Source organism: Ambystoma mexicanum, chromosome 7q (assembly GCF_040938575.1).
Source record: "Ambystoma mexicanum isolate Mex_15411 chromosome 7q, UKY_AmexF1_1, whole genome shotgun sequence".
NCBI lineage: Eukaryota > Metazoa > Chordata > Amphibia > Caudata > Ambystomatidae > Ambystoma > Ambystoma mexicanum.
The window spans coordinates 1089236895-1089525252 of NC_090941.1; positions in this window are offsets into that span (position 1 = coordinate 1089236895).

Consider the following 288358-nt stretch of genomic DNA (forward strand, 5'->3'; position numbering starts at 1 on the left):
CTCACAACCATGCACCCTTAGAAGATAATCAGCTCTTTACAGCTATTTATTCAAAGCTTACAAGTACATAGAAATAATTCACAAGAATAATATGGACATAAATAACAGAAGAAGTAAAGAAGTCAAAAAGAAATACATCACCGTGAGCGTAACAGAATTCCTCATCGCGTCCAGAAGCGGCTGGAAGACCCTGGGAACAGCCAGGCCGAGAGCACCACAGCTCACAGGAAGGCCGGACGTAAGCGTCCTTCTCCGGCTGAAGTCTCACCTGACCAAATCCGGGCTCCCGCATATATACACACTCCACAAAGGGGAGTTAATTCTCAAACATTCTGGAAATTGCACCTGCGCAGTTGAGGAACAGCCGTCGGTTGCCAGCTGGGTCAATCGAGAGCTCCCCCCAAGAAGCGCAGGGCCTCCCTTCTCTAAAAACATGCTCCACGGAGAACAGTAGCAAACCATAACAACGTTAGCTTTCCCAGCAGAAACGGCCTTGACCGCATACCAGGTTTGGAAAAGCATGTTTGTCTCAGGACTGTGAATCTAACACTCAGCAAAATGTGTGCAGCGTTTCACTGCGGTTTGAAGTAAATATCCATCATGGTTCCGAGTGCTCCCAGAATGCATTGCGCACCAGCGCCATTTTGGATCAAGCATAACAGAGGACCATCATTTACATCTTCATACCATCATGAAAGTCATCAGAAAAGCTGGCCTATCTGCAAACCCAGCTACGAGCCGCTTGACCCAATCAGCCGTGAAATACCTAGGCTTCTTCGTAGGGAATGGGAATGTACAGCCCCAACATGAGAAGGTAAAAGCTGTCTTAGATACACCAACCACTACGACGAAAAGAGATCTTAGAGCTTTTCTCTGGTTAATAGGATATTTCCGTAGGTTTATCCCCAACTAAACAGATAAAACAGCCCGGCTAACAGATAAACTTAAAATTGCCGAACCCCAGAAGCTTCAGTGGAACGAAGAGGATGAGATATCCTACAACACCCTGGAACAAACTCAGTGCCAAGACCCGATCCTAAAGATAGTTGACCTTTCTAAAGAGTTAATCTTACAAATGGATACCTCCCTTATAGGGTTAGGAGCCGTCCTATCCTATGGTTGCAATGGATTAGAACATTGCATATTATTCACCAGCCGCAAACTGTTCCCACGGGAAACAAATTATTCTGTGTTAGAGCTAGAGGCCCTGGACATATTAATGGGCCATAATCCATCATAGATACTACCTCTCAGGACCAAAATTTACACTCATCACAGATCACTCATCCCTAGTTTGGATTAGCCAACGTAAAGAGTCTAACCCTCGGGTCATGCAATGGTTTCTAGACCTACAACCCTACAGTTTCACTGTGGAATACCAAAAAGGAAAAGACCAGGGAAATGTAGATTTTCTTTCTCGGTTCCCCGTGAAACAAATGTGGCTACATCGCATGGGGTAAGTGTACGTGAGAAACCTGAAGGCGTCTCCCTGACTAGTCCCCGGGGGTCTGTCATCCAAGTGGCCAGGACATGGCCATCGCTATTGGACCCAGTTCCTGGGGGTGGACCAGTGAGGGAGGATCACCCGGGGGGTCCTCGGGGAGTGGAAGTTGGACACTGACGGGTGAGATGCGGTATCCCCCTTCTTATGACAGCTTTTCCACAACCTACCACATAGGATAAACAAACACTTTACCCCCTCCCTTTTCTGACACAAACACTTTAGCAGATTACGAAGGACGCTGAACTAACACTCGAGCAATTTACCTGACATGTCCCAACACCAGGGTCAGGCAAAGTCAGGCAATTGACCAGAACCGCACACACCTGATGGCCCTTTCCCTTCCCCACAGGGATAAAAGGAGGAGCACACGAGTGCAAAACGAGCAAGGCAGACCGCACGATGAGACAGCTAACTCAGCATGGCAGTTCAAGAGGAGGAGAAAGACGGCGCATACCAAGAGGGTGACTAGGAGAGAAGCGACATTGCTCTTTCAGACTAAGGCCTGTGAAAACTCTGCAGAAGGAATCCTAAAAATGCGAACAATAGCCAGTGTGTATTGTAGCAGATGTCAACGGTGCAACACATTGGCGCAGGTGTTAAGATGGATTTCTGAACTCTGACCTGGTGGGCAGAGGTTCAGAAGGCCAGCCTAGTTTCTTGGAACAGGGTAACCTTCTGGACAAGCCAGACCAATCAAGGTAGCTTGGCGGCAGTCAAGACTAGGTCTCAGGAGGGGTGAGGGTGACTGAAAGACCTCAATGAGCACACAGAGTAAAATCACTCCCAGTCAGGTGTAGATATATTAAAAATACAAATACATTGATTTCAAGGCCTTTGAATTTCAAAACACATATCAACTCACAGTAGTACACCCACATATCTGCTGCAATGTCCAGCTTCTTAGGATCTAACACCTTTGAACCTGCCAAATGCTGCTTAAGCTCAGGGGAACAAGATGCAAAAAATATGTTCAAGCAAGACAAGACATATCATACCCTCAAAGGTGAAGACCTTATAGCTTTCAGCCCAGACAGTCAAGTTTTTCCATCAGTCACATATGACCCCCAAGTACTTCCTTCTTTCTTTTTGTACTCTCTAAACCTCTTCAAGTATTGGGCAGGAGTCTTCCTAAACTTTAAGATGAGAGTTTGCTTCAACATGCAAAATCTACTCTTTCAGCTTTTGATATCTCCATAATAGCACTGCAGCCAGAATGGAGTAGTCTACTGAGCAACCATGCAATCCTATCAGCATTTACAACCTCTTGAACTTCACATGCATACTCAAATGCATTCAGCCAGCCCATAATGTCATGCTTCTCGTCATAAACACTGAGCAGATCTTTAGGAAATCTTGGATGAGAGGAGGACCCAGACTCATGTCCAGATCCCTTGGATACATTGGAAACTTGAAGCTTGGCCAGTTCCAACTGGTAATCCCTGTCTTTCTGGTTTTCTGCCTGCTCTATCTTCAGCTTAGCCATGTGAAATTCAAGCTACTTCTACCTAAACAGCAATTCTTGTTTCTTGAATTCCAGCATGGCCTCAGCATCAGCACTGACAGAGGAAACATTGGACATTACATCATCCACATCCTCATGGTCACCATGAATGAGGTCAGTTCTGCAAGTTGGAGCAGCCCCACCTCCCTCTGCACCTTCATCAGAAGCTATGACATCAAGTTGCAACTCTTGCCATTCCATGACTCCCTGGATCATTTCCAACTGTGTACCTTGAGCAGGTAAACCCCTCTCAGTACACATCTTTCTCAATGTTTCTGATCTCGAAGTATTCAAGGTTATAAAGGTTCTTGTTTCCATTATATTAGATAGGTTTAGGGTCTTTACAGTTATCACTACAAAGTCACTATGTGTCCTGGGTAGGGGTAATCTGAAATGCCTTCACTAGTGTGCAATACTGGATACCTTCAGCCCTATCCCACCGCTGTACACCAATGTGTTAAGATGGATTTCTGACCTCTGACCTGGTGGGCAGAGGTTAAGAAGACCAGCCTAGTTTCTTGGAACAGGATGACCTTCTGGACAAGCCAGAGCAATTAAGGTAGCTTGGCGGCGGTCAAGACTAGGGGGCTGATTCATGGAATTATTTGCGCTGAAAAAACGGGGATTTGTGTGCCATTCTGCCCTCAAATCCCTGTTTAACAAATGGGGATTTGCAGGCAGAATGGCGCACAAATCCCTGTTTTTCGGTGCAAATAATTCCATGAATCAGCCCTTAGGTCTCAGGAGGGGTGAGGGTGACTGAAAGACCTCAATGAGCACACAGAGTAAAGGATACTTACAAATCACTCCCAGTCAGGTGTAGATATATTAAAAATATAAATACATTTATTTCAAGGCCTTTGAGTTTCAACACACAAATCAACTCACAGTAATTCTTATTAAGCCAACACAATCCTATCTAAACACATATGTACAAGACCAATGGCGTCTAAAGGGTTAATGTATGAAATGGGTCCACAACCTAAAAGAGGTAGGAAACAGGCAGTGCAATAGTCTTTAGCCCCTTCTAGATCCAACACACTCCTAACTAAGAGGCAATCCAATCCCTAAGAAGAGTGGAGCCTAATGCTCAAATGTACATGCAATGCTAGCGTACGCGAAAGTTTTAATGAGCAAAATGGGGTCTCTTCAGGGGTTGATCGCGTAGCAGCTCAGGAAGGTGGGTGAGGCGATGAAGAATAGGTACCCACTGTTCAGGGAGGGTCTCCACTTGAGGGCAGAGTCGATTCCAAGAGTTGGGAATAGTTCGCTAGTTTGCACTAGCAGTGGAAAGGAGAGGGGCCTCCGGGGGCCACTCGTGCATAAAAGTGGATGGAGGCACTCGGGGCCACCGGTTAGGGTTGCGATTACTCACTGACCCCGGCGCACTCCGGGCCAAACTTTGGCAGTTGAGTGCACTTCGGTTGCAGGTTCAAGTGCGGCAATTCGACAGCTCTGCGGCTTTCAGCGGCGAAGAGACAGTGATGATTCCCAAATGCGACAGTGGCGATTTATCTGCTCCTTGTGGATGGATCTGGCCTGTTTCACTGCAGCAGGCTTCAGGGGCAAGAGGGGCACAAATGCAGCGCCCCTGCAAAGTTCGTCACCATGGCTGGGTGACACGGTAACCATGTATACTCCGGTTCTGACGCGCGCGCTTCACTTCAGACCTGGGAATGCCAAGTGTACGAAATTCGGTGTGAGGGTGCTGTGAACACAGAGCTAGCGATGTACCATGTTTCAAGGTCCTCCTTGAAACTGCAGCAATATCAGAGCAAAGAGTCTGCGTATGCTGGTCAGCCCACTGGTTGGCCCAGGGACACTTCGAGAAGGCTTACTTGGAGGGTTTGATGAAGGTGCCGAGAATAGTTGGTCCCACTATTCCAATGGGTCGAAGAGTCTTCGCAGACCTTCTAGGACAACCAGATGCAGAGGGGTCCCACGGGACGACAGCAGGCTCAGGGTGCCAAACCTTCCAGCGAGTCGCCAGCGGTTCCTCGACTCAGCTTCTTAGTTTCAGGATACTTGGATCCTATCCTTCTTTCAGTCAGAACTCTAGAGATTGACATTTTATGGGTGTTTGGGGCCTTCTCTTATCCAGAATCGCCTTTGCGCCAAAACGAAGAGGACCCAATGGGAGATCTGCTCACATACAGGCATACCATATGTGGACCAATCATGCACCACGGTTGTCCCAGGCATTCACAGCACTCCAGATTCTCTGGCACGCAGGATGTGTTTTGGGAACAGATATCCCAGCCCACATCCTGGAGGCACACACACAAGGCATGCAGAAGCCCAAGAAAGCTTGGGGTTTCGTGGGAGAATGCATGCCCAAATAAGGACTGACCCAGGTCGGCTTGACCTGGGGAAGGTAAAGGGGCAAGATGGCCAAAGCACAGGACAAATAGCCTTGTGGCATGGCCATTTTGGAGCCAGGCCACCTATTTCTGCAAAATGCGGTAATCACGGTTTACCTGACAGGAAAGAGTTAAAAATATCCAGAATGATAAGCTGTCACCAGCCCAGTCCAAGGCACATCTGGGGAAGGTGAAGGGGCAAGATGGCCAAAGGATAGGACAAATAACCTTGTGGCATCGCCATTTTGGAGCCAGGCCACCTATTCGTGCCAAACGCGATAATCGCGGTTTACCTGGCAGGAAAGGGTTAAAAATATAAGGAATGATAAACTGTCACCAGCCCTTTCCAAGGCACATCTGCACTTCTCCTAAAAATATCCTTCAAGAGTATCTAGGGCCTTTGGAAATGACTAATAGACCCAAGTGCACTGTACTGGAAGGTACATTGTACCCTTTTTACATGTTGCAGCAAAGTTGCAACATTGGAAAGGACTAAGGGAAACAAAGTCCTCCAGTACTGACTGTTTTAAGGGCATGTCAGTTTCCCCATAAATAGTGAGCGAAAAGCCCAGAGGAGTGCAGCAGAAGGCTGGGTTCCTCTGGTAAAGTCAGACTATGGTGTTAAACATCAGCAAGTAGTTGGGGGGTACACAACTAGAGGGAAAATTACACATGAAACGGAATTCTTTCCTAACAAACGGTACACGAGACCCTCCTCTGCTGATAACCAAGCCGGGGGGAGAGACACTTGTCTCTGTGGTACCAATCTTGACTCCAAAGAGAAAGAAAGCCTAGCATTTCATCACAGCCGGTGAGTCGCGGGAGAGTCGTTAAGAAACCGAACAGTGTTGAACGAAAAGTAGCAAACGGCTAATTGAACTGTGAAAGGTTAAAAGAGCTATTGATGCTAAGGGGGTGGAACCAGCAACAGAGGAGCCCGGCACCAGGTGGGTGCTCACTCAGGAAACTCTGGGAGATTAGCCGATTGTTGAAACTACCATAACCAGAAGTCCTTAGGAAAGGCGAGAAGGGGGTCAAAGTGGTCATACAGGGGTCTTGTAAAATCCTCTGTACTGTGGAAGGTTTTTGACTGACAGATGATTGTGAAACTAAGGGAAGTGAATCCTGCATTGTAAGAGTTGAATGAAAAAGACACGATTGACAAGATCAGCAAGAGTGAACCAGAACGAGGGATGCCAATAAAGAGGGGGCAAAGTCTAAAGCCCCAAAATACAATGTGCTGACAAGAGTGAACCCGGCTGAGGGATGTCCACAGGGAACTGTACAAAAAGACATTAAGATTCGTAAAGTCACAAAAAAGATTGTGTTGAAAGCTATCATGAACCCGACGGAGGGAGGCTAAGAATTGAGAAGGGCCCGAGCCTGGAAGAGGGCGACTCACGGTTGGAAAAGGCATCACCCAACGTATATCTGAAAAGGAACTCTTTGTTTGTTATTTGAATACATCATGCCCACGGCGGCAAGAGAATTTTTGAGTAAAAAAGAGACTTCCTGATTGCTGAAAACTGAACTGTTAGCTTGTGCTGGGAAAGCTCAAGCGTGTGCTGTGCTCCAACGTCCTACCTTGTCCCGTGCTAATAATGTGGGGGATGGGAGACCCCAAGCACCACATCCTGACTTATTATTTTTAAACACTTCCTACTTTCTTAAGAACATTATCCCACACTGCTTTTGTATTTAGAATGGGGATTGGCAATAGGTTTCTCTTAGTATAGGCCCTTTTATTTGACAACACCACCAATAGGGCTGCCTTATTATTGTTTGATGGTCGAAGCTTGCTCCCATCTTAGATTTAGTTTTAGATTAGTCGTTTTTTCAACCTACCTATACAGTTTAATAAACACCCTTGAACTGTGATCACTTGTATTTGTATTTGTTTATTTATAACGCGCAGAGCATCAAGCCCGGAGGCATCAGGGCGCAATTTGTGCAAAGTTACAATAATGCATAAATACAGACATAGAAATTACATTAACAGAATACTAACAGTGTTTCTATCTACATACATTGCAGTGATTACAGTGCCGCTAGGCTTAACAGTGTATATACCCATAGGGTGTACAGAGAATAGTAACAGAGGTAGCGGGCCACAGTTTGTAAGAAAAGGGCGCAGAGCATGTCTTAGTGCTGGTCAAAAAGCCAAGATTTGGTTTTGGCCTTGAATGTGTTGAATGAGTCTTCAGCTCTGATTGTAGCGGGGAGGGAGTTCCATAGCTTAGAGGCTAGGACAGGGAAGCTGGTGCCCCCCGCTTTTTGAAGTTTAAACCTAAGGATCGATAGACAGTGGGTCTGGGCAATTCTTAGAGGTCGGGAGGTCGAGTGGCGAGACAGCCGACTTCAGAGGTAGATAGGGGCCTTGTTAGCCAAGCATTTGTGTGTGAGGGCAAGTGTTTTTAGTGAGATTCTCTGCTTGACAGGTAGCCACTTTAGGTTGGTTCTGGATTCTGAAATGTGGTGGTTGCGGGGGATGTTTAGGGCAGCTCGAATGGCATTGTTCTGGGTTGTTTGGAGTTTATTCAGGTTCTCTTGTCTAGTACCTAAGTAAAGAGCACTACAATAATCAATGTTGCCCATAATGAGAGTTCTAGCTAGTGTGACACTGTTAGGGGTGGTAAGAAATGGTCTGCAAGCTGCAATAAGTTTGCACGTATATGCATAGGCAGATCTGACTGCATTTATTTGTCGAGATAAGGATAGGGTGGCGTCAAGGTAAAAACCTAACGTTTTGGTAATGTTATAAAGTGTAGTTGACACGCAAGATCCCTGAGGTACGCCGCAGTGAATTGGGGAAGGGTCCAAGACTGCGGATGGGGCAAAGACCCTCATGGATCTATTTCTCAAAAAGGATTTGATCCAGGCCGCAGCAGAGGACGAGAAGTTGGCAGCAGAGTGGAGGTGCCTGCATAGGATCTGGTGGTTGACCAAATCATTCGGCAGAGAGGTCGAGTAGTAGTAGCATTGTTAGTTTGCCCTTATCCTTCAACATCTCAATTTGGGTTTTTAGGTCTATTAAAGCAGTTTCCATCCCGTGTCTGGGACGAAATCTGGATTGTCGTAGACCTAGCAGATTGTTAGATTCCAAGTAATCGTGGATCTGAAGGTATGCTGCACAGTCTAAAATCTTAAGCAAAAACAGTACTGTGGTGATAGGTCGGAAGGTAGTAGGTATGCTTGGGTCTAGGGATGGTTTTTTCAGAAGTGGGATCACCCAAGCGTCCTTAAGGTTGTCCGGGACAATACCTGTTTTAAAGGAGGAGTTGATGAAGGCCGTCATGAATGGGGCCAAATCACGTGCAGAGTCCTTAATGATGGGAGCTGGGCAAGGGTCACCTTGGCAGTTGGATGGTTTAATTCTCAGGATGATATTTTCTACCTCGGTAACGGAGAGCGGTGAGAATGCAAATGGTTTGGTGTTAGCAGTGTCTAGAGGGAGGGCCCTAGCAGGGGAGAGTGAGCGGTTGTCGAGCTTCAGACTGTCCTGCTTGTCTTTAATTTTAGATTGTAACGTAGAGATTTTATTCAGTAAGGCAGCTTGAATGTTAGCACACCATTTACTATCTTTCGTGCAAGTGTCAGGGGGGGAGACTGGAGTCCTTTGTATTCCAATCAGCGTGCAGAATACGATTGTTAAGAGACTCTTTTTTAGCAGTGATGATGGCATCTTTGTAGGTGAGTGATGCAAGAAGGAAGCCATCTTTGTGCTCATCAGAGGGGTGGCATTTCCAGCAGTTTTCAGCAGCGCGTTTAGCTTTGCGGAGCATCTTAACTGTGGGGTGAACCATGAGTTAAGATGTGCTTGTGGTTTGGCCTTCCTAAGTTTGATGGGTGCTATGGAGTCTATGGCCGTGAGCATAGTTTGGTTATAGGTGTCTGCAAGGGAGGTGGGATCAAAGCAGGTGTTGGTGGCCGCATTGAGGGAAGGCAGTAACAGTGGGAGGAGTTTCTCCTTAGTTATGTCCGTTTTACTTCTAGTAGGGAGTGCTAGGGCTATCAGTGTCAGGGCTCGCGGGGCTGCTTCAATATTAAAAGTTATGATGTGATGGTCAGACCATAAGCAAGGGGTATTGTCGAGAACCTTGATATTGCAGTTAGAGCCGGCTAACCAGTCAAGGCTCCTGCCTTTGATATGGGTGGGTTCTTGAATGAACAAGGTGAGGTCGAGGTCAGTTAGAACATTCTCCAGATCTATTGCCATGGGAGCTTTTGGGTCACCAAGACCTAAGTTAAGGTCGCCTAGGATGATTGTGAATTATTTTTAGTTTTGTCAAGGAGGAGAGTGGATATTTCACCGACAAAGGTCGGTGCCGGACCTGGGGGCCTATAGATCTGTCTTTACTGTGCCAGCATGATTTCCTTCCAGGGTCCTATGGTTCTTTCTGCACCCTTGAATGATGGGTTGTCCTCTCCATGTTTCCACCGACAGCAGATAGACTTGCACTCGATATTTGCCCACCCAAGAATCACCCACATCCCACGAAATCAAGAGTTTCAGAATGAAATACTTCAGTTGGGACAAATACTCAAAGCGTATTTAAAGAAGATTGCTAAACCATGCAAGTACAACGAACAAAAAAAACCACTCCAGCTCCAAACATTGTGCTTTTAATTATTTGCTTCAACCACAAAAGAATACATTGTTCAGAACAGGAATAGAAACAATGTATGTGTCTCAATGCATTGACGGGTATGTCACCCCTTCTGCAGAAGACAGTGCCTTCATTGGCCCGCAGCTGCAGGCATGCAGTCCAAATTGGAATAGGCACATCTGTTTAATATTGCTCATGCAGAGCCCCCTACCCCCACCAGGCCCCTCCATGAGATGCTCAGACTAGAAACCCAGTTCTTTCCTCCTGAAAAAAAAGTCCATTGCACCAAATGCAAGAAGAACTCAATAGGATGGTAGTTGATTTGAAATCCCTCTTTTCTCATTTTGCGGGTTATTAAAGGTCGCTCCCCAGATCTGCAATGATGTTGCTCCTCTGAAAAGGTGGACCTCAACATTCTCCTTCCGCACTGTGTACTTTCCACCTGTGAGGGCTGGAAGGTTTCTAAATGAAGAAGAAAGATGTTGGAGAAAGACCACATTTCTGGATTCATTAGCAAATATTACATTCCTTAATACTTCTTATAGAAAATCTATCTTAAAAAAAGAAAGTGTCTTATATAATGAGATTGGAAGTGCAGATAGTGTACCTGGAAAGCTCTGCTAAGTGATACGGTCATTCCTAAAGCCACCCCGAGGGCAGATGTCTGCTCTTATACCCTACAAGCGTTGTCTTGCCTTGGATAACTTTATATCTAAAGGTTATATATATTCAACCTAATAATATTTCACGCGGGAAAGCAGTGGCTGATGCTCAGAAGTGTGCCTCTCTGGTAGACTCACCTCCAACAACCTTTGATTTTCTATCGGTAGCCTCGCGGGATATCGAGAACTTTGCACCCTCCCTGTCGCCCTACAGAGGTCCATCCAGCCACACAACAGCCAAATGTGTTTCTGAACCGATTGTGTATTACATAAATGCATTTATTAAAAATAGTGAAGGACAGTAGTGGTACCTGATGTTTAAAGTTACGTCAACCATTTGCTCTGGGTAACTACGGTCTAGTGGTCGGTCCCTCCTGGCAGTCAAAAATACTTGAGCAAACAACTACATCTCAATCTCAGCAATTTGAAAAGTCAACGCTGTTGAACGAGTATCAATCTGGCTTTCGTCCTAAGCTCAGGAGCGAATCAGAACCGCTCACTGCATGGGAGGATGTTCTTGCAAATGCTGACGATGGACACTGGGCCTTGCTTGTAAGCCTGGATTTGCCCGCTGCATTTCATACAGCAGATCATGAGAGTTTACTGTCATGTTTAACGGACAGAGTGGGCGTCTCTGATCATGCCTTGGGATGGTTTCCCCCCTTCCTTAATGGAAGAATGCACCAAGTCCCCTTAGGCACTTTCTTCTAAAGTAAAATGTGTAGTGGAGTCTTTCAGGGATCCCCGCTGTCTCCGCTGCTATATTATTTTAATATGTTAAAAATTGACTCAGTGGCGTCTTTGCATCAAACACTCCATTGGTAACCCGTCGAACAAAATGCAATTTGTAAGGTCCTATGTGTGGTTCCCTTGCACAGTCCTGGCCGTGCCCTGGGTTCTGACCACCAATGTCTTCTAGAGATCCCTAAATTTCATTTTAAATTCAGGGGCGATGACAGGTTTTCTCTATCTGCCTCCTGCTGTGGCATGTGCTCCCATGGGCACTAACCCACTTCTGCTTCTTTACACTCTGTTTAATAATATCCAGGGAAGAAGCACTTGAATTGTGTCCTGTAAGTCCTTGTTTTCGGGACTATTCATTCAGTATTTTTGTGCTGCAATTGTAGTTTTCGCTTCAGACTCTGAATCCCTGTTTATAAGTACTAGGATGCTGTGTGCTGATGAGAACTGGTTTATCATCCCACACCTGAGATATCTTTAATCTTCCCACTGGGTTATACAGGTGATAGTCACCTGCACTTAATTGTGGCTTGGAGGCATACAGCCTGTTGTTATGTGTGATGTGCATACAAGCAAGCGACAAGATGCCTTTAAGGAGAAAACCCTCATAGTTCACCTTGCAGTATCCAATCCGCAAGAGACTGTGGGCCTGATATATATGATAGGATGGGTTATTATAACCCGCTTAATACCCAGAGGTTTCTAAACGCAGACCCGGGGATCGAACCTGTGGTGATCCGTGTCGTCTTGCTTCCAAGGCGATCGCGTTGCCCCTGAGATATCCTCCTGAGACAGGATTGTGCCATTATAAAAAACTTCTGTGAATCAGCCTCTAAACCAGACATCACTCCAGGTCCAGCTTCAAATAGTATGTCCTTAGAGGTGGTGTTTAGCAAAAGAGACATCCTTCCCAGCTCAACTTCAAATAGCATGTAGTCAACAACAGGTTAATGGAAGAGATACCCTCCTTGCTCACGCCCAAATGATAGTCAAAAGCAGTCTGTTTAATGAATGACACAAGCCTCAAAGGTGGGAAAGGGGGCAACTGACCCTTAGTTCAATGGGGACATGAACCTCACTTTGCTCCATGGAGATGTTTGCAGTGTGCAGTGTAGTGCTGGCCATTCTAAATGAGACTGTGTGCAGTGTCAATGGGGCAGGAGAAGAAACACTGCCAGCTTTAAAGTCATGCGTTGGAGCCGCACTGTTGGTAAATCAGTGATTGTGAGCACAATCAGGGATAAATTCTTTGAAGTTAGACTGACAAATCTTCCAAGGTAGCTCAGCAGGTTGAGTTACTGTTGCTGAGTTGTAGGTTTAAAGCTGGCTATAAATCTTGTGGCTTTTTACAGTTAAGGTGGGGAAAATGTCTGCCCCATAGTTACAATGAAAGCTGCCTCCAATGAACGCACAGCTCAGTTTCCTAAGAATTGCTGGCCATGACACCCATGTATTTAAGAAGAAGGTTCCTTGTATTTTTATATACGAGGCTTTGGTTTTCTAATAGTGATTAAGGATTGAGGGCCCCACATGCATTGCTGGGGGGGCTGAGGGGGCTGTAGCCCCGGGTCTTTTGGTTGTAGCACCGAATGCCGCCAGTCCCAACATTAGCTTAGCCCCGGATCTTTCCCAGACCTAGCAACACCCCCGGATGGCCCATTTTGCACAGTTGTTTCTTCGGGCTTTTGGACGAAAGCGTTTCTTAGGTTTTATCTATAATGCTCCCTGTATTTGTTTAATTTTGATGTCTGCAGTGTGTCACTTCGGTTTTTGTAATTGCTGTTGCTTTTCATGGTACTTTGCGGCCGTTTGAAGACGAAAGAAGAATTGGCGTCCACAGCTTTGAAGTATTTGCTTGTGATTAAGCACCTATCGTCTTTAGATGTACACCCTGCCATACGCCTGAAAGGAAGGGGCACACACACTGCAGGGCATTTGCGGCGATACCAGCAACAAACTAAACAACGTTTTTTAAAAAAAACGGGAAAATGCAAGCTTAAGCAGCATGTGTCACTTGAAATGTCTTGTTTACTTGTTCATATTCATTTGTAAAGAGAGCATTTTGCAAACAATAGTGAACCCAGCATGGGGGGGGGCTGTGCTCGTCATAGATGGCCCCTACTCCAATGATTATCATGGCCCCTCTATTCCCCAGGCTCAGCAAACACTGAGGGCCGATTCATGGAATTTCTTGCACGGTTCAAAGTGACTTTGCGCTGCGGTCACTAACCTTGATTTGTGGAACTGTGAAAAGAGTATTTTTGCAGTGCAAAGTCAGTGCAAAGTCATTCTGTACTGCAAAAATGACTTTGTACTGCCTTTGCACTGCAAAAATACACTCCGCACAGTTCCATGTAAGAGTTTTTTGCTGGTGGGTGCAAACCACCACCAATTGAGGGGTGGGGGCAGCAATTAGGGGGGTAATTGACTATCTTGGCCCCCCCTTTCCCCAGGGGTGCCTATGCAACAGAGAAACAGGCCAGTCATCCCATGAAGGTGTAAAGCAAGAAGACTATACCAGTTACACCCTCACACCCTCAATCACCCCCAGAGAGACAGGGCAGGCATGGCATGGAGACATAAAGCAGCAGGACTGCCCCATTTACACCCTCAATCGCCCCCAGAGAGACAGGGCAGGCATGGAGACACCCCCAATGCCCCACAGAGCGACAGTGAAGGCATTGCATGCAGGTATAAAGCAGTAGGACTGTACCATGTACACTCTCACTCACCCCCAGAGCGACAGTGAAGGCATTGCATGCAGGTATAAAGCAGTAGGACTGTACCATGTACACTCTCACTCACCCCCAGAGAGACAGGCTAGGCATACAGCAGCAGGACATAACCATTTACATCCTCACAGACTCAATCACTCCCAGAGAAACGGGGCAGGCATGGCATGGAGACATAAAGCAGCAGGACTGCCCCATTTACACCCTCAATCGCCCCCAGAGAGACAGGGCAGGCATGGAGACACCCCCAATGCCCCACAGAGCGACAGTGAAGGCATTGCATGCAGGTATAAAGCAGTAGGACTGTACCATGTACACTCTCACTCACCCCCAGAGCGACAGTGAAGGCATTGCATGCAGGTATAAAGCAGTAGGACTGTACCATGTACACTCTCACTCACCCCCAGAGAGACAGGCTAGGCATACAGCAGCAGGACATAACCATTTACATCCTCACAGACTCAATCACTCCCAGAGAAACGGGGCAGGCATGGCATGGAGACATAAAGCAGCAGGACTGCCCCATTTACACCCTCAATCGCCCCCAGAGAGACAGGGCAGGCATGGAGACACCCCCAATGCCCCACAGAGCGACAGTGAAGGCATTGCATGCGGGTATAAAGCAGTAGGACTGTACCATGTACACTCTCACTCACCCCCAGAGAGACAGGGTAGGCATTGCATGCAGGTATAAAGCAGTAGGACTGTACCATGTACACTCTCACTCACCCCCAGAGAGACAGGGTAGGCATACAGCAGCAGGACTAAACCATTTACATCCTCACAGACTCAATCACTCCCAGAGAAACGGGGCAGGCATAGCATGCCGACATAAAGCAGCAGGACTGTAACATTTACACCCTCAAGTACCCCCCACCACCCCCGAGAGACAAGGCAGGGATAGCATGCGGACGTAATGCAGCAGGGCTGTACCATTTACTCCTTCAATCACCCCTAGAGAGACAAGGCAGGCATTGCATGCAGGATAAAGCAGCGGGACTGCCCCATTTACGCCCTCAATCACCCCCAGAGAAATAGGGCACTCGTCCCATGCAGGCATAAAGCAACTTGACCATACCATGTCCACCCTCACAGCCTCCAATACCCCCAGGGAGACAGGGCAGGTAAAGCAGCTGTACTGCCCCATTTACACCCTCAATCACCGCCAGAGAGAGAGGGTAGGCCTTGCATGCGGACATAATGCAGCAAGACTGCCGCATTTACACCTTCAATCACCTCCAGAGAACCAGGGCAGTGGTCACATGCAGGCATAAAGCAACATGACTATACCATGTCCACCGTAACAGCCTCAATCACCTCGAGAGAGACAGGGCAGTAAAGCAGTAGGACTGCCCCATTTACACCCTCAATCGCCACCAGAGAGACAGGGCAGGCATGGCAAGCATACATAAAGCAGGAGGACTGTAAAATGTACACCCTCAATCACCCCCAGAGAGACAGGATAGGCATGGCATGTAGACATACAGCAGGAAGGCTGTACCATTTACACCCTCAATCACCCCCATAGAGACAGGGCAGGCATGGAGACATAAAGCAGCAGGACTGCCCCATTTATACCCTCAATCGCCCCCAGAGAGACAGGGCAGGCATGGAGACATAAAGCAACAGGACTGCCCCATTTATACCCTCAATCGCCCCCAGAGAGACAGGGCAGGCATGGAGACATAAAGCAACAGGACTGCCCCATTTACACCCTCAATCGCCCCCAGAGAGACCGGGCAGGCATGGAGACATAAAGCAGCAGGACTGCCCCATTTACATCCTCAATCGCCCCCAGAGAGACAGGGCAGGCATGGAGACATCAAGCAGCAGGACTGCCCCATTTACACCCTCAATCGCCCCCAGAGAGACAGGGCAGGCATGGAGACATCAAGCAGCAGGACTGCCACATTTACACCCTCAATCACCCGCAGATAGACAGGGCAGGCATACAGAAGCAGGACTAAACCTTGTACATTCTCACAGCCTCAATCATCACTAGAAAGACAGGGCAGGCATTGCATACAGACTTAAAGCAGCCGGGCTGCCCCATTTACACCCTCAATCACCCGCATAGAGACAGGGCAGGCATTGCATACAGACGTAAAGCAGCAGGACTGTACCATTTACACCCTCACAGCCTCATTCACCCCTATAAAGACAGGGCAGGCATTGCATACAGACATAAAGCAGCCGGGCTGCCCCATTTACACCCTCAATCACCCGCACAGAGACAGGGCAGGCATTGCATACAGACGTAAAGCAGCAGGACTGTACCATTTACACCCTCACAGCCTCATTCACCCCTATAAAGACAGGGCAGGCATTGCATACAGACATAAAGCAGCCGGGCTGCCCCATTTACACCCTCAATCACCCGCATAGAGACAGGGCAGGCATTGCATACAGACGTAAAGCAGCAGGACTGTACCATTTACACCCTCACAGCCTCATTCACCCCTATAAAGACAGGGCAGGCATTGCATACAGACATAAAGCAGCCGGGCTGCCCCATTTACACCCTCAATCACCCGCATAGAGACAGGGCAGGCATTGCATACAGACGTAAAGCAGCAGGACTGTACCATTTACACCATCACAGCCTCATTCACCCCTATAAAGACAGGGCAGGCATTGCATACAGACATAAAGCAGCCGGGCTGCCCCATTTACACCCTCAATCACCCGCATAGAGACAGGGCAGGCATTGCATACAGACGTAAAGCAGCAGGACTGTACCATTTACACCCTCACAGCCTCATTCACCCCTATAAAGACAGGGCAGGCATTGCATACAGACATAAAGCAGCCGGGCTGCCCCATTTACACCCTCAATTACCCGCATAGAGACAGGGCAGGCATTGCATACAGACGTAAAGCAGCAGGACTGTACCATTTACACCCTCACAGCCTCATTCACCCCTATAAAGACAGGGCAGGCATTGCATACAGACATAAAGCAGCCGGGCTGCCCCATTTACACCCTCAATCACCCGCATAGAGACAGGGCAGGCATTGCATACAGACGTAAAGCAGCAGGACTGTACCATTTACACCCTCACAGCCTCATTCACCCCTATAAAGACAGGGCAGGGATTGCATACAGACATAAAGCAGCCGGGCTGCCCCATTTACACCCTCAATCACCCGCATAGAGACAGGGCAGGCATTGCATACAGACGTAAAGCAGCAGGACTGTACCATTTACACCCTCACAGCCTCATTCACCCCTATAAAGACAGGGCAGGCATTGCATACAGACATAAAGCAGCAGGACTGTACCATTTACACCCTCAATCACCCGCATAGAGACAGGGCAGGCATTGCATACAGACGTAAAGCAGCAGGACTGTACCATTTACACGCTCACAGCCTCATTCACCCCTATAAAGACAGGGCAGGCATTGCATACAGACATAAAGCAGCCGGGCTGCCCCATTTACACCCTCAATCACCCGCATAGAGACAGGGCAGGCATTGCATGCGGGTATAAAGCAGTAGGACTGTACCATGTACACTCTCACTCACCCCCAGAGAGACAGGGTAGGCATACAGCAGCAGGACATAACCATTTACATCCTCACAGACTCAATCACTCCCAGAGAAACGGGGCAGGCATGGCATGGAGACATAAAGCAGCAGGACTGCCCCATTTACACCCTCAATCGCCCCCAGAGAGACAGGGCAGGCATGGAGACACCCCCAATGCCCCACAGAGCGACAGTGAAGGCATTACATGCGGGTATAAAGCAGTAGGACTGTACCATGTACACTCTCACTCACCCCCAGAGAGACAGGGTAGGCATACAGCAGCAGGACTAAACCATTTACATCCTCACAGACTCAATCACTCCCAGAGAAACGGGGCAGGCATAGCATGCCGACATAAAGCAGCAGGACTGTAACATTTACACCCTCAAGTACCCCCCACCACCCCCGAGAGACAAGGCAGGGATAGCATGCGGACGTAATGCAGCAGGGCTGTACCATTTACTCCTTCAATCACCCCTAGAGAGACAAGGCAGGCATTGCATGCAGGATAAAGCAGCGGGACTGCCCCATTTACACCCTCAATCACCCCCAGAGAAATAGGGCACTCGTCCCATGCAGGCATAAAGCAACTTGACCATACCATGTCCACCCTCACAGCCTCCAATACCCCCGGGAGACAGGGCAGGTAAAGCAGCTGGACTGCCCCATTTACACCCTCAATCACCGCCAGAGAGAGAGGGTAGGCCTTGCATGCGGACATAATGCAGCAGGGCTGCCCCATTTACACCCTCAATCACCCGCATAGAGACAGGGCAGGCATTGCATACAGACGTAAAGCAGCAGGACTGTACCATTTACACCCTCACAGCCTCATTCACCCCTATAAAGACAGGGCAGGCATTGCATACAGACATAAAGCAGCCGGGCTGCCCCATTTACACCCTCAATCACCCGCATAGAGACAGGGCAGGCATTGCATACAGACGTAAAGCAGCAGGACTGTACCATTTACACCCTCACAGCCTCATTCACCCCTATAAAGACACGGCAGGCATTGCATAGAGACATAAAGCAGCCGGGCTGCCCCATTTACACCCTCAATCACCCGCATAGAGACAGGGCAGGCATTGCATACAGACGTAAAGCAGCAGGACTGTACCATTTACACCCTCACAGCCTCATTCACCCCTATAAAGACAGGGCAGGCATTGCATACAGACATAAAGCAGCCGGGCTGCCCCATTTACACCCTCAATCACCCGCATAGAGACAGGGCAGGCATTGCATACAGACGTAAAGCAGCAGGACTGTACCATTTACACCCTCACAGCCTCATTCACCCCTATAAAGACAGGGCAGGCATTGCATACAGACATAAAGCAGCAGGACTGTACCATTTACACCCTCAATCACCCGCATAGAGACAGGGCAGGCATTGCATACAGACGTAAAGCAGCAGGACTGTACCATTTACACCCTCACAGCCTCATTCACCCCTATAAAGACAGGGCAGGCATTGCATACAGACATAAAGCAGCCGGGCTGCCCCATTTACACCCTCAATCACCCGCATAGAGACAGGGCAGGCATTGCATACAGACGTAAAGCAGCAGGACTGTACCATTTACACCCTCACAGCCTCATTCACCCCTATAAAGACAGGGCAGGCATTGCATACAGACATAAAGCAGCCGGGCTGCCCCATTTACACCCTCAATCACCCGCATAGAGACAGGGCAGGCATTGCATGCGGGTATAAAGCAGTAGGACTGTACCATGTACACTCTCACTCACCCCCAGAGAGACAGGGTAGGCATACAGCAGCAGGACTAAACCATTTACATCCTCACAGACTCAATCACTCCCAGAGAAACGGGGCAGGCATAGCATGCCGACATAAAGCAGCAGGACTGTAACATTTACACCCTCAAGTACCCCCCACCACCCCCGAGAGACAAGGCAGGGATAGCATGCGGACGTAATGCAGCAGGGCTGTACCATTTACTCCTTCAATCACCCCTAGAGAGACAAGGCAGGCATTGCATGCAGGATAAAGCAGCGGGACTGCCCCATTTACGCCCTCAATCACCCCCAGAGAAATAGGGCACTCGTCCCATGCAGGCATAAAGCAACTTGACCATACCATGTCCACCCTCACAGCCTCCAATACCCCCAGGGAGACAGGGCAGGTAAAGCAGCTGGACTGCCCCATTTACACCCTCAATCACCGCCAGAGAGAGAGGGTAGGCCTTGCATGCGGACATAATGCAGCAAGACTGCCGCATTTACACCTTCAATCACCTCCAGAGAACCAGGGCAGTGGTCACATGCAGGCATCAAGCAACATGACTATACCATGTCCACCGTAACAGCCTCCATCACCTCGAGAGAGACAGGGCAGTAAAGCAGTAGGACTGCCCCATTTACACCCTCAATCGCCACCAGAGAGACAGGGCAGGCATGGCAAGCATACATAAAGCAGGAGGACTGTACCATGTACACCCTCAATCACCCCCAGAGAGACAGGATAGGCATGGCATGTAGACATACAGCAGGAGGGCTGTACCATTTACACCCTCAATCACCCCCATAGAGACAGGGCAGGCATGGCATGCAGCCATAAAGCAGGAGGACTGTACCATGTACACCCTCAATCACCCCCAGAGAGACAGGGCAGGCATGGCATGTAGACATAAAGCAGGAGGGTTGTACCATTTACACCCTCAATCGCCCCCAGAGAGACAGGGCAGGCATGGCAAGCATACATCAAGCAGGAGGACTGTACCATTTACACGCTCAATCACCCCCAGAGAGACAAGGCAGGCATGGCAAGCATACATCAAGCAGGAGGACTGTACCATTTACACCCTCAATCACCCCCAGAGAGACAGGGCAGGCATGGCAAGCAGACATAAAGCAGGAGGACTGTACCATGTGAACCGTAACAGCCTCAATCACCCCGAGAGAGACAGGGCAGTAAAGCAGTAGGACTGCCCCATTTACACCCTCAATCGCCACCAGAGAGACAGGGCAGGCATGGCAAGCATACATAAAGCAGGAGGACTGTACCATGTACACCCTCAATCACCCCCAGAGAGACAGGATAGGCATGGCATGTAGACATACAGCAGGAAGGCTGTACCATTTACACCCTCAATCACCCCCAGAGAGACAGGATAGGCATGGCATGTAGACATACAGCAGGGGGGCTGTACCATTTACACCCTCAATCACCCCCAGAGAGACAGGATAGGCATGGCATGTAGACATAAAGCAGGAGGGTTGTACCATTTACACCCTCAATCACCCCCATAGAGACAGGGCAGGCATGGCATGTAGACATAAAGCAGGAGGGTTGCACCATTTACACCCTCAATCACCCCCAGAGAGACAGGGCAGGCATGGCAAGCATACATCAAGCAGGAGGACTGTACCATTTACTCCTTCAATCACCCCTAGAGAGACAGGGCACTCGTCCCATGCAGGCACACAGCAACTTGACTATACCATGTCCACCCTCACAGCCTCAATCCTCCCAGAGAGACAAGGCAGGCATCACATGAGGGCATAAAACAGCAGGACTGTGCCATTTACACCCTCACACCCTCAATCAGTCGGGAGAGAAAAGGACAGGAAAAGCACGTGGTGAGAGGGCAGTTGGACTTTGCTTACTCTATCCCCAGACACGCCTGGCAGGCTGGCAGAGGGCAATGGGTTCTGGCAGCCTGCACTTTTGCAGCATAAGTTACCCTTTTTACAGCGTCCCACACTACACCACCTGTTTGATCCAGACACACATGGCGGGCAGAGAGCAGCAGGACTGTACCACCCACACTCTCACAGTTAGAGTTACCCCTACACACAGTGCTGCAACCGCACGCAGTGCTGAGAGCAGCGCCCAGAGGCTCGGCCAAGGCGGGACCACAGCCGTCTCCAGGGGCACTAATTACAACCTGCGCCATGAGCTGTCAGCGAGAGTGAGGTGGGGTCAGTCTCCCACGCAAGGGACACCGGGGCGAGGCCTGGGGTGAAAGCATGGCAGGCCCATCTCCCCTGCTGAAAACTGAGCCTAGTAACTGACTGTTGTCGCTTCTCACACAATGGCCTCACACCCCCGTGCCACCTCCCGTCTATAGCTGTCACCTGTGCGGAGGCAGTGAGGCCAGACTTCTGTGGAGGGACCAGACCTGAGCACTGGGGACCCTGCGCTGTGCATGCAAGCCTTCCTCCTGCCACACTCCCCGAGGCGACCATCTCCTGCCTCCTGCCACACTCCCAGAGGTAACCATCTCCTGCCACACGCCCCGAGATAGCCATCTCCTGCCTTCTGTGCCACTCTGTGCTCACCCGTGTGTGATCTGTCACTCTCTGCCTCCAGGCGGCTATCTGCCATGTGCTCCCCATGTGTGCATTGTCTCTGCGACATGTGTGCTCTCTCACCCTGTCCTGTGAGTGCCTTGTCTCTGCCCCATGAGTGCCTTGTCTCTTTCCAATGTGTGCTCTCTCACTCTGCCCCCATGCCCCATGTGTGCCTTGTCTCTGCCCCTTGTGTGCTCTCTCACTCTGCCCGCATGCCCCGTGTGTGCCTTGTCTCTGCCCCGTGTATGCTCTCTCGCCCTGCCCCATGAGTGCCTGGTCTCTGCCCATGAGTGCATTGTCTCTGTCCCATGTGTGCTCTCTCACTCTGCCCCCATGCCCCATGTCATGTGTGCCTTGTCTCTGCCCCTCGTGTGCTCTCTCACTCTGCCCGCATGCCCCGTGTGTGCCTTGTCTCTGCCTCATGTGTGCTCTCTCCACATGCCCCATGTGTGCCTTGTCTCTGCCCCAGGAGTGCCTTGTCTCTGCCCCAGGAGTGCTCTCTCGCCCTGCCCCATGAGTGCCTTGACTCTGCCACATGTGCGCTGTGTCCCCATGCCCCATGCGTGTCTTGTCTCTGCCCCAGGTGTGCTCTCTCGCCCTGCCCCATGCGTGCCTTGACTCTGCCACATGTGCGCTCTGTCCCCATGCCCCATGCGTGTCTTGTCTCTGCCACATGCGTGCTCTCTCACCATGCCCCATGTGTGCATTGTCTCTGCCCCATGAGTGCCGTGTCTTTGCCCCATGTGTGCTCTCGCCCCCTGCCCCCGTGCCCCATGTGTGCCTAGTCTCTGCCGCAGGACTGTCGTGTCTCTGCATCAGGAGTGCTCTCTCGCCCTGCCCCGTGAGTGCCTTGTCTCTGCCCCATGTGTGCTCTCTCGCCCTGCCCCATGCGTGCGTTGACTCCGCCCCATGCGTGTTCTCTCGCCATGCCCCCATGCCCCATGTGTGCTCTCTCGCCACCAGGTGGCCGTCGTGTGTGCCGTCGCTTTCCGTGTCCTCGGTCTCACACTCTGTCATCCTCGGGTGACACTGACATCCCCTCCTGCCGCAGTGTCGCTCATTCCCAAATGAAGCTCTGGTGTGTGGCAGGCACTCTGAGGTGTACTGCCTCATTGCTGTAATCTCGTGCCTGCCGCCTCATTGGGGTGGCGGGGGCGTGTCTGTAGATCCCGGGGCGCCTCCTTACGCAGTGTCCCGTGTGAGCTTGAAATGAAGGGACCTCAGCTCAGGTGCAGAAGCTGTGCAGCTGTTCTGTGGAGCTGTGCTCTTGCGATGCCAAGCATCCAAGATGGGCGATTGGAGTTTGTGTGCTGCCTTATTACTCTGACATCTCAGCGGCAGCTCTCTCGCACATGCTGTGTCACCGCTCTGAAGCGTGAAAGGTGACACTCTCACGTGTGCTCTCTTACAGGGCTGCGTTTTCTAGTGTAACGCTCTCCTACACGCTGCCTCCTTTCCTGACTCTCTCAAAGGAAACACTCCTCGGTTCTTCCTTGTTCCAAAACGTGCTCTCAAATGTAAGTCTCTTCTGTGATGTCTCAATGTGGCAATAGCTCCAGCTGTTTAATGGCCCTCAGAGAGTGTGCTGCCGTCTGTTCTGCTTTTGAGGAAGTGCCCCTCTTCTCTTGCGCTGTTCTCGCGGGTGTAGCACACGCTTGTGTACACTCTTGATGCGGTGCTGCAATAAAGCACACCCCTGCAATATTATCTGAAGCCCTAGCAGGACGCTGTCTCAGGCCATGTCTCTTTTATACAGAGGATCCCCCCGTCCGCCAGCATCCCCTCTTTCGTGAAGGACGCTCTGATCACGAGCTGCACGTTCCCAGAACTTCACAAGACAGGTTCAGCCACACCCCCTCAGCACTTCACAAGACACAGGTTCAGCCACGCCCCCTCAGCACTTCACAAAACACAGGTTCAGCCACAGCCCCTCAGCACTTCACAAGACACAGGTTCAGCCACACCCCCTCAGCACTTCACAAGACACAGGTTTAGCCACACCCCCTCAGCACTTCACAAGACACAGGTTCAGCCACACCCCCTCAGCACTTCACAAGACACAGGTTCAGCCACGCCCCCTCAGCACTTCGCAAGGCACAGGTTCAGCCACACCCCCTCAGCACTTCACAAGACAAAGGATCAGCCACGCCCCCTCAGCACTTCACAAGACACAGGTTTAGCCACACCCCCTAAGCACTTCACAAGACACAGGTTCAGCCACACCCCCTCCGCACTTCACAAGACACAGGTTCAGCCACACACCCTCAGCACTTCACAAGACACAGGTATAGCCACATCCCCTCAGCACTCCACACGAGACCTGTCCAGCCACACACTCTCATAACTCCACAAGAGACCTGTCCAGCCACACCTCCTCAGCACTTCACAAAAGACATATCCAGCCACACGTTCAAAGCACTTCACAGAAGACATGTCCTGCCACACATTCTCAGCACTTCACAGAAGACATTTACAGCCACACATTTTCAGCACTTCACAATAAATATGTCAAGTCACACATGATCAGTACTTAACAGAAGACAAGTTCAGCCACACACCCTCAGCACTTCACAGAAGACATGTCCTCCCACACACCCTCAGCACTACACAAGATACCTGTCCAGCCACACACCCTCAGCACTTCACAATAAACATGTCAAGTCACATATTATCAACAATTTACAGAAGACAAGTCCAGCCACACACCCTCAGCACTCCACAGAACCAACCCACTACCAGGCCGTTGAGATCCGTGCCCGTCCCATGATGGAATCCGGTTTGAAATGTTTGGATGCGCTCTGTATCTGTCTGCCCATTTCTGTAAATCCATTAAGACCAGCCACGCAAATATCTTACAGTCACTATCTATAAGAGATATCGGCCGATAATTAGCCGGGTTTCATCTATCCCCTTTGTTATATATTGGAATTATTATGGCCATATGCCATGAAGCAGCCCGCCACTCTAGAGTTTGAAGCCCTCTTAATCAACATCTCAATATCTTCAACCACCACATTTAATTCCCGCTCATGCTCAATCATTAACCTCTTTATTCTGCTCTCTGGTTTCTTATTCACTTCTCCGAAGTGACTAATCCACTCCTTCTCAACAATGGGGTTGCTTTCAAAGCAGCTCTGGGTTTTTTGCATTGAGATTATTAGATACAAAAAGTTCCTGGTATCTTTTTTTGTAATGATTTCCAGCATCTGCCATATACCTTTTAGCTCTTCAGCCAATTTTTAAACTGCTGCTTGAGGAGCTTAATATTAGCGAAATAGGACTGCTCATGAGCCATTCTCTCTTTTAGGTGACGGATTTCCCTTCTTAACACCTTCTTTTTTGTCTGTATCACCATGTCATAGGGATGTACACCACTCCGTACACCATTATTAATCCTACTTGATGTCTTTTTGCATTTAGCCAAGAAGGCATCAAAATTACAGGAGTACAAATGAGCAGCCATTTGCCCTATCGATAGAGTTAGAAGAAACTGTTGAACACGCTTATTAAAACCATTCAAATTACCCACATATTTTGAAATCCTATTACCAGCACAATTAAGTCTAATATCACTCAAGCTGTGATCCTTAACCCTTTGGGTGTGAACGTTCATTATAACTGACAGTTTCATATGATCACTTTAATCAGTCTCCACTACACTCATCTCTTTACATATCTCAAATTGGGTTGGTGAAGTTGCTCTATAATCCAAGTGGGCAAAGGTTTGATCCAATCTCCAAGTTGGTCTGGGTGGGGTAGCACCTACATTCGCCCCATTCAAAAATCTGAGGTACCAGCTAGCAAACCATTCCATCCATGCTTTACCCTCCACCAAGTGTTTGTCATTATAGCTCTTATCCTTCTCTTCACTGCCTATTGTAGTCGTACAATCTGCATTTAGGTTGCCGGCTATTATAATATGACATCCATCTTGTGCACAAGAGAAGGACTCACATACTTTTCCAGATTTTTCATGGAAGGATTCTATCTGTACATGTAATGGATTCCAATAGATATTGACCAATAGAATAGGTTGTTCTTCACATAATCCCTTTATATTCATCTTTACAGCTAGAATCCCATAATCGTCGTCACTAACTATTTCAAAATCCAGCAACTCTGCATTCCGTTTCGTAATTGAGAGCCCTCCCGATTGTCTTCCCCTAGGACCTTTCTCAGCCATTTGCTGGAGCACTCTAAAGCCATCAACAATTATATAACAAGGTCTCCTGTAAAAACAGAATATTATACTTTCTAAAGATATAACTTCTGGCTTCTGAACCCATAAAACTGTTGAAGGCTCGAGTATTCCAACTCAAGAGCTGGATCTTATGCACTTTTATAGGTGCTGCTAAAGTCCCGATGGAACCGCCCTCAAAATCATACCACTGGAACCGGCAAGCTTATTGTTATTACAACCAATTCATTTAAATCCTAGGTCCAGTAGCACATTTGCACGAGTACATAGTAGGGAGGTGATTGCCGGTGAGGACAACTCAATTAAGTCCCAATTTACTGCACTATTCCATTTTGGCAATTCTACCCGCACAAGGTCTTTATCGCTGATTGCGGACAGCCAAGGAATTTTCTTCCACAAAGCAAGTAAATGAGTTCTATTAAGGAAAAGTTATTCAATGTAGCAAAGGTTCTCGGGTCAAAACTGATACCAGATCTGTTATTGATAGTCGTCTCTATTGCTTTGTCATTGATGAAGCAAGGTATTGGTTGCCGTGGTGCAATATTCAGCATTTGACGAGTTGCGGTATTAATCTTCTCCACTCTGGAACAAATTATTGTGGCTCCACTAGTGGTCTCTTCTTTGTCTTGGCCCGGTTCATAATCCATAGACCTCTTAGTTCCATCTGTTTAATTGTTCCATTTCCAGCATCTCTAGCAATAACATTGTTATGGTCTGTAAGCAGATTCCTCTTCTCTCTCATCCTAACGTCCTTATTTCCGCTAGGCACATTATGGAATTCTGATCGCTTTAGCCTTTGGGTTGGAATCTTAACACCTACCCTTTCTGCAGGTTTTTGATTTCTTCATGGACTTCTCGTCATAGAGATCTCGTTACAGAGAACTTCCATGGCATCCTCTTCATTTGCCGCTGCAATTGATAGCGAATCTCGCTGTGCCACTGCTATGCTCATCAAAGAGTCATTTTGCTGGAGGGCGTTTCCGTCTTTATTCTTCAAACTTTTGCTAGCATTCATTACATATGTACAGCTACTTTCTCTTTCATCCGTGATCCAAAACCGGTGAACCTCTGTCCCCCATCTGTGGTGGTAGATCACTGCTTATTTTCGCACTATTGTCCAAAATAAGATCCACAACTTTTGCAATTATGCCTTTAACTGCTTGTGGCTCTGTAGCCAGAGTGCAGCATAATGCAAAAAGTGCTTCCATTTTTACCAGTATTGCGTCAAGAGAAGTACTTCAAGAGTTGGCTGTTGATGTCTGGGCCTCACTATTTATAGGTGAGAGATCATCCGCAAAGGAGGCCTCGTCCTCCAAGTCCTTCAATGTAGAATTGAGGGCCTCCAAATCTGGGCTTGCAGACAGATTAACCTACCCCTATGTTATTGTTAACATTTTCAGCGTCATGCCCCAATGATTTTCGCCTAAAATCTAAGCACATATTCAATAATGAGCCGCTGTTGTCAATAGTAAAGGAATGTTTGTTTGTTTGTTTATTTGTTTATTAATTTGTATTGCGCACCTAACCCAAAGGTATCTGGGCGCATTGCATGATGGTACAAGTGTTACAGTTTCAAACAAAGTACAGTACAATTCAATTCAGGTAAAGTGCACTAGTAGGCATGCATGTTAGGTAGACAGGCAGTAGTATAGGGCAACAAAATAGTCCTGGACACAAATTAACAGAGGTCAAGAGCAAAGGTACTCAGATATCATTTGCGACTAGCCATAATTTAGTATTTTCCTGAATTTTAGGAACGTCTGGTCCATTCGCAAGTGTGAAGGGAGAGAGTTCCAGAAGTGGGCAGCCTGAACCGGGAAGCTGGTACCCCCGGATTTTTTTAGGTTGAATCTAGGCATTACGATGCAGTGTGAGTTTGCAGTCCTAGTAGGACGAGTTGAGATTTCTTTCATAATTTTGTTACTAAGGTACTGAGGTGCAGCATTATTTAGACATTTGTGAGTAAGGATTACAATTTTCAAATGGATCCTGTCCTTAATGGGGAGCCAGTTGTAGGTTCTCCTGGCCTCAGAAATATGTTGCCTCTTAGATATATTTAATGCTGTTCTTAAGGCATTATTTTGTAAGATTTGTAACTTGTTTAGGATTTGTTTGTTAGCTCCAACTTAATGGGCATTACAATAATCAAGTTTCAATAAGATTAATGCTCTCGCTAGTGTGATGCAGCTGTTAGTTGATAAAAATGATTTGCACGCCCAAATCAACTTGCACGTGTACGCCATACCCGAGGCAGTTGCATTCACTTGTTTGCCCAGATTCAAGGTTGAATCCAGGTAGAATCCTAAAGTTTTTGTTTCCTTGGCAACTTTGATGTTGATACCATCAATGTTGAATGAGGTGTATTGGCTCCCCAATTTTAATGAGGTTGGTCGAGGCTCCTTGAATCAAGATCTCCATCTTGTCATCATTCAGGCATAGGCGCTGGGCGGCCATCCATGCCTGATTGATTAGGTACATTCTATTGACTAGAGCCAAGTCTGTGTCATAGTCACCTGAGAGAGGTAGATGTATCTGGGTGTCATCTGCATAGTTAGTGTAGGTGACACCCAGATGATCCAGATCATCAAACAAAGACTTTGGAAATATGTTATACATGTTCGGTGAGATGCATGAACCTTCCAGAACGCTGCATGTGATAGGCGTAGGATCGGCAGCCGCTGAAGGAGAAAAAACTCTCATCAACCTGTTGTTAAGGAAGGATTGGATCCAGTTGGTGGCTTCTTGGGAGAAGTTAGCTGCTGTAGACAGGTGTTTGCAGAGCACTTTGTGGTCGACCAGGTCAAACGCGGCCGATAGGTCCAATAGTAGTAGTAAGGCACATTGTATGTTATCTTTAAGTTGGTCGATTTGCATTTTCAGATCAATCAGGGCCGTTTCCATGCCATGGAGTGGTCTGAAACCTGATTGTCTTAAACCTAAGAGGTTGTTAGACTCTAGATACTGCTGGATCAGGAGATATGCAACTTTATCTATTATTTTGAGTAATAATGGGACGGTGGCGATTGGCCTGTAGTTGGTTGAGATAGTTGGGTCATGTGTGGACTTCTTTAGTAAGGGAAGTACCCAGGTCTCCTTAAGATTCGTGGGGACATCAGAGGCACGGAATGAGGTATTTATTAGTTTGGTGATAAATGGTGCCGGGTCTCTGCTGCCTCTTGATGGTTTGAGCGACGCTATGATCTTTGCTACCTGTGGAGTAGTGACTTGTGAGAATTTGAATTCATGTAAGGGTTTGAGAGAGTGTTTTTGAGGTGAGTCAGGATTATCTGGATTGGTCAGAATGAGTCTTTTAGCCTCAATTTTATCTGGCAAGGCATTTTGAATGTTCGTACACCATTCTTTGTCCTTGGTGCACGAGTCCTCAAGGGGAATAGGGGATTCCATTTCCCTCAGGATCACGAAGAGTTCCTTAGTACTGGAACTAGCTTTGGTTATCCTTTCATTATACGTTTCACGTTTGGTTTGTATTAATTCTGCTTTGTACTTGATGGCCATTTCGTTCAGGTTGTGTTTGTTTTCCTTAGAGGAGGTATTTTTCCACAGGGTTTCTAATTTTCTTTTCTCTGCTCGAAGAGCTTTTAATTGTGGTGTGAACCACGAGTTGAGATGGGCTTTGGTTTTGGCTTTTCACATTTTGAGGGGAGCGATGGTATCTGGTGCTTGAGTGATGGTGGAGTTGTAAAGCTTTACCAGTGCAGCCGGGTCTAATGTCTCTGGTGCTGAGTTCAGAATAGGAAGCACAAGGGGCAGAAGCTTATCAGTTGTGATATTCTGCTTATTTCGAGTGAGGAGTGGTGGAGCAACAGGGATGATCTTGGTTACTGGTCGTTTGGTAAGTGAAAAGGAGACTAAGTGATGGTCGGTCCAAGTCTGAAGCTCAACAGAAGTGAATGTCGTCTCACAATTTAGTTCTGCTACCCAGTCCAGTATTCTCCCTTTCTCGTGAGTGGGCTGGGTAACTTTTTGTGTGAGCCCCAATTCGGTCAAGGTCTCGACTAAGGTCTTAGCTTGATGGTCATTAGGATCCAAGAAGCCCAGTTTGAAGTCACCTAGCATTAAGACTTGCAAGGTAGGTTTGGTGTCTGCTATTAGGGTCATAATATCTTCCTTAAAAGTTCCAAAGGGACCTGGAGGTCTGTAAATTAGATGTATCGCTAAGGTGCTTGAGTTAGAAGTATTTAGTTTGACAGTAAGTATTTCACATGATTTTACTGTTGGGGACGTGGAGACTCTGAGCCCTAGGTCGGATTTTGCTATGAAGACAATACCTCCTCCTTTCCAGGTTGTTCTGTCTGCTCTCAGAATAGTGTAGGAATAAGGTATGGCTAGAAGAAGGGATGGTCCTGCCGCCGCATGCAACCATGTTTCTGATATGGCTACGAAGTCTAGATCTTCCAGTTTTATTAGATCAGCGATTTCTATAGCGTGGGCAACCACTGATCTCAGATTTATTAAGGCACATTTGAGATAAGGGCTGGATTTAAGTGGTAAAATGGGCGATTCTTTCTTGTAATTAGTTTTAGTCCCTTTCTTGTCGTTGGCTTTAGTTGTAAGGTTATTAATCCCTGGAGGGCTAATTAGTTCATTTGTCCTATTAGTTTGATTAGAGCAACGGTTAGCAAATCTAGACCCAAGCCTATTAGTTCTGACTCATATGGCACACGGCTGGTTGGGTGTAGGTTTAGTCACCTATAGATTGATCCATTGGCTAAGGGTTAAGGTATCTGTTACTTTGGTAGAGGTAATTTGTTCTGTGTGATAGGGTATCTTGGTACTTAAATTTAATTTAGGTAAGAAGGAAGTCGGCTTAATGGAAGTTAGAGAAGAAATATGTTTATGGGATGGGAGGAATATAGTTGGTTTAATCACAAGTGATGTGGAAGTTGTTATGGCCATTATTACGTTTTTGCTTTTGGTTTGAGAACAACTACCCCCTATGCTAGGAAGGTTGGCAATTATTGAGGTGATCAGGATAGTGACCATGTAGAGGGTGGCAATCTGCATGGTAGATAATGTCGGTACCACTGTGCGTGGAGAAGAGATTTATCGACAAACTATTCTCCCTTATGAATGTCCTATGAGGCTCTAATAACGCCGATTCAGACAAGTGGCAGCCGTTAAGTGCTGGGTAGAGCAGATGCTGGTCCAAGCTCTTTGGAACTGAGGTTGATGAGATAGAACTAGGCAAGTATAAGCGTACTATCTGGCAGACTCATTAGTATGCAGCATCATACTAACAAACCTCAACACATTCAAAGGGACTAAAGTGCATGCAAATTTGTGGCTCAGTGTGTATGGCATACAGTTATGCACACTTAAGATACAGTAGGACATATGCATGGGCTCATTTAGATTGTAGCAGGCGGCAGCAAGCAAGTACTCATGAGTTCACTAGCGTGAGGTCACATAGGCAGTTATACATAAGCATATTCAATTTGTAGCAGTGCAAGCATCAACTTAATACTCATAGGTTCGTTAGAGCAGGGAGGGTGATTCTGCAATGCGGCTCATGTAGCTAGGAAATAGCAACCTGAGTCAGGGTTCAGAGAGTTAGGAACAATGTAACAGTAGTCTGGTCTAGTGTGATTGAGTCTAGTAAGTATAATGTGGTTCCGCTATCTGGAGAAGCCACAGCAATGAAGGCGACTCGGGTACGTTGGGTCTTAAGGCTGAGGCCTTTTTGCATGCTAGTTCATGCGTATAGGCAACATTCAATGAAGCGTCAGGCGTAGCTCAATTGTTAAGGTGGTACACATAGATGCGAGTGCTCTATTCTAGGTGAGCAAAATAAATTTAGAACACAGGGTGTCTATGCCTCTATTGTCGGAATATGTACTATCATTTAAAACCAAGAGGGTATTGACCAATATGAACAATATGAGACCTGCCAAAAAAAGACGAAGATTTTAGTGATAATGTGTCACGGATAGAACCTCTTAGTGTTAACATGAAGTAGTAACCACCAATGGCGTTTAACAATCGAGTAATCCCCTGTGACTCCTAGAGCATAAGCAGCACAAAGACAATTAGTAGGCAATATTGTGATTCAGGCTGGCAGCAGTTAATTCTGCAATATAGTAGTTACGTTAGAAGAGCCAGGGGATGAAAGCCATGATCGTAGTAGTAGGGCATCACATAAACAGAAAGTGAACAAAGTACGAACAATAGCGTGGCCAAGCTAGTCTTTCGTATGTGTACAGCAGAAAGGTAGTGATAAAGTAGCTTGACGGGTTACACATAGATATTACTTAATGTAGGTCATGGACTAGTGAATAGTTCTTGTAAAGGGGGAAGTAGGGAGATCGTTAGGTTACCGTATATACAGAACGGTAAAAGCTGCTCCACGAAAAGTCTCTCAATCAAGGATCATGCACTCACAGTGAGGGCAATGTCCAGGGCAGTGCAGTTGTTTGTGGGTTACGGTGGTGTGGAAGGTTGCCCAGAGCAACGCCAGTGGTTCAGATTGATTCAAAACCTTCCACCCATCATTTCTGTGCTTACTGTTTGTCTCACTATGTGAGAGAGGGTATGCCCAGACGTGGATCCCTTGCTCGCTGCGCCATAGGGAACCAAGCTGCACCTCACTGAGGAGGCCCAACAAGGCCGAAACATGTCTGGGGTTGCTTGTGTTTCCGTGCAGAGGGGACCTGGCCTAGCAGTTCGGGCTGGGCTGCTACCATTGGTAGCAGTACCTGACTGATTTGCATATGGCTGGACCCCTTTTGCAATGGCGCTGACGGGCTAAAAAACGGTGGTGTGGAAGGTTTCCCAGAGCAACGCCAGTGGTTCAGATTGATTCAAAACCTTCCACCCATCACTTTTGTGCTTACTGTGGGTTATTCCCACCATTGATTAACACTTGTCCCGGTAATGGGGGACTTAGTTCCTTGCTTGCCAGCGTCACATTGGAAGGGGTATTCCGCAAATAGCCCATGATTGAGAGCTGAATCACTTTTTTACAGCCCTTCTTATTGACTCGAGACACAGGATTTTATTGCCCTTTTTTACATTTTGGTGTTACTTTCGGTCGACACTGATAGTTTTCTTGGACTTTTTACACATTTACCTGCAATACTGGTGCAGCTATGCAGTCCATATCTGCTTACTTTTGTATATTTCATTACTGAGTTAAAAATATAAAAACGATGTTTTTAACAATTAAAAGTTGAAGATGGTAAAAGGTAATTAAATTTGTGAAACTGTCAGTCTTCAATCAATATTCATTAAAGTTAATGCGGATAGTTGTCTCATCTCTACCAATTCATTCTCACACAACAAGCTGAGTTTGCAGTTGGCTTCTCAAGTGGGCGCTCGGGAGGAATTCTGCTTCTCGACTTCTCCCAGACGTCTCCCAGCGGACCACAGCAGACCACTCTTTAACTCCACTCCACGCGTCGCTCCATGCGGTTTTGGTGATTTTAAAAACAGGCAGCAGGTCTCCTGCAACGTGGCTCCGCCTCGCCAAAATAGACACCGGAGACAGACTGCCAAAAGCAACTCTCTCCACAGGCACAGCAGGCCACTCTGCAACTCCACTTCACGCCTAGAACTCTAGAATTGGCTATTCTAGAGTTCAAGGTGATAGATTTGGCTCAAATGATTGCTTGTTCGTACAGATTGGAGGCCCTCGTGAACTTTTAGTGCATCTGGCAGTGTTTTTTTCAATTTGTTTCAGCAAATCATGTTTTAGTCCGGAGTTCAAGGAGGTCGGGGGTGAACCACGAATTGATGTGTCCAGCGGGTTTTGCATTCCAGGGTACTAAGAGGAGGGGGGGCAATAGTGTCTGCTGCAATTGTTAAGGTCATGGCATGGATACCTGCTAATACATTAGGGTCATGTGAGCAGAGGTGCGCCTGTTCGAGAATATTGAGAGGGGTGAGATGCGATCTTTGGTTAGTTTGTGTGAGCTGGGTGCCAGTGAAGGCTGCAAAGGCATGGCAATAGGTTTGGTGTGGTTGAAGTATGGGATTGTGAAGGCAATATTGTGGTGGTCGGACCAAGGGCAGGGAAAGTTGGATCCAATGGTGACCTTGCAGTTGAGGTCTGCAATCTAGTCCAGGGTGCAACCTTTGGCATGGGTAGGAGAGCTGATACGGTGGCTGAAACCAAGTGCATTAAGAGAGTGGGCCACAGAGGATGCCTGCAAACCAGTGGGGTCATTATGGTTCAAGTTCAGGTCACCAATGAGGATCTCTTTCCATGAGGGCTTAATGTTAGCTCCTAGCATGTGGAGAAGGTTTTCTTCAAAGGTTAGGATTGGGCCTTGTGGATGGTAGATAACATGGATTGACAAGATATTTGTAGGAGAGGTGGTCAATTTTATTGATAGAATGTTGCAGTTCCCATTCATGGAGCTATCGAACGGCCTTATGTGAAAGGAGTTATTCTCTATTAGAGCAACCCCTCTGCCTCTGGCATAGAGTCTATCATTCCTGAAAATGCTGAAGCCTGTTGGGATTGCTAGAGAGAGAGCTGAACCGGAGGCTGCATGCAACCATGTTTCAGTGATGGCCAAGGCATCAAGATTGCATGTTATGAGGAGGTCATGAATATCAAGTGCGTGGGCTGAAAGTCTTCATCTAATGTTGCCTCTGCCTCGTACACTATCCTGCCAGGGTTTTTCTCAACAGATGCATTGCATATATGAAAAAGTGGGAAGGTCTCTGAACTTTCGTATGTTTTCCCCTTTACAGAAATGTTCCTACGTTCCTGCTTTTCTAGTGACTTCTTTTGCTTTCTTAATACTTGTTTGTCTTTGGCCAGTCGATCGGTATACCCCGGTGTCCCAGCTCCCCTTCTGAGGAGTCACCGATTGCTGGCGTACTTTATTCTCCTTGATTTGAGCCAGTGGAGGTTGTTCGGCTCTGCTTCCCAATTCGCCACCGTCGATCTCCGGTTTCTTCACCCCTCACAGTTCCTGCTGTGCCTCTCTGCTCTGCATCAGGCTTCGGCGATGCAAATGCTGTCGCTCCACACCTGCTTTGGCTTCTGGCATATTCACAGCATGTCTTCTCTCGTGGTCAGCTCTCCCCTTCGTCCTCTCCACAGAACCTCTAAGGGCCTCACTATATCTCGGTCCTCACAGAGAGGAGCAGCACGTCTTCCACCTCCGCTCTTCCGCTGCAGCCCAAGCCGACTGCTCTCTGCACATCAGAGAAGCTTCCTTTACTCTCAGCTGTTGCACTTTTAAATCTCCCAGTCACAGCTATGCACGCCCAACAGCTAGAGTGCAGCTTGTGGTCTTGGTCTTTTCTGTTCCGCATTACTCGGCTCACCTTCTTCATCCCAGAATTCTTGCAGTTGTGGGAATGGATGTCTGTGTAAGTGTCCTCAATGCATTTAAAGGGCAAGTTAGCTATAGATGACTTGTAGGTAGAGTCTGATAAGATGTTTTCATGAGTGAGAAAGTCATATTTGGACGGTTCACATACAGATCTTGCTAGAAGGTCTTTAGTACCCTTCCTTGGGGATGAGGGGAGGTGTAGCAATATGCCATTAAGCCATTGGGCATGGACGGGATATCCTCAAAACGAAAAGGGGGGTGCCATGTCTCATCCAATGATGCCATGGTTATCTCCCAGAGGTTGTCGCCCCTATGTGGTCCTCCCTCATATATCCGCTCCCAGGGTCAGAATCAGGTAGCGGCTGCCATCCCCTGACCACATGGCGAGAGGTCACGGCTGGGAAATGAGTTATGACATCATCAGTGACACAATCAGATTCATCACAGTAGCTTTTCTATCATTACTGTCACAAGGCTGATTACTCCTGAGACACTCTTCACTCTTGATATCTTTTCTGTAATCACTGTGACAAAGGAGATTACTCCTGAGGCACTCTTCACTCTTGGTATCTTTTCTGTTATCACTGTGCTGAGCAAGATTACTCCCGAAGCACTCTTCACTCTTGGGGTTGGTCACCCTAAATTACCTGGGGGCAACCAGACGTGGACTCCCTGCTCACTGTGCTCAGAGAGGCACAGCTTCACCTCACTGATGAGGCCCAACAAGGCTGAAACAAGTGTATGGGGTTGCTGTTGGTACTCTTGTTCAGAGAGGAATTGCCATAGCATTTCGGTGCTGGACTGCCCATGTGGGCGGGACAAAGACTGATATGCAAATGGATATTTCCCATCTGTGAAAGGTACAGTGAGCAAAAAGCGTGTGCTGCAAACTCTCATCTCAGAACAGGTTATCATGCCATGTTCTTTCTAGAGAGGAGCGCCTGCTACCTTTTTTGAAATATTTGCAAGGAACTTGGGGTTGGTCACCCTAAGTTACCTGGGGGCAGTCAGACGTGGACTCCCTGCTCAATGTGCTCAGAGAGGCACAGCTTCACCTCACTGATGAGGCCCAACAAGGCTGAAACACGTGTATGGGGTTGCTGTTGGTACTCTTGTTCAGAGAGGAATTGCCATAGCATTTCGGTGCTGGACTGCCCATGTGGGCTGGACAAAGACTCATATGCAAATGGATATTTGCCATCTGTGAAAGGCACAGTGAGCAAAGAGTGTGTGCTGCAAACTCTCATCTCAGAACAGGTTATCATGCCATGTTCTTTCTGGAGAGGAGCGCCTGCTACCTTTTTTGAAATATTTGCAAGGAACTTGGGGTTGGTTACCCTAAGTTACCTGGAGGCAACCAGATGTGGACTCCCTGCTCACTGTGTTTAGAGAGGCACAGCTTCACCTCACTGATGAGGCCCAACAAGGCTGAAACACGTGTATGGGGTTGCTGTTGGTACTCTTGTTCAGAGAGGAATTGCCATAGCATTTCGGTGCTGGACTGCCCATGTGGGCGGGACAAAGACTGATATGCAAATGGACATTTCCCATCTGTGAAAGGTACAGTGAGCAAAAAGCGTGTGCTGCAAACTCTCATCTCAGAACAGGTTATCATGCCATGTTCTTTCTCGAGAGGAGCGCCTGCTACCTTTTTTGAAACACTCTTCACTCTTGGTAGCTTCCTTATAAAAACTGTGACGAGTGAAATTACTCCTGAAGCACTGTTCACGCTTGGTAGCTTTCTTGGAATTACTGTGATGAGGGAGATTACTCCTGAGATATTCGTCAACTCTTGATATCTTTCTTGCAACTTCTGTGACGAGGGAGATGACTCCCGAAGCATTCTTCACTCTTGCCCAAATGCCTATCGGGTCTCCCGTGGCTCCTGTTACCTTCTTTCTGGTGGCGGCATGTCACTGGTTCTTCCTGGGGTTTTCGTCTTGCTCTTTACTGTTTCCTTGGCGTTGCTAGGTCTGGAAAAGATCCAGGGCTACCCTAATTATGTGAGTATTGGGACTCGAGGCTAGCTAACGTTTTGGTTGTAGCCCCTGAGCTTCTATCCGGGGCAACAACCAAAAGGCCCCTTCTAGCGGGGCCTTTGCTCTTGTTGAATGCGCTTTGCGTCTCTCTCTCTCTCCACTTCCCGCTGCACCGTGATGGCTCAGCTGGCTTCTTGGCCTTTTGGTATCAGCTTAGTTGAAGGACCGCCCAGTCCACTTCTCCAATGTTACACCACCGTCGGCTTCTCTCCAGCTTCTGTGTAGATGGGTCTTTGTCTGACTACGGAGTGCTCCGCCAACTGCTTCAAGTTGTCCTCTCGACTGAGTACTAGCTTCTTCTGCTCACTTCCTCGTTCCCAGATTTGAATCTCCCGGTGCTGACAGGCTTCACTGTGTCTCTCTTCCATTGAGTCCCGTCTCGTCCATTGATTCATTTTTATGTCCTGTAGCTTGGTCCTCCCCAGGCGGAGTTCCATAGCCCTTTGTCAATGGAGCACTCTTCATGATTCCTTGGGTCCACCTCTTTTCAGTGCCGTTTTGACTCATGAAAGAAGTAATTTGCATCACTCCTTCAATCTACCTCTTCTCAGGACTTTTGGGAGATGACTTATTATCACTCTGTATGTTCCTCCTCGTCTTGGTAGTATTAAGACTTAAATGAGGAAAGGAGGGAATAGTAGAGTTACAAACATTAATGCTTTCAGGGTGGTTTTTGGAGGACCTCAATGATGTTTCGGTCTCAAAGCTGAGGGGATTAGGGAGTTCCATCATAGAACGGGAGTCCTTGTGCCCAGGAAGAAAGTCTCTCCCTGTGAAGTCCTGCATTCCACCACCCCGAGGGGGATTATTGCGTAGCAGGGTCACCTACAAAGCCTCACAGGGAATAGCTCCCCTCTGGGAAGAAGTGACGAGATCCCATGATTCGTCACATACCCTTCCCATCATGAAATCGCCTTTTCCTTCTAAGACTGGGATTTGGGCCTCCATTAAAGGATCTTTTTGTGTGGATGTCGTAGTAGCCCGTCCCCACTCCCATATAGGTGGTTCTACTTCAAAGCCGCTCTCTTCCCATACATTAAGAGGGAAATAATTAGAAGAGGGTTTATTTAATTTTCCTATTAAATCTTTAAAACTTGGAAAATCCATACCGATTATAATCTCTTTGGGAAGTCCCGGGATTATGGCTGAATTAATCATGAGGTTTTCTGCTCTACTTGTAACCATAACGTCCTTTTAACAACATTTTTTACGGAATTTCATAGGTTTTTATTAGTGCAACTTAACCATAACGTCCCTTTAACAACATTTTTTCGTTGAATTTCATAGGTTTTTATTAGTGCAACTTAACCATATCGTTCCTTTCACAAAGTTTTTTCATTGAATTTCATAGGTTTTTATTAGTGTAACTTAACCATAATGTCCATTTAACAAAGTTTTTTCATTGAATTTCATAGGTTTTTATTTGTCCAACTTAACCATAACGTCCCTTAAACAACGTTTTTTCAGTGAATTTCATGGGTTTTTACCAGTGCATGCTATTTTCCTACAACCTATATATATCATACTTACCAAATATAACAATATTTGTGTCCAATTTACAAAGTGTCACCTTAAAACTCTGCCATTTCCCACCTTCTAGAATCATTTTTAACACTTCTATACACTTTCTGCAACTATTTCATTTTTGCATCTGTAGATGTCTACGAACATCTGACTTCATTGCGGACCTTCTGGACAGTGCCACATGATCATATGCTAGCGCGCGGCATGATGACGTGTCCAAGAACCCATCCGCACTTCACAATAAGATCAGTCCTTCGCGGACAGTTCGGAACTGCATTTTCTACTGATCTAGGAACTTTCAACTTCAAAATTTCCCTTGCACACCTCCTACACCTTTTCGTACTCATTATCCAATACCAATCTAGTACACAGTACATACTTGGAAGAATTTTATCAAAACTGCTATTTATCTTAAAAATGGCATCAGCTATTGCCATGCCTCCTCCCCAAGAGTCCCCACCACCACCAGCTGGAGGACCTACACAACAAAAAAGCACAGTACTTTCAAAGACAATGAAAAGGACCAAGAAGATGAGGTAGAGGAAGAGCCTATCTCAAGCACCAAGATCGAATCATGGGTGTGCCAGTTCTTTGCTACTGTTGGGAGTGTACCAAAGGCTAAAGCTACCAAAGTGTAATGCACTGAGTGCAATTTTGTACTCAGTCGCAGACTACCTGGACAGTACTCCTACGTGACCACCTCCATGCGCCGCCACACCAAATCCAATGACCGCAATGCTCTCAGACAGGTTGTTCCTTTCTCAGCAAGTAGTAAGCTGTCTTCCTCCACCCCATCCTCTTTAACAAATACTGTAACCACACAGCCTGATGTCTGTGGGCATTGGTGCATTATAAATAAATAAATAAGGAGGGCTGCGGACCATTATCGTCCATTGAAGCCCCTGAAATGGGGGATAAAGACCATTAGCACCTCTGGTTCCCAAAGCGGGAACCCAGGGTGCTAAAACATAGATTTTTCTTCCTATAGCGGGACGCCTACGGCAAAACCCCATGAACATATTACCACAAGCACTTTTTTTCCCTTTCAAACCTATCCTACCTTTGAATAACTTTACCAGATAGCCGGTCCCAGGTAGACATAGCCACTTTAACACAATTTTTCGTCCCTAGCGGTCAAGGCCAATAGCCAGATTGTCCGCGTCATGACCTTATGCCATGACCCAGACAATTTGGCAACTGCCCACAGCCACAGGCTATACCTCAGTCACCAAAGGTATATGACTATTTTTTGTACCTACATTATTACACTTGTCAAAAAATAAAACACGCGCACATTTGCAAAACCATGCTTTAATGTCCTTGCCAATGCTCCATGTTTTATTTTTAAAAAAGTGTCAAAATATATGTACATACAATAGTCATATAACTTAGCCCCCACTTGACAACATCCATTCAGTCTTTACACAAACATTGAAGATTGGGTCTATAATCTTTCTCAAAACTTTTGTCCACATTCGTCAAATAGCAACAAAGTTATAAGCCATCTAAAAATGTTGAGACCCCCCCTCTAATTTCGCCCCCTCTTGAGAAAATCCCACCAAACTTTAGAAAACCATTTATATCTATATACAAAACCGTTTTGCCAAATGTTGTGCAGAGTCGTCAAATGAAACCACTTTTATATGCCTTTACAATATTTTGGGACCCCCCTCTAATTTTGCCCCCTCTTGACAGAATCCCACCAAACTTTGCAAAACCATTCAGGATTAGTCCTAGAATAAAATTGCAAAATGACATGCAGTTTCACTGAGTGGCGCAAAAGTTATAAGCCATCCAAAAACTGCTTTTCCCCAACCCTGTAATGCAGAAATAGGTACAGATGTCCTATGACATCTGAAGTGTCCGCGAACACCACAGGACTGCCCCAGGACATCTGGAGTGTCCGCGGACTTTCGGGGGGTGAAACAACCCGTTTTTTGGCTTCTTATGGCCATATCCCATCCCATCCTCACCCCCCCACCTCCCCAGAGATTGTTTGTTGAGTTTGACAAGTGAAATGCAGCTTTTTTTAAAAAGAATTCACTGCGCTGCTCGTGGACCCCAAAAAGTCAGCGAATCCAAGATGGCGGGCATTTCAGGAAAACCGATGCATTTCACGTTTTCCCACCAGCCAATCGGCACCTACGTCCCGGTGTCCGCGGACCACACAAAAGTCCGCACATTTTTCGGCCAATCACAGGCCAGTCCGCGGACAGCACAGACAATCAGAGGCCAGTCCGCGGACCGAACAGGGAAGTGAGTCCGCGGAACGGACATAGATATCACTGATTTTTGTGACTTACATTTTTATCATTTTAAAAAAAATACTGGATGGATTTACACCAAATTAACAAAAGCACGCTTTCGGGACCAAGCCGCCGCTCCTGCCGCACATTTGGTGAAAATCCGTCCAGCGGTTTGGGCTGTAGGCGTGAGCAAAGTTTTTTCCCATTATGTCTATGGAAAAAAATAAATTTTGGGACCCCCACTGTAACTTTGCCCCCCCTTGACCAAACCTCATTGAACTTTGCAAAAAAAATTCTGAGTTGGCCATATACTTTTTTTGCAAAGTCTGGTGAGGATTCATCCAGGGAGAGCGAAGTTATAAGCCGCCCAAAAAGTGCTCTTCCTATGGGATTAGCAATTTAACGTGGCTGTGTAATATATATATATATATATATATATATATATATATATATATACATATATATATTCAGTGAAAAAACGTTGTTAAAGGGACGTTATGGTTAAGTTGCGCTGATAAAAACCTATGAAATTCAGTGCAAAAACTTTGTCGAGGGGCGTTATGGTTCCAAGTAAAACCGAAAAACCCTTGAAATTCGCCAATTATGGTAAGCTAAGCAACCATAACTCGCGCCACCACTGTGCACTGCTAAGACTATCACCCAGGACATCAAAGATGACATCACAAATGTCATTGATGACATCACTGATGACATCACATGTCTGGCTCACTCTTTTTTCTTTTGCTGACATATCTAGGCCACATGGTTTTCTTCAGTAACAGTCAGAAACTAAACATTTTATTTTATTTGTAGACGTATCCTTCAAGTAGGTTCTTACAGTAATTCCCTTAGAGTCCAGTCATATCATATGAAACATATACATACGGGAAGACACAAGCTTGAAAGACAGCAATCCTTTTTGTGCATAAAGATAATCAATAGACTTATGAGCACTTTCTGATAGTTTTTTTTTTATGGCTGTACTTTCCCTGTATATGGTCATATTTGTATACATTGTACTCACACTACTTTCCTTAGGGTCCAATCACATCAAGTGATACATATACATAGGGTAAATAGCAGCTTTGAAACAGAGCAATCATTTATTTGCATGAAAATAATCAGTTAAATTATGAATTGCTTCTGCTACTACTTGTGCTTTTTTGCTAACTTCACTTTCCCTGTATATACCCATATTGGTATGTGTTCTTGTGTCTTTGTGTTTTGTCTATAGTAATGCAATTATGTAATACATGTGTTTTATTAGCTACTTATTACATATTTCACAGTACACAAAAATCTATTAAGAAAACAATTATCATATCATTATTCAACATATTAACATTACGAATATTATACCTTCATCTTGTACACTGCACACAATGTTATGTTTCTGTATGAGTTGCTTAGTATACTAGATAGAACCTCATAATAGAATACTATTTATATCAATGCATCGTTCAATGCACTAATTAGGGTATGATATTTATTGCAATGATCCTTGACAATTGTTTCGCAACATTATAATAAGAATCCCTTGTACACATATTTCATGAAAAGTACATACACATGTGATGTCATCAGTGATGTCATCAATGACATTTGTGATGTCATCTTTGATGTCCTGGGTGTTAGTCTTAGCAGTGCACGGTGGTGGCGCGAGTTATGGTTGCTTAGCTTATCATAACTGGTGAATTTCAAGGGTTTTCGGTTTTACTTGGAACCATAACGTCCCTTTTACAAAGTTTTTGCACTGAATTTCATAGGTTTTTATCAGCGCAACTTAACCATAACGTCCCTTTAACGAAGTTTTTTCACTGAATTTGAAAGGTTTTTAGCAGCGCAACTTAACCATAACGTCCCTTTAACAAAGTTTTTTCACTGAATTTCATTGGTTTTTAGCAGCGCAACTTAACCATAACGTCCCTTTAACAAAGTTTTTTCACTGAATTTCATAGGTTTTTAACAGCGCAACTTAACCATAACGTCCCTTTAACAAAGTTTTTTCACTGAATTTCTTAGGTTTTTAGTAGTGCAACTTAACCATAACATCCATTTAACAAAGTTTTTTCACTGAATTTCATAGGTTTTTAGTAGTGCAACTTAACAATAATGACTTTGACTTTATATACATATCATATGGAACTGACTGAATCTCTTCTACTGTACTTGATGTCCGCGGACAGTACAAAACAATGTTGCACAATGAACAGCAACACGAAGAAGAACTCCAAGCCCAACTAGATAAGGACACTCCTGACAGTAATCAACCTTCTGTAACAGGAAGCCAAGAACCACTGGGAGAACCACTAATAATAAATGAGGCAGAATTAGCTATGATAGAAGTAGAAAACACCATGGGCCTCATCACGACTTTGGCGGTAACCCTTAAATCCGGCGGGAGCGCTATTACCGCTGGATTTAAGGGTCCGCCAAAGCAGGACTTCGGCGGATTTCTCCCCAGCTCTGAGCTGGGGGGAAATCCGCCGAAAATTCGCGCTATTACCGCCGGCGGGAAATCCGTCGGCGGTATTAGCGCGAAATTTCCCCATTGAGCCCAATGGGGAATGGGGCATTCCCGAATAGGCTCAATGGGGAATGGGGATTGACATTACCGCCGAACTCGTGATCCGGCGGTATTAGCGCCGGGGAGTTCGGCAGTAGGGCTAATACCACCCGCGCTAATTGCGTTACCGTTACCGCCCAAGTCGTGATGAGGCCCCATGTGTCAGTATGAAGATAAAGAAGACTTAACTATACTACAATCAAAACTAAACAATGAGCAAAGTAGCATTTTTCAAGAAGTAACAAAACAAATTGCACATGGTGTAAAACATGAAAATAAAGAATGTTCCTGCCATATTAATAAACCTATACTACTGTACGTCAGTGGTGAAGCTGGTTCTGGCAAAACATTCCTAATCAAAATCATTAGTAAGTTCCTTCAACAATTGACAAACAACAAACTGTCAGCTGTTGTCACTGCCACCACAGGTTTAGCTGCCTACAGCATAGGTGGTATTACATTACACCGATTACTACTATTACCAGTAGAACACCAGAACAAGACTATTACAAACTTTCTGCAGAAGCTGCAATGGAATTACGCAGAGTATTGAAACAAATGAAAATGCTACTAATAGATGAAGTGAGCATGGTCTCCAACCTGATGTTAGCTTTGATTCACCTCAGATTACAAGAAGTACTCAAAACAGACTATCAGGAGCTCTTTGCAGGAAAACACATTATTGTTTTTGGAGATCTGCTTCAATTAACACCAGTAAAAGGTGAGCCTATTTTTAAAACATTAGGACACAAACTCTGCCGTAAAACTGTGGCAGCATTGGAAATGTCAACCTTTGGCAACATTTCCAATACAGAGAATTAACAGAAAACATGCGGCAATCTGCAGATCTCACTTATGCCAACATTTTAAAAAGTATCAGAGTTGGTATACTTTCTAAAGAAGCAGAAGCAATATTGAAAACCCGGCACATTAATGCACTTTATGGCGATAATGCATGTGCTACAGATGTTATGGAACAATTAGCCCACAAAAATGTCAATTGTATGGCCTTAATGCCAACTCTTGCAAGCTGTTTCAAATTCAATGAAATCATGCTAAGTAAAGAAATGCAACCAATCATGGAAATTAGCGCCACAGACAAACTAGATGTACATGGTATGACACTACCCATTTGTGACCAAGCCACAACAAGACTAAATAGTTTAGAAAAATCAATCTCAAACACAGCAGGCTTAGAAAAGATATTAAAATTATCCTTAAATTGCAGAGTAATGCTTAAACGTAACCTTGACGTGGACCAAGGACTAGTTAGTGGAGCACTGGGTACAGTTATTGGCTTTCAAACATACCCACGCGACAACAAAATTCAGTTTGTCAATATACTCTTTGACAAACTTTCAGAAGTAAAAAGGATAGGACGCTCAACAGCTAGATTCCTTCTCTTCAAAGATATGTATGTACGCAGAGAACAATTTTCTCTAACTCTTGCATACGCAGTCACGATTCATAAATCACAAGGGCCCTCATTACGACCCTGGCGGAAAGGGTTTTACGCCAGCGTAATGCATGGCGTACCTTTCTGCCTTACTACGAGTTCCCGTAGCGCCATGGTGGTTTTTTCGCCTGGTATTTCCGGGCGGAAAAATCCATGGCGCTACGGGACCTGTTGTTAATTACGCCACCGTAATTTACGGTGGTGTAATTAACGCCTTCCCCACTCCCATTATACCCTATGGGGCAAAAATGGGAATGGGGAAGGGTAAATGGGGATTGGGGACTTACCGCCCCGCCAAGGTCGGAATGGGGCGGTAAGTCCGCCAACCCCCATGGCGGAGTTGGCAGCTCTGCGCCATGGACCATGGTGCAAATTGCACCATGGTCCTCCGCCAGGGTCGTAATGAGGGCCAAGGTCTTACCCTAGACAAAGCAATGATAGATATTGGTAACACAATCTTTAAAGAAGGCATGAGCTACGTAGCACTATCACGCTTACGTACACTTGACGGTCTATTTCTAATCAACTTTGATGCAAGTAAAATAAACACTGATATTCCTTGCATTTTAGAATACAATAGACTTCGCTCACTATGCACCCCCCACCTAAACACATATTCTGTTCCACAAAAAGTAAAATGTTATAAAAGAAAAATAAATCAAACAGAAATGCAACAGGATGTCACTGCAAATCCTCCAAAGAGAGTAAAAGAAACTAATACTTCATCAAGTACCACAAGCAAAAAAGAATCAATTAGGGAAAGTAAACCAGGTACTTCTTTAAAGAAGGAAGACAAACTCCAAAAAAAGCAGTTAGATACAGAACTACCTGGACCATTTAAATTCTCAAATATAGTTGGTGTAAGTTGCTACGCAAATGTAGCAATGAATGTTCTATTTCAATTACCACCAATTGTTGACAACATTTACTTACATAGTACAGACCCATTGTGTTTGCAAATGTTAGTACTTCACAGAAATGCAGCAAACAATCCTGACAACACGTATAGTGTTTATGGAATAAGACAACAATTGGACTACTGTGCTGGAATGGTGAAATTCACTATAAACTCACAGGAAGATCCACAAGAATTTCTAATGCACTTACTACAAGTACTGGAAAATAAAAACATACCTATAAATGAAATCTTTCAGATTTCATACATGTGGAAACATACATGCACTCTCTGCAACCAAATTGTGAATCCATTCCATTTCAGCGACTTGTACAAAATGCAAACCATGGTAGATTATGCTCTACCTGCAATTCAGATAATCGCTCCACGTTAGTAATACAAACACATAGTAAATACATAATACTAATGCTTCTACGTTACAATGCAGATGGTACCAAAAACAACTGCAAGCTGACTGGATTCACACATGGTCAAATATCACTTGGCAAGAAAACCTTCACAACAATAGGTATAATCTACCACGCAGGAGCCACAACCAATTCAGGGCACTACACTGCATATATAAAAAAGAAATGTGGATGGTTTGAATGTAATGATAGTACCATTACTCTAAAGCAGAGATTACCAGGAAATCTTACAAACGCTTATTTGATGTTCTTAAAACCAAAATTTGATAACTAAACTGTATTTAAACCCTAAGTAAACTTGTGTTAAAAAAATATAAACTGTTAGAATACTCCAAAAGCTATCTAACTGCTCAAAGATTCTACAACAACTAATCAGATAAATGAATACCACTAAATTAGACCAAAAAATACACAGTTGGAATACGCCAATTGGTATCTAACTGTCCCAAAATTTAAAAATATCCAAATAGATAAATCAATACCACTAAAATATATCAAAAAAATAGACAGTTACAATACGCCATTGGTATCTAACTGCTCCAAAATTTTATAATATCAAAACAAATAAATAATATGTTACTGCTCCAAACAAATGCAACAAGCCAAAGTATAAAGCATTAGCCAGAAACAACAAGTGAACACTGAAAACAAACAAACAAATAAACTGTAGCATAACAGAAAAAGTTTTTTTTTCTCCCGCAGACCCAATGATTTTAGCAACAAATACAGAAACTGAGCAAATTGCACAGTACTCTGATTTGTAATCTACTAAATATGAGGGTCCAAAAAAAAAAAGTATGTTGATTATACAATGTAATAAGTAATTACAAAATACTAATACTAACATGCTATTTTCTTTTATCACAGAAATTAACAAGAAATACATGTACTCCGGTTACTAGACCAAACAGTAAGTATACAATAATAAGGGGAACCATAGCAGCATATCACATCCATAGTATCTAATACCTTTGTGCCTTATACATTTATTTTTCACCCAAAGTTATAAGCAAATATGAATGTGATATGCTGCGGTGGTTGTTGCCAGGGCATAGAGTCTTGGGTGCATGGCCAAATGGCCATGCACCCAAGACTCTATGCCCTGGCAACAACCACCGCAGCATATCACATCCATAGAGTCAAACATTTCAACTATGGTCTATGGAAACTTTTAATGTCCGCGTACATTATGAGTGTTCTTAGAACACTTTCAACTTGCCAGCGAACAATACGGACAGCGTTTTCAGGACACCCCCTACGAACATTTCAGAACAACGCGATAGTTCTTAGAACGCTTTCTAAGAACGCTTGACAACGAACAATACGGACAGTGTCCTCAGAACACCCCCATTTCGTTTATTTGCGAACATTTCAGGACACCATGAGTGTTCTAAGAACACATTCAACTTGCCATCGAACAATACGAACAGCATCTTCAGGACACCCCCTACGAACATTTCAGAACAACGCGAGAGTTCTTAGAACACATTCAACTTGACAAAGAGCAATACGGACAGCGTACTCAGGACACCCCCATTTTGTTTATTTGCGAACATTTCAGGACACCGCGAGAGTTCTTAGAACACATTCAACTTGCCAGCCACAACCCCCATTCATATTTGCGAACATTTCAGGACACAGCGAGTGTTCGACAACGTCTTCCGAACACCCCCATTTTATGTATTTGCGAACATTTCAGGACACCGCAAGTGTTCTTAGAACACATTCAACTTGACAGAGAACAATACGGACAGCGTCCTCAGGACACCCCCTACGAACATTCCCCGGACACCGCGAGTGTTCTTAGAAACGTCTTCAGAACACCCCCATTTTGTTTATTTGCGAACATTTCAGGACACCGCGAGTGTTCTTAGAACATATTCAACTTGACAATGAACAATACGTACAGCGTCCTCAGGACACCCCCATTTTGTTTATTTTCAGTTTGCTTGCGAACAAAACAGACACATAGTGAGTCCTCAGAACACCCCCCCATTCAGTTTATTTAGAACATTTCAGAACACCCGTGATGTCCGCAGACAAATCGAACACAAAAAGAACGTCTAACACATAAAAAAACACAACTTTCATCCTATCTCATACACTCCCACCCTCCCCAAACACTCCTACACACCAACACACTCTACTAAACACACATTTTGAACAAAGTTTCACCGCGCTGTCCGCTACCGAAAATCTGACGCGCTTCACGCTCCACGCCATCCAATCAGCGAACACGTTGCATGTCCGCGAACATCACGCAAGCCGATTGGCCAATCAGGACACTGTCCGCGGAGCGAACAGGGAAGTGTGTCCGCGGACCGAACACAGATATCACTAATTTCTTTTGACCTACTTTTTGGTCATTTTAAAAAAAACTACTGGACGGATTTTCACCAAATTTGCAAAAGCACGCTTTCGGGACCAAGCCGCTGCTCCGAGTCCAAATTTGGTGAAAATCCGTCCAGCGGTTTGGGCTGTAGACGCGAGCAAAATTTTGTTCCCATTCAGTCTATGGGAAAAAAAAAGTTTTGGGACCCCCCTATAACTTTGCCCCCCCTGGACGAATCCTCACCAAACTTTGCAAAAAAAATTCAGAGTGACCCAAATACTTTTTTTGCAAAGTTTGGTGAGGATTCGTCCAGGGAGAGCGAAGTTATAAGCCGGCCAAAAAGTGCTCTTCCTATGGAAACACCAATTTAACCATAACTACATGGCCACTACTGTGGCCATGTAATATATATATATATATATATATATATATATATATATATATATATATATATATATATATATATATATATATATATATATATATATATATATATATATATATATATATATATTCCTGGACTTTCCTTATCTTCCCCTTGGTTCTTGCAGCAAGGGAGATTACTCCCATAATGTCCTTGGCTTTTTCCACAAACCTTTTGATGAGGGAGGCTACTCCCATAGTAATCACTGTCCTTAATAACGCTATTGAAGTTATTGTAATGAGGGAGGTTACTCCTGAGCCACTCTTCACTCTTGGTAGCTCTTCTGTAATCACTCTGACAAGGGAGATTTCTCCTGTAGCTCTCTTGGTATCTTTTCTGTAATCACTGTGATGGGGGAGATTACTTCTGAGGCACTCTTCACTCTTGGTACCTTTCTTATAACATCTGTGATGAGGGAGATTACTCCCAAAGCACCCTTCTACTTGGTAGCTTTCTTGTAACTACTCTGACGAGGGAGGTTACTCCTGAGATACTCTTCACTCTTGATATCTTTCTTATAACAACTGTGCTGAGGGAGATTACTTACAAAGCACACTTCACTCTTGGTAGCTTTCTTGTTACTACTGTGACGAGGGAGATTACTTACCGAGATACTCTTCACTCCTGGGTTCTTTCTTGCAACTAATGTGACTATGGAGATTACTCCCAAAGCATTCTTCACTTTAGCCCAAACCCCTTCCAGGTGTCCCATGGGCCCCGTTACCTTCTTTCTGGTGGTGGCACGTCACTGGTCCTTCCTGTGGTGTTGGTCTTTCTTTCGCTTGAATGCTCTTCGCCTCAGTCCGGTTCCTGCTGTGCCGCGCTGTCTAGCGGGCTTCTTGGCTTTCAGTATCGGCGTAGTTAAAGAACCACCCGGTCCACCTCTCCGAGATCACACCACCGTTGGCGTCTCTCCAACTTCTGCATAGGTCGGGTCTCCGTCTGACTATGGAGTGCTACGCAGACTGCTACAGGGTGTCCTCTCGACCGAGGACCAACTTCTTCTGCTCACTCATTGCTTTTTATGTCCTGTAGCGGGGCCCTCCCAGCAGAGTTCCATAGTCCTTTGTTTCTGTCAATTGAGCATGCTCCATGGGGCCACCTCTTCTCAGTACTGTTTTGACTTATAGAAAGAGCAGTTTGCATCACTCCTTCAATCTTATGGCGGCGCCCTACTGCCTGTTTTCTCGTGCGTTTAATGGACGAAAACTCTGGTAAGGTCCATAGGAAATTTTTCTAAAATCGAGCGACTTAGGCTTAAAAACACATGGCCGACCCGTAGGGGCAATCATATTTTTTGCCCAAACCATTCCTTTAAATAAGGAAATGAGGGAATATTACTTGGTCTCAAGGTTGAGTGGGATAGGGAGTTCCATCACGGAATGGGAATCCATGTACCCATGAGGGAAGTCTCTACCTGTTAGGTCCCGCATTCTGCATCCCCTAGGGCGATTGCTGCATAGCAGGCTCATCTCCCTAGCCTCACAGGGGAGGGCTCCCCTCTGGGGAGAAGTGACAAGATCCCATAAACATGTCCAGCCACACATTCTCAGCACTACACAGAGGACACTTCCAGCCACACATTCTCAGCACTTCACAGAATACATGTCCAGCCACACATTTTCAATACTACACAGAAGGCATGCCCCTATCTGCCAGCATCATCATCTTTCATGCAGGGTGCTCATGTCATGAGACAGACATTCTCAGCACTTGACAGAAGACATGCCACCATCTGCCGGTATTGTCATCTTTCATGCAGGGTGCTCAGACCATGAGGCGACATTCTCAGCACTTGACAGAAGACATGCCCCCATCTGCCAGCATCACCATCTTTCACGCAGGGTGCTGGGATCACGATGCAGACATTCTCAGCACTTGACAGAATACATGCCCCCAAATGCCAGCATCGCCATATAATCTAACAATATAATAAAAGGGCAGATGTATGTTTGTCCCTGTTTGTTTGTCCAATGCAGTAGCTTTGCCTTTTGTCACCTCTCCAAAGAGCCAGTGGTGGTCCATAGATCCAGCAAAACAAAACATGTATTCAAAAATACATCATATAGCGCTCACTGCCCATAATAACTTTTTCCAAAAAAGATCACAAAATTAAATATATTTACAGACGCACATATCTCATGTGGGCCACCTGAAAGAGATGGTTCTAGGCATCCCTCTAGCACCAAACCATGAATTGGAATACCTTGCTCTAATGCGTGCTCTCAGTTGTGTCCTCATCTTTCTATATTTAAAATAAATAAAATTGTCGTGTAGGCACAGTCACAATCCCTGTACAGACCAGTGGTCTCTTCCGTACACAGTATACCTGTTTACTGTCCTAGAGAAACAGTTATACAGGAGCCCCTGTGGTAAACCCGGTTACTGCCCTACGGAAACAGTTATACAGGAGCCCGTGTGGTATATCCCCTTACCGCCCTACAGAAACAGTTATACAGGAGCCTGTGTGGTACACCCACTTACTGCCCGACGGAAACAATTATACAGGAGCCCGTGTGGTATGCCCGCTTACTACCCTACAGAAAACGTTATACAGGAGCCTGTGTGGTACACCCGCATACTGCCCTAGGGAAACAGTTATACAGGAGCCCGTGTGGTACACCTGCTTACTGCCCTACAGAAAAAGTTATTCAGGAGCCCGTGTGGTATACCCGCATACTGCCCTACGGGGGAAGAGGGGGGTGTTGTGTGTTTGAAAATGTGCCAAAAAGACAGAGGGGTTGTGTGGTTGTGGATAACGAGTGAGAGGGGAATACTGTGTCTTGCCTAGGATATTCCCATGAGAATGATCCCAGACTCCCCTACCCGGGTGATCCTCCCGCATGGTCCACCCTCAGGGTCTGGATGTAAAGGCGATGGCCGTGCCCTGGCCACCCGAATAGAGGATTCTCGGGGTCCAAATGGGAGAATCCCTAGGTTTCTCACATAGTGCAGAGTTTTGAATGCCGCATTCCTCCAGTCTCTTTGTTAGCTTTGTGCGTCTGATTGTGTAAAAGGCGGCTGATATGTCCAGTACTATGAGAGCAGATTGGGTGCTGTGTTCCGTGTTTATTTTTAGGTCATCCCATGTGGAAAGGAGTGCTGATTCAGTCCCTCTCATGGGTCTAAAGCCGTCTTGGGATTGGTCAAGTATTCCGTTGCTTTCTACATGATTGCGTAGTTCTTTGTAGATGTGGTTCTCTAGGATTTTCCCTGGGTAAGGTAGATTTCCCATCTCATCTTTAAAGAGGAGATGGATGTACCCTGATTTGAAAGAGTTTGGTACTATTCCTGTGTTTAGGGATACATTCATTAGTAATATAGTAGTAGTTAGAAGTATAAGGCTGGTGGTTTTGTAGTTGAGCAGGTTTTTGTAGATACCCAGTGGGCAAGGGTTACTGGGAGATCTGGCGATGTTAAGAAAGGGGTTATTGTTATTGTTATTGCTATTTTGCATTTATATAGCGCCTTATATACCATTGGTATGGTCTGAAGGCGCTGGTAGGTTGAACGTCCTTGGGAACCGAAGTTCAGGTCAGTAGAGAGAGTCAAAGTGCGTGTGAGCACCGGGTATGTGTGTAGCTGGTGCGGTATTCATTTAATAGCTGCTTCTTAGCGGTAGGTGTTGTGGTTGAGAGATCAGGAGTATGTGTTCAGTCTGGCAGGAATTATCCAGACCAAGTGTGGCTGCGTTAGGCCTGAGGAGAACGCCTGGCTGGGGGTGTGGAACCAGCAGTGTTTTACTTAGAGTGATGTGTAGAATGCGGCGGATGTTGGTATGAGAACAGTTATACCGGATGGTGTCATAGTATCTCTGTGTTCTAGTTGAGTGGTGGTGTAGAGGGGAGAGTAAGCGTGGTGGTGTGATATGTTGGGTTGTATGCTCTTTCAAAACGATCTCTGCATTCTAAACCATACTATATACTATATACGTCACGCAATTCAATGTGCTCCAGTCCGTTCCATGCACTCCTATCCACTCCATGCGTCACAATCTGCTCCACACACTCCGGTTCGCTCGACGCACTTATGCACTCCAATCCGTCCTGCACGTTCTAGTCTGCCCCACGCATGCACTATGCATTCATCTGTTTTCCGCACTCGCCCCCTCAACGCACTCACCCGCACAACGCACTCAGCCCCCTCTACGCACTCAGCCCCCTCTACGCATTCATCCTCTTCTACCCATTCATCCCCATTTACGCGCTCATCCACTTCCACGTGGTCATCTCCTTCTACATTTTTTTTTTCTTTTTTTTTCATATGCACTCATCCCCGGGTGATGAATCATGGGATGCAGGGGCTCAGGTACCAAAGAATTCACTTATGGAATTTCACTGATAGAGCGCAAGCACAAACATTGGCACCCCTTCAGTGCTTTGTTAGAAGAAAGCTGCACATGTTCCCATGCTCAAGTATTTGAAAGGTGTTTCTATCTTTGCTTGGCCCTGATGAATAGACAAAAATATATATTGGAGAAACTGGTCGGCCATATTTTGGCGCCATCCATAATTTTGGGATTGGCACCTACTTAGTGCATAGCAGTGGTTTTAATAGCAGTTTTTAATCATTTGTGGCAATTTCCTGAACAAATAAATAATAAGTATAAGAGAGTGCCTGTGAGATGTTCGGCTTAGTTTTAATGTACACAATGATGTAGTGAAGGTATGTCTTCCCCCTGGCAGAGTAAATTCTACTCGGGTACATGTGTTTGCATTTCTCCGAATGCGAATGAATGAGCCGCTTTCTCCGCCGCCTTGAGCAACGTTGGCTTAAGCACCGCTCGCCTGCTAACCAAGCTTCCTACTTCTCTTATCACTCTCTTTATGACTTCTGCCTTAGCTCAGCCAAGCGTTCCTACTTCTCTAACCTTCTCCACTCTCAATCCTCTCACCCTCGTCGAATCTTTCAGACACTAACTCGTCTTCTCTCCCCTCCCACTCCTGACCACTCAGCAACTTCTTCCCTCTCTTCCTCCAACTTTGCCGACTTTTTCTCCTCCAAGATACTCACTCTACGCCAAACATTCTACGCGCCCTTCTTACTCTCCTCCTTCCCCTTCTCATACCATCCCATCCTCCTACATGTCTAACTTCTTTCTCCCTTATCACTCATTCTGATGTTTCCCTCCTCCTGTCCAAAACTCACCCTACAGCTACCCCCTCTGATCCTCTCCACACCCCCTGATTCCCAAAATCTACCCTCTCCTCATTCCTTACCTCACCTACTTCTTCAACATATGTCTCTCCTCTGCTACCTTTCCTTCAGCCTTCAAACATGATACTATCATCCCTATACTGAAAGAAACCTCTGCTAACCCCCTCCTCACTTCCAACTTTCACCCCATCTCTCTTCTACCATTCCTCTCTAAGCTTCTAGAACGCCTGGTTTACTCTCAACTCTCAGCTTTTGTCTCTAACCTCTCCCTCCTCCCCCCACTCAATCTGGCTTCCGCCCTAAACATTCCACTGAATCAGCTCTTACCTCCGTACTCAACTCCCTCCTCGCTACACTGAGCAATCCTCTATTCTCATTCTTCTAGGCCTCTCTGCCGCCTTTGACACTGTTGATCATCCCTTACTCCTCAATACTCTTTCTTCCTTTGGTCTCAAAGGCTCTGTTCTCAACTGGATCTCCTCCTACCTCCCCAACCGTTCTTTTGCTGTCTCTTGGGGCGGCTGTTCCTCTCCTACTCACTCTCTTGACTTTGGTGTTCCTCCAGGCTCTGTGCTTGGCCCTTTCCTCTTTTCACTTTACACCTACCTTCTTGCCCCTATCATATCTTCTTTCAGTATCTCTTACCGTTTCTATGCTGACGATACCCAGCTTTTCCTCTCCTTCTCTTCTTTCACTCCTGACATCCACCTCAAACTCTCTTCCTGTCTCTCAGCTATCAAAAACTGGATGTCTACCCATTTTCTCTCCCTTAACACTGACAAGAATGAATTCTTATTCTTTCCCGCCAGCACACTCCCTCCTCCCTCTCCCCCTCCTTTTATCCTCTTTCCCCCTACTAATCTTCCCATTTTTGCCTCTGCCCGCAATCTAGGCCTTCACCCCGACTTCAACCTCTCCTTTACTAACCATATGTCTCTTACCTCCAGAGCCTGTCGTAACCACCTCTTCAGTGTTCGCAAAACCCGATCCTCCCTCACCTTCCATGCTACCAAACTCTTAATTTCATCCCTTATCTTTTCCTGTGTATTCTACTGCTGTGCTCTCCTCTTTGGTCTCCCTGCCTCTCATCTTGCCCCCCTCAAATCCCTCTATCACTCTGCTATCCGTACTCTTTGCTTTCTCTCTCCTCATGACTCCATCTCCTCTTCGCTTTCTTATCTTGGTTGGCTTCCCTTTCACTCACAACTTAAATTCAACTTCCTCTGTCTCGCTTGTAAATCTCTTCATGATCTTGCCCCTCCCTACCTTTCCTCCCTCCTCTCTTTCTACGCCGCCTCTCGCCCCCTCCGTTCTGCTGACCTCTTCCTTCTCACTGTTCCACCATCACCTTGTGCCCCTTCCCGCTTCCGATCCTTTCAGCTCCTTGCCCCTCTAGACTGGAACGTTCTTCCTCTCCCTATACGCTCCATCTCCTCTTACTCCTCCCTCCGCTCCTCCTTAAAATCTCACCTTCTTCATCCCCCCTCCTGACAGCTCTTTTCTTCCCTCTTCCTCTTCCTCTATTCTGGTTCTATTCTATAGTTCTCGTGAAAATTGTTATGCAAACTGTTCTCGATTATTTGACTCAAGTTTGGTACTTATGCTTCTAATGTATTCTTGTTGTTGTAATGTAAAGCGCATTGGCGTAAAGCGCTATATAAAATTTAATAAATACAAATAAATACAAATTAGGTTTACACTTTTGAAATAATCTTGTAATATACAGACAGGGCAATCACTTTTCCAAAGGGAGAGATTCTACATCCTGGCTTTTCGATAGAGGGTGCTCCAGCCAGGACCAGGGTCATTAACCAGCACACAGTAGGTTGAGATGTTCGGACTGCCTGCCAAACTAATGATTGGGGAGTGCTGAGTAGCAAACCAGTGCAGCGTGCAAGGGACTGTGGGTGGTGACACCCTGTGCGGTCTGACTTAGCAATTGACATGCAACAAAAAACCGTTAATGACAGCAGCTGATGATTCCTAGAGAGGTTTGAAATTGCTGTCTTTTGTTCTTTGCTCCTGCCCATTTGTTTGAAGCTCATTACTTTACTTGCCAAGTCTGCTGTGCACAGCAATCGCGGGAATCGGGATTTGCAGTTTTGGGTAGTGCTGGAAACCAACCAATTCATGTCATACATATGGCTCCCAGCCAGTTCCGGTGGGAGGACCGCAGTTTAGAGGACCAGCACATTACTATATATATATATTTTTCAATGTTTATAGTACATATGGTACTTTTATATAATAACGCAAAAACAGATACAATTACAATACGATAAAATGCACACACAGTACAAGTAAAAATGATGATAAACAAAGAAAAAGAGATAGACATCAGGTCCTGCCCAATCCAATCTGATCACACGTATCAATTACCTCGCCCATCTCACATATATGTCCTACAATAATGCAACTCGGAATTCGATTTTAGATGAAGCAGAGCAAAAAACAGGGCATGACTTCATACCTTCCAATTGTGAGTAATATGCAGGGAGAGGGGCAAGAGAGATGCCCTTTCCAGTATCAGGTGGCCTTCTCTACGTCTGCTTGTGCTCCATTCATCACCTCTTCGATTCCATAAAAGATTAGCACCAGAATTTTCATCTAAAGTGAGCGTCAAATGGGCAGTCGTCATAAGCTTATGCCATAAATCTGCAAATAGAACCTCGGCAAGGGAATAAATAAAGGGTTCAAAGGTTATAATCCTCCTCTCCAGCAACTTAGGACAAACTGGCACGAGATGCTTCAACGACTCAATTTCCTCTCTGCACAATCTCCACGACTGTAATTCTACAGGAATCCCCAATTTGGGCCCTAGGACCTCTAAGGTCGTTAAACAGTTGATTCTGAATGTAAGGTCAGTCTCTAAGTTTTGCCGACATAATTTATTTTAAATACAATCTAACCTCCCCAGCTGGTAGCTACAGTAATTCTTGCCCGCTGTATCGTTTTAATCTTCCTAGGTCTTGTATATCGACTATGTTGTCCCACCTTTTAACCTTCCTTTTGAGGATGTCGTCGGATACCGGACCAGGAAGTCCTAGCTGCTACATGAACTGCTCACATCTTTTCTTGAAATTCTGTAGGAAAGGATTATGTCCCTTACCCATGATGATATTCAAGTTATGGTCAATCGTGAGGTTTCTCGGCTGTTAACATTTTGAAGAACAGGGAGAGGCTTTGCTTCATCAGCTGAGCCCGGCAGGAACCCAGACCCAGCTCTAATCTGATCATGCTCACTGGTACTGAGAGTGGGAGAGGCAGCACTCTCTTCAAAATCCTCCCTTCCAGAATGTCAAAGAACTTCCTACTCCCACTGTTCGTCAATCTGCAACCGTACAAGATGATCGCCGATATCTTTGACCTATAAAACGTGATGAGGGGTAACAGGGAGAATGCGCATAATCTATTTTTGACTGCCTTTAATAGTGAGAGACACACTCCCACTTTCACTTCCATCTTTGTTTCCTCGATTATCTGTTTCTGGGCGCAATGGGATGTCTCTGTTGTTTGAAAATGCTCTTGTTATGTTCATTAATACTTGTAATTCTGTTCAGAGTTTTTACGATTTACATCAATGGTTCCATTAGATAACCAATTGTTTTCTGGTTCTCTGTCCTTTCTTGGTTTCTGACTTTTTTTTTAAATTATCTCCCTGGCCTGTCTATCTCTTTCATTTGTTGAATTGGTTTTTATATATATTGTTAGTTATTTGCATAGATAATGTGTTGCTCACTTCTGATGTTTGTATTCTCTTATATCGTAATAAAAATGTAAACTTGTTTCTGTTTATAGGAGACAGAAAAGCCCAGGTATTGTACACAGTCAACCTTCCCGATGGGTGATTCATTTATCTTCCATGTATAGCTTATCTGTTTTTTCTCTTACTGCAAGTCATGACATAGGATTTGGCAGGATTTATTGTTAAATGGTTCTGTGACAGATAGTTCATTACACCTATCAGGCACCGCTGCAGTCCTGCGGGGGTGTAGTCCAGCAGGACCAGATCATCAGCATACGCGGTGCATCCTATTTTCAGATCCAACCAACGTGGGATGTAGCCGTCCCACTTCCTGGATTCCTCCCACAAGTCGGCAAGATACAGGCTTTAGAGAGCGGATGTAACTACACACCCTTGGCGGACACCCCTTGCAACAGAGATGTCCCTAGAAAGTTTGCCTTTGACGTTTAACCCGACTTTAGTGGTATTGTTGGTATATAGCATTCGGATCATATCCAGTAGGCCCGGATCTATGTCCCAGTTTACCAACTTCTTCCAGAGGCGCAAGAGGTCCACATTATCAGGTGCTGATAAATCAATCACAGATACATACAGCTTTTTTGGTGCACTGCCAGAGATAAATGGTGAGACCAGCCCTGATGCATAAATCCAAACCAAAATTGGCGTGGCTTGTTTGCGCACGGTATACTGATTTCTATCTATTTTGAAGTGCCAACATTTCTGCAGCATCAGCCCGATGTCCACTGGTTGCTTGCCTGCAAAGCCGGTGGGTTCAACAGCATCAACTTTAGTACAATCTGCAGTGGTGGGGCCACTGAGAGTGCGGTCTTGGACAATCCTTAAGTGGAGGGCCTCCAGTGTGGCTAGTTTTTCAGCTGTTTATCTTGTTGGGTACTTTGATACCATTCCCTGAAGGTTCCCTAAAGTTCTATAGGTGCCTGGTGCTATGTTTGACTGGCCGTGCGTGAATTCGACGGCCTATATTATTTACCAATTCCCTTGATGAAGACGTTTATAAATCAATTTTTCAACATCGAAACCGGTCGGTGCTCTCTTGGAGTAGCAGGAAGTCACTTACAGCAAAATTGAGCTATCCAGTTTTTCTCCTAGCTACACATCAAATTATATATTTTCAAATCTAGGTTTATTTTGGCTTCAGTGTTGTGTAATTAACAACTTTTGCCTCAATGGTGTGATTGATTTTGTACACAGTTCTACTGAGTGTATGGTTTAATTCTGTACTTGGTTGGATTGGGTGTGTTGTATGGTTCGAATAAATTGATTTCATGGTTCAGTAATTGCATTGTTTATTGTGTTATTGTTTGTATCGTCAATGACATTTTACGAAATATAATTAAAAAATAGATTTTTATTTTGAGTCAATAATTGAATTTATTGCTGATTCAATGTTCCAGATTTGATTTTTTTTAGAAAACATATTTATTGTTCCCAGAATCTGGAAGACAGGGACTCCTGCCTTTCTGTTTACCTGTTTGATCGATTTCGGAGACAGGCATGAAGAGTCATTACACCCTGTACAGTGCCAACTCCCCTCCTGAAGCCTAGTTCTAGTGGGTGAAGGTGATGTGTTGCCTCAGCCCACTTTCTCAACTCTAAGTATCGTTGTGGCAACATCCTTTGATGTCGTGTCTAAAAGGGAAATGGGGCGGTAGCTTTTCGGTGAACCGCTATCGCCCATTTTATATATGGGAATCACAATAGAGTTCCGCCATGAGTCAGGGCAGATGCCACTCCTTGCTATGTGTTCCAAGAGATTGCACAAAATATTGTCCCAAAGACGAGGATTCTTTTTCAAGACCTTATTTGTCACCGCGTCCGGGCTGCTAGCTCAGAAGCTATTTAGATTATTAATCACCATATCTAGGTCCTCTGTCAAAGTAATGGTCCCAGCACATTATTCCTCTATGCATAAATCCATGAAAAAAGGCATCCGTGCCAAGCGCTTAGTGTGTCCACGGAATCTGGGCGTTTCCCCGGAACTGCTAGGGTTTGAAGGTTGTTTAGTGGTGCTTTCTGAAGTGTGTTTAGACAGACGGACATACAGCGAGAGGTCGGTGCACTCCAGCAGACAGTCTGCTCCTGTGAGGGTCTACCTGTTTCTGTCCTAGGGTTCTAGACCTGGTCCTGCCTGTAGAGCTTCAGAGTATTTTTTTTCGGAGACGATAACCAACTTCATGTCTAAATATTTGGAAGTCATTTCACCTTTTGGAGCTAAAACACACGCATGCTTCAAATTTTAGGAGTAAATTACAAAAAATGTGAGTCAATAAATAATTATGTTTTTTAAACTATTTATTATTTTCGAATACATACAAAGAACATGGTATTAACAATACCCCCCCCCCCCGACACCCCCCACACACCCACACACCCGGAAGATCTCCTTGAAGTCTTTCAAATAGGGAGTGTCTCATGCACTGAACATTTCTGTTATTTTGATTTTGTGGGGGCACCATTGTTCCATATAGTCTGACTGCAGATAGTCTTGGACCGTTCCCCATTCCTTTGTAAATGTTCCACTAGAGCTCTGGAGTGAGTGCGTTATCTTTTCCATAGTCATTTGGGGCCAGAGCTTCTGGAGCCAGGTGAAAACTAGTGCAGGGTCTTGCTTTTTCCAGTTTTGGGCTATTGCTGCCCATGCCGCTCTGAGCAGTCCCATGAAGCTCCTCCAGTGTGCCTTCGTGAATTTCCTGGCTGCCTGGTACTTCATTCCGCAGTGAGTCAATATTTTGATAAGGATCTGTATGAGCACCCACCTCCCCCTTCCATTGTTAAAGACTGAGAACAAATCAAAAGGCAGTTCGACCAATCAGACTTGAGAGAGTCCCCATCTGGGCGGAGGGGACGGAAGAAGATTTAATGTTCAAAGGTAAGAAACTGCCTGTCACTAATTTTAAGAATGCTTCTGAGGTTCCACAAGTGGAGGTCATGCTTTTACTGACTGGTCGCCTGCTTCACCTTCAGAGCCTCACAGGTCCCATGCTCCCCCGCCAGTCTTTGCACTTGCCTCCGGGCCTCTGCACTATGTTAGACTACTACACTTCAGCATACGCTCCATGAGAGGGGTAACCTCTCTGCACTTAACCCAGGGCCCAGCTAGACTGGGCGCACTTACCCCCCTCCCTCGCATGTCTGTCTGTACACGTGCATGACCCGAATTTACTAGGACTAGTAAGTTCTGCTTTATCCCCCATTTGTCTTCTCTCCCTAGTTTGGTTGCGCCTGTAACAATACATGCACTTGCACTAGGAGAAAGGCCATCAGGCCTAGTACGCTAGTTACTTTTTGTTAGATCATTCGGAAACTTCAAGGCCTAAGAATGACTACTGTATTCCCTTGCTCCCTGCCCGACTTGAAGCACTTTGAAACTTCACTTGTGTATAAGCGCTGTACAAATAAACAATAAATAAATAAATAAATAAATAAATGCGAGACTCAACACCCATTGGAGTGCAACAGAAAAAGTAGGCACTTGTTAGCTACTGTAGCCGTAGACTTAAAAGTACATTTTTCTAACGTAGTGTTAGGTTTGTAGTCGTCAGAAAGTGACAGCACCTTGGCTTTGTGGTGCAAGCAAATTAAAGTTGGTGAACCCACCATCCCACTTCCTGCAGCTCTCGCAAGAAGCTCCCGCTTACTAACTTTAGAAAGGATCACGCCCTTCCTTGAGGTACCGGCTCTCCAAGCCCCCTTTTCAACTGACCCTGACACCCTTGCCAACGCCTTCAAACTGACAATCACCAATGCGGTTGACGCCGTCGCCCCTCTCACTCTCAGAAAATCTAAGAAAGCCAAGCATACCAACGCATGGTTCTCCCAAGAGCTTCTTCAGCTTCGCTCCAAGAAACGAGCTGCCCTCTCAGCCTGGAGAAATAAACCTAATGTCGCTACCAAATCCTCCTTTAAGACTATCTCTAAGGACTACAAAACAGCTATTATCTTCGCTAAAGCTAACTCCTTCAACAATAGGATTGCCAACGCCAAATCTACTACCAAAGAAATCTTCACCATCTTCAGGGAACTTGAAACTCCGTCCACCCCACCATCCACCATCCAGAAAGATGAAAAATGGTGTAATGACATCCAAACCGCCATGTTTAATAAACTAAATACCCTGCAAACTAAAATCCAGGCACACCAAAAAGCTATGACCCTCCTAATCGCCAACCAGAATACTAACACCAACAAGGAGACCAAAGCCCACTCCTGCCCGCCTTTCGACTTCAAAGACATCACTGAATCTGAGGTCATCACGCTCTTAAAAACCATCAAACCATATAACTGTAAAGGCGATGTATGCCCTGCACAGCTAGTCAAAGACTGCGGTCCTACCCTGGCCCCCTTCCTCACAGCCTTCATAAATGCATCCTTTCAGTCTGGCCATGTTCCAACTGACCTTAAGGAAGCCTGGGTCCGTCCGCTCCTCAAAAAGCCCTCACTTGACCCATCAGTACCAGGGAACTACAGACCCATCACTACTGTCCCCTTTCTATTGAAAATTTTGGACAAAGCGGCCTACCATCAAGTCCAAAAATTCCTCGAAGAGCACCGCCTTCTCGGCCTTCGGCAGTCTGGTTTCAGACCTCGTCATGGGACGGAAACAGCCCTACTTGACCTAAAAAATCAAATGGATGACATTCGTGACGCAGGCAAACCAGCGCTCCTGCTCCTCCTTGATCTATCAGCAGCATTCGACCTCGTTGATCACAACACACTCTGCCACCATCTCTCTATAGCAGCCAACTTCTCCCCAAAAGCATGCGCATGGATCACCTCATTCCTACAGGAAAGGGCCATGAAAGTCTTCTCGGACTCAGCATGTGCATCTCCTAGTCACATCAAATGTGGGGTGCCCCAGGGTTCCTGCATAGCACCCACCCTCTACAACCTGTTCACACGTCCTCTCTTCAATCTCCTTTATTCTATGGGCATCTCATACACGAATTATGCGGATGACACCCAAGTACTCATCCCGCTTACAGGTGACTATGAGCTGGACAAGAACACCCTCAACTCCATCTACGCCACCATCCAAGCCTGGATGGCTGACAATTGGCTTTGTCTCAATAGCGAGAAGACCGAGCTTTTACTTATTGGGTCACCAACCATTCTAGGCAACCTTGACAAACAATACACCTCTTTTACCATCGACAACATACCGATTGCGGTATCCCAATCAGTCAAGACTCTAGGAGTCTACCTCGACTCTAATCTCACCATGGACAAGCATGTTAATGCCATAGCCTCCTCATCAGCATACTACTCCAAGCTCATCTACGCAGCAAGACCCTTCCTATCCTCACAAAATGGCCTCACTATTGCTAGGGCCATCATAGGATCTAGGTCGGACTACTGCAACGCACTCCTTGGTGGGACCTCCGGAAAAAACATCGCTAAACTCCAGCTTGCCCAGAACAACGCCCTCAGGGCCGCTACAGGTTTTTCCAGGAAAGACCACATTTCTGACCTTAGGAGGCAGGTCCACTGGCTGCCCATTAGGCAGAGGATCATCTTTAAAATCCTCTCCCTCACCCATAAATGCCTCCATGACCTTGCTCCCCCCTACCTTGCCCAGAGAATTTCACGACCCACCTCGGCCAGGCCCACCAGATCTGCCTACACCAACCTGATTTCTACTCCCAAGACTTGTAGAGTATGTGCGGGCGGCTCGAGCTTCTCAGCCCTAGCAGCCTCACACTGGAACGCCCTACCTTCGCTCCTCAGGGGGATTGACTCTCAGCTAGCCTTCCGCAAAGCCTTAAAAACCAGGCTGTTTGTCTAAACCTTCCTGCCTTTATATTTACAGGCTTACGAACGTCATTTGTAACTATGCTCCGCTCTTCTCTCTGTAACTAAGTACCTTATGTTTCCGATGTTTACACAATCTTGCTGCTTACGCCTTCATGTAATAGCGCCTCGATGTCTATGGGCTGCAGTGCGCTCTATAAATGTAAAAAATAAATTTAGAGTTAGCAATATCTCTATTTACTCTTCACCAATAGCTTATCCTGGACTATCCGATTAGAAGCTACCATAAGACAAGGTAAAGACGTTATGAAGCGGCTGATTCACATTTGATGGCAAGTGCGGCTACTTCCCATTAGACGCCTCAGAGGTAGCCCAGCTATCTCAAGTTGCCCCTTTTCTGCTTTTTGGCATCAGTATCTGTGTAGTGAGTGAGTTCTCTCGCCTGGTAAAGTGTGAAGACGGGTGCGGGAGGAAGGCCTTGGTTTTTCGCAGGCTTCTCCACTGTGTGGTGTTGGGTTGGAGCCTGGACTCCGGCCGATAGACCTGGAAGGGATCAAGCAGTTCATAGAGTGTTTTCATGTGATGAGGTGCGAGTGGACTAGAACCATTACAAACCATGTCCTGACCGAAGTGATGGACCAGTATGGGTGTTCAGTGCCCGATCAGTGCCCGTCCCGGCACCAGCACAGGAACTTAGAGATGCATTTGTTCCCGTCCGGTCGAACAACAAGTATACAGACCAAATGGCAAAAACACAAGTCTCTCGGCTAATATTCAAAACATTGGGGATTCAAGATTACAAAGTGAAGGAATGTTGTCTAGCTATCTTGCTTAGAAAGGTTCTTGCGGCTTGCTGAGCATTTCGGCGAGTGCTATATTGGATCCGGATGGGAATTACTCCCACAAGGGAATATCTGAAAAGATTGGAGGGCAATCCAAGATTATTGAGGACAGGTTAATGTGCTAAATGGCCAATTGATTTGGGTTTGCATATGATTTGTGACTGGGCTCTGTCAACATTCACCAACGTCTCCTGATAGGAATAGGGAATAAACTTAGAGTAAAGAAGACACTGGAGGGTTTGCTGGCCTTGCACACCGGAATGACCTGGAAGATTGGATGGGACTATCTAAACATCTGGGTCGGGTCTTGGAAATTAAGACATCCCTGGTGAGATAAGGATGAAACAATGTCTTCTGATTATATTAGCAGCATGGGAATGTTTTATTCAATGCGATTTTATCAATCTATTGTTTATGACTCAGGGGGCTGACTATTGCTCTTTGATCTTCTGCATTTGGAGGGTCACAACTCTGCCATTTAATGACTTTTAGTATAGTACATATTAAATATGGAGAAGGATTTTAAAACATGTTGGGAGAGACTCCCAGGTATGCCAGAGCAAGGCTGGGGATCCGCTTGATTTCAAGGGCCCAACACCCTCCCCGGAATAAATGGAGGACTCAGCCAACGGCAAGTAATACTGCGGTTTATTTCAAATAAAAACAACAGGGATCAATACAAGAAAAACGGGAATTCTCTGGTACAACTCAGCTCTTCATGGCGTGCAGCATAGTTTTGTACGAGCATGTCATCACTTGGGCCCTTTCCCGGAAAACCTATCATCACAAGGTATTGGGTATTGAGAGTTCTACTACTTATACAGAACCCCTATAGAGGTTATTCTACAGGTTCTTGCATATCAGGTGACTGGCCAGTCCCGTCCCCAAGACACTATCTAATAGATTGCTGCAGAGTAAGGGACTTACCATTGGTTTGTACACTTTGCCATCCACCCCTGGCTGTCTATGCTGTGATTGGTTAGAGCTGATCTCCCCAGGCCTGTGACTCAATCAAGTTCTCAGCCCTCAGTGCACCTCTTCAAGGTGATGTGAACGATTATGTGTCTGTATTGTAACTTGTGTGTACCACCTTTGCCTATGAGAATGTGCTCCTCATGTCGCAACACTTGTCGCAGTCTGCATCTGATCTGCTTTCCCACCATGGATGACTGTCCTTTTTGTCTCGTTTGGCTGTACCATGTGTTTAGGGACCTCAGAATTGAGCTCTGCAGCTGGTCCCTTTGTCGTCTGGGGAATGGAATGTGCCCGCGTATCTCTGACCTTGGCTGGGAGCCTGCTTGGTGCCCTGTGCCACCTGAATCAGCTCTCCCCGTCTCTGCTTCGTGGCTTTTGGGCCTTCTGTGATTTTCCTTAGATGTGTAATATACATTCTACATGTTCATGTTATTCTAAGTACTCATCATGTTAGTCACACTTGGTCCTATCAGGTTCCATATATATCCCTGTGGTCCCATAGGGTTGTCCGTGTTAAGCATCTGCAAACTTGCTCAGGATCTCTTGTGCCTTGCAGTTCTGAGTTACTGCATTTGGCTAATGAAAAAATAATAAAAGCGTTGACAGCATGTAGATGTACCTGTCCTCTAGCTACACAACTATATACGCATTTGAGTGTGTGTCTGTGTAATGCAGTGCAGGACTGTGAGTGTGCTTCATTGTAATTGAACTGTAATTGGTTATTCATAACGTACTTAATACCCAGAGGTTTCTAAGCGTGGACTCGAGGATCGAACCTGTGTTGCTCCACGTCGTCTTGCTTCCAAGGCGAGCGTGTTGCCGCTGAGAAATCCGCCCGAGACATTCATGTCTAATGCTGCTACGTCATGGTGTCACTAATGACGTCAGCACTGTGGCTGCTTTGTGCTTAATCGAGGCTGTCCATATAGGTTTCTTTGTCCACAATCTCTTGTTCTTCTCCTACACATGTAAACACTTGCATTGTATTCGTTCTGTATGGCTGACTGTGAGGATACCTTTCAGTGTATGTGTCAGTGATGGGGGCAATCAGGATTCGTTCGACATAAGATGGCTGGCTGCGAGCATTCCTGGCTCTTCATCTAAACATGAATTTGGGTGTGAGGAGGGGCATCTTCAGGACCCTCTCTTCAGTCCCCCCTGTGGTCGTCCTGTCGACCACATGCTCATATTTTATGCCTTTAGCTCTTGGTTGCCATATTTATAATTCCTCCGAGGTGTCCATAATAATTAACATGATCGTCAAAAGTCAAATACATATAACTGCACACTCCTTCCGGGTGCACCATACCCATTTCCCTTTGTAGAACTTAGTATCGACTGGATTATCTAGCTTCATTGCCTCAAGTGGGAATAGCTGACTGTTTGCTATTCTTTCTCTCAGCTTGCTTCTCTCCTCCACTAATTTTATTTTGTACCTCCTATGTTCACATCCATCAGCACCTTCATGCCAATTGTTTTCTCTGCTGTCTTTCGGCACTGGGCGATGCAGCTATTCACCACACATAGTGTCACTAGTGCCAATATCAGTGCTCCTAATATTACCTTCAGCCCATCTGATAGCCATGATGGCAGCCATGACCACAGGTATGCCATCCAGCTCTGGTCCTTTCCAGTCACCTTGGCTTCTTCCTCCATCTTGGCATGCATCTTAGATAGCTGGGTTACCGCTTCGGTCTGTGTCAATGTTTGTGCAAACTCCTCCTTCCATTGCTATGAGCAGATCCAGAACATATATATTCTGGAGCGCCATCAACCTTAGTGCTCTAACCTCTTCCTTTATTGCGTTGAACCAATTCACTGGAGAGTTTATTGTCATCATCAGCTCCCACCAGGTAATCTGCAGCCACTTTGCATTCATATAGGTCTGTAGCGCTGGAACTACTGATGCGAAGAACATTTGCATTCTGCTGAATAACCTGTGATCATCCAGAGCTGCTTCTGATTTAATTGAGAAATAGTTGCTTCTTTCCACTCTACTTATTACCGCCAACTTCTTCCCTTTTCCTATGGGTTCTTCTTCCACTGACCTTGTTTTCGTTTGTTAGTGTCCCTCTTCGGGAAGTCATCAAGTTTTATATCCTTCCGTGACATGACCAATGATGGCATTTTGATATGTACCAACGAACAAACTCCTCTCCAGTTGTGTGGTAGCTTCTTGTATGCCTTGGAGCTGCGTGCCCAGTAGTGATCCATCAGTACTGCAGTGCCTGTCTTCATCGCCACATGCTTTTCTATGTAACAGCATCCTGTATTTTCCCCAACGTTTTCCTCACCATCATTCTGGTAACAAAGTGCTGGGGTTTTCAAGGGTATTATAGGCACTGGTCCAGCTTCATTCTCCACCCAAGTTAGCAACTTTCCACTTGCATCACACTCTATAAGGCACTTGTCATTTTCTTCTTGGACTTTGTTCACTGGCAATTGTGCTAGGGTAAGTGCCTTGCTTCCCAGTACTCCATCTTTCCATCCATCCTCCATGTATACTTGACCATACACGAGCATCTGTGGTCTTTCCCAGCACCCAGGTTCTCCTCCTGTCTCCTTCACCCTTGTCCATGAGCAGGGCAATGGTTTCAACGTTATAGTCTTTGTGTCTCCTTTCTGTGGCTCATCCATCATATATTGTGTTGCTTTATCTAACTGCTAATAATTGCTCATCATGTCAAGAGTCTTTATGTAACTGTCGTCATACGGGAACGTCGCTTGTGACATCCATCTCAATGTTGCTGTTCTCCTGTGGAATCTTCCTCGGGTTGTGAACATGGACAGATACATCAGGCATTGGCTTCTTGCTGCTGGTATTCCAGTTGGTGTCCAGTTAAAGTTTTGAATCCTTTTGGTCGAATGCCAAAAGGATCGAATCAATAGACACGAAAACAAAAGGGTCACCATTTTTTTTTTACGAGTATATATTTTTTTTGGCTTTCGTATACATAAAAAAAGTTGTTTTTAATTAAAAAAAAATGTCGACCCTTTTTTTCGGTCCTATTGACTCGATCCTTTTGGCATTCGACCAAAAGGATTCGAAACTATGACCTATAACCATTCCATTTGCTATAAATGTTCTGAAGGCTCTCATGGCATAGGGGATTAATGAGGAGACGTAACAGCTCTCCCCAATGGTTTACTTACCCACTTTTGTCATGTGCGTATACCACATGTTATTAGACACTCGAGCAGTGTAGGTGAGATAGAGATCTACCCCCTTCATGTATGTATCAACACTGCACTTACCTCTCCATACCGTGCTTTCAGTGCTCTCCTGTACACCTGACATGCTCTTTCCACCTGCTGGGGTCGGGGTAATGTTAATAGAGGATACAGCGGATTCGCTAGCAACCAATGAAATTCTCCAAAATACAAATACAAATATTCCACTTGGAATTAAAAAACACAACAATATAAGCACATGTTTTATTGTTTCACCCATCTTTACCTGTGCTGCTGGAACCTTGCGCACCTTGAAGATATAGTTGCCTGCCTGAAATGCGCTAAAATAGCGTTACTGTGTTAGTATTGCGTTAATAATTAAGCCCTGTGAACCATATAATCGTTGATAGCGAATATGAACAACTGCTCTCACAGGTCCCTAATTCCTGTGTGTCTCAGTATGGTGAGAACAGAAGGATTTCCTTGTCCGAGCTGTGGCTAAACGTGTGCCAGATATGCTACGACAGCAAGGTAATACACTCTGGGTGATCCTGCTCGAAACTGGCTGGATCTTCTAACGTTTCGGACAAATTGACTTGAAAAGGTTTCATGGTGGAAATCAATGGGCAACATAAGCAAAAATCCGATATTACAGTCGGCTTTCTTGAACAATGTGTGTAGAGAATAAAATAAATGGCTCCCAGTGGTTGCAAGGATTACATTCAAGACCCTTTGTATTGTCCACAAGGCATTCTGGGGCCTGGGTCCACAATAACTTCAACTCTCCCTCTGTAAATACCTGTCTACTCAAGCTCTTTGCTCCTCCACCTCCAACTCCCTCAGGGTCAGTCACTTCTCCAAGCAACAAGTTGGGGGTAGATCCCTTTCCCTGGCTGGGGCTTCATTCTGGAACAGCCTCCCTGCCTCTCTAAAACTTGAGGAGAACCATTGTCAGTTTCAGTAGCACCTCAAGACCTTCCTCTTTGCTTCTGCCTTCGCTCTTCCTCTCCCCTGCTGATCTGTCTGCTTCGACACTGGGCACTCGGTTACCCTCTGATTTTCTGGACCAGTTCACTGCCCACCCCGCCACACACCTACACTGCCTCGTGACAACCCTTGCACATGGATCTGTATCTGTAATCCTACAATCCCCTTACCTGCACTTATCAGACACCCCTTGTTTGCAATTTTACCTTGCACTTGCCACATTGCTGGCTGCATTACCTGTTGTTTTACCCCTTGCTCAGCACTTTCCACTCCTCGCCTCTCCCTTGCACTTTCCCCCTACCCTTTCCCCTGCACTTGCGCATTCTCAATGTCACTGTGCCCAGTCAGATCATTGTTTTGTCCTCCCTTGTTCCCCTCCTTTACCTTGTCGCGCTCTGAAACACATGTGTATGAGCGCACTAACAATAAAATATCATATCATAACAAACAGATAGTGTCTCCTCACTCTAGATGTGTAGGCAGTTCGTTCCCTAGCTCTGCTGCCCTTGAGCGAGTGACTGTTGGGTGTCCTCCACTTGGCAGTGTAAGTTCAGAATAATCATTTTGCTCCTCTTGCTGCTGATCGTTGGCCCTGTCGATCTCATTGCCAGGCGAGGCTGCTGCTTGGTAGGGCTTGATGTTTGCCACGTGGTTCCAGACTCTCTTTCCTTCAAGTTTCACTGCTCTATCTGCCACTCTCTCCACTATGTGGAGACCAGTAAATCTCGGTGCGCCCCACCTTCTGATAAAATTCCTTTATCTAAACTGTATCACCAATGCTAATATGCCTTTTTATCCCAGAGTATTTCAGTTTGTTGTCACTTTTGCTTTCTCTGCTGTTTTCTGGGCCTCACTAGTGTTGTTGTATCTGGCGAGAGATATAAGAGGCACTAGCAATCAAGAATTTAATGTAATCGAACATTTCTTGGCCTAACACTTCTGCACTACTCTTAGCGTCCTTTAATGCCCTAGTTGGAGAAGCCAGCGGGAGTTTAATGCGCCGTCCTGTCACCACCTCATGGGGCGTTAAATAGTGGTTGGATCCGGGCTTATTGCGCAATGCAAAGAGTGCAAGTGGCAGGTAATGGAGCCAGTTTACCTTTGTGCTCTGTTTTGTCTTTGCAATCATTTACTTCAAAAAGCCATTCAGGCATTCAGACATTCCATTTACTTGCGGGTGATAAGCACAATAGAACTTATGTTGAATGCCCAGCAACGTAGTGATGTGCTTGAACTTCTCATTGTGAAGTGAGGACCATTGTCAGACCTCAGGACCTCACACATAGGAATACTTCCCAGACCAAGATATTTGCTGCCGTGAGGACGTCAGGATGGGAACAGGGATCTGCCTCAATCCACCAAGAGAATGGGCACACAACCACTATCATGTAGCTGTATCCTTGAATAACCTGGGTCATGTCAACGTAGTCGACATGTAGATGCTGAAATGGACCAGCTGGGCGAGGTATGGCCCCTCTCACAACTCTCAAAATATGTCCAGCAGTGAACTGCTTGCATGTCAAACAGTTTCTTACGAATTCAGGCATGTGTTCTGCCAAATTAGGACAGAATTATGTTTCTCCAATATGGGCAGCAATGGCCTCCTTTCCTATGTGTGTTGGATAATGTAACTGCGTCAGTGGGTGTTCAATAGTGCTAGTGGCATCATCACCTTTCCTGTGTTATTCTGCCGTAATAGGGCGTCAGTCGGATATACTGTGCAACCCCCTGTGCCCTCCTAGTCCACAACTCCTTCTCCTCCCTTTGTTTCAGTTCCCTGCAATTCCATGATCTGTGTTTCAAGTAATGCATTGTACCCTTCCTTCAGCACCATTGTTTTGGTATAATCTTGTGCATGTGATGTTGTCTCCCTTTCTAGTTGCTCCCCAAAATATGCTGCACATTTTGCTTCTGAGTCTTCTGCTTCGTTCCCCCTTGAGACTGGATCTTCCCCTCGTGTGTGTGCCTGGCACTTCACTATTGCTATCCGCGCGGACTACTGTATAACTTCTATTAGCCTGCCCAATAACAGTGCATGCTGTAATGGTGACCCGTCTGCTCCCCTGAAGCCCCTCCTGAAAGGGGTGCAATGTTTGACTACTGCTCTTAGACTTGGCATGTGAGTCTAAGGAACACCTAAAAGGGGTGCAATGTTTAACTACTGCTCTTAGACTTGGCAGGTAAGTCTAAGGAACCCCTCAATAGGGTGCAATGTTTACTACTGCTCCTAGACTTGGCAGGTGAGTCTAGAGAATCCCTCAAAGGGGTGCTTTTGTAAAAAATGTATTTATAAAGCACTTAAACACACAGGCATCAAAGTGATGTAACAAAGAAATAAACAATAATGTGACTGAAAAAACACTTTGAAAAGAAATACTAATCGAGCAACGAAAGGGTCAGACTCAGCAGGGAGCAAAACAAAGTAAAAGATGTTGTAAAGAGGAATGTTTTTTTTAAGTTTTCCTAAAGGGCACATGCCATAGACACAGTAGTAACATTTTGCACAGAATTGGAGCAAGGAACTGAAAGGATCTAACACCCGCACGGCTGCGCTTGAAGCGTTTGTTGGTTAAGAGTTGCTGCGAACTGGAGCTGAGAGATCACAATGGTTTATACGACCACAGACATGCCTTGAGATAGGCTTCACCATACATGCATGTAATAGTCATCACTTTAAACTTAATCCGCTGTGCAACTGGCAACCAATGGAGGCTTTTCAATGTAGGAGAAATGCAGGATCTTCTGGCAACATTAGCCACAATCCGAGCAGCCATGGTCTGCACCACGTAAAACATAGCAGTCTCACATGCCAGTGCCCCCACAAGCAATGCCTGACCATGATCCAGCTTACTCCCAATAATGGCCCTAGCCACAGTAGCAGCATTTGAGTCAGATATGAAAGGTTTCATCTGACGAAGCAGACGGAGGTAATAGTGACAAGAGCCAACAGAGGATGAGGCCTGACCATTCGTATTCATCTCTGTATTGAGCTAATGTCTAAAGATTTAGCTTTCCTCAATATCGGGTTGGTGTAGGTGTTCAGAGACATAGGAGGTCATTATGAGTTGGCCGGTATTCTGCCAGTAATTCCGGCGGGATACCGGCAAACTGACCCTACCATTACCGGCCCCTGATATCCTGGTATTTCCCGGATATTCCAGGTGCCGGCAACAGTGGGAAATCTCCATTCCATGGAGTCCCATTGCCGCAAATACCTGCATCGTTATTACTGGTGCTGGTAAATGCAGCACTTATTGGCCGGTGGGGGCCTGATTTAACAGCAGCTCAGGGCTGGAGGCAAATCAGTGCCCCCACCAGCAAACTTGTGTTTCCATGGTGCGGTAAAAGTGCCAGTGACTGAATAACCAGCACTTTTACTGGCATTGCTACTGCACGAGGGAAACTGTAATGAGGCCCATAGAGTCATATGTGTGTCCACGTTTCTTGATTGCATTCTGAGTTGCCAGCAGCAGTAGTAGCTCTGTCTTTTGGTAGTTCAGGCATAGCCACTTCTGCCTCATTCATAAGCTGATGACATCGAAAATGTTACTGATGTATTTGCTGTCTTAAATTATATCACCAGACAACGTAAAGAGCTGCTGGGCTGGGTGTCATCTGCATTATGTTTGCCTACTGCTCATAAACCTGCGGATGGGTCTAGAGAATCCCTCAAAGGGATGCAATGTTTGAGTACTGCTCTTAGAACTGGCAAGTGAGTCTGAGGAAGCCCTCAATAGGGTATAATGCTCTTAAACTTGGCAGGTGAGTATACAAGGAACCCCTCAATGGGGTGCAATGTATGTCTACGGCTGTTAAACTTGGCAGGTGAGTCTAAGGAACCCCTCAATGGGGTGCAATGTATGTCTACGGCTGTTAGACTTTGCAGGTGAGTCTAAGGGGTGAGTCTAAGGAACCCCTCAATGGGGTGCAATGTATGTCTACGACTGTTAGACTTGGCAGGTGAGTCTAAGGAACCCCTCAATGGGGTGCATTGTATGTCTACGGCTGTTAGACTTGGCAGGTGAGTCTAAGGAACCCCTCAATGGGGTGCAATGTATGTCTACGGCTGTTAGACTTTGCAGGTGAGTCTAAGGAACCCCTCAATGGGGTGCGATGTATGTCTACGGCTGTTAGACTTTGCAGGTTAGTCTAAGGAACCCCTCAATGGGGTGCGATGTATGTCTACGGCTGTTAGACTTTGCAGGTTAGTCTAAGGAACCCCTCAATGGGGTGCGATGTATGTCTACGGCTGTTAGACTTTGCAGGTGAGTCTAAGGAACCCCTCAATGGGGTGCGATGTATGTCTACGGCTGTTAGACTTTGCAGGTGAGTCTAAGGAACCCCTCAATGGGGTGCGATGTATGTCTACGGCTGTTAGACTTGGCAGGTGAGTCTAAGGAACCCCTCAATGGGGTGCAATGTATGTCTACGGCTGTTAGACTTGGCAGGTGAGTCTAAGGAACCCCTCAATGGGGTGCAATGTATGTCTACGGCTGTTAAACTTGGCAGGTGAGTCTAAGGAACCCCTCAATGGGGTGCAATGTATGTCTACGGCTGTTATGAGTCTATGGAGACCTTCAAAGGGGTGAAATGTTTGACTATCTCATCTCTTTTAAACTGACTCAATGACCTTGGTTACCAAGAGGCCATTTTGGTGCATCAGCTATCGGAACCTGTGTCAAGCTAGGGTTTAATTTCATTGAATGATTTAAAATTATAATTGGTTGTTTATAACGCACTTAATACCCAGAGGTTTCTAAGCACAGACCCGAGGATCGAACCTGTGTTGTTCCGCATGGTCTTGCTTCAAGGTGAGGACTTCGCCCCCGAGTTATCCTCCGCAACACATTTTTTACTAGGTCTTAGCAGCTGGGTGACTGCAGGGGAAGCTTTCAGAAAATGTGTCAGAAATGTGTCAGTGCCCTGGTACAGTCCCCGTGACTACAAATTAGACTGGGGATATAAGCAAAGCATTCTGTGATTTATCATGTGCGTACTAGCAAGACAGCCAATCTAAAGACCTGTTTGCAACATTTCTGCAGGATGAGAAACGTCTGAAACGTCAGAAGAGAGCGACGTCCGACCATGGCCACCCTGGACCATAATAAAGTGCACCCAGATCAAGCGGATGGACAACTACAGCCGACCAGAGTCACAGAGCTGCGCCTACATTCTCCGTCCAGGCCGGTCACTGGAGTGAAGAGGAAAGCACCTCAAAACCTGTTCCATCCTGTAAACGATGCAGAGGCAAGTGGCTGCCGAAGGGGGGCAGGCTCCAATAGGGGGTCGCTGTTCCATAATCACACATAACAGTACCTTTTCAAGATTCTTTAACTTTTCAATATTGTACAATCACTGTGCAGAATATTGTATTGTTCCAGATCTGGGTCATTAGTTTCAATTGCTGTCTCAGAATACACTCCAAATGTGCCAGTAGTTTGCTACATTAATGAATTCAAGATTTTGCAAGAAAATACTTATATCTGGCAATACCATCGCTGTGACCTACAATAACACCCTTTCCCTTATTTGAAGTCTCCTACAACTGTGCTAGGACCGTGCAGTGATCAGCAGGGACATTACAACCTTTGGCTCACCAGATGCGTTGAACTACAGCGATCATTGTACTATTAGGGAAAGTGTTGTAACAGATTAAATGAGGAGCAAGCATGGGGTGCATTGCATGCTCAGAATGTACTCATTAACACAGACATCGAGACCAATATCGCAGGTACTCAGGGGTTAAAGTGCACTCTTCTTCTGTGATATAGATGTGTAGATTTAGAAATCCTACATTAGATATAAGCTGCACTCATTGTGATCCCAGTCAATAACCATTTTTGTAATAGTTAAACAATTGAAATCACCCTGAACAATAACTGAACACAACAGGTGCGCTGATTAATTTCCCAAAAAATAATTCTACCTTACTTAGGAAAAATGTGATTTCCTATGTTTACACTTCTATGTGGTATTTTACTACCATCAAGGACGACAACCTTTAGGTGCCATCCTTCACTAGGTGAATAACCATCTCTATGTTTATAATCAATGGCCCGCACGAGTTGGACTCATGTTGCGGCCCTTATTTACTTCACTAACTGGTGAGCTTCTTCAGGGCCTTTGATTGACTATAATCCATTAAGTATCCGCTCAAGAATAGAAGTTTTTAAACATGTGTCATTCATAAGAAATCACTGTTACCCACATCGGGAAGAAAAAGACATACTTACACCAGTCATTTCCGCCGGGGTATTTAAAAAAAATATACATATATATATGTATATATTTTTTATTGGCATTTTTCTTAAACAACCCTAATCAAAAACATTCCCACCCCTCTTTTCCCACCCCACTGCCCACAGGTCACAATAGTCGTGTATATATGAAACAATTTCTTGAATGAATAACGACATATCGTTTCTGTTGGTTTTGCATCATGTCCAAGATACAGATATTTTGCGGACGCCACTGTAGCATAAAGTCACTTTTCAAATAGTCTACAAGTTCACCCCCATCATTTCTAAAAGTTCCCCGTCCCCTTGCAACCGATAGGTAAGCCATTCCATAGCCAGAATCTCCCACAGTTTGTGGATCCAATTTACCACTGAAGGGGGATTGGAATGTTTCCATTTTCGGGCTATTACTAACCAGGCTGAAATCAGTAATACCATCATGGCTCTCTTCAATGCTAGAATGCAAGTCTACATTTAGGAGTCCACACAACCCCTTCGCCATCGAGAGTGAATGTGTTCCAGGGAGGATATATTGAATCTGATTCTTAACGTCAGTCCAAAATCCTTGGATCTTGCCGCAGTCCCACCATATGCACCTCCAATCACCTATCTTTGCACACCCCCTCCAGCAACGTTGCGAAGTGCTAGCATACATTTTATGTAATTTCCCAGATGTATAGTGTCATTGTACCATCATCTTATACCATGCCTCCCTGAGTTGTATTGATTTGGTTAATTTCTGAATATTTTTCCATAATTTTTCCCATTGGTTGCTCGAGATACTTTTACCGAAGACCCCCTCCCATGCAGTTAGGTATGTCCATGTTTTCTCAGAGCTTAAATCTTGCAGTATTGAGTATATTTCAACACTAATTGCTTATCCCTCGCTTGCATGGTTATACATTTTTCAAATTGTGTCAGAGGTCTTTGGCCCACGCTTCTTATCGTGGGTTGTATCAGCCAGTGTCTCCGTTGATTATATTCAAAAGTGTTTCTTTCAAGCCTAAATGTTTCTTACACTCTTCAAATGATGCAACCTCCCCAATTTTCACACAGCCATGAGTACGCCATTGTTTAAAGGTCCCCTTATCCATCCCACAGTGAATTTAGGGTTTTCAAATATAGGAGTAAAGGGGGGCTGGAAGCGTGGAGAGATACCCCTTCGCCACCCATCGATCCCAAAAATCACAAGTTATCCTAATTACCATGCTCCGTCGGGCACTTTGAGGTATCTCTTTTCCGGGCAACCACAAAAGGCCGCTAATGGAGTCTTGGCAACAGCTCTGTCCATTTGCGCCTTTATTTTATCTCTATGTTTGGTAAACCATTCACAAATGACTCTTAATTGCGTCGCCTCGTAGTTCCTATTCAGGTTAAGTAGGCCTAGGCCCTGTAGGGAAGGCATGGTATCAACAGTAAGACAGACACAAGTGACCACAGTTTAAAGGTGTTTATTGAACTTCACCAATGGTGTTATAAATGTTAGGCAGGTTTGGATGTAGTAACCCTGTGGGAGACTACACCAGACTTATCCTATCGGCAATAGGTAACCCAACTATTGGTATAGGTCTGTACTACACAAGTTGGTAGAGTGACTGAGCAGCCAGCCTTATCTCAAGAGGGGTAAATGTAAGCTCTAATAATAATTTGTCTTTTATATAGCGCTACGAACCCTCAGGTATCTGAGCACTGCTTATCATTACCCACGGTGTGTGGTGCTCATTTATCGACCTCAGGAGTATGAAAGGCTGGGTTTAGCCCCACCAGGATTCGGCTCTGCACCAGCGCTCTACTCGCTGTGCCACTTGACCGGCTAGAAAGGTTACACCAAGATTCCCAATTACAAGTGTCCAAATAACACTTATACTCAAGGTTTTCTAGTAAAATATTTATTTATTTATGTATTTAACAGTCAGTTTTAAATAAGCCTTCTTTAGAAAGGGCAATATGCAACAATAGAAATACGCTTCAAAAACACTTCTCCAGCTTTAAGTTAAGCAAGTAGATAGCCTTTTGGGATGTCACACACATATATCCTACAACAGTGGTCTTCAAACTTTTTTGGCCTGGGCCCCGCCTTAGCAAAATTTGGGCAGGCCGAGCCACCCAAAAAATGCTGAATGGACTGTATGAACAATCGGCTATGAACTATGAACTATTTTGCGCTGTCACCGCATCCTACTCCGAGTACAGTCCCTGGGCTCCCCCACCTGCTCCCATCACAGTCGCTGGGCTCCCTCATCCCACTCCTACCCAGTCCCTGGGCTCTCTCCAACCCATCACAGACCCTGGGCTCCCCCCACCCTGTTCCCAACACTGTCTGAGGGCCAGTGGGAGCTGGTGAATTTTTTAAGTGGAGGGGAATAAATATTTCCCACTAAAATGCCACAGCGACCGGGCGCAGCGAGGGAGGCCGAACCAATCAAGTGGGTTTCGGGGGGTTTTCCACCGTGAATTATTTTTAAATAATGGGTTAAAATGTTGCATTTTTTAGCATACGTTTAAAATAAAATTGGTAAAAAGCCAAACAGTTTACAATTGGCACTGGGGGGCGAAGGGAGAAAGCATGGTATTTTTGACTGGCCATCTATGATAGATAAAGAAAATCAGCTCAACGGACCAAAACAAAAACACACACACCTTCACACAGCAATCACTATCATTCATACGAGCACCCATCACCATACACTCACTCATAACACAAGCATACATGCATCCATACACTATTTAAATAAAAAAATAAATGAACATAAACGTACCTTTTCCAGGGACCTGCGCGTGGGTGCTAAAATGCCCCACCCCAGGTTGCTCTGTCTGTATGTGCGAGGAGGTGCAGGAACTCCCCCTCACACATGCAGGCATGCAGTGCCCCAGCCAGCATTTCCAATGAGCTATGTAAGGCTGGTAAAGCAAAACGCCCCCAGCCTTGCATAGCTCAGTGAGCATGTGCGGCTGGGGTACTGTGCTGTCAAAGGGAAACAGTGTTTCCCTTTGACAGTTTAGCCAGCCCAGGAGCATTCCCTCAGCTGGAAAAAGCAGCTGAGGGAGTGCTAAGTGTTTCACTGAGCTGGCTCCTCGGCTCCTCCATAATGGGTGAGTGGGCCACTGGTTTGACAAGCTCATTATGGATGAGCCGCCAGGCTCGGACTGGCCTGCACGGTATTAGGGCAACGCCTGTACCAAAACACAAAAAGCTAGTGTAGGTCAGTCAAAATGGGTCACTCCTTTTGGCCAATGTGGGCCAGTTTGATGAGTTACTTCACTATGCAGCTAGTAGTTTTGACCATTGTTGCTGAATAAATATTCTTTAATATCACAATTTTCTTACATTTGAACAAAAAACAACCCCTTGGGTACTATTCAAACATTCTGTGCCTAAAGGAATGAATATTCATTTGCAACTGCGGGACACTTTTTCATTGGTGGCTGAGCTGTTTTAAGGTCCAGTCTGACCATGTGAGCACCACCCCTGCCCATGTCCTACAAACTAAAAAAAAAATTAAAGAAAAAAACTTTTTTTTTTACACATTTCATGCTGGGCTATGGCGCCCCCCCTGCGGGGGGCGCGTCCCACAATTTGAAGACCTCTGTCCTACACCATGAGGTGACTTCAATTGCTAGGACACTGTGGACATTGATATATCACTTTTTACACTTAATGCAATTCTGAGGTTGTGGAAAAGGAAAAGGTTAAGAAAGGAAAAAGGTTAACAAGTTCTCAGAGCATGCAAACACTTTGCAATTTCCCAATTAAGTCTAGATTAGACCTTTCCCAGCAATACAAGTTGAATTTATGCACCACCTATGAGGGACAGTTAAAACCAAAGTCAATGGGTCAGAAGAGTCTGCAAGGAGCCAGCACAGCCGACGTCACTTAGCAAGGTCTAGGGAGTTGAGGCACTTCTTTCAAATCGCACAGAAGTCTTGCACAATGTTATTCAAAAGGTTTATAGAAAAAGAATCACTGTAGAGCCACAAGCTGCAAGGCTTGTGAGAGGCAAGCTGCAAGCAACTCTGCGAAAAAAGCAGTTACTGCAAGTCTCCTATGAGACAAAGCAAGCTACAGACTAAAGAGGTAAGTACCCCTTCAATCAAGACAGCACCTTAGGTTGGAAGAAGAGGATCCAGCTGGCTTCTGTTCTGGTTGCAGTCTTGCAGATCCTGGTTCCTGGTTGTCAGTCGTGGGGACAAGAGGGAGGACATCTATAAGACTCCTGCACTGCAGTTTCAAGGTTGGCGGCAGCAATGGGCTCTTTCCAAATCAGCGGCCCTTTGCGGTTTCAGCAACTCGTCAATAGCACCATCGTGGTTCTCGGACACTTGATGGGCTCCCCTTGCTTCTGGGGTCCAGCACTCTGTTGAGGTGCCTCAGGTTTGGGTCATCCTGCATCGGGGTGGTCTTCTGGAGCTTCCTGAAGGTCTGGTCCACTTAAAGATGATGCACTCGATTCTGATGTTCCTGACTCCTGGCACTCGGTTCCAGCAGCAGCAAGGAAGTACAGCCAGCAGTGAAAGGGTTTCCATGCAAATTCGTCTTGGGGTCAGTTGGCCCCACCTACCCAAGGGAAGAAGTCGTCCGTTCCGGACTTCTCTAGGCGATATAAAAATTGGAGCTTCAGCACTGCAGCAAGGTTTCACCAGGCAAACCAACGGTCCAGGAGGGTGCAGCAAGCTTATTTTCCAGTTTTTTCTTTGGTTCCTTCATCCAGTGGACGACTCTGACTTCTGTTCAAGAGACCTAGCCTTTTATGCAGGTTTCTCCCATTCAGGCACAGTTTAGCTGTCACTCACACAGCAGGGTGGCTGTCCTCTAAGGGCAGCCAGCTAGCCAATCACCTTTGGGTGTATTCAGGTAACCAAGAAGACCAAGGACAGGGAGTTTCGAGCACCTACCTCGCTTCCTGCCCTGCCAGACACCCTAGTTTCAGCATTGAAGCCCGCCAAAGGCAAAATTAATTAAAAGGTTGAACCTGGTTTGGTGCGCAGAGTAAATCCCAAGACAAACCTCAACAAAAAGAAATGGCGAAAAAAGAAGACCAGGGCGATTTTGACAACATGGTCACCCATGGGTGCTATACTGCAGCTGAGGAATCAGCTCGCGGTAAAAACGCACAATTGTAGGAAAATTAAACCATTGCCACCAGCCATTAAATGTAGTGAGGGTAGCATAAAAAATGTTACATGAGTAAGTAGGAAAAAGGGTTACTAGGTAACCTCCCAGTACTTCCACATAAGATGGGGTGTACTGGACCTATATAGGAAAAGCAGGTAAGTAAAGTCAATTTCACTTTACTACTCTTGGGAACAGTAGTTTACCCAAGAGAAGGTATTTAAACCTTATGAGAAATCGAAGGGACTTCTCCGTGACACTGCACTGGGGGTGCTGTGTGTTACAATACAAAAGGTAGATGCCTATGGAGTTTGTCAGACTCCAAAACCAAAAGAAAGTAGAGTCCAAATTAGATCAAAAATACATGAGGGAGTGAGAAAAAGATCTCTCTCACTCCAAGATAAAAATTAAAATTCCTAAAGTCCAACAAAAGCGCTGGGGGTCTATATGGTTGAAGGGAATTCGCACAGAAATGAGAATTCTCCCTAACAATGAACGCCTATCTAAGCCTAAATCTACAGATGGGAGCAAGCTACGACCATCAAATAATAATAATGCAGTCCTAGTGGAGTCTCGTGAAAGTAAAAATGCCTATACTAAAAAAAACTATTGCTAATCCTTACCGCTAAATACAAAAATAGTGTGGTGTAATAGTCATGAAAAAGAAAGAAGTGTTCACAAAATGATATTTCAGGATGTTCAGGCCATTTGCCTCCTTTCCCACGTTTTCAGCACGGGGCAAGGTGGTACACTCGAGAAAAGCACACACTCTGGCTTCTTCGGCATGTGGATACAGCCATGTTACCAGCATCAGGGCCTTCTGTACCCAAGTCTCTTTTCTTCAAAGTCGATTGATTTAAAGTGCCTGATGTACCAAGACAAAACACAAAGTTCTTTTCCTTTTAGTCGTACTCATTTTTGGTGTTCATCCTGGATCCCCCTCAGCCGGGGTAAGATCCCCCTTTTAACATTGTTCAAAGAATATTCTTTCTCGGGTGACTCGTGGTTCAACCCGGATACCCCACAACCGGGCTCAGATCTTTCCTCTTACACAATTAGTCTCCCTCAGCCGGGCTCGGATCAATGTCAGTTCACATTGAACTATTGAAGACTCTCGAATATGCACTGGGTTTAGCTTGACCCTTTACATGACCACTTTGATCTCTTTTTCAGCTTATCCCAATTGCCCACGTGGCACTGTATGACTCTTGGCTTCCAAAGGTTCAGTCACTGCTCTAGTTTTCACTTATATCTGTGTCGCTTGTTATATACATGTCACACACAGTTCTCTTTAGATTTCTTCACACAATGTTGCTGCTTGCACCCTTGGTTCTAACACAGGTTGGCCTTTTATCAATCTCTACGACTCACCGGCTGTGCTGTCTTTACTGGCGCTGCTTTGTTATAGGAGCCAAGGACAGTACCACAGTGGCAATCATTCCTCCCCGCCTTGGCTCTCAACGTGGGAGCGCCCACGTACCTATGACATACAATACAGGTTTGTTCAGCTTTAGTCCTGGTCTTAGGTTTCTTATTTGCCAAGGTTCACGAAAGTAACTGTCAGAAAAGATCAAGGGCACTCCCCTCCTTGCAACCCTCTCTGGTCTCACCGTCTTTATCCTTGTATTAAACTGACATCTTGGAACTGCTTCTTCCTCTTGTGCTTTGCCTTGATCAGAGTATGCTTTAGTGCTCCGCCTTTTATCCTTTTGGGGAAGTGTTATGGAAGTCAGGTGTTAGTAATGGTCAGTAATTGCCTGACCTTGCCTAACCATTGTATTGGGACATGTCAGGTAAACAGCTCGGGTGTTAGTCCGTTTTCGCTCACAGTGTGTCATGATGCCCGCTCCCGGGGAGCCGGTTCAAGCCCTGCGTCCCCGAAAGCAGACATCCAGTCCCCAAGGAAGGACCCAGCAACCCCATATAGGGGCCCTTTGGACAGTGTCCTGGCGCCTATGGTGCCAGGCTCATAAAAGACATCAGTCCTGGCGCCATAGGCGCCAGGCTCATTATGGGAGTGCTTGGGTGCACTTACCTGATGCCGACCATGCTGCAGGATCCCGGCCTCCTTGAGGCCTGAAAGGAACTACTTTACCTGTGGGACTAATTTACCATCCGGGCGTGGTCGGGGAAGGATACATACCTGATTGGAGGAAGGATACATACCTGGAACTTCTTCCAAGGCTATTTAAACCCCACCCGAACAGCCACACGTGCTTCGCGGTGTTCTGCATCTAGCACCTGGACGCTCACCGTGTCTGCTCCTGCACCCTGACTTCTGCCACGCCTGCCAGCATCCTGGATCACCTGCAAAGGAAGAGAAGAAGAGAACAGAAGAAGGAAAAGTCCTTACCTGCTAAACCCGCATCCCGGAGACATCTCGCCGACAATCCTGAAAAGGAAGACTTTTATTTAAAAGCTCATCGCGTCGATCGCTGCAGCGCCGCATTCCACTCACCTTTACAGGGCGCCTCCATGTTCAGCAGCGATCATCCGGATTCGCAGTCACGCCCCAGCGCCTAGGGAGAAAAAGACAAGAACAAAAGGTGAGAGAGAGAAGGGAATAAGGAAAGCTGAATCTCCATGTTAAGACTTACCAGTTGATTCATTCCCTGTTCATTTCGGGTCCGCGCCGCATCCTGGCATTTCCGGACCCCGGCCCCTAAAGGGAAAAAGAGACATCAGCGTTAATAAGCGAATGAAAAGACATTACCAAAAAACGCTCATTAAAGACTTACCTGATTTCTACAAGGATTTCACCTCTCATCTCGGGTCGGTGCCTGTTCCCCGGCATTCCGTACTCCGGCCCCTATGGGGAAAAAGACACTAACATTAGTACATTAATGCATGGACACAAGGGGAACCTCTTATCAAAAAACTTACCTGGAAGCCAAGCAAGTTTGGTTCTCACCAATCCGAAAATCCAGTGAAGTAACTGGATACCAACGCACCCCTGCATCAGAAGCAGGATGGAGAGCTCGTCCTTCCAGACCCTAAGGTGAGACGCTACGGGGAATCACAGAAGGGTTTTGAGGAGGGTGAGAGGGGAAAGTGGGAGGCCGATTGCATTACCCCGCAGACAGTTAATCCCCTATTTTCGCCTACAGAAGGATACTTCTGCGAGCCAGACAAGCCAGATTTGGGGGCCCGGTCCAGTCCGTCTTCCGAACCCTGCGCATCACCTTAGAAGAGGTCACAGCAGCGCGAACCAGGCCAGCGCCTCCGTGGGAGTCAGGTGAGCGTTACACAGTGAGCTGTCCGTGAGAAATGTGTTTGTGTCAGGAAAGGGGCGGTGGGGGTTGAGTTTCTAAGTATCATACCTGGTAGGATAGGGAAAAGGTGTTACAGGGAAGGGGATACCGCGTCTCACCATCCGGTTCCCCACTCCCACTCCCCAAAGACACCTCATCCAGGTGATCCTCCCGCATTGGTCCACCTCCACGAACTGGGTCAAGAAGCGATGGCTGTGTCCTGTCCACCTGGATGACATATCCCTGGGGACTAGCGGGTGAGACACCTTCAGGTTTCTCACACCCCCCCCCCTCTGAGTCTGGGTGCCATTAGCGCTTCGAAGGCGATTCTATGGTGTTTATTTTGCCATAAAAATGTTGATATCAGTTTATTCATCGTTTTAAAGAAAAGCTGTGGGACCTTAATTGGAAGAGCTTGCAGGCAGGGATGTCATTTAGGGGTCTCCAGGTGTCTCCCTTGCGACCCCTGAGGTCTCCCTTGCTACCCCTGTGGTCTCCCTCGCTACCCCTAAAAAATAAAACATATTTTTTTTTGGGGGCTGTGGCCAATTCCATGTGCCTCTTTGTTTCTAGAATGGCTGGCTTTCTTGTTCAAGCTTCTTAAAAAACAGGGGGTTCCACAAGTGTAACACTTTCAGTAGTGACCCTAAATAAGAAAGAATAGGAATAACAAATAATTTGTCTTTCTGGAATTCTAGACAATAATTGCTAGACTCATTTAAGGTTTATTTCAGGCGCACAAAGGGGTGAGTCCCTGATTTAGCTGTTCTTAAACACCTCAAATTCACAAATTCAGACAAAATGCATTTAGAGTAGAATAAGCATCAATTACAGACTATGGGCCTCATCACAAGTTGGGCGGTAATGCCGGCGCTATTAGCGCCGACGCTAATAGCCCTCCCGCCAAGCACGGGTTTGGTGGAATGGTTATTGCCCATTCCCCATTGGGCCCATTCGGGCCCATTTGGGAATTCCTCATTCCCCATTGGGCCCAATGGGGAAAATTTGCGCTGTTATCGCCAGCGGATTTCCCACCGGCGGTAAACGCACAGAAAATCAGCAAATTTGCTGCAGATGTCCCCCCAGCTCAGAGTTGGGGGGAAATCCGCCAAGGCATGATCTCGTGGACCCTTAAATGCGGCGGTAATAGCGCTACCGCTGCATTTAAGGGTTACCGCCAGACTCGTAGTGAGGCCCTATGTATTTTGCTTTTTCGCAAGTTGCAGTTATAGCATATTTTTTTCTGCCAATACATATGGTGATCCATTCTTGTATGAAATGTATATCATGTTACAGTGATGTTTTAACCATATTTTTCATCGTGTACTTCGAAACAATGCTAGGTGATCCCACTTCCGGTTTTGTGAAGTGGTAAACGGTCATGTTCCATCACTTCCTGGGATGTCACTTCAGGGACAATCCGCGACCCCTGTGATTTTGGTGAAATGACGTCCCTGCTTGTAGGAGGTACAAGATTCTAGGTAATGTTACCATTTTAACCGTAGCTATGTGGCTGAGCCACGAGATACAAAGGGGGGTCCATCTATTAAAGTCTTCCTGAGCTTTTCTAATGGTATCTGGGACAGTCTCCTCCCAAGATAGGTTTTACTATTTTTTGCTATTTTGAAAGGCGAATGTAGATGTAAAGTGGTGGAGTGAGCTTTCGACAGACCCAGTCCCAGAGGTTCTAATTTCGTCATGTTTATTTTAAGGCCCGAGATTCTTTCCATATCTCTGAATAGTGTTATTAATGCAAGGATTGATGTCTCCGGTTCCACCAAGGTCATCAGCATGTCGCCTGCGGAAGCGGCTATCTTGTGTTCTTCTGCTCCAAATGGAAAGCCTTTTATCAATTGGTTCTGTCTTGTCTAATTGAGAACATGAGTGGTTCCAAATAAATTGTGTAAAATAAAGAGGACAATGGGAATGCCTGCCTTGTGCCCCGTTCAATCTGTACGTTGTCCGACAGATGGAAATTTATAGATAGACGCATTGAGGGGTCTCCGTAATTTGATCCCACAATGTGCGTACATTTAGAAGCAAATCCCATATGCTCCAGTGTTGTAAATAAGAAAGGCCAACCCACCCGGTCAAAAGCCTTTTCGGCGTCTAATGAAATTAATACAGCCGAGACCTGTCTTAGTGCCACTTTTTCTAAAAGATGTATTATTATTCTTGTGTTATCACGTTTGTCTCCCCATTATAAAGCCTGACTGATCTAATCCTATCAGTTTAGAGAGCAAATATTTCATTCTGGCTGCAATAATTCCGGTGTAGATTTTGCATCTATATTTAATAGCGCTACGGGCTGATAAGAGCCATACTGTGTCGGATCCTTATTACGCATTATACTCCTGCTCTGGCTAAATGAGTTATATAACCTCGTTTGGAAGGGTGACAGTGACTTAATAAATACCTTGTAAATCGCTGTAGGGTAGCCATCTGGCCTGGAGCTTTATTTTTTGGGAGTGTTTCTATCATATCCATTACCTCTGCCTCACTTGTATCCTTTTCCAATAGCTCTCTATCTGCAGGAGTGAGTTTAGGCAATTGTAATTGACTTAAAAATTGCTTTATTGCTATCGGATCTGGCCCTTCTGAAGAGTACAGGTAACTCTAATAAGCTGCAAAGACGCTCATTATATCCCCAGATTCTGTGGAAAGGACACAATGCACGATATGCAATGAAGCTGATATAATTATACCAACTGCATATCACTATTATGTCCTTTGGGACACCACAGCGCCGATTTCATGTAACACACACATTTTCATCACAAATGACAAGATGGGTGATTACTCACTTTAACTCCTCACGATTGTCGCGCAAAATGCAACACATACACACTGCACTATGTTTGAACCTTCACAGCCTTGATAAAGACCCCTGTTGGGTTGAAACACGTGTCGGCACTCTGTATGTTAGTAAACCAGCACTCAAACCTATCTGAGTTGACAAGACCTCTCATTTTCTTGCTCTAAATACGTAACCCAATTGGACAAACCATAATCACTAAATAGCCAGCGCCCAGGTGCATGCGGTTCTTGCAAACCTTTCTCTAGAGATAAGAAAGTGCCAGGCAGTGTGTGGACTTAAAAACTATGCACAGGAAATGGAAAAGAAGACCCAGATACCAAAGATAGACTAGAAATAGACCGTAGAGCATTAGAGATGGCAGTACATTGGAGAAGAAAAAGCATGTGACTAGAAGAGGTGTAAAAAGGGTGCAAGGAAGCAAGACAGTGAGTAGGAAGACTGATAAGAAGAGCAGAGCAATAGACTCATCTTGATAAAAAACCAGTGTAAAAATAAGAAGTTTAGTTGCTTGACATGAAATCAGAAAGCAGACCTTGCGTATATTAAAGAGCAGAAAACAACAGGCAGTGTTAGACATGTGGGAAGAAAAATAAAGAGAAGAATCAAATGTAAGACCAATGTTCCGAGCAGAATGGGATGGCATAAAGGAAAGGGGGAAAGGAAGAAGGGGAGAACTGGGTTATGAGCAGTGCTTTGAGGCTGACTATGTTAAATGCGTCAGAGGTTGAGCAGGACTGGAAGGTTGGGTTCCCCTTTGTCCATGATCCAGAGTGCAGCAGCTATGACCTGGATGGTGATCTTCGAACATTGTGGTCATCAAATACAACCATGTTGGGAACAGATGAGGTGGGATGATGGGTGCGTGCGTCTGTTGTTATGGGTGTCCTCAATGTACCCACAATGTTGTCTGTGAAGACCAGTTGATTGTGCTTAATCAGCCGGTGCATCTGTCTACGGTATGAGCTAGCAGGGGGTTAATGCAGTGTTTGCCATCTTCAAAAAGGGCCCAGCTTTTGGTGGATTTTTCTGCAACGCTAGCTCTGCAGTGATGTTCATTGAATGTGCTGATGAGGGACTGTAGGTTGAATTGATGGTTTTCAGTGTTGCAAAGTCTTTCTACTGTATGAATTTCCTCGAGATCTGTTCCTGTTTGCAGATGGTGAATTTGCTGTGAGGGAGTACTTGGGTGCACAAGAGAGCAAGGGGCTTGCTTGTTGGGTCATAATTATAACTGTGAGTGCATGTTGACTGAGTCAGTCAGCATGTTAGTGAGCTTGTTCTGACGGTTGATGGGTGGACGTGGCTGCGAAGGTGAGGAGATTTTCATCCAAGGTGGAGTCAAATTGGATTGTCTTCCAGGTGGGAGGTTTTTTAAGTAGTATCAATATCTGGTTTGATTTGACAGGCTATGAGAGGGGGGCTGCATGTGAGGGGCTGCAGGTGGGGGAGCCGGATGGGTATGGTTGTGTGTCCATGCAAGTATAGCTGTTGGGGTGGGAGTCAATTAACATCGATAGATTCAGTGATTACCAGGTCAAAAGTGTTGCTTCTGTTGTGGGTTATCTCTTTCACTCGCTTTGTGATGTTTAGGTTAGGTTACTGAAAAGAGTGTCCCTTGTTTTCTTAGTTGCTTGGTTTCTCGGCAGACTTGTTTTTCATAGAAAGATAATGTGTGAAGAAATTGGATGCTGGCCATGAGAATAACTAGTAAGAACAAGGCTTTTATATGCTATGGCCAAACTTGTACAATTCCACGGGCTAGTGGTGTTTCTGATACACAGGTTTAACTGATAGAAAGTGGGTAGTAGATCGCCTTCACCACCATAATGGTAGCATCTGCAGAGGGCAGGTGATGCTCTTCAGAGATGCAAGTCAGCAATGAGAGCATGCCAACATCAACAATAGTACTGTGAAGTGCCAAAGTAAAAGAAGGTTCTAAAATATGTACTTTACTAAAAACACTAAACAATCACTCCTGTAAAGACAGCACACAGAAAATGCAGGCTAGGTATATGTAGGCTGCAGAATCTGGACATTGCGACGAAAGAAGAAAATATGTAGGAAAAAATGAACAAAAAGAAAAAAAACACACATGGTTACTCTTAAAATGCTATTTATAAAGTAGGGGAAAGGTGTGCTTATTTGTTTCTAGGGTCCAATATAAATGCCAGGTCAGAATACCTAGGAATGGCTGGTACCAAATGTTCTCCGCTCTCTCCCCCTCGACCTCCTAAAACAATGGCCTACCTCAAACCTACTTCTTACTCTGATGATATCATTCCAGCCTCAATCACTGAACAATTGATGGCCCCAGCACTCAATGCACTCCTCAGCATCATTAATGTCTCGCTCACAGAAGCATCGTTCCTGGACACCCTCTAGAATGGTCTCGTGCGCCCTCTTTTGACACATAAAACTTTGACCGAGACAACCTGGCCAACTACTCGGCCAATCCGACCCTTCCGTTTATTGGCAAAATCTTTGTAAAATTTTACGCTACACAACTGCTCACCAGGATTGAACAACTACACCTCCTAAATGACTACCAGTTAGGGTTCTGCCCAAAGTGTAGCATCGAGACAGCCACTATCCATGTAGTGGATAATGCTCTGGCAACACCAAACAAGAGAAATCGCCTCATCACAGTAACACCAGGAACAACATCAGAGAGACCAACCACTGATTCACTAGGCAATCTGGCGACGAGAGCATTTAACGTCTTACCTGATCTCCCTAGGGGTGTCCAGCCGGGGCGTCCCAGTTAAGGGCGGAGACCTGCCATTGACCAGCCTCTTTGCCAAGGTCAGAACAGTAACAGGCAAAGATCAGCCAATGAACTTCCTATTTGCCTACGATCCTTTGCTTTTGCCTTCCTACCAACTGTACCTGTGTGTACCCCTAGTTTGCTACTTACTGTGCTGTCGCTCCACACTGCAGTACTCACATATGATATGCAAAATGCTGGAAATCAGGGTGAGAAATCCATAGACAGCTGTCTAGTTTTGAAGCTATTTTATTTTGCCTCCAAAACGATTTTGCACAGATGGATAACTTTAAACATTTACAAGACTTTCGATAAGCACGAAAGTTTTTTGGACAGACGTTTATTTTACAAGGGAAATACAGGTGAGTATCATCCTCTTAAATTGTCGAGGAACAGTTTCCACAGTGATGCACGAGTATGCAGTACAGGTAAGTGGTGACATAGAATTTTCACAGGGTGCAACCCAGGACTGTGGTAGGTCTGGGGGTAGTAAACACAATAATGTACACAACACTATCTATAAACACATTTATACAGGGGTTGTGCCTCAAAACATCGACACTGAAGTGTTTCGGCCAAACGGGGCTGGGTGAGAGCCTGAGGTGATGGTGGCATTCATCAGGATAATCACTGGTTTGTTTGTTTGTTTGTTTGTTTGTTTGTTTGTTTATTTACTATGCGCACCGGACCCTGAGGTAGCAGGGCGCATGAGAACAAGTAGGTTTACAGCTTAGTTACAGAAGTTACAAATTTACAGAACATGGCACCACAGGTTGAGACAATAACAAGTACAGACGATGCTCAGCCAAACAGTCATCATAGAGCTAGCGTTACATAGAAGCGGTCAGTCTCCATCAGGTACAGAATTTGTGGTGGGTACATGGGGAGGGTATAGGTTACATAGCATTCTCAGTGAGCCATTTTATTGTGTTCTCTCTGAATTTGTTGAACGTTTGGTCAGATCTAAGTGCATGAGAAAGGGAGTTCCATAAATGAGCTGCCTTAACTGGGAAGCTGGAACCTCTAATGCTGGTTAGTTTGAATCTGGGCACTAAGAGGCAGTTGGGGCTAACTGTTCTTGTAGGTCTAGTAAGGATTTTTCTATTAAATCGTTCTGTTAGGTAGCGGGGAGCTTTGTTATTTAAGCATTTGTGGATGACGGATGCAGCTTTAAAGTTGATTTTTTCTTGGGTAGATAGCCATTTGTATTTCCGTCTTATTTCGGAGATATGTGCTCTTCTGGGAATATTTAAGGCTGCTCTAAGTGCATTATTTTGGAGCACTTGTATTCTGTTGATTATTTGTTTGGTTAACCCTATGTAGAGGGAGTTACAATAATCTAATTTTGATAGGATAAGGGCTCTGGTTAGGATAAGACAACTGTCATCTGATAAGAATGGCTTCCCGGCTCGTATTAATTTACATGTATAGGCCATGGATGAGGCCAGTGAATTCACCTGTTTGGTAAGGGAAAGGGTCGAGTCAAGGTAAAAACCTAGGGTTTTTACTTCTTTGGCGACCTTAATAGTGTTCCCATCAATGATAAATGCTGAGTAATTTCGGTTAAGTTTAGAGATGCGAGCTGCGGTGCCCAGGACGATAAGTTCTGTTTTGTCATCGTTCAAACATAGGCCGTGGTTGGCCATCCATGCCTGAACGATGCTATAAACTCTATTCACCAAAGCCAGATCTTCTCCGTAGTCCCCGGTAAGTGGTAGGAGAATCTGGGTATTGTCTGCGTAGTTGGTGTAGGTGATACCCAGATTGTCAAGATCGTCAAAGAGTGGCTTGGTGAAAATATTGTAGAGTGTTAGCGAGACCCAAGATCCCTGGGGCACTCCACAGGTGATGGGTATTGGGTCTGCTGCTGCTGAGGGGGAGAACACCCTCATGGTCCTGTCACTAAGGAATGACTGTATCCAGGCTATGGCCTCCCTTGAGAAGTGGGCCGCTGAGTCCAAGTGATTGCACAGGACTCTATGGTCAACCAGGTCAAAGGCGGCTGAGAGGTCTAGTAGGAGGAGGAGAGCTCTGTAAAGGTAATCTGTGGGGGAAGGGATAGCTGTCAGGATCTCAGGGAATCAATGATTAATTCAAATATTAATGAATAATGGCTGATTAGTGCCTAAAATACACTGGTAGTGTATTTCATTGGAACAGCTTACCGTCTGCTGTGGTGCAGCGGGGACGCTGTGCTGGGAGTCCTGTTATGGGTACCGGACTCTGAGAAGCATGTCAGCACGTGACATGGAAAGACTCGTACAAATCGGGTCACACAGGGTAGTTTGACGGATAGCCCAGATACTATTAGGCTATGACCGTTTCACCACGCTTGGTAGACACCCACACTACTGGTGTTCCTAGTTCTTGGTCAAACACGTACCACACCCGCACAATCCCACGCCGGATGTGCTTGGGAGCATGCTTTTTACAGACACAGTCCACCCCGAGTGGGAAGATAGCGGTTTGCTAAACCTTTTCTTTCACAGCTCCTAGAGACCCAAGGCTGTATTTATTTGCCATTGTGACCCGATTTGTACGAGTCTTTCCATGTCACGTGGTGACATGCTTCTCAGAGTCCGGTACCCATAACAGGACTCCCAGCACAGCGTCCCTGCTGCACCACTGCAGACGGTAAGCTGTTCCATTGAAATACACTACCAGTGTATTTTAGGCACTAATTAGCCATTATTCATTAATATTTGAATTAATCATTGATTCCCTGAGATCGTGACAGCTATCCCTTCCCCCACAGATTACCTTTACTGACATCACCACTACCAGTGATTATCCTGATGAAGGCCACCATCACCTCGGGCTCTCACCCAGCCCTGTTTGGCCGAAACACTTCAGTGTAGATGTTTTGTGGCACAACCCCTGTGTATATGTGTTTATAGATAGTGATGTGTACTCTATTGTGTTTAGTACCCCAGACCTACCGCAGTCCTGGGATGCACCCTGTAGAAATTCTATATCACCACTTACATGTATTGCATATTCGTGCATCACTGTGGAAACTGTTCCTCGACAATTTAAGAGGACGATACTCACCTGTATTTCCCTTGTAAAATCAACGTCTGTCCAAAAACCTTTTGTGCTTATCGAAAGTCTTGTAAATGTTTAAATATATTCATCTGCGCAAAATCGTTTTGGAGGCAAAATAAAATAGCTTCAAAACTAGACAGCTGTCTACGGATTTCACACCCTGAATTCCAGCATTTTGCATACAGGTACCCTCCTGGGCATATCAGGACTCCGCCAAGCGCCCTTTATATATTCTTGTTCTCACCTATGATGCATTTGCTCCAGCTGCTACTGTTACCACACCCTATGCTTTCTCCAATCATGCTACATCTTCCTCCCTTCCTACCCCTACCATAAGACTCACTTCTCGAAACTCCCACTACTCCATCTCTCTTGTACCTCATACTTCCAACAATGTCGATGAGTAAACCATGCCTCCCCTAACACCTGTCCACCTTGCCCCTCTTCCTTTGAGAATCAACTTCTCTACTCTATCTTACAACATGTGCGTAACATTGCTCTCTGGAATGCTCAGTCTTCCTTTCTCCCTGACTACTTTCTTGACAGCTCTCTTCCCCTAAATCCCCTTCCTATCACTGGAACCTGGATTTCTCCATCTGACACTGCCACCATGGTGGGCCTACATCACTCCAAACTATCCTTAATTTACTCTCCTCGAATGACTAGTAGAGGTGAAGACGTCATACACTTATACTCTCTTCCTGCTTCTTCGCCTAACACATCTCCAATGCCACATACTCTCCTACCTCTTTTGAATTCACTATCTCTGCTATTGCTCTGACTCACTTGGTTCACATCATCTCCATCTATCACCCTCCTGGTACCACTGGACCATTCTTTGATGAACTTGGGCAAACCTTGATTCTCTTTCCACTTCTCTTAGTTGACTTTAACCTTCCCTCTCCAACCGCTTCTCAGAAATCTGTACTTCAGTCTTTTCTTAGTGACCACGCTCACCACACTATCCATTACCTACCTATCCACACAGGGGTTAGCTCTTTGGATCTCTTATTAATCTCCACCTCTTTCTCAGCCACTAATACTAGTGTCACACCATCCCTACCTGATCCTTCCATTGTTTCCATAGCCATCTCCTTTCCACCCTCTGACCTCTCCTTTACCACTTGCCTCACCTTTTACTAAAAGGAAATGTAAACCTCATGCCATTCCTCCCTTTCTCTCTGGCCTACAGTTCTCACTCTCCCCCTTTACACCCGATGGCTCTTCCACTAACACGGCCTTCTCCAGCTTCCAATTCCTACCATATGACTCATTTTCCTCTCGCTTTCCACTTCTAACTTTCACCCCTAAGTCTCAGCGTCCTCAACCATGGGCCACCCCATTCATACGCTGTCTCCGCACAGACATCCGTCGGCTGCTGAGGAAATTGAGGCATACCGACTCGCACGGGGACCTGTAACTCCACCTCTCTGCCCTGAACTCTCTCAAGTCCTCTCTTAATAGAACAAAAATGGAATTCTACTTCACCCTCATCAACTCTCACTCCAACCATCCTCGCCGGTGACTACAGAGCACCCTAAACTATCCCTCACTCCTCCTAAACCTATGACAATCAACTCCACTCTCACAGCTAATGACCTAGCAGAATACGCTGCAAACATTTCCAAAATTAGAGACTCACTCCTGGCCTTCCTTACACTCCCTCCTCCAAGATTCTACACTCTGCCTACTGTACCATCATCATCTGCCTATATCTCCCACTTTAGTCACACTAATACTGAAGAAGTCCTATCTCTACCGATGAAGACTGACCCTTCCATGTGCCCCCATCAGACCCTCTTGCCCCTCAGCTAGCCAAGCCTATTGCCCCTTTATTTCCATCCTACCTCACTGAACTCTTCAACCTGGCCTTTGACCATGCTTGCTTTCCCTCCATTTTCAAAATGGCCATGGCCATCCCTCTCCTAAAAAAGCAAGGGGCTGACCTGAACCATCATGCTTACTTTTGCCCTGTGTCTCCCCTTTTGGACTACTCTAAAGTGCTGGAAAGGGTTGTGTTCAATGGCCTTAACAATTTTTAGATATCCACAACCTTCAAGACCCCCTACAAGTAGGGTTCCACTTCTTTCACTCCCCGGAAACTGCTCACATGAATGTCTCCAACCTCATCGCCTCTGCTAAGCACTCCAACCTATCCTTTATCCTAATTCTCCTTGAGTTCTCAGCTGCCTTTCACACTGTCGATCACTCTGATCTCCACAATACTCTCTCCCTTGTTGGGATTCATGATCGAGCCCTTGCTGGATTGAATCCTACCTTGCACCATGCCCATTCTCTGTCTTCTGGAAAAACAACACCTCTCAACTCACTCCTCATGTTGGTGTTCCACAATGCCATATTCTGGGACCTTTCCTCTTTACACTTTACTCCTCTGCTCTTGGGGCACCAACTCTTTGTGTATGACACCCACATCTTTTCCTGAACTGTCCTCTGTCAAGACATCCAACTGTCTCTCTGTTATTACATTTTGGATGGCTTTGCACTCTCTGATGTTAAACTCTTCCAAAACAGAGATGCTCTTCTTCCCTGCCAAATACTCTCTCTTATCTCCTCCCCTGCCTATCCAGTTCCCACCTTACACTCTCTGCTACTCTTCAGCTAGAAACCTCAGTGTCATCTGAGACTCTTCTCATACCTTCTCTACTTTCATCTCCAAAAATAAGGAACCTCCTCCCTTTCAACACTGCCAAGCATCTCTTAACCACTCTTGTCTTCTCTAAGCTGGAATACTGTGACAGCATCCTCTTTGAACTCCCCAACTATGCCTTCTGTCCTCTCCACAAGATCATTAACTTTGCTACAAGGTCTCTCTTTGAACTCCCTCACTTCACACCTACTTCCTCCTACCGTCACCAGTTTGGATGATTGATGATGCGAAACAGGCCTGATCGAAATTTCTTCTCCTAGTTCGAAAATCTATCCATGGTAAGGCCCAACTGTATCTATCCTCCTCTATCCAACACTACAAGAATTCTCGTAATCTCTGCTCTGCCTTCTCGACTGCCCTTGTGGCACCTTTCCCTACCTGTGCTTCCTCTCTCCCACTCTCTCTCTTCTTGCTCTTCTTACTCCACTTGCATGGAATTATCTTCCCACGGACATCTGAGAATCCAGTGCACACCTATTTATTGAAAGCCACATTGAAAGCCTACCTGCTCACCTCAGAGTTATCCGCTTAACCTAACTCTCATCTGGCTGGTAGCTAACATTTTTCTTTCGCCTCTAACCTGCCTCTGTCCCACACTTTTTCTACCTCCATGCTAACACTACATCCATTATGGTCACATCCCTACTATAGCTGGACGTGCCGCCTACCTGCACTTAAAAATGTCTAATGTTTATTGCCCTTAATCTATGTAAGTCCACCAATGTATTGTCCCTGGTGATTGTTCCATTTACTCCCCTCCCCAAACTGTTCAGATTGCTACTTAAAGTCACCACATTGCAAGAGGTTTGCTGCTTCTTGTCAAATCTGATATCTTATCTATGCTACTTCCTTTTGGGATCGAAAGAGCATTGTTACTCCTGTATATAAATAAATAAATAAATAAATAAATAAATAAATAAATAAATAAATAATGCCCTCCAAATCAGGGATAACGGTGACTCATGGCTCCTCTTCCTCTGTGACCTCTCGGCTGCATTTAACACCATCAACCACTGCATCCTCCTCTCCCTCCTGGGATTGGGATTTTCTCGCACTGTCCAGAATTGGTTTACGTCCTATCTCTCGGGCAGATACCAGGTCGTCCAGATGAACATGTTGCATTCTAACTGACTCTCAGTCTCCTGCAGAGTCCCCCCAGGCTCCATCCTGTCACTGATACTTTTTAACCTTTATATGGAGCCTTTGGACATAATTCTAACAGATCCCGATATAGCTATCCACCAATACACGGACGGTACTCAGTTGTACATGGGAGTAAAAAGCCCTTCGGACATCACTCGTCTCTGCGATTAACTAACCATCATCCAGTCCTGGATGTTTAAACTTATCCCATCCATCCTTATCGGTCCCTCCGCTAAACAGCAATTTGTCCATCAATAGTTCAATGATATGCGCCTGGCTCCAAATCTCCACCCTTCGCAAAAACAAACCCTTCATCCTGCCGCAGGACTGCCGGACCATAGTGTAGGCCATTGTGGTCTTGTACACCAATGGGGAAATGCTCTCCTGACACGGCTCTGCTAAAACCAGTCCACCATGCTGCAGCACTTTGTATTACAGGGGTGAGAACATTTGACCAAATCACCCTTGTACTACGCAAACTACATTGGCTTCCACTCCACTCAAAGCCAGGACACTGTTGAAAACTGCACGTATCGTCTACAAAGCAGTCACAAGTAGTACACCACCGTACATGGCAGCTCAGTTACACTTTTCCGGTGGCACACGCTCCTCGCACAGCAAATGGACCATCCGTCTCGAATGACAACTTGTCCGCAAGAGAGGACCAGCAAACAATCCTTCTCTTGTCACCCTCTGGAACTCAATCCCGGTATAGGCTCGAAATGCCCCCACAATTCTCCAATTTCACAAATCTCTCAATACACGGCTTTTTCAACAACACCTGAGTAATCACTAATTGCAATGGATGCAGTGACAGACGAACAGGCTGCAATTCACAGTACTGTGATCCTGTTAAAAGATGCCAGCCCAAACGCAGGCTACCCACACCATGTACAGCGCTCCGCTAAAAATAAAATTGCCTAAAAGTAAAAATAAAATTGGGTATCCTGGTCAATACGTCCTTAAGGCAGACAAGCTTCAGACGTCTTCCAGCTGCTGCCTCCCAAGTCCTCAGACGGTTGAAGGAAAAGGTCTTCAGCCCTTTGAAAGGGGACTTTCAGCCGCCAACAACTCCAACGGGAATCAACGAAGCAATGGGCTGCCGCTCTCCACGTAGTGGAATGCTGGCAGGGGATTGGTGTATCCTCCAGACCTCTGCCAGTATCCAATAAGGACCACAACGTCAGGGGGGTTCACCCTCTTCTGCCGCATTACCAGAGGCCTTAGCCTTTGGGAGCAAGGTATGCTGGGAAATTCAAGATGGTAGATGAGATTCTTATTATGCCAGTGCCCTCTGACTGCCGAAACTCCACTAATTGTCCTGTCTCCTATAGATCAAAGGCTCTCTGCCAATAATTACCTTTATTTTACATGCCCCGCCTCTGACAGCAAGAGGGTAGGCGAGATTCTACAGCCTCACTTCAGCTATTAAAAGGGTTTTCTGGGTGGGACAGGGCCATATGTTATCAGACTGAGGAGAGAGGTCTGTATTCAGGCAGCCAATGAATGATAAGGAGACTATTGGTTCCTATAGCAGTAAACTTAGAATTGGTCATAATGTTAACTCTCTACATACACATAGTAGTCTTTATTGGTAGAGTTCTCATTTCTATTTACTTTACTTCGATCCAGCCTCCAATTGTAGGACTCTGCCGCCATATTTGAGAGGAACATGAACAGGCCAATAGAAGTTAACATGAGGCTGCCTTCATTAAAAAATAAAGCCAGGTGGCCACCAGGCTTATTAATTAGTATCAAGCCTTTCCCACACTCCAGCCATTAGCAGTGATCTAGCTAGAGCTGTATGTTAGCCTGGCTCCCTAGTTCCTGTGGGATCTTTAAAGGGAGATAACATGAAAAACAGATCCAGGATTTCACTTGCACATTTGGAGTGGCATGGAACTTTTTCACTTGAAAAATAACCATTACACCTTTCAGCTACTGGTGTGTCTTTGGGCAGTTGCAGCCGCTATATGAATGGCAGTGAGTATGGTATGTGTTCACTGAGTCTGAAATCAGCACGGGGGTAGCCACTGACATTACATTTCAGCAACCGAGCAAATATGGAAAGTGTGTGCTTGTTTGGCAGAACACTTCCTGCAGAGAAACCACATTATGGGCACACAACGATGTAACGCGTGATGTCACCAGTACAGGAACCCTTAGGGACTGTGTCTCAGGCAGTGGTACAAGGCGGCAAAGCGATGCCAATGGTGACTGTGCACTAAACAGTCATCATCTGCTTGGAGGCAGGGGGTTGTGTCTCCAACATAATCAAACACAAAGTACATCCCAAACAACACATCCCAACTGTTAAGAACTAATTATCCCTTAATTAATTAATTGTTATTGTACAGTTTATCAACGTTTTCCTGCAATGTTATGAACATGTTACCGTGTAATCACAGCGCCAACAACTGTAATCAGTTGCTTCAGAACAGATGAACTAACCACCAATCACTTTGCTTGCGTAACCTTTATATTGCAGCATTTCCACAACAGCTGGCGGGTTCCGTTGACCCAATTTCAGATATCATGACAGTAATCACCAACTCACTGATTTAGTCAAACACAAAGCACTCCCCACCCAACAAGTAACTGTTAAAGATGATGTCAGGGTGATAGTCAACTCTCATAAAATTATTGTTTTTTTTTCTGTAATTTAAAGTGCAATCTTCTCATGAAATTTTCAGATGATTGTCTCCCAAATTCCTAGACAGTCTACAGCTGTTAGTTAGGCACTATGCAAATGCTGCATTGCATAATACAACATAACTATTCTAAAATCCTAGGGCTTGTAGTTTCCAATGGCATGGCCAATCGCCTGGAGTGATATGCACTCATGGACCATCTGCAGGTGGGGCTTCTGCAGCCTCCACGCTATGTGCTCACCCCGTCGCCATCCACCACTTCCCTCTCTGCTATCCTCATCCTTTCTGATCGCTATGCTAACCTTCATACAGTTGACCCCTCATCCCTCCTCCTGACTTTCTCGCACCCGGGTTTCCAGGTCACTGCCCCTGACTCGAATGCCTCCTATTTATCTGGTTTCTCCCTTTGCATCTCCTGGGAGCCTCCAGAACAGTCTCTGCCTGCCCCTTACCAGCTGGGCTCCCTCATGTGTCTGGCCTCGGTCCACTTCTTTCTCATCACTCCATGAACAATGTTATGTAGACGTCACCACGCGAACATGGTGACACGTAATGAACACTGCAAGGCACCTCCGGCAACAGAAGTACTGAAGCTGGTTAAGACACTATCCATGTGTACGTGGCATACCGGCTCAGGGTCCTCCCCACAAAGGGCCGGAGTGCTGGTAAGCAGCATTGCCCCCACTACAACACTAGCGATGAGCAGGATCGCGGCCCAGGCAGCAACAAGCACGACAAAATAAATAAATGAATAAACAACATCCACACAGCGCACAGCTTTTGTGCCAGCGCTGGATCTCCCAGGCAGGTGAGAACATTCCACCAGCAAGCCAGCCCCATCCTGCAGATACAGAGCAGGCATCTGACACAGTATCCACAGGGAGGCACGAAAGGAAGACAATTTGTGAGAGAGACATTCTGCACAGAAAACCCCACATCGATCAGCTGGGTGCAAACAATGGGAAAACTACTTGCAGCAAGGTGTGGCCATCCAGCCCACCCCACATGAGTCAAGATGGCTGCCATCAAAGCCCGTCCACTCCAGCCAGACTGGCACCATCATTCAGCCCCAATCCCTCCCCACGTGCACAGGGACATCTGGGCATGCCCATGGCCCCCTTTGACCCATACCTGGAACCATCATCAGTAAGACTCAGATGGGCACTATGGATCCAGAAGTTTGAAATGGCTATGGACTGCAAAGACATTACCATGCCAAAGAAAATGCTCCCATGGGCGCCGGTTACTCCCAAGGTAGAAGTAGTCCATTACATGGTGGCAGAGGCCATCATTCCAAGGGCCCGATTTCACAAAGTACATGGACGATCTCCAAATCACACATCATCTCATTACACCATGTTGGCCCCAGGCAAATGGAGATGCTGAAAGGTTTTTGAGAACGATTAACAAGGTCCTCAGAATTGCAAAGGTCAAGCAGCCAGATGAGAATTCAAACTATACCGATTTCTCCGAAATTACCAGTTGACACCACACGCGTCAACCAACAACCCCCCTCCCGGCTGACATCATGTTCAGAGCAATGATACGGTCCTCCATACCTCACCACTGCCACAACAAGGCAAAATCCGTGGACAAGCAGAGGATGTACGACAAGAGAGTCAGAGCCAACAAACGCATGAGCAGCAAACGAAGAGCCAGGAAGTCACACACCAAAGTTAGGGATCAGGTGTTAGTCCTCCGGAACCCATCAAGGACCAATCTGGCAAGCCTGCTTGAGACCGAGCCCTGGACAGTAACCGGATGGAAAGGTACCATGATCACTTCCAGCCGAATAGGGAAGTCAGTCATCAGGAATGCATCCTGATTCAAGAAAGTTCCTCGGACACTATGGAGAGAGGAGCGAGATCGAGTAAACGGCAAGGAAAGTTGGCGGTGATGGGCCCAAGCCAAGAAAGAGGATGGCACCAGTCCACCAGCCCAACCGATGTAGAACAACCAGACCAAGGAGGGGGGTGCCACCAGTCTCCAGACCAGCCAGTGCTGACAGCCCAGCCCAACAACAAGGGGAGACACAGCTTGTCAGCCCTCCCGGCAGCAGGCCGGCAGCATGGCCGGTATCACCTGAGGGCGGTGCTGAGTCCTGCAGACAAGCTAAGTGAGTGACTATGTGCGCTAACAAGGAATTTGTTTGGTGTACTGTGAAAGTTTGTGTGTATGTTTGTATTTGTTCAACTAATGGGAAAGAAGTGGAATGTTATATAGCCATTACCACGCGAACGTGGTGACGTGTAATAAACACTGCCAGGCATCTCTGGCAACAGAAGTGCAGAAGCAGGCTAAGACACTATCCGTGTGGACGTGCCTTTGTGCAGTGCAGCGTGCGTGCCACACACTGGCTCCGGGCCCTCCCCACAACTGCCCGGAGTGCCGGTAAGCAGCAGCTCCCCCAATACAACAAACAGAGCATGAAGGTGCAGATGCTTTGACCCCCCATTGAATGACAAGGCAACACCGAGCGGCAAAATGGTAGCTTCTCAGAAGGCTGTATATTAGCAGCGTATCAGCGAAAGAGTAGGGCAACAATTGTGCTGACGGATGTTGTTCAGATGGCCATTTTAGCCATCACAAATGAATAACTACAAATGTTGCTCTCAAGTCCAATATCTGGTTTATATCATGGCATATAGCATAATTAACATGTAATATAAAAACACAATGTGGCGGTATGTTTGAACTTTGAACCATGACACATGTACATTGTTGGGCAGAATCCTGTACATTTCCCTTAGGGAGCACTACAGAAGATTAAGACTACAGGTATATGCAATAAATCCCCTTTGGTATCAGTCTGTACCAAAAAGATTTAGTTGGTAGCTGTGGCTGAGCAGTCAGACTTATCTCAAAAGGGAGATGAGCAGTATTCAGGGTTTACACAATAGGACTATAATGCTATGGAACAAGGAAACACTGACCAAAGCTTTGTATCAAAACGAATATATATATTTATTTTACATACTCTGATGTTCACATACAAATCACTATTCTTAAAGTAAGTTAAAACAGTATTGAAAAGTATACACAACTCCCTATTTAAATTGTAGACAAGTTTGAGCAAGAGTGAAAACTGAGCAAAAACGGCACAGTGAAAACCAAGCAGAAATGGCACTCTAACAATTTCTTCAGAGGGAGGGAAAGAACAACTTATACAGGGTTAGACTCCTAAACACACCAGCAACACTTCCCAAGTGGATTGTGAACAAGTTAAGCAAGGCAGTACTTTAGCATCAGCAATACTTTGGTGAAAACGGAGCAAAATGGCACTTCAGCAAAATATAAAAGCGAAGGAAGGGTGGTTATAAGGGGTTAGGTGCACCAACACATTTCTTGATGAAAAACAATCTAGAGAAGGCACTTGTAACAGATTTAGCCAGAGTCAATAGGCTTGTGCCAGAGTCAGTGGTCCAAGGCAAAGTGCCTAGGTTCAAAATGTTCTAGTAGCTGCAGTCAAGTCTTTGTTTAACGATTGAAAAGGCGGTTGAAGGGCGTAGAAAGATAATGTTAGACGAAAAGGCGGCCTGCCCAGAAGGTAAGTAAAGGATTTAAAACACCTTTAGCAATACTCAACGAAACGGGATGCCTGGCGGAACAATGTACCTTAAAAGTGGAAGAGGCTCCTGCTGTGGAAGAGGCTCCTGCGGTGGCGGTAGTTCCTGGCAGTTCCTGCAGTTCGGGAGATCCAGCAGAGGAAGAGAGGCTCTCGTCGTGGAGGAAGGTTCGAGTTACTGCACTGCCCAGGGATGAAACCAGCCACGGTGCTGCCAAAACGGAATAAAAGGTACGCTCCTTTAAATCGCGGTTGTGGTGGACGGGTGCCTGGCTATCCGGTCTCCTAGCGCTTGCCACTGGCGATTCGACCAAGGCAGGTCCTGGAAGGCGATTGGGGAACTGGTTGACCCAATCAGCTCAAGGGAAGAAGACTCTTGCAGGTGAAGATCTTCTCGAGTCATTGGAGATAAGTGGTGAGGATCTGCAGCAGGGCTTCACCAGTGGTTCAGTCAATGTAGATGTCTTTGGCTTCTCTCCTCTTCGGCTTCTTAGTTCCAGTGGCAACGACTTGTCCTCCAGTCCTCAGGACCCTGCTTTTATGCAGCAAGACCCCCATTCATACAGCCTAGCTGTCACTCACACAGTGGGGTGGCTAACCTGGCGGGATAACCCCCCAGCCTATCAGGTCAGAGTGCAACTTGGGTTGCCTAGGTAACCCTGTCCAGGGTGCCTATTCCCCCTCCCACACATCCTGTCTAGCCCAGATTCAGTGGTGCCGAAAGGAGGGCTTCTGTGCAGAAGCCCGCCAAAAGGACGAACAAAGGAACCCCTACCTGGGTTAGGATCTTAGAGAAAGACACGAGAAAGAAATATTAGGAAAGTTCTGGCAATAAAAACCTATCGGAATAAAATTAATATTAAAATAATCCGACGGTATGTTAGAGGCTGCCATTAAAAGTGGTAGCCTCGAACAATGGGAAAATCCCATAGGGAAATATTCATGGTCCAATATTTACAGTAGTAACCACTGCCACCAGCCAGAAAATTTGCAGAGAGGGACTGTACGGTACCCCCTCGAAAATGAACACTAGGGAGAAACTATTAACCCTTTCCAGTACTTCGATAGTAAGATGGGTTGTACTGGTTTAGTTCATAATTATTGACTAGTAAAGTCAATGGGGACTTTACATGCCCTTGGAGACAGTAGTCAGCCCCAGGGTATGGAGTCTACGTTTGGGGGTTGCTACAATTCCCCTGTGGTACTGCACGGAGGGTGCTGTGTAACACACATGTTAAAAAGATGATTCCTATGAGGGTGAGAAAAACCCCATAGACCATAAGCACACAAGATAGCCTAAAACACACACTAGCAATCTGTCTAAGAGTGGGGAAAAAGGATCTCACTCTTAGCAGGAGAAAAAAATGAACCCCTCAAATCCAGCAAAGCTGCTGGCAGACTCTATAGGTAAGGGAAATTAGCCTTAGAAGAGAATTCTCCCTAACACTCATAAAGCCTTAGAAGAGCTGTCACCCATCCATAGGCAGAACCACGTCCATTGAGGACAACGGGTCACTGAAACCCCCATGACCATTGAGGACACGGGGTCACTGAAGCCCCCATGACCACTGATTCCCTCAATACGAGTCTCATCTTATCAGCCACATGTCTCATACACCCCCCTGCTGATTTGTCTCTCACTCTGATCCCTCAGGCAATCTGCTGAGAGCAGAATAGAATATTCTGTAAATTTAATTCCCACTTTTCACTAGAAAATTTCACTTCTATTGCCATTGCTCTGCCTGGCATTGTGTGCAAATCACTGTAGTAAACTACTCCATCCACCTTCCATTCTCTCAATTTAGATGAATGTATCTAAAGTTACATTATACACATTCATATCCTAAGGCATTGCATCTACAATTCCTAGAATTGTACAGTATCCATTAAATATTTCTATCATATGTCTGATGGATGCTAGTAGAAGCCCAGTCAGCCAATGTGTGTAATAGCCTGTTCACATGCAAGAACTTCATATGATGTTCTTGAGAAAGTAAATGGATCTGTGGACTTGTAAGCATGAGGCCGCAACTCTGACCCAGCATTGCTCATCTTGTTTGGGGGACATCTTTGTTATAGCATGGAAATATGCCTGCTGTTCCCTGTCTGACCCTGGATGCCATATGTGAAGGAGGACGCTAGTCTTTTGCAGCGGAACAAACGTTAGCAGTGCTCTGATAGGGGAGCTTATTTGCCAAGATAAAATGGTGCTATGGCATATCTGGGAAAAATACATATGCCCCTTCACCTAAAGATTTCACCAGCTGCCACTGACCATGGGACTGTGGTGGGAGAGGGGAGGTGAGCCCAGGCACTGTGGTGGGAGCAGGGTTTGGAGAGCTCAGGGCCTGTGGTTGTGAAAACAAAGGAGAAAATATCGAGGCTGAGTACCCCAAAAGGAAATACACCGAACACGGGTTACAAAGGAACATACAAAGAACTTTATTTTATACTGAACACTTTCAAAGGACAAAGCAACAGATAGCCATCGGCCCTCAGTACAACACAGCGAACTCCAGCGTAGTTTAGGATTTCTTATATAGACCTTCTCAAACATCTATACAAGGTAGTTTAAACAAGTGTTCTCTGTTCAGTATTTGGATACATTGTTCGTAACATATGCTTGTGGATTAGCAGTCCTTACCTGTTTCCACAAATCTACGGGCAGGAGTACAGGAAATAACAGAGCAATATCAACCAAGGTGAATACTGAGGACTACAAGACAGACTCTATTTCTTTATAGAATCCTGTCGGATTTTTCCTAATGTCAGGAATAGATTGTTTAATAGTATTCACTGCCAGTCACGAGAACGGGACGTGAACAAACTACGATACATAATGTACAGGAATGTTCACGGCAACCGTATTCGTTGTAGGATCGGCCGCAATCTCAACCTTTGGGACAAATGTCGGAGGAACCTCTCTCATAGGCAACTGAGAAGTAGGCAATTCCAAACGCTTACTAAGCAACAGAGCCAAGTCGAGCGCTAAAGCAGTCGAAGAAGTGTCAAGTGAAAAAGCTCTCTTATAAATACTCAATAATTCTGTGGGACAACTAATCTTTTTTTTTACACAATCATCCTGCAGGTACTCTATCATTACCTGTATCACTTTCCTCTGCATTTATGGCGTATACTGACTATATGTGTCATATACCTCAACTGGAGTTATCGACATGTCTGAAATCAATCTAATCGCGTCTTTCGTACAAATTCGTACTTCCTCAGATATCGATTTACGACAAGGAAGGAACCGTTTCTGTACATGCATACTACCCTCGTCGTCATCCTCATTCTGTAACCTTTCCAACTCCTTTCTATACTCAAATATCCTCTCAACATGCTCATGTACTTTCTCCACAGTGTCTCTTGAAAACGCTAAAGTGTTCAGATCCCTCAAACCTTGTGGGAGATCTGCATTTGCCCCACATTACACATAATTTAATCCCTAAACCTTCAATGAAAACATTTTTCTCAGGCACATTATCTATATTAGAAAGAGTGGCGAGAAAATTAGCTCGATCATCCCTCTCTATACAATGCTTTTTCCATGCAATCACATCTCGTTTCTTTTCTGGGGGTACAGTATTGCGAGTGACAACCCTCGACCCTGCACCCTGATCGACTACAAGCAGTACAAGACCACTTGGAAGAGGGGGAGCAGGCAAATTCAATGGAGGTACTGTTATTGGTGCAATAGGAGGAGGTTGAAGAACAGGTGGAGGAACAACAACTGGAGGAAGAGGAACATTAGAAGGAGCAGGAACAACAGGAACAACAGCAGGAAGAGCAGGAATAACAGCAGGAAGAGGCAAAGTAGCAGGAAGAGGAACATACGGAGGTGGCGCAGAGGCACCAGGCCTTCGTTCATTTAAAAATGTATCAATAAATTCATCAGAAACATGGAAGTCTTTGGAAGGATAGATTTTCTGAATGCCAAGTGAGAAAACCCTATCCATATTTCTAGCTGACTCAGACTGTTTATCTTTGTCATACAACAACGCTTTTTTGGCGTTCGTTTTATGACGGCGCGCATGTTTTTCTCTACTTGCTGTACCGCTTCTTTTTTCCAATTCTGCAAAACATCAAATGCTGCAGGTCTAGCCTTTTTCTTTAATAGAATTGACTCTAAATACTCAATACGAGGGATTTCAAAAATACCATTGATTGGCCATTGAAGTTCAGAGGCATGTCTGTGCCAAATATCATTAAACACTATACTTCCAATGCCATGCTTACAGTACATAGTACAAGCCGGCGACCCCTCCTCTGGTGCCGGATGGCTAAATTCCAAAGATTGCCTATCACTGCGGAATAACGCCCTGAAGCAGGTAGACAATTTCTGAGGCATATCAAAATATTGGTGTTACCTGGTCAATAATTGTATTTGCAGATACAATACTCCAAAACAAATTATCAGGATCCTTAAGAATCAGGTCACAACTCACCTGATCAATCCTAAGGAGGTCCGATCGGATTTGAAAATTCTTACCTAACCAATCTTACCTCATGTTTGGTGATTTCGGCATATCTGCCCGCCTCGATAAGTGGACCCTCACCAAGATGCCGTCTCGGACCACACGCTAATCGTCCAGGGATCGGGTCGTGCAGCGCTGCTGAGGTGTGGCATCTCTTTCAGAAGGGGCCCCTTATTTTGTCACACCGTCTGATCCCGGTCCAATAGCATGTGTCAACCTTCGACAATCCGGCATCAATCTTGAGGGTCTCTGTTCGGGCGCCAACTGTGAAAACAAAGGAGAAAATATCGAGGCTGAGTACCCCAAAAGGAAATACACTGAACACGAGTTACAAAGGAACATACAAAGATCTTTATTTTATACTGAACAGTTTCAAAGGACAAAGCAACAGATAGCTATCGGCACTCAGTACAACACAGCGAACTCCAGCGTGGTTTGCTGTGCTCAGTGAGTGGGACTATTCATTAGAATAGTCGTACCTTACATACTTTTGAAACATGACGTCCAGCCCTACTGTGGGTTAATATTTCGTTAATACATTACGGATCTAGGGTTCATGCAGAGTTCACACATCTATACGTTTAGGGTTTACTTTTAATATATTCATCAACAAGCCTAAATTGCTACAGTGTACTTTAGGATTTCTTATATAGACCTTCTGAAACATCTATACAATGTACTTTAAACAAGTGTTCTCAGTTCAGTATTTTGATACATTGTTCGTAACATATGCTCGCGGATTAACTTCATTGGCACAAGTAATCCTTTACACACAGGTCAACGAAGGACAAGGTCTCAGTTCTGGACCCCAACATGTAGCCTGCAGGCAAGTTATACATTAGTTTAAACACAGAGGTCAAGACGGCCATGTTAAATTTTCGGAATGACACCGTCCACCATCTTAGCTCACAGGGTGACTTTGCAACGAGAACCGAAAATGGCGGATTGACCTAAAATGGCGGCTTACATTGATTCTAAGGTCGGGACCTTGCAACACAGATTTCTTCGCAAGTAGCTTACGAGCAGCTTGGCGTAAGCCAATATACATATATTCATTACAGATAGGAGGCACAATATAATTTCCGTTTGACATGGTGGGGTGGGGAGAGCAAAGGGACTGGGCTAGGAGTTGGATGAAGGAGTCCAGAGACTATGGTGGGAGCAGGTGGGGGAGCCCAGGGACTATACTGGGAGCGGGGTGCTGCAACGGCGCACAATAGTTTATAGCCATTTGGATTTACGGTCCAGTTGGCATTTTTTGGGTGGCCGGGCTGCGCACATTTTGCTCAAGGGGGCCCAGGCCAAACAAGTTTGAATACCACTGATCTAAGGCAAAGACAACTGGTGTTGTTTGCATGTTGCACAGGGCCTTATGACCTGTTAGTATCATAGCCCTTTGATTCATGTCAGATTCGGAAAGCTGAGCCTTAGCCTAACGGTTCAATGACATCCCAGCTAAATACATGTGGCTGCTTTCTTTCCTGTAAAGATGCTTCTAGCTAATACCTGATCTACATTTCTCCCTCTTCTCGCTACAGATTCTACTTCTGAACAACTGGTTTACAAAGTACATCAAGAAGAAGGAGTGTGTGAACTTCATCCCCAGGACCAAGCTGTCTGATGGCGGGTAAGGTCATGGCCTGTATCATAACACCAACACCTCTTCCTATAGCTCAGTCAGCTCAGGCGGGTAAGGTCACGGCCTGTATCATAACACCAACACCACTTCCTATAGCTCAGACAGCTCAGGAGGGTAAGGTCATGGCCTGTATCATAACACCAACACCTCTTCCTATATCTCAGTCAACTCAGGCGGGTAAGGCCTCATGGCCTGTATCATAACACCAACACCTCTTCCTATAGCTCAGTCAGTTCAGGAGGGTAAGGTCATGGCCTGTATCATAACACCAACACCTCTTCCAATAGCTCAGTCAACTCAGACGGGTAAGGCCTCATGGCCTGTATCATAACACCAACACCTCTTCCTATAGCTCAGTCAGCTCAGGCGGGTAAGGTCATGGCCTGTATCATAAAACCAACCCCTCTTCCTATAGCTCAGTCAGCTCCGGCGGGTAAGGTCATGGCCTGTATCATAACACCAACCCCTCTTCCTATAGCTCAGTCAGCTCAGGCGGGTAAGGTCATGGCCTTTATCATAACACCAACCCCTCTTCCTATAGCTCAGTCAGCTCCGGCGGGTAAGGTCATGGCCTTTATTATAACATCAACACCTCTTCCTATAGCTCAGTCAGCTCAGGCAGGTAAGGTCATGGCCTGTATCATAACACCAACCCCTCTTCCTATGGCCAAGTCAGCTCAAGCGGGTAAGGTCACGGCCTGTATCATAACACCAACCCCTCTTCCTATCGCTCAGTCAGCTCCGGCTGGTAAGGTCATGGCCTTTATTATAACACCGACACCTCTTCCTATAGCTCAGTCAGCTCAGGCGGGTAAGGTCATGGCCTGTATCATAACACCAACACCTCTTCCTATAGCTCAGTCGGCTCAGGCGGGTAAGGTCACGACTTGTATAATAACACCCAAACCTCTTTCTATAATCCAGTCAGCTCCGGCGGGTAAGATCACGGCCTGTATCATAACACCCAAACCTCTTCCTATAGCTCGGTCAGCTCAGGCTGTGAAAACAAGGAAATAATATGAGGCAGGGTAACCAAAAAGGAAACACACCAAACACAGGTTACAAAGGAACATACAAAGTACTTTATTTTATACTGAATCCAGTTACAAAAGAACAGAACAAAATTCAGATAGCTATCGACCCTCAGTACAACACAGCGAACTCCGGCGTGGTTCGGTGTGCTCAGTGAGTGCAAATATTCATTGAAACAGTCAGGCTTTTATACATTTCAAGCCTGCTGTTCAGCCCTCCTTTGGGTTAACCATTCCATAAATAAGTTACTGCTCTAGGGTCCCTTGCCAGGTCAAATCTAGTTCATCTGCTCATCTATATGTATATGAGTGTATGCTCTAGGCCTAACATTACAATGCGGGACTTAATTTATACAATATAGTTAAGCAGGTGTTCTCATTCAATTATATATCAGTGTTGGTGATACAGGTAATCCATTACACACAGGTCAGCAGAAGGACAAGGTCTCAGCTCATGACCCTAACAAGTGGCCTGCAGGCAAGTTATACATTAGCTGTACAGAGGTCATGACAATCGAGTTCTGTTCTGAATAACATAGGCTACCATTTTAGCTCACAAGGTGACTTTATAGAGCAAGAAAACCTAAAATGGCGGCTTGACCCAAAATTACAGTTTACATGGTTTCTAAGGTCAGGACCTTGCAATGCGAGTTTATTCACATGTAGTTTATAAGCAGCTTGTTAGCAGCTTGGCGTAGGCCAATATACATATATTCATAGCAATAGGAGGCACGATATAATTTCTAGTTTGACAAACCCTCCTTTTGGCCTATGCCAAGTGCTAAACTACTTCTGATCTCCCTGCAAGTAACTCCACGTGTCATCGTCCATACACCCTGAATAGCTGTCAGAAATATCTATCGCCATTAGATCTCTAGGTGACAAGGTATGTAGTTGGACAGAAGGAGTGGGAACAACAGTTATATTTTCAACAGGTAGGAAATCATTCAAAGGGTACATTCTCTCCAAATACCAAAACCCACAACCAACAGTTACTAAAAGTCCCGTGATTATCACCAGTAGACAACAAAACGTTTTCGGGGCCCCCATACATATCTGCTCATTGTCTCTCCTAGTCACATTTTTGTCCAAAAGTTCAGTACGAACGGTAGCGGATGCGGGCATTGTCGTCTTCAATCGAGAAACACCAATTGTTCGTTTGCTGGCGACTCCGGTCGCGCGTCTTCTTAATGTCTTTTCCCACAACCCTTAGCCAGCAGAACCCTTTATGCAATTGGGCCAAAAAAGGCAAGCCCTCAAATTCTTTCAATTGTACAGCAAGAGCCGTATTGCAAACCTATCTCCTTGGGCGGAGATTATACTTCACAGTTTCCGGTGCAAATGAATCAGCAGACAGGATGTCGTCACTTCCCACAGGAGGTGGCGAGTGAACGGAAGTTGGATCAGAAGATGGATGATCCACAAACGATGCAGTGGGAGAGCAAGGAGGCAAGATGGCTGTTTTGTCGGGCCTTACAACTTCCAGAACGGCCTCCGATAATCTCTCTCCACCGTCTGCCGTTTCGAGTACGTTGGTTTCAATGTCGGAAAGGGGTTCTGCGTCTTCGTATCTTATGGCACTGGGTGTGGGATCCGTTTGGTGTGGCTGCCGTGGATCCAGTGGCGACGTCCTCCTACCCGCACCGCAGTCTGAGTGACCAGGAGCACCTGATAGGGGCCCTTCCAACGTGGTGCGAGGCAAGACGCTCTATCGAAGGATTTAACGAGGATCCAATCCCCTGGTCGTAGACTGTGACCGGGGCCCTCGTACCTCACCGGCAATGCCTCTCGCACCTGGTGATAAATTGAAAACAGGTTTTTAGTCAATTGGTTACAATAGTCGGAGAGAAGTACATTTTCTACATCACGCAATGCGCAGCTTTTAGGCAAACCCCAAATATTAGCAGGTCTCCCCATTACCACCTCAAAGGGAGAGAGCCCAGTCTTAGTTTGAGGGGTTGTCCGCATTGAAAGTAACACGATCGGTAAGGCGTCCGGCTATTTTAGTTTGGTGCCGGCACACGTTTTAGCGAGCTTGTTTTTTATGATACCATTGTGTCTTTCCACTAATCCGGCGCTCTGAGCATGTCTGGCCGAATGGAATCGTTTGTCAATTTGCAATGCCAAACATATCGGTAGAATTACAGCAGCAATAAAATGTGGACCATTATCCGACCAGATAACTCTCGGCAAACTGAACCGTGGGAAGAATTCCTTTAACATGGTCTTTGCAGTGGTCATGGCTGTAGCGTCTTTAACAGGGAAAGCCTCGACCCACTTACTAAAGGCGCAAATGACCACAAGGACATATTTTAGATTGTTACATCGCTCCATTTCAATAAAGTCAAAGTGAATCACTTCAAACGGGACAGAAGGAGGCCCAAAGCTACCTCTTGGAGTTGCTGTCCCCTTTCCCACATTGTGTTGTAGGCAAATCATGCAATTTTGGACATAATGCTGGGCAATTTTTGAAATCTTATCATTTACCCAGACTTTCTCTAACATTCTCGTGATCTGTTGAGCGCACACATGTGTGGGACCGTGTGCCATGGTAACCATCATTACCATATAGGCATTAGGAAGCAACCATTTCCCTTCAACCATGTCCATCCAACACCCATCATCATCGAGTTTCCCCAAGCCCTCAGCGCACCTCTTGGATTCTTCTAATGTGGCATCGGCTTGGATATCCCATACAGACCCAACACCCTCATCCATTGCATAGGCATCTACAGTCTCCCTTGAAACATACATCTCCGTGAAGAGATCAGAGGCAGTTTGTCTAGCTATTTGATCAGCGAAAGCATTCCCTTTCCCTACATCATCTATAATCTTGCGATGTGCTGCGCACTTAATGATTGCTAACTGACTAGGGAGCGCAAGCGCTGAAAGCAATTGTACTATCAGGGAGCCATGTTGGATCTTGGTGCCATGCGAAGTTAAAAACCCTTTCTCTGACCAAAGTCTCCCAAAGTTGTGAGGCACCCCAAAGGCATACTGGCTATCAGTATATATGTTTACTGTTAGCCCTTCAGAAAGCTCACAAGCTCGAGTCAATGCTATAATCTCTGCGGCCTGCGCAGAGTTATGCGTAATTCTCTTGGTCTCCACAACCGTACTCAATGTAGTGACTGCATAAGCAGCTGTGGATGTACCATCCAGTAGTTTGAAGCAGGAGCCATCACGAAACAGCTCCCCTTGTGGGTTATCAAAAGGAGTGTCCCTCAAATCAACTCTGCCTTTTGTATCTTGTTCAGTAGTATACAGGCAGTCATGTGACTCTTCGTCACCGCAAACAGTATTTTGCGGGAAAGGTAGGAGTTCAGCCGGATTAAGAACGCAGCACCTCCTAATTTGAATGTGGGGAGCAAACAAGATTAATTCATATCTTGTCAGTCGTGTGGAAGTGAGGTGTTGCGTTTGGGTTTTGTTCAATAGAATATCTACAGAGTGAGGCACCATCAGGGTTAAATCATGGCCTAGGACCATTCCCTCACTCTGTTTTACAGACGCAGCAGCAGCAGCAACAGCGCGCAAACATCTTGGCAAAGCGCATGCAACAGGATCAAGGGCGGAAGAGTAGTAACCGCATGGCCTATTCTTCCCTCCATGTTCCTGCGTTAATACAGCCAAAGCACATCCATCACATTCATGCACAAACAACACAAAGGCATTCTCATAGTTCGGTGTGCCCAAAACTGGCGCCGAACATAATGCAGTCTTGAGCAACTTGAATGAATGTTGATGCTCCGTATTCCATGGCAATGGCGAAGAAATACCCTTCTTCGTCAAGGCCAACATCGGTTTTATCACTAGTGAATAGTTTGGGTCCATAACCTACAGTAAGAAGCCATACCTATCAAGGCTCTAACTTCCTTTTGTGTATTTGGGACAGACATGCCAGAAATGTGTTTTATTCTTTCAGGTGTCAATCTTCTTCCCTCCTTTGACAGGAGATAGCCTAAATAGGCGACCTCCTGGCAACAATATTGAAACTTTTTAAGCAAAGCTTTGTGACCATGCTTAGCTAGATGGATGAGCAACAACACAGTGCCCTCTTTACAAGAGCTCTCAGAGTCAGCGGCTAAAAGCAAATCATCAACATATTGAAGCAACGTACAAGTAGGGGGCAATCCAAGGGTATCAAGCTGCTCTTTCAAAGCCCTATTATAAATACTAGGACTCTCAGTATAACCTTGAGGTGCACGAGTAAATGTGAATGAGCGTCCCCCTAAGGTGAACGCGAAGAAGTATCTACTATCCTCATGTATAGGAATACTGAAGAAAGCATTCTTTAGGTCCACAACACTGAAGTGAGTAGCTGTAGCTGGAATCATGGTTAATATTGTCGTCACATCAGGCACAATTGGAAATTGCGGAGCGACGACTTTATTAATGGCACGTAAATTAATTATAAAACGAAATGGAATTGCATTATCACCTTTTTTGTACACGGGTAAAATCGGACTATTGCACAAACTTCCTGCAATCTCCTCAATCACCCACGATGCACAAAATCGGAAACAATGCTCTTCAAAGCTCGCTCGCCTTCAACTGAGATCTTATACTGTGGAATACGGGGCAGCTTAATTCCATGTTTCATAACTATTTTAACAGGCTCAATCTGCAAAACACCGGCATCATTGTCATCAACTGCCCACAAACACTCTGGTACATTACTGAATTCTGGCGGCAAAGGTCTAGTCAAGAATTGCGAAACAGAACATTGTTGTGGTGAAATCGTCAAACGCACTCCATCAGAAGAACAATGAATTACCGCATTTAATTCCTTCAACAGATTCAACCCCAGCAAATTCTCTCCACAATTCGAAGTCAAGAGAAATGGACAGTGGTCCGTAAAGGGACCCAAAGAAATAGGTACCGGTGAAGAAACCGGACAAACAACTGGTGTGCCAGAAAACCCTACAGAAACATTGGTTTGCCCTGACAGTGGAATGTTTGGAACCCGAGAATGATCAATGGAGCACTTCTGTGCTCCAGTGTCTATCAAGAATTGATGTTTCCTATTTCCCACTACCATTTCAACGTAGGGACCTTTCTGATTAACGGGAATAGGTGTAGGTTCCAAACCCTGCTTCGGGCAATCCTAACGAAACAAAATATCATCAAAAGGAAGCTCTTCAGATATGCAGCAGAAGGATGATCAAATATGTTTCTAGTATCCACACTCGAAGTCTGATTATCCTGTGAAAAAGGTTGTTGGGGATCCTGCGTAAACTGGCCTCTACCAGGGCCCCCTACACCCAGGCGACCTCTGGATCGTCTACCCATATTTCCAAATGTGTTATTCGACCTCTGTCGAAGGACGGGGCATTGTGCACGCCAATGACCCTCCTGGCGACAATAGGCACACTGGTTAATATTCACAGGACCCAAGGGCACATTCCCTTGTGGAACATACTGACCTCTAATCTGCGAACTACCCCCTCTGGGGCCTCTAACAATTTGCTGTAACAATACTTTAGTCTTCAAATCACCTTTTCTCTTCTCGACTCTACCTTTTTCATTATTGACACGGTTCTCGTAGTACTGAGCCATGTGCAGTACTTCTGATTGGGATTTCGCCTGCCAAGCGCTCTCAGAAGACATAATTTGTGACTGGATGTCAGGCAGCAATCCACGTACAAATTTGTCCACAAATAATCTTTTCCCAGACTCTGTGCCTAAGTCTTGTCCACTGAAATCCGAGAATACCTGTTCGAACCGATTAAAGAACTCGGTAGCACCCTCAGATTTTCCTTGGACACAGGCCGTAAGCTTGTCCCAAATAATTCTCTTTTCGGGGATTATAGTTTTCAGTTTTGCAATGATTCTGTCAGGCAAAGTTAGTATCACCTGAGGTGGTCTCTCACCAGCTGGCCTTTCCGCATCAAGCCTAACTATGTTAGCCCATGTATCTCCCAACCCTGGTACATCGTCTATAGTTCTAACTTGTTTCCACAAATCTACAGACAGGAGTACAGGGAATAGCAAATCAATGTCGCCTAGGGTAAACACTGAGGACTGCAAAACGGACTCTATCTCTTTATAGAACCCTGTCGGATTTTTCCTAATGTCAGGAATAGTTGTCTAATAGTATTCACTTCCTGTCGTGAAAACGGGACGTGAACAAACTGCGATACATAATGTGCAGGAATGTCCACAGCAGGTGTACCTGCTGCAACATTAGCAGGAATCTCAACCTTTGGGACAAATGTCGGAGGAACCGCTCTCATAGGCAACTGAGATGTAGGCAACTCCAAACGCTTACTAAGCAACAGAGCTAAGTCGAGCGCTAAAGCAGTTGAAGAAGTGTCAAGTGAAAAAGCTCTCTTATAAATGCTCAATAACTCTGTGGGACAACTAACCTTTCTCTTTAAACATTCATCCTGCAGGTACTCTACCATTACCTGTATCACTTTCCTCTGCATTTCTAGCGTATATTGACTGTATGTGTCATATACCTCAACTGGAGTTATCGATATGTCTGAAATCCATCTAATCGCATCTTTTGTACAAATTCGTGCCTCCTCAGATGTCGATTTACGACACGGAAGAAATCGTTTCTGTACATACATACTTTCTTCTTCGTCATCCTCATTCCGTAACCTTTCAACTCCTTTCTATACTCAAATATCCTCTCAACATGCTCATGTACCTTCTCCACAGTGTCTCTTGAAAACGCTTAAGTATTCAGGTCCCTCAACCCTTGTGGGAGGTCTGCATTATTTAATGTACCCCACATTACACATAAATGAATCCCTAAACCTTCAATGAAAACAATTTTCTCAGGAAAATTATCCATATTAGAAAGTGTGGCAAGAACATTAGCTCGATCATCTCTCTCCATACAATGCTTAGCCCATGCAAACAAATCCTGTTTCTTTTCTGTAGGAACAGTATTACGAGTAACAATCCTCGACCCCGCACCCTGATCAACTACAAGCGGTACAGAACTACTTGGAAGTGGGGGTGCAGGCAAATTCAATGGAGGTACTATTACTGGTGCAATGGGAAGAGGCAGAGGAGCAGGTGGAGGAACAACAACCGGAGGAATAGGAACAACAGGTTGAGCAGGAAGAGCAGGAATAACAGCAGGAAGAGGTACAGCAGGAGGAAGAGGAACATACGGAGGTGGTGCAGAGGCACCAGGCCTTCGTTCATTTAACAATTTGTCGATAAACTCATCAGAAACATAAAGATCTTTAGAAGGATAGATTTTCTGCATACCGAGTGAGAAAGCCCTGTCCATATTCCTAACCGACTCAGACTGTTTGTCCTGATCATATAACAACGCCTTTTCAGCATTTGTTTTATGATGGCGCACATGTTTTTCCCTACTTTTAAGCTGCTGCAACGCTTCTCTTTTCCAATTTTGCAAAACATCAAATGCTGCAGGTCTGGCCTTCTTTTTTAACAAGACTGACTCTAAATATTCAATACGAGGGATCTCAAAACTACCATTGATTGGCCACTGAAGTTCGGAGGCATGTCTGGTTTGTCAGTGCCAAATGTTATTAAATACTTCACTTCCAATGCCATGCTTACAGTACATAGTACATGCCGGCGACCCCTCCTGTGGTGCCGGATGGCTAAATTCCAAAGATTGTCTATCGCTGCGGAATAATGCCCTAAAGCAGCTAGACAATTTCCCAGGCATTTCTCAAATACTCGGTGTTACCTGGTCAATAATTGTGTCTGCAGATACAATGCGCCAAATTCAAATTGTCAGGGTTGAATTAAGAGTCGGGTAACGACTCACCTGACCAAACATAAGGAGGACCGATCAGTTTACAAAGGACTTACCTAACGAATTTTACCTTGTGTATGGTGGTTTCGGCAAATCTGCCCGCCTCAAAAAATTGACCCTCGTCAAGATGCCGTCTCAGACCACACGGCTATCGTCCAGGGAACGGATCGTGCAGCGCTGTTGAGATGTCGCGTCTCGTTCAGTCGGGCCCGTTATGTCACACCGTCCGATCCCGGTCCGATAGCGTGCGTCAACCTTCAATAATCCGGCATCAATCTTGAGGGTCCCTATTCCAGCGCCAACTGTGAAAACAAGGAAATAATATGAGGCAGGGTAACCAAAAAGAAAACACACCAAACACAGGTTACAAAGGAACATACAAAGTACTTTATTTTATACTGAATCCAGTTACAAAAGAACAGAACAAAATTCAGATAGCTATCGACCCTCAGTACAACACAGCGAACTCCGGCGTGGTTCGGTGTGCTCAGTGAGTGCAAATATTCATTGAAACAGTCAGGCTTTTATACATTTCAAGCCTGCTGTTCAGCCCTCCTTTGGGTTAACCATTCCATAAATAAGTTACTGCTCTAGGGTCCCTTGCCAGGTCAAATCTAGTTCATCTGCTCATCTATATGTATATTAGTGTATGCTCTAGGCCTAACATTACAATGCGGGACTTAATTTATACAATATAGTTAAGCAGGTGTTCTCATTCAATTATATATCAGTGTTGGTGATACAGGTAATCCATTACACACAGGTCAGCAGAAGGACAAGGTCTCAGCTCATGACCCTAACAAGTGGCCTGCAGGCAAGTTATACATTAGCTGTACAGAGGTCATGACAATCGAGTTCTGTTCTGAATAACATAGGCTACCATTTTAGCTCACATGGTGACTTTATAGAGCAAGAAAACCTAAAATGGCGGCTTGACCCAAAATGACAGTTTACATGGTTTCTAAGGTCAGGACTTTGCAATGCGAGTTTATTCACATGTAGTTTATAAGAAGCTTGTTAGCAGCTTGGCGTAGGCCAACATACATATATTCATAGCAATAGGAGGCACGATATAATTTCTAGTTTGACAAGGCGGGTAAGGTCACAGCCTGTATCATAACACCCAAACCTCTTCCTATAGCTCAGCCAGCTCAGGCTGGTAAGGCCAAGGCCTGTATCATAACACCCAATCCTCTTCCTATAGCTCAGTCAGCTCAAGGGGGTAAGGTCACGGCCCGTATCTTAACACCCAAACCTCTTCCTATAGCTCATTCAGCACTGGTGGGTAAGGTCACAGCCTGTATCATAACACCCAAACCTCTTCCTATAGCTCAGTCAACTCAGGCTGGTAAGGTCATGGTGTGTATCATAACACCAACCCCTCTTCATATAGCTCAGTCAGCTCCGGCGGGTAAGGTCATGGCCTGTATCATAACACCAACCTCTCTTCCTATAGCCCAGTCAGCTCAAGCGGGTAAGGTCATGGCCTGTATAATAACACCAACACCTCTTCCTATAGCACAGTCAGCTCCGGCGGGTAAGGTCATTGCCTGTATCATACCACCAACACCTCTTCCTATAGCTCACTCAGCTCCGGCGGGTAAGGTCATGGTCTGTATCATAACACCAACCCCTCTTCCTATAGCTCAGTCAGCTCCGGCGGGTAAGGTCATTGCCTGTATCATACCACCAACACCTCTTCCTATAGCTCAGTCAGCTCAGGTGGGTAAGGTCATGGCCTGTATCATAACATCAACCCCTCTTCCTATAGCTCAGTCAGGTCCGGCGGGTAAGGTCATGGCCTGTATAATAACACCAACCCCTCTTCCTATAGCTCAGTCAGCTCCGGTGGGTAAGGTCATGGCCTGTATCATAACACCAACCCCTCTTCCTATAGCTCAGTCAGCTCAGGTGGGTAAGGTCATGGCCTTTATCATAACACCAACACCTCTTCCTATAGCTCAGTCAGCTCAGGCGGGTAAGGTCATGGCCTGTATCATAACACCAACCCCTCTTCCTATAGCTCAGTCAGCTCCGGCGGGTAAGGTCATGGCCTTTATTATAACACCAACACCTCTTCCTATAGCTCAGTCAGCTCAGGCAGGTAAGGTCATGACCTGTATCATAACACCAAACCCTCTTCCTATAGCCCAGTCAGCTCAGGCGGGTAAGGTCACGGCCTGTATCATAACACCAACATCAGCACCTCTTCCTATAGCTCAGTCAGCTCAGGCGGGTAAGGTCATGGCCTGTATCATAACACCAACCCCTCTTCCTATAGCTCAGTCAGCTCCAGTGGGTAAGGTCATGGCCTGTATGATAACACCAACCCCTCTTCCTATAGCTCAGTCAGCTCCGGCAGGTAAGGTCATGGCCTGTATCATAACACCAACCCCTCTTACTATAGCTCAGTCAGCTCCGGTGGGTAAGGTCACAGCCTGTATCATAACACCAACACCTCTTCCTATAGCTCAGTCAACTCAGGCGTGTAAGGTCATGGCCTGTATTATAACACCAACCCCTCTTCCTATAGCTCAGTCAGCTCAGGAGGGTAAGGCCTCATGGCCTGTATCATAACACCAACACCTCTTCCTATAGCTCAGTCAACTCAGGTGGGTAAGGCCTCATGGCCTGTATCATAACACCAACCCCTCTTCCTATAGCCCAGTCAGCTCAGGAGGGTAAGGACATGGCCTGTATCATAACACCAACACCTCTTCCTATAGCCCAGTCAGCTCAGGAGGGTAAGGTCATGGCCTGTATCATAACACCAACCCCTCTTCCTATAGCTCAGTCAGCTCCGGGTGTAAGGTCATGGCCTGTATCATAACACCAACCCCTCTTCCTATAGCTCAGTCAGCTATGGCGGGTAAGGTCATGGCCTGTATCATTACACCAACCCCTCTTCCTATAACTCAGTCAGCTCAGGCGGGTAAGGTCATGGCCTTTATCATAACACCAACCCCTCTTCCTATAGCTCTGTCAGCTCCGGCAGGTAAGGTCATGGCCTTTATCATAACACCAACACCTCTTCCTATAGCTCAGTCAGCTCAGGCGGGTAAGGTCATGGCCTGTATCATAACACCAACCCCTCTTCCTATAGCTCAGTCAACTCAGGCGGGTAAGGTCATGGCCTGTATCATAACACCAACACCTCTTCCTATAGCTCAGTCAGCTCAGGCGGGTAAAGTCACAGCCTGTATCATAACACCAACCCCTCTTCCTATAGCTCAGTCAGCTCAGGAGGGTAAGGCCTCATGGCCTGTATCATAACACCAACACCTTTTCCTATAGCTCAGTCAACTCAGACGGGTAAGGCCTCATGGCCTGTATCATAACACCAACCCCTCTTCCTATAGCTCAGTCAGCTCAGGCGGGTAAGGTCACGGCCTGTATCATAACACCAACCCCTCTTCCTATAGCTCAGTCAGCTCAGGAGGGTAAGGCCTCATGGCCTGTATCATAACACCAACACCTCTTCCTATAGCTCAGTCAGCTATGGCGGGTAAGGTCATGGCCTGTATCATTACACCAACCCCTCTTCCTATAGCTCAGTCAGCTCAGGCGGGTAAGGTCATGGCCTTTATCATAACACCAACCCCTCTTCCTATAGCTCTGTCAGCTCCGGCAGGTAAGGTCATGGCCTTTATCATAACACCAACCCCTCTTCCTATAGCTCAGTCAGCTCAGGTGGGTAAGGTCATGGCCTGTATCATAACACCAACCATTCTTCCTATAGCTCAGTCAACTCAGGCGGGTAAGGTCATGGCCTGTATCATAACACCAACACCTCTTCCTATAGCTCAGTCAGCTCAGGCGGGTAAGGTCACAGCCTGTATCATAACACCAACCCCTCTTCCTATAGCTCAGTCAGCTCAGGAGGGTAAGGCCTCATGGCCTGTATCATAACACCAACACCTCTTCCTATAGCTCAGTCAGCTCAGGCGGGTAAGGTCACAGCCTGTATCATAACACCAACCCTTCTTCCTATAGCTCAGTCAGCTCAGGAGGGTAAGGCCTCATGGCCTGTATCATAACACCAACACCTCTTCCTATAGCTCAGTCAGCTCAGGAGGGTAAGGCCTCATGGCCTGTATCATAACACCAACACCTCTTCCTATAGCTCAGTCAGCTATGGCGGGTAAGGTCATGGCCTGTATCATAACACCAACCCCTCTTCCTATAGCTCAGTCAGCTCAGGCGGGTAAGGTCATGGCCTTTATCATAACACCAACCCCTCTTCCTATAGCTCTGTCAGCTCCGGCAGGTAAGGTCATGGCCTTTATCATAACACCAACCCCTCTTCCTATAGCTCAGTCAGCTCAGGTGGGTAAGGTCATGGCCTGTATCATAACACCAACACCTCTTCCTATAGCTCAGTCAGCTCAGGCGGGTAAGGTCACAGCCTGTATCATAACACCAACCCCTCTTCCTATAGCTCAGTCAGCTCAGGAGTGTAAGGCCTCATGGCCTGTAACATAACACCAACACCTGTTCCTATAGCTCAGTCAACTAAGGCGGGTAAGGCCTCATGGCCTGTATCATAACACCAACCACTCTTCCTATAGCTCAGTCAGCTCAGGAGGGTAAGGTCATGGCATGTATCATAAGACCGACACCTCTTCCTATAGCTCAGTCAGCTCAGGAGGGTAAGGTCATGGCCTGTATCATAACACCGACACCTCTTCCTATAGCTCAGTCCGCTCAGGCGGGTAAGGTCATGGCCTGTATCATAGCATCGACAACTCTTCCTATAGCTCAGTCAGCTCAGGCGGGTAAGGTCATGGCCTGTATCATAACACCAACCCCTCTTCCTATAGCTCAGTCAGCTCAGGAGGGTAAGGTCATGGCCTGTATCATATCACCGACAACTCTTGCTATAGCTCAGTCAGCTCAGGCGGGTAAGGTCATGGCCTGTATCATAACACCAACCCCTCTTCCTATACCTCAGTCAGCTCAGGAGGGTAAGGTCATGGCCTGTATCATAACACTGACACCTCTTCCTATAGCTCAGTCAGCTCAGGCGGGTAAGGTCATGGCCTGTATCAACACCTTTTACTATAGCTCAGTCAGCTCAGGAGGGTAAGGTCATGGCCTGTATCATAACACTGACACCTCTTCCTATAGCTCAGTCAGCTCATGAGGGTAAGGACATGGCCTGGATCATAACACTGACACCTCTTCCTATAGCTCAGTCAGCTCAGGAGGGTAAGGTCATGGCCTGCATCATAACACCGACACCTCTTCCTATAGCTCAGTCAGCTCAGGCGGGTAAGGTCATGGCCTGTATCATCACACCAACAACTCTTCCTATAGCTCAGTCAGCTCAGGCGGTTAAGAACATGGCTGTATCAACACCTCTTCCTATAGCCAGTCAGCTTAGGAGGGTAAGGTCATGGCCTGTATCATAATACTGACACCTCTTCCTATAGCTCAGTCAGCTCAGGCGGGTAAGGTCATGGCCAGTATCAACACCTCTTCCTATAGTTCAGTCAGCTCAGGAGGGTAAGGTCATGGCCTGTACCATAACACCGACACCTCTTCCTATAGCTCAGTCAGCTCAGGCGGGTAAGGTCATGGCCTGTAGCATAACACCAACACCTCTTCCTATAGCTCAGTCAGCTCCGGTGGGTAAGGTCACAGCCTGTATCATAACACCAACGTCTCTTCCTATAGCTCATTCAGCTCAAAGCCTGTTTGAATAGATTCAGCAAACGCTGTCGCACATTCATGTTCACGGTAGTGAGAGTTTAAGACACTTCTCAAACTTTTAAGATGTTCCGTTGTTAGATTTGGGGTAACTTCATGGCCATCCAGGATGTTGAAAACAGGGGGCTCAAAAGGTCAGAAACTTTCGAGCAAGTGTTTGTTAAAAAGTAGCTCAGTAACTCATGATTTGCAGTTAGTAGTTTGTTTCATACAGAAAATGGCAAAACAAACGATCCCTTAATGAACTCTTACTCTAGCAACACGCTCTGTGTTGTTCTGATGTATTTGTTCTATTGATACGTTTCTGTGTAACTCATGACATTGCAATGCTGCCAGTCTGAGTAATACTCAGCCTATTATCAGATGGAGAAATGGTGGCATCACGGGTGCTTTGCACGTGACTGGCTCTGCCCCAGCCCTAATGGCCTTTCTGAGACTATTGCCTGACAGCCAGCCACTCCACAACATCTTGCACACGTGACATGTGGCAAGATCTTCCCCATCCCCTCGGGCCTGCTACCACCTCCATTATCCGCCACCCTACTCAGCACTACTACTCCTTCCACCCTACGGCTCCCACTCCTCCCTCCCATTACTCAGCACCTCCTTTCACTAAGTGCCACCATCTTCAGAGTCCCTCCTTACACTACTCGTTGTAAGCACACTTGCCTCCCAACCAAGCACCCTCACATAGTGCAGCTTTCCCTCTCAGGCCAATGCCTCACCGTCTCCAGAAGTGGCCTCTGCAATCTGCCAGTCCTTCACCTCTCCTGCTGGCCTCTTGGTTGCCCTCCACCTCTGACCTCATCCAAATAATCCACACTTCCTGCTTCCTCTGGCCACCTTACATTACTATTCTTCTGCTGGCATTGGCTCTCTTTGCTTGGCCAATCTGGCCCCGGCTTGCCCACCCGGGATGCTGAGACCTCGTGTACCCTTCTGTGGCATGGGTCTGCTGTGGGGTGGCAATGTTGGCGCGAGATGTCCAGTGTCTCTGTTCATGTCAGGGGTTCCCATTCTGGAAGCCTCAACATACCCATCACTGATGTGAATGGCTTCTTGTACCACTGATGTTGGGGGAATGTTGCATCATCTATTTCAGGCTGCTATTTCCTCCACATATAGGTGGAAGCCCACCTGCTCCTTGCCTGATGACTCCTCCCTTATAGTGTTTGCCAATATCCTCCTGCTCCTTGCCTAATGGGTTCTCTCTTAGTGTTCGCCAATATCCACCTGCTCTTTGCCTGAGTTATCCCTTATAGTGTTTGCCACTATCCACCTGCTCCTTGCCTTATGAGTTCTCCTTTATAGTGTTTGCCAATGTCCACCTGCTCCTTGCCTAATGAGTTCTCCCTTACAGTGTTTGCCAATGTCCACCTGCTCCTTGCCTAATGAGTTCTCCCTTACAGTGTTTGCCAATGTCCACCTGCTCCTTGCCTTATGAGTTCTCCTTTATACTGTTTGCCAATGTCCACCTGCTGCTTGCCTTATGAGTTCTCCTTTATAGTGTTTGCCAATGTCCAACTGCTCCTTGCCTAATGAGTTTTCCCTTACAGTGTTTGCCAATGTCCACCTGCTCCTTGCCTTATGAGTTCTCCTTTATACTGTTTGCCAATGTCCACCTGCTCCTTGCCTAATGAGTTCTCCCTTACAGTATTTGCCAATGTCCACCTGCTCCTTGCCTAATGAGTTCTCCCTTACAGTATTTGCCAATGTCCACCTGCTCCTTGCCTGATGACTTCTCCCTTATAGTGTTTGCCAATATTCTATTCCTTAGTTAAGTATTTTTATTTGGCTCATTCTAAGTGTGCCCCTTCTTGGCCACCTCATGTCAACAATGACATGAAATAAAATATGCACCAAAACCCTACTTGACAGTTTTGAGAGCGGCAGTAAAAGTTGATCACTTCAAACCGCATTTATTACAGCGTATTTCCCTTATGTATGTGCAAGGGCACAGGGTTGCCTTTGTGGTAAATCAGTCACTTCATCGCAAAACCAAAAACCTCTGAGAGCCTAACTATACATTTTGCAGAATGTTCTCCCGGGAACGTGGAATGCAGTAAACACCATTATCGCATGTAGTAAACACAGGATGTGCCTCATTGGGGTGCTGCTGCTATGCAGTAACGGATGTGGGCTTCCAGACAGACATATTACATTCAGTAATGCAGAAACTCCGTGTCCTTTATTTTTAAAAACATTTTCAACCTCACTGTGAGGATGAAAAAGGACAGTTACCTTTGAGGATCATACCAACTGTGCACATGGTTTAAATGCACAGATGGGGTAATTCTGACCCTTTTGTGCTTTTTATGATAAAGGTGGTGAGGTGCGTATCAGATATACACACTTCGATTATCTGTTGCAGAAGCAGCTTTTGAGAACTGGGTGTGTAAGGGTTTGGCAAGTGATTGAACAATTTGGAACAGGACTCTCTTCTTTTGGTTCCACATTCTTCTTCTTCTCAATTATCGGAGGCGTGGGCGGACCCACACAGGCGCTACCCCATCCTAAAGGATGATGTGCACCAGACCCACCAATCAATACTTAGCTCACATAAACTCACAACTCCTCCCACCGCCCCGTCTGCCTCACAAAATCCAACATCACACTGCTCCTCCTCCTGCCTCTCACCCCGTCACCTCCCAGCAAAGCCTTCCCACTCAGCTCAGCCACACCCAGCGCAGTTAACCGAACCCTCATCAATTCTCTCTCTTCAACATGTCTCTCACACCAAAGCAAAAAATGTCCCACAGTCTCAGGCACCCCACACACCGCACAGTCCCTCGACTCACGCTTCCCCACTCGAAACAGACAGTCATTCAGACCCACATGCCCTATCATCAACCGATTCAGCATCACCTTCTCCCCCCTCCTCCATTCCAGACTCCCCGCATCCACCTTCAGCGACACTTTCCCACGAACACCAAACATCCACCTGACCTTCACCCCACTCACCCACCTCTCCTGCCATTCATCCATGACCCGTCTCACCATTACAGCCTTCACCTCATCCACACTCAAAGGCAACCTCACATCAACCGCTCCCCTCTTCATACCCTCACCCGCCGCCAGATCCACCAACTCATTACCCAAAATGCCACTGTGACTGGGGTCCCACGCCAACTCCAAATCCATTCCCCCACGCACACACCGATCAATCTTACTCCTGATATCCAAAATCACATCCTTCCTATCACCATCCCCTGGCACAATCGCCTGCAACCCACTCAATGAATCCGAGAACACCACCACCTACTCATACCCCAACTCGCACACCCTATCAATCGCCAATGCAATTGCCACCAATTCAGCCGTACAAATAGACACATCATTCGTCAGTCGCCCCACTTTATACTCCCCAGTGCTTTCCAAATAATACGCCATACCCACTCTCCCAGACACAGGATCTTTCGAACCATCCGTGAACACCTTGCATCCTTCCTTCCCTGCCAAATACGCCTGACCCAAAGCCTTGATCTCAACCCGCAAACCCCGCTTCTTCGACACCACACTCGCCAACTCTAAACACACCTTTGGAGACCTCATCATCCACAACAGCCATCTCACCAAATCCATACCCGTCACAGCCACAACTCGCCTACACCCCACTTCACCCCTTTCTCCCACATATGAAACGCCAAAGTGCCCCCCTTCCTCCTCCACCGGTCCCTATGGTAGTCAAACTTCCAATTATACTTCAAACATTCACGCACCGGATGAGCCACACTCTTCGCACTGCACTTCACCCACCACCGCATATTCAACCCCAACGGCATCTCCCCCACAAGCACCTACACCGCATTCACTGGAGAGGACCTCATCACACCCGAACACACCCTCAATGCCCTCGCCTGCACCCTATCCAACCGCAACCATATTGGAGCGGCCTGCCTACCCACGCCATCAAAACCTCGATGCTAGCGTGTCTGCGCACGCGTATGTGTGAGGGGGTGGCAAGTGATTGAGCAGTGTGGAACAGGACTCTCTTCTTTTGATTCTACCATGTCTGACCGCTTGCCTATTGGAGTGGCAACCTGTCGTTGCTTGGCAGGCCCTGCCTACCCATGCCATCAAAACCTCGATGCTAGTGTGTCTGCGCACGCGTGTGTGTAAGGGGGTGACAAGTGATTCAACAGTGTGCAGCAGGACTCTCTTCTTTTGATTCTACCATGTCTGACCGCTTGAATATTGGAGCGGCATCCTGTATTCTGCATTCGGCTACTGGACCTCGCCTGGGAGTTAGTTGCTCGGCAGGCCCTGCCTACCCACGCCATCAAAACCTCAATGCTAGCACGTTTGCTCGTGCATGTGTGTAAGGGGGTGTCTCACGAGTGGCCGATTTATGAGATTACGCCCTTGCTGCACTTTTGAACTCTGCCCTGGTCTTGGAAGCCTCGCTTTGTTAGCTACAGTGGGGGGTTTCAATTGTAACCCACCTTTTCATTCATCTCAAATTTCAAGTGTATATTTGTGATTGCTTCACGCTCCATACTGAAGTCACGTGCGTGTAGTGGATTTTTTGCACGCCCGCTTAAACGCATGGAATTTTCTTTGCCCGGTGACATTTAGTTACAACAAGTGGATGAGGTCTATGAACTGAGTGGGACGGAATGCTTGGATAGGGGGCCAGCCGATATCCCAGCAAAAAACACCAGCCGTGCCAGGGGTGCTTGCCCTCAGCACACGGAGACATTCACAGAGGGCTCAAGGGCTAACCCCAAAATCACAGACTTATATCCGGCGCGCAAGAAAGAAAAGGATTCTGTTGATTCCCCTATTTTCTTTGGTGCCTCAACCGAGGATTTATTACAGGTACTATCCAATCCTCTCAGGTGTTTGGGATCTAAGAATATTGAACAGGTTTATTTTATTTTGCCACTTATATATTTTATTTTAACACTTATATAGCGCACAAAACCCAGAGGTATCTAGGCACTTTTACCTAAGAATACGGTTATAGTAAGTGCTCCAGGTTACAGAAGAGGTGATTTACATCGCAGAACGTGCAGAGGGTGATACATCAGACTCCAAGTGCAAAAGAGAAGTACATAGTGATCACATCCAATGAGCCTGAGCCCATGCTGCAGGGTGGAGGCAGAACACAAATGCGAAAGTCCGGCAATGGGCAAATACATAGTGCCTACCCCATGTTGCCGGGTGGCAGCAGCATGTACATGCAGAAATTAATTGGGGGGCACAATCCAGGTTGGAGGAGTGGCATGAGGGGAAGGGGTAGGAATGGGAGGGCAAGAGCGTGGTGGGGGCACACACAACATCACAGGCGACCAGGGGGGTAGCGTACCTGTAGCAGAGAGGTAGCTGACAGGGGCCTTCGATGAGGGCATTAGAAGAAAGGGCCATGTCCCACCTCCCGGTTGCTGCCATTGGCTGGTCTAGCCAAGAGCAACCGAGCTGGGCAAGGCATAGGAGAAGGCTCCCAGGACTCCTAGTGCGCTCCTATTGAAAGGCTGGGGGCACTCTGAAAGTGCTGTTTCAAATGCCCAAATTCACAGAAATTTCTCAAGAAATGCAATTTGTGGCACAAGTGGTGGCTTCAAGGTGTGATCGTGAGTGTAGTGTCTTTCAATCGTGAATTGAAAGACAGAAACATCCTTTTTTCACAGGGCGCTGCATCAGCGTGCTAATGAATTCATAATAACACAGGCTTACCCTGTAAGAATGAATGATGAAGCTGCCCAGATGAAGATTCAAAGCGCAGTCACACTGCAGGCGCGGTAGGTCCGTCGATGTAGATGCAGTGTAGGAGAATGAATGTTGCCATGGCACTTAGAAATATTTACGTCCCCGAATGCTTTAGGAACACAGACGATATCTGGTTTCTTCTGCTTGTTTTGATTCCTCAGTTAATATCAATTCTCCTGTTACAGCCACCCCACTATTCAAAGCTAAAAATAATAACATCAGGAATGTGGGGGAAACTTTGCGTTTGGTACATTCTAGTCCTATTTTAACTTCTGTTCCAGCTTGCGATGACTAACCAACGACCCTGTTAAAATCGGATTCACCACTATTGGTGTCGGATAACATTACGGAGTATTTTTAGTGGATTGTTTGGGGATTGGATTCTACTGAGGATGGCTAATTAACATATTTCGGGTGTATTAAGCCAAATGCAATCCACTGAATACAATTGGATTTTCTGATTTGGAGAGGATTGAAAGAGGATTTAAATGTTTGGGAAAATCCAGTAATGCACTTTAAATGACCCTAGGTTGTCTGCAGCTGACCAACTACCGATACATCTGTCTCTTGGGAATGGCCATGAGAAGTGTCCTCGTCAGGTTGTTAGCCAGGCTCTGATGTATTAGCCGCTAACTAATAAGAAAAAGAGAAAGGGCTTAGCAGCAGTCGTTTCTTGTGGGAATCTGACCTGTAGCAGAAGTGACGGAGGCACCGCCAGCATTGTTTCCTATTTTTCAACCCTCTCATGTTGATGACTCAACCCCTATGCCTAATTGTGTGCTACTTGGAAATGGGAACGAGGGTATTTCGACTATTGAAAATGACCCTCCTGAGAATAATCGCAATGCCCCGCTGTTACGCTGCATGCCAGTGCCCTGCAGCTACGCTGCCTGCTAGTGTCCTGCTATGACACTGCCTGCCCATGTCCTGCTGTTACGCTGCCTGCCCGCATCCTGCTGTTACGCTAGCCGCCAGTGTCCTGCTGTTACTCTGCCTGCCCGCGTCCTGCTGTTACGCTGCCCGCCAGTTTTCCTGCTTGACCCACACCCATTGATGCAGCCTCAGAGGCCCCTGGCTGTAACGATAGACAGCAGTAAAAATAACAATTATTTGGCTCTCAACTAGGATATTAAGGGAACAACTGTAGTTAGTTCTCCTGTCCAGACTGAGCCTGGGGATGGCCTTGATGCGCCCTGCTTGGACATTAGGATTCCTACATCGGGGAATGGGATTGCCCCAAGCTTTCAAGAATAGGCTGGTCGACCTCAAGTACAGGATCATTGCACATTGTCTTGTAAACCTGAAACCAAGGCCCTCCTAATACAGAGTCTACTTTGTGATGACACTGGATATTATCTAAATGGCGCCCGATCAGCGGATTTATTTCACTGTGCTATTCTGCTCGATGCACACATAGCGATGATTTTAGGACAGTGGAGATTTGTGAAAAAACATCCAGTGCTATAGCCATCGTTTATTTTTTTGCTAACAATACCATGACCCATATTCTGGAACATAGGGACTCATTTAAGCGGTTAGGCTATGAGTGCACAGCTATTGATATTGAATATGGTAAGAGATTCCAAGCACCAGAGCCAGGTAATAAACTGGTACCTGCTCTTAACCCCACACGACTTTCCCCTCTTGTACCTAGCTTGCCTTTTGGAGCAGGGACAGAGGATGTTATGTAGGAGGAAGAGAAGCACTGGGCTTGGTTGGCCAGGCTGGTCGCACAAAGGGGGATAAAGGGTCTTTAGCTCTGGCTGGTTTAGTACAAACCTTTCATAAAATAGAACACATCAATTCATCACAAGGAAGGAGGGAGAGAAAACAAAAAAATGTCAAAGAAACAAAAAAAGCAGACATCAAAACACATCCAAAAAAGATAAAAGAAAGAACGAGAAATGCGTCGTATCTAGCAATTATATAATACAGATAAAAAACGCTCATACCAGAATTAGAAGAAAATCCCTCACTTCAGTTTGTTAGCTGGCACACCCACGGACGCACCCATCTATTTGAGGAAGGTGGGTTTATGGAAGAGCTTGACCAGCATGTAATGGTGGCATTGCAGAAGACTTGGCTGGTGGATTTGGTAGTGGTAGATGTTAGGCAGAATCACCTCAGTACCCTTGGGGACCACTACAGGCAATCAGGACTACAAGTGTAAGCACAATTTCACCTTTGGTACAAGCCTGTACCACACAATAAAGTGGTAGCGATGGCTGAGCAGCCAGACTTATCTCAAGAGTTTAAGTGAGCAGTTGAACAAGTTACACAAAGGACCAACCAATACAGTGATTCAAGTAAACACTTACTCAAGGTTTCTTGGTAAAAGAATATACATTTATTTACTCAGTCAGTTATAAAACATTACTCTAGCATAAGCAGCTCAATATCACACACTAATACACCACAAAAATCCAACCGGTAAGTAAATGAACAAGTTTAGCTCCAAAATGAAGTGGGAGCAAAATGGCACTTCAGATACTTAATAAAGGAGGGAAAAGACAAGGTTATAAGAATAGACAGCCCAAATACATTCATAGGCAGGGCAAAGGGTTTCAGTTAAATACAACCAGCAATTCTTCTCAATAGGCCTGGGCCAAAGTCAATGGTTCAGAGTCTTTTGTATAGGATAGCCCAGTTCTGGTATATGACGGTTAAATCCTTGCCACAGATTTATAAAGGATTTGGCTAGGCGAAAAGTTTGACAAATGTTTAGGGAAGGACAAGCCTTCGTAGTTGAGGAAAGTTTCACACACTTTCTCGATGGCCGAAAAGATTTCCGGACCGCGTTTGCACAGTACCTTGTCAATGAAGAAAGCTGTAGCTGAGGCAGTTGTTCCTGGCAGTTTGAGCAGATCTCGCTGTTCGTGAGCTTCAGTCGTGGGGACAAGAAGGAGGACATCAGGAGGTTCCTGCACTGCCCAGGGAAGAGACCAAAAGCTGTTGCAAGACGTCGGTTTAAGGTGTGAATGCCTTAAAGTCCACAAACTAGTTTTGTTCCCTCTGGCTGTCCGGTTTTCAACAGCAATCTGATGAAAATTCGACCAGAATAGGACGGTGTCAGGTGGCTTGCGAGTTGGTTGTTCCCACCAAACTTAAGGGAAGAAGTTAACCTTGAAGGGCTTCTCTGTTGTCAGAGTTTCAGGCAATTCGGACCTGCAGCAGGGCTTCACCAGTCGTCCAGGAGTTGCAGCAGTCCCAGAGGCATTGCTAGGGAGGTGCTGAGGGCATTATAGCCCCAGATCTTTTGTTGTAGCCACGGATAGAAGCTCAGGGGTTACAACCAAAAAGGCTATGTAGCCCCCAGTCCCGACAGTCCATAAATAAGCCTAGCCCTGGATCTTTTCCAGACCTAGCAACACCCTGAGCAGTCATCTTCCTTCCTTGCCTCTTTGCTTCTTTCATTCTAGTGGTTGACTCTGCTTTCCAAGTCCCAGAGACCTGCTTTTAAACAGTTTTCCCCCATTCATTCCAGCCTGGCTGTCACTCACACAGCAGGGTGGCTGTCCTTGCCAGACAGCCAGCCGGCCAATCACGCCAGACTGCATTGAGGTCTCCTAGGAGACTAAGCACAGGGAGTCACATCCTGTCCACCTCAAACACTCAGGCGCCAGAGGAGGGCTTCAGCACTAAAGCCCACCAAAGGCCAACGAACAAAGGGACCAAACCTGGTTTGGCGCACAGAGACAAACACAAGAAGGACTTTTCCTAAAAGAAATGGGAAAAAAAGATGACCGGAGTCTGTTTTTACAGATAGTGTCATGATGCCTACCTCCAAGGAGCCAGACAGGGCCCGGCACCCTCAGAGGCAGGCAACATGTATACTAGGGAAGTCCCAGCCACCCCAGATAGGGGCTCTTTGGACTCAGTCCTGGCGCCGTTGGCGTCAGGCTCATAAGGGATAACAGTCCTGGCACCATCGGCCCCAGGCTCATACAAGATATGGAAGGAATAGTGTTTGGTGCAAACTTACCAGGCAGACCATGCTGCATTTCCTTACCTGGCAGATCATTCTACAACTTCCAGATGAAAAAGGAACTACTTAACCACACGGGTGTGGCTGGTGGCAGGATACATACCTTCAGTGGAAGGATACATACCTGGGACTACTTGAAAGGCTATTTAAGCCACGCCCAGACAGCAAACCATGCTTCGCGTTGTTCTGCTCATAGCAGCTGGACGCTCACCGTGCCTGCTCCTGCTCCAGCCCTCGACCACGCCTGCCAGCATCCTGGAAACACCTAAGGATAGAAAAGGGAAGAAGAAACAGGTGAAAACAAGCCTTACCTGTTAAAGCAGCATTCCGGATTCAGCGCGCCAACGTTCCTGCAAAAAGACATCATTTTAAATACTCACCGCGTCGCATACATCTCGGCGCACCTCTCTCACCTGCACGTGGCGCCTTCGGCTCTGCGACGCCCATCCGGATCTCCTGCAGCATTCCAGCACCTATGGGGAGACGAAGAGAAGAAGAGAAGAAAGCAAGGTGAGAAGGGGAAAATAACCAAGAAGCACTTACCTGCCAAGCTAATTCTTCTTACCTTCGGGTCGATGCCATTTCTTGTGCATTTCAGCACCCCGGGCCCTATGGTGAAAAAGCAAACATCACATTAGTGAATGCAAGAACCGTAGCAAACAAACTATTTAAAACTTACCTGCTTACAGGTCGGACTCAGCTTCTGCTTCGTGCCGGCTCCATTTCTTCGGCATTCTCGAACTCCGGCCCCTAAGGAAAAAGAGACAGGAAAAGACAGTAGTGGGCCTACATCAAAACTCACCTGAAATCAGGTTTTCGACGGAAACCGCCCTCAGCCCGGAGTCTTCCATTACCTGCAAAAGAGAAGAGGAACAGTTTAGACTCAAGCTTGCCATAAACATTTACGGTACTTACCGGAACAGACAAGCGAACTCGAACTTACTATCCAGTGACATAACTGGATCCCAACGCGCCCCTGCATCAGAAGCAGGATGGAGAGCTCGCCTTTTCAATCCCTAAGGTGAGTCTCCACAGGGAATTACAGAAGGGTTGCAAGGAGGGTGAGAAGGGGAACGGGAGATCTACACAAAACCCGCAGAGTTTTAACTCTTCCTTTTTGCTCACAGAAGGGTATTCTTCCGAGCCAGACAAGCCAGATTTGGGAACCCAGCCCACTCCATCTTCAGGGTGCTGAACATCTCCTTCGAAGAGGCCACTGCCGTCCAGACCACGCCCGCGCCTCCGTGGGAACCAGGTGAGCATTACAGATAGGTCTTGGGCGCCATATTGAAAAACATGGCTGATCCGATTTTTAGCTACCGTTGTTAGCGGTAGGAAAAAATCATGGTAGTTTGATCTAAACCACTGCCACTAGCCATTTAAAGTAGGAAAGGGTAACATTTGACTGTTACATGAGTGTTTTGACTCAGTGGAAGCTAGGCAACCCCTCCAGCACTCTATAGTAAGATCATGTGTGCTGGGTCAGTAAATTTAAAGAGACTAGTAAAGTCAATTTAACTTTACATGCCCTGGGAGACAGAGGTCAGTCCTAGGGAAGGTATTTAATCCTTGGGGAGTCTGAAAGACACCCCTGTGCCACTGCACTGAAGGTGCTGTGTGACACACAGAAAAAGATGATGCGTACGGAGTTGTGTTAAAACTCCATAACTAAAGAACACAAAAGTAAAACACACATCAAAATGCATGAAAGAGTGGGAAAAAAGGCTCACACTCTTTCCAGGTAAAAAATCAAATCGCAGAATTCCAGCAAAGTTGCTGGGGGTCTCAAGAGGTAAGGGAAATTAGCACATTTTGAGAATTCTCCCTAACAGTAGAACGTTGGCATTTTATACATAACCCGGCCATCCAGCGCCCGTGCGGAGGACTCCCAATGAGTGCTAGGAATTCTCTGAGCATGATGGAATTACCCTCACACTCACCCAATATCCTTATGGGAAGGATCTCACTACCCACTGAAATGGGATGTAGGGAGTTTGTTGTTATTAATATCTACGACCCCCCTTATCGGCAGCCCCATGACTTGGTGTTATCTGAAATTGAGACTCTCATTTGCAAATTGACACCTTGCGCCTCATTACGAGGTTGGAGGTTGTCATGCCCTTAGTAAGGGCATGGCTACCCCCAAACTCGGGTCCGTCTCCGGGTCCCGCGAAAGGGGAATTAACATGCCATTCCGACCTTGGTGGGCCCGGTAATTTCCCTTTTGCGGGACCTGGAGCCGGTACATCCGCATTCCCATTTGAGCCCCCATAGGGCTCAACGGGAATCGAGAGGATGGTAGCAGCGGTACCGTTTATAACGGTACTGTTGCTACCATCATGGTCTGCTCACGGGAGCCGCTCTGCACGCCCGGTCTTGACCAAGCGTCCAGAGCGGCACCCGTGAGCAAACTCGTAATGTTGCGGCATGGCAACAACGGCGCCAGTAGCACTACAGCTTGTGTGCGGGGATCTTAATTCTCAGATTCCCAGCGCCCTTAAACTATCTGACCAAGAGGACATGTATCTATCAACAGCTGCAGATGAGGATTTGCTTTCCCGTTTCTGTAAGAGGGGACCCGGATGGGCTAGCCTATTTTTTCATCTGGGCTCTCTATGGCTAACGGGGCTTTGCCGTTGGACCTCACACCACAATGTACTCACATTGGGTCTGAATCTTGAAGTATTCTGGATTATGTCTTTGTCGCTAACAATTGCTATCTGGTTAGTCACATGGACATATTCCCACGGCTTGAGAGTGACCATATGCCACTTGTGATGACCTTGAATTCCTCTGCGATGATCCCCTCCCCTGAAACCACCTGGTGATCTCTGGGTTAATTCTTCCTTAAATCGAGTAAAATGAAATGACCGACGGTTGAATGAGGCCTCCACCTGTATACAAGTGGGCCTGGCTTCCTTTGCAGAACGCTGTGTACTGAGGCATAGCTCTCAACTCACCCGCTTTTGGCGGGTGTCACCCGCCTTGCAAAGGGCTGACTCACCCGCCAAGCCTCCTGCACGCCCATTCATTCCAATGGCCGTCTCACCCGCCAAAAACAAAATCGGGTGATTTCACCCGCCTTTGTGAGACAAATGGTTGAGAGGTATGACTGAGGCGTATTGGAAATCCTGTTGAATGCGTTGTTGAAGCAATCAGGGATTTTGCGGAAGTCATTGGGACTGCGATTGCGACCATATTTGTCAAGAAACGTATATACTCTAAGAGGATAATTCACTCCTCGCTTCAACATCGTCATCTCTTTGATGGAGTAATAGTAATTAAGAGGAGTGAAATGCGCAGAGAGATGTGAGTGTTAGTGGGAATGGATTTGGCACCTGCTGAACGTGTGACATGCCTAAATAAAGCCAAACTCTTATATTGGAAATGGCTTAAACAACGTCGGTATAACATTAAGTGTTCACGGTGGCGGGCACGGGTTGGTTTAGCCTTGGACACCAATGCCCAAGATGTTTGGAGGGTGTTTGATGGCTATACCCCTGTAATACGTGCTATCTCTGGTGTCTCGGAACTTGCCTGGGAGGAGTATGTTTCTAAAACCTTAGGAAGAGGTGAAGTAGCACCTGTTGGATTGGGATCACCAATGGCAAAATGGAACTACATCACAACACCTAATGATATATTGAGGGTAGTTGCCGGTAGCAAATCCTCGAGGGGCCCTGGGCCAGTTGGCATTTGCAGCGCTGTTATTCAGAATGACCCTGAATGTTGGGCTACTGCGCTAGACTGGCTCTTCCATTGGATTGATGACTCTCAACTCATCCCTTATTCCTGGGGAGATAGTATCGTCATTCCCACCTGGAAGTAGGGCGACTGCCTTGATCCTGGCAATTATCGCCTCTTAGCCATGCTTGACACTTCATCGAAAATCTTTGCAAGCTTCTTGTTGAATGAACTTTGGTCATGGGCCGAAGCTGCCAAGCTCATCCTGTTAAATCAGACTGGTTTCCAGAAGGGACTCAGTACGATGACAAATTGCCTAGCCCTTTAACTGTCATCCAACAGGCATGGCTTATTCGCCAATGTCCCGTATGTGCAGCGTTTGTTGACTACAGCGCTGCAATTGATTCTGTCAACAGGAACCTGCTTTGGTGAGTCTGATTGGACTAATCAGGTAGAACTACCTCCTGGATTACCAAGCAGGGATATATCTCGCGCCTCTCCTCTCCTCCTCTTCAATCTATATTTAGCAGACATGGGAGTCGATCGCTCCAAAACTGGGCAATTTTCCCTTACAGTGGATGGGGTATGCAGATGATATAGTCTTGCTAGACATTACTTTGTCTGGCTTACAGGCCTCCCTAGATCTGTTAAAAAAAGTTTTCGGATTCCCACCATCTTGCTGTTAACACCAACAAAACAAAGCTTATAGTCTTTCAACCTCATGGATGCAAAAAGATCACTGCAACTTGGCACCTTGAGGGTAATACACTTGAGGTGGTCAGTGAGTACAAATACTTAGGAATCTATTTTGACTGCAGACTCCGGGGCACTCGCCATCTGGACTATGTCAGGCTAAAGTGATCCCAGGCCATTGGGTGCCTTGGAAAATTGGCGCACACTGGCGGGGGGTACTCTGTGGGGATCCTGACACGATTATACCTGGGCAAGATACTACCCATTATTATGTATGGGGCTGAAGGTTGTGCTCCTGGTAACATCAATGGAGTGGGTAAAACGGAGTCCACATTACTTAAGAGGTTGTTTCACTTTCCGACTGGTACTCCCATTGAGACGATCTTCCTTGAGTTTGGCATTCATTCCTGCTCAATTTATCTTGTTTAAACACCTACGGGAGACTCACCAACGCCCAGATTGGCCCCCTGAACTTCCTTATTTTCAATACTATTCGGACCAAGGCTGCTTTCATGCAAGACATTGCACTGCTCCTTGTTAACACTGTTGCTGCCAGATGGTTGGATTTGGCAGTGGGTGATCCATGGAGCTGTACACTATTGCGCTATAAAGATGCTTATAAGAGGAATTGTTCTCTCGTGTTACTGCAAGCAAGACATAGTGGATCTTGCTACTAAATCCAACAGCAGCTTATTCTCTGAGTATAAACTCAATAGGGAGTATGTTCCGAAATATATCGGACAGTTTGTGAGTAACCCCTTGGGTTAGGATTACCTCCAACTTAAAACGAATTCTGCAAAGACCATGGAAATTACGGGTGCCTCGAATGGTATTCCAAGGCCCCTACGTTTTTGTCGTTTGTGCGGCTCCAATCAACTCGAGTCTGCCAAACATTTGCTAACTGGCTGTGGAGCTCTGAAAGTATTGAGGCTTAGGGCCCTTACAGTGGCAGGCTTGGGCTGTACTAATAATGGTTAGGCCCTTTGGGTGACAATCATGGCGGGTAATCATGAATCTTGTATTATCTTTTTACGATATTTAGGAGAAAAAATGTGTGCATCTTGGAGGTTTGCAAAAAGTGTTGATGTGTCGAGGATCCAGATTGGATGTTATCTGAGTGAGATTGTGAAGTGCGCTGGACACATTGACATCTGGGGAATCCCACTGCAGAGATTGAGCAAGGAGGTATTAACTGTGGTATAGGATTTTAAAAAAAAATACTTTTTGACAATGAATTGTGGTGACGATTACGAGTGGCTTATGGATTATGTCTTAAAAGGGAGTGTATGGGATTGTTGGTGCAACCATGAAACGCTGAGATATAAGGTTTTAAAATGTTGGGGTTGTGACTCATTTAATGTGTTATTTTTTTATGGATTTTGTATTGATAAGTGATGAATGGTAAAAGGTTCAATAAACCAAATACCAAATAAAAACAAAAAAAAGAACTGGGTGGTGGAGAGGTTCCTGCGGGCATTCAAAACGACTTAAGGTTATTTATACTGGTGAATATTTTCAGTGAATGGGAATGATCATCTTTCAACTATCTGGAGTGTCCAGTGATGGTTTTAATTGGAGCGTTTTACTGGCCAGTGTTTAATGAAAATTGACTATCAAGACAAACAGCTTACAGTTGGTTCTCTAGGGTAACATATGAAAAACATCCAATAGGTGGCAGGTAATAAATAACACACAGGATCATTTAACACAGTTTGAACGAGTCCTGGGACCACAATATCTGGCAGCGATTTCTGGGTAAATTACTCTCATGATGCTGCACCCACAATATATACCAGGATTCATACTGTAACCCACTGTGATGTTCCCTCAATAGATCCAAGTATTGCCATTGTATATCACTTTCATGATGTTTCTCAAGATATACAAACATATATAACTTTCAACATGCTGCACAGACAACTTTTGCCCTTATTACCACTGTACATTACTTTGAAGCTGCACCCACAATGTATGCCAGGATTCATACTGTAACCCACTGTGATGTTCCCTCAATAGATCCAAGTATTGCCATTGTATATCACTTTCATGATGTTTCTCAACATATACAAACATATATAACGTTCAACATGCTGCACAGACAACTTATGCCCTTATTAACACTGTACATTACTTTGAAGCTGCACCCACAATGTATGCCAGCATTGTCACTTTCATTCGCTTTCATGAAGCGGCGTCCACAATATGTGGCAGAATTCCCCCATGGAAATCAATTTTAATGACGTCACCCACACAATGTATTTTGCTACATTTAGCATTCCTGATATGCCCCCGCCAAACACATGCAATAATCTCACTTACACACACACACACACTACACTGCACTCCAACATCAATTAGTTTTAATGTACGTGTCCACAGGGATGGGTTGATGGGTAGGGAAGCACACAGGATTCTCTATCAGGCACCAGTGTAGAAAGAACACGCTGGGCACTGAGGCGGGCACTCTGCTTGTTTGCCAAGCAATGTGTGAGCAACTGTTCGTCCTTATGAACCTATTTTTTTGGTCTGAATGAGCAAGTGCACCGTGGCAGGATCTATGTGATCACCTTTATAAAAAATTCAATCCAGAGGATGAAAATGCTGATTTATTTTTTTAATACATTCGCCGCATACATATATATATATATATGCGGGGAGGGGATACCCCTGCAGTCCCCTCAATATCCCCTCACAGCATTTTCCATTTGGCTTGTTCGTCCTTGGAATATTTACATTCGGTATTTTGGTACGATACCCCGAGGCATCCCAGTGGTTGGGAGCATGGCGGAGCACCAGGCCTCCCCGCGCCCATCTTGCTTCCACCACTGGATATTTCCCACGCACAAACTTGTTTTCTTGCACTGATGTATATAGATTGAGCTTCTCTTCAGTACAGGAGAAAAGGTTTTCAAATTGGAGTTAAAAATAGGTTTTTACCGCATAATATTGATAATCACAGGATGATATATTCCAGGGGAATATTGCATGCACTATTTTCGCCAGGTCAATAATCCGGCAGGGGGTAATTCACAAGCCTGCCCATTATTTCCATTAGCACGATACTCATAATGAGGGATTTGTTGTTGGCCTCAGTAGTTTGGCTGCTTTGAGTGACTGTTTTGCCTTCTTGATTGATTAGGACGGTTAGGACCAGAGTCCACCCTAATGTTTTAATTTTCCCTGTCAGTAGAAATGGCTAGGAAGCAATCTAGCGGCAGTGTGAACGGCTTATGAAAACTAATGATAACATCAAATAAGAAAGTATTTGAGCTGGAGGAGATTTTCGGTTATTCTTTATCCCGATTTATTTGCTTAGGCTAATGTTTCTGTTTCGTGGCCTGGCATTTGCCGTTCCTGACCAGAGTAACAAGGCCATTAGCCTTGCCTTATCAAGAGGGGATGGTATACTGGGAGAAATCCAGAGTGGGCCCTTTCCCTGAGGAGGACTGGGGTAGTTGAGAGGTCCCAGTTCCTACCCCACCCCTCTTGAGCCGGAATGTATTTGGACAGTACTCACTTGGCTCACACCATACCTCCTAAGTACTATACTCGCCACAGTCTCTCTCTTTATTACTGCGACATCTTTCCTGAGTGGAGCCACCTACAGGCCGGAGCACACTCCTGCGTGAGAGAGAGCAGCATATGAGCAGCAGCACTTATGCAAATGGGTAACAAACCGCAGTCCATTTCATAACACTGGCGAGTGTTCAACCTTAGACCATCAGGGAGCCGCATTTAGCTGGGGGGGAAGGGGGAGGAACGGCCTACACAGGCTCCTTAAACTGATCTCAGACTTGATGAACCACGGGTTGCCATTGCAGGATCACGGCAGAGCCCCACTAAGAAAGTGGGAGGGTATTGGCCAGTTAATTAGCAACTTTACTGTCTGTAACACTGCTAGGTTGGGGAAAACAGGACCAGATTGGCCAGTGCAAGCAGACAAATGGAAGCAGGAAGGGAAGTACAAAAGGGTCAACTGGAAGCAATAGGTTGTGGGTTGTTCGGTTGAGGTCAGAGGAGGAGGTGGTGTCAGATCAAGAGACCATCAGGAGGAAGGAAGGCAGAGCTGAGTGTGAAGGTGAATTCGGAATCAGGTGAGGTATTTGATAGTGAGTGCAATTGGTACTGCATTATGAGTGTGTGTCGGAGTGTAATGATTGTGGTAAAGGGAGGAAGTGTAGGGAGTGAATGTGAAGTGATTTGTGTGAGTGAAACAGGATGTCTGGATAGGCAGAGGGGACGAATGGTAGCAGTGTGGAGGACGGAGTAGCAGAGTGGATGAGCGAGTAGTAGAGTGGAAGAGGGAGAAGTAGTGTGGTGGAGGGAGTAATAACATGAAATGGTGGAGCGAGAGCGATCGGAGGGACAGAGGAGGATGAAGGAGTAGTAGAGTTGAGGAGGGAGTAGTAGTGTGGTGGAGGGAGTAGTAGTATGGAGGAGGGAATAGTAGTGTGGTGGAGGGAGTAGTAGTGTGAAGGAGGGAGTAATAGTGTGGTGGAGGGAGTAGTAGTGTGGAGGAGGGAGTAGTAGTGTGGAGGAGGCAGTAGCAGAGTGGATGAGGGAGTAGTAGAGTGGAAGAGGGAGAAGTAGTGTGGTGGAGGGAGTAATAACATGAAATGGTGGAGGCAGGTGGTTGGTGGAGCGAGAGCGATCGGAGGGACAGAGGAGGATGAAGGAGTAGTAGAGTTGAGGAGGGAGTAGTAGTGTGGTGGAGGGAGTAGTAGTGTGGAGGAGGTAATAGTAGTGTGGTGGAGGGAGTAGTAGTGTGGAGGAGGCAGTAGCAGAGTGGATGAGGGAGTAGTAGAGTGCAGGAGGGAGAAGTAGTGTGGAGGAGGGAGTAGTAGTGTGGAGGCGGGAGTAGCAGAGTGAAGGAGGGAGTAGCAGAGTGGTGGAAGGAGTAGCAGAGTGGTGGAGGGAGTAGCAGAGTGGATGAGTGAGTAGTAGAGTGGAGGAGTGAGTAGCAGTGTGGAGGAGGGAGTAGTCGTGTGGAAGAGAGAATAGTAGTGTGGTGGAGGGAGCAGTAGTGTGAAGGAGGGAGTAGTAGTGTGGTGGAGGGCGTAGTAGTGTGGAGGAGGGAATAGTAGTGTGGTGGAGGGAGTAGTAGTGTGAAGGAGGGAGTAGTAGTGTGAAGGAGGGAGTAGTAGTGTGGTGGAGGGAGTAGTAGTGTGGAGGAGGGAGTAGTAGTGTGGTGGAGGGAGTAGCAGAGTGGATGAGGGAGTAGTAGAGTGGAGGAGGGAGTAGTAGTGTGGAGGAGGCAGTAGCAGAGTGGATGAGGGAGTAGTAGAGTGCAGGAGGGAGAAGTAGTGTGGAGGAGGGAGTAGTAGTGTGGAGGCGGGAGTAGCAGAGTGGAGGAGGGAGTAGCAGAGTGGTGGAAGGAGTAGCAGAGTGGTGGAGGGAGTAGCAGAGTGGATGAGTGAGTAGTAGAGTGGAGGAGTGAGTAGCAGTGTGGAGGAGGGAGTAGTCGTGTGGAAGAGAGAATAGTAGTGTGGTGGAGGGAGCAGTAGTGTGAAGGAGGGAGTAGTAGTGTGGTGGAGGGCGTAGTAGTGTGGAGGAGGGAATAGTAGTGTGGTGGAGGGAGTAGTAGTGTGAAGGAGGGAGTAGTAGTGTGAAGGAGGGAGTAGTAGTGTGGTGGAGGGAGTAGTAGTGTGGAGGAGGGAGTAGTAGTGTGGTGGAGGGAGTAGCAGAGTGGATGAGGGAGTAGTAGAGTGGATGAGGGAGTAGCAGTGTGGAGGAGGGAGTAGTCGTGTGGTGGAGGGAGTAGTAGTGTGAAGGAGGGAGTAGTAGTGTGGTGGAGGGAGTAGTAGTGTGGAAGAGGCAGTAGCAGAGTGGATGAGGGAGTAGTAGAGTGGAAGAGGGAGAAGTAGTGTGGTGGAGGGAGTAATAACATGAAATGGTGGAGGCAGGTGGTTGGTGGAGCGAGAGCGATCGGAGGGACAGAGGAGGATGAAGGAGTAGTAGAGTTGAGGAGGGAGTAGTAGTGTGGTGGATGGAGTAGTAGTATGGAGGAGGGAATAGTAGTGTGGTGGAGGGAGTAGTAGTGTGGAGGAGGCTGTAGCAGAGTGGATGAGGCAGTAGTAGAGTGGAGGAGGGAGAAGTAGTGTGGAGGAGGGAGTAGTAGTGTGGAGGTGGGAGTAGCAGAGTGGAGGAGGGAGTAGCAGAGTGGTGGAGGGAGTAGCAGTGTGGTGGAGGGAGTAGCAGAGTGGATGAGGGAGTAGTAGAGTGGAGGAGGTAGTAGCAGTGTGGAGGAGGGAGTAGTTGTGTGGAGGAGAGAATAGTAGTGTGAAGGAGGGAGTAGTAGTGTGAAGGAGGAGGGAGTAGTAGTGTGGTGGAGGGAGTAGTAGTGTGGAGGAGGGAGTAGTAGTGTGGTGGAGGGAGTAGTAGTGTGGAGGAGGCAGTAGCAGAGTGGATGAGGGAGTAGTAGAGTGGAAGAGGGAGAAGTAGTGTGGTGGAGGGAGTAATAACATGAAATGGTGGAGGCAGGTGGTTGGTGGAGCGAGAGCGATCATCGGAGGGACAGAGGAGGATGACACAGGGAGTAGGAGTGAAGGTGGGTGGAGCTAGAGGAGGGGCATAGTAAGAGGTTAGTAGAGGGAAGGAGAATGTAAGACTGAGTTGAGCAGAGCATCTGCAAGGTATTAACCCATACACAGGGTCGGACTGGGGCATACAATTGTCTCGGACACCAATGAAAAAGTGTCCCCCAGTTGCAAATGGCAATTCATTCCTTTTATGACACACTGTTTAAATAGTGCCAACCCAAGCTTTTTGTGTGAATGAAATGTAATGCAAATTGTGCATTTTAAAGCAACAATGGTCAAAACTACTAGCCGCATAGTGAAGTTACTCATCAAACTGGCCCACAATTGCCCCAAAAAGTGGCCCACATTAGCATTTTGTGATTTTGGTTCAGGCATTGCCCTGTTTCCCTATAGGCCAGTCCAAACCTGCCCCTACCCCTTTACAACACAACTGGATAGATTTGGGAAATTGTTAGGAAGTCCATGAGGTAGTTGGTTCTCATTATGAGTCCGGCGGTAACCCTGCCGGTGCTACCGGTCGGTTGCCGCCAGACTCGAAAAATCTTACTGGCACCTGACTTCCCAGTGCCACTGGGAGATTACAAATCTGACGGCCCGGGAAGTCAGGTGCCGGTAAAATGTAAGTCCACATTCCCATAGAGACCGATAGGACTCTGTGGAAGTGGGGACTCAGAAGCTCCGGCACTATTGTTAATGGTGCCGGGGCTTCCATGACCGGTCTGCTTCCGTGGCCGCTGCACCTGGCCGTGTCAGACCTATTGGACATAGCGGCTCTGGCAGGCAGACTCCTAGTTTGACAGTCTGGAAACAAGGATGCCGGTAAGCAAACTTGTAATGAGGCCCTCAGACAGAAAAAGCCTCCTGCCTTTATGTCCTCACATCGAGCATAAGATAGAACTTGGAAAGTAGGGGTCATTCAATATCTGCTAACCTGGGGTCAGAAATGCCTGGGTTAGGGAGGAGGTGCGTTCCCTCATTTAAGATATCTATGCTATGAGATGTTGCTTCTTCATATTTTTGTTTGTGATATGCTGTTTTGAAAGCAGTAACTTGTTCCCACTTAATATTACTTTCAATGCTGTATTTAATAAACCTGTGTTCACAATTGCATACTGTTTATTGTTCAGTTTTCTAAAACCGTCAGTATTTCTTCGTTTGTGCTGTGACGAGGTCTGTGTTTTTAAAATAAATTAAGTCATATGCTCCCACGCGTGCATAGATTTCAGAATATTACATGACATTTGAGCTCTTAATGATAATTTTCAACACATTCGTTCCAGAAAGTTATAATTCTATTAAAGACACAGAGGCGAAGCATTATTATTATTATTATTTTTTATATATATAGCGCCTAAACCCTCAGTTGTCAAGACCGGAGGCTCAGATTATGCTCTCTCTACCATTTTATTACTCGAGCAGCATTACAAAGAAAACCAATAATAAACATTAACAAAGAATCGAACTACAAATCCCACTTAGGTAGTCCAGTATTATTGATCTTTGAACAAAACCACGTGATAACATAACCAATCAGTAACTGTCTCTATCCATAAACACTGCAGCATCCTCCATTACTTCCTCTTTCTTTGCTGAATCGAAACGGCGCCCAAATGATAATCCACAATTCCGATGCATGATCAAATCCACTTCTCAACTCCCAGACGGCTTGGATTGCACCACGGTACCTAGTATGACAAATATATACTTGGTGAGATGGAACCAAAGGGCGGGACAGTCGTAAGTCACAGTATTCCAAGTTATAACAGTCATTCTTTTATAGAACATCATTGCATCAAGAAACCAATACGATTGTAAGGGTGGGATAATTATTTGCCTCTGTGTCTTTAATAGATATATTCTGGAGGAAACCACTAACGCTTCCAAAAGCTTACCCAGCACAACGGATAAGATTTGAGCTTACACTGCAATCCATCCATTCTATCATAAAATCGCTGGATTTCTTCAGGAACACCATAATCGAGGCGAAATTACCACCGATCGATATACTGAGAACGAGTTGCCCAGCAACCCAGAAGACGGTGCTGATCAAATGGAAAGCAACATGTGAAAAATGTATTTAAAATCTGGAATGTTCAGTTGAAATGCTAATGCAGCGACCATAGGCTGTCAAGGTGAAAATCCAACGTAATGACTGGATTGAGACCCAAGAACAGAAAAGTCATTACAAATTGGACAAGTGCACCCAATAAAGTAGGGCCCTGAATCAATTCCCTGCATATCTGCACCTTTTCCCGTGTCCGCAGACCCGAGATCTGTTCCTCCGAATACGGCTCAACCTTCTGCCAACAAGAGAGGTCCTCTTACAATCCAAACAACTTGTTAAGATATAACCCAACCAGAATCATTACACCATCTCATAATGGTCTGTGATGCACTAACTTCCATAAGAAGAAAATATGCTGCCATGTTACCACCTGAAGCATCCTCATTATCTCCAGAAGCTCGCTGGCATACTCTGATGATCAGAGAACAAAAAAGACTCATATTCAGAGTCATACAATTCTGGAGTGAAATCATGACCTTGACAGACTGATAGATTCTTTGCACACTGTATTCCATGGCAAGTTAAGTACCGCTTTCCATCATGATATTCGTGGACCTGAAGCTGTTATTAACTTTTTTTTAAAATGTATAATGTGTTTTCTTAATGTCTTTTTGACTTGGCCTAAGAACGGAAATGATTAATGATGAATTAATGAAACGTTTGAAAAAAACCGAAATCATTTATTAAGAAATTATAGAATTATGACTTTCTGGTGCGAATGTGTTGAAAATCTGAATTCTTTGTCAAAACCAGAGGTGCAGATTATGCTTGTTCAAAGCTTACTCACCGCCAACAATGCCATACTCTCCATTGGTTTAAAATAGAAGGTCTTAAAGGTAGACTCATTCGACCAATCTGTTGATCTCATGATGTCTTCCATTCTAGCACCTACGTTAAAGGCCTTGGTGGCTATCGCACCCCTCACGGAGTGGGCAGCGTAGTTGACCACGTTTTGCCAGTTTGCGCCATCACCCATCTCAGCTATCTGGCTATTGCTATAAATAATTGTGATATCCCTGGAGGTCTCACGTCCCTCCTAATATCCCCGTATGCTGCCAAACATTTAACTGGGCATAGTTTGGGTTGGTCAGGAAACGATTAATAAGATATACTCTTCAATTCTGTCTTAGTCCTTCTTGAGATAAAAATGTCACCCTGTTCGGTAATACACTTTTCTTGTTGACCTCCAACGCTCTAATGTCTGATGTTCTCTTACATGATAAAAGGCGTTATGGCTTTTCTGGATAACTCAGTGTTGTCTGGCCATGATAGAAACATCTGGTGGGGGGCCTAGACATTCTCACTCCTCTTAGTAGTCTGCAAATCAAAGGGTGTTTCCATATGGTGACCCCTTCAATTCTAGGGTTGCCTGCTGATTTCGCAGATCGAGCCATATTAATGGAACTTAATGCCTTCTCCTGGGCCGCCATCTGGGCCAGGAAATTTGCTATGTGAACCACATCTGTTCCATAGGGATGAATGTCCCTTTCCATACACCAACCACTCCAGTTTTCCCATGCAGATTTATATACTCTGTGGGTTCCTGGTGCCCAGGATTCATTTTTTTTTTTTTAAATATATTTTTATTTAATTTTAAATGAAAACAGTACAAAACAAACTTGTGGCATTATGTACAATAGGACAATTGACAATTAAGAAAACACAACACTGCACCCCCCCCCCCCCCCCCAAGAGCTTATCGACAGGGTAGTTCTGTATCGACCTGGAGTGGCCGGGTGTCTTCCTCCTCCGAGGCAGTAGGTTCCCCTTGCACCCCAAACAGACCAGTAACTAACAACCTCCAGGCTACTAGGTTGCCCACATCCTCCTCCCCACATTTACTGCATGCCTCTTGCCAGACCATGGTTTCAGCTTCCGCCCATTTTTGCAGATCCCTCCACCACATCTCTATCCTGGGTTTGTAGCATTGCTTCCAGTTCATGGCTATCCTCCTCTTAGCGAGTATATACGCTAGGTCTCTCAGTTTCCCCAGATGTCTGGTGTTCTTCGGTCTTGGGAACCCCCCTAGGAGGCAAGCCCAGGCCGTATCAATGCTTATCGGGACCCCTTTGTCTGCTAACTTCTGTGACACTTCTCCCCAGAAGGCTTCGATTACTGGGCAGGACCAGAACATATGCGTCATGTCCGCGTCCTCCTCGTTACATTTCGGACATGCTTGTCTGCCTGTGTTCGCAAACTTAGCTATCCTTTTGGGGGTCATGTACGCTCTGTGCGTGATATATAGTTGGATTTGCTGTAATCTAGCATTTCTGGACACTTTTTTATGATATCCCATAGCCCGTTCCCACATCCCATCAGTCATCTGAGTCCCCACCTCCGTTTCCCATTCTAGTCTCAAATCCATCAGGTCCTTTCCCACCCGGGACATCACCACCTCATACAATCTGGAAATCTCGTGTCCGCCCTCTGATATATCATATATTGTGTCAATCAGGGCGTCCGGATCCTCCGCTAACACCGTCTCAGGCCAAGATTTTCGGATAATCCGTACCAACCTGAGGTATGTAACGTATTGGCCCACATGTAACCCATTCTCCTCTTCTAGGTCTGCAAAATCCTTGATGGCCCCATCCTGCCATATATCTCCTAACGTGGCCATCCCAACCGATTCCCAGCATATTCTGATCATTTTCCTAAGTTGGCTATCCCCCGCAGTCAAGGCGACCAGTGGCACTTGCGGCGAACACGGGTCCAGGCTTTCCAGTAGCCGACATGCTCTACGCAACATTCTCCACCCAAGTAACAGCATGCCAGGGCGAAGATTTAAGTCCTGTCTAGGGACCCAGATGATCTCCTTCAAATAAAACGGGGCGCAATCTGTCCCAACCAACCTAGACTCGGGAGATTCCTCATCAGAGAGCCACTGTGTAACATATTGCAATTGGCTCGCTACATAATAGGCCTCAAAATGTGGTAATTTGATCCCTCGTTTATCGTAAAAGTTTTGCAGCTTCCACAGTGCCACTCGGTTGCGAGTGCCGTGCCATAGGAAGTCCCTGCACACACTGTCGAGTTTGGTAAAGAACTTCCTAGGTATTAAGTATGGTATGTTGTTGAAGAAATGCAACAGTCTAGGCAGGACAACCATTTTAAGCAGCGCCCCCCGCCCTATCATCGCCAGCGGCAGCTTTTCCCAAAATCGCATGGACGCGCGGATTTTATCCACAGCAACTGCAGTATTGTGCAGATGTTCGTTTACCACAGTATGATATATGTCTATTCCGAGGTATCGGAAGGACTCGGTTGCCCAAGGCACGGGTAATACCGGTAAGCTTTCCGTGGGGACCCTCGAATAATACCCTAGGGGGAACATGCTCGACTTGCCGGGATTAACCGATATGCCGGACAATTCGGCATACTTCTGCATGACCTCTAAAACATACTGGGGGTTCTCCTCTGGATATTTTTGGTACAGCAACAAGTCATCGGCATATAGGGATATCAAGTGGCTCTCTCCTCCCACCTCGATGCCCACCAGGTCATATTGCTGTCTAAGATATACCGCTAAGGGTTCCAGGGCCAATATGTATAACATCGGGGACCAAGGACATCCCTGTCTAGTACCCCTACCAAGGCGCCACTTATCGGATATCACCGATCCCGTGCGCACCCTAGCCGTTGGCTGGCTATACAGCAGCCTCGCCCATCTGATATAGCCTGGCCGGAACCCGTATTCCCCCAGGACCGCGAACAGCCACGGCCACCTCACCGAATCAAATGCCTTGACTGCGTCTAAGGAAATCACTGCCATTTCCTCATCCCTTCTGTTCCCTTCTTCGATCACCCGGTGGAGCCGCCTATGATTATGGGTTATATTCCTGCCAGGGACATAACCTGTCTGATCCGAGTGTATCAGTCTGCCGATGACCTTGCGTAGCCTGTCCGCCAGGACCGCTGTCAGGATCTTACTGTCTTGGTTCAACATCGACAGCGGTCTGTACGACCCACAGTGTTGTCTCGGCTTGTTAGGCTTGGGTAGCGGCACGATCAGCGCCTCTCTGAGCGTGTCCGGCAATCGGCCTCCCTCAAATGATTCATTATACATCTCCAGCATAGGGGGGAGTATCTCTGCGCTATATGTTTTGTAGAACTCACTCGGGAGTCCATCAGTGCCCGGGGTCTTGCAAGTAGGTAGCCGTTTCACCACCTCTTCCAGTTCATCTAGCGTAATGGGACCATCTAACTCGTCCCTTTCCTCTGCACTCATTCTAGGCAATTCCATATCTTCCAGTGTGTCCCTGATTTTATCCAGATTGTCTTCCCCTTTGTCCTCATACAGCGTTTTATAATAATCTAAGAAAGCAGCGTTAACCTCTTCCTGAGTGTGAGCCTCCTCCCCATTTTCCCTTTCTATCATCATGATCGGGGCCCTAGGGGTTTCCCTCTTATAAAGCCATGCCAGTAGGCGACCAGTTTTGTCACCGCCTGCATGCTGCCTCTCCACGTATTTCCTGTAGTTGATGTCACAAAGCCGCTCCCAAAGCTCCGAGCAACGTTGCTGTAATTCGAGTACTAGGTCTGTGTCCCCCCCGCTCTGGTACATTCACGCTCCAGTTCTTTCTCCACTTTCTCTAGCTCAGCTAGAACCCCCCCCTGCAGGCCCTTTGATTTGGAAATAGCGTCGCCCCTCAATACCACCTTGAAGGCCTCCCAAAGTGTACTAGCCGAATCTACACTGCCCGTGTTCTCCTCAAATATCCTCTCTAATATCCTCTCTGAAGACCGGGTCTCTAAGCGCCTCCGCCCGAAGGCGGCCATATTGCCAGGCCATCACCAAGGGCGAATGGTCCGACAGGACCTTCGCTCTGTATTCAATCTGAGTAGTTGCTATCGCCACTTCTGGCGTGGCAAAGAAATAGTCTAGTCTCGTATGCAGCTGTTGAGGGGCCGAATAATGAGAGTACTGCGAGGCAGTGGGGTGTTTCAATCTCCAGACATCTTCTAGTCCAAAATCATCTAATAGTACCCGTAAAGCCCTAGCCGCCGGGGTGGGCCTGTCCACTTTACTGTCGGACCTATCTATCTTGGAGTCAAGAACACAGTTGAAGTCCCCCCCCCAGATAATCGGTTCCTCTGCGCACGGGCCCAGGCGTGTACATAAAGTCCTGAAGTATATAGCAGTATTCTGGTTGGGGGCATATGTATTAATAATACTCAGTCCTCTGTTCTCAATCAGTGCCCTTAGTATTACCAGCCTACCCTCCGTGTCTACCTCCTCTCGTACAATTCTGAGTGGGACATGCGGGGCCACCCAGATCAGCACACCCCTGGCATAGGCCGAGTACGGGGAGCCCACCACCGTGCCACACCATTTTTTTTTAACAAGGTCTAGTTTATGTTGGGTCAGGTGCATTTCTTGTAGCAGGGCAATGTCGATCTTCTGTCGTTTAAGATACAACATGACTTTATTTCTTTTCAGGTAATTATTGAGTCCGCGGACGTTCCAGGTGGGAATCTTAAGGTCTCCCATGGCAATTATGTGTCTTCCCACCCCATTTGCAGGAACCTCCAGCAGTTCGCATGACACAGAAGGCGTCCCACTGCAGCCACTCCGCGAATAAGCTCATTCCCCAACTAACTACACACACAACCAAACCCCAACTCCCTTTCCCCTCCCTCACCCGCCCTCCCCCCAACACCACACACCCCAACTGTTGCCCAGCTTCAACAACAGAGCTCAGGCACCCCCACATCTAGTTCCGCAATCACCGATCAGTGCACGGAGCCCAGTAGGGTGAGGTCGCCCTAATGGCCACCTAACCTAAGCTATTGTGGGGAAAGAGTATCGCTCCATGGGGCTCCCGTTCGATAATAATCCCAGTGTTTGCGACAAACAATACAACCAACTGACCTTCCATACCGAAGGTTCCGAACCGACTATAATCAAGTCTCAAAGTCCATGAGTCGCGCCATCTTGCGACGCCATTTTACGCCTTCCGCAGCTCCTCCGAGTCCTTCTGGGGCCGGTCCGCCGATTCCTGGGGGCACCCCTGTGTGTTGAGCCACTCCATGGCGTCCTATGGGGTCTCAAAAAATAAAGTTTTATGCGCCTGTATAACCTTCAGTTTTGCAGGGTAAAGCAACATATATTTATAACCTGCCTCCCTCAGCCTCCGTTTCACAGTCCCAAAATTCATGCGGCTCCGCTGCACAGCTAGAGTGTAATCCGGATACGCCGTGATGTTTGCTGCTCCTCTCTTGATCGTGCCTCCTTTTCGAAAATGTTCCAATATTCTTTCCCAGTAACATGGTCTCAACAAAGTCAGTAGGGTCACGGCCCTCCCTCCCCTCCGGTAGGCCCACAATACGGATATTGTTGCGGCGGGCTCGTCCTTCCGCCTCCTTTGCTCTACTTTCTAAGTTGCCCACCCTTTGAATTAGGGCGTGCAGTTTTGCCTTGTGGGTGGCGCAGTCGCCGTATTCGGGCCAACTTCTTTTTCCAGGGACTCTGTGCGCTCTGCCAGAACCTTAACGTCCTGTCTCAGCAGATTGACGTCCTCCTGGACCTCCCCAACTTTGAGGTCCAATGCCGTTTTTAATTCAGAGACAGCCAGTTCTAATTTCGACTCCCAGGCTGCTCTCAGGTCCGCAATCGCCGCCAGGATTTCTTGATTAGAGCTCGAAGGCGTCGCGCCACCCACGGCCGATGCATCTTTATTCTTGGTGGCGTCCGGGCCCGGGGACGTCTTGGTGAAGTCGTCCAGCGTGGGCTGTTTCGCCTTGTGTCGCACTGCCCTACTTGACATGGTTCTGGGGATGTGCAGGTCTTCCGAATGATGAGTGGGCGCACTGCACGCTGGCCTGGTTAGGTCTTCCCGCTACTCTTTTCTATTCCGTCTCGGGCCTATGTCGGCCATTTTGAGTCGCCCTTTGTCCTCAGTGTCTCTCGACTTTTCTTCTCCAATCTTCGCCGCCATAGCTTCTATGTCCTCCAAAAGTTCACAGTGCATAGGTAGCACTTTCACACGCTGGCATGCGTATCGTCGGTATTCAATAAGCAGTCACACCGCACTAATTTGCCCGGATCTGTTCAGGATCTCGGGAGCTCCGCTGGAACGCATCCTCCTACATGGCTCTCGTAGCCACGCCCCCACCCAGGATTCATTAATGATGAGCTCAGCTTCATTCGATAAGCCTGGCCTAACCCAAGCACCCCTGAATCACCCACACAATCAGGTTGAGTTTGCCTGCACTCACTAGTGGATGGCTGAGTCCCCTGGGATCCCTCACAATAAGATTGTGTTTGGGTCTTCATCAGGTCTTCCCTGAACCAGCCAACCTGTGCTCCCAGCCCATTGTGAGGTCACAATTTGTACTAAGGACCATCCATACAATGAAGCCTAAAGACTCTGCAGTACAGATACACCTGGGCATTCTCTGAATCGGGTCCCACCCTGCCATGCAAGCAATTCTATAAAGACTGTATCTCAGCGCCTCCTTGCTAACTGCCAACAGTACTGAAAACCTCTGCCTACACTACAGCAACTGGTGCCACTCAACGCCATTCCTCACCACTTACAACCTAGAATCAGGCACACCACCAAGCAGGGCGTTCCGCCTCCCACCAAGTTTCTTCCATGCCCTGGGAGCCCAACCTGCCCATGGGAACAATGGATCGATGGATTCCACGTCTACCTCAGAGCCATTGGGGGCAGCAAATTCAATGATGACCTCAAGGAGGCGACCCTCTTGAACTGTATAGGGGCAGAAGCACTGAGACTTTTCAGGACCCTTCCCGAACCCGGCAACATAGGAGGAGGTGGCAACCGCAAGTTTGACATAGCATTGGCCAAACTCACCAGTCATTTTGGCAACAAGACCAACGTAGTACTGGAAAGATACAGGTTCTTTTCCAGAAAGCAGCTCAAAGGCGAGTCTATTGATTCATACATAGCGTCCCTCAGGGCGCTTATGTCAACCTGCAGTTTCACAGGTGTCTGTGATGAGTATTTGAGAGACCAATTGGTGCTGAATGTGGCTGATCCACGCATCCAACAAAAATTGTGGCAAACCAAAAATCCCACCCTGGACCAAGCCACGGAGATAGCAAGGAGCATGGAATTGGGAGATCGATGCATGAGGGAAAGACGTGACCACACGACCAGTGTGGAAATCAAATGTGTCAGCCCTGAGTCCGAGCCTTACGAGCCTCTAGTAGCAGCAGTAAGAAAGGCTCTGCCATCAAGGGGTTCGAAATTTGGCTCAAGCAGAGCGAGGCCATACAACTCCCAGAATCCAACGCGCTGCCAGAGGTGCGGATGGTACAAGCATGCAAATCCTGACAAAGAATGCCCCGCCATCGCTGTGGAGTGTTATAAGTGCAGCCAGATTGGACACTTTGCCAAAATCTGCAAGAACACACGGGGAAAGACAACCAGATATGGCAATCTTACCAGGCGACCTTTCATCAGACCGTCCTCTGTGAGAGTAATCGAAAGCAACCAAGAGCACAATGACATGTTATCTATCAGTCCAATGCAACAAAAGGTACAAATACTCACTGTAACATCCCAACAACAGAGCAACGGTCCCTGGGTCAAAATGCAAATCAACGGCATATCATTACCTGTAATGGTAGACACTGGCTCCCCCTACACCATCGTGGATCTCAAGACCTTTTTGGGTGTACTCTCTGGCAAGATACATGACCTGCGAAGCACTTGTGTAAGAGCTACCGGTTATGGAAAAACGCCCATCGAGATAATGGGATATGTGTGGGTGAACCTCAAGTTCCATGACAGAGAAACATATTGCAAACTCTTTGTAGCCAAAGATGGCTCCTCTGTTGTGGGATGGGAAGAACAAGCCGCTCTTCGAGTAAGAATACACCCTGGAGAAGAAATCCCTGTGCTGAGTGTGCTCAATAATGATATGGACATCAAATCTAATTTAGCAAAACAATTCCCCAAGGTGTTCTGCGACAAGATTGGACTCCTAAAAGGTTTCCAACACAGAATAATCCTCAAAAGAGGTGCTGTCCCAGTGGCCCACCGAGTCCGGAGTATTCCCTTTGGAACAAAAGAGGCGTTGAAGAAAGAACTTAAGCGCCTCTGCGATGAAAATATCATACAGCCCATCGAAAGTTCAGAATGGCTTGCCCCAATTGTCTTAGTAAAAAAAACAGACGATTCCATAAGAATGTGCGTGGACTTGAGAGACCTTAACAAAAACATATGGGTTGACAGACACCCACTTCCCAATATATCTGAACTCCTATCGACCATGAAACCTGCAAAATACTTTACAACTCTGGACCTCTCCTCAACCTATCACCAGATTGCTTTGGAAGAGAGCTCAAAGAACCTAACATCTTTTGTCACACCTCTCGGTGCATTCATGTTTAACAGAATGCCATTCGGACTCGCTTCAGCCGCAGCAGTCTTTCAGAGACTCATGTCACATCTATTTGGAGGACTTGATGGCATACACTGCTTCCAAGATGATATCCTCATATCAGCCAGTACAGAAGAAGAACACAACGCAAAACTTGTGGGTGTCCTACATGTCATACAAAAAAGTGGGCTCACACTCAAATTAGAGAAATGCAACATAAAGTGCGACCGAGTTTCATACCTGGGCCATTCCATTGACGCCAACGGCATCAGCCCCAAGAGGAAACTCATGGACACCATAATGAATATCGCCGAGCCTCAAAATAAAGACCAATTAAGGAGTTTCCTCGGGATGACAGAATACTACTCCAAGTTTATAAGCAACTATGCTGATAAGACCAAAAACATGAGAAACATCTTGAAGAAGGCAACCAAATTCATATGGTCCACTGAATGCAAGAACGAATTCGAAGAAATCAAATTTCAAATTAACCAAGCCCCAGCCTTAGGAATGTTCGATTGTAAAGCTAAAACCATCATATCCGTAGATGCAAGTAAAACCGGACTGGGTGGTGTCCTAGAACAGCAACAAGATAAGGACATTGTGACGATCGCATTCGCATCGAGAGTACTGAGGGGAGCCGAACTAAACTATTCCACCATTGAGAGAGAAGCTCTGGGTCTGAGGTGGATTCTTCAGCATTTCAGGAAGCTAATTTGGGGCTTACCCGTCATACTGAAAACAGACCATAAACCTCTAGTAAATGTCCTTCAGTCCAAAACTCCTCACCTTATATCACCGAGAATAAGCCGTTGGTTCCTCGACATCATGCAATACAACCTCCAACTATGCTATATTCCTGGTCCACAAAACCAAGTAGCAGATTGTCTTTCCAGATTATCGACCAACATCGACACTGAGATTGCATCTCCAGATGAGGACATCATAGCTGTCGTAAACCCTGCCATCTCGAGAGATGAATGGAAAATTAATGCCAATACTGATCCGGAACAGCGAGAAATCAGGGAAGCGATATCTAATGACTGGGTGGAAACGGGAGAGGCTTTAACAACCTTCATTCCCTTCAAGGAAGAATTATCGATGGACGATGAGCATATCTTCAGAGGCGATCGAGTAATCCCACCCACCCAACTCAGAAAAAAAGTACTCCAACTGGCACACGAAGGTCACCTAGGAAGAAGCTTGACGAAAAACAAGTTGAGAAACAACTATTGGTGGCCAGGAATGTGGAAAGAAGCAGAAGAACTGGTCAAAAATTGCTCCACGTGTGCCATGAGTGACAAGTCCAAGATCTTAAGAAAGACCCCCTTACAGCCTATTGAACCTCCCAAACATGTGTGGTCTAAACTGGCAATCGACATCATGGGTCCATTCGAGAACCTCAAAACAGTCAAAGTATATATCATAGTACTTGTCGATTACACCTCTAAATGGACAGAATGGGGAATAGCTGAGGACAATGTGACCTCAAAGAAAGTCATAGATTTCCTGACAGAGATCTTCAGCAGGGAGGGAGACCCCAAGGAATTGGTTTCGGACAACGGGTCTCAATTCATATCTATGGAATTTGCTGATTTCCTCAAGAAAAGGTCCATCAGCCACATAACATCTTTGTACCATCCAATTTCCAACGGACTTGTGAAACGCATGAACAGGCTCGTGAAGAGCGTAGTCCAACTGGCCACGGCCAACAACCTCCCGTGGAGAGAAACCCTCAAAGAAGCTTTGCATGCGTATAGAACTACCCCACACACCACCACGAACATAGAGCCCTTCACCCTCATGCAAGGTAGGGTTGCAACTAACCGATTTAGACCGGCGTGGATGTTCTTATACACAGGAGAAGCAAGGGTGAACATGGATCTACTTCAAAAGACAGTAAGAGAAAAACAAGCAAAATACAAAAGACAATACGACTCCAGACATGGAGTAAAAGAGATGATGGTTCGTGAAGGAGACTGGGTACGTGTCAAAGAACCGAAGAAAACTCTCAAGGGTGAATCCATCTTCAGACCTCCACAGAGAGTTGTGAGTTGTCATGGGAAGTCTGTCATCTTCGATGATGGAAAGAGATGGTCTGGAGATTATCTCATAAAAGTAACAAAAGACATCCAAGAGACCAGCATATCTAAGGACAACAGTCCTGGCAAACCATCACTACACACCTCACATTCCCCAAGAGAATCCCTCTGTGAACATGTGGACAATGACAGACCTCACTCCATGCATCAAGGAGTCCCCACTGGAAGAATGTCCAGAAGGAACCGCAAAATCATCCAAAACTTCAACAATGCCTATGTTTATTACTACTGTACCCCAGTTTACCCATCTTCCCTCTGCCTCTCCCACTTGACACCCTTTTTTTTCCCTTTCACTTTCCCGCTTTTCCCCCACCTGTTTTTCCTTTTTCTTTTGCCTCACGTGGGGGAGATGTTATGGTAATACATGCACAGGTCTCCTTAGAACCTTGTGCATGTAGATTCCATTTGAGAGTGCCTCGCCAGTTGATGCTTCCGCTGCAGCTACCTGGGGGCCTCAAATACAGCTCTTCTCTTCTCCCATACTTTGTGCCTCTTTATTTCAGAGAGCCACTGGATGGTGATGTGATAGTTCTAGTAGGCTGTGGAACCATGCCTTACCCCTCCAGTCTGGAGTAATTAGAACTATGGATGCTTTCGGCCTCCTCATCTGAGCTAGTGTCCTCGCAATCATCGAGAACGGCGGGAAGGCATAGCCTACGCCCTGATCCCATGACTGGTGGAAAGCGTCACTTGCTACTGCCTCTTGGCCCGGTCTCCAGCTGAAAAATTGGGTTAGTTGGTTGTTCAGTCTTGATGCGAAAAGGTCGATTTGACATGAATCCCACCGAACCATGAGGTCTCGAAACACTTTCTCGTCCAGCTTCCAATCGTAGGCGTCTCTGAGATATCTGGAGTTCCAGTCGGCCACCTCATTTTGGTGTCCCGGCAGGTACTCGGCTGTCACTGAGACCTGTCTCTGGATGCAAAGTTTCTAGAATTCCTTCGCCATCTCTGCCAACATCCTGGACTCATGCCTCCCAGTCTGTTTATATATCTGACTGCCGACACATGTCCATCTTGAGTAGAACACAACTCTGTGCTCTTTCTTGCGTCCTGCATCTCACCACAAAGGATCCGGCTACAAGTTCCAGACAGTTGATGTGTAGGGATGTCTCTTGCTCCGACCACTCTGTCGACAGGTCCACGCATTGGGCTCACCTACCCCTCCTGCTGGCGTCAGATTCTATGATCAGGTCCAGGGATGAGCCAAATACCGCTCTCCCATTCCACACATCCATGTGATGCAGCCACCATTCAATTTCCTCCCCCACCTCCTGGGAGATTGGAACTCTTGTTTCGTAAGATGCGCACCTTCTGAGGTGTTGGATTTTTAACCTCTAAAGGGCCCTCTAATGCAGAGGCCCCAGGAATATGGCCTGAATCGGCGACGCTAGACGTCCTACCAGTCTGGCAATGTGTCTCACCAACATCTCTCTCCTTGCTAGAGTATGTTTGTTCTGTTTTTTGATCTCGTTCAACTTGGTGATGGGTAGGCTGAGAGATACCCGGGTTGTGTCCACCAAAAAACCCAGGAATTCCATGGTCTGTTTTGGGTGTACCTTGGATTTCTCCCAAATTATAAGAAACCCCGGTTTCAGGAGTAGCTCCACAGTGATCTCTACCTACACCTGAAGCATCTCCTTGTCTTGGTAAGTTATGCAGATATTGTCCAGGTATATTATGAGATGAACGCCTTGCTCTCTCAGATATGTCACCACCGGTTTCATACACTTGGAAGCGGATGCTAGTCCAAATAGTAGGCAACAGAATTCCCATGTTGCCTCCCCCCAGATAAATCTCAGAAACCTCTCGTGTTCTGCTGCTATGGGCACCGTCAGGTATGCGTCTTTCAGGTCTATCCTGGCAAGCCAGTCGCCCTGCAACAGTATATCCCTTAGGAGGTGAATCCCCTCCATTTTTAAATGCCTGTATACCACAAATCCGTTCAACCCCTTCAGATTGATAATCAGTCTTATTTTGTGTTTCCCTCTCACTATAAACATGTCGCTTATTAAACCTACTGAGGAGTCTGTCACCTGGCTTATGGCTGCTTTACATTCTAGACCCTTCAGTTCTACTTCTAGCAACTGTAGATACTCTATGCTTAGTTATGTGTGCCTTGATGGGAATGTTTGCCATGGTGTTGTGTGAAAATCTATGTGGAAACTCTGAACTGGCTCAAATACCCAAGCATCTTTGGATATGTCGTGCCAGCATCCTATATGCTCTGCTAAGCTTTCCCCTACTGCTGGGGTATTCATGCTTAAGGTGCGCTGAAGCTCACTTGTCCTCACCTGTGCAAATTCTGTTGGTGGTACCCTTGTCGCCATCCTCTGCCCTTCCTTTGCCCCTAGAGGGAAAAAGGGAGTTCTGTCTCCGATCTTCTTCTTCTCTTGTGTTTTATCACTGTAGGGCCTGTTGTATGTGAAGCGGCTGGAATAGCGACCCCTTCCTTTGCTAGCCCTTCTAAAAATGTGTCTCCCGAAGCACTTTATGCTTTATCGAATGCCGCATAGGAATTTGTGAATTTAGTTAGTTCTTTAATGAATTAATCGCCAAAGAGTTTCCCCTTCGTTGCGGACGGTGCATCTGACAAAGCCAACTCACTTAGTTTGGGGTAAATCTTGACCAGCAGTGAACTCCTCCTTTCCGTGGTAATTACCCAATTGGCATTAGCCAACATGCAAATGGCCCTTTGGGCCCACCCGATGTGAATCCTTGTGTCCACTGGTTCGTTCTTTTCCAGGGCCTCCTCACCCAATTGTAATATTTTAGTGATTGGGCCTACCATATCTAACATCTTTCCTGGCAGGAGGGCCAGGACGTATCCAGGAGCTTTCTCACGTCCTTTACATATCAAGGTCAAAGTCGTCAGCCCAACAGTCCTCCTCTTTATCCATCTTCATTTTCTTTGGCGCTTTCTGGCCTTCCTCATCTGAGGATGATATTGAGAATACATCCTCGTTGATATAATCATCCTCCCAACCATCATCCTCTAAGGTATCGGATGATCCATCTTGCCACCTGCTAGGCCTTCTTTTACCACCCTTCCTTTTTGGTGGAGTGCCAGGGTATGGGGGGGCATGGGTCTCATCTGCCCTACAGGCTGTTTTTCTGTCCCCTTTTACTCTTTCTTGAGGTCTTACCCCTTCTAGTTCCTCTAACCCATGCAAGAACTTGAGCCCTCCTCCATTAGTGCAATCTGTTGAGGGCCTTGCCCCAAGGAGGCCCCAAGAGCCTTCTGTAGCACTTGGGTCATGACTGAGTGGTTTATCTTTTGGCTAACACTAGCCTTTCCCTCATCACTGGAGGAGCTCATCCTAGCACCAGTATATGATTATTTTTTGTGACAACAGGATGCTTGACCCTGTCACCCATCAAGTAATATGGTAATATAGCCTTGCTCCAGGCTAGCCAGACTCACAAGATTATCAGGTTTTACCTGGGACTGTGCCTGTTAAAAACAATGTTTTAGCTGTGGTAGCTCTCTTGGCCTGCAGGAGCTCTGTTCTGCAAATGCGCTATCTAACGATCGTTGCCCAGCGGTTGCCACTCCCTTGCAATGCGTTGCAACGCGTGTTATTTTACAAACAAGGTCGGGAGCTGTTTTAATATGATTTTGTTTTGTTGTTTCAGTCGGAATGCTCTGTCCGAAACTGTCACTCAATGAGGAAAAAGATGGAAGTGCCAAAACAAATCTGTTCCAACGCGCTTCCTTCTTCCGTGAACGTGCTGCCCTCTCTGGGCTTACCACGTCATTGCGGTCGCCGGACCTCCCAGCCCTTGGCGCTGCAATGAAACCTGTCAACACTCCTCTGCAGATATGCTCCGCCAGACGCCTAGTCTGCATGCACGTGCGCTGACATTTCAAACAATATGAAAATAGTTAATTAGTACGCATTTTCACATAAATGTATGATAAGAAAGGAAATGTGTACTTAACTCTCTGCCGAGCAGCAAATAAAGAGGACGTAATAGAGGATGCTGCAGTGTTTATGGACAGAGACAGTTTCTGATTATGTTATCAAGTGGTTTTGTTCAAAGACCAATAATACTGGACTACCAATGACTCTACCTAAGTGGGGTCTGTAGTTTGATTCTTTGTTAATGTTTATTATTGGTTTTCTTTGTAATGCTGCTTTTGTGGTAACATGAGAGAGAGAGAGTTGCATGTCACCCCTCTGGGGGACATGGTACCTTCCAGGTTTGGTGTCCTGGTCACATGGGGTAACCATGTAACCAAGTAAATAAATGACACAAGCCGCTTCCGGCTCGTCAGTCGATCGAGAGCTGACTCCTGTGTCTCCTTGCACCATGATGGTGCGGCGCAGCGTACCGTGGACCCGCCACATGGCCCGGCATGAAGAAGGTTCCCTTGCTGGGCAACACCGTCTATGGTAATTGGTGAGGCTGTCTGACCACGGCGATGGTGGTGCCCCGGCCTGGGTGCCCCCAGGACCGGGGCTGATGGGTCTGCAGTTCCGGTGCCCCTGAGCTGCGCAGGCCACAGGGTGCCCCTTGCAGTCCGCTTAATTTGTGATATCACATCCGGTGATCCGGATGCAGGAGGGTGCCCCCTGTGATGCCCACGAGGGCTGGGGGCTGGGCCTCACTGCGTGGCGTGCGCGGCACAGGACAAACGGACACTGACACTGTGTTGAGTGGTGCCAGAGCGGGAACTACCTTTCGGCGGGCTCCGCGCTCGTCTTTATTGACCTGTCCACGTGACTGTGGTTACATGGACATCACATCCCTCACCAACTTTTAGATGACTGTTTAGACATGAAAAAAAACATTTGCATTCAAATAGGCGTTCAACTATGAGAAGCTTTCTCATCACTGCTTCAACATGAAAATTACTGGCGTTCAATTAAACTGTTCGACTGCAAAAACCATGGTTAGCCGCTCCGACGGTTCTTCGGTGGCCTCCTGATTGCTCGCCACCTCCTGTGTATGGGAGGACTGTCACTGTTCACACTGGGCTGCTCTTGATATGGCTCTCCCCATCCTATGTCAAGGGTGGTCCCCAGTATCTCACCGTGGTCAAATGTATACGCTGTTGAGGACGTAGCCCTTCAGCTTCATTGATGGCAATGGCTGCCTTTGGAGAGCATACCGCTCACTCCTCTCTTGTTGGTGGGTTTGGGGTGTGTCCCGACTCCTCTCTTTCTCTTCTGGGCAGGGTGGAGACTTCGGGCTTTGCTCCTCTCCTTGGCTTTCTTGGGAGCCGTCTGTCTGTGCTGGTTGGTCTCCTCCGGGATTGTTTCCTCCTTGTCTCTCTTCCCACAGCATCGGCGGGACGTTTTGGAAGTGCGAGGCATTCCTCGAGACAGACTCACGTCCCTGCGTGGCTGACACTAGGCCATGCTCTCGCCGGGACACTGTCCATGGTTCTGATTCATACGGCAGTGACATCTTTCCTTTCCGGTTCCTCACCAGTACCGTGTTGCCAACTCGGAGGTTACTGGCCACCGCTTTCCTGGCTAGGTTCTCTCTGGCATTATGTAGCCGCCGTTTTGTCTCTATGTCTTCCCAGTCGGCTGGGGTTGGCTTCCAGGAGTGGTGCAGGGGCAAACCCCCTTGAATGGGGACCTGGAACATCATGTCTGCTGGGCTGATATGCGTCGATGAATGTGGCGTGAGCCTATATGTGCGCAAGAACCTGTAGAGTTCGGGGAGCCACCTGCGGCCTTTGTTCTTCGCAATTCGAATAGTTTTGTTGATGGACACCATAAACCGTTCGGCGTCCCTGTTCGCTTGTTGCCAGTATGGCGTGATGTGGTGGTGGCGTATCCCTATTTCCTCCGTGAAGTGCCGGAATTCCTTGCTGGTGAATGGCGGGCCGTTGTCGCTGCGGATCGCCAACGGAATGCCGTGTGTCGCGAACATTTTTTCTAGGGCAGTGGTGACCGCTTCCGCCTCTGTGGAGTGGACAGGTTTCACTTCTGGATACCTTGTGTGCTCATTGATCGCCACCAGCAGGTAGGTCTCTTTGGCGACAGTGCAAAAGTCGATGCTGATGGAGTCCCACCTGCGAGTGTTCTGCGGCAAACATTCCATTGGCTCTGGTGGTCCGGGGAGACGTGACGACCGACAGGCACTGCAGGCTTCTACTAGGGCTAGTACTCTGCGTTGCATGTGGGGCAGCCAAATGCGTGACTTAAGGTATGCCAGTGTTTTTACAACCCTCTGGTGCCCCTTGTGCGCCAGCTGGATTGCTCTTTCATGCAGAGACAACGGAAGCACAATCCTGTGCCCTTTCAGTATCAGCCCCTCCTCCGATATGGATAACTGGTGACGAATCCCGAATAGCGCGTGTAACAGTTCTTGGGCTGATTGTGTTCTCCCGGAGACAGCCGACAGAAAAGCTTTACATTCTCCTGTCAGGATGGACGTCTTTGCAAACTGCAGGCATGTGTCACCTTCTGTCTCAGACTGGATTTCATTCCAGCGTCATTGTTCTTGGCTTGGCAAGCTCAATGATTTGGCAAACATGCTCTTCTGTGATCTTCGCCGCCTCTCGCTCAGACGCCGTGGCTGATTGTGGGTGGCCTGACAAGTAGTCTGCAGGGTTGTGAGCCCCCGCGCGGTACTGCACATTCCGGTCGAACTGTTGTACTTGCAGTAGCCATCTCTCGATTCTTGCAGGCGGGTGTGGTGCTGAGCCACGAAAGATGGGGATGAGCGGTTTCTGGTCGGTAAGCACTTTTATTGGGTGTCCAAGAATATACACATGAAAATGCTTGCACCCCCAGATGATGGCCAGCTCTTCCCTCTCGATGTGAGCATAATTTTTCTCAGCCGGCGTGAGCGCTCTGCTTGCGATCGCAATTGTGTATACTGCTCCATTCTTATCTCTCTGTGTCAACACTGCTCCTAGCCCCACAGGGCTGGTGTCCACAAGCAGTTCCGTGGAGCGGTTAATGTCAAAGAATGCCATGGTGGCGTGACTGAAAAGGGAGTCTATAATTTTCTGGAATGCCTGTTCCTCCTTGATGCCCCACTGCCCTGCAGCCTTGGCTTTCGTGAGCTCCCGTAGTGGAGCGGCAGTCGTGGCAAGATCTGGGATAAAGCGGCCGCAGAATGTAGCCATGCCTAAGAAACTTCTCACTTCGGAAGAGGTTGCAGGGGCTTTAGCATTTTTGATGTCACTAACTTTGCTGGGGTCTGGGGAGACACCCTGTTCGTTGAACACATAGCCGAAAATGCTAAGTGACTTCTTTGCAAACTCACATTTTTCTTCATGGAGCGTGAGTCCTGATTCTTCCAGGCGTTGCAGTGTTCCTGCCAGCCGGGCCGTGTGTTCCTTCTCTGTTCTTCCATTCACCAGGATGTCGTCGCTAACATTGGTGACACCTGGCAGGTCCTGGAGCACTCGGTGGATTTCATTTTGGAAAACTTCTGCTGCTGAGGAGATTCCGAAGTTGAGGCGACGGTACCTCCAGAGCCTCAGGTGAGATGAGAAGGTGGTAATGTAGTGGGATTCCTTGGCTAAGCGGATCTGATGGTAACCCGATCGGAGATCGAGCTTGCTAAAGACAGTTGCACCGGTGAGGTCTACAATCAGCTCATCAATCGTTGGTGTAATATGCCTCTCCCATCCAATAGCCGCATTGGGAAGACACATGTCAATGCAAATGCGCACGGCATTGGGTTGTTTAGGCTTTGCTGTGACTACCATGGGGGAGACCCACAGTGTGGCTCCCAACGTCTTTTCGATGATCTTCAGGTCTTCTAGTTTCTTGAGTTCAGCCTCCACAGAGGCCCTCATGTGGAAAGGGACCCTCCTGTGTCTCACTGCTCTGGGTTCAATAGTCGGGTCAATGTGGAGCTTTACTGACCAGCCTTTGAGTCATCCAATGCCAGTGAAAAGTTTCTTGTGCTTTTTGAGGAGCGCTCAATGTTTTCCGACTGGACTGCCAGGTTGAACTGTAGGACCTCAAGGCGCTTGACCGTGGTGCAGCTGAGCAGGGTCTCGATGCCAGCGTCCACGACATAGATCTGGGTTTTGCAGCTGATGCCACGATGTGAGAGCATCGTTTTGAAGTACCCCACTACTGGGAGGGGCTACTTGCACCCATAGGCATACAGCAGGACTGAGCGCTGCCGAAGCGTCGACTGGGGTTTGAGTTTGTCGAACCTGGAAACTAGCATGACGTTCACGGTGGCCCCGGTGTCCATCATCATGGTGACCGGGAAGTCTCCAACAAGCACTGTGCATCAGCAAGACTTAGCATCACTGCGTTCGTTGTTGCCTCCTGGTTTCACAGCTGAGATCATGTGCACCTTCTCTCTCCTCCGGTGAAGGGTCAGTTTGGTGTGGTTTGGGGATATCTCTCTGCTGGACTGACTTTCTTCGCTGCTACTCACGCTGTCTGTCTCCTCGCCACCGATGGCGCGGGCATGCCCGCTTCTGCTGTACCGGGGCTTTTCTTTCGGTCTTCTATGGCGGTGCTGTTGTCTCTCCAGGTGCCAGGCGGGCCCTCGGGTTGCCCCGTCGTCCCTGTGTCGTGGGGTGTTTTCTTTGTGGGTGGTGTCTCTGGGAAGCCTGGAGCTTAGGCACACCGCTGCATAATGATTTGCTTTTCCACATTTGTGGCATGTGCTGCCATACGCTGGGCATGGGTCACTCCTGCCATGTCGTCCACCACAACATATGCAGTCTTTTGGCTTCGTGCTGGGTGGCCCCCCTCGTGGCCTCTGTTGCCACAAGGCATTGACTGTTGGGGTGTTGTCCTTCGACAGGTCTGTGTCTAGAGGCAGGCGACTTATGATCTGCTCCATCTCCACCGCATATTCATCGGTCCTTTCTCGTAGGCGTCCCATGGCCAGGATGGTGTCAAGCGGGAGGTCTTCTTCGGCGAGGACAGCACGCCTTAGCTTCTCTGGGGACAACCCGTGAATGACTTGTTGCCTTGCTGCAAACTCTTCGTCTGGGAAGTCACACGACAGAGCCATCTCTCTCAGCCGACTGTGGAAGTCGTCTATGCTTTCCTGCAGCCGTTGTCTGGCTTGACTCATCTTGAATCTTTCAAAATCGTGGCTGGCTTTTGGCTTGACTTTTCTCATGAGGACCTCCTTGGCGGTCACGTATCGTCAACTGTACCTCGGTTCGGCAGGGCGTGGAAGATGCAAAGGGCCATGGTGCCTAGGTTGAGCATGAGGAATGCTCTCTTCATCTCGTCATCTTCGATCTTGCGGGTGTGGTGGGAGAGCGCAAACTGTTGTAGCCAAAGCTCCCACCGGAGGCCCGTGCGAGCGCCAAAGGGCTGAAAGGGTTGCATGAACGTGCCCTGTATGGTGTCTAGCCACGTGCTGGTATCTGGCTTGCGGCTCTGGCTCTGCAGTCTCTTCGGCGTTGTGATGTCGTCCGTCATGGTGACTCCCACCTGGCTCCGCGCCTGTGGATGGGTGTTGTCTGGTTCCCTGATGTTAGTTCTCCCTGCTCTCTTTGTTGACTGGGTGCGGCCTGGGTGTTATGCTGCAGCGTCGTGCCTCATGTAGAATACTTGTGGTAGCCCCTATGATGTGCTTTTAGCGAGTGGGTACTTTGCTGGACCCCTCAGTCTTTGTCCGAGTCAAGTAGGCATGGGCTGTGGCCTCCAGCGTTGTCACTGCTGGTGAGACTGTTGGCTTGAGCCTTAACTTTGGCTGGTGCGTGTGTTTGCAAGTGACAAGAGTAGCTTTCCCTACGTGGCACTGTACCCAGTCCTCTTTAAAGGAGCATCCCAGCATTCCAGTGTATAGTGCTGCTGAGGTGGCGGGGGTCTAGCCCTCACGAGCCTTCGTTTTCGCTCGCTTATCTCTTTTTTTTCTCCTCAGGTGCAAATGTGGGGGTACGGGGGCCCAGCAAGAGTGCTTATCTTGCCTGTGTTTTTTTTTTTTTTTCCTTCTGGCATGGGCGTGTGGTGTTCGCAGCCTGGCCTCCCTCCCCTTGAGATTGTGGCCGTTGGCGGGGTGCGGGCGGGGCGTTGCACTCACTTGCGTGCATTTTCTTTTATTTTTTCTTTTCGCTCCCCGGCTTCACTGCCCGGCGCAAATGTCTCAGCGAGCCTGGGCTGCTGGGGGAGCGTGCTTGTCTGCTGCCTTCTTTCCTGGCGGGTCCGCAAGATCCCGCCTCGTCGCCAGTGTGATGCCCGCGAGGGCTGGGGGCTGGGCCTCGCTACGTGGTGCTCGTGGCGCAGGACAAACGGACACTGACACTGTGCCATAGCGGGAACTGCATTTCGGCGGCTCCGCGCTCGTCTTTATTGACCTGTCCACGTGACCGCGGTCATGTGGACATCACATCCCCTCTCTCTGGTCCGCCCATGCGCATGGATGCGGATTGCGTAGGGGCCTGGTGATCCAGGACCCCCAACAGAGAGCATAATCTGAGCCTCCCGTCTTGACATATAATTTATTTAAAAAGCTCTAACTCATCTTGTTGCATTCATATGTTATCAAATATATTTTGACTGATGTGGATTCTTCTTGGGTAGCACTAGGTGGCAGCTAGGGACTAGGTCCCCAACGTTAGTTTGTCCAGCTATACTTGACTTAACAAGCACGTGCAGCCTAGTGCTGCACTGATGATTCTATTAGTTGGAGCCATTTCACCCAATCGAAGATGGCCACCAAAGAGCTGTGCAGAGCTTGCCAGGGAGCGCGCCCCTTTCTGCTTCCATGCTGCTGTGAGGGGCGAGGAGGAGAGTTGAGTAGGTTCAGATATGCGCTGGGCCCTGCAGCAGGGCAGCACTGACAGACAGCCGTGGGACTCGTCTGTTCATCAGGCTAATGGCATCAAATGCGTATTGGCATCTCACTTGCGTGTGTTGAATGTTTTAACTTAAGAAACGGTAGGTCCGTGTTTTGTATTTTCGAGAACTTCCCAAGCAGGTAGCTGGTTAAAATGTACTAATGTGTTATTTGGCCACCCGTGCCTCGGGCGGCCCACGCACATTCATGCATCCACACACTCACACAGAGAGGCGCAGGACGCGAGGCTGCCTGTTACGCGTCCCGGCGGCAACTGCCTGCACGGACGCTGTTTATTCAACTGCGCATGCGCGGGCCCAACCGAGGCTCGCGCATGCACCATGCTTAACTGGGACGTCACATCCCTTTTTTTTTTAACAACAAAACAGCATAACAGTATGGTGCAGCACCAAACATAACAGGATCCCACCCGTCACTGTTGACGGTCCATTGCGATCTCGGCTCAGTCTCCTGAGTCCAGGACATAGTCCTTGAGATGAGCAGGCAGCCTCTGGCGACTGCACACGGGACACCTTGAAGTGACTGGTGGTGCTCCATGGGCCCTGTCCCCAGAAAGGGCGACGGCACTAGTGAGATCATCAATTGGAACCTCAGGGACTGCCTCCTGGCGAGGCACATCCTCCTGACCCCCGGTCTCTGTTGACGTGTCCACTTTTTTGAAAAAGGACCTGTTGCGGGTGACCGTGCCGCGTTCACAGGCCACCGTCACCATGGTCCCTTTCACATGGGTGACTTTCCACGGGCGAGGTTCATATGGTAAAGATAGCTTGCCCTCAGGGTGTCGGTTCCGAAACGAGCACTGAGTCCCCAACGCACACTTCTTTGTCTTGCAGACCTCGTCTCTCGCTTTCCTTCTGATTGCGCGTGGCGCGCTCTTCTTGAACCTTTTCATTGTCTATGACACCTGGACTCCTCCCCTTGATTTCCGGTATCATTCCCCGAGGGCAGCGCCCAAACAGCGCCTCTGCAGGGGCAACCCCCGTGGACTGGTGGGGCGTGGTCCGGTACACTCGCAAAAATTCCACGAGCTTCTTCGGAAGGTCGTCACCCCCATTGGCGGAAATCCTCAGTACTTTGTTTAAAGTACGCATCAGCCTTTCGGCCTCTCCGTTGGCGCGGGGCCATAGCGGGGATACCTTGCGGTGATGTATCCCCCTTTCCCGGAGATATTCGGCAAACTGGCTGCCGGTAAATGGCAGTCCATTATCAGAGCAAAGTACCTCCGGAAAGCCATGTGTAGCGAACATTTTGTCTAGGGCTTTCGTGGCATCCACCTCCGGGTAACTTGACAATTGATCCACTGCCACCAGGAAATACATGCCTCGACCAGTCAAGCCAAAATCCAGGTGAACAGTTCCCCACGGCTTCTCACTCCGCTCCATCAAACTTATCGGTGGGGCTCTGTCTCCTGGGGTCGCCGCCTGACATGCCAGGCACCTTCTCATGAAACTCTCGACCATCCTCTCCAAATCCGGAAACCACACCTTGGGCCGTAGTCTCGCTTTGGTCTTGACAACCCCTTGATGCCCGATGTGCACCAGCTCCAACACCCGCATCCTTAAAGCCTGTGGGATCACAATTTGCCGCCCTCTGAGGATCAGTCCATCATCAGAGATAGAGAGCTCATCCCTTACCCTCCAGATCGCCTGAAGATCCCTTTGGGCCTCCGGCTGACGTCAGGAGTTGTTACGCAGCACCTCTCTCCAATCTCCACTTCTTACTGCTGCTTTGATTATGGCGAAGACCTCATCCTTGGATAACTCAGTCGCAATAGCTAGCCTCGACAGCGCCACTTGTTACGCCCCGTCTATCACATGACAGAGCAACCCTTGGCAGTCCGACACACCACCGTCCTTGTCGGTGTTCTCCTAGTTAGGGTGACATGAGAGATAGTCCGCTGGGTTGTTGGTGCCCGGTCTGTATATCAGTCGAACTCCATCAGGGCCAACATCCACCTCTCAATTCTGGGTGGTGGCTTCGAAGACACACCCGCCAGGATGGGCAGCAGCGGCTTGTGGTCTGTCACCACTACAACGGGCTTGCCCAGGATGTAGAGGCGAAAATGGTGACAGCCCCACAGGATGGCCAGTGCCTCCCTCTCAATTTGTGAATATCGCCTCTCGGTGTTGGAGAGAGCCTTGCTCGCGTAGGCGACGGGCCGCATGTCCCCTCTTTCATCTGGCTGCAAGAGTACTGCCCCAACAACCACGGGACTGGCATCAACCACAATCTCCGATTCCACGGAAAGGTTAAAGTACGCCATAGTGTCCCCATCAGACAAGGCATTCTTGAGGGCCTGGAATGCCTCCTGTTCTCTGCTTTCCCACTTCCACACGGCATCATTCCCGGTCAATGCCCTTAGGGGCTCAGATAAGGAAGCCAAACCCTTGATGAAGCGCCCACAGTAATTTACCATCCCCAGGAAGCTCCTTGCCTCCGTGGGGGACGATGGTGCCGCTGCTTCACGAATGTCTTTGATCTTTGCCAGGTCAGGTGACACACCCGCTGCGTGAAAAAGAAACCGAAAAACCCAATCCGGTTTTTAAAGAATTCACACTTTTGACGGTGCAGGGTAAGACCCAGAGTCCAAAACCTTTTCAGCGTGCTCTCGAGCCTCTTCATGTGCTCTGCTTCCGAGTCGGGGAATACCAAAATGTCATCACTCATGTTCAAAACGCCTTTTAGGCCTGCGAGCACCCCCCTTATAGTGTTCTGGAATACTTCAGCAGCTGATGAAATGCCAAAACTCAGGCGCTTAAATTGGTAAAGACCTTTGTGTGTTGTGAAAGCCGTGATGAATCTAGAGTCTGGGTGGAGCTCAAGCTGGTGATAGCCCGCTCGTAGATCCAATTTTGAGAAGACTTTCGTCCCCTGCAACTCCCCTATGATATCATCAAGAGTCGGCGTTAGGTGTCTCTCCCTCTTAATTGCGGCATTGGGGAGGCGCATGTCTACACAAATTCTCACCGCCCCTGGCTGTTTTGGCTTGGGTGCGACCACTATGGGTGAAACCCAGGGCGTCGGCCCTTCCACCCTCTCGATAATATCCATGTTGACAAGTGAGCAAAACTCCTCCACCTTTTCACAAAGATGGAATGGGATCCGCCTATGCTTGAGGGCCATTGGCCTGATCGTGTCGTCACTGTGTAGATGCACCGGGGGTGCCTTCAACTTCCCGACCCCTTCAAAAATGCCTGCAAACCTGTCCAACAACATTTCAATGTCCACTTGATAGACCTCCATTGCAAAGTGAACCAGGCTCAGGGCTTCGGATGCCGCACAGCTGAGTAGAGAGTGGGGACTCACATCTGTGACGATGAATCGGGCCTTTATGGTTTTCCCGCCCCTGGACACAGGTGCTACGAACACGCCCCTGATGGGAAGCGGAGTGTCCCCGCCAAACGTGAAGATCTTTGCAGTCGAAATGTCTAGCACAGGAGGCCCCTGGATCCGCTGGTAATGATCCGAGGCAAGCACACAGACTGAGGCCCCTGTGTCAATGAGTATTTGTGTCGGCACCCCCTGAATGTCCACAACACACTTGGGCTGTCTCTTACACCTTGCCCCTGAGGCGATGCTCGAGATGAAGAAAACTTCTTCCTCCTCCTCCTCTTCCTCTTCAGCTAGCTGCAGTCTCTGCATTTCTTGCTCCAAGGCCGCAATGCTCCTCTGCCTCCTCGAACCATCACCACGTACCCTGGCCGGGCCTCTCTGCACAGACACAGGAGTAGGGGCATGACACATCCGGGCGTAGTGTCCGGGTCCATTGCATCGGCCACATGACCTCGACTTGGCCGGACACTCCTCAGAGTGGGGCAAGTCATATCCGCAGTACTGGCAAATAGAGTCAGACCCCGTTGGAGGACGAGTCTCTTGCCTACTCTGCCCCCACTTGTCTTTCGACGTAGTCCGTTTCCCGATAGCAAACGCATCCTCAGATGTCCCCGGATGCACTGCTGCGTCCATTTTGGCACCTCTCGAATCCGCCAGTTCGTACATTCTGCCACTGTCCAGGATTTGCTGCAGGGTCCAGCCCGGTTCCCTCAACACTTGCCTCCGTAACTTGCCAGATCTACACCCTTGGAGAACTTGATTCCTTATCATAGATTCTTCATTGTCCCATCGACAAGTGGTGGCCATCAATCGCAGTCGAGCACAAAACTGATCAAGTGACTCCTCTTCCCGCTGTTTTTCCCCACAGAAGAGAAATCTCTCGTAATCAACATTGGAGAGCGGTATAAAGTGGTTTTCCAAAGCAGTCTTGACTGCAGCATAGGTGACTACCTGCAGGTTAAGGGACTCATATATGCTTATGACCTCCAAACCCGCCGAGTACAAAAGGGTGGCCCTCTTCGCATCGTCATCGGTTATCCCAGTCGCTGTAAAGTACATATCAAGTTTTTTTATCCATAGCAACCATCTTGGGCCCAATTTCGAAGGGGGACCTGACACATCAAACTTGTGCATCGGCAGTAAAGACCCATGTTGTGTTTTCACCACCACTGCCGCAGCTTCCGCCTCTCCGTCGCTTCCTGCCATGTTCCCAGGTCGCACAGGCACCTCCTTATGGCTTAGAGGCCGCAAACCTGACTTGGGTGGGCAGTGCACGTACCTCAAATTACTGTCCGGTGACAAACAGCGTGTCCTTGCTCCCTTTCTGGTGCTGAGTGTCTGTCAGATGTAGGCTGTCTTCTGGGTGTTGAGGACAGCCAAAAGTTCCAAAAATTGTTTATGAAGTGGTAAAAGCAGCGCACGAGCACCTTTTCAGGCCGCTACTGCTGTATACCAGCTGCTAGAACATCAAAGGAATGCTCCCGCCGGGTCCGTGACTCACCACGTCGTAACGTTGCTGATGTTCAACATGCCGTGTGCATCGAGCGAACGCTCCGGTGGCGTCCCACCTCGTCGCCAGTTGTTATGTGGCCACCCGTACCTCGGGCGGCCCACGCACATTCATGCATCCACACACTCACACAGAGAGGCGCAGGACGCGAGGCTGCCTGTTACGCATCCCGGCGGCAACTGCCCACATGGATACTGTTTATTCAACTGCGCATGCGCGGGCCCAACCGAGGCTCGCGCATGCGCCATGCTTAACTGGGACGTCACATAATGGTTATGTACTTACACCCACAACGCAGTTCTGTGGGGCAAGTTGGAGACACTAATTGATAAATGGCAGATTTAGCATAATTAGATATTGATGCTTGCTCCAGGGTCGGACTGGGGCATGCAATTGTCTCGGGCACCAACGAAAAAGTGGGCCACAGATGCAGATGAGAATTCATTCCTCTTGTGACGCTGTTTGAATAGTGCCCACAATGGGGAGGGTTTTGACACAATGTGATGCAAATTGTACATTTTAAAGAATATTTATTCAGCAACACTGGTCTTCCTTTGAATCCCTCTGTGGTGAGTTATGCGAGGTCCCCATCTTTTCATGTGGGGGAATAAGCCAGCCACAGGGTGGCCGCTACCCGATCTGAGGGAGGATGGGGTGGACTTTCCGACCCCCAAGGACACAGTGATGCCCTGATGAGTGTCCCACTGCAGCGCATAGCAAGTCTGCTGAACTACATCTCCAAACCCAAGATGCACAGAGAAGCCTGCATGCGTGGGCCAGGAACCACCTTTGTAGTGTCCTACTGCGAGGATAAGCAACGCGATGTAGCGAGCTGGACATGTACAAGTTCAGAGCACTATAAAGAAATATGGGTTGCACGTTACAGAATGTGCTTCTTATGTGCAGTTCTAGTACAGGAGAACATAAATACTGAGCGCACTCTCTAGAAAATGTAGAAAGTGAAAACGTTGATTGCGTAGTGCAGGAGAATATTTGAAAACTCAGGGCACTTTATGGAACTTGATTTGGCACGTCATTATATTTTGAAGTAACCATATAGTGCAAGGGAATACATGAATACCCATAGCACTGTAGGAAAACAGGTTACTGGTCAACTATTGTGTTGACATTTAACATTAAGGGCAAGGGAAAATATGAATACCCAGAGCACCTTTTGAATACATGTTATTTAACTGTGAGGATGTTAGAGTTTCATTTATACTAAGAGGAAGCCTGGTATACTTATAGCTGCAAACAAATAGCTAAGTATACTTTGTCTATGTCCAGGAAAACAATAGCCTATATATATAGAGAGAGACAAAGCTAGAGTGTAGATGCTGGGGGTGCAGAGAACAATTTATCACATAGGGGACCAATCACAATTAAAATATAATTTTAATGATGAGTCAAAGAGGTTAAAACAACCAATTAAATGAAGTGGTCCATAGTACAAAACATACAATATTCCAAACATCAAAGCAAAAACTAAAACAGGAATTACGTAACAGACTAGTTCGGCTAGTTATAAAACCAAAGTGTTGAGAGAGCACAAGTGGGTATCTATTAAACAGATTATATAGTACCCTACTTTCGTAAGCATCAATGTGTCGTAAGTTTAAATCTCTGGTTAAAATACAGAGAGATATCTCGACATGTTTCTGTTCCTAAAACAAATGTGGAACATTCATCAGGAGGAAATTATTAACGTAACCCAGTTACAGTTGACATATAGCACATAACAGTGAGCACTCCCTAGCACCTGCGGGAATAAAACAGAAAAAACAAATAGTTAGCTCTTGAGTAGCAAGATACTATGAAAGGTTCATAAAGTATGAACGTAGCGTACATCTGGGGGAAACAAATACCTCAAATGACGCCTGTGGGTGCTCGCTACTTGGAATAGTAGGAGGAGGAAGACCCTGTGGTCAATCCTGCAAGAGATAAAAAATTACCTTATAAGCATAATAAGTTGCTTCCAGGAAAACAAAAATTGTGTTACACACACAACCGAATGGGAGACCAAATTGCAGAAGTCAAGTAATGAGTAGTGAGTAGTGGATGTCACCAGGATACTTCAGAGGTACGAAGGTTAGCGGAGGTGGATCTCTGAACAGAAAAAGGGGGTTGGATCGTTTCATCATAGGTAAGGTAATGTAGGATAGAAAAACGCTATGCTAGAAGTGTAGATAAATAAAGGCTCCACAATGTTACTACTACTAAGGGGGCCATGCATCGCTCCGAAAGGTAGAGGGTAAGGTGAAAGACAGTAATGTCCCGAACCCGAAGATGACACCCACGGAAGTGTTACTATGGGGTATAGACAAAACCCATACTTGTATACCTTGGGAAAACTCGTAAACGCTACAGTTCAGCGGGAATCCTTCGATCGACCCTAAAAGAGAAAGGACACATCCCAGCGGACCTAGGGTAAATATACGCTCGTTGCCCATCTCTTACAAACTTATTCACGGGTGCTTAGGGAATAAGCACAAAAAGTTCAAAAATTCAAATCGCTTACCCTCCACCTAATCACCGCCAGAGGATAAGTGCTCTGTACTCAGAGGGAATGACTCCCCGAATGGCTCAGGAGGCTAGTCACCAAAGCTAGCAGGTAGTCATAGTTACCTGGTAGTCCTACCTCTATGTTTATTGAAAAAGCCCAGAGCCTGGAAAAACAAAGATCACGGTGGCGGCCATTTTAAGAAGAAAAGTATGTGCCTAGAAGTCACTGGACCTTACGTAAACGGAGGTGGGGAGAGAGTAGCAGAAGATCAACACGGGAATGTGCACGACCTATACAGGTTAGGGAGGCAAATGTACAAACATCACTGTGATTGAACAAGAAAAAAGCATAAATGGTGCTAAATATTCTGCCAATCAATCGATTCATTGAGACCAATCACATCACTGTGCAGCATATATATCATTTTTTGCTCCATCTTCAGCAGTTTCTTTTCTCGTGCTGAAAAATTAGTTCCTTTGAGGGCTATTAGAACAGTCCATTTAAAGTCCTCATGATTATGCTTGAGCAAGTTGAAGTGTTTCACCATGGGAGCATTTTCAGTCTTATTCTTCAAACAGCTTCGATGTTCCATGATTCTGGTTTTGACTTTGCGAGTGGTCTTGCCCACATAGTGTAGTCCACATATGCAAGTGATCATGTACACCACAAACTCAGTATTACAATTTGTCAAATTCTTTTGCGTCCAGAGTTTTGAAAGGCCAACATCAATTGTTTTCGTTTTGGAAGTCAATTTACAGACACCGCATGAGCCGCAGGGGTAATGCCCGGTGGCATCGGGAAGGCCCCATAAAGTGGTAAGTCTGGGTTCCGAAATGTAACCACATTTAAGTTTGCTATTACTGACTCTGTTGCCAATAGTGGTGCTTCTTTTATATGCAAAGATAGGTCGTGGCATACCTAGAGAAGTAGTTTCAAAGATTTTCCAATTTTTCTTGATGATGTTGGTGATTTTAAAACTCTGGTCTGTAAAGGTGTTAACACAGACAATACGATCATCTTTGGGTTTAGCCGGTTTTGGTTCAAGCAATGCTTCGCGATTGTTATTAAAAGCCCTTTTTGCAGATTTTTTCACCAATTTTTTGGGGTAGCCTCTTTGTCTGAGTTTTTTACTGAGACATGCAGCCTCGGTCTCATATGTTTCTTTGTCCGAGCTATTCCTTTTTAGGCGTAAAAATTGGCCAAATGGAAGGTTATCACGTAAATGTTTTATGTGATGGCTCGAATAGTCTAATAGGGAATTCTTATCAGTCGGTTTGTGGTATGGTTTGATTTTGAGAACCCCATTAGATGAATAGATGGTGAGATCTAGAAAATTGGTAGAAACATTGCTCGAAGTCATGGTGAACTGGAGATGTGGGTTCAAACTATTGAGCCAGGTGAAAAAATGGTTGGCCTCATCAGCAGTACCTTTCCAAAGTACCAAAATGTCGTCAATATAACGACTCCATTTAACAATGTTGGTATTGAAAGGGTTTGAATTATTGTAAATATGGGAATTCTCAAAAGTCTCAACATAAAGATTGGCTACACTAGGAGCCATAGAGTTTACCATTTGAATTACACTAAAAATGAATTTGGTGATGCCATGGAAAGTGATAAGGTAGTGGTTTGATTCTGGTGTGGTGTGTGAAATTATAATTAAGGTTCTTGTTTCTCTGGGGACGTGCCTGATTACATCCTTTTCTGGGAAATGGTAGGCACTAAGCTGGCTCTTAGTGCTTATATGAGTGTGTGAGTATTTTTAGTAACCTACTTCCTGGTGGGTGAGTGGTGTGCATGTTCATCCTTGGAGGTGTGCAGGGCGATTAATGAGCCCCCTGCCAACAGTTCTATGGCCAAGAAAGTAGTACACGTAGGTTGGGTAAAACACTTAAAGCGACAACGGTTGCACTTGTGTGAAAGGGACAAATGGAAACTTCTCAGTTACACGTAGGTCATTTGAGACCTTTAAGGTACCAAAGGTTACGCGTGTGGTGAATATTAAGGTACAAGTTCATTTTGATTGATCTTTAGCGTAACAAGGGTTACGGTGAACGGATTTCCACCTTGTTGGATGGCACCACTCAGAGGCATGCCGTAGAGCAGTGAGTCTTGGGGTAGTTTGGCAGGCAAGTCATCCAGAAGCAAGATGTGGTAGTTATGCACGAAATGAAGAACCGTGGAAGGTCAATGGCGTATGTCAGTTGTGCATAACCATAGAGTTTTGTTTTCATCTTGTACACTTAAGAGGGTGATTTTCTTAATTGCTTCTTGTTAGTGTCCACCTTATGCAATAAGGGAATTTCAAATATCACCCTTGCTGTGTATATACTACGGGCTGTTCCCTTTCAGCCACATATTGTTTTGTATCCTCACTGTCCTGTTTGTCACTTTTCTTTTTTTTCATATCTTATAAGTGTCACTCTTGGGAGGTGTTGTGGATTAGCTCACATTGTTATGACTTTGCTTAAGATTGTGAAAATGGGAGGTGTGTGAGGTATGTAGCATGCGTACTTCGAGCTATGTCGAGAATGAGTTTGTCTTTATTTTATTTTGGCTAGAAGGGAGATGTGTAGAATCCTACTGCATATCTTTTAAGTCACAAGAAGCTTAGAACATAAAATCTGGATTGCACCAGGTTCCAGGGAAGACTGTTGCTCAGGACTTCAGGATAGGAGCTTGAACCATACAGATGTGCCATCCATACGCTCCTGCCTAACTGCTGTAATTAACACTGCAACTTAAGAAAGCATGTTCCTTTTACACCTACTGGCATCCTGAGTGTTTCTGCACCGTGTGATTCACTTCTCTGAAGTCCATGATGCTGACTTTGCATGGTACTTACCTTTCACAAACCTAGGGAGTTTGCAAGCTCTGAAATAAACAATAAGGAAGCTTACCATCGAGCAATGCTCAAATGCTGCCTCACGGATTTGAACCGCGGAAGTGCCCGACACGGGCAGAGCAGAGAGAGTGTAGAGCAACGTATTGTCACTCTGCACTGGAGGGAAATACAAGATGCTGCTGCACATTGCTGGTACATTTAAACCCTTTCAGGCCCATGTTAACGTCCCTAATGATTCGGAAACAATAAAACAATATCAAAGCTCTACTAATCACCGATAAACAATAGGTAATAGAGCCTGTTACGCAATTATCCAATTGCCCCCAGGAATTCAAACAACAATTGTAGACCACCAATCGGGGGCAAGAATGATGACCTAGCTCCCGGGCAAGGAGGATGAAATTGAGTGTGCAACCACAGAGGGACTCTCCCAGAGGTGGCAAATGTGCCTACCCAAGCTCCCTTGATACAAGGTGTTCTGGACGACCAGATCGAGTGGAAAACGACGCAGTGAAAGAAGCTGAAGTCACCCTGGGGTACTTTTGAAGAAGATAGGGTAGAAGCCCTCCGCACCTTGCGTCCCTGCAAAGGAAGGTATCCAAGGGCTTGTTTTGATTTTCAAAGAGTGCACCGACAAATCTTATTTCTCTCACCAATACACTGAATGAAAAACCTTGGAACACATGGAGGCAATGACTCACACATACACACCCTTAGCTAAATGATAAATTGGCTCTCATATGGCCCTTTATTCATCAAACGCATGCATAAACGAATAAATGCAACACAGAATAAATGAAGCAAAGAAGTCTAAAGAAAACACATCACCGTTGGTGCAGCTTTAAAGAATGCCCTCATCTCGCCTTTCTGCCTGATTCTTTCAGTGCCCCCCATTTTAAGTCCTCAGCAAAGGCGGGGTGGCACCTTCTAGAATCTTCTGGCCTGAGTCTCTGCTCGTTCCTGTGTGCTCCCGGCCAGAGTGACCCACAGTAACCTCAAGGAACAGGACTCTTCCCTTTCTCAAGAAAGCAGCAAAAACAACTCTGTAACTCATCCTCAGTTTTGACAATGGCCAGGTACCATCCTTTCCGCGCACATTGTCCTTGGATGAGCAATGCAAACCAACATAAGCAACGAATAACGTTGAAAACATGTTGTAAGAGGATTCAATTCAACACTACAGCTAAATCAATGCCTAGTCTGGGATACTGAATGGAAACCCTTATTGATATATCTTTATGTCCAGTTCATGCGTTCTGGATGACTACCCCTATATAACACCCCTCTCTTTGAATCCCCCTGACCCCACTGAGCCAAGAAGTAGTTCTGTTTTGCAAGTTAAAAGGTTTATTTGATAATTTAAACAATAGATATATATATCACACTTTATAATAATTTAATAATTGAATATCACACTGAATCTGAGCAGTAATCAATAATGGATAGTCTGGCACTAGCACACTTCTTTATAATCAATGATGAGTGGTTATAGGATGGATAAGATAGCAACAATACTTTATGGTTTCAAATGGATGCAAGGTGGAATGAAAATGCAGTACAGAAAATACTCAATATGCATTCAACAAAACAATGTAATCACTTTTCTCTGGCAATCCCCTCCCCCCTTTATGCAATGCAAGGAAATGGAAGGAAAGCACACAGTTCTCAGAAATGCAATCAACTGTAATTCAGTTCACCCCAGCAAGCTTAGACTACAGAAGTTGGAAACACAGGCCCAAAATGCTTTTATATGTGCTGGCAATGAAGTGAAAAATATGCTAAAATGCTTTTAATTCCCTCTAGAGGTTCAGGGTGAGTGGTATCAAGTTAATATTAGTCCAGGCTCACTTTAGCAAGGATCTATGAGTAACTAGCAGGTTAAATGAATTTTTGGCAACTGAAAGCAAGAAAACTGCTGTTTTCACACGTTGAGAAATTTGCAAATCGCGGCAAATTCGCGAGGTAGGAATGCGGTTCTAGGTTCGTAGGAAAGCTACGATTCCCAGCTTTCAGAGGAAAGTTACTGCAAGTCTCTAAGACTCTAAGACAAACGGTCACCGAGATATGAGCGATTAAATAAAGGTATTTTTTTTCGGATTTGGAATGTTAAAATTCAAAGTGACAAGTGCAGCTTGCAACTAGAAAATGACAGGTGACAGCTTTACAAATGACAGGTGACAGTTAGGAGGCAGTTCTACTTAGATTAAAATAGCTTGGATTAGATTATTTTAACTAAGAGATTGGTTCTGCACAGTTCTGCTAGGTACTCACACTATATTCTTGAATTAAATGGGCCTCGCCACGGATCTGGTCAGGTTTTAGACTGGACTCTGGTCTGGTCTCTGCACTTCACAGTGATCTGGGTCAGCTCTCTGGTTCTGCTAACAGTGGTCTGGGTCAGCTCTGCTCTCTCTCTAGCCTCTCTGGATTCTGGAGATTGATGGATTTGAAGTCTGGATCTCTGGATGTGGTATGGTCCGGCAGAGTGCGTTGCAGCAAATGCAATTGAATCCCTATCTGTCCTGTCTGTCTGCTTTTATGTGTTTTGAAAATGGGTGTGTCTGCAGCATCACTAGGCTCTACCCCTCTCGACTTGTCATTGGCCACTTCATCCTCTTCCCCTTGATTGGGGGAATGAAATGAAGTGTCATCATGATGAGGTCTGTTTATGGTACATAGAACCCACTCCTGTCAAATTACACACAATCTATATTTTGACCCAAAAGACATATTTGCACAGGTACACATTTGTTTAAAATTGCATGCACCCATCACATATCACAGGAGGTATACCCTGTCCAAATCTGCTCTTCCTGGGAGCTTGCATTCAGAAATGGCAACATATTTCACTTTTTAATCAGGTTACCAATATCAGACATTACCCCAAATTTATACACATGTGCGCAAGGAGTGTGGACATTACTTGATGAAGTGTCAGATTTTTAACATGCATACATTTTAAGTAATACCCTCTTAACTGCTAGCTTGCCCCCAGATCATGCCACCGGTTCTAAAAACCTCTTAAAATGTGGGCAGAAAAATCACAAGAATTCTGGTATCATTTAAATAATTATGACAAGTCCGTACTATGAGTTATTCATCTTTTTCTAAAACCATATTCTGGCTACAGGGGTGTGGTTCCCCCCCAGCACAAGGTTGAATTTCTGGTTTTTCCAGTTCTGCCAAGCCAGCTTGCTCTCACAGGAAGTGCTCCTCCCCTTTACTTCCAGGGGGAAGCCACTTTTTACGGCCCCCATAATAAAACATTTGCCTGAGTCAGGACAGGGCTTTGTTCAATTTCCTGCAGAGCCCAGGTAATTCAATCAGGGAAGTGTCATATCCCTTTTGGTGGGAGCAGCAAAAGGTCAGCTAGGCCTGGGAACACAGCTGTTGTGCAAGTCTCATCTCCTGTCTGGGGTAGCTGGTGGCAGAATTCAGCTCCTTAAGCCAGGCCACAGCTAATGTCAATTTTAGTTACCCAGTTTTCTGCATTCAAATAAAACTAACCATTTTACATATGCAGCTAAAATGCTGATTCTAAGTTTAAAAGTATGACATTAAAACAATTGCAACCTATGTGACACTCAAAAGTAGGTCACTCATTTCTTTTAAACATTTAGATTTTTAGTGTCTTTCAGTCCAAATTTACTTGAACTGCTGAAATCCACAGCTCAGCCAGTCTTGTTATAAACCTTCAAGTCACTTCAGAATATAACTTTACATTGTATCCACCTCTCAGTAAGTCTTTCTTTGGCTTGCTTTGGGTTCATTTATTCAGTTTTACACAAAGTCTGGTGGTTTTAAAATGCCGGCTTTCTGATAGTGGTGAGTACTGGTACTGCAACCATTTTTGGGATTTAAGAAAATGAATTCCCCGCAATTCTAGGTTGCTTTTGGCAATCAGCATTGCCATTCCCAGTGGTTTCAGGCTACTGTGTGGGTAGTCCAATGGTGGTTTTAGGCAGTGCCCTTCTGTGCCCATAACATCGGCAAAAATGAGCGGCAGCCTATTCTTCATGCATTTCCCTGTGCATTTTCTGGGAAGCTCTGGCCATCATGATGTTTTCCATGTCAGTACTGTACAGTTTTTGAAGTAGGGCTCGGATGCATGGGTAAAAACATCCCACAAGCCCCCCTCTTGCGATGGCCATTCTGTTTTACTGATGGGACTCGCAAGACCTGGGATGTTTCCTCATCTTCTTCCAATAGATGGCACAGTTCAGCATCTTTTCCTCCATCCGGTCGGATCGATCGGTTCTCCTCGCTGGTCCTGATGGGAATATTGGGCGGTACCCCGGGCCCCCCGCGTCTCTGCTCCCGGTCTCCGGATCGTCCTCCTTGGCCCGTCTCCAGGTTTTCTTTCTCCTAGGACGACAAAGGAAGAGCGGCAATACCTATTCATAGACATTTTTCCCCCACCATTGATATAGTGGGGTGGCATATGAATTTTAGAACTCAACAGATATGCACATTTCTTTTTCCCTTCAACAACAAAAACACCCACATTGATAGACCCAGAATTTGATAGGCTATATGTAGGATCTTTTAAGTTAGAACTGAATTCATCTGAGACAGTACCCTCTAGGATTCCAGAGGATTCCTCCAGTTGTTGCAGAGTGTGCCTGGGATGGCAACACTTCAACTGGTTAATGTGGACCCACTTGTCTTCCCCCTCTGCCAAACCGCCTTTGGGGATGCGGATCTTGTAGGCCACAGGGGAGATTTTGTCTATAATATCAAAGGGTCCCTTCCATGTAGGCAAAAATTTTCGCTGTTGGGCCTGGTTCCTTTGGAAATTGTATAGATAGACCCGGTCCCCCACCTGATATTCCTTCCTGGAAGTCTTCAGGTCATAGTGGGTCTTCATGCTATCAGCTGATCTTTCTAGATTCCGCTGAGCATAAGCAAAAGCATGCTGAAGGTGTTTCCTTAAATTCTCCACATACTCATGAGTTGTGGAGGCATTGATCAGTGTCTGCTCTTGGGTCCTGTAGAGCAAATGCTGAGGAAGCACCATCTTGCGTCCAGTCATCAACTCAAATGGTGACATTTTGGTTGCAGATGAAGGGGTAGATCTGATGGCCATTAGGACCAGAGGCAATCGGATATCCCAACTTGGCCCAGAATCTGCCACAAACCTCTTTAATATGCTCACAATGGTTCGGTTATATCTCTCTACTGCCCCAGAAGAAGCTGGCCTGTAAGCAATATGCAACTTCCTTTTGACCCCCAGTATCTCCCACATCTTTGTCATTACTTCACTGGTGAAGTGGCTACCCCTGTCTGACTCAATCCTTTGAGGTAGACCAAAACGGGAAAAGATGTGGTTAATCATCAGGGCAGCTGCGGTTTCTGCCTTGCAATTTGGGGCTGGGAGACATTCCACCCACTTGGTAAACAAGCATGTCACAGTCAACATGTACTTATTCCCCCTAGCAGAGCGAATCACGGGGCCTACAAAGTCGATTTGTAAATCTGACCATGGCAGTGTCATCCCCCACTTTTGGAGAGGCGCGCGGTGTGTGTGGGACTTCGGCTGAAATTGCGCACACACAAGACACCCCTTCAAGTATTGGCTGAGGTCCTGGCCCATGTGTGGCCAGTATGCAACCTCTCTTAAGATTTCCAGTGTTGTGTGAAACCTCCTATGACCGGCGGTGGCCGCATCATGGGCGTGACTTAACATCAGGCTTCGGAATGAGGTAGGAACCACCCACTGATCGTGGCCAACTTTGGATTTCCTTACCAGCAAACCGTCTTGGATTCGGAACATTTTTGGACATTTCATCAACACTCTTAGGTCCTCTTTCCAATGTAATCGGTATCCGTCAGGGGAAAGTTCTCAGGGTCCTTCTGCCACCTGACTACTTCGGGGACCAATTTTGTATCCAGCGGAGGGTTCTGGGGACTCCTTCACCCATGCATTCCCTACGCCGGCCACCAGTTCTTTCTCCCCGTGGTTGTCAACATGGTACGAGCATCCATCCACATAGACAGTGGGCATTCCCTCACACTTGTCTTCTTCAAAGACTTTGTGTGGGGAATTAAGGTATGCCTCCGTGTTGTCCTTGATTTTTAGACTTTCGTCCTCGAGACAGTTTTCTCTGGCACAATCATGCAAGTCAGCCAGACCTTGCGCGAGGGGACTCTTCTTGTTTTGGCCATATCTGACCTCCACAGGAAAGCCTTGCATTGACAGAATCCAGGAAGTAATTCGGGAATTACTCACATTTCCGGCCTGGATTCTATCACTTTGGAGATATTGCAGAGGCTGGTGTGGAGTCTCCACTATGATGTGTTCCCCCTGGATAAACGGGCGGTAATTCTTCAATGCCCACACCGTCGCCAGGAGTGCCTTCTCACAATCGTTGAATTTTTCCTCCACAGAGGATAAAGTTTTGCTCGCATAGGAGATTACTTTATTGACCTTGTCATACTTTTGGTATAATACCGCCGTCAAGCACGTATTAGAGAACCCCGTCTCCAGGAAGAACTCCTTGTTTCTGACAGGGTAAGCTAGGCAAGGCGCTTGTGAGAGGCTTCTTTTGAGTTGTCTTACTGCCTCGGATTGTTCTGGACCCCATTCCCACTTGACCCCCCCCTTCAGGAGATGAATCAGGGGTCTGGTGATCTCTGCGTAGCCCTCAATGAACTTTCTGCTGTAATTAGTCAGTCCAAAGAGGCTCCTTAGTTCCCGCAGAGTTGTGGGGTCTTTCAGTTTCTGAAGTGCTTCCACTTTCTTTTCCTGGGGACAGAGACCCTGAGGAGTAATCTCATGCCCCAAGAAATTAACACGGGTTCTACACCACTATGCTTTCTGAAAGGAAAGTTTTGCTCCGGCGGCCCTCAACTGGGTCAGAACATAACGGATCTCCGCTACGTGTTCCTCCACAGATGAACTTTTGATGAGGACATCATCTACATAAGCCAGGTTACCCCTCGCACCCAGGTCGGGCATGGCCTTATGTAGGAAAATGTTAAACTCATTACCGGAGTTAAGGTATCCGAAGGGAGTCCGGGTCCATGTGTACTGCTGGCCCCCAAAGGTAAAAGCCAGCTTGTATTGGTCCTCCCTACTGACAGGCACAGTCCAGTATCCATTGGTCAGGTCTATTGCAGTGAATACCTGTGACCCCTGGATCTGGGCCAGCCCTTGGTCAATGTAGGGCAGAGGCCATCGGGAAGTATGGACCCGTTTGTTGAGCTCCCTGAGGTCAGCGCAGAGTCTCCACTGGCCGTTTGGCTTTAATATTCCCAGCACCGGATTATTGAAGGTGCTGTGGACTGGATGGATTATTCCCCTGGACTCAAGGTTCTTAATTATTTCAGTAAGGGACTCCATTGATGCGAGAGGCAAACGATATTGCTTCACAAACACTGGAGTCATGCCAGGGTCCGTGGGGATTGTTGTTGTGTGGATGTCAGTGCGGCCACAGTCATATGAGTCTACCACAAAGAGATCTTGGAAATCCAAGAAAACTTGTTTCAACTTTTGCTTTTGTTCCAGAGTCACACAGGCATCAGCTAGGTTGACTCTCTCTTCCACCATCTGCCTGAAGCCTGGAAAGACTTCTGGTTTGGCTATTTCAGCGGCCTCCTCCAGCTGGGTGGAGAAGTCCCTGGTCAGAGTGCTGATTTGGACTGGAGGCTTAAGGTGGGAAAGGCAGCCCTCATGGACTTGGAAAATCACCTCATCCCTCCTGAAGTCACAAGTCACATCTTCCTTACCATAAGGGCAAGAAGTGTACACCAGGAAGTTCCCCCCATGCCGGGTAAAAATCCTGTCTGGTGTTGTATTGTCATCACTGTCACTGTCAAAGCAGTCCTTGGGGATTGGCCCTAACAGTTCATTACCTAAATCTATGGAAAAATGTCGGTCATCAACCGCCATTCCAATAATGGTGCCTGCGGCTAGAGTAATACTCTTTAAGTCGCTGTTATCCACCTCTATTAGAATGGTGTCATGTTCTATGTTGACTAATGGAGTTGGGTTTACCCCTAACCCTTGCTGTTGGAGAGAAGCGTTTAGATGTATGTAAGCATCAGGGTTTTGCAAATATTGTCCTCTTTTAACTTTCACTTCCAGGGAGAATTGTCGGTTCCTTTCTGGGATGGTGACTTCCTCTTTGATCTGAATTTCAACTGCATAAGGTAGCAATTGAGCTGGCCTAAATGCTTTTTCTGGATCATCAAAGCCCATGGGATTATCCGCTAATCGGGACCAAGCTTTGAAGTTTATTAGGTCCAAACTAATGGCAAAGCGATTGAGAATATCACTGCCTAAGTAAAAGGCGGCAGGGACGTCTCGCACGACCCAACAATTGTGGACTATGCTCTTGTTGCCAATGGAGATTTTGAGCATACACCTGCTTGGCAGGAGATGTTTGGAATTAGGTGCTTCCAGGTCCATTTCCCATTTGTCTATCAGTTTGAATGTGGGAATGGCTGGATCTTTTGGGAGTTGGCGAAACATGGCTTCGCTGATGAAGCTCTTACCGTTGTTCAGACACACTCGAGCGAGAACAGAGTCCTTCCCATCATTTAATTGGACAGGGATGAACAACTGCTCTCCAATTTGCTGAATATCATCCAGGCTCTAAGCTGATTTCACATCTTTCTGGACTATAGGAGTGGGAGTTTCTGATTGTGGATTAGTAAAGAATTTCAGGGTGTTTCCTTCCAGTGTGGAATACCACCTTAAACTGGAAGGAAGGTTGATTTTCAGAAATAGAGAGGACCCCCCATCACCAGTCTGTTGTCCTACTGCTATTACTGTCACGTCTGGAATTTGGTTGTTCTGGAAGTGAAATTCTACTTGGTCAGATTTTTGTTCAACCATGTGGCAGGTGCTGTTTAAACTAACATGGTTGACACTCTGTTTTAATTTTATTGGTCGGCTAGTCTGGGTCCAGAGGACCTTGTTTACGCAATCTATTAAGGGTGACAACCTCCTCAGGAGGTCATTCCCCAGTAAACAAGGGGTGCTCTCTGGAGTCACTACTATGACCTGGTGTTTCACCTTGTGTCGCCCGATCTTAATGTCCAAGTCTGCAGTCCCTTCAACGGGAATTTCCTTCCCGTCAAAGTTCTGCAGTTGTCCAGGAAGGGAGGTGAGAGGAATTTGGTAATTCCCTCCCCTTCCTGCATTCAGTTCATCAAAGGCCCTTCTGGACAGAAGGGTAGCTTGAGATCCCGTGTCCACCAGCGCTGAAATCGTACCCTGCCCCTGTACTTGTACCGGGGCATAATATCTTCCCTCCTTCTCCTCAAGGGGGCACAGATAATGCACATTTTTGGACAACTGGTGGGCTAACTTTCTGGTTTTGGACATCGCTAGCAAAGAGATTTGGGCAGAATTCTGTGGAGATCTGAAAGAAAAAGAAAAAGTTGGCAACTGGAGATCAGAGCCATTGTGGGTTCCCCTGGCTCCGGTTCTGGGCCGCCCCCCCCTTTTTGGAGGCAGTCACCAGGATGGGTTTGAACCAGGGGATTTTCTTGCTGTTGGTTCTGGGATGAGATGGTGGGCGGCGGTAGCTCAATCTCCCCATCTCCCCAGTCTGGATTTGCATCCCTAGGGACCCATTTTTCTTTGGGAGGAGTTCCCCCCTCTCTGAAGGAGAAGATCCTTTTCCCAGGATCCTCTGAGGATCCCTCTCCCTCAAATTGGAAGATCTGTACCTCCTCCTCAAACTGTGTCTGTTTGGGTCTTTTGTTTCTCCTACCCCCCCTCTGTTCCTTAGGAGGCAGACTTTCAGGGGCAAGAGATTCTGTTTCCGGTTCCTGGGTTTCCAGGGGCTGTTTACAAGTGAGGAAGGAAGCTTCCTCCAAGGCTTTACACCCCCCTTCCCTTTGTGCCTCCTCCCTGGGAACCGGTGAGTTGTCGGGGTGCTGCCCCCGTCATTGTTCTGGAGCACCAGGTCCAGAGTTGGGTGCGTTCTGCGCCGGCATGCCGATCTGAGGGTTCTGCTGAGCCCTCAGTATGTGACCCAGATCCCGCGCCATGTTTTGAACCTGGCACTCTAACTGGGAAACCCGCTCAGGCTGATACGGGGCACTGTTTTCTCCCCTGGGCTGATCCCAGGAAGGGTAGCTATCCCTTCTCTGGTAGTACCCCTGGTTGGGAAGATTTTGGTACCCCTCCACCCTTGGCCTCACCTCTCCCGGATTAGGTTGTCTGGGCTCAGGGAATTGGGGAAAGAAGGATGGATGATTTTGGGGTTGGAAATTGGGTGGATACCTGGGGAAAAAGTTCTGCCCAGGATTTGGAGAATTTCTGCCCTCCTGTGGGAAGTTGGGAGGGAAGTTCCCTGGGTTAGGTGCTTGGCTGGATCCTCCCCCTTGGGCTGGAGGAGTCCACACATAACCCAGGATGGGTCGACTTCCCTTGTAACGGGGACTTACATAGTCAGGAGAGCGAGGGACCCCATTTGTGGGACTACCTCCTTGACTCCCTGTTTGTGACTGGCCCGAGGACCTTCTGGGCCTAGCATTATTAGGTGCAGGTAGGTTTTTAGGCCCCCCCATCTCCAAATCCAAAACGGGGGTGACCTTTACCTCTGCCACCTTGGCAGCAGCAGGGGTGTTGTTGGCTTTGGGGTTTTTGGGCGCATTCTTTTTATTTTCTATTGGCTTCTGCACCTCATAGATCCGGGTAGCCTGTTCAATGACCCAGTCTAAAGATCTTTTCTCATGAAAATCTCTCACGAGCTGGGTCATTATATATTTGGGCAAGGCATGGAAAAACGTATTAATAAATTCTCTGCTATCCGTGCGCACCCTTCTTGTGGTCTGTGCAAAAGCACGCTTTAACTCGTGCACAAATTCTTGTGGGGCCTGATCCTCCCCACATTGTAAATTGTAGGCTGCCTTGCGAGCCTCTTGAGGATTTCTATGAGTAGAAAAATGTTTCAAGATGGCCGCCTTATAGGTGGACCATCTTAAATGATTTTGGTCCTCCAGCCCTGCAAAGAAACTGGAGTACTCTGGGGAGAATGTCCACTTTACATATTGGATACAGCTTTGGCTGTCCTTCAAATGAAAAGTCTCCATCATTTGCTCATAGAGCTCCAAGTGTTCCCAAACAGAGTACTTGGCGTTCTTTTGATAAGGCGTGATGACACTCCTGATTGCCTTAATCTGTTTCAATGGGTCCTTAATCAAGGCCCTTTTTGCCTTATTGGCCTTTTTGGTTCGGGTAACCCTGGTCCATTCATCTTCTGACTCAGAGGCACTGCTCCCAGAGGTTCCCGTCTGTTCTTCCAGGTTTTCCCGGATTCTGCGAGCCTGGGAATGGCTTGCAGAATGTGGGGACCTGGTCTCCTGTGTCCTGTACCGCTCAGAGGAGTCTTCAGATCCCTCCTTGCTGCCAGGATTTGATGGGTACCCCCCCCACTGACCTAACTGGGCAGAGGTTTTCAGGATGCCCTTAATGGGCCTATTCTCTTGGGGTTCCCCATCAAATTGCACTGTGCTTGGGTGCCCATACCCGGATGCCCGCCCCTCCATTCCTGGGTGGTACTGGCCTATGAGCCCCATGCTTCTGGCTGGATAGTAATCTGCCATCCCTGTGGCCCTGTGCTCGTGTGCGCCAGGGGACATGGGGGTGGCAGAGTCCAGGGACTGAGAGAAATAAAGGCCTCTGGTACTAGGGCTCCTGGGGTTATGCTCAGGAGTTTCTCTTTCCCAGCGAACCTCATCTCTATCCGCCCCTCCTCCCTGTTGCAATGCAAGAGCCTGCGCCTTCAGTTCCTCAGTTAAGGCCTTACTAGACTCTATCAGTCTCTCCTGCATCGCTACCTGTTGTTGGAGCCTATCATTGTGCTGGCAGAGAGCCTCATTCTCTCTCTGCGTTTCCTGATTGGTCCTGGAGCACTGGGCCAGTCTTTGCTGCAGGAGGGTTACCTCCTGAGCTGTGTCCCTATTGGCCTGCTCCTTTCTTGCCAGAGCCTCCTCCACCTTCCTGGTGTGCTCTAACAAGTTATGGTGTTCTTTTTGGAGGTCACCCAGTCCCTGGAGGGCCAGGTGATTTTCTTCCATTTTCCTTTTTAAGTGGCAGACTTCCTGGCCTAAGGTGTCCCTTTCCTGACTAAGAGCCTGCACCTGTGCCGCCAGGTCGTCCCTTTGCCTTTGGAAGGCACCAGCTTTCTGGCGCTCCTGGTCAAACTCTGCCTGGGTATCCAGGTCTTTCAAAATCAGTTTATTGCTCTCTGACTTCTCCCTATCTAGGTGGCTTTGCAGGGTGACTACCTGCTCAGCACATGCCCTATTGAAGTCTAACTGTTGCTCCAGCTTTTTCTGGCTCTGCAGTAGGGAGTCCAAACTTTCTTGGTACTCCTTCTGCAAGGCCAGAAATCTGGTATCCTGGTCAGCCTTTTCCTGTTGCAGGATGTCCATATCCCTCTTTATTTTAATGATGTGCTGTCTACTCTCATTTTCTGACTCCTGGCTCCCCTGCAGCCTCTGCTCAGAAGAGACCAGGTCAGATTGGACCTTCTCTAACGCCATCTGTCGCTTATTTGCCAGATCTTGGATTTCAGTACATTTATCCTGCATGTCTCCCATATATAGGTACAGGTATGCCGCTATCCTAACCATCTTGTCTTGTTCATCCTTAGCTTTAGGAGCCATGTATAGTTCACTCAGGGCCACACGTAGGGGACCCTGATCTCCCCATATATCTGACCCTGTTTCAGTGACCTGTTGCGTGATGGCCTGCAACCAGACCATGCGGTCCTGGTGAGTCCACTCACCTCTCACAAATAACTTATGTAAGAAGTGCTCTCTGGCTATTTTCATGTCTACTAAGGTCGTCATTCTAGAGATTGGTCTCTGTCCTGACTTACAGAAATTAGTATTTTATTTTTGCAAAACAGACCTTTTCCTTAGAGCGTTCCTTTGAGGAGTGCTTTACAGCGTAACACAGCGTGTGATCCGACCGGATATGTGTATCTGGTCAGCTGGCACGCTGTATTAATCTGCACAAGTGATAAATCTAATCCAAACGTCCGGCACGAGCCCCCAATTTGTAAGAGGATTCAATTCAACACTACAGCTAAGTCAATGCCTAGTCTGGGATACTGAATGGAAACCCTTATTGATATATCTTTATGTCCAGTTCATGCGTTCTGGATGACTACCCCTATATAACACCCCTCTCTTTGAATCCCCCTGACCCCACTGAGCCAAGAAGTTGTTCTGTTTTGCAAGTTAAAAAGTTTATTTGATAATTTAAACAATAGATATATATATCACACTTTATAATAATTTAATAATTGAATATCACACTGAATCTGAGCAGTAATCAATAATGGATAGTCTGGCACTAGCACACTTCTTTATAATCAATGATGAGTGGTTATAGGATGGATAAGATAGCAACAATACTTTATGGTTTCAAATGGATGCAAGGTGGAATGAAAATGCAGTACAGAAAATACTCAATATGCATTCAACAAAACAATGTAATCACTTTTCTCTGGCAATCCCCTCCCCCTTTATGCAATGCAAGGAAATGGAAGGAAAGCACACAGTTCTCAGAAATGCAATCAACTGTAATTCAGTTCACCCCAGCAAGCTTAGACTACAGAAGTTGGAAACACAGGCCCAAAATGCTTTTATATGTGCTGGCAATGAAGTGAAAAATATGCTAAAATGCTTTTAATTCCCTCTAGAGGTTCAGGGTGAGTGGTATCAAGTTAATATTAGTCCAGGCTCACTTTAGCAAGGATCTAGGAGTAACTAGCAGCTTAAACGAATTTTTGGCAACTGAAAGCAAGAAAACTGCTGTTTTCACACGTTGAGAAATTTGCAAATCGCGGCAAATTCACGAGTGCGTTTTTCGCGATTGCGGCACAAGTAGCGGGGGTAGGAATGCGGTTCTGGGTTCGTAGGAAAGCTACGATTCCCAGCTTTCAGAGGAAAGTTACTGCAAGTCTCTAAGACAAACGGTCACGGAGATATGAGCGATTAAATAAAGGGAGTTTTTCGGATTTGGAATGTTAAAATTCAAAGTGACAAGTGCAGCTTGCAACTAGAAAATGACAGGTGACAGCTTTACAAATGACAGGTGACAGTTAGGAGGCAGTTCTACTTAGATTAAAATAGCTTGGATTTGATTATTTTAACTAAGAGATTGGTTCTGCACAGTTCTGCTAGGTACTCACACTATATTCTTGAATTAAATGGGCCTCGCCACGGATCTGGTCAGGTTTTAGACTGGACTCTGGTCTGGTCTCTGCACTTCACAGTGATCTGGGTCAGCTCTCTGGTCCTGCTAACAGTGGTCTGGGTCAGCTCTGCTCTCTCTCTAGCCTCTCTGGATTCTGGAGATTGATGGATTTGAAGTCTGGATCTCTGGATGTGGTATGGTCCGGCAGAGCGCGTTGCAGCAAATGGAATTGAATCCCTATCTGTCCTGTCTGTCTGCTTTTATGTGTTTTGAAAATCGGTGTGTGTGCAGCATCACTAGGCTCTACCCCTCTCGACTTGTCATTGGCCACTTCATCCTCTTCCCCTTGATTGGGGGAATGAAATGAAGTGTCATCATGATGAGGTCTGTTTATGGTACAGAGAACCCACCCCTGTCAAATTACACACAATCTATATTTTGACCCAAAAGACATATTTGCACAGGTACACATTTGTTTAAAATTACATGCACCCATCACATATCACAGGAGGTATACCCTGTCCAAATCTGCTCTTCCTGGGAGCTTGCATTCAGAAATGGCAACATATTTCACTTTTTAATCAGGTTACCAATATCAGACATTACCCCAAATTTATACACATGTGCGCAAGGAGTGTGGACATTACTTGATGAAGTGTCAGATTGTTAACATGCATACATTTTAAGTAATACCCTCTTAACTGCTAGCTTGCCCCCAGATCATGCCACCGGTTCTAAAAACCTCTTAAAATGTGGGCAGAAAAATCACAAGAATTCTGGTATCATTTAAATAATTATGACAAGTCCGTACTATGAGTTATTCATCTTTTTCTAAAACCATATTCTGGCTACAGGGGTGTGGTTCCCCCCCAGCACAAGGTTGAATTTCTGGTTTTTCCAGTTCTGCCAAGCCAGCTTGCTCTCACAGGCAGTGCTCCTCCCCTTTACTTCCAGGAGGAAGCCACTTTTTACGGCCCCCATAATAAAACATTTGCCTGAGTCAGGACAGGGCTTTGTTCAATTTCCTGCAGAGCCCAGGTAATTCAATCAGGGAAGTGTCATATCCCTTTTGGTGGGAGCAGCAAAAGGGCAGCTAGGCCTGGGAACACAGCTGTTGTGCAAGTTTCATCTCCTGTCGGGGGTAGCTGGAGGGCAGAATTCAGTTCCTTAAGCCAGGCCACAGCTAATGTCAATTTTAGTTACCCAGTTTTCTGCATTCAAATACAACTAACCATTTTACATATGCAGCTAAAATGCTGATTCTAAGTTTAAAACTATGACATTAAAACAATGCAACCTATGTGACACTCAAAAGTAGGTCACTTATTTCTTTTAAACATTTAGATTTTTAGTGTCTTTCAGTCCAAATTTACTTGAACTGCTGAAATCCACAGCTCAGCCAGTCTTGTTATAAACCTTCAAGTCACTTCAGAATATAACTTTACATTGTATCCAACTCTCAGTAAGTCTTTCTTTGGCCTGCTTTGGGTTCATTTATTCAGTTTTACACAAAGTCTGGTGGTTTTAAAATGCCGGCTTTCTGATAGTGGTGAGTACTGGTACTGCAACCATTTTTGGGATTTAAGAAAATGAATTCCCCACAATTCTAGGTTGCTTTTGGCAATTAGCATTGCCATTCCCAATGGTTTCAGGCTACTGTGTGGGTAGTCCAATGGTGGTTTTAGGCAGTGCCCTTCTGTGCCCATAACATCGGCAAAAATGAGCGGCAGCCTATTCTTCATGCATTTCCCTGTGCATTTTCTGGGAAGCTCTGGCCATCATGATGTTTTCCATGTCAGTACTGTACAGTTTTTGAAGTAGGGCTCGGATGCATGGGTAAAAACATCCCACAATGTTTTTCAGTGAAATAGTGCGAACAATGCTGAAAATATGTTTATAGTTCACAGCAAGTGCAGCTTTCACTGAGGTTTGGAGCAAATGTCCATTATGGCTCTGAGCGCAACAGAATGCACTGCGCATCAGCACCATATTTTAGTTCAAAGTATTACAATCCACCCTTGGACATTTGACTTCCATAGTCCAATGGCATCAGAGCCGGCTTATGAAACCGAGAAAGCATCATAACTAAGTTGGGAATGCATTGAATATAACAGCAACACAAAATGATAATAATTAGTATCACACAAATGCAAGCAAAGGCATAACACAGCGTACCTCCAACATCTGGAACCCAAGACAATAGCCAGTTCCACCAATTCCCAGAATGAGAATGATCACTTAAATTAAAACAATACATACCTTCAACTGAGTTACAACCCAAATTATGTTTCAGCAACAAATAATCAATGGCAGCTCGATTTTGCAAAGCTGCTTTTCTAATAATTTTGCTATCAAGAAGCAACTCCTCTAACGCTTGAGAGGTGCGATTTAGTCCTTTCCCTACTAAACATGGTAATTTAATTAAAGCTTTATAGCACCCTGCAGCTAAACCCCAAACTCCCACTAATGAGTAGGCAAGAGTTAATACCTCGGCCTCTGATAAAAAAAGTGCACATGAAAATCACAATTTGGGGATAGCCCTACAGGTTCTAAAGTTGATCTTTTGATTCGATATACTGCTGAGTGCAAAGGAAACATCATTAATCCTAATAGTGTTAAGGCAAATGGACCACCAGAAATCTTTGCTGGAATGTACGTGTATGTGGTGTTGCCTCATGAAAAAAGCCATCCCTTTGGAAGTTTCACGTGATTTAGATGACTGGCCGCTATCACTATGTAATTACAGCTCATGGTATTGTTTACATGTGTACATGTGCTCAGAGCACATGTACACACCCTTCTATTAAACACCGTTTGGTTTTTCTTACTAGTTAGGTTCAGCTGTTGGCATTTCCCATTTCTTTCGGCTCACAGGTCATACAATAGCAAATATCATGTTGAGTAATATTATGAGTTATTATCTGTGGCAGGTTTCTCCATTTGCGACTTGTTTCTTGACAAAACTTACAGTACTCGTAGAAGGAGAATGACTGCCTTACATTGGAATCCTACACTAAAGAATGATTATGCATAACCCCAAAAATGTGTATCAGGGTTGGAGCAGGCATTGGCAGCGCTACTAGACATGTGGTCAACAAGTCTTCTGCATTGTTCACGTCAGCCAAGCAAATATTGGAAATATTCCAAATTCGCCATGCTAGATACACCCACACGTTCTCCGTTGGGGCAATCATCAGTGAATTCCTTTGTCATGCTAAAGACATCTCTTGCACAGTTAATGTCAGTGTTGTCTGAACTTGTAACTGGCATTTTCTCCGTGCTTTGCGAATCCTGTTCTTCATGCTGGCTGGTATATCGGCATCGGGATGCTTTTGGACATAATTTCTCATTGTCATCAGACTCCCATAGATCACTGGCACAGATGTGACATTTCCTATTTGTTACAGCGTGCTGTTTGACTCTCCCGAATGGAGTCCGTTTAGTACCACAATTATACCAGCCAGACGCAGGATCTACAAGGCTAACCCAGAAAAGGGATATCAGTGTTGATAATCACTCTCTTAAGTAACATTTGTCTGTGGGTACATAACTCCATCTTTCCTTGCCAGGCTCCATAACTAAGACTACTTGGTCCTTGCCTGATGCAATGACATCTGCGGGTAAAGATGGGCCACTAGGTCTTTCGACCCACAATTTTGCACCTGTTACCATGCTGTCTGAAGAGCTGAACCCTCTATCTCCAAGAGTAGTAAACACCGTGGGGGGGCAACCCCTTGCTAATCATTGACAATTTTACTGGTAAAATAATCAATTGGGCTACCCGATCTCCCTTATTTATTTTATTCCATATGTAAAGTGCACCGAACCCAGAGGTATCTGGGCACTAGCTGCAGTGCATGTCAGAAGTAGTTGCAGTGCTGAGTAGTGTCCGCAGTAGTTACAGTACATAGTATGGAGGTAGGCACAGTCCAATATAGCAGTAATAGAGGTGGTGCAGCTAGGTATTCTGAGTAAGCGGTCTTGTGTGAAGAGCCAGGTTTTTTGTTTTTTGTGCAAGGAGTAGCGCGAGGGGTCAGGTCTGAGTGGGAGTGGTAAGGCATTCCACTGTTTGGCAGCCATTACTGGGAAACTGCAGCCCCCTTCTTTAGCTTGTTTGAATTTGGGGGTGGTAAGGAGGTGAGAGGTAGTGGCTCGGGTGGGTCTGTCAGAATTGGGTTTATTGATTTTTTTTTTTGGTGAGGTATTAAGGGGCTGCGTCTGTAATGCACTTAAGTGTGATAAGGCGTTGAATTTGATGCAGTATTGGACAGGCAGCCAATGGGCATTGCGTCTGGCGGCTGAGATGTTCTTTTTTAGGGATGTACAATGCTTGGATGATTTGATAGATTTTGTTTACGGTGCTGGCGTCCTTGATATGGTTACCGGTGATAGACACAAGAATCTGCGTATCGTCCACGTAGTTGGTATAGGAGACGCCTTGCGTGTCCAGGAGGTCAAACAGAGGATTGGTAAAAATGTTATATAGTGTTGGCAAAACACATGAGCCTTGATGCACGCCGCAAAGGACTGGGGCTGGTGTGGCTGCTGCTAGATTGGAGAAGACCCTCATTGTGAGATTGGAGAGAAAGGATTCAATCCAAGCTATGGCTTGGGGAGAGTATTGGGCTGGGGAGGAGTGGTGTTGGCAGAAGATTTGGTGATTTACTAGGTTGAATACTGCGGATAGGTCGAGTAGAAGGAGGATGGCTAGGTTCCCATTGTCTATGATCTCCTCCATTTGAATTTTGAGATCAAGGAGTGCTGTCTCAGTACTGTGTCTTGGGCGCAAGCCAGAGTGGCGAAGACCAAGGATGTTATTTGACTCCAGGTGTTCCTGTATTTGTCTGTAGGCTGCTCTGAGGAAAGGGACGGTGGTGATGGGTAGGTAGTAGGTAGGGGTGTTAGGATCTAGGGAGACTTGTTTTAGTAGTGGGAGTACCCTGCATCTTTCAAATTATTTGGGACGATCCCTTGGGTGAAGGAGTTGCTGATGAGACAGGTGATGAAAGGTGCTAGTTCTGCAACGCATTCTTTGATAAAGGGGGCCGGGCAGATGTCGCCTTGGCATCTTAAAGGTTTGAGTCCAACAATCATTTTGGTGACTTCTTGTATCATAACAGGTCTGAATTCAAATAATTTGTTGGGGTCATTGTCCACCGGTGTGTCTAGCAGGGATAATTTGTTTTTTTGTCTGCAATTTTCTTTTGTACTTGGGCAGTCTTGTCAAGTAGTGCCTTCTGGATATTGGTGCACCAAGTGGAATCCTTGAGGCAGCTTTCTGGGGTGGCGACAGGGATTCAAGTTTGCGTAGGATGGAGAAAAGTTATTTTGTGCCTGTTTAAGCTTTGGCTCTGTGCTCGTTATAGGTGAGGCTCTTTGCTTGGATAATGGCGTCTTTGTACATTTTTGCTGCATTGAGGAACTGGGCTTTATTTGCTTTTGGAGGTATGGTTTTCCAGGTAGCCTCTGCATTTCATTTGGTGGCTCATAAGATTTTCAAGTCTGGTGTGTACCAAGAATTTAAGTGCGCTCTAGGTTTTGGTTTGCGGGTGCTTAGAGGGGCAACTTTGTCTATGGCTAGAAGGAGAGTTTAATTCTATAGGTCTACCATTAGGTTAGGATCACAGTGTGTGTACTGATAATTGGTGATGGGGCATAGCATTGGCAGCATATTCTCTGGAGTGATGTTGCATTTATTTCTAGTTTGCGAGGAAGGAGCCAGTTGCTGTGCTGCTTTAGGGGTGGTGTGTTTAGGGATAGTGAAGGTGATGACATTGTGGTCAGACCAGGCACAGGGCAGGTTGGAGATTATACTGGTCTTGCCGTTTATATCTGCCAACCAGTCTAGTTTTCGGCCTTTACTATGTGTAGACAAGGTGATGCGTTGTGTGAATCCTAGTGCTTATGAATTGGTAACACTTGGGGGGTCATTACGACCCAGGCGGTAAGTACGCTAACTTTACCACCATGGTGTAAACTACATTTACACCATGGTGGATGGCGGATTTACCGCCCCATTCCAAGGTGAGTGGGGCGGTAAATCCCATTTCCCATTTTACCCTTCCCCATTCCCATTTTTGCCCCATAGGGCATAATGGGAGTGGGGAAGGCGCTAATTACGCCACCGTAAATTACGGTGGCGTAATTAGCACCAAGGCGGTTTAGCGCCATGGATTTTAACGGCTGCTAAAAGCAGCCGTTAAAATCGGAATCAGGCGTTAAGGGTTAACGACGGCGTTACCCCTTAACGCCTGAGTTGTAATTGGTCTCCACTGTTCATTAAAATTACTTTGATTTCTCCTTGGTAGTCAGCATATATTACCCCTCCTAGCACTTGAATGCCTTTCAATGCTAATCCATATATAGGGGCAATCCATCTCATATGTTCTGGTGGAATATGTACTCAAATCCCTGTTTCAATCATAATTATCCCTCTTGGTTCTCACCTGATCTCTTGATGAGAATATAAGTCTACTTCTGCAGATTCCAGGGTTGCTCGGTATGGAGATAAAACACCTGGTGTGATTTCCCAGTACATTAAAGTCTCTTTAGCTGAATTGAGTTGAATCTGTAAAGCAGGAGTCATTAATCGCAGCAATGGGGCTCATTGTTTACAACAGGTCTATTATTGAGCACTTGCACAGCATTAAACACTCGCTCTCGCCAACCTGCCAAGCCCACCCTGGGATCATTAACTCAAGACATTCTCCACCAGCAGAAGCCCTTTTTCTCTTAAACAAACTATTCATATTTACAATCATTTACAATACTCTTTTTGCCGTAACTATATTTTACTCGTGCATCACAAACACACACAGAACACTGATTAACGCAGCCTGACTCCCACTGCCAAAAGCAATAAAAAAAAATCACTTTCAATATAAATCTTGCCTACCAGCGTTCAAACACAAATTTTTTGATGCCTCGAATTCTTCATCACAAGGCACCCTGCTCACAGCACCAATTGTGTTTTGCTTTTCAAAGAGTGCAAGGACAAATCATATTTCTTTTACCAATACACTGAATGAAACACCTTGAACACAGGGAGGCAATGACTCGCACATACACAGTCTTAGCTTAATTATAAATTGTCTCATACGGCCCTTTATTGATCAAACACATAAATAAACAAATACCTACAACATAGAATAAATGAGGCAAAGATGTCTAAAGAAAATACATCACAGTTGGCACAGCGTTAAACAATGCCCTCATCTCGCCAGAATCAGCTGAAAATCCCCCAAAACAGCCAGGCAAGAGACCACGGCAGCCAACCGGCTCATAGCGAGGCGTCCACCCTCCAAGATGAAGCTTTCTGCCCGACCCTTTCAATGTCTCGCATTTTAAGCCCTCCGCAAAGGTGAAATGGCACCTTCTAGAATCTTCTGGTCTGAGTCTCTGCTCGTTCAGAGTTCCTGTGTGCCCCTGGCCGGAGTGACTTCTGGTAACCTCAAGGAGCAAGACTCTTCCCTTTCTCAAGAAAGCAGGAAAAACAACTCTAGCTCATCCTCAGTTTTGACAATGTCCATGGCAACCTTTTCAGGTACCAGCCTTTTTGCGCACAGTGTGATTGGATGAGCAATGCAAACCACTATAAGCAACGAATAACTTTGAAAACATGTTTTTCAGTGAATTAGTGCGAACAATTGTAAAAATATGATTATAGTTCACAGCAAGTGCAGCTTTCACTGAGGCACGGAGCAGATGTCCATAATGCCATTGAGTGCACCAGAATGCACTGCGCACAAACACCATATTTTAGCTCAAAATATTACAGGGCTGTAATTTAATGTTCACCTACCTAAAGGGAATTATAAGGATGAAGTCAGAGAAAGGAGGAAAACATAGAGAGGCTGATGAGGAGAGACGCGACCTTGCCCTTTTCGACAAAACCCTGCGAAACCTCTGCAGAAGGAATCATAAAACCGAGGACAATAGCCCTAGTGTGTTGCAGCAGATGTGAGTGGTACACACAGCGTATTGAAACTGATAGCCAGAGTGAGGGAGACTCCTGCTACCATGGTACCGGCATTGACTCCAGCTAAGAGGAAAGCCAAGCAGTTCATCACAGCCGGTGAGTCGAGGAGAGGGCCAATAAGAACTGGGCTTTGGTGAATGAAAGTCGCAAAATGAGAGACCAGTTGCAGAAGGGGACCAGCACCACGTGGGTGCTGCTCCGAGAAACTGTGGTCGATCCCCATCTGAGTAAAACTACAGATACCAGAAGGCCGTAGGAGAGCCGCCAAAATAGGTCAAAGTGTTCATACAGGAGCCAAATCCCCATACAGTTTGAAAGCCTTTGACCTAAGAACTATAAAGAAAGCAAGGGACGTGAATCCTGTGAGCATTGAAAGTAAATGTGAAGGTGAAGTTGGCAAGAGTGAACCCGGGAGCAAAGTCTAAAGTCAAGGTGAACCCTGCCGAGGGATATCCTCTGGAAATGCTTAAAAGGGACATTAAGATTTGTGAACGAAGAAAAAGCCATAGTGAACCTGGTGGAGGGAGGCTGAAAGTAAAAGAAGGGTCAGCGCCCGAAAGAGGGGGACCCAGGGGTGAATCCATCACATAAGAAAAGCCATAGTTGAACCCGGAGAATGGTGGCTGAAAGCAGAGAGGGGTCTGCGCCCGGATGAGGGGAACCCACGGGTGAAAACTTCACCCAAGAAATACGCAGAGCAGACCTTTGTGTTTGTTTGTTGTTTTTTCGTAGACCAGGAACCCACAACCACCAAAGGCCTTATTATCAATAGGAACTGTTCTAGGATCCAAGCAGGAAGAGGAAGATCCAGGGGGTGAAAAGCTACCACCCAACACCACGAGGAACAAGGGTCAACGCCCGGAAGAAGGGGGACCACAGGGTGCAGAATCCTCAACCTTAGTAAAACCAAAAAGCAAACTTTCATTTTGTGAAGTAACTTTTGCTTAGTTATTGAATACGTCAGGCCCTCGAAGACCAGAGACTTTCAAGAGAAACGAGACTTGGCCATTGACGGCACTGATAACTGCAAGTGGAACTTTCGTCTTGTGCTGGGGAAGCTCGAGAGCGTACTGTGCTCCAAGATTCTGCCTTGTCCCGTGCTCAAAACGTGGGGCAGGAAGACCCAGGCTACCACATCCTGACATATTATTTTGTGAACACAGCTTTCTTTTCTTGAAAACCATCCTACACCCCTTTTGTATTAGTTGTAAGGTTTGGCAATAGGTTTCTTAGTATAGGCCCTTTTTATTTGACACAATGTCACTACGACTGCCTTATTTTCATTTGATGTTCGATGCTTGCTCCCATCTTAGATTTAGGTTTCGGTTAGTGTTTTTCCACCCTGCATTTACAGTTTAATAAACACCCTTGAACTGTGATCACTTGTGTCCGTCTTTACTGTTGCCACCATGAGTCCCTTACACTGTACACCACAGGACGAGGAGAAGGATGGGGATGATGATCATATGGTAGACGTGCCACATGGCATGTGTTATGACAGATCATGAGCAGAGGCCACATGACTCAGACTTTTTTCAAGTACATTATATTTTCACACAAATAATTAGTTATAGGAAAATCTTCATCCCGTTGTGATCGATACATTCCTGAAAGTGCATGCCCCAAAATATCTCGCTGCCACCCTAACCACAACATTCCCAAAATACATTTTCCAACATGTCCTATACAACCAACCTAACCGCAACATTTTGCAAATGCAGTCCCCAAATGCTGTAGCACAGCCCTGACCAAACACCCAACCAAAAATCCTACTTCTGCATAACACAAGTAATCCCTGAAGTTCCTTTTCCCAAAATGACCAACCCACACTCTAAACCCGAAATCCCCCAAAATGTCCTACCAGTTACCCTAGCACAACATTTCCAAAAACGTGCAGCCTTCAGCTTCAACCCAACGTTCCCAAAAGTGCATGTCTCCAAAATGTCATGACTTCAGCCGTCTCTATGGAGTTTGGTGTGTGCAGCGGGGCCCCAGCTCAGGGGGAGGAAGTAGGGAGGGAAGAGCTGGTATTGTCCTTTCCACAGTGGGAGAGGGGTCAGCAGAGGGGAGAGTTTGGACGCTATGCAGCTCTGTTGGTGGCTAGATTGTGATATCTCCAAAGGGGCCGTATTAAGGCTGAAAACAGGCTTCTAGACCATGCGGGCATTCATTTGGGTTGCAGCTGCCTCAGCACAGACGGCTGCAAGCTTATTCCAGACAGCAGACATCTCTTAAGTCCACAATAACGCTTCTCTCAGGTCACCTTATACTGTTGGCTGCTTGAGGGTTCTGTTTTTTCCCTCACTAACCCTTAGCCTATCTGGGTCCCACCAACAGCAAGGTCTCTCCTGGTTTTAGAATCTATTCCCAGAAGTTCGTTATGGTCTGTACCCTTGACAGGAGGTTTGAAAAGGATTCATCCAAAGGTGATCTGGCAGGATAATGTTGAAAAGCAGAAAGGAATGTTTCAGTGAAGTAGGGGGAACTCTGGCCCATCTGGCCTTTCTGTGCCAAACTCAAGAGATGGTATCTCCTCACTGGTTGTGCTGGTGAGCTCTTGCAGTACATCGCACAGGAAGAGCACAGCCCAGACCAACAGCCAGGTTGTTTGTCTTGGTACTCTTAAGGCACTGAGAGTAGGCGGTGGGTGGGGTTGTAGCAGATACTCGGGGCTAGGCAGTGTTTTCTTTTCTTCATCAAGCAGTCCTCATTCATCCGCACCTTGGTTTCTCTCCCTGTGGTCGATTTCCACTGCTACACCTGCTAGTGAGAACAAGGTGTCGGTGTGTCGGCGTGCCTTTGACTACATGTTGCATGTAGTACGTAGCCTTTACACATGGTGGGTTACAGGCAGGTGTAGCCCATATCTGGTGTCCTAGTCACTGTCAGTGTTTGTCTCCAGGAGTCCGACTCCCTTGAGCTGGCAAAGTCTATGATGCTCGTAATCCTCCTCTGGACGCAGCAGCCGGCATGGTAGGAAGTCTTCTGCTATGGCAAGTGATGGTGGCAATGTTTCACACCTTGATGCCAGTCTCTCCCTGCAGGTCATTCTGCTGGTTTGATGTTTTAAATCTTCCAGTCTGCAGGGGAGACAGTCTCTACAGTGACATTCATAAGGATGGCCTCCTCCGGCCAAGTGGAGACTCCATGTGGTGATCTCATCAAGAAGGACCAAAGTGGATGTGCCTCCTTCTTCACTATTCAATCGCCTGGGAATGTTATCTTTCTTCCTTTTTCCTGGCGTGGTCCAGGCAGATACTTGCTGCAAAAGAGTAGTGAAGTGTGGGAGCGGAGCCAGAGCAAGAGTTATTGGCTGTTTGGATCACACCCATGCAAGATTACAATGGCTCTTCTGTACATGGTAGATAAGAGAAAGAGCAGGAAGGAGAGGGATAGAGATGTAGAAGGGGTAGGGAATACGCTGTGGGATGATGCAGTGATAGTGGACAAGTCAGAAGGAAGGGTGTAACCAGTGAGATTTGAGGTTTTAGCTGTGTTGCTTTTTTGACATACACGTAAGGGAAGAGACAATCAAAGAATTGAGGCCTACACAGCAAAGTGGGGAACTCATGGGTTTTGTTTGTTGAGCAGGAAAGAGCTGGCGTATCGATGTGTCAAAGAAGGTTTGTGAGAGATGGCATAACATAATTTCAGTTTTAACAGTGCTCAATGCAAGTGTGATGTGGCTGATACACACAGGGCGACTTTCAGGCAGACCAGAAGTCCTTGAAGGTGGGCACAGAGTTTGCCTGAGCAGGTTGGGCTACGTCAAGTGGTGCTTACCACTTATTGGGGGTTATTCTATGTTAAATCCTCCAGCAACACTGGCAAGTGGTCACAGATAGGCATTCAAGAGCAAGGAGGAGTGGACTGAGCCCTTGCTAAAGATGGAGTCTCAGACTGCTGCATATGCCCTTTGGTGACCTGATCAGTGAGTGCGGGACACAAGGGTGAGCACAATGCAGAACGGGGTCTCTATGCACCACAGGAGGGTCTTGAGTTCTCTGGCAGTGCTGGTGTTAAATCCTGGATGTACCTGAGTGTGCACTAACATTTGCTGTGGTCCTGCAGGTTTTCAACATGCGCACAAACCAGGCCCCCTCCCCTGATTCTTCACCTGAATAGAGATTGCAACTGTGAATTATCCGAAAGCATGCAGAATCACCATTAGGCCATTTCTATCTTTCACCGATATCTCTTGGCATCATTCAGAAAAGGGTGCATGCCCTGAGGGCTGGGCCTTTTCACACAATCATTCTGGAGAGCTTACAATGAGCCAGTTCTTACAGTCTCTAGAGGTATTTGGTTTCCAGCCGTTCTATTGGAGAATTAACATAACATACTATTGTTAGTCCTCTCTGGCTCTTTTCCTAACAGCTGGCGACTTGAGCCCACCTTCTCCCTTAGTAGCGTGTAGCATGGCCCAAGTGTTGAAAGGCTGCAGTTCCTCCAAGTTCCTCAATAGCATCTCTCTTAATGTAACTGATCCTTGCAAATCGCCATACTGGACCAGTCTCCCATAAACTCTTTGCTCTTTCCTTCCCTCAGGAAGGAGGTTTGCTGCTGTGGAAACAGCTGGGAGCAGCACCTGCCCATCGCCCAGATCATCAGCCAGCACGAAGAAAAGGAATGGGACCCAGCGAAGCACATCAAGGAGATGCCGACTGATGCCTTCGGGGACTTCACCTTCACGGGCCTAGGAAACAAAATAGAAAAGGTGAGAACAGGCTTGGCACCTCAATGCTTGCCTTTGCGCTGCTGGAACCTGACTGCACATTTCTGGTGGTGGATTCCCATTACTTGGAAAGCTGCGGCACAAGGAGCTCCCCTGATCCCAGTGGAGGAACGTGGTTCCTTTGTCATGTCCGATTTTTAAATGCAGTCCAACCCGGGGCCATATTAACAAATATGTTCTGTGCGCTGCACCAGGGGCACACTTATTTTTTTAAAACTTTTTTTATTTGACTTGACAACACACCAGAGAACGACAGGAGCCACAAGGCACCAGCAATAACAACCAAGCAATACACATATTGGGCAGAACATTGTAAGAGGATTCAATTCAACACTACAGCTAAGTCAATGCCTAGTCTGGGATACTGAATGAAAACCCTTATTGATATATCTTTATGTCCAGTTCATGCGTTCTGGATGACTACCCCTATATAACACCCCTCCCTTGGAATCCCCCTGACCCCACTGAGCCAAGAAGTAGTTCTGTTTTGCAAGTTAAAAGGTTTATTTGATAATTTAAACAATATATATATATATATATATATATCACGCTTTATAATAAATTAATAATTGAATATCACACTTAATCTGATCAGTAATCAATAATGGATAGTCTGGCACTAGCACACTTCTTTATAATCAATGATGAGTGGTTATAGGATGGATAAGATAGCAACAATACTTTATGGTTTCAAATGGATGCAAGGTGGAATGAAAATGCAGTACAGAAAATACTCAATATGCTTTCAACAAAACAATGTAATCACTTTTCTCTGGCAATCCCCTCCCCCCTTTATGCAATGCAAGGAAATGGAAGGAAAGCACACAGTTCTCAGAAATGCAATCAAATGTCACTCAGTTCACCCCAGCAAGCTTAGACTACAGAATTTTGAAACACAGGCCCAAAATGCTTTTATATGTGCTGGCAATGAAGTGAAAAATATGCTAAAATGCTTTTAATTCCCTCTAGAGGTTTAGGGTGAGTGGTATATGCTTTGAATAAGTTCAGGATCACTTTAGCAATGCTCTATAATGGTTGTCAGGTTACAAACGAATTTTTTGCAACGGAAGGCAAGCAGCAGCAGATTTTTTACACGTGGAGAAATTGGCAAATCGCGATTACAGAGGAACTACAAGCACTATCACTATCGTTTTGGGGTCCTAGGACAGCCTAGGATCTCAGCTTCCAGATGAAAGTTACTGCAAGTCTCTAGCACAAACGGTCACGGAGATATGAGCGATTAAATAAAGGTCGTTTTTCAGATTTGAAATTTTAAAGTTCAAAAAGACAAGTGACAGCTAGCAACTATAAAATGACAGGTGACAGTTAGGAGGCAGTTCTACTTAGATTAAAATAGCTTGGATTATATTATTTTAACTAACAGATTGGTTCTGCACAGTTCTGCTAGGTACTCACACTATATTCTTGAATTAGAATGGGCCTCGCCACGGATCTGGTCAGGTTTTCTTCACTCGCCCCGGACGGTCTCTGCGCACAGCGTCTGGGTCAGCTCTACTCTGCTGGTCTGGTCTGAGTCTCTGGTTCTGCTAACAGTGGTCTGGGTCAGCTCTGCTCTCTCTCTGGTTCTGGAAATTTGATAGATTTGAAGTCTCTATGTCTGCTCTCTGAAGGTTGAGGGAGGTAAAGTATGGATTTTCCCGGCAGAGCTTCCAGCTGCAAATGGATTTGAAGGTCCCTATCTGTCCTGTCTGTCTGCTTTTATCTGTTTCTAAAATGGGTGTGTGTGCAGCACCACTAGACCCTACCCCTCTCCACTTGCCATTGGCCACTTCATCCGCTTCCACTTGATTGGGGGAATGAAATGAAGTGTCATCATGATGAGGTCTGTTTATGATACAGAGAACCCACCCCTGTCAACTTTACACACAATCTATATTTGCTCAAAAAACATATTTGCACAGGTACACATTTGTTTAAAATTACACGCACCCCTCACATATCACAGGAGGTATACCCTTGTCCAAATCTGCTCTTCCTGGGAGCTTGCATTCAGAAATGGCAATATTTGCACTTTTTAACTGATTTTGCAATTTCGGACATTAACCCAAATTTACACACATGTGCACAAGGAGTATGGACATTAGTTGATGAAGTGTCAGATTTTTCACATGCACACATTTTGAGTAATATCCTCTTTTCCGCTAAAACCCCCCTGAACATACCACCGGGTCCTAACACGTCTTAAAATGTGGGCAGAAAAATCACAAGAATTATGGTATCATTTAAATAATTTTCACAAGTCCGCTCTATGAATGATCCATCTTTTTAGAGTTAGGTTCTGGCCCCAAAGCGGTGTGGTTTCCCCCCAGCACAATGTTGAATTTCTGGTTTTTCCAGTTCTGCCAAGCCAGCTTGCTCTCACAGGCAGTGCCCCTCCCCTGTCCTTCCAGGAGGAAGCTCCATTTACGACTCCCGCCAATAAAACATTTGCCTGAGTCAGGACAGGGCTTTGTTCAGAGCTCCTGTATTCTGTGGGGGCTCCCCTTAATTGAATTATCAGAGAGATGGCATATCCTTAGTGTGGCCAGCAAAAGGCAGATAGGCCTGGGAACACAGCTATGACTCAAGTTTCACTCCTGATGGGGGGTAGTTGCCAGGCAAAATTGGAATCTCTTTAAGCCAGTTTTTAGCTACATGTCATTTCTGTTCCCCAGCTTTCTGCATTCAAATAAAACTAAACATTTTTACATATGCAGCTAGAATGCTGATTCTAAGTTTAAAACTATGACATTTAAACAATTGAAACCTATGTGACACTCAAAAGTAGGTCACTCAGTCAATTTAAACATTTAGATTTTTAGTGTCTTTCAGTCCAAATTTACTTAAACTGCAGAAATCCACAGCTCAGCCAGTCTTGTTATAAACCTTCAAGTCACTTCAGAATATAACTTTACATTGGATCCACCTTTCAGTAAGTCTTTCTTTGGCTTGCCTTGGGTTCATTTATTCAGTTTTAAACAAAATCTGGTGGTTTTAAAACGCCGGCTTTCTGATAGTGGTGAGTACTGGTACTGCACCCCTTTTTGGGATTTAAGAAAATGAATTCCCAACAGTTATGGGTTTGCTTTTGGCAATCAGCATTGCCATTCCCAATGGTTTCAGACTACTGTGTGGGTAGTCCAATGGTGGTTTTAGGCAGTGCCCTTCTGTGCCCATAACATCGGCAAAAATGAGTGGCAGCCTATTCTTCATGCATTTCCCTGTGCATTTTCTGGGAAGCTCTGGCCATCATGATGTTTTCCATGTCAGTACTGCACAGTTTTAAGGTAGGGCTTGGATGCGTGGATAAAAACATCCCACAAGCCCCCCTCTTGCGATGGCCATTCTGTTTCACTGATGGGACTCGCAAGACCTGGGATGTTTCCTCATCTTCTTCCAATAGATGGCACAGTTCAGCATCTTTTCCTCCATCCGGTATTGATCGATCGGTTCTCCTCGCCGGTCCTGATGGGAATATTGGGCGGTACACGGGGCCCCTTGCGTCTCTGCTCCCGGTCTCCGGATCGTCCTCCTTGGCCCGTCTCCAGGTTTTCTTTCTCCTAGGACGACAAAGGAAGAGCGGCAATACCTATTCATGGACATTTCTTCCACCACTGTTGAGATAGTGGGGCAGCATATGCATTTCATCATAACGAAACATTACATTCTTATTTTGAAAAAAAAACAGTATAACTAAGAGACAGTTTCATGCAAATCACAATATTTTAGAGACTAGATGTGGTATGTTTTATGGTTGGAACTGAATTAGTCTGAGACAGTACCCGCTAGGATTCCAGAGGATTCCTCCAGTTGTTGCAGAGTGTGCCTAGGATGGCAACATTTCAACTGGTTTATGTGGACCCACTTGTCTTCCCCCTCTGCCAAAGGACCTTTGGGGATGTGGATTTTGTAGGCCACAGGGGAGATCTTGTCGATGATCTCAAAGGGTCCCTTCCATGTAGGCAAGAATTTCCGCTGTTTTGCCTGGTTCCTTTGGAAATTGTATAGATAGACCCGGTCCCCCACCTGATATTCCTTCCTGGAAGTCTTCAGGTCATAGTGGGTCTTCATGCTATCAGCTGATCTTTCTAGATTCCGCTGAGAGTAAGCAAAAGCATGTTGGAGGTGTTTCCTTAAATTCTCCACATTCTCATGAGTAGTGGAGGCATTTATCAGCGTCTGCTCTTGGGTCCTGTAGAGCAAATGCTGAGGAAGCACCATCTTGCGCCCAGTCATCAACTCAAATGGTGACATTTTAGTTGCAGATGAAGGGGTAGATCTGATGGCCATTAGGACCAGAGGTAATCGGATATCCCAACTTGGCCCAGAATCTGCCACAAACTTCTTTAATATGCTCACAATGGTTCGGTTATATCTCTCTACTGCCCCAGACGAAGCTGGCCTGTAAGCAATATGCAACTTCCTTTTGACCCCCAGTATCTCCCACATCTTTGTCATTACTTCACTGGTGAAGTGGCTACCCCTGTCTGACTCAATCCTTTGAGGTAGACCAAAACGGGAAAAGATATGGTTAATCATCAGGGCAGCTGCGGTTTCTGCCTTGCAATTTGGGGCTGGGAGACATTCCACCCACTTGGTAAACAAGCATGTCACAGTCAACATGTACTTATTCCCCCTAGCAGAGCGAATCACAGGGCCTACAAAGTCGATTTGTAAATCTGACCATGGCAGTGTCATCCCCCTCTTTTGGAGAGGCGCACGGTGCGTGAGGGATGATGGCTGAAATTGTGCACACACAAGACACCCCTTCAAGTATTGGTCAAGGTCCTGCCCCATGTGTGGCCAGTATGCAACCTCTCTTAAGATTTCCAATGTTGTGTGAAACCCCCTATGACCGGCGGTGGCCGCATCATGGGCGTGACTTAACATCAGGCTTCGGAATGAGGTAGGAACCACCCACTGATCGTGGCCAGCTTTGGATTTCCTTACCAGCAAACCGTCTTGGATCCGGAACATTTTTGGACATTTCATCAACACTCTTAGGTCCTCTTTCCCAATGTAATCGGTATCCGTCAGGGGAAAGTTCTCAGGGTCCTCAAGGTGTTGGTAAAACTTACCAATAACTGGATCCCCCTTCTGAGCTGTAATCAAATCAGCATCAGGGGTCTCCTTACTCCATTGTGCAATTGAAAGGTCGTTGTGAGCATTTGTCTGGGACCTAGTGATAGCAGTGACCTGGATTTCCCCCAACAGGGACTCAATCTCAATTAGATCCCCTTGGATGGCCCCGGTTTTGGCCAGCTGATCAGCTAAGTCATTTCCAGTTTTGTCTGGTCCCTCTACTTTGGAATGACCCTTGATCTTTTTCCAATAGATGGTCATCTCATTCGAGGTGACCAGATCATCAATGTTTTGGATCAACTTCCCATGTTTCAAGGGTTTGTTGTTAGCACATAACATGCCTCTGGTTTTCCAATTAACCAGGTGCTCCACGAACCCGTTCCGTACATAATCCGAATCTGTGATTATGACCAGTTCGTGGAGTTGATGCTGGACAGCAGTGAGGATGGCTTGATGCACAGCCATCAATTCTGCCACCTGACTACTTCGGGGACCAATTTTGTATCCAGCGGAGGGTTCTGGGGAGTCATTCACCCATGCATTCCCTACGCCGGCCACCAGTTCTTTCTCCCCGTTGTTGTCAACATGGTAAGAGCATCCATCCACATAGACAGTGGGCATTCCCTCACACTTGTCCTCTTCAAAGACTTTGTGGGGGGAATTAAGGTATGCCTCCGTGTTGTCCTTTATTTTTAGACTTTCGTCCTCGAGACAGTTTTCTCTGGCACAATCATGTAAGTCAGCCAGACCTTGCGCGAGGGGACTCTTCTTGTTTTGGCCATATCTGACCTCCACAGGAAAGCCTTGCATTGACAGAATCCAGGAAGTAATTCGGGAATTACTCACATTTCCGGCCCGGATTCTGTCACTCTGGAGATATTGCAGAGGCTGGTGTGGAGTCTCCACTATGATGTGTTCCCCCTGGATAAACGGGCGGTAATTCTTCAATGCCCACACCGTTGCCAGGAGTGCCTTCTCACAATCGTTGAATTTTTCCTCCACAGAGGATAAAGTTTTGCTCGCATAGGAGATTACTTTATTGACCTTGTCATGCTTTTGGTATAATACCGCCGTCAAGCACGAATTAGAGAACCCCGTCTCCAGGAAGAACTCCTTGTTTCTGACAGGGTAAGCTAGGCAAGGCGCTTGTGAGAGGCTTCTCTTGAGTTGTTTTACTGCCTCGGCTTGTTCTGGACCCCATTCCCACTTGACCCCCCCTTCAGGAGATGAATCAGGGGTCTGGTGATCTCTGCGTAGCCCTCAATGAACTTTCTGCTGTAATTAGTCAGTCCAAGGAGGCTCCTTAGTTCCCGCAGAGTTGTGGGGTCTTTCAGTTTTTGAAGTGCTTCCACTTTCTTTTCCTGGGGACAGAGACCCTGAGGAGTAATCTCATGCCCCAAGAAATTAACACGGGTTCGACACCACTGTGCTTTCTGAAAGGAAAGTTTTGCTCCGGCGGCCCTCAACTGGGTCAGAACATAACGGATCTCCGCTATGTGTTCCTCCACAGATGAACTTTTGATGATGACATCATCTACATAAGCCAGGTTACCCCTCGCACCCAAGTCGGGCATGGCCTTATGTAGGAAAATGTTGAATTCATTGCCGGAGTTAAGGTATCCGAAGGGAGTCCGGGTCCATGTGTACTGCTGGCCCCCAAAGGTAAAAGCCAGTTTGTATTGGTCCTCCCTGCTGACAGGCACGGTCCAGTATCCATTGGTCAGGTCTATTGCAGTGAATACCTGTGACCCCTGAATCTGGGCCAGCCCTTGGTCAATGTAGGGAAGAGGCCATCGGGAAGTTTGGACCCATTTGTTGAGCTCCCTGAGGTCGGCGCAGAGTCTCCACTGGCCCTTTGGCTTCAATATTTCCAGCACCGGATTATTGAAGGTGCTGTGGACTGGACGGATTATTCCCCTGGACTCAAGGTTCTTAATTATTTCAGTAAGGGACTCCATTGATGCGAGAGGCAAGCGATATTGCTTCACAAACACAGGAGTCATGCCAGGGTCTGTGGGGATTGTTGTTGTGTGGATGTCAGTGCGACCACAGTCATATGAGTCTACCGCAAAGAGATCTTGGAAATCCAAGAAAACTTGTTTCAACTTTTGCTTTTGTTCCAGAGTCACACAGGCATCAGCTAGGTTGACTCTCTCTTCCACCATCTGCCTGAAGCCTGGAAAGACTTCTGGTTTGGCTATTTCAGCGGCCTCCTCCAGCTGGGTGGAGAAGTCCCTGGTCAGAGTGCTGATTTGGACTGGGGGCTTCAGGTGGGAAAGGCAGCCCTCATGGACCTGGAAAATCACCTCATCCCTCCTGAAGTCACAAGTCACATCTTCCTTACCATAAGGGCAAGAAGTGTACACCAGGAAGTTCCCCCCATGCCGGGTAAAAATCCTGTCTGGTGTCGTATTGTCATCACTGTCACTGTCAAAGCAGTCCTTGGGGATTGGCCCTAACAGTTCATTACCTAAATCTATGGAAAAATGTCGGTCATCAACCGCCATTCCAATAATGGTGCCTGCGGCTAGAGTAATACTCTTTAAGTCGCTGTTATCCACCTCTATTGGAATGGTGTCATGTTCTATGTTGACTAATGGTGTTGGGTTTACCCCCAACCCTTGCTGTTGGAGAGAAGCATTTAGATGTATGTAAGCATCAGGGTTTTTCAAATGTTGTCCTCTTTTGACTTTCACTTCCAGGGAGAATTGTCGGGTCCTTTCTGGGATGGTGACTTCCTCTTTAACCTGAATTTCAACTGCATAAGGTAGCAATTGAGCTGACCTAAATGCTTTTTCTGGATCATCAAAGCCCATGGGATTATCCGCTAATCGGGACCAAGCTTTGAAGTTTATTAGGTCCAAACTAATGGCAAAGCGATTGAGAATGTCACTGCCTGAGTAAAAGGCGGCAGGGACGTCTCGCACGACCCAACAATTGTGGACTATGCTCTTGTTGCCAATGGAGATTTTGAGCATACACCTGCTTGGCAGGAGATGTTTGGAATTAGGCGCTTCCAGGTCCATTTCCCATGTGTCTATCAGTTTGAATGTGGGAATGGCTGGATCTTTTGGGAGTTTGCGAAACATGGCTTCGCTGATGAAGCTCTTACCATTGTTCACGCACACTCGAGCGAGAACAGAGTCCTTCCCATCATTTAACTGAACAGGGATGAACAACTGCTCTCCAATTTGCTGAATATCAGCCAGGCTCTGAGCTGATTTCACATCTTTCTGGACTATAGGAGTGGGAGTTTCTGATTGTGGATTAGTATAGAATCTCAGAGTGTTTCCTTCCAGCGTGGAGTACCACTTTAGACTGGACGGAAGGTTGATTTTCAGAAATAGAGAGGACCCTCCATCACCAGTCTGTTGTCCTACTGCTATTACTGTCACGTCTGGAATTTGGCTATTCTGGAAGTGAAATTCTACTTGGTCAGATTTCTGTTCAACCATGTGGCAGGTGCCGTTTAAACTAACATGGTTGACACTCTGTTTTAATTTTATTGGTCGGCTAGTCTGGGTCCAGAGGACCTTGTCTACACAATCTATTAGGGGTGACAACCTTCTCAGGAAGTCATTCCCCAGTAAACAAGGGGTGCCCTCTGGAGTCACAACTATGACTGGGTGTTTCAACTTGTGTCGCCCAATTTTAATGTCCAAGTCTGCTGTCCCCTCGACGGGAATTTCCTTCCCGTCAAAGTTCTGGAGTTGTCCAGGAAGAGAGGTGAGAGGAATTTGGTAATTCTCTCCCCTTCCTGCATTCAGTTCATCAAAGGCCCTTCTGGACAGAAGGGTAGCTTGAGATCCCGTGTCCACCAGTGCCAAAATCGTACCCTGCCCCTGTATTTGTACCGAGGCATAGTATCTTCCCTCCTTCTCCTCAAGGGGGCACAAATAATGCACATTTTTGGACAACTGGTGGGCTAACTTTCTGGTTTTGGACATTGCAAGAGAAGAAATTTGGGCAGAATTCTGTGAAGAGCCTTGGGAATCTGAAAGAAAAAGTTGGCAACGGGAGATCAGAGCCATTGTGGGTTCCCCTGGCTCCGGTTCCGGGCCGCCCCGCCCTTTTTGGAGGCAGTCACCAGGATGGGTTTGAACCAGGGGATTTTCTTGCTGTTGGTTCTGGGATGAGATGGTGGGCGGCGGTAGCTCAGTCTCCACATCTCCCCAGTCTGGATTTGCATCCCTAGGGACCCATTTTCTTTGGGAGGAGTTCCCCCCTCTCTGAAGGAGAAGATCCTTTTCCCAGGATCCTCTGAGGATCCCTCTCCCTCAAATTGGAAGATCTGTACCTCCTCCTCAAACTGTGTCTGTTTGGGTCTTTTGTTTCTCCTACCCCCCCTCTGCTCCTTAGGAGGCAGACTTTCAGGGGCAAGAGATTTTGTTTCCGGTTCCTGGGTTTCCAGGGGCTGTTTACAAGTGAGGAAGGAAGCTTCCTCCAAGGCTTTACACCCCCCTTCCCTTTGTGCCTCCTCCCTGGGAACCGGTGAGTTATCGGGGTGCTGCCCCTGTCATTGCTCTGGAGCACCAGGCCCAGAGTTTGGTGCATTCTGTGCCGGCATGCCCATCTGAGGGTTCTGCTGAGCCCTCAGTATGTGACCCAGATCCCGCGCCATGTTTTGAACCTGGCGCTCTAACTGGGAAACCCGCTCAGGCTGATACGGGGCCCTGTTTTCTCCCCTGGGCTGATCCCAGGAAGGGCAGCTATCCCTTCTTTGGTAGTACCCCTGGTTGGGAAGATTTGGATACCCCTCCGCCCTTGGCCTCCCCTCTCCCGGATTCGGTTGTCTGGGCTCAGGGAATTGGGGAAAGAAGGGTGGAGGATTTTGGGGCTGGAAATTGGGTGGATACCTGGGGAAAAAGTTCTGCCCAGGATTTGGAGAATTTCTGCCCTCCTGTGGGAAGTTAGGAGGGAAGTTTCCTGGGTTAGGTGCTTGGCTGGATCCCCCCCCTTGGGCTGGAGGAGTCCACACATAACCCAGGATGGGTCGATTTCCCTTGTAACGGGGACTTACATAGTCAGGAGAGCGAGGGACCCCATTTGTGGGGCTGCCTCCCTGGCTCCCTGTCTGTGACTGGCCCGAGGACCTTCTGGGCCTAGCATTATTAGGTGCAGGTAGGTTTTTAGGCCCCCCCATCTCCAACTCTAAAACAGGGGTGACCTTTACCTCTGCCACCTTGGCAGCAGCAGGGGTGCTGTTAGTTTTGGGGTTTTTGGGCTGGTTTTTGTTTTCCACCGGTTTCTGCACCTCGTAGATGCGGGTGGCTTGTTCAATGACCCATTCTAAAGATCTTTTCTCATGAAAATCTCTCACGAGCTGGGTCATTATGTATTTGGGCAAGGCATGGAAAAAAGTATTAACAAATTCTCTGCTGTCTGTGCGCACCCTTCTGGTGGTCTGCGCAAAGGCACGTTTCAGTTCTTGCACAAACTCTTGTGGGGCCTGATCCTCCCCACACTGCAAATTGTAGGCTGCCTTGCGAGCCTCTTGGGGATTTCTGTGAACAGAAAAATGTTTTAATATGGCCGCCCTATAGGTGGACCACCTGGAATGTTTTTGGTCCTCCAGCCCTGCAAAGAAACTGGAGTACTCTGGGGAGAATGTCCACTTTACATATTGGATACAGCTTTGGCTGTCCTTCAAATGAAAAGTCTCCATCATTTGCTCAAACAACTCTAAGTGCTCCCAAACAGATTACTTGGCGTTCTTGTGATAAGGCGTGATGACACTCCTGATTGCCTTTATTTGCTTCAATGGGTCCTTAAGCAAGGCCCTTTTTGCCTTATTGGCCCTTTTGGTCCGGGTAACCCTGGTCCATTCATCTTCTGACTCAGAGGCACTGCTCCCAGAGGTTCCCGTCTGTTCTTCCAGGTTTTCCCGGATTCTGCGAGCCTGGGAATGGCTGGCAGAATGTGGGGACCTGGTCTCCTGTGTCCTGTACCGCTCAGAGGAGTCTTCAGATCCCTCCTGGCTGCCAGGATTTGATGGGTACCCCCTCCACTGACCTAACTGGGCAGAGGTTTTCAGGATGCCCTTAATGGGCCTACTCTTCTGGGGTTCCCCATTAAATTGCACTGTGCTTGGGTGCCCATACCCGGATGCCCGCCCCTCCATTCCTGGGTGGTACTGGCCTATGAGCCCCATGCTTCTGGCTGCTCATGTGCGCCAGGGGACATGGGGGTGGCAGAGTCCAGGGACTGAGAGGTATGAGGGCCTCTGGTACTAGGGCTCCTGAGGTTATGCTCCGGAGTTTCCCTTTCCCAGCGAACCTCATCTCTATCCGCCCCTGCTCCCTGTTGCAATGCAAGAGCCTGCATTTGGGCCTTCAGTTCCTCAGTTAAGGCCTTACTAGACTCTATCAGTCTCTCCTGCATCGCTACCTGTTGTTGGAGCCTATCATTGTGCTGGCAGAGAGCCTCATTTTCTCTCTGTGCCTCCTGATTGGTCCTGGAGTACTGGGCCAGTCTTTACTGCAGGAGGGTTACCTCCTGAGCTGTGTCCCTATTGGCCTGCTCCTTTCTTGCCAGAGCATCCTCCACCCTCCTGGTGTGCTCTAGCAAGTCCTGGTGTTCTTTTTGGAGGTCACCCAGTCCCTGGAGGGCCAGGTGATTTTCTTCCATTTTCCTTTTTAAGTGGCAGACTTCCTGGCCTAGGGTATCCCTTTCCTGACTAAGAGCCTGCATCTGTGCCGCCAGGTCGTCCCTTTGCCTTTGGAAGGCACCAGCTTTCTGGCGCTCCTGGTCAAACTCTGCCTGGGTATCCAGGTCTTTCAAAATCAGTTTATTGCTCTCTGCCTTCTCCCTATCTAGGTGGCTTTGCAGGGTGACTACCTGCTCAGCACATGCCCTATTGAAGTCTAACTGTTGCTCCAGCTTTTTCTGGCTCTGCAGTAGGGAGTCCAAACCTTCTTGGTACTCCTTCTGCAAGGCCAGAAATCTGGTATCCTGGTCAGCCTTTTCCTGTTGCAGGATGTCCATATCCCTCTTTATTTTAATGATGTGCTGTCTACTCTCATTTTCTGACTCCTGGCTCCCCTGCAGCCTCTGCTCAGAAGAGACCAGGTCAGATTGGACCTTCTCTAACGCCATCTGTCGCTTATTCGCCAGATCTTGGCTTTCAGTACATTTATCCTGCATGTCTCCCATATATAGGTACAGGTATGCGGCTATCCTAACCATCTTGTCTTGTTCATCCTTAGCTTTAGGAGCCATGTATAGTTCACTCAGGGCCACATGTAGGGGACCCTGATCTCCCCATATATCTGGCGCTGTTTCAGTGACCTGTTGCGTGATGGCCTGCAACCAGACCGTGTGGTCCTGGTGAGTCCACTCACCTCTCACAAATAACTTATGTAAGAAGTGCTCTCTGGCTATTTTCATGTCTACTAAGGTCGTCATTCTAGAGATTGGTCTCTGTCCTGACTTACAGAAATTAGTATTTTATTTTTGCAAAACAGACCTTTTTCTTAGAGCGTTCCTTTGAGGAGTGCTTTACAGCGTAACACAGCGTGTGCTCCGACCGGATATGTGTATCTGGTCAGCTGGCACACTGTATTAATCTGCACAAGTGATAGATCTAATCCAAACGTCCGGCACGAGCTCCCAATTTGTAAGAGTATTCAATTCAACACTACAGCTAAGTCAATGCCTAGTCTGGGATACTGAATGAAAACCCTTATTGATATATCTTTATGTCCAGTTCATGCGTTCTGGATGACTACACCTATATAACACCCCTCCCTTGGAATCCCCCTGACCCCACTGAGCCAAGAAGTAGTTCTGTTTTGCAAGTTAAAAGGTTTATTTGATAATTTAAACAATATATATATATATCACGCTTTATAATAAATTAATAATTGAATATCACACTTAATCTGATCAGTAATCAATAATGGATAGTCTGGCACTAGCACACTTCTTTATAATCAATGATGAGTGGTTATAGGATGGATAAGATAGCAACAATACTTTATGGTTTCAAATGGATGCAAGGTGGAATGAAAATGCAGTACAGAAAATACTCAATACACAAATACACAAAACAATGTAATCACTTTTCTCTGGCAATCCGCTCCCCCCTTTATGCAATGCAAGGAAATGGAAGGAAAGCACACAGTTCTCAGAAATGCAATCAAATGTCACTCAGTTCACCCCAGCAAGCTTAGACTACAGAATTTTGAAACACAGGCCCAAAATGCTTTTATATGTGCTGGCAATGAAGTGAAAAATATGCTAAAATGCTTTTAATTCCCTCTAGAGGTTTAGGGTGAGTGGTATATGCTTTGAATAAGTTCAGGATCACTGTAGCAATGCTCTATAATGGTTGTCAGGTTACAAACGAATTTTTTGCAACGGAAGGCAAGCAGCAGCAGATTTTTTACACGTGGAGAAATTGGCAAATTGCGGTAAATTCGCGAGTGCGCCGGGCGTGATTACAGAGGAACTACAAGGACTATCACTATCGTTTTGGGGTCCTAGGACAGCCTAGGATCTCAGCTTCCAGATGAAAGTTACTGCAAGTCTCTAGCGCAAACGGTCACGGAGATATGAGCGATTAAATAAAGGTCGTTTTTCAGATTTGAAATTTTAAAGTTCAAAAAGACAAGTGACAGCTAGCAACTAGAAAATGACAGGTGACAGTTAGGAGGCAGTTCTACTTAGATTAAAATAGCTTGGATTATATTATTTTAACTAAGAGATTGGTTCTGCACAGTTCTGCTAGGTACTCACACTATATTCTTGAATTAGAATGGGCCTCGCCACGGATCTGGTCAGGTTTTCTTCACTCGCCCCGGACGGTCTCTGCGCACAGTGTCTGGGTCAGCTCTACTCTGCTGGTCTGGTCTGGGTCTATGGTTCTGCTAACAGTGGTCTGGGTCAGCTCTGCTCTCTCTCTGGTTCTGGAAATTTGATAGATTTGAAGTCTCTATGTCTGCTCTCTGAAGGTTGAGGGAGGTAAAGTATGGATTTTCCCGGCAGAGCTTCCAGCTGCAAATGGATTTGAAGGTCCCTATCTGTCCTGTCTGTCTGCTTTTATCTGTTTTTAAAATGGGTGTGTGTGCAGCACCACTAGACCCTACCCCTCTCCACTTGCCATTGGCCACTTCATCCGCTTCCACTTGATTGGGGGAATGAAATGAAGTGTCATCATGATGAGGTCTGTTTATGATACAGAGAACCCACCCCTGTCAACTTTACACACAATCTATATTTGCTCAAAAAACATATTTGCACAGGTACACATTCGTTTAAAATTACACGCACCCCTCACATATCACAGGAGGTATACCCTTGTCCAAATCTGCTCTTCCTGGGAGCTTGCATTCAGAAATGGCAATATTTGCACTTTTTAACTGATTTTGCAATTTCGGACATTAACCCAAATTTACACACATGTGCGCAAGGAGTATGGACATTAGTTGATGAAGTGTCAGATTTTTCACATGCACACATTTTGAGTAATATCCTCTTTTCAGCTAAAACCCCCCTGAACATACCACCGGGTCCTAACATGTCTTAACATGTGGGCAGAAAAATCACAAGAATTATGGTATCATTTAAATAATTTTCACAAGTCCGCTCTATGAATGATCCATCTTTTTAGAGTTAGGTTCTGGCCCCAAAGGGGTGTGGTTTCCCCCCAGCACAAGGTTGAATTTCTGGTTTTTCCAGTTCTGCCAAGCCAGCTTGCTCTCACAGGCAGTGCCCCTCCCCTGTCCTTCCAGGAGGAAGCTCCATTTACGACTCCCGCCAATAAAACATTTGCCTGAGTCAGGACAGGGCTTTGTTCAGAGCTCCTGTATTCTGTGGGGGCTCCCCTTAATTGAATTATCAGAGAGATGGCATATCCTTAGTGTGGCCAGCAAAAGGCAGATAGGCCTGGGAACACAGCTGTGACTCAAGTTTCACTCCTGATGGGGGGTAGTTGCCAGGCAAAATTGGAATCTCTTTAAGCCAGTTTTTAGCTACATGTCATTTCTGTTCCCCAGCTTTCTGCATTCAAATAAAACTAAACATTTTTACATATGCAGCTAGAATGCTGATTCTAAGTTTAAAACTATGACATTTAAACAATTGAAACCTATGTGACACTCAAAAGTAGGTCACTCAGTCAATTTAAACATTTAGATTTTAAGTGTCTTTCAGTCCAAATTTACTTAAACTGCTGAAATCCACAGCTCAGCCAGTCTTGTTATAAACCTTCAAGTCACTTCCGAATATAACTTTACATTGGATCCACTTCTCAGTAAGTCTTTCTTTGGCTTGCCTTGGGTTCATTTATTCAGTTTTAAACAAAATCTGGTGGTTTTAAAACGCCGGCTTTCTGATAGTGGTGAGTACTGGTACTGCACCCCTTTTGGGATTTAAGAAAATGAATTCCCAACAGTTATGGGTTTGCTTTTGGCAATCAGCATTGCCATTCCCAATGGTTTCAGACTACTGTGTGGGTAGTCCAATGGTGGTTTTAGGCAGTGCCCTTCTGTGCCCATAACATCGGCAAAAATGAGTGGCAGCCTATTCTTCATGCATTTCCCTGTGCATTTTCTGGGAAGCTCTGGCCATCATGATGTTTTCCATGTCAGTACTGCACAGTTTTGAGGTAGGGCTTGGATGCGTGGATAAATACATCCCACAACATCTTGAGTCAACTAAAACATACCGGAGGCAAGGCAGCAGACAATGTGATAACGACTGTTACAAGGGGGACAACATCTAAGGGGAACCATCGGGGGAGGACGAAGAAGTGTTTGCTGGCATTCTCGGCATTTCCGCCAAATGTCTCTTGGCCTTGAATGTGAGTGTTGCATTGCGCTCCAGGACTCCTCAGTATCATGAGCCCAAGTGATTGTCCTGAGCCACTGTGCGTAGGTAGGCGCCCTAGGGCGAAGCCAACATAACAATATGAAGTGAACTGCCAACAGCATGCAGAGACCTGCTAGTTTCTTAGAATCGCGGGGCAACTGAGGGAGGTCATGGAACAAGCAATGCAGTGGGGTGGGGTCAATAGTGTGTTCCAAAATGCCTGCAAGTGTGGAACAGATATCCAACCAGAATTGGGTCAGGCGGGGACAGTACCATAGCATGTGGATGTAAGAGGCTTGATCCGTGCCACACCTGGGGCAACTGGGAGGGACGCTGCAGAACATGCAATGAAGTCTCATTGGTGTATGATGGTACCTGTGTAGCACCTTGAATTGGATTCATTTATATTTAGTGTTGTAGGACACATCGTGGGTGTGGGCACACATTCGGAACCATCTCTCATCAGTAAGCTCGACCCTGTGATCCTCCTCCCACCTGTGTCTCAGCCTAGTAAAGGGGGGAGCTGCTCTAGTCTGCAAAAGGGAATAAAATCGTGACACCTTACCCCTGAAGGAGAGAAAGGAACAGAGCTCCGCAACTATCGGTTCATCAGGCGGTAAGGAGGGAAATTCAGGGTATCTGGATTTCAGATTCTCCCGGAGTGAGGAGTATTGTAACCACACTGAGGGCCGGTACTTGAGGGAGACAGGGAGATCAGGCCACTCAATGAAGTTCCCCTGCTCGTAGGCATCACAGAGTGTAAGGAAGCCGGCATCCACCCAGTGAGACACCACTGATTGTGGAATATGTGGGATATTGGGGAAGAAGTTCCAAAATGGCAGGTCCCCGTGGAATGGGTGACGTACGTCGACCATTGTCCAGAGTTTGGTCAATGCTAATGATGTGCTAGTTACGGGGTCAGCGGAATCTGAGTCAGGGGGGATTGGCTTGAGGATCAGGGCGCCAATCACTCGGTCACAGACCGTTAGCTTCTCCAGGCGAACAAGTGGGGGAGGATCAACAGTGTTAAACCAATGGGCAGCAAACTGGGATTGGGCTACCACCCAGTATCTGATGAAATCTGGGGCGCTGAATCCGCCCAATTCCTTGGGGGTGGTCAGTGTAAACAGTTTGAGGCGGACTGCCCCTGAATGCCAGAGAAAGGAGTTGCTTATGCGGCGTAGTGTTTGGAAGAAAGCGTCCCCAGGCCACACCGGCAGATTGGTAAATCGGTAAAGTAGTTGAGGCAATACCACCATTTTAAGTATTCCAATTCTGCCTGCTAGTGAGATGGGGAGTTTGGCCCAGCTGGAGGTTTTTGTAGCCAGGTTAGTTAGGTAATTCTGGTAATTGTCCTCGCGCAGCTGCGCTGTGTGGCGGGAGACCACCACCCCCAGGTAAGTGATACTAGATGGAGACCAGTTGAAACCACACAAGTCCGAGGGGCGTCGCGTGGAGTCCGTGAGCGGGAATAACGCAGACTTGGAGCAGTTTACTTTCAAACCAGATATGTCTCCAAAGCGGGCAACACCTGCTAGCATAGAGGCGAGGTTGGTTTCAGGGGAGCGGATGTATAACAGGGCATCCTCGGCGTAGAGAGAGACTATATCGGATTGGCCGGCTGTGCGCAATCCCCTGTGCGAGTGTGACTGCCGAACCATTTCACTGAAGGGTTCCATGGCTATGGCGAAAATGAGTGGGGAGAAGGGGCATCCTTGACGTGTGCCTCTGGATATCTGGAAGGGAGCAGAGCACCTGTCCTCCGTGCGGACTCTAGCCAATGGAGTGGTGTAAAGCAGCTTGGTCAGGATGAATGATGTGGGGCATGTATGGGGCTAAGCGGTTGGCTAGCAGTTTAGCGTATATTTTAACATCGCTGTTAATCAACGATAGTAGTCGGTATGAGCCGCACTGTGTGGGGGGCTTACCAGGTTTGAGGAGCACTGTAACCAGTGCCTCCCGAAGAGATGGGGGGGGAGTATTCCCCTATCGCATGATTCTTCCCAAAGGGCCAGCGGGTGTGGGGCCAGGTGGGATTTGTATTGTTTGTAAAAAAATCAATGGGGAGCCCATCCGGGCCAGTGGCCTTCCCAGATGCCAGCAACTCAATGGCCTCGATAAGTTCCTCCGAAGTGAGAGGCCTCTCAAGGAAGAAGCTGACGTCAGCCGACAGGACTGATAGGGGAAGATTCTCTAAATAGGAGTCAATTTCTGGGACCTGGGGGCCCTCGGCCTCCGCATACAGAGAGGGGTAGAACGAGAGGAACTCAGAATTGATACCTTGAGGGGAGGTGGCCAGTGAGCCGTCGGGCCTCGCTATGGCCGGGATATTGGGGGCTCCAAGTTCGCATCGCAGCAGTCTAGCTAGCATTCGGCCGGGTCGTTCTCCTTCGCCGTATTTCCTCACAAACCGCGGGGAGTCCAGAAATTTAACCTCACACTCGGCAAGGCCTCTGAACCTATCCAGCTCTGCTCCCAGTGCCGCCAGAGTGGTTGGAGAGTGATCCTGGGCGTATTGGGACTCGAGGGTAGCCAGGGCGGATTCGCTAGCGACAATATCTGCACGGATTCCCTTAAGGATGCCACAGCCTTTGGAAATGGCGATTCCTCTTGTGTACGCTTTAAAGGATTCCCAGAGGACAGCTTGTGTTGATACTGAGTTTGTGTTGATCTAAAAGAATTCCTCAATGGAGGATTCGAGCTCAGTCGCGAAGACCTGATCGAGAAGCGAATGAGGGCTCATCCTCCACTGCCTAGTCCTATTGGCATCCGGTCCCCATTTTAAGGAGATGAGTACCAGTGAATGGTCTGATAGCGTCCTGGGGAGGATATCCAGGTGAGATAGGCATCTGACCAGCATGTCCGTAATAAGCCATCTGTCTATTCTGGAATGCGATTCATGTACTGAGGAATAAAAGGAGTATGCACGAGAATCAGGGTTCATTAGACACCAGGCGTCCACTAGTGCCAGGCGGGGAAGGGTTGTAAGGATAGTATATGCTGCTTTGGGTAGTTGGCAAGGCCTAGAGCCTGATCTATCTAGGGTGACATCCAGTGTTGTGTTAAAATCACCTCCCCACAAAATGGGAATCAGGGGGTAGCTTTCAAGTAGAGAAGCCAGGTGTAGGTAGAAATCGGGGTCGTCGACATTGGGACCATATATATTTAGGATGGCTGCCTCCTGGTGTTGCAAGTGGCCAATGAACAATACATATCTACCAAGAGAATCTATGTGGGAGTGGTGACATGTGAACTTCAGGCTCTTGTGTATCAAGGTAAGAGTACCACGGCTTGGGTGGAATAGTTGGTATAGTACCTCTGAGGCTCCCACCGCTTAGCGAATCGCTCACATTGTTCAGAGCGGGCATGATTTCCTGCAAACATAGGATTTTAACCCTGTGTCGCTCAGCATGCAGCTGTATCTGCCACATATTTTTGTAATTGCCCAACCCCCGTACGTTCCAGCTCATAAAGGTCAGATCGGTACTAGCCATAACTCCGGGGGTATTGATAGTATTTCTGCAAAGGGGTCATCAACAACAGGAAGTTGAAAAATCTGGATACATGTGGCCCCCTAAGCAAATGCACAGTATGTTCTGCTGTGGCGCACGCGGCGCCTCCGGCGGCTGTCAAGACTTTTTTAACCATAACATCCCAACCCCCGCCCCCTCACCCACATCCCTCCCCCAATCAGAGGGGTAAAACCCTAACAAAACCAGTACAACCACGAACCTCTAGGCATCAGCGCCTGGGGGTCTGTTAGCAGCTGGGCAATGGTGCGCTGGACAGGGGAGAGAGTGAGGAGATTCTGTAATACAGTAGGATTAACCAGGGCGCTCGGAGTAGGTGCGAGGTGTGGAGAGGCCATGGCAGAGAGGAGGAGGATAAGTGGACCATAAGGGGTGTAGCCATGGGCCTTGATACACCATCTCAAAAGCAAAAGGTAGACCCAGAATGGCCGAGTCAGGATACCGGGGTATACCACCGGGGTCGCAGCTGTGCGATAGGATAGTTACCAAACTAGGAACCCATCAGGAAATCAAGTGACTCCGAGCACCATTAGACAATGTGGCGAGTGGGGCCACTTTAGCAGAGGAATAATGGAGCAACATTAACAAAACCAGCAACCGATAACTTCATTTGGTGAGTGGCCATCATAGGGGGGACTAGCCGACGGCGGTCCCATATGCGGCTCGGGCACACCAATAACCATAATGGACATGAATCTTGTATTGACGATGAGCAGATTAGCCAGGAATGTGTTTGTCTATAAACTTCGAGTCCTCCTCTGGAATAGTGAAGAAGAATGTTTGGTTAGAGTGTTCGATCCTTAGTTTTGCGGGAAAGAGCATGGAGTATTTAACTCCTAAGTCTCAAAGTCTTTTTTTTTACCGCCAGAAAGGTTTTGCACTCTTGCTGCACAGAAAAGGAGAAATCCGGGTACAGGTGTATCCTCGCTGCTCCAAGGAGTAGCTTCCCCTTGGCCCTGGCCGCTTGCAGGAGGGCGTCCCGATCTCAGAAATGAGGGATTCTGACTATGATGGGACGGGGCGGTGCCCCCGTTCTGGGCTTCACGGTCAGGGAGCGGTGAGCCCTTTCCACTGCAAAATGTGTCGAGAGCTTAGGGTTGTCAAGGAGTGTTAGGATATGTGCCACATAGTCCTCCATGGGCTCCTTAATGTTGTCCTCTGGTACGCCGACAATGCAGAGGTTATTCCGCCTAGAGCGGCATTCAAGGTCGTCATTTTTCCTCTCAACCGCCGAGACCCGGCTGGTAAGTGTAGTCACAGCAGCGCAAAGAGAATCCAGGTCATCCTCTGCGGCGCCAACCCTTGTCTCGACCTCGGCGACCCTGCTGTCCGTTCTTTCGATATGGGCCTTTTTAGATGAAATGGTACCTTTCATATCGTCTAATTTAGCATGCAGCGTGGTGAAGCCCTCGCGCATGTACTCCAGCATTTTCTGCGAGTCATCCGGGGTTACGGATGACGAGGCGGTTGGTGATTCCTCTGGGGGCTCAGTCGGCGGCCTGGAGGGCGTTTTAGTAAACATGTTTAGAGAGCTTTGCTTTTTTCCCCCAGCCCCAGCTCCCTTGGTCATGGTGACGAGGCATGTGTAGTACCCAGGACCTTAGACGAAAATAGCGGTTAGGAATATAAAATACCACGTTGCTGAATGCCCTGGGATGGGTTAGCACAGGGATAGTGATGAGACCGCAGCTCACAGCACCCGGGGTCCAGCGCCAGCCCGCACAGCCCAGGTCAGGCAGAGGGTCCGCAATCACAGCGGGAGTGGAGGGAGGCGAGCCGCGAGGCATGCAAGGCGCAATCAAGCTAGTCGCAAGGATCGCCGGAGACGGTTCCACTTGTCCTCCCCGGCCCCCTACCTTGTAGTTGTCCGGGTACAGTGATCCTGAGGAGGGGGGGAAGGCAGCTGATGTGCGCGTAGAAGGGACAGCCGTGGTAATCAGGTAGGCGGTGCAGGAACTCCGGAGCCTCTGTATCCAGCCGATGCTGTGAAGGAGGTGGCGGCCACACACAGAAGGGGTCAGAGCCTCAAGGCTGCCCACAGTAGGGTAGTGAGAGGAGCAAGGGAGGGGCAGCCTCGCTGGCCACCGCAGTTCGGCGCGCCTCAGGGGGCTCGGTGCTCCTCCGCCACAGCAGCCCGCAGCACCGCGTTCTCAGGTGGTGGAGAGAGCTGCGGTCCTCAGAGCTGCAGGGCGGGGGGAGCAGCCAGCAGCAGCCCAAACACAATAGGGAGGCACAGCTCAGCGCCCAGGGCGCGTTTAACCCTGGAATTCCGCAGGGATGCATCGGAGGGGTTCTCGAAGAGGCACCAGCATTGTCTAACGGATTAGGCAGTGTTGAGGGTGTAGAAGCAAGGATTCTTTGCTCTCCCCGTTCGGAGCTCTCCACTTAAGCGGCCATCCTGCTTCGACGCAACAGCGCCCCCTCACCAGGGGCACACTTAAACAATGCATATTACCAGCCCCAAAATAGGACGCATTGGGCCTTATGAGTTCCACAGCGCAGTACATTTTTTGCAGCAATTGTATTGTATTTGGTTATTTATAACGCGTTTAATGCCCAGAGGTTCCTGAGCGCGGACCCAGGATTGAACCTGTGTTGCTCCATGGCGTCTTGCTTCCAAAGTGAGCACATTGCTCTTGGGCTCTCCTCCTGAAATCCTTCCATTACTGCCACTTTTTGGGTGGTGAGGGAACTACTGCCAGTTTTACCACACCCCAAATTCCAAAGTTGGAGGTGAAGTGGAAGAGTTAAATTCAAAATTCAATTACAAAATAAATTCAACATTCGCTGTAGGTGACTGTTACACTTCACCTCCAAAAAAAGTGAGAATTTACTGCGACCGAATCATCACTAGCGGCAGATCCTCCAAAATCCCCCTGGAGTCCTTTGCGCTCCCAGGAATGAGCACTAAGACCACCATTACCCAATTCATAACCCTACTGTAAATTTGTGGGATGGAATGGTGGTAACAATAAATGAGGCATAAGGCCATTGTAAGGAACATAGCATGAGACCCCGTGCTTTGGGGGAAAGACCCATTTGTAATGTCTGGTCACAAGAGCAGCAGGTGCACATTTATTATTCCAGGAGACCTTGAGGCCCCTTCTGTTTCCTTTTTATTGGTTTTAAAACATTATTAAATAAGAGATATTCACATTGGCACAGTTCAGAAACAGAAACAGAAATAGGAAGAGTAGAACACCGAATTACTCCCCATTAGGCACACATGAGAGAAGAATGAAAAACAGCAGCCACGGTTCATTCATATATAGACTTGGTCTCAATCACCTGCCCTCATCTTTCTGAGCTCTTTAGCCTCTTATTCTCCGCTAGATCCTTGCCTACTCAAAATCTGCAACTGTTGTACCCTTTTTGAAGAATACCCTCTGCTAACGCAATCTACTGCACAGTTTCCCTTCTTCCCCATTGGTCAAAGGTCCTTGATCGAGTGATCACCAACTGGGTCACTAAGTAAAGCGTGGGCTCCTGTAGTAAACACTCCACCATACTGCACTCATGAATGTCTCCAACTTTCTCTCTGATACTCACCACTCCAAACGCTCTTCTCTCCTCATCCTTATGGACCTCTCTGCTGCTTTCAACACTATTGACCACTCCTCTCTCCTCCAGAACGTTGCGTTTTGCAAATCTGCTCTCACCTGGATATGTGATATATCATTTATAACGCGCCTATACACAAGTGTTTCGAGGCGGACAAGACAAGGGAGGGAAGACGGAGAGAGGACAGACGAACAATCTTACTAGGCCTTGGGTCATTCAGAGCATACCTAGCAAAAGTACTCCTTCTAACTTCCACTGGAAAAAAAACAAATCTTTATTACAAAAAAAATAAATATCACTCATCATAAGTGATGTGGCTGGCAAAAAATTCAGACAGGATAAAATATGTGCAGATGGATTAATGGCAACTAAAGGGAACCTCCACCATAATGAAGTAATGTAAAGGCCTGGAGAACATAATTTGTGTAAGGATGAAAATTACATCAGAATAACTGCACCACAGATAATGATGAGAATTCCAGTGCATCTGCTTACCATCCACATTACATTGTCTTGTGAACAGAGCTGTGACAACACTTACTCAAAACTAGTCTTACAGCTAAGAGGCACACAACCACCCATTGTTATTCCCTAAAAAAAGGAACATTTGCACAACACAAATTGCAAATAAACATATAGGCGCCCACCCCCTGCTTCTATCCACAAAGCCCCATTGATATGTTTGAAGTAGTAGCGAACATGGCGGTGGCATAGAAAGAAGTTTTAAGGAGAAAGAACATCTTTTAATAGGCATAAAGTATCCCTATTGGCAAAGCAAATAACGTTTTTGCTCTCTGAAAAATCATTTCATTCCAAGTAGGGAGTAAAATCTCATCAAAGCCCTGCTTATAACCTTGACATAGAACGTAAAATGACAGGGCACAACATACAGCCTATAGTGTTGCATACCCTTCCTCACCACAGCTTAAACAAAATTCAACAAGAGCCTTACTGAGGTTTCCTATGGACCCTATTGAAGGAAAGCACATGCATTTACCTTTTATGTTAATAGCAGTATTCTCAGATGTACAACAGTTAGAGTTCTATCTTTTGTAACTAGGGACTCATCTTCTGAAATTCACTGATATCAGTTAAACAAGATGCATGGGGATGCCAAGGGTACTAAACACAGAAGAAGCAATTATATGGAAAATCACTGAGCTAATGAGCATAGAAAGAAACAGAAGGTGCAGTTTCCTAGCCTGCTCCTAGACCAAAACATATTCAAAGCTTCACTGTGATTGTATGGAAAGTTGAATTAAATGACATGAATCTGCATGTATGCAATTATTTTGCAGTGCATACATGATTGTTTGCAACATCCCCCACCCTTATATCATTTGGTAGGATTATACAAGTGCTCGGTGAAACCAGTATTCTTTATAGCAGAGAGTTTCAGTGGAATTTGTTAATGTATATGCCCAATGGACCTCTGAAAACCTGGGTAGGATGCAGATTGTGTGAAAAGCATTCTAGCTGTCTGAAAATCCATTGCCCTAATACAATGTACAAGTAATTCCACGCATAGTCCTTGCCCATTTCCCCTGGCAGGCCAAGTAATTGATATTGAAATGTTGTTCTCTATTTATAGGGTAATGTTACCAATTCTAAAGTAGGAGACACTGAGTTAGACATTTGAGTTCTCAAAATACTTAGAGGGAAAATTAATATTAGATTTTAATAATGCATTAACTTGCAAGGGTACCGTTTCAAAGTATTTGTATGGCATATGTACAAAGAAGAGGAAGCAAGGGGGGAGGTTGCACATTCAATTAGTCTGCTTACTTACAGTCCATATCAAATGTTTGAGCTCACAGTTGGGTTACATAGTGTGGATGGCACTTTTGGGAAGGCACCATGAGTAACACTCATTCTGGTGCTTGAATGTTATTCATATTACAACAAACATAATACAAGTGGATGTAGGTACAAACCTGCTGGGCTTTCCCAAAACCAACATAGGCAGAGTCAAGGTTGTCCTGTAATATCTAAAAGTGGACTGAGGCGGAAGTTATAGACATAAGGTACAAGTATGGTAGAGTTAGATGTAGAAGTCATCTGTGGGGAGGGAAGGTTATTTGATTAATGTATGTGGGCATATCAGAGTTATATCTTCTGTTCATGTAGCCACTTTTTCATATTTTCATATTCGTTTTAACCTCTTGTTCTGTTTAGGGTTTTTAGGTTTTTAAGGTCACACTTTCAGAGTATTGTAATGTAAATCGACTAGACCAGAATATCAGGATTACTTAGTATAATTTCGTTTTATTTAGAGAGAGAAGTAAATGCAAGTAAACTGCTGTGGCTTGTGCATTATTAATTCTTGAGAAGATGGGAATTGTCTGGTGTGCGCTGCTCACGTTCCTCTGAGCGGCACTCAGAAGGGAGCTGGGCAAGCGCACATGCGCACAGTGTAGAGGGAACACTGGAGGAGAGATCTACCCCAACTCCCTGCCTACAGAAGTGCCGGACCCTTAAAGAGCTGGAAGTAGCTGAGCGAAAAGCGCGGAAGGAAGGTATTTTGGAAGAGAGAGTTGGATGTAGTGGGGGCCGAGCCCCAGAAAGCCTTGAGGATGATTCGGAGGGTCTTGAACTTGAACCTTGCAGCCACTGGAAGCCAGTGTAGAGATTTCAGGGCTGGACAGAAATCCATCCCTGGGCTTGAGATTGAGGATAAATCTTGCAGTCCTGTTCTGGATTAGTTGTAGAGGGCGGAGACTAGAGGAAAGTAGATTGAGAAAGAGGCTGTTGCAGTAGTCCAGCCTAGAGAGAACCAGGGCTCTGAAAACAGTGATCTTCTTGGGGAAAGTGAGAAAGGGAAGAATACCTCTGAGGAGGAGATGCAGCTCCTAGTGGGCCTTCTTGGCAAGATCTATGATGTGTGGAGAGAAGGAAAGAGTGGAGTCGAAGATGACACCAAGGTTTTTTGCTTCACAGAAAGGTGGAGGAAAAGGGCCCAAGGAGGGTGGCCAGAGTGAGAGAGGGAAAGTGGGACTAGGGGTCCCAATGAGAAGGATCTCAGTCTTACTGGCATTAGAGAAGAGAGGAGGCTGTGGAGAGCCTGAAAGAGAGCTGCATGTCATCCGCATAACACTGAAATTTAGAGGAGAAGGTAGAGATCAGGTGAGCCAAAGGGGCCAGGTAGACATTGAAGAGCCAGGTTCAGAGGGTAGAGCCATGGGGAGCACCACATGTGGGGAGAGAGGTGGTGGAGAGAAAGGACACAAGTTGGACCTGGGAGGGACGATCCAGAAGGAAGGTGTTAGGCTTCCCTCTCCTATGTCAATGTCAGTTCAATATGCATCACAGTTCTTTTCAATTAATTCTTTCAGGCTTCCCTCACCCGACTTCACAATTCTCAAACAAACAAGTTAATTTGCCTGTCTTCAAACACTTAAACATGGTTGAAACACTTTCCAGCTAAACAGCTCTGCTTCACAGAGCTTGGGGAGAACTCCCTTCCACAACCTTTGGACTTCTCTTTCACAATGTTCACCTGTCAGAGACCTTCGCAACCTCATAGTATTTTCACCCCCATCCGTGACCACTCCGACAGCAGGGTTCTTATCATTATTGCCTTGCCATAGACATTCACAACCGCACAGTATTCTCAACCCTATATGTGACCACCCTGATAATAGGGTTGCCTTCTCAATGCCCATGCTCTTGCACCGCGGCTGTCCCTTCTACCCGCACATCTCCTGACTCAACTTGCAGTCAAGCGTCTCGGCATCCCGTTCTCCCTGGCCTCGTTCTTGGCAGCTCTCTCTCAGCTGCTCCTCTGTCTCCCCATCCAGCTTCCCTTCCTTCTTGGCCCCTGTCTCATTCTCCATGTCTTTCTGTGCTCTGCCTTTTGTAGTTTGAAAAACAGTCTGAGAGTTTCAGGTGTGTGTGATTGTGATTGATTGCCTGACCCTGCCTGGCCTTATTAGTGGGACATGGCCAGTGCATTTTAATAGTAGTAATCTTTCTAGTCTGTCTTCCTCTTCCTCATCTCAGTAGTTGGGCTAATAAGGAAAGGAGGGCAGTTATGGGAGTTGTAGTATCCCTTTAAAGGTATAGGGAATATGGGGTGAATAACTGTCAGGAAATTTGAGACACCATGTCTCACCTTACATTGTCTCCTCCCCACTCCCTGAGGACCCGCTACCCATGTGATCCTCCCTCGCTGGTCCACCTCCAGGGTCGGATCCAATAGTGATTGGCCCATCCCTGGCCACTTGAATAAGGGATCCCCAGGGACTGAGTCATGAAACACCTTCAGGTTTTTCACACCAGGAAAGGAGTGATAGAGATAGGACGATAGTTTGCCAGGCAGGTAGGATCGGCAGAAGGTATTTTTAGGAGAGGGTGTACAAGAGAGAGCTTAAGGAGACCCACCAGGAAAGGAGTGATAGAGATAGGACGATAGTTTGCCAGGCAGGTAGGATCGGCAGAAGGTATTTTTAGGAGAGAGCTTAAGGAGAGAGGGGAAAGATCCAGTGGTGAAAGAGGGATTGTAGAAATCAGCCAAGGCTGGAACAAGGGTGTCAATGGGGTCCTTGAATATTCTGGAGGAGAAGGGGAGCATCTGTTTGGATGACACTTTCATGAATGTCGTCAAGTGTTGTCAAAGTTAAAGAGGAGAAAGGAGGTGGAGAGGGAGAGGTGGCCAGAGGGGGAGCTGAGAGCGGTAGAGGGAGAGGTGGAGGAGAGCAAGGACAGGTTGTCCTGGGTTTTAGTGGTGAAGTGGGAAGCCAGAGCCGTACAGGGGGCTTGGGAGGGAACAGGAGAGGTAGAGACTGCAGAAGGATTGGCAAGCTCCTTGCAGATTTTAAGGAGTTCAGCCGTGTTGTTAGAGGCCGCAGAGACGCAGGCTTGGATATGGACCTTCTTCTTGGAGAGGACAGAGTGTCTGTATTGCCTTTGGGGCAGGTGGCACGCCAGTTTGTCAGTGGAAATTGCCTGAAGCTCTCCACTTCCCCTCAGCCACCCTGCACTTGCATTTTAGGACGGCAAGGTCGGAGTCATACCAAGAGTTGCACTTGGAGGTGGGCTTTAGATGGATTCTCGTGCGAGGGGCAGGGATGTCCAGGGTGTTGGAGATAGCAAGGTGCAGGTTACAGAGGGCTGTGTCAGAGTGTAAGTCAGCCGCAGGAGTAGGAGGAGCAGAGAAAGTAGAGGCAAAGCCATCCACTGACACACGCTTAATGGGGCTATTGACTGAGAAGGTAGGTGGCAGTGCTGGGGTGGGCTTAGCCTGAGGGACAGAGAGTTTAAGATGAGAGGAAAGCAGAAGTGGTCAGTCCAGGAGAGAGGAGTGATGTGAGGGTTAGAGAGGGGGATGTCTGAGGAGATGAGAACATCCAAGGTGTGTCTGGCAGAATGTGTCAGACCAGAGGGTTGAATGGAGAGAGAGAGAGAGAGAGAGAGAGAGAGAGAGTGTCACAGATGTTGCGAAAGAGCCCAGAGGAGGGATTAGATGCATCCAAGTGCATGTTGAGGTCTCAGAGGAGGAGAAGTTGAGAGGTAGAGGCCAGCCCACTCTGAGAGGTAGAGGGCAACCTGGCTGGTAGATGGTGGCCTGTAGATGGTGGCCACAGTTAGAGAGAGGCCGGCAGAGATAGAGAGCCTGAAAACTAGGCCTTCAAAGGAGGAATAGGTCTGCGTGGGAATGACAGAAGCAGGGACCTACTCCGGAAAGATCAGAGCAACACCCCGTCCAGGTGGGTTGGTTCTGGGCTCAGAGAGGATCTTGTAGTCGTCAGGGAGGAGAGTGTCAACTTGTGACAGAGCTGGCCGTGAACCATGTCTCGGTGAGAGCAAGGACATCCAGGTCAAGTTCCTTGTGGCAGATGTCAGAGAAGTGTTTGACAGCAGGGCGGGAGTTGAGAGTAGCGACGTGGAGCAGGTTGCCATATTTGAAAGACTTCCAGGGTGGGGTACAGGCATGAGGTACACCCTGTGGAAGTGGTGAAAGGACCAGAGAGTGGGCAGATGTGTTAGAATGAGGTGGCATAGTAGCTGGCGAGGAGGAGGAGGAAGGTGCCAGGGAGGCGGCGGAAGAATGAGGTGGCAGACGAGCAAGAGAGGTGCTAGTCGGGGTAGTGGGAGAAGGAAGGAAGTTGATAAGATGCAGGAGGCGCCTATCAAAATGGAGGATATTGGGCTGAGGGACCTTGACCAAGACTGTGCCATTCAGATAGACATTAAAGATGGTCTTGGAGGAGTGGAAGGATGCCAAGAGGACCTCCCATCGAGTGTCACCATAAATGGGAGAGGAAGATTTAGGAGAGAGCCGAGACCATATGAGGGGTCCATAGGTCTGGTGAGGGAACGTCAAAGAGGATGTTGGTGAGAGTCTGTCTGGAAGAAGCACTAGTGTAGTTATCAGGGATAGGGAGGCCTGGGTTGGAGACCAGGATGTCCCTCTTGAACTTCTTCCTTATAGACTTAGTGAGAGAGATAAGATGGGAGATAGAGTAGCAATTAGAAAAGATGGGAGAAATGGAGAGCAATATAGTGGATGAAATTTGGGGAAGGTGAGGGGAGAGAGAGGAAGGGCGCACAAACCCAGCACAGGGGCGTTCACACAAGGGAGTGATACGGAGGTGCAAGGCAGGAGACACACAGCCACAGCAGCATTAGTCACAGTGGAAGGGGACCTAAAATGGGGGAGTGCCTAGTGGTCATGGCACACAATTACACTGGGATCAGCCACGGACTGGGACTCGGGGGTGGGCAGGCGTGGGAATAGACCAGAGAGCACAAGTAAAGCCCTAAATGCAGATGCACAGATGTAAATCACATCTAAATTCGATTTTATCAGAGAACAGAGTGCAGTACAAAATGGAGATGCACAGATATAAAAACTGTCAGGGAAAGCCAGAAGGGGACTTTACAAAAAGACACCAAATTTTGCTAGCGAGCACACCTAAATTCGATTTTACCAGAGATGCACAGATGTAATACACCGGAGCAGAGGGCTACGTCAGTGCTGATGGCAAGATGGGATAGGAGAAACAAAGCTAAACACGAGGGGTGCTAGCAATCGGTAATAGACTCAGTGGGACAGTGGAGCAAGATGGTAGTTACATTAGGCAGAGTGACAGGTGAATAGGTTGGCAGGAGTAAGTGGCAGTGAGAAAAGGGAAACAAAAGCAGACTGTAATGCAGAAAGGGAAGGCTTACCTGTGGGCCCGGCAACCGATGCGGCAGAGCAAGGGTAACTAGGTTGCAGCGGTCGGGTCCTCATGGTCCTTCAGGCCCAATCATGGCCTGACAGGGGAGGGCAAGACCCTTTTAGGTGGCTCTTTGATGGGGCCGGCAAACGCCTATCAGCTTCTGCTCTGGAGAATTTTGGTCAGCCAATCAGGGCAGCCCACACTAAGCTCAACAGCTGAACTAGTGGTTGCGTGGCGCAGCCATCTTCCAAGCCCCTTGCCAGATCCAAATGTGTCTGTACCTATGCCTCACTCACCTCTGGGTGGGCATGTAGAAGAGGGGCTCACAGAGGACAAATGAAAGGCTCTCCCAAAGGGGAGATGAGCCTTTATAGTGTTGACCCTTGAGGGGGTCGGCGGACGCCTGCTGGCTCCTGCTACGCAGAGGAAGTAGCCCAGCGAATTATGGTCAGCCAATCAGGGTGGCCCACACTCAGCTCAACAGCTGATCTAGTGGCCGTGTGGGGCGTCCATCTTCCAAGTGCCTGTGCCTACCGCTCACCTCTGGCTGGGCGTGTGGAAGAGGGGCACACAGAGGAAAAATGAAAAGGATTGCCTCCTACTTGGAAGGATTGCCTCCTACTTGGAAGGATTGCCTCCTACTTGGAAGGTTTGCCTCCTACTTGGTTGCTCCTTTAAAATCTCCTGGAACTCACAAACATCTTACTCCACCTTTCTCCCTCAAAGCGTCCCCTTTAGGATCAGTCCTTGAACCTCTGCTCTTCACCCTCTATACCTCTATATCTTTGCCCAAGGAAGACTTAGCCCCTCCTTTGCTTTGGCTTTCACTAGCACCTCTTTGCTAACCACACTCTCAATCTTTTGATCCTTTCCCTCCTTCACCCCAGCCATTGCCGAATGGATTACCAATTGTCTCACTGCAATCTGTCACTGGATGACTCACTGCTGCCTCTAGCTGAACTCTTCAAAAATGTAAGTGGTCCGTCTTCAAGCTTCCAACGCCCTCTCACCCCTCCCCCATCTTGTCCCGTCTGAGCATCTTGCTCCCTCGCCCCAAGGCTTGCAAACTTGGAATCCTCTTTAATAGTACTTTCGACAACAAGAAATCATCACTACCACTGCCTGCGCTACTTGTGTTAACTTTCTGAACATTTGGAAAATGTTTCCATTTTGTCCTCACCACTCTATGAAAACTTGAATCTCCATCAATGTGCTCAGACTACTAGACTACTCCTCATGCCTGTAGATGAAGTCCTCAAATTTGCTATGTGCACACTCTACAGCCAACCTACTTACTCGTTGATTTCAACCTGCTGAGACCATGCAGGTTGGCTCTCCTTGCACAAACACTCCCTTTTCTACCTCTGAGTCTAGAAAGATATTAATGAACTTGCTCCTCAGTATCTGTCTGACTGTATCTCTGTCTACTCACATAACTCGTCAGATAGCACAGCGAGTAGAGCGCTCGCCAAGTGCTTTGGCATCGTGCTAAGCCTGCCGACGTAAGTTCGAAATCCGGCAGGGCCAAACTCGGTCTCTCATCCTTCGTGGGTAACAATAAACAGCACTCAGATGCATGAGGGTTTGTAGCGCTATATACATTTAAATTATTATTGTTATCCTGTTCCATACACTCCTCCTCTTCACTCCACCTCGCTCACACTCCCACTTCTGCTCTTTCCTCATAGACGCCCTTTCCATTGAACCCACTGCCCCCCAAATCAAGCCGGCCCCACTGTGAATCTCTTGAAGGCTTGAACTTACTTGCCAGAGAGGGAGCTTCCCCTGCACGTCTGCATCCTCCCTAACTGACCCCACCGCTCCCTCCAGTTCCGAATAATAATGTAATTATGTGATTTGTACAGTGCTCCTTTTTAGTTTGAAGCACTTGCCCCTCTATGTTACCATTACTTATGTAAGTCACCTGTATCTTATCTTTTTTTTGTTTTCTTTTGTCCCTGGTCTACATGTCCCACTTTTTTACGTCCTCAAACTGGCTCACCACTTGTTTTCATCTTTATGCTATTGTGACAAATCTGGGGGTCTCGTCCCTTCTTCCCTGGGGGAAGCTACATCCTTTGAGGCTAGGGTGGTGAGCCCGCTCAGCAAAACCTACCCTAGGGTTTTGGGAAAGTGGGACTTCCCCTCAAGGGGACAAGGCCTCTCATTCCCATGAGCAAGTCCCTATACCTACAGCATTATCGGCATACATGGGATTCCAAGAAACTGACATTACATTCATGTATGAGGCTCAAAGTAATATTGATAGTACCTCTAGCTGTTTGGCTCAAGACAATGCTGGATTCTCTGTGGGCCTTACAGCTGACGATACAGAACATGCCCCTGTTTGGTCACGGAAGGAAAAGGAAGGGTCGATCACCCTTGAATGGAGGAGAACGAGCAATACGCAGAGGCGAGCCTCCGCAGTGCTTACGTCATTGACAGGCAGAGACACGCTACACAGCGTAGCTGGCTGTGACCCGGAGAACAGCAGAAGCGAGAGAGAGAATATGTGGACCCGTGCCACGGTTGCACAGAAATGGCAGGGCGAGCCACAGCAAGGCAAGCCTTTCCTGGAGGCATGACCACACAATGCATGTGGTGGTCCTGTTGCTTGAGAACAGCTGCCGAAACCAGGACAGGAGAGAGGAAATAAGTCCTTTTACGCAAGGAGAGAGCCAGGAAGCACAGAGCTTCAAAAACAAGCAGACCACAAATCCTGCTTGTGACCCGAGAGCAGTGGAGAATGCCACCACTACCAACCAGATGCCACCTCACTGGAGCCAAACCTACATCATACAAGGTACCCGGGTGGCCCAAGGTGGAGGGATGCCGAAGGAGGAGAGAGCAAGAGGGGGTACAGGAAGGATTGCCCCAACCTCTTACAAGGGACATAAAGACCCGGAGAGAGAGAGAATAAAGCATAGGACAATAAGGGTGATGGGAGCCAAAAGAAAATGAGTGTTGTTATTGTCCAGATGGCTCATAGAGACGCCCCCGAGCTAAAAGAGCCACATGGAGAGAGAGCGGTCACCTATACCCCAGGGAAATAAGGGAGACATTGGAATAGACATACCCATGGGAGTGAGAGGGACCCAATGAATCAAATTAGCAGAATTAAGGGGCGCACAGAGGCACCTAAAAAGTAAACCAAGTGGGAAGAAACCCACCCAAGTGGTGGATGGGGATCGGGGAAATATCCCTCCAACTAAGGAGATTTGGGCAGTTTGTATTTACAGGAACTTGAGACTTTCATTAATGAACTTGAGGAACCTTTGTTTGGAACTTTGATGAGACTGTCAAAGACTATTAAATCCATGGAGAATTGTATGCTACAGATAGATAATTGGATCCAGAACCATGCGAGATTCCTGGAAACCCCAAGAAGAATCGGGGTGAAGAACTCTGAGAGGAAGGCATTCTGCCTAGTCTTTTTCTTTAATGTTTTTCTAAGCGGTAGGGCAGTTTTGTGAATAGGTTCGTGAGAGGACTATTTTCAATTTTGACGATTAACGAGCACCTTAGTTTAGTTTGTCAGGAAGTGACCCCTCAGCCCTCTTTCAGCAGCAAGGATAGAAAGGCATTTTCTTTTAAGTTAAATAAAAACACTTGGTAACATGTCCTCTGGTCCGTGCCCTTCTTCTGGCTTGCCATATATTCATTTTTATTGTATTGCTTATAGCGTGAACCTAGCTCAAGAGCAGCAGAGTGCTTTACAACAAGATTGTGCCAGGCATTTTATACAGAACGCAATACGGCTGATGGAGGGAGAGAAGGATTTTTATTTGTCAGGCAGGTATTGTTGAAAGAGCCCCATTTTAGTGTTTTGTAGAACTAGAAGGTGCTAGGGCCATTTTTAGCCGCCACTGGAATTATGGTCGGGACGTGGCAGGAGAAGGACTGTTTGCTAGTCTTCTCTTTGTGGGCTAGCTTTGACTCAAAGCTTTTGTTAGTTTTGCTACTTGAGGTGCGAGAGCCTCCAGAGGTGTGGAGTTTAGCTGCCAACTATGTTGGTGTTCCGTTTGAAACGGCTTTGTAGATGATACATGCAGTGTTGAATGTGGACTTGGCAGGGAGGGGGAGCCAGTGAATGCGGCGCAGTGTTGGAGAGATACAGACAAATGTGCAGGCACCTGTGAAGAGGAGGGCTGCAGTGTGGTGCGCTGCTTTGAGCTTTGAGGTGGGGAGGTGTGCGGCTGGAAGCCCAGTAAGGACGACATTTTCCCCATTGATGTGTGAGATGACGAGGGATTGTACCACCATACATTTTCGTTGACAGAAATTGAAGGGTTTGATTTTGCAGAGTGTGTGGATCTGTAGGCATGTGGTTTGAGCCTTTTTGGTTATGCTCTTTTGGAAGGAAAGGCTGCGATCAACAATGAACGTCTGGAGCGATCTGCACTACCCAGGGATGAATAAAAGGTGCGCTCCTTTAAATCAGGAGAGGGCTCTTCTGATGGCTATCCGGGCCACTACAGCACAGCAGTGATTTCGAACCAGGCGAGGATTCTCTGACTGAAGAAAAGACGAGCTGGTTGATCCCACCAGGCTCAAGGGAAGAAGACTCCGGACTGGATCTTCTCTTGTCATTGAAGGGTAGATAGCTCAGGACTGCAGCAGGGCTTCACCTGGACTCGGGGTTGCAGCAACCGCCTTCTTCTCCGCTTCTCTTCGGTTCCTTGCAGTTCCAGTGGCGACTCTGACTTCTAGCCCAAGAGTCCTGCCTTTTATGCCAAAATCCCCCATTCACACAGCCTGGCTATCAATCACTCAGCAGGGGGGTTGTCCAGCCCGGACAACCACCTTAGCCAATCAATACAAAGTGCGACTCGGGTCTCCAAGGAGACCCTGTGCAGGGGGTGACTACACCCCTCCCTCCCATTCAGCCCACCTAGACACCCAGACGCCAAAGGAGGGCTCCTGGTCAGAAGCCCGCCAAAGATCGGCGAACAAAGGAGGCAAACCTGGTTTCCCGCGCAAAGAAAGACCCAAGAAGGATGTTAACAAAAAGAAATGGAGATTAAGCCCAACCGGAGCTGAAATAAAAAGTATTTGGGCTAGTGGGTTTAAAGTTCGAGGCTACTAAAATAGCCTAAAACAATACCACATTATGTAATATAACTGCGGTTGGAAAATTAGGGTAGATACCACTGCCACCAGCCAAGTCTTAATGTTAAGGGAGCGAAACAATGCTCCAAGAGGTACAGATAAAAAGGGCTAAGTAATCACTCTTTCCAATACTCCATGTAAGGTGGGGTGTACTGGATCTGTGGTTAAATGACTATGTAAAGGTAATGGCAACTTTACCCTTTTCTGGGGGACAGTAGTCAGCCCCAGAAATGGAGTCGGTGGGAAGTCTTAAAGACAACCATGTGTCACTGCACTGAAGGTGCTGTGTAACACATAAAAGAGTGGGGTTACTGAAGTGGTGTACTCCAGAGTCAACAATCACAAAACAAGATGAAATACACATGGCAAAACACAGGTAAGAGTGGGGGAAAAGCTCACACTCTTACCAAGTGGATAAAATAAACTCCAGAACTCCAGCAAAGCTGCTGGGGGACTCACTAGGTAAGGGAAATTAGCCATAGAATGAGAATTCTCCCTAACACTTCCCAATGAACGGGAGGCTCTTGATGGGTTTGTAGTTGGCTTGGTTCTCTGGGTCAAGTAAGGTTTTTTTGAGGAGGGGTCGCATGAGACCTGTCTTCAACATGTCTGGGAATAAAACTTCACTGAGGGAGACATTCACCATACAGAGGTGTGCGTTAAGTGCTGGGCCGATGAGTTGTTTAATGAGGGAGGCTGGGAGGATGTTATCCGTGTAAGTAGTAGGTTAGAGTGAAGCAAGTGTGTCTGATAGATCCTTAGGAGAGGAGGGTTGTTGTATAAAGCTAAACCTTTGTATGCTTTGTTGTATGAAGCTAAACCTTTGTATGCTTTCTTGTTGCTATGGTTTTCAGCTGTGTTCATGCCAAGCACATCATCTGTAATTCCAGAATGGATTCATGCCTACTGTGCCATTCTGGAATGATGTGTGCTTGGAGATTTTTACTCTGGAGTGAAGTCAGTTATACCCTAGATGCTGCCTGTGTTGGGGGTCTTAAGTGAGTTACTGAAGCTGTTCCAAATAAACTGGCTTTCACTTACCAAGTTTGTGGCTTCTTTGCAATGGCGACGAGGATGGGATGTCTGTAGTGATCCCTGCAGAAGCCAAGACCCCCAACAGTGAATGGAAGTGGAGTTTGGCAGGAGCTGTCAGCAGGAGCAGCCCCCATCCAGGAGGAATTGGCAGGAGCTATCAGCAGGAGCAACCACCATCCAGGAGCTGTCAGCAGGAGCAGCCACCATCCAGGAGGAATCAGGAGGAGCTATCAGCAGGAAGCTGGAAGATGGAAGCTGCCTGAAAGTGGATGTGGCGCTGAATCAAGCCCAGCTGAATGCGGATGTGGCGCTGAATTGAGAAAGGATACTGAAACCTCGCCCAGGGACCCCTCTGGGAAGGCGAATTAGGGGTGTATGACAAAGGGCACCACAGTTTAGAGAAGGTGCTTTCTCTGGCCCCCCAAAGGAGGAGATAATTTTGTGGTGGTGACTGGACAAGCATAGCCAAAATAGAGTGGCTATGTATGGCAACATTTGACGATATTCTAAGAATCACCATTTGACATCTTGAAAGCAAAATTGTTTTTGTTGTGTCATATACTTTGGACGCATATTAACCTGTTATTTTACGCATTGTGTTACGTAGCATTTAGAGGTTATAAATATGGCCCTGTCTGGAGTCCCCGGTCCGCAAGTATTTATGCTTACACCAGGTCTGCCAAAAATTAAGTGGGCCCCGTGGAAGAAGGGATTCCTACATTATGTTAAAGCTACGTGTGGCAATGGAATGTCTGTAGAACGTAAAGTAGCGATGTTAATGCATTTTCTGGGGTATGAAGGTCAGAGGATATATGACACACTTCCTTATATTTCTGAATTAGATTCAGAAGAGGGAACAAATGATTTTGACCTGGCATTGACCAAACTTGATAGGCATTTTGAGTCAAAAACTAGCACGGTATTGGAGAAATATCATTTTGGCATGAGATGTCAACATGAAGGAGAAACTGTTGAAGACTATATAACTGCTTTGAGACATTTATCCTGCAATTGTAAGTTTGGTGGTGGATTAGAGGAACACATAAGAGATCAATTTATGATTCACTGCTTTAATGATAAAATACGGGAGGAAATTTGGTTAAAGGACGATCCAAACTTAGAGGAGGTCATTAGTATAGCGAAGAGAATTGAGCACACATTACAGTGTGTAGCGAAGCTGTCCCTCAAGGAAAATAAATCAGCGCCAATTGTTGAGGTACTAAGAGTTGGAGATAAGAAGGGAGGGTGCCCAAAGGAAAAGAAAAAACATAGAACCAAGCCCAATAAACATTATGAGAATACCCAAGCCAAAGGTGGGGGTGGTGAGCAGAATAATAGGCGGTTTCAAAAGGACGCCGCTCAATTTAATGTGAAAAAGGAAGATAGGTTATGTTTTCGCTGTGGGAGCTCACGACATTTGTCTACATCTCCCATTTGCCCTGGGAGGCGAGTGAATTGTGGTTTATGTAAGAAGTGGGGGCACTTCGAGAATTGTTGTAAAAACTATCGAATTGGAGGTGGAAGGGGTACCCTCCTGATTGAAGAATATGACGGTGTATCTTCTGAAGAAGCTGATGTTTCTGAGAATGAAATAGTTACCGTTCATATGGTAAAGTGTTCAGGTTCTGATGAGTGCGAGCATCCATCAGCATGGATAGAGGTAAATGTTCATATGGTTAAATGCTTGCTGACTCCTGCTCCAAAATCACATTAATGTCTAAAACTGTTTTGATGAATGTAATTGGAGGTGACGTCAGATGTTTGATTCCTTCAGATAAAATGCCTGGCAGATATAACGGAGACAAAATAGAAATTCTGGGGTGCTATGAGACAGAATTCAAATTCAAAGGGAGGTTCACACGTGGGAAAATATATGTTACCAAAAGAGGTGAAACCTTGTTAGGTTGGAAGGAACAAAGGGGTTTGGGAATCGAGTTGGATCCTAATAGTGAAGAGCAAGTCCTCAATGTGGTTAATTCTTCTGAGGTTAATAGTGACAAAACAAAATGTGAAATGGTGACTAGATATCCTGAGGTATTTTGTAACAGAGTGGGGTGTCTCAAAGGGATGGTGCACAAGATTGAGGTGAAAGAAGGAAGCAATCCAGTTGCGTCCAAGCTCAGACCGCTGCCCCTGTCTATGCGGAATGCTGTGTGTGAGGAATTAATGAAATTGGAAAGAGAAGGAATTATTGAGCCAGCTAGGGCTGTGGAGTGGATATCTCCTGTGGTGGTGGTAAAGAAAAGCAATGGGGATTTGAGGGTATGCATTGATTTGAGGGAGCTTCATCGGTGTGTGGTAGCAGATCGCCATCCTCTTCCCAATATGGGGGAGTTATTACGTAGGATAGGGAGTACAAAATATTTTGTGAAGCTTGACATGGCGAGTGCGTATCATCAGATAAGTTTAGATGATGAGTCACGCAAATTGACTGCTTTCATCACTTATGAGGGAATATATCAATTCAAGCGCATGCCATTTGGGCTGGTGTCAGCGTCTTCCGTATTCCAAAAGGTTATGGACAAATTGTTGAAGGATGTTGGTGGTGTATGGTGCTTTCAGGACGATGTCCTGATATGTGGGAATGACGAGAGTGAGTTAAAAGCAAGACTGGATTTAGTTCTCAAGATCTTTAAAGCAAGAGGAATAACTTTGCGTGGCAAAAAATGTGTATTTCTGACTCAAGCGGTTGATTATCTAGGTCATGAAATTTCTGAGCAGGGACTAAACCAAAAAGGAATTTAGTTGAGTCCATTTTGAAAACACAGCCACCAAAGAATAAGGCTGAGTTGAGATCATTTCTAGGTACTATTGAGTTCTATCATAGGTTTGTTGAGAACTATGCCGATTCCATAACTAAATTGAGGGCATTATTAAAGAAGGGTGCTGTGTTTGAATGCAGCAAGGAATGTGAAAAAGAATTTGAAGCAATGAAAAGAAAAATTGATATGGCAAAACCCCTATCGATGTTTGATACTAGGAAGAAAACCATTCTGGCCGTGGATGCCAGTGAGACAGGTATAGGTGTGGTGATGTTGCAGCCAGATGTTGATGGTACGGAGATGATTGTAATGCAGGCATCCCGCATGTTAAGAGGTGCAGAATTGAACTATTCCGTGTTGGAAAAGGAAGCCCTGGCGTGCCATTGGGGCATTGAAAAGATGAAAAATTTTGTCTGGGGTCAAGAGTTTACCTTGAGAACAGATCACAAACCCCTTAAGGGGATTTTTGAAAGTAAAGGCCTCGACAAGGTTTCAAGGAGAGTGGCAGGCTGGGTAACCAGGCTACAGTGTCATAAATTTGAAATAGAAGTAGTTGCTGCTAAAGAGAATTTGCAAGCTGATCACGCTTCGAGAGTGAAGTTGGAGAATGATGCTGGTGAAAAAGGAAGTAATGTATATGGTGAACATGAAATGGTTTTTGCAACTGTGGAGGGTATAATTCAGAAACAAGAGTGGATTCAAGTGTTAAGGGCCAATGAAATGTGGAAGCGGATTATGGTATTTGTGGCGGATGGGTGGCCAGAGAAAAGGCTATTATCAGGTGAAGAGAGGGCTATGTGGGAAGTAAGGAATGAACTATCCGTAAAAGGAGAGCTGTTGTACAGATGGGACAAGTTGGTGGTTCCAGGCAGTCTGCGGAGGAAATTGATTGATTGGGCCCATCAGGGACATATTGGCATTTGTAAAACGAAAGAAGTAATAAAAGCTGATTACTGGTGGCCAGGAATTGATTGTGAAATTGAGAAAGTGGTTGGTGCGTGCAGTGACTGTACCAAATAAGGGAAGAACGTGATAGCTGTGTCCCAACCAATGGGTAAAACTGCCATTCCTGATTGTGTGTGGCAAGATTTGTCCATGGATGTTCTAGGTCCCTTAGACGTGGGTGCAAGTAGAGGTAGGTTCATTTTGGTGATGGTTGATACCTTTTCGAGATGGACAGAGTTTAAGATCCTGAGGGAAGTCACGTGTCAACGCATAATTGAATTCATGGAGGATGTGTTTGAAAGGGAGGGTTTGCCCAGGAGCATTCTCACAGAAAATGGTCCACAATTCATGAGAAAACTATTTTTGGAGTATCTGTGCAAATGTGGAATCAAACACAAAAAGACTCCTTTGTATTGTCCCCAAGCAAACGGTATGGTTGAGAGAGTAAATCGAAGTATTATGGATGCTATTTGTGGAACTAATGCATGTGGTCTTGACAAAAAGGTTGCAGTAAGAGACAGGCTGTATGCTTTGAGGATGGCTCCGTGAGTAGAAACAGGGATTAGCTCATTTGAACTTATGAGAGGGCGAAAGGCAAATACCTGTGTTGCGCCAGCTTGGTTGGGCAGGGCGAGAGCGTCAGATGCGGTTGTGGATGATGTAAAGAAAGGGATGGAAGCCCGAAAAAACAAGTGGGTGGAAAGAGTCCATAAGAAGCACCCAAGGAGAATAACCGTGGTCAAAGCTGGAGATTGGGTACGGATAAGGAAGGCTGTTGTTACCAAGAAAGGGGAACCGTTATAGACAGAGCCTGTTAGGGTTACACGAGTCTTCAAAAACTCTGTGTGTGTAGAAAGTGGTCAAGTCTGGTCTTTGTCCAGAATCGCGAAAGTAAAATGATGTAAGTATATATCTGTTCAGTGGGTACATATCCCGCAATAAAGAAATTTATTTCATAAGGGAGGGGGATGTGTTGTATAAAGCTAAACCTTTGTATGCTTTGTTGTATAAAGCTAAACCTTTGTATGCTTTCTTGTTGCTATGGTTTTCAGCTGTGTTTATGCCAAGCACATCATCTGTAATTCCAGAATGGATTTATGCCTACTGTGCCATTCTGGAATGATGTGTGCTTGGAGATGTTTACTCTGGAGTGAAGTCAGTTATACCCTGGATGCTGCCTATGTTGGGGGTCTTAAGTGAGTTACTGAAGCTGTTCCAAATAAACTGGCTTTCACTTACCAAGTTTGTGGCTTCTTTACAAGGGTGAAGTCTGTCCAGGAGGGCAGTGCCCAGGGGGGCTCGATATCAGGGCTCTTTCTGGTAATGTGACCTCTGATTTGATCTATTTTGTTAATGAAGAAAATGTTTGTTCCGTTGCATTTCTCTTGTGAAGCCAGAATCTCGGGGGCAGGTGTGGGCTTGGAGCAGTGCTTGACTACTTTGTATAAGACTTTGGTCCTGTTAGAGGCTGCCTCAATGGCGGAAGTGTAGTAAGCCGACTAAGCCTTAGAGATGATGTGTCTGCTTTGTGTGCGCAAGGATTTGCGGTATGAGAGATCCTCTAATCTCCCGTCCTTGCACCACTGCTTTTCAAGGGATATAATGGAGCATTTGTTTTCAGCAAACTCGGGTGTGTACTAGGGGGCAGATGCTTTGACTTTGGTGCGACTAGACTTGAGGTGCATGGTCATCCACTAGTTCTTTGGAAAGGTGGTTAAATGTATCCAGAAGGGCTGAGGCATTCCCTGTGGTGGAGAATGTCATGACCATTGCCTCTAGTGTGTCTAGCAGGAAATTCTTGAAAGGTTGGCGCTCATAACAGGGCGTTTGGCCTGAAGTTTTTGGGGCAGCCTTGTGTGTGATATGAGAAAAGGGATTATAGTGTGGTCAGTTCAATCGAGAGGGAGGGGATTTGAGCATGACAGTATCGGGCAGGAGGTGAAGATCAGGTTGAGTGTGTGACCTTTGACATGCATGGGGGAGAGTACAATCTGTTTAAGGTCCATTGAATTGTTCAGAGAGAATAGGGAGTCACGTAGGTGTTTTACTGGTTGGACTCTAGGATGTTGAAATCTCATAGGAGAATATTATTCGAGTACAAAAGTGTTTCAGAGGAGAGAAAGTTAGAAAGGTCATCAATGAAGTTACCACTCCCTTGAGGGGGCCTGCAAATAAGGTGGAATGTAACTGAGTTGGGTTTTTTTAGATGGAGAGCCGGCATGAAAGGGATTCAAAGAATCTGCGTATGGAGGTTGGGATTACCATGGAAGGCCAGCCGCCCTTATGGATGATTGCCACCCCACCTCCAGTTTTTCCAGTGTGGCCAGTATGTTGGATACTGTAGCTATGGTGTAGGAGGACATCAAAGATGTAGGGGGAGCAGGGTGTTAACCACATTTCAGTAGTGAAAGGGGCATTGATCGTTGTTGGTTCACTGCGTGAGCGGCTGCCGAGCGAGAGTTAACCATCATAACCGGGCAGTCGTGAATATAAGGCGCATGTTGTAGCGGTGTACAGGGGATACTGATGAGGGTTGCTAGCGTAGATGTCCAGGGCTGCTTTGGGTGTTTGGCTGTGCGATCCCTGGAGAGGATGGCAATGGGTTGTGGTGAGTGGAGACACACAGTGAAATGTACCTGGTGTAGCACGAGTAGAGTCACTGACCCTTGGTGTCAGAAGTCAGAGCGGTACCACCTGATACAAGAATGGGACCCATGTTAGTTTAATGCCTACACTCCAGTGCCAAGTTTGGCTCCCCCACAATCCATAGAGTTTGATGGGTCCCAAGTTTGGCTACCCCACAATCCATAGAGTTTGATGGGTTCAGCACCGGGGAGGTGCACATACCCACTAAAGAAAGATAACTAGTACCAACGAGCATTAGCATTTGCCCTCCTGCCAGAACATATATCTGTCTGGCCGCCAAGTCAGGGCTCGCATGGCAATACTCTCTTCATGAAGTAGTGAGGGAGGTGGATTGTGACTATATGTGGAAATCAAAGTGATCCTACACAACGGTGGATCTGACACCTATGTGGTCAATGTTGGAGATGCAGTGGCACAGGGGATCCTGGAACAAGCCTTAACTCCTGTTCTCCAAGATGTGGAGGAGTTAACAGGGACCCTAAAATGACCCCTAGGTTTTGGAGAGGCTGTTACTTCCATAGTTAACCCTCTTACACTGGAGCCCAAGGATCTTGCCGCTTTGCCTGACCTGGCTTTTGTCCAATGGAATTACCCAGTTCTTACAGAGGCCCTTTGGAGAGTCATTTCGAAAGAGCAGGCTTGCAGTCAGGCACGACCTTTCTTGTTCGTCAAGAAGGGTTTGTTTTATCGAGGGGATACTGAGAAAGATAGCCTTTCCAGAACCCAACTAAGTCAGTGGATAGTAGTATTGCAACTAGCCCATTCACACCCGACAGAAGCTCACCATGGGATGGGGATAGGGAAGACCAAGAGCCAAGTGATCCCTCAATTCTTCTGGCCCGGGGAATTCCTGGATATAGAAGATATGTTTTCGCCTGTGACATATGTAGGATAGACGGGCTTACTGAAAAACTATATATATATCGACATTGGATCTAACCAGGGAATACTGGCAAGTCCCCCTGAATCCAGATGATAGAGAGAAAACAGTTTTCTGTACACCCCAGAGTCTCTTCCAAATTAAAGTCCTCCCCTTTGGTTTACACAGTGCCTCTGCTACCTTCCAGAGACTTATACACAGAGTGCTTAGACCCTACTCTGATTTTTCAGGGGCTTACCTGGATGATAGTTATACACAGCAACACCTGGCCCTATACAAGATAACTGGCGCCCTGAAGAAAGCAGGCCTAAGTGCAAACCCAAAAGAATGTCATTTAGCACAGTCTGCAGTGAAGTATCTAGGATACTTTGTGGGGAATGGGTTAATTCAACCCCAAATTGAAATAATCAAGGCTGTACATTTAACACCAGTACCCAAGACAAACGAGATCTCCCAGCCTTCCCGGGGTTAGGTGGTTAATTCCTGATCATTCCTTTCTCGCTGCCAATCTCACTGATAAGTTGAGATCACAAACTCAAAAACTTGGATGGGGAGAGGCAGGAACCCGACTTCAACCGGCAATGTATACTTCAAAAAGACCCCTGCAAGGTATACATGGGGGCAGTGCTTTCCCATGAACATGATGGAATCGAACACCTTGTTCTATATAGTTGGAAGTTGTTTCCTAGGGAACAATTGAGTTGGAAGCCTTAGCCAATCTTCTGGCAAGATTCTTGGAAGCCGCAAGTGGGATCGGGGTGAAGAACTCTGAGGACAGGGCACTCTGCCTAGTCTTTTTCTTTCATATTTTTCGAAGTGGTAGGGCCAGTTTAGCGGATAGGTTCGGAGAGAGGACTATTTTTCATTTTCACTATGACGAGCGCCTTAGTTTAGTTTGACAGGAAGGCACCCCTCCTTTTAGGGATAGAAAGGCATTTTCTTTTAACGTAAATAAAAATACTTGATAACATGTCCTCTGATCTGAGTTCTTCTTCTGGCTTGCCACAGCAACATTCTGGGGAATGCCTCCCCCATCTTTAAATCTGTTATTGTAAGTAATTTCTGATTGAAATTGACATCCATGTTCTTCACATAAATACAAATACAGTTTGAATTGCACAGCTAGAGACAAGAGGGCAGATACCAGTGGCTCAGTGCCATAACAGATCATATCATTTATTATTATGATCTTTTTGTTGTTATTGTGCATTTGGTTAAAATATAATAAACCTTTTTTTAAACAATTTTTATTAGTTTTTAAAACACCCAATCAACAAAAACAAACCCAACAGTGCATGTCATCTAACATCAAGCATCATATACAGTATCGTAAAATGTGCACTGCCTCCCCATTACCCTCCCCCTTAACTCGAGCCTACTCCACTTTGCCCTCCGCCGTTGTTTCCTCTAGGGGTACCTCCTCCTCGGTATTCCAGGAGGAATCGTGTTCACTTAGGCACGTCTGGATGGACCCAGAGAGTGTGGCCACTAAATGTCTCCAGGCCATCAGAGTTTCCAATTCCCCATCCCCCTTCTATTGGCCGCTTCATTCCATACCGCCGTTTCCGCTTCTGCCCATTTAAGGAGATCGTGCCACCAGACCTTTACCCTTGGCCTGTTGTTTGCTTTCCACCACATGGCATTTCTGCGCTTGGCGTGTATGTAGGGCAAGTCCTTGAGTTTACTAACGTGTTTCAGTTTACGCGGTCTAGAGAAACCCCCTACCAGGCATGCCCACACAGATTCCACATCTAGTGTGATCCCCTTCTCGGTTAGACAGTGGGTTACTTCTCCCCAGAATTTTCCAATTTCCGGGCATGCCCAGAACATATGTATCATCCCACCGTTCACTTCCCCACATTGGGACATGTTTGTATTTCTGCGCTCTTGAATCGAGCAATCCTCTGAATGGTCATGTACTCTCTGTGGGTAACATATAGCTGGATCTGTTGCAGCCTTGCATTCCTAGATACTTTTTATGGTATCTCTGAACCCTCTCCCACAACCCATCATTCATGGATTCCCCCAGCTTCCTCTTCCCAGTCCCATCTCAGCTGGGTCACTTCCTTTCCCACCGTGGACATCAGCAGTTCATAGATTCGAGAGGCCTTGTGCCCCCCTCTGAGATATGGCCTAAGGCCGTGTCGGGTTGTTCTTCCAGCACTGTTTCGGACCATGTCTCTTTCACCCGCCGTACCAATCTGGTGTAGGTAATATACTGCCCTAAGTGTAGACCTGTTTCTTCTACCAGTAGGTTAAATTCCATTACCTTCCCATCTTGCCATACATCTCCCAGCGTTGCAATGCCCACCGGTTCGCAATATGTACAAATTCGTCTTCCTCAGTTGCTCGTCCACTCCGGTCAATGCCACTAGCAGCACTTGCGGAGAGCATGGGGTCGGATTCTCCATGACGTGGCAAGCCTTACCCACATCTTCCATCCCAGATCTAACATCCTCGTGCACCCTTTTAGCTCTGGTTTGGGCACCCATATCCATTCTTTCAAAAAGAACGGAGCACATTCAGACCTCAACAATCTGGACTCCGGTGTTGAGTCTTCTGTTAACCACTTAGCCACATATTGTAATTGGCTGGCTAGATAATAGACCTCAAAGTTGGGCAATTTCATACATATTCTGCAGTTTCCACAGGGCTATTCTATTCCTGGTAATGTGCCATGTGAACCCTCTACATATGCTCTGAAGTTTAACAAAGAATCGCTTGGGTATCATATATGGTATATTCCCCAAAAAATTTAGCAACCTCGGAAATACTACCATCTTCAACAGTGCCAACCTCCCTACTATGGCCAGAGGGAGCTTAGCCCAGGATCTCATGCTATTCTCAATGTTTGCCACTGCCTTCTCTGTGTTATGTTTATATTCAGCCTCCATTGTGTGATAGATATCAATCCCCAGGTATCTAAAGGTTCTAGTCTCCCAAGGTATTTGTAATACTGGTAAATGTTCTCGCAGAATCCCCTTATATCTCCCCAAGGGGAATATACACAACTTCTTAGGGTTAGCTGTAATGCCAGAGATCAACGCAAATCGCTCCATTACGTCTAAGATATATTGCAGGTTTTCCTCCAGGTACCTCAAGTATAACAGCATATCGTCGGCATACATTGATATTAGATGTGGCCCTCCTTTCGTGTAGATTCCCACCTCCTCGTATTGTTGCCTCAGATATATCGCTAAGGGTTCTAGTGCGAGGATAAACAGCATCGGGGACCAAGGGCAGCCCTGTCTGGTGCCCCTACTGAGTTGCCACCTCTCTGAGATGATCGCTCCCGTCTTGACTCTGGCTAGTGGTGCACTGTACAGTAGTTTCACACACTTCAGGTACCCGGGCCCTATTCCATATTCTTTTAGGGCTGCCATCAACCAAGGCCATTTAACAGAATCGAAGGCCTTTACCGCATCTAATGAGACAATTGCAACTTCTTGCGAGTCCCCTTCTGTTTGCTTTATGACGCGATGGAGCCTTCTGAGATTGTCGGATATGCTTCTGTGCGTAACATATCCAGTCTGGTCAGGATGTATACATTTGTTAATAACCTGTCTCTGTCTATTTGCCAACACAGCCGTGAGTATCTTGCTGTCCTGTTTCAGCATGGATAGCAGTCTGTATGACCCGCAGTCCGTGCTCAGCTTGTTAGGTTTGAGAAGCGGGATAATAGTTGCCTCTCTCAGGGATTCTGGCAGTATCCCTATTTCTAGCGTTTCATTCAACATTACCAGTAGCCGGGGGAGCACTTCCATCCTATACATTTTGTAGAACTCACTGGGGAGTCCGTCCATTCCCAGGGCCTTCCTAGTTGGTAATAGCTTAATTATTGCTTCTAATACCTCTAATGTGATTGGGGCCTCTAGGTTCTCTCTCTCTCTTCAGTACTCAGTTTAGATAAGCCAATATCCTCTAATTTTTCCATCATCTCGCTCCATTCAAACCCTTCAACGTTCCCATACAGTTGTTGATAAAACTCAAGGAACCCCCTGTTCACGCCCTTTGGGTATCCAGTATCTGTCCGTTCTCCCCCTTGATTGCTCTGATCGTTGGTCTGGGTGTCTTATTTTTATATAACCAGCGTACTGCCTCTATGTATTTCTTGTAATTTAAATTGCATAATCTCTCCCAGTGCCCTCCACACTCTAGCTGCAATTGGCTTATGGTTTCGCATCTTTAAGGGAGTTATCTCCTCTCTGCATAATTGCCGCCAATTTCGACTCTGCCTTTTGCAACTCCTGCGTTATACCTGCTTGTAACCCTTTGGATTCCCCTCCCCACCACTTTAAATGCCCCCCATAGAGTGCCAGCCGATTCTACGATTCCAGTGTTATTTTTGAAGTATTCTACAATTTCCTTTCTCAGGTCCTCCCTGAACACTCACTGTGCCTTTCAGTGCTTCGGCTCTAAGCCGCCACGTTGGGATCCTAGCTCTAGGAAGCGAGTATTGCCATGTTCAGATCAGTGGCGAGTGGTCTGAGAGGACCCTCGCTTTGTGTTCCGACCGCACAAGCTCCCCCATCTGCTCCGGAGTAGCAAACATATCATCTAGCCGTATGTACAAGTTTTGTGGGGCCGAGTAATGAGAATCATGTCTTTCATGTGGATGGTGTAGCCTCCATATATCTTCCAGATGAAAGTCTCCCAACAGGGTCCTCAAGGTTTTGGCGGCAGGGGTAGGTGTGTCTAACTTCCCATCTGATCTGTCTACCCTGGGATCCAGCGTGCAATTAAAGTCACTTCCCCATATCACTGCACCCCCAAGGTACGGGCTAACTTTACTATATAAGGTCTTGAAAAAGGCCACAGCATCTTGGTTCGTGGCATATGTATTAATGACACACAATTCTCTATTTTCTATTAATCCCTGTATCACCAATAACTGAAAGGGGACATGTGGTGCTATCCAAGTAATCACCCATCAGGCGTATGCAGAATATGTTGCCCCTATGGTAGTCCCCTTCCATTTCTTCATTATCACATCCTGTTTTTCTCTTGTGAGGTGTGTTTCTTGCAATAGGGCGATATCTATCTTCTGCCTCCTTAGATACATCATGGCCTTATTCCTCTTCAAATAACTATTGAGCCCCCTGACATTCCAGTTTGCTATCTTAAGGTCTCCCATCTCTCATCCATACCCCGTCCCGCCGCTGTCCTCAAACCTCCCACTTCCAACTCCCTTCCCTCCCACCCCAAACTTAATTGGTGCCCAGCTCCATCCCAGGATCTCAGGCTACCCCGCATCTAGTGCTTTTCTTGGCTGTTGCCAGTACTCGGGACACAGCGGGGAGGTATCGCCCTACTGGTGAGTCAACTACTCTAACCATTGGGGGTAGGTCATGCTTCTTCCGTGTCTCCCGTGTTAAGCTATGGTACGCCGCGCACTCCTAGTACATGTCTAACGCTGCACGATTATATTTTCCAGTCCAACTAGTCCACATGATGAGTGTGCCAAACTTCCATACCTGCACCCCACTGAAATGCGCCTCCTCTAGTGATCAACATTAACACCCAACCTTAGCAATCAGTAGAATGGCACTGGTTCACTTATCCTGTCCGTCTCGTTCCGATCCAGCTGCTTCCTCTGGGCAGCCCTGGACATCCAGCCAATTCGTCGCCTCCTCCGGCTCCTCAAAGAAGTGTGCCATGCCCTTGTGTAGGACATTGAGCTTCGCAGGATACAAAAGTATATTTTTGAAACCAGTTGCTCTTAGTCGCCATAATTCACTGCAACAATATGGTCCCGCGCCTTACTTGGCTCATTCCATCTGGGCACTTATATTTTACTGCAGCGGACTCCCAGTGACACAGGCTCTCATGTTCTGAGCTTTGGGCCTTGAATCCTCAGGCCGAGCCACCCGTTGGATACAATGTATCCCTCGTGCAGCACTCGGTTCTCGGCTGTGCGCCAGACCATGTGTTACGATGTTATTTGTCGCAGCTCGCACTTCTCCGCATCCTGCACCCGTCCGCTCAACCTCCTTTGTTTGCTGGCGTTCAAACTCCTCAAAAGTTAGGCTCTACTGGTCATCAGCTGAGCATCAGCTCCCGGGACGTGCATGCAGCCTTAGGATTCCCGGCATGATGTTCGGTATATTCCATGCAGGCGTGGGTGGCCCTGACGTGTAGCAGCGCTTCATGTACTAACGTGGTTCTGATTTGGCGCCCGCGGCGTGTTGTGTGCTTAGTCGAATTAACACGCACTGCTCTTCATTCTGGCACTGCGCAGTCCTTGATCCTTGTTATTCATTCTTGCAGAAGTGACCGGGCAGAACAGTGATTTGCTGTTCTAGTCCAGCATGCGTATTACGCCGTGTCTGTTTTGTTGAGCCCCTCATATATGTTGCTGGGTGCACTTCCATGAGAGTGATGACCGCTTTGTTGTCCGTGTTCCTCGTTGCTGGGGTTTCTTCCGGTTCATTTCACTTGCAGCCCTGATAGCTCCCACATTCAACTTGTTCGCTGGGGCTTGCACATCTATTGCGCTCCAGGCCAGCGCAGCCTCTTCCGTTGGACTTTGTGTCCGGGGACCTCTCCCTGCCATCTCGCCTCACCTCTGCTCCGCCGACTGCATAATCCTTTGTTATCAGGTGGGCGCCATTTTCCTGGTGTCTCTCTCGGGAGTCGCTTGTCGCATTTATCTTCATCGCAGCGGTTCCTGGTCTCGGATCTTCATGAGACTTTGCTCTCCGCGTTCCCCTCCTATTCACACGTCGGTGGCTTCATTCATAGCTCAAATGCACTGCCATTGATACATGTGCACGGCAGGATCATTTAGGATCGACGAGAGACTCAGGAAGTCACGTCCTATTCCATGGCTGCTTAGGCACGCCCCCTCAAAATATTATACACCTTAAGCACATAAGTAGACAGACATGGTATAAAACGGCATGCATAATAAGAAAAAAGTCATAAATATCAATCACATTAAAAAATATTTCCATATATTTCCCTTTGTCATAAAAAACAATTCCATAGTTCTCAAGCGATAAATAAAAGCTAATATAAATATAATGACAGATCAGGGCATTCTACATAGTATCTCTTTCCATATATGAAATGCAGCTGCAGTGTATACACCAGATTCTGCACTATACATACAAGTCCAGAACTGGTCTGTACCTGTGGGTTCCAACCTAGAAGTTAAAGTGGTGTAGCCCTTGGTATACAAGTCAGACAGCCTGGGACAGCTGGTGAGTATGTGATGAATGGTCTCAACTTCACCAGCTCAAAATAGACATACCCTATCCTCATAAAGAATCCCAGTCCGGCGGCCCAAGACCTCTCTGGTGGGGGAATGTTAAAAGGCATGTATGTAATAAATCTCTTAGTTGGTAGGTACATGTCTCAAGTGAATATGTGGGGGGTATGTTACGTTTGAAGCCCTGTCTAGAGAATTCAGAGAGTCTTGTCTTAGTCTGGAGCCGACACAGGTTGCAATTTGCTTCCCAAACCTCAGTGTGTCCCTTTAATTTTGCAATACCGGCGGGAGAGTCAATCAAATCTAGAATATCTATATTGATTTAATTCAATGCATAGTAGAGATTTTCATGAAGTTAGTATTTAAATTAGCAGAGAGAAGAGAAACCATGAATTTACAGCACAGAAGGGTTTTGTCAATATTGATAATAAGGTTGTTTGGCTGGGCATACAATGACAAAGCCATGATGTAACATTGCAAGCCTATCAGGGGGCGATCCAGTAACATAGTATCATCTGCATAGTAAAGCCAAGGTGCTGGCGCGCCACCCAGCATCAGAGGGAAATTCCTAGCCTCATTAATAAAAGTAGCCATGTCAGAAGTATATAGATTGTAGAACAGGGGCGCAGGAACGCATCCCTGCTTCAGTCCGTGGTTGGTGACTGTGGATCTGGATAATAAACCTCCCTGATTCACCAGCAGCACCATGGTGGTGTGCGTATATAGTTCCCTGATAAGAGGTAGTAGCCTGGGGTCAATGCCCCAGCTTGTCAGTTTTGCCCGTAGTCGATCACGCAGCACCGTGTCAAAAGCCTTCGAAACACTACAAAACAGGTATAAAACTTCTTTTTCCCCTTTCCCAATTCCACATCAGCTGCAATGCATTGTAAAGCACAAATGTTTAAGGTAACCGGATTATCTTTCTGGAAACCGGTTTGGTATCTATGCAATAGCCCCCACGTTCCTTCACCCACACATTCAGCCTTTTCAGGAGAAGGGTAGCCTAAAATGTTTGGCTACAATCTTGCATGGCCAACAGTCTGTAATTGAGGGGATTAGTCTTAGTCCCTTGTTAAAGACCATAATCAAGATAGACTGTATCCAACTAATCTTGATTTCTCCAGTATCAATGATATTTTGGAAAAGACTCAGCAGTGTGTTCGTCCAAAAAGTCGGAGTGGCTTTAATTATAGCATTGGCGATTCCATCGGGACCAGTGGCCCTGGAATTCTTCAAACCTTTAATTATATAAAGAACGTCATCCATGTCAAAGTTTAATACACCTTCCTATATGGGGCGAGAGACCGGGTTAATATTGCCAAAATATAGTTTTCCTATAGCGGCAGCTGAGCAGGATTCTGAAATAACATTGGGCCTCATTTCGACCCTGGCGGTACGGAGTGAACGGCGCCGTAAAAGGTGCCGGCGCCGTTCACTCCGTACCGCCGCATTACGAGTTCCCCTCGCGGGACACGGTAAGCACGCCTGGGAAAACCAGGCGTGCATACCGGGTCCCGCGAGGAGAAAAGGGAGCAAACAACGGGCAATCTCGTAATGGCCCGTTGTTTGCTCCCTCTCCCATTCCCATTCAGCCCTATGGGGGCTGAAATGGGAATGGGGAAGGACCGGGTCCTTGGAGGGAGGAATTACCGGGCCTTCCGAACTCGGAATGGCCCGGTAAATCCTCATTCCGAGGACTCGACCCCGACGCGATTTCGGCGGCAGCCATGCCGCCAATAGCGGCATGGTTACAGCCGAACTCGTAATGAGGGCCATTGTCTTCCAAAGGGGTGATGCCGGCTGTATGATTTCCAGTCATGGACCAGAACCTCTTATCGTCATTCATATGTAACAGGTTGAAGAACAGCATCCAGTTGACACAGCGTATAGAGGTCTTGTGGAGCTTTAGCCAGTTTTTATAGCGAGTACGAATGTTCCTTTTTAATCTGTCCTTCTCCACTACAGTCATAGTATTGTTCTTCCTAATCTGTGCACATGCCACCGCCGCTCCTTTTTCCTGTTTTGTATTAGGACATCAAATGTGGACCCACCCTAAGCTACACCACCAAACGTTCTTTCAGCAAGATGCAACACATGTTCCAGGGAGCCCAACATCAATTTGAAATCCCAATCGGAACAGGACCACCATATAGACAAGCTCTGCTCAATATTTGAGATAAAACTAGACAGTGTTAATGTTCTTTACTGTCCAGATAAGACGATTGCCCTGGGAATTTACTGCGACTCCGGGAGCAATGTAGTGCAGTTCCTGCTGGGAATCAATAGTTAAAGACCACTTCAATATGGCATGGGCACCAAGGCTAGTATGTTCTACTGGCAATGGCCCACATTTCCTTTTTGACCCATGATCAATAAATACATAGGCCAAATGAGAATAGGAAAATCCATTGGTCCACGAAGGCTCAGCCGGCTTACTCATCGGACCTCCCACGTTCAAACAATGGAGATCAAATGCCTCAGTCAAAGCTCCCCACTTCAGGCTTTTATGTGGATGGTTGTTTGGTATGCCGGGTGACAAGAAGTAATGCTTGTTTCCTTCAGCCAAGATCAAGTGACCCATTAAGGCCGGGGAGTTAAAATCAATGGCAATAAGCACCTTCCCTTTAGGGTGAAAAGCCGACCATGTGCTCAATATCTCCTCATAGACACTACGAACATTAGAGGAACAAACCCCCTGTGGGGGTCGTAAACGTTGATGACCATAATCGGTGCTTGAAGACACTTGGGGCCTGTAAGTATGCTTGAAAGTTCGTGAGGGGATGGGCCACCAACAGCATAGGGTACTAAATGATACTGTACCCACACAGATCATACAAAGGGGCTTCTATCTGAAGGAATGGGTCTGAAAGCCAATTTACATCTGTACCATCTATAAAGTTGCTCATGTCCAAAAAAAAACTGCTGTTACCTCCAAATGATCATGGTTGTTATATTAATAAATTCACAATTAACTGGTGTTTTAAGGTTGGTGGTTGCTTGTATGTTTCTATAATGCTTGAATACCACCATATTGGCCTCTTGGGTAACTTTTTTTGGGATTACAAGAGACTTTAAAGTAGCATGTGACAGCAGAGTGGCCATCTGTGCACTTCTTATTAATCTAGTACCTATTAGTGAACCTATTAACAATGAAGTGAGGGCCAACCATGTATGAACTCTACACCCCAAACTTCACGCTGTGCCAGGCAGGAACACTCTCAACGAACAATGGGGTTAGTCCCCACCTTTCATTGGCAATAACTGTCAATGGTGTTAGTAGCCAACTTTCATTGGCAATAACTCCAATGGCAATAACTGTTGATGTTGTGATCGCCCGAGCATATCATGGCAGTGGTTGGTATAGGATGGCAATGCCCGCCATATGATGTGTGTACTTGGGCATAGCACAGGAATCCATGGTGCTGCCTTGCCATGAGGTGGGAGCTGCAAACCAATGCTGTGAGTACCTGGGCATGTGAGGAGGATGTTTGTGAAATGCCTATCCAATCCCTGTAGAAAATGAAATGTGTTGTCTTCTCCATTGCTTGTAATGTACTGCCTTAGGTAAGAGACTTCCAATATCTAAGCACTGCAAAACGTATGACCTTTTTTGGAACTCAGTGTACCAACACACTTTTGGTGGTTGTCCCCTGCATTGCAATCAGCTGACTCGCCCGCTAGGTCCTCTATATACCCATCCACTTCAATGGGCTCTCAGCCGCCCACAATAAATTGGCTTTTTCCCCCACCATGGTGACATAAAAGGTTGAGAGCTATGTACCAAGCTCGGAAGAATGAAAAGCTGAGTTGCACAGACATCAAGAGCGAATGATTTACTTGGCAAGATATCTCACCAATTCAGTAAAAACCTGATGCAAGGGATCTCTCAGGAGCTCAGATTCAAGATAGCCGATCTTCAGATAGCTACCATCAAAATAGCTCATGGTCGGTAACCGGGGGTCCGAGGGATCTAAAAATCTTCCTTTCTGCATCTCCATGAAAAACCCTTAGACCCTACATTCTCACCATAATATATCCTGATATCTGATTCCATGTCTGCTCTCCTAATCCACCGGTCCCTTCTCTTCCCCCATAGTCATCTCCCGCTACTTCTGTAGTTCTTGTATTGTAAGGGTATATAGTGTTCTTTGTCTTCCAACCTATTCCTTTTCTCAGATTTTCCACTGAAATGCTGGTTCAGCAGACCCTTGCAAGAACTGGTAGATTTATGGCAGAATGGGGGCATTGGGACCCTATTTTGTTGCCATGCTTGACAGCTGTGCAGCTTTGCTCACATGGTTCCCACCCCATCAGTGTTTCTTGAGTTACTTCATTTATCCAAGGGGCTGTTGCGACCTCCTTTCTGGCCCCCTATTAATAAGAGAAGAATGAAATGTGTTTGCTCTGGAGCACCTATCCTGAGTGAATTCCCCCCAGCCATCTTATTTGCACATACAAACTCTGAGCACTAAAGGAAAGTACTGAAGGTCCACAGAGGGCATTGAGGCCTGTGTGTGTGTGCACACTCACAAACCATAAGGTGATGGTCTTCATAAAAGTGCATATGTCGTACTCTTCCGAGAAGAAGGTCCCATAACAAAATCCACAACGTCAGGGACAGGGACGTCATTTCACCAAAACGCCTGGGTTAGCGGAAGTGACATCACATGACCCTTGAACCCTGATGACATCACAGGAAGTGATGTCATTTGACCCCACCCCGAAGTGATATCGCAGGTAGCGATGACGGAACACAACCTTTCACCCATTGACAAAACAGGAAGTGGCATCACATAGCATTGTACACTACGTAAAATATGGTTACGATATCACTGTAATGTGATGTACATTTCATACAAGAATGGATCGATTTATGTATTGTTAAGATTAGTGTGTATAGGCCCATATTACCAAATTACTGTGAATGCAAGCAGACGTCCATGACTAAATGATAATGATGTGTTATTATATAGCACTTAAGATTAAGCGCTTTATATAGAAAAAATATACACCCAATATCACCCAACCTGTGTTGGTACTCATTTATCGACCTCAGAAGGATTAAAGGCTGAGTTGAGGCGTTTGAGAACAGACTAAATCAGTGACTCACCCCCTGAAGTGTGCTTGAAATAAACCTTCAATGAGACTAGCAATTATTGTATAGAATTCCAGAAAGACACGTTATTTGGTATTTCTATACTTCTTATTTAGGGCCAGTGCTGAAAGTGTTAGACTTGTGGCACCCCTGTTATTATCCAACCAAATGTATACCCTTACCCACCCCCTTATATATATTTAATTAAATTTCACTGAAAAAAAGATAAAAAAAATTAGATCAAATTCATAGGTCAAATGTTTTTAGGTCAATTATACTAATACCGGTAGGCAGCGCTTAATTTGCCTTTAAAGAAAAACACATTCGACACCACAGCCAGTAGTGAATGTCGTTCTGTGCCATGTGATGCTTAATTTGCTTTCTATTGGATAAAAGTGGCATTTGCATTTGAGGGGGGCAAGGTGCCTGCGTTTTTGAGACCCTGGTCTTTCTTATGGCTTGTTTTCCCTCTCATGGCAGTATGTCCGGGCTTCTGATAACACTGCTCCAGAGGTTCTCTACCAAATGATGACGGACCAGTGGAACCTCAGCGTGCCCAGCCTACTCATCTCTGTGACTGGTGGAGCCAAGAACTTCAACATGGATGCCAGGCTGAAGAACCTCTTCAGTAAGGGCCTTGTCAAGGCGGCTCAATCCACAGGTGAGAAGTGCCGGGGTCTCTGTCCCGCCTCTGGCTTGCCAGCCCCCCTCATTCCTTCCTATGCGGGGACTTGCAGGGTACATACAATGGTTGGGTTGTTTGCATCATAATGTACTTGCTGAATTTGGAGACCGGGCCTATTAACCGCTTATAGTTTGTACCTCAAAAGGATGGAAATCTGGGCAGACAACTATCAGTTTGCAAGACCTCTCAATATGGGTTTCATTCATTAAAGCAGGTGTCAAGGTTTTGAGGGATTGCACTAATATTAACTGGAATGATTGCAAGAATCTGAAAGCGGCGGCGCTGGTGCACCTTCGCAGTCCTTCACTGGAGGCAGCTGGGGTTCTAGAGATTGCACGAGGCTCAAGGCCCTCTCACTATGGTAGAGCTTTGTGTATATCACACCTCTCTGTCTTTGTCGTCTCTCTGGCTTCTCTCTTTTATGCGCGCATCTTTTTGCTCTCGTTTTCTCTCTCATATTCTCCGTCTATTTTTCTCTTTCTTTTGTGCTTCTCTATTTCTCATCCATACTTCTCCTCGCTTTTATTTTTCCTTGCTTCTCCACTCTCTTGTATGCGTTTCTGCTCTTTCTCTCACCAGCATTTCTCCCCTCTTTCATCTGTGTGTTTCGCTCTTATCTGTATTTCTTCTCAGTGTCACCTGTGCTTCTCTTCTCTCTCATCTCTCAAATATTATTTATTATTATTTTATTTTATTATTTTTTTTTTTTTTTTTACGCTACTTACCTTGTACTGCACTTCCCCCCCCACCTCCTCCCCCCTGCACTTCCTCCTTTTCCCCTTACCTCTGCACTTGCGCGATCTGAATGACACCTGGCCTAGTAGGATCGTTTGTCTGTTTTCCCCTTGTTTCCCTCCCTCCCTGCCTCGTCGCGCCTTGAAACACTTGTGTATAGGCGCGTTACAAATACCATATCATATCATATCATATCATCTATATTTCTCCTCACTCCCATCTGTGCTTCTCTCTATTGTATCTGTATTTCTCCTCCCTCTCATCTGTGCTTTTCCTCTCTCACATCTGTATTTCTTTTCTCTCCCATCCGTGCTTCTTCTCTCCCTCACCTGTGCTTCCCTCTCTTATATCTGTATTTCTCCTCCCTATCATCTGTGCTTCTCCTCGATTACATATGTATTTCTTTTCCCTCTCATCTGTGCTTCTCCTCTCTCTCACCTGTGCTTCCCTCTCTTATATCTGTATTTCTCCTCTCTGATCTGTGCTTCTGCTCTCTCTCATCTGTATTTCTCCTCCCTCTCATCTGTGCTTCTCCTTGCTCTCTCTCATCTGTATTTCTCAACCCTCTCATCTGTGCTTCTCCTCTCTCTCTCATCTGTATTTCTCCTCTCTCCCATCTGTGCTTCTCTCTATCTGATCTGTATTTCTCCTCCCTCTCATCTGTGCGTCTCCTCTTTCATTTGTATTTCTTCTCTCTCTCATCTGTGCTTCTCCTCTCTCGCCTGTATTTCTCCTCCCCATCTGTTCTTCCACTCTCTGGTCTGTATTTCTCCTCTCATCCACCTCCTGTCTCTCATCTTATCTCTATTGTATCTGTATTTCTCCTCTCTCATCCGTGCATCTCTCTATCGTATCTGTATTTCTCCTCCCTCTCATCTGTGCTTCTCCTCTCTCTCATCTGTGTTTATCTCAATTGTATCGGTATTTCTCCTCTCTCATCCGTGCATCTCTCTATCGTATCTGTATTTCTCCTCCCTCTCATCTGTGCTTCTCCTCTCTCTCATCTGTGCTTATCTCTATTGTGCCTGTATTTTTGATGCTTGTTAATCTGCTTAGAATCACATGCTGTCATATGGTCCGACATCCAGTGGTAACCGCAGAGAATTACATCTTGTCTTTCGGGGACCGAAAGGGGACGTCGGCATAGGCGTGTCTGTAACACTATCCTTATCATGACGTGTAGTGTACCAAAAATCCTTCACGCGCCGAGGTACCTCAGATTGTTTTTTTCCGCCCAGATAACTGGTCGCCCTTTAGCGGAGCTCTTACATAAGAGACATTGGGCCTCATTACAAGTTCTCCGGTCCGGACATAATGCTGCCGGTATAACCATACCGGCACTGTTTCCGCGATCGTCAAATTAGGACCTACGGACCCAGAAATACCACCACTATAAACCGCCACCGCGGAGTCAAGGCACCCGTTAACTTCGCCTGCACGGAAACCCCCCCGTTACCGGCAATCCGAAACACCGCGACCATTACGAGTACCATGGACATGGAAACACCGCCACAAACATAGCGCAAAAACCGTGACCACGGTGGCGGTATCGCCGCCACCGCGAACATGACGTTAAAAAGTGCCTGGTGATCTGAATCAGGCCACAGGTGCACCAAATGAGCCAAGCTGGACCCAGCAGACCACTGGGAGCCTACAAAAAGGACACACCCAGGCCAACTCCAAACAGAACTATGCAGGCAGCAGCTCTAGTAGCATTGGGACTGGGGCTATTGAACCAACAGGCAGTACTGCACATGATGGCAGTAATGGCGCGGAGGAGGAGGAGGAGGCGGAGGCGGAGGAAGTGCAGGCAGCACTTAGCAAACCCATTACCCATGCCAAACACTATTGTACAGCCGGCACGACCCCGCAGGCAGCCTGCAATACCACGCATCAGGGCCTCACCCTGGAACCTGACCCCAGGACAGATCCACACATTATACCGGCTGGACCGTCCAGCAATCATGTACATCACCACCATGATAGAGGACAACATCAGCAGCCACATAGACATCACCACTGCCACCCCCCCCCTCCTGAAGGTGGTGTCGGTACTGCATTTTCTTGGCACCGGAACTTATCAGCACACAGTTGGTGAGCTGCACGGGCTATCACGACCCTGTTTCTCTAGAATACTGGTACAGGTACTGGATGCCCTGTTGCGCCATGTGTCTGAACACATCGCCCTACCCCGTACCCTTGCCCAGGTCATTGCCACCAAGTTGGCCTTCCATGCCATTGCAGGCATGCCAAATTGCATAGGTGCAGTAGACTGCACCCACATCGAGCTCACAGTACCACTTGCTATCGAGATGGTGTTCTGCAATAGGAAACTGTACCACTAACTGAATGTACAGATGGTATGTGATGCCGCACAAGTGATAACACATTGCAGCGCACGTTTCCCGGGCTCAACACATGACTCAATGGTTCTGCGGAATTCGACATTGCCACGGTACATGGAACGGTACGCTGGACAAAGCACATGGATATTGGGTGAGTACAACTGCCAATGCACAGGCCCTGTGGAAGGGGGGTGTGTTTCCAGGGCAATGACCTATGTGAGTGGGCTGCTACGACTGCACATGCATCACCCCCAGCCCAGTTAGTGTACAGTCAGCACAACCCACACATCACAAATCAAATCTACACATGACAGGTTGCCACAGTGTGCCCGTACACACCCTGCCACATGAGACACACAACCGATACTACCACTGGCCCTTACACCTGGAGCCACTCAATACATCCACCCACAATATGCACCACTGCCCCCCCAATGCACCTGATGCCTGCACATGAGACATCCTGCATCGACAGCATCATCACAGTGAATTGATTGACTCCACCATGTATGTACATTACTGCACAATGCCATACTTACCAACCACTATTTCCCGCAGGGGCAACTACATATGCACATCAATTCGTTGGTCAGTGTCCAGATGCCAACGTCGACTACAATGACCAAGGAATGGTATTCACCCACCGGTCCAACCACTGCTTTGCACATATGGATGAATGATCAATGACACAAGATTGCACTGTATCTGATGAAGACATGATACAACAAACACTGACATGCCCCCCCCATCTGCATCCCATGTAGGAGATGCCGGAAATGCACTCACGCCATGGCTGATGACGCCTGTACGGAGGGCAAGGAACAGACATGAGGAGGCGTACAACAGGGCACACGTCCGCACACGTGGCTTGATTGGGAGGACATTTGGACTACTGAAGGCCCGGTTCCGCTGCTTGAGCAGATCTGGCGGATCACTGCTCTACAGCCCAGTAAAGAAGGGTAAAATTACTCTTGTTTGTGCTATGCTGCACAATCTTTGCTTGCGTGAACATTCCGCTGCCCCCAGACGCAGAGGATGAAGATGGGGATGGGGATGGGATGGCTCCACCTCTTACTGGGGGTGCACAAGATGGACAACGAGTGCGGGATACACTGATTTGCATTTACTTTTGAGAGACTGCACATTAACAGCATTGCATGGATATAACGATGCCAGTTAATAAATTGATGTACTGCAAATGAAATGATGGATGTCCACTCATGAATGATTTTCTCAATGATAATATATTTTTAACAATATTTTTAACAAAACAACGGGGAAGAAGGTGCATTGGGTAGGGAAGCTGTACACCCGTGCCCACCCACCACCCAAACGTCCCCACCCCCAACCAGGCCCCAATTTACTAACCCCCTAATGGACCTCCCCCACCACCCAAATGTACCCACCCCCAACCAGGCCGCAATTTACTAACCTCCTAATGGACCTCCCCCACCACCCAAACGTACCCACCCCCAACCAGGCCCCAATTTACTAACCCCCTAATGGACCTCCCCCACCACCCAAACGTACCCACCCCCTTACACCCTTCTTGTCCATGTATGTGTCCTGCACTGCCAAACACACATGGCATCATTTGCGTGTGCGCGTCTGCGCACGGGCATCCTTGCCTGAGGGTCCTGCTAGGCGACTTAAGCGCCTCCGTGGGCTGGCAGAGGTGGAGCTGGATGGGGTGGTGCTTGTGGATGGCACTGTTGCTGGCATAGGTGGCGAACGTCCCAGATATGCCTGCTGGGCAAGCAACATGGACTCCGCAACACTGAACGTGTTGTTGTTGCCCTCCCGCACATGGCGTGCCAAGTCACTATGGTGGTGGCAAAGCGTCCAATTGACCCGCAGAGCCGACGCACAGATGCACTGTAACTCACCCTCTGAAGCCTGGACACCTCCAGTTGCCTTTCTACTAGATGGGTGAGGGTGGCATGCTGGTCCTCCATCCGCTACATGCAGGCATTCAGCTCAGCCATCGAGGGGGTTGGCGACCTCATCGGACTGTGTAGTGATGTTGGGCTGAACTGGAGGCCTTGGAAGGATGTCAAGTCATCCAGGTTGGGCACCTCCCCCTGTAGCCCTACATCAGACTGCAGTGCTGGGGCACTGTTGTCACTGCCTGCAGCCTCCTCCGCAGTGCAGATGTTTTCTGGGGTGGGTTGTGTGGGCATGATGGGTGGGCTTGGCACCTGTGTGGCAGCAGGCAGCGTGGAGATGGTGGTGGTGGCTGGTACATCCGTACCAGATGCAGCTGGTAGCAGAGTTGCTGAGCAGCTAGCGTCTTCTTACTGGGCAGGGGTGCTGGGTTGCCCACATGCAGGTGCCGATTGCCTCGCCTGTTGTGCATTGTTACTGTCACTTGAAATGGCTATGGGGACACAGAGGGCATGCTATTAGTTGTGTGGTGGTACCTGATGGGTGCATCACATGCATCAGACAGGTTGATCAGTGACCATTTGCATTTGCATGCATATGAATGTTGATGGCCATGTATTGTAGGGGTGTTGCTTATCGTCTGGATCATGATTGGGTCCTTTGGGGCACTCGTGCACTGGCTGGGGGGGGGGGTTGTTAATGGGTCCTTTGGGGCACCCATGCACCAGCTGGGGGGGGGGGGGTTGTTAATGGGTCCTTTGGGGGCACTCATGCACTGGCTGGGAGTGGGGTTGTTAATGGGTCCTTTGGGGCACTCATGCACTGGCTGGGGGGGTTGTTAATGGGTTCTTTGGGGCACTCATGCACTGGCTGGTGGGGTTGTTAATGGGTCCTTTGGGGCACTCATGCACTGGCTGGGGGGGATTGTTAATGGGTCCTTTGGGGCACTCATGCACTGGCTGGGGGGGAGGGTTGTTAATGGGTCCTTTGGGGCACTCCTGGCCTCAACAAGTACTCATATGGCATTGAAATGTGTGCACTTACCAGCATCTACAGGTGTGCTCACTCCTGCCTCAGCATCGCCAATTTCATGGATTGCCTCAAGGTAGAGGACACTGCTGCAGTGCTCCTCCCATGTCTGCAGCCTCAGTGGTGAAGGAGGCCCTTCACCTGCGCCACTGCTGCTCTGCCGGTGTGTTGCTATCAGGTTTCGCACCCTCAGTCTGAGGTCGTCCCACCTCTTGTGGCAGTCCTTCACACTCCTTGTAGTGACGCCCACAGCTGTGCACTTGCGTGCAGCTTCGGCCCACACATCCTTTCTGCGCTGCTGTGTTGCACCCTGTTGGTCTGCGCTAAACAGCATTTCGGCATGCTGCACTATGTGGTCCACTAATACAGTGAGCTCCACTTCGCTGAAGCGCTGTCTCTGGGCAGGGATCCTGGCTGCCATGCTAGTGGTCCTTTTTAGCTTCTCAGTGTGCAGATTTAGCATGTGCTAACTCTGGATGGCAGTGGATTGTGGTTTATATAATGTCCGCCTCTCTCTTTCCGGGTTTCATGGTCATGGTATTTCCCTGTCCATGGGGACGGCGGCAGACACGGTTTTTACACTGCTTGTGGGGCCGGTATGTCCATTTCTGTGGGTGTTTATGTGGCGATGGTGACACCATTTCTGCATCCGTGTGGTGCGCACGACCGACAGGCCGTAATCGGCCGATCTTTCCTCAACCTTGCCATCAAATTACCATCGTCATGGAATCACTGCATTCCGGACCGGAGAACTTGTAATGAGGCCCATTGTTTATCTTAAACCGACTTGTCGGTTATTACCCGTTAAGTCACTTCGGCGGCAGAAACAACTTCGACGTAGAAAGCAGGGGAATTGTCTACGGCAGTGGATTTCAGCACCTAAGATCCGGCAGCTGAAGTATCCACGTGGTCGGGCCCTCTGGCCGACCTTCACAGTAGGGAGAGTGAGATCGGGGGGGGCCATATTTTCGTTACGTCTTTCCTCTTTCCCCCTCTTTACCCTCTAGGTCTGGTCATCTTTCCCTTTTGCTATGGAAAGGACTCCTTTTAGGTTTTGCCCTAAGTGTGGGGTCAGATACTCGTGGAAGGATGAACACCGGACGTGCAACGCCTATCTCCCCTTAGATCACGACGAGAAGCGGTGTGCGGCTTGTAAACTCCTTCGGCCTAAAACCCTTAAGGAGAGCTGTGTAAAGCAGTGGGCCGCATTCGGTATGTTGTGGGCGGAACCTCTTTCCCCCACCGCCACACCCGCCGAAAGTGACGGGGGCACCTCCGATGACCAAACATCCGTTGCTGATGTGATAGACCTTGAGGCGGACACTTCTAGGTCCGCCACGCCTGTCCCCGACCCTTCAAGGCCTGACACTAGTCTTGCTTCAGGGACAACACCCGGTGACAGGGGCGTACAAAGAACGCATTACACTAAACACACAACCCCTCCACCTATTTCGACAGTTACGTCAAAAAGGTGAAAGCTCCAGCAGGTCAGTTGAAAATTTTGGTGGATTCCTCGGATCGTTCACATCCAAAGCCTTCCCTGCATGCGCAGCAGTGTTTGACGGCTGGGCATCCCAAAACAAACAAGGGCGCTATCCCTAAATCAAGTTCACACGTCGAAGTGCAGACCTTCGCCACTCCGACGGTCCCGAAAAGGCCAGTAGGCCCAAAAACTACGACTAGGCCTCAAGGCGAAAAACCTACCGCTAGGCCCTCTAACGCTGCGGTAGGCGGTAAATCTACCGATAGACCTTTGAAACCACTAACTCACGCCGATTCGGCGGAAATTGAACACAGTATCGCAAGAAATACTTCGCCTGTTGGGCTTATACCTATTCCGTCGAAAAACACGGGGCAGGCCGCGGACAAATCTATAGATACGCCATGGTGCCGCGATTCTCGCCATAACTACGAGGACAGTCAATAGCCTCTTTCCAACACCCTGAGTGAACAATTTCAGCGTCAAGGGGCGGAAGACGACATTTTTCCACCCGTAGGCCCTTCCAGTTCCTCTAAGTGGACAAGGGAGAAATTTGAAGGGTGCATGGATCGTCTGGAAAAAAATATTTATTTTTCTGAACATCCTTCCCCGAAAAGATCTCGTGGGGAACCTAATCTTAAATCTGCTTCACATTTCCAAGAACATCAGCCCTCAGTCCCGTCCATCATGAAGACATTGTTCAAATGGATACTTACCAGGACATTTACAGTGAAGATGAAGAACCTTCCTTCCTGCAGGGCTACAGTGAGGACCAGGCGGATGCCACGGACAATTGGGAAGAAACCCGCCATGTGGGGACGGACCCATGGACGCTCCCCCAACAAGATCAGGACACTGATGTTCTGAGCCTGGATTCTCCTCGGTCCACCCCGGCTCGCCAGGCCTCACCTGTAGATGACTAAATGGCCTTCAATGCCATGTTAAGGGAGGCAGCAGATCACTTTCAAATCACTACTCAAGAGGCGGTGCCTGGGCAGGACTTTGTAAAGACATTCTCAAGGAGAAACCCCCCTCTAGCCAGGCAATTCCCCTCCTTAATTCTGTTAAGAGAATATTGGCCCCTTCCCTGGTGTCACCAGCTCAGACCCGGGCAGTGAACCCAAGAGTAGAAAAGTTATTTCGGCCAGCTCCTTCTGACCCTTAATACATTAAAGGGCATCCACCTCCGATTCCCAGGTAGTGACTACCACCCAGGAAACGAGCAGGAGTACCCCTTGCTACAGGGGAGGCGCCTCCGGATAGAGAATCCAAGAGGTTTTATGCCTTAGGTAAGTGGGTTACCTCAGCTGCCGCATATACCACACGCATAGTGAATAACACTATGCTGCTGGCGAGTTATGCTGACGCTCAATGGAAGGTACAAGCTTCTCACTATTGTGGCCGAAGGCAGGCAAGTAAACCAGAACGTAATAAAGAACACTTATGACACGGCTGAAACAGCAGGCAGGTCTCTGGCCCAGGAAACCTTACTTAAGAGGCACGCTTGGCTTTGTACCTCAGGGTGTAAGCCTGAGACACAGGCCCCTCTCATCAATAAACCCATTGAAGAAACTAACCTATTCGGAAAGGCGGTCGATGAGGCCCTAGAAACAGCCAAAAAAAAGCATGAGACTCTTAAGTCTCTGCAACAAATTACTCAAAGACCTTTCCCAGAGGGGAGGTTTCTCGTCGGTCCTTTCGAGGGCAGTACTGTGCAAGTCAGAACAACTATAGCACAGGAAACTTTAATGCTGAACAAACATCAGGAAGCCCCGCATACTATCCACCAAGGGGTAGGCGACGCGGCAAAGCCAGAGGTAGAGGTCCCAACCCTAGAGGAGCCGCAATCTCTAATCAGAAATGACCATCAGATCAGGTACCCTCCCATGTCACCCCGGTCGGGGGGTGCTTAACATCTTTACTCACGTCATGGGAGAGGATAACTTCAGACCAGTGGGTCAATAAGACGGTCGCCCACAGGTACTGCGTGGAATTCGCCCGACTTCCACAATTCAGACCACCGCACTCACAGCGCCTCTCACTGGACCATCTGGAGATTCTGAATCAAGAGGTGGAAGCAGTGCTGGGAAAGGACACCATAGAAGCTGTCCCTATTCTTCAGGTAAACAAGGGTATTTATTCAGTGTACTTCCTTGTACCCAAAAAGGACATCACATGCGCCCTGTTCTAGACCTGCGCCCAGCAAACAAATTCATAAAACCTCAAACGTTTTTCATGGTAACACTACAGGAGGTGATCCCACTGTTGTAACAGAGGGAATACATGGCAATATTGGACATGTTGCCAGCGCACAGGAAATATCTAAGGTTCATGATAGAGGACAGGCATTACCAATTCAAAGTGCTCCCCTTCGGCATCGCCTCAGCACCAAGGGTGTTTACCAAAGTCCTGGCAGTAGCAACAGCACTTCTGCGCAGACTATCTGTCCCGGTTTACCCTTACCTCGACGACTGGCTCATAACAGGGGACTTGTACGACACATGTTTTTTGAACACCCAAAAGAGCATAGACCTTCTGTTCAGTCTGGGTTTAGTCCCCAGTCAAATAAAACAATTTCTGGGAGCTCTAATCCAGACGAAAGACGGCCTTGTCTTCCCCTCCAATGAGAGGGTTCGGAACATGCTTTTTCAGATCCCTCAATATGTAGCCAGTCGGGAGGTGACGGTGCGCAAAGCCATGCGGTTGCTAGGAATGATGGCATCATGCATATACTTGTGTCCCATGCAAGAGTGGCTCAACAGCCAGTGGTATCAGACCAGCGCACAATGGGAAGATCTGGTAGTTGTCTCGCCAGCCCTCATTCTCTCTCTGCAGTGGTGGTCAAGGGAAAACCTTCTGAAGGGGAAACCCTTCACCACTCCTGCAGTGGAAGCTACTCTCACAACAGACGCATCTCTCACGGGGTGGGGGCTCACCTACTTCAGCAGACAGCGCATGGAGTGTGGTCCCCACAAGTATCGTCAAACTTACTGGAGCTGTTAGCAGTGTTCAAGGCATTAAAGGCTTTTCAGATGCAACCACAAGGGAAGACAGTGCTGATTCTAACAGAGAGGGGGCACTCGCTCTCCAGGGCTATCCAAGCTGTCCAAAACATTTGGATGTGGGCTCTCAAACACAAGATGTTTCTGTTGTCCCAACATGTTCCAGGGCAACTCAATCTTCTGGCAGACATGCTCAGCAGAGATTTCCCTCTGCCCATAGAATACGAATGGCGTCTGCACGAAGACATGGTGTCCAGCGTCTTCGCAGAATGGAGCTTCCCAGAGATCGACCTATTCGCGACTCAGGAGAACCCCCAATGCCAAGACTACGCCTCCAGGTACCCCCAGAACCTCTCCAAGGGGAACAGTCTCTGGATAACATGGTCAGGGAAATTTGTCTACGCTTTCCCGCCCGACTCCCCTTTTCAACAAGATAGTGCACAAGATGCACCAGGAACCAGTTACCATGATACTGGGGGCCCCCATGTGGGCCCGCCAACCCTGGTTCACTCATCTAATGGAAATGTCCCTCTCCCCACCAGTAAAACTACCCTGCCCGTACAACGTATTGTCTCAGGACAGGGGGGAGACCCTACACCCATGCCCACAAACTCTGAACTTAGAAGCCTGGCACCTGAGGTCATAGAGTTTGGACACCTACAGCTCCCTCAGAGGTACATGCACATACTCATGGAAGCTAGAAAACCTAACACCCGTTATTGCTATGCCAGCAAATGGAAACGTTTTCTTATCTGGTATAATACCAAGGGCGTCAATCCCTTCGATTGTTCACCCACGCACATTGTGCTATACGTAACCCATTTGTTGGACACAGGGTTGTTCTTCAATTCCCTGAAGGTTCATCTGGCTGCTCTTTCAGCCTACACCACATCACAACAAAAGGTGTCGTGGTGGAAGATACCGGTGATTAAGGTCTTCATGGAAGGGGTTAAGAGGATTTATCCTCCCATTTCTCACCCAGCTCCTGGATGGGATCTAAATGTGGTTTTAACCAGGCTCATGGGATCTTCCTTTGAGCCAATGCATAAAGCAAGTCTAAAAGACCTAACTTATAAGACAGCCTTTTTAGTGGCTATCACTTCTATCAGAAGGGTTAGCGAACTACAGGCCCTTTCTGTACTAGACCCCTTTGTTACAGTACACAAAGATAAGGTAGTTCTGCGCACTCATCCAAGATTCACACCTAAATTTATCTCAAAGTTCCATGTGAACCAATCGATTGAACTACCTACCTTTTTCCAGAATCCCAGTAGCATGGCCGAAAGAAGCCTACACACACTAGATGTGCGCAGGGCAGTCATGTTCTACCTGGAAAGAACAAAACCACTAAGGAAAACAAACCAGTTTTTCGTGTCAGTGGCAGCTGGTAGGTAAGGGGATCCTGTCTCTAAATCAGCTATCTCAAGGTGGATTATCAAATGCATCACACTATGTTACACTCTTGTTAAGAGAGAACTGGCCTTCAAGCCTAGAGCACATTCTACTTGGGGCACTGGGGCATCCATAGCATTCATTGTAGATGTTCCCCTAGAGTCCATTTGCAAGGCGGCAACCTGGAGTTCTGTACACACCTTTACAAAACACGATTGCCTAGACACTCATTCTATGTCTGATTCTCAGGTGGGACAAGCAGTACTAACACATCTTTTCTCTACTGTTCCTTCTCACAACCCACCTCCACCTCTGGGTACTGTTAGCTAGTCTATGCACAGCATGTGATTCTAAGCAGATTAACAAGCATCAGAAGGCATGCATTACTTACCGTAATAGCATTTCTGATGATTATACCTGCTTAGATTCACATGCGCCCTCTCTACCTCCCCGCTCGGGGTGGAAAGATCCTCAGCATCTTACTACTTTCTCTCTTTATGTACTCACTCACTATAGCCTTGGGCTCCCTCATGGCAGAAAAAATACAATCAGAGGGACCTCTGCGCATGAGGGATTTTGGGTACACTACACGTCACGATAGGGATAGTGTTACAGAAACGCCTATGCCGACGTTCCCTTCGGTCCCCGAAAGACACTGGATGTCGTACCCTATGCACGGCATGTGAATCTAAGCAGATGCAATCATCAGAAATGCTATTACGGTAAGTAATGCATGTGTTCTCCTCTCTCATCTGTGCTTATCTCTATTGTATCTGTATTTCTCCTCTCTCATCCGTGCATCTCTCTATCGTATCTGTATTTCTCCTCTCTCTATCGTATCTGCATTTCTCATCCCTCTCATCTGTGCTTCTCCTCTCATCTGTGCTTATCTCTATTGTATCTGTATTTCTCCTCCCTCTCATCTGTGCGTCTCTCTCATCTGTGCTTCTCCTCTCTCATCTGTGCTTCTCCTCTCTCGCATCTGTGCTTATCTCTATTGTATCTGTATTTCTCCTCTCTCATCCGTGCATCTCTCTATCGTATCTGTATTTCTCCTCTCTCTATCGTATCTGTATTTCTCATCCCTCTCATCTGTGCTTCTCCTCTCATCTGTGCTTATCTCTATTGTATCTGTATTTCTACTCCCTCTCATCTGTGCTTCTCCTCTCTCTCATCTGTGCATCTGTGCTTATCTCTATTGTATCTGTATTTCTCCTCTCTCATCCTTGCATCTCTCTATCGTATCTGTATTTCTCCCCCTCTCATATGTGCTTCTCCTCTCTCTCACCTCTGCTTCTCCATATCTTATCTGCATTTCTCCTCTGTCTCATCTGTGCTTCTCCTCTTTCTCATCTGTGCTTCTTACTCATCTGTGCTTCTCTCTCTTGCCTGTATTTGTCCTCAGTCATCTGTGCTTCTTCTCTCTCATATGTGCTCCTCCCTCTCATCAGTGCATCTCCTCTCACCTGCGCTTCTCCTCGCTCTGATATGTGCTTCTCCTCTTTCTCATCTGTGCTTCTCTTTCTCATCTGCGTCTCCGCTTTCTCATCTGTTCTTCTCTTATTCATCTGTGCTTCTCTCTCGTCTGTATTTCTCCTCAATCATCCGTGCTTCCCCTCTCTCATCTGTGCTCCTCCCTCTCATCTGTGCATCTACTCCCTCTCATATGTGCGTCTCCTCTCTCTCATCTGTGTTCCTCCTCTTTCACATATGTGCTTCTCTCTCTGTTGTCTGTATTTCTCCTCCCTCTCATCTGTGCTTCTCTCTCTCTTGTCTGTATTTCTCCTACTTCTCATCTGTGCTTCTCTCTCTCTTGTCTGTATTTCTCCTTTCTCATCTCTGCTTCTCATCTATCTCATTTGTGCTTCTCTCTATCGTATCTTTATTTCTCCTCCCTCCCATCTGTGCTTCGCCCCTCTCTCTCATCTGTGCTTCTCCTCTTTCTCATCTGTGGTCCTCTCCTATCTGTATTTTTCTTTTTCCATATGTATTTCTCCTCTTATCTGTATTTCTCCTTTCTGATCTGTGCTTTTGCTCTCTCTCATCTGTATTTCTCATCTCTCCCTCTCCTCTGTGCTTCTCCACTCTCTCATCTGTGTTCCCCCTCTTTCTCATCTGTGCTTCTCTCACTCTTGTCTGTATTTCTCCTCTCTCATCTGTGCTTTTCCCCTCTCTTATCTGTATTTCTCCTTTTTCTTTTTTTTTATTTGATTTTATTAAGGTTCCATCGACATTATAAACAATCAACGAGAGATTACATTCAAAGACTATCATCAACTGCAAACTCCCACCACCTCCCGCCCTTCAGAAAACCATTGCCGCCTGTCAATCCAAAATTTCCCTCATCCCCCTCCCACCCCGTAAACAGTGTCTCATCTGATAATGAACAGAACAGGTATTCATGTGTATCTTAGTATATGGGCAAGTGTCTTTCTTCCAAATATGAGTCGTCGGACCCTGTTGCCACTTGTCTGGGTGGGGCACATTTTCAGATGCTTTGTGGGACTCTTGAGGAGCCGATCTGCAGAGGTAGGGCAGCCGATCTAAGTATAGGTAAGTAATCACCAAGTTAACCCTTACAATCTAGTGCAAGGCACAAGCCGTTAAGTTGTAATATTTTTGCTTACAAAGTCTCCCCATAATTGTTCGTAGTGGGTGGATTTCCCATGGAGGGATGCCGTGATTCTCTCCATTATACAGATGTTAGTGGCCACATATATCCATTCCCTCTTCGTGGGAGCCCCGGGCCTCTTCCAAGCCGTAGTGAGGCAGGGCCGCGCCACTGGTAAGAGCGGAGTTACCAGCCAAACATTTTGAGGAGGGGTCTGGCTACTCGTCGGATCCCGTCTAATTCCTTAATCCACCCTAGTACCTCGTCCCAAAACACCTTGATGCGGGTGCATCCCCACCACATGTGCCAACAATCTGCCCCCTCACCACACTGACGCCAGCAACAGGGGCTCATTGACTAAAACATTTTGGAGAGTCTATATGGGTCTTATTGCCATCTATGGAGGAATATAATGGCGTGGAGTTTATATTGGCTCAATATTGATGTTTGCGATGCCCCTCTGCAAATCGTCCCCCGTGTTCCGGGTCAATTCCAATTCCAAGTTCTCTCTTCCCACTTGGCCTTTAAATTCAACGTTGAGCCACCCCTGTCTTCCACTAGCGCCCTATACATGGCTGTTTCTGTTCTCCCGTCTCAGATTTTCTCGAAGGGGGTTAGCTCCCATTGGACCTTTTCTCTCAATTCAACGTTGAGCCACCCCTGGCTTCCACTAGCGCCCTATACATGGCTGAGAGGTGCCCTTTGGTTCTGTTCTCCCATCTCAGATTTTCTCGAAGGGGGCTAGCTCCCATTGGACCTTTTCTCACAATTTTTCCCCCGTGAGGACTCCTTTGAATTGGAGGAAGAGAAAGACTGAAAGGGGCCCTAACCCCAGCGCCTCCTATAATTCCGATATTGAAACAAAGTTACCCCTTTTCCATAGTTGTTGCACCCTGTCAAGACCTGCTTCGAACCAGGACTAGAATCTCTTGTGGTTCGGAATATCTTCTCTAATTCCCGGAGCCCAAATGTGCCTAAGTACAGACGGCCAGGATGTGATCCCTCTAGTGTCCGTCCGTTTCCTCAAAATCTCCCACATGGTACCTAGTAACGGATGATTTCTCAATCTGCGCAATAGTTTGTTTCTCGGGACCCATAACCATTCCGCAACTGTGGCCGGGGCTAGGTTGTAATTATCAAGATGTAACCTTTGGAGTCCTTTCTGGACTCAAGTGTGGGACGAGGATTCTCAGTTGTGCCGCTTCATACTATTTCTTAAGGTCCGGTAGGCCCACCCCTACCCTGTCCTTGGGTAACGATAGGACTTCATATGACCCTCTCGCCTTCTTTCCTTGCCATAAGAATTTTGTTATTGCTCTCTTAACTTCAGCAAAGAAGGAATCTGGGAGCCGGATTGGAAGCATTTGGAATGGGTATAAAAATCTAGGTAAGCAAACCATTTTGATTGCATTCAATCTCCCCAGCCATGATATTGTTAATTTTTGCCACTTTTTCAAGTCCTTATGAAATTGCAAGAGCAGGGAGAGGAAGTTAGCACCGTACAGGGCGTCCAGAGTCCTCATGAGATTTATGCCCAAGTAAAGGAGGGAGTCTCCACCGACCGTGAGGTCCAACATATCGACTCGTCCAGTTTCCCCCTGTAGTGGCTCACTTAGCGGGAAGAGGATAGACTTGGATCTGTTTATCTTGAAGCCCGATAGGCTTCCATACTGTTCTATGAGGTAAATTGCTTTCGGTATGGACGTCAAGGGATTCACCATATGTAGTAGAAGGTCATCAGCATTTAGGGCAACTTAACATTCCTTTCCACCCACTTTGATTCCCTCCACTTGATGCTCCTCTTGGAGCCTTCGGGCTGGAGGTTCAAGAGAAAGGGCGAATAGTATTGCGGATATGCGGCATCCCTGGCGTGTACCTCTGCCCAGGTCGAACCATCTGGATTTCTCACCATTAACCAACACTGATGCCCTGGGGGACGAATATACTGCCTTCACCCCACTTCTAAATCTCATGCCTAAATTCACCTTGCCCAACACCACTTCTAAAAAACTCCATTCGACTCTGTCGAACACCTTCTCAGCATCAACGGAGAAGAGGACCGGGTCGTTATCATTATTTCTTGATTCATGTATCAGATGTGTCTTACGCATAGTGTCGGCTCCCTGCCTTCCCATTATGAAGCTGACCTGGTCAGAATGTACCAGTCGAGGCATGAATGTTTCGAGCCTGGTGGCGAGGACCCTAGTGTATATTTTCACATCCAGATTTAATAATGATATAGGGCGGAATGATACACATGTTTTGGGGTCTCTACCCTCTTTGGGGATCACAGTGATGAGTGCGCAGGAAAATGATTTGGGGGCACAACCTGTGTCGAGGATATCATTACACATTTGTACTAGAAATGGGAGGAGATAGGAGAGGAAAGACTTGTAGAAGCCTGCGTTATAGCCATCCTCGCCAGGTGTCTTCCCTATCGGTAACCGCTTCGCTGCCCTTTTGATTTCCTCTGCATTTATCGGGGAATCTAGATCAATGGCCTCATCTCGAGAGTTTTGGCATTTGGACGCTCTCTAGATATTCATCTATTCTCATGCTCATGTTCTTCGATTCGGATATATAGAGGTTCTTATAAAAATGTCGCCAAGGCTCAAGGCTCCCGCTCCTGTGTTCTGGGTATCCTCCTCGTCTTCTATCAGCGCTACTGTTCTCTCAGCGTGTTGTCCTCGCAGTCTTGCGGCCAGCAGCTCATCTGCCTTGTCGCCCTTCTCATAATATTTCTGTTTGATGAGTTGCAGTTTCCTAACTATTCGTCCCTCTTCTAGTAAACACAGCTCTTCCCTTTTCTGCTTAGCCTCCAATATCCTATCGGCCCGGCCCTGCGACTTAGTCCGTGCTATTCTGTCTAATTGGGATATCTCTAGTCTCCGTTTATTCTCAATTAGTGCCCTTTCTCTCTTCTTGTGTGCCTGCCCCCTCTCTAATAATGATTCCTCTCCATGTTGCTCTCCCTGGCTCCCACACCGTTATCCTAGGTATCTCTCCTGTGTCATTTATCTTAAAGTATTCATCAATATCTTTTTCTAATTCTGTACAAAGGATCGGGTCCTTCCACAGAGTTCCGTTGCATCTCCACTGTGAGCCTTTACCTGGGAGGTCCGACCAATCCAGATCCATCACGACCATTTCATGATCAGACCACGCAATCGGTGAGATCTCTGACCCTATGGTAACCTCCTTGAGGCCGTTTGAAACATAAAGATAATCAATCCCGGTGAGGGCGCCATGTGGGGCTGAATAAAAGGTGTATCCAGTCTCATTCGGATGATGACATCGCCACACGTCGCCCAATCCGTATAGGTCCAACATTTCCATGATCCCGGTCCGACCTCCCTCCCTCCCCAGGGTCACGCAAATTCAGATGGCCTGCTTGCCTGTCCAACTTAGTCGGCCCAGATATTAAAGTCCCCTCCCAAGATGACATGACCTGCCTCCTCAAGCATTATTTTAGGAAGTATCTTTTGCAAGAACCGGGGGTTGACCCGTGTTGGGCGAATACAGTGTCGCTAGCGTAATCTTAACTGTCCGTAAGGAGCCCACCACTACTAGGGCCTTGCCCTCTATGTCAGTGCACATCTTGGTAAGCTCGAATTGTTGACCCTTCCTAATCAATACTCCCACCCCCGCCTTCCTCCGAGGGCCGGAGCCCCAATACTCCACTGCTTATCTGGGGTTGAGAACCTTGCGCTCCTCACCCCTTGTGTTTTTAGTTTCTTGTAGAAACATCACATCTAGTTTCATTCTTCTGAACTCTCTCGCAACTAAGGATCTTTTAGTTGGGGAGTTCAGCCCCTTCACATTTAGTGTCCCCACCCTAAGGAAGCTAGTCCTCCGCGGTTCTACTACTAACGCCATTTCTGCCTCTTTACTTTCGCAGACCCTTTAAAAAGCCCCAAAGTCATAACTGTTGTCACTGCCCTTGCCGATACAAAATTCACACCCAGAGATGTTCTTGTTTCCTCCATTTCCCTTCCCCCTGCTCCCTCACCCTTCCCCCACAACAACGTCTGATCTAGCTCGATCATGCAGTCCAAACTAATGTCGGACCTCCAGTGGAGACCGGAAAGCTCCCGGTTCTCCCTCTTTACCACTGCTTCAACATTGAGCCCCCACTGGCCCCCCACATTTGAGTGTCACATAAATTCAACAACTCTCAACATTAACAAGTTTAACATCCAATAATAAAACCTGTTCCCTCAGTTTCATACTTCACCCGCGAAATCCTATCCCAGGGTAACCGGCAGTCTGCATCCCTTTGTACATGGATCATCTGGTTGTGACGTCGGAAAAGAACTATCCCAGTTCCGGACTGTGATGGCCATATCAATTGTGGTGTACAGCTGTTCAGTCGTTGCTTCAGGTGTTGGCCCTAAAGGCCAGGATGGTTCCTCTACTTTTTGCCCTCGAAACCTACACATGTCCGGGTCCCTTCAGTGCAAGCCATGACAACTATATTTTCAGGACCCTGGGATTCGCCTTTGTCTGGGGCCCTGGATTCACCACTGCCTATCGTCCTCTCTCCTACTGACCAGCTTTTGTTAAGCATCCTGGTTTGTTTGTTTCTTTCTTTATTTGTAGCGCGCACCAGACCCGAAGGTATCAGGGCGCGGGAACAAGAATGCTTTAAGCTTACAAGGATCTCCGAGGTGGCGCATTTTATATCATTTTCTGATCTTAGTTTCTCCTTCCGACCATCCAGTTCAAAGGAGAGGGAGAATGGGTAAGCCCATCTATAACGGACTCCTTTGTCCTTTAACCACTTGGTGAGTGGCGTGCGCATTCGTCGAAGGGCGAGTGTCAGCGATGAGAGATTTAGGAAGATTGTGATTCTCGAGGTATCCAAGAGGACTGGTCCACTGTGCCTGCCCTTTTCTACGATCCTGACCCTGTCTCCATAACTGTGGAAGCGGACCAGTACTGATTTCAGACCACCGGGAGCTCTAATACATACCTCTTGTGTATTTGCTCTATTTTGGGTTCATTGATGGAGTCGTCCTGAAAAAGGAGCTTCATTATTTCATGAAGAGTCCTTTTTAGATCAAGTTCAGATTCACCTTCCGTCTCCGGAATTCCGAACAATCTCAGGTTGTTCCTCTGTTCTCGATTTTCCAAGTCGTCCATCTTGAGACGCGTCTCCTCCTCTCACGATTCTAGATCGTTTATTCTCTGCTCCATTTGTGTTTCAAGCGTGTTTAGCGAGGTTTGATTATTTTCAACCCCTTCCAACCGCTCCTCAAATTCAATGTCTGCTCTCATATTTTTGATTTCTGCGAGTAATGAGGCTATGTCTTGTCCCCTTTGTTAGCTGCAGCTTCTGCTTCCGAAGTCGCCATGGTCGGCTCAAGAACGAGGTCTGGGGGAGTACGGGATGTCGTGTATTTGTATGCCGTCAGTTTTTGCCTCGTTTCCATACAGCCGTCGACGAAGGTTCTTCCTTCTGTCCTTATTCCCCCTCTCTAACTCTTTGAGCTACAGTCTTTATTGGTCAGATCTAATTCTCTGGCCGTTTGTCTCACAGTGCTCGAATGCTGGGGATAATTCTCACGGACTATACCTTCTGATTCTGTTCTTCTTTTCGGTCCGTCCCTTGGAGGAGGGCACACGCCCCAGATTTGTGAGCCTAACCCACACAAAGTCAGTTTCATATGGATGCTGCCTATGGCACACTCTGCTGCTATTCACCCCGAGATGATGTGGAGATTGGGGGGAGAGGTCGTGATAGAGAATCCTCTCCTCTTACGGCTTGCGGTTTCGTATGCAGTATGGTGTCAATCTTCTCCGTGTGCCGTCCACTGTGCACTCCTGTTGCTGGAATACGAGTCCAGCTGTGATTATCGTGATGGTAGTTATCCCCACAGTGCTTCCCCTTGCCAGGGTGTGAGCACTTGGATCGCTGCACTCTAGTCATCGTTCTAGGTCTGGGAGCTACTCTGGTCCAGGTATATCGTGTAGTGGAGCCAGTGGTTCCTCGATGTTTGCCGCAAATGTCTGTGGCCCTGTCTAGGGGACGATTTTGTGCCTCCTGCCCCTCGTTTCTACTTCAGGTGGTTTGAACTGGGAGTCTCACCACCTCTCATGTGCAGATATCACTGGTGGATACGTCTCCCAACGGATTGTGAGCAGTGTTCTGGAGGATGTGGTGTATTGGGGCAGTTCTTGTGGGGCCCTGACGAATGTGTTGAGGCGGGGCGCAAGGGTACTCAACAGGTAAGGCCCTGAGCTCCCTTCGCTGATGCTGACTTTGTAGGCCCGGAGGATCTGAGGAGTTGTTCTTCCCAGGATCGTATCCCCCACTCTGACCTTGTTAGAAGTAAGGCCTATGCCTGCTTGTTGGAGCTGTGGTGGTTTGAGATGCGGGGCATGTGAAAGGGCACTCTCAGTTGGGACCAAACGCTGCGCAGATAGTCCGGACGGGCAGCCAGTGGGCCTGAGAGCACCTCCCCTAGGCTCTGGAGGGAGGAGTGTTCTGCCGCCTCTGCGGATCCTGCGCTGCCTCACGGAGCGCACCTCGTAGAGTGGGGACCGTGGGCCACCTTACCTCAGCAGTCGTTATGCGGGTTGCATTCTTGCCAACATTCTGTGACCAAAAAGATGTAGGATTTTTCAAGTTTCAAAAATAATAATTCCTGTAACAATGACATCCAAGGAAAATGCAAAACATACAAACAGCACAACATGGAAAGATGTTGAAATGTTAAATGTATAATTCTGAATGGTAACGTAACACCAGATAGTCGACGGATGCTGTGTGATGGTGTTACACATGCACTGCCACTTGACTTCACTGGTGGTTCACCTAAGGGTTGTCTCGGCAAGAGTGCAGGACAGAGCTGTCAAGTCAGTGGATTGGTCTGAGCCCAATCAAAGTGATCACCTACCAGCCCACTGTACAGACAGACTAATGTGTGCATGCTTTGTCCTGCAGCCTGCCTTAGAGTCACATAAATTACCTGCCGCTGTAAAAAGCAGTAGGATCTGTTACTGAAATATGTAGGCGGTATAGGACTGCTTCAAAAGCAGTAGCCTACTGCCTAAATCTGTAGGGTTGGCAAGTATGGTGTTGGTGGCAAGCAGCCTCCACGTTGTAACTCTGAGTTTTCCTTCCGTGAGTGTGCTGTGGGGGTTGCTCAGAAGCTATGTTGCCGCAGCGTATGTCTTCGATGCCTCTCTGAGGGGGTCAGGCAGGGTCGGGGCGAGACGAGACCCTCCCCCATATGCTTTCTGCGGCCTGCAAACAGAAAGTGCAAGCCTTCTGGAGCGCGAAAATCAGCCCCTGTGTTGTGCTCTACGCGCAGTCCACTTTCCCTGATGTCCTGGCAGAGCGTGACACTGGCAGACCCCAGTGTCCGCCTCCGTTCCGGTTTCACTCTGGGGGGTGGGGGGCGTTCGATTCGTAATGGCAGGCTCGGGTCTGATGCAATCCGTCCTGCGCTCCCCTTCTATGTGGATCTTACTTTCGCTTTCGGGCCGGGATGGGATGTGCGCGTTTTCAGTGTCCCTGGGCCGATTTTGCCCGTTCCTTCGACCAGCACTTGATGGAGGGGGGTTCAGATACTTCCTGAGTCGGTGGTCTCTTTGTCGGGGGTCGTAATTGGGGGCTCAGACACTTCTGGAGGACCGCCTTTTCAGGCGCCTGCGAGGAGAACTGCTTCATCCACGCGCTCCCTGGTGGCCACCACTATTGCTCCTTTTTCATATGTATTCTCCTCGTATCTGTATTTCTCCTCCAATCTGTGCTTCTGCTCTCTCTCATGTGTATTTCTCATATCTCTCTCTCATCTGTGCTTCTCCTCTCCGTCTCTCTTTCTTTTTCCTTTTCTTTCACGTTTGTGCTTCTCTACCCTTGTATGCGTTTCTCTTCTTTCTCTCAACTGTTTCTCTTCCCTCTCCTCTGTGCTTCTCCTCTTTCTCATCTGTGCTTCTCTCACTCTCGTCTGTATTTCTCTTCTCATCTGTGCTTCTCTCTTCTCTTATCTGTACCCTTCACTCTTCCTTTCCCACCCTAGCACTTTGCATTCGCATAAAAAACCGGCAAACCCCCAATCCCGCCTCTCCCTTCTTGTTACTGAACTTACACGATCCCAGTGTTGCCAACTCCTCAGTCCGGAAAGTAGCTAGAGGCTGTCCTAAAAGTAGCTAAAAGTAGCTAAATGACATCATCGCCTAATTTGCATAATTGCCTTTGCAAGTTGCGCAATGGACGTAGGAGAGGGGATCAATGACGTGGGGGTAACAAAAAGTGAATAAAAAACACCCTATATATGTTTAGAAGGCAAAAATGACCCAAAAATACACACTGGCAGAGTTGCTTTCTTGGTTTTTATTTTTTAATTTTTTGTTTAGTTTTCTCATGTTTGGTTTTTAATTGTATGGCCCAGTTCGGAGCCCTGAACAAATCAATGTATAACATGAGCATACCATTTTTTTCATACAATTTGCATTTAGTTAACTAAAATGAAAGAAAAAGATAACAGAAAACACGGGCAATAGAAAAAAATTGGCAATAGAAAAAAGCTGTCAATGTGGGAAAATAGATGGGCCTTAATTCAAAGTTTATTGTTTTGTTTCCAGACCCTCCTCCACACACACACACAAAAGCCACAAGCTGTTCTCGCTCACAGAAAGAGTGGGACAATGTCATCATCTGCTTCATGGCTCTCTATGGCAGGTTCAGCAACTGAGGGAGCTGACTTGAAAGAGTAAGCAGCTGATGTGCCAAATTGCTGCAAAACACTGTCAGGCAGCTGGTGCTCATAACAGGCTTTACCAGACAGCTTCAGACCATATCGGATGTACAGGATAGAGTTAAGGCTCTGCAAGGACATCCGATTGCGAAGTTTGGTTTTTACTACACCCATCTGGCTGAATACTCTCTCAACTTGAGCATTTGAGTGTGGCAATGACAACACCGACACAGCAGCCATGGCGACTTCTTGAAATGGATTGATATCTGCTGCATCCCTGAACTTCCAAATCTCACTCCAGAAGCCCAGTGTGCTTTTGGTCTCGTTCCATTTCCTGAGGTGGATGACAAGCCATTGCTGGACAATCTTGTCTATCTCTGCAGGGGAGTAGCCAAGGAGCTTGGCTATTTTTACTACCTCTCCAGGGCTCTTATTATGCTTCAGAGTTTCCTGCACATTGAAAACAGACATATACTGCAATGCATCAATGTTGTCCGGTAGCCGCACCCTCAACTCATTTGTGAGGGAGATGGTTAAGGATGTACACCGCTTTCGGACATTGCTTTCATCCTCTGGCGCAAGGCGGAGTTCAGCTGCCTTGGACTGAAAAAGGTGCCCAAAATACGGTTTTGGACAGATGTAACCATCTATTGGCCTTTTCAGTACATCAATTTTTGCCAGAGGATTGAGTGCCCTGCTGCTCACAGACTTGATCAGGCTAACCAAGCTGTCAAGTACCTTAAGAGGATCCACCTGCTCTTCCCTCAAAAGCCTTGATGGCCACCTGTACCTCACCCAGCACTGACTTTAAAAAGGTCAGATATAATATGTGTTGTGGATCACTGTACATGGAGTATAACATCTCAGCCATGTAGCAGTATTCTCTGGACCTGGTAACTGAGAAATGAAGCTTAAGCTCCTCCCACTGGTCCAAAATGCGTGAAACTGCAGGTTCTATGGAGAGCCAACGTGTGGAACACACCTTTGTTATCTGTAAGGCTTTCTTCCCACAGTTGATGGTCTCATATACGGCCTTGTAGGCCAACCTGCGCTTGGGAGACACTGAAAACCATTTGTAAGTCTCCCGCACCAAAGTTTCCACGCTACGGGGGATGCCTTCATTGGAAGCATGAGTTACAGCAAGCTGCAGAGAGTGGCACACACAGCGAATAAGGATCAGATCCTTCAGGCCATACTTCAGCACTTTATGCACTCCATTGTTAACCCCCGTCATAACAGACGCATTGTCAGTCCCTATCCCCAAGAGTTTCTCTTTTTTGAGAGAACACTTCTCGAGGAAAGCCACAACAGCACGGGCTATAGAGCTGGCATCTCCTCCCTCCAACTCAACAAGCCCCAGAAATGTAGACACAATTGTCTGCTTTGTGACGCTGAAGTACCTTATCACAATCCCCAGGTACTTAGCAACACTTATATCTGTGGACTCATCGAGCAGGAGGCTGAAACGCAGGTCACCCACATCAGCAACCAGCTTTTTCAGAAAGTAGGGCGCTACAACACGATTAATCATTTCTGTGCACTTTGTCCTGTGCAGTTTGAAATGGGTAGCAGCACCAGAGTCTGGGAAAGCAGCTCTACATGCTTCGCCAATGTGATCAATTGCCAGCATAGGACAGTGTTCAGCGATTGCCATTGCCATGATGGCCTCAGCCTTTTTAGCAGAGTCAATTTGTTGAACCATAAATGGAAGCTTGATTTGGGTGGGACAGTAAGGCTTTGCCTTTATGGCATGCTTTAGTGTGGCCATGTGTTTTTTGACATCACTTAGTTTGGCGTAAAAATCGGCCTTACAATACAGGCATGATGCCCGTGTATCATCGCCAATAAGTGGGTTCAACCAGCCTTTGAATGCAGGGTTTGTTTCCCACTCCTTTCTGTACTTCTGTGTGTACAGTTTTGTCTGAGACATGATGAGGTAGGCAAATGCAACGATTTATACTTGTGCAGTTAATATCTCGGACACAAAGAACAGGCAACAAATACAGTGAATGTAAAAGGGCAGGATCAGCCAGCGGAGGGATCAGTCACTAAGGGTCGCGACAGACCAGAGGGAACATCAAGAAACCACGGAACCCGACAGGAGCTACATGAAAAAGGAGGGGAAAAGGTTATGTTACAACTAGGCTGCAAAAGGTTATGTCACAGCTAGGCTGCAAAATCACACAAGGGCCGGGGTAGGGGTGGAGTTTGAAGGAGGCAGAGCTTGCACTGGCAGTTGGACTCCGCTCCAATGAAATGTTGTGCCCATGAAGTGAAAATCAAAGGTAGCACCCATGAACCCACAGTTTAATTATAACTGCTGTCAGCACACACCTGTTCAAAGTGCAGACAGAACTGAGAGAATCTTTATACTCCGGATGGACATATTACATTGCCACACGCTTGCAGGGATTTACTGCATGCACATGGAAAGTTTGGGTATCCCCATTGTTGTCCTGCATGTGGCGCAATCTGGGTGTCAGGAGATGTGTCCCAGAGTGCACAGAAAAGAGCCACCAGCCTGATGCTGATGAGGAAAAGGCAGCACATATGGCACAACCGCAATGCAATGAGAGAGATGGGCAGAGAGCGAGACACTGTGTGTGGGGTATGCTTATGTAACATACTTAGCAGGATTGTTTTCCATTTGGTAGCTCTTGTTGTTTGGGAGGGGCTTTCAGACCTGTGCCTATAACAGCGGGGCTGTGCACCACTCACAGACATGCTAAGTTGCTGTTACATGCACAACTCCCTGACATGGTCGCAGAGTTGAGCCCATACATGTATCAACGTGCGCACACCATCCACACCATACAGTCCCCATCCAC